Genomic DNA, 288,358 nt, shown 5'->3' on the forward strand with positions numbered 1-288,358 from the left:
AACACATGTAAATAAATTAACAATTGCCTCCTTCCTAAACAAACACAAAAAGTGACAAATTCATAGCACTTTGATCTAACACAAAGGCACTCTAATTACTTTGCATTTTGAAAACGTCTAAGAATCTGATATTAAGTAATTAAACAATGCAATATTACACTTACACAATAAAAAAAACTTCTGTATATTACAATAACAACCCAAGGAAAAACACAAACACACACCAGAATTCCTTGCTCTTTTGTAGTTTTCTTGTGTTGTATTTCTGTTGTGTGATGTCATTATTTTGCTTTTGTGTAGTGTTTTTTAACCCCTTTCTGGCCTTGGACGTAATGGTTACATCCGGTGGTGCGGCGCTGAGACGCCACAGGTGTAACCATTATGTCCTGTATAGGCCCTCGGGGGAAGCACTGGCGCTCCCCCTGAGGGCCTCCCCCTCAGCCCTCAGGGCAGGGCTGGAAGGGGAATCGATTGCAATGCTTCTAGCATGACCATAGGAGAAACTGATTAGTTTCTCCTCGGTATGGGGGGCAGGGGAGGCAGAGAGGCATGAAAAGAGAAGGAAAGGCTTTTACTTCCCTTTTCATGTCTCACTGTGCATTCCTGCAGCACGATCGCTATACACCACAGACCTTGTTTACTTTAGGTAAACAAAGAAGGGGAGCGACCCCTTGGGCAAGGGTCGCTCCCCAAAGGGGCAATTTATTATAAGGTCATTTCTGCTGGGGGAAGATAGGCCTATATTAATTATGCCGATCTGCCACCAGGGGGGACAGAAGCCATTAGGCACCAGGGATGTTTTTTTTATTTTTCTATATTGATAAGGGGTGCGACCTCTTAGGCAAAGTTGGGTAATTTTTTTATTAGCCCTTTTCTGCCCCCCGGGGGCAGATTGGCCTATATTAATGAAGCCAATCTGCCCATGTGGGGGTAGAAGCCACTAGACATCAGGTATTTTTTTTATAATTTCTATTGATAAGGGGGCGACCCCTTAGGCAAGGATCGGTCCCTGGGAGGCAATTTATTAAGCCTTTTTGGCCCCCAGAGGGGGCAGATCGGCCTATATTAATTAGGCCGATTTGCCCCCAAGGGGAGCAGAAGCCATTACACACCAGGGATGTTTTATTTTTTTAATTTATATTGATAAGGGGAGTGATCCCTTCGGCAAGGGTCTCTCCCCGGGTGGGCAATTCTTTTTACTAGGCCTTTTCTGCCCCTCCTTGGGGCAGATTGACCTATATTAATTTGGCTGATCTGCCCCCAGGGGGGGCAGAAGCCACTTGACACTGTGAATAATTTTTTTATTTTTATTTATATTGATAAGGGGAGCTACCCCTTAGGCAAGGGTCGCTCCCGGGGAGAGAAGGGGGATTGTGTTTTAGGCCATTTCTGCCCCCCTTGGGTGCAGATCGGCCTACTTCTAAGGGGGGCAGATCGGCCTATTTCTATTAGGCCAATCTGCCCCCTGTGGGGGGGCAGAAACCACGTAGGCACCACAAATTGGTGTGTGTGTGTTTTGTTTGGGGGACAGCCCCTTGGGCAAGAGTTGCTCCCCATGGGGGCACATTACTGTTGGCCATATCTGCCCCCCTGGGGGGCACATCAGCCAATTTTTGGAAGGCCCATCGGTCCCCAAGAGGGGCAGAAAGCCCACCAGAGACCAGGGAAGATTTTTCTTTTCAAAATAGGAGGGTGGGGGCATGGCCTTACCCCCATCCCAAATAAATGGAGCCAAAGTTGTTCTGCCCACCAGTGGGCAGATGGGACAATTACCCCTGATCCACACCCGGGGGACAGAAAGTCTACGAGATGCCAGGGAATTAAAAGAAAACAAAAAATTGTGTGGTGGTGGCTACCAACCAGTATGGGCATGGTTATCCCCTACCTCAACTGAAGGGGGCAACAGTCTTACAGCTCTCCCCCCAAAAACTAAAACATCTTATCCCATGGCAAGCAAGAGGATATTTGATTATTTTGGGTTTTGGTTTTACATTTGGGCCATGAGATCTTGGCTAACTCTCACAATTGTCCCACTTGGAATGGTGAGGGCTGCACTTTTTGGACTTTGGGATGCTGCTGTGTAGAAAAATCCAAAAGACCTAGGCATATCTGAAAACTAAACATCTGGGTGAGTCCATGGTGGTGTGCTTCACATGCACCCCACACCATTTTCTTACCCACAATGCCCTGCAAACCTCCAACTTTGCTGGAAATCACACATTTTTTCCCCATTTTTGGGGTGGAACCTTCCGGAATCTGCAGGAATCCACAAAATTCCTACCACCCAGCATTGTCTCATCTATACCGATAAACATTCAGCCCCACATGTCAGTCTAAAAATTTTCTTTTTCAAATTGCCCTTTTGGACCCACTTTGGTCCCCCCCAATTTGGACATGTTTTTGGCTCTTCCCTGTCACAGGCACTTGGCCTACCTACACAAGTGAGGTATCATTTTCACCGGTAGACTGAGGGGAGCGTTGGGTGGTAGGAAATTTGTCCCGGTGCGGTGATCCCACACAGAAATGTCAGAAAAATGTGATTGTTCAGCTAAATGTGAGATTTGCTGAGGATTCTGGGTAAGAAAGCATTGGGGGTTCCACGCAAGTCACACCTCCCTGGATTCCCTCGGGTGAGCCCAGGTCCCCCCGCAAAAATGGGTAGTTTAGTATTTGATAATTTTGATGTGTCCACATAGTGTTTTGGGGCATTTCCTTTAGCGGCCACTAGGCCACCCACACAAGTGAGGTACCATTTTTATCCGGAGACTTGGGGGAATGCTGGTTGGAAGGAAATTTGTGGCTCCTCTCAGATTCCAGAACTTTCTGTCACTGAAATGTGAGGAAAAAGTGTTTTTGGACCAGATTTTGAGGTTTGGAAAGGATTCTGGGTAGCAGAACCTGGTGAGAGCCCCACAAGTCACCCCATTTGGATTCCCCTAGGTGTCTAGTTTTCCAAAATACACAGGTTTGGTAGGTTTCCTTGGTGCCGGCTAAGCTAGAGGCCAAACTCCACAGCTAGGCACTTTGCAAAAAACACGTCAGATTTAAATGTAAAAATGTGATGTGTCCATGTTGCGTTTCCTGTCGCAAGATTTAGGCATACCCACACAAGTGAGGAACCATTTTTATTAGGAGACTTGGGGAAACACAGAATAGCAAAATAAGTGTTATTGCCCCTTGTCTTTCTCTACATTTTTTCCTTCCACATGTAAGACTGTGGGCAAAAAAGAAGTCTATTTGAGAAATGCCCTGTAATTCACATGCTAGTATGGGCACCCCGGAATTCAAAGATGTGCAAATAACCACTGCTTCTCAACACCTTATCTTTTCCCCATTGTGGAAATACAAAGGTTTTCTTGATACCTATTTTTCACTCTTTATATTTCAGCAAATGAAATGCTGTATACACAGTATAGAATGAAACCCCATTGCAAGGTGCAGCTCATTTATTGGCTCTGGGTACCTAGGGTTCTTGATGAACCAACAAGCCCTATGTATCCCCGCAACCAGAAGAGTCCAGCAAACGTAACGGTAAATTGCTTTAAGAAATCTGACATTATAGGAAAAAGTTACAGAGTAAAACATTGAGAGAAAATGGCTGTTTTTTTACCTCAATTTCAATATTTGTTTATTTCAGCTGTTATTTTCTGCAGGAAAACCTTGTAGGATCTACACATATTACCCCCTTGCTGAATTCAGGATTTTGCCTACACTTCAGACATGTTTAGCTTTCTGGGATCCAGCATTGGTTTCATATCCATTTCTGTTGCTAACTGGAAGGAGGCTGAAAGCACAGAAAATAGTAAAAATGGGGTACGTCCCAGTAAAATGCCAACATTGTGTTGAAAAATTGGGTTTCCTTATTCAAGTCTGCCTGTTCCTGAAAACTGGGAAGCTGGTGATTTTAGCACAGCAAACTCTTTGTTGATGCCATTTTCAGGGGAAAAAACACAAGCCTTCGTCTGCAGCCCTTTTTCCCCATTTTTTAACAAAAAAAAACGTTTTCGCTGTATTTTGGCTAATTTCTTTGTCTCCTTCAGGGGAACCCACAAAGTCTGGGTACCTCTAGAATCCCTAGGATGTTGGAAAAAAAGGACGCAAATTTGGCATGGGTAGCTTATGTGGACAAAGAGTTATGAGGACCTAAGTGCCAACTGCCTCAAATAGCCAAAAAAAAAGGCTTGGCACCTGAGGGGGAAAAGGCCTGGCAGCAAAGGAGTTAAGGTGGTGTGTGTAGGAAAGTACCATCTTGCCTGGCATGTTACCCCCATTTTTCACTGTATATATGTTGTTTTAGTTGTATGTGTCACTGGGACCCTGGTAACCCAGGGCCCCAGTGCTCATAAGTGTGCCTGAATGTGTTACCTGTGTAGTGACTAACTGTCTCACTGAGGCTCTGCTAATCAGAACCTCAGTGGTTATGCTCTCTCATTTCTTTCCAAATTGTCACTGACAGGCTAGTGACCATTTTTACCAATTTACATTGGCTTACTGGAACACCCTTATAATTCCCTAGTATATGGTACTGAGGTACCCAGGGTATTGGGGTTCCAGGAGATCCCTATGGGCTGCAGCATTTCTTTTGCCACCCATAGGGAGCTCTGACAATTCTTACACAGGCCTGCCACTGCAGCCTGAGTGAAATAACGTCCACGTTATTTCACAGCCATTTTTCACTGCACTTAAGTAACTTATAAGTCACCTATATGTCTAACCTTTACCTGGTAAAGGTTAGGTGCAAAGTTACTTAGTGTGAGGGCACCCTGGCACTAGCCAAGGTGCCCCCACATTGTTCAGAGCCAATTCACTGAACTTTGTGAGTGCGGGGACACCATTACACGCGGGCACTACATATAGGTCACTACCTATATGTAGCTTCACCATGGTAACTCCGAATATGGCCATGTAACATGTCTATGATCATGGAATTGCCCCCTCTATGCCATCCTGGCATTGTTGGTACAATTCCATGATCCCAGTGGTCTGTAGCACAGACCCTGGTACTGCCAGACTGCCCTTCCTGGGGTTTCACTGCAGCTGCTGCTGCTGCCAACCCCTCAGACAGGCAGCTGCCCTCCTGGGGTCCAGCCAGGCCTGGCCCAGGATGGCAGAACAAAGAACTTCCTCTGAGAGAGGGTGTGACACCCTCTCCCTTTGGAAAATGGTGTGAAGGCAGGGGAGGAGTAGCCTCCCCCAGCCTCTGGAAATGCTTTGTTGGGCACAGATGTGCCCAATTCTGCATAAGCCAGTCTACACCGGTTCAGGGACCCCTTAGCCCCTGCTCTGGCGCGAAACTGGACAAAGGAAAGGGGAGTGACCACTCCCCTGACCTGCACCTCCCCTGGGAGGTGTCCAGAGCTCCTCCAGTGTGCTCCAGACCTCTGCCATCTTGGAAACAGAGGTGCTGCTGGCACACTGGACTGCTCTGAGTGGCCAGTGCCACCAGGTGACGTCAGAGACTCCTGCTGATAGGCTCCTTCAGGTGTTAGTAGCCTTTCCTCTCTCCTAGGTAGCCAAACCCTCTTTTCTGGCTATTTAGGGTCTCTGTCTCTGGTGAAACTTTAGATAACGAATGCATGAGCTCAGCCGAGTTCCTCTGCATCTCTCTCTTCACCTTCTGATAAGGAAACGACCGCTGACCGCGCTGGAAGCCTGCAAACCTGCAACATAGTAGCAAAGACGACTACTGCAACTCTGTAACGCTGATCCTGCCGCCTTCTCGACTGTTTTCCTGCTTGTGCATGCTGTGGGGGTAGCCCGCCTCCTCTCTGCACCAGAAGCTCCGAAGAAATCTCCCGTGGGTCGACGGAATCTTCCCCCTGCAACCGCAGGCACCAAAAAGCTGCATTACCAGTCCCTTGGGTCTCCTCTCAGCACGACGAGCGAGGTCCCTCGAATCCAGCGATGCTGTCCAAGTGACCCCCACAGTCCAGTGACTCTTCAGCCCAAGTTTGGTGGAGGTAAGTCCTTGCCTCACCTCACTGGGCTGCATTGCTGGGAACCGCAACTTTGCAGCTACTCCGGCCCCTGTGCACTTCCGGCGGAAATCCTTCGTGCACAGCCAAGCCTGGGTCCACGGCACTCTAACCTGCATTGCACGACTTTCTAAGTTGGTCTCCGGCGACGTGGGACTCCTTTGTGCAACTTCGGCGAGCACAGTTTCATGCATCCTCGTAGTGCCTGTTTCTGGCACTTCTCCGGGTGCTACCTGCTTCAGTGAGGGCTCTTTGTCTTGCTCGACGTCCCCTCTCTCCACAGGTCCAATTTGCGACCTCCTGGTCCCTCCTGGGCCCCAGCAGCGTCAAAAAATGCCAAACGCACTATTTGTGTGTAGCAAGGCTTGTTGGCGTCCTTCCGGCGGGAAAAGACTTCTGCACGACTCTCCAAGGCGAGAGGGATCCGTCCACCAAAGGGGAAGTCTCTAGCCCTTTTTGTTCCTGCAGAAACCTCAGCTTCTTCTGCCCAGTCGAAGCTTCTTTGCACCCGCAGCTGGCATTTCCTGGGCATCTGCCCATCTCCGACTTGCTTGTGACTTTTGGACTTGGTCCCCTTATTCCACAGGTACCCTAGATTGGAAATCCACAGTTGTTGCATTGCTGGTTTGTGTCTTTCCTGCATTATTCCTCTAACACGACTCTTTTGTCCTTAGGGGAACTTTGGTGCACTTTGCACTCACTTTTCAGGGTCTTGGGGAGGGTTATTTTTCTAACTCTCACTATTTTCTAATAGTCCCAGCGACCCTCTACAAGGTCACATAGGTTTGAGGTCCATTCGTGGTTCGCATTCCACTTTTGGAGTATATGGTTTGTGTTGCCCCTATCCCTATGTTTCCCCATTGCATCCTATTGTAACTATACATTGTTTGCACTGTTTTCTAAGACTATACTGCATATTTTTGCTATTGTGTATATATATCTTGTGTATATTTCCTATCCTCTCACTGAGGGTACACTCTAAGATACTTTGGCATATTGTCATAAAAATAAAGTACCTTTATTTTTAGTATAACTGTGTATTGTGTTTTCTTATGATATTGTGCATATGACACTAAGTGGTACTGTAGTAGCTTCACACGTCTCCTAGTTCAGCCTAAGCTGCTCTGCTAAGCTACCATTATCTATCAGCCTAAGCTGCTAGACACCCTATACACTAATAAGGGATAACTGGGCCTGGTGCAAGGTGCAAGTACCCCTTGGTACTCACTACAAGCCAGTCCAGCCTCCTACAGTGTGTTACTGTCAAGGTGTTTTGTTGGAATGTGTGGCTTGTGTTATAGAATTGCATGCTGTGTTGTTGTGTGTAATGTTCATGTGTCGTATTTTTCTGTTGTTGCATTGTATTATTATTGCTCTGTTGTTGTTTAATTAGTTATGAATTGTGTTATTACTGTTATGTTGCTAGTATGATGTGTTGTTTCTGTAGTCATTGTTATGTAGTTTTGTTGTCATTGTCTACTGTCATGTTGTTGTGCTGTTACTATGTTTGTGCTGTGTGTTGCCATGTGTTTCTGTTGTTGGTGATGTGTTGTGATGTGTGTAGCTGTGTTGCATTATGTTATGTGTTCTTTAGTTATTATATTTTATTTGTTGTGATTTGTTGCATGGTATGTTGTTGTTGTGATGTATGTTCTTCTGTTGTATTGTATATATAGTTCTGTTATTATGTTGATGTTTGTTACTTTACTCAGTATTTTGTTGTTATGTGTAGATTGGTTGCATTATTGTGTTTTGTAGTGTGATTATCGTGCTGTATTAGCTTGTGTTGTGAAGTGCTGTAGTGTTGAATCATTTTGTTGCTATTTGTGTCATGTTGTTATATTGTATTTGTGTTGTTCTTGGGTGGTTGTGTTTTATTGTGCTTTCACAAAGTGATTTATTGATATTTTGCTGTGTTTCTTGCTAAATTGTGTGCAGTTTGTGCTGTGCTGTTTTCAGGGTTCTGTCTCTGTGGATGTTGTGCTGTCGGTGCTGTATTCTTTTGCTGTATTGTTGTGTTATTGTGGTGCTGAATGCTCAAACTAAGCCTATGCTGCAAGACTTTGAGCGAGCAAAGAAGACATGGAGACATGGTTGGGTCATGACAGCCCATCCTACCCTAAAAGCAGCCCCTAGCCTGCAGCAACTGGGAAGATGCCAGCTTGCCAGAATGACCAGTCCAACCCTGATTTTATTAGTAGTGATAGAAAATGGTAGTGCAGTAGTGGTGTGATTCTGAGATGCCAGGGGGCACAGATCAGGGGAGAGTAGTACAGCAATGTTGAAATGGCAGTATGGTAATGATGGGCTTGTGGTCTGCCAATATGGGGTGACAGTGTGATGACATTGGTGGTAGTGCAATGCTAGGCTGGTAATGCCAGGATGGGGTTTACATCTCTGTAGCGAGCAGTGCCAATATATTAGACTGAATGTGACAAGACGTAATAATTCACTGTAGTGGTAAGACATAAATGTGTCCCTGTCCATGCCTCGTTCATTGCAGTAGGCACTTCAATGCGATTGATATACTTAACAACTAACAGCATGCGGAGAGAGAGGAATACTCCCCTGAAAAGCCTTTTAAACAATCATTTTCAATCAAATAGGTCTTGCATTTGTTTGGGTTAGAGCTATTGGTGTTGTTAATGCATACCTGGACTTTTCTTGCCAAATACATTGGTCAACCCTGTTGCATAGTTTGATCCTCACTGCCACTAAATACCAATGGCTCTGCATAGAAATTAAGCATTTCCATTCACCTCCTTCCTCTATCTCCAGCAAAAAATGAAAATATTGCCATTATTTATTTTATTGTGTTATATTATTATTTTGGGGTCCCCCGCCAATCTAGTGTGGGGATCCAGATATGACCTAGACAGAAAGAGCACGTTGAGTGGTGAGTTATGTGCAAAAATGTTTTATAAAAGGAATGCCTTGCAAAGCATTACGGAGTGAGTTTTTTAGTGCAGTGAATATTGTAGTGTCTTGACTGTAATGCTCAGAACAGTCACCAGAGGACACCTTAATAAAAATAGCATTTCGTAAGAAACATGATCAAGTAACCATATATGTAGCCCCTAGAGGATGTAATGTCCCACACATTTTGAGGCCTAGCAGGCTTATTGCAATACTATTACAGTGAAGGCCCTTAAAATACAAACTTATCCCAGCTGTAAAACAAAAGTATCAGCCATGAGAAAGCTTACAGAGACATTGAATGGTGAGTGAGGTTACTAATTTGCCCCCCCAACCTAGTGTGAAGACCCAAAGATGACCTAGACAGGAAGAGTGTGTCATTGTCGCATGTCAAGACGTGGCCACTCACCTGAAAAGCAGGATGTCTGCAGGGGAGATGGTATGTCCCCGACCTCCTGGAACACCTCTCAGCACTTCCTGGTGGGCATCGGAAACCCCGGCAGGTGTCCCAAAAGGAAAGGGGGAGTGGAAGAGAAAGAGACAAAACACTGCCACGTCTTGCCTGTCCAGCCAGGCACCCTGTATCTTCGGGGGGCAGGTCGTTGTTGATAGAGTGATAGTAGAGTTAGTGCGCTTAACTTCCTTGAAACTTAATCTCTGTTTCTGATATGGGCATGGGAGCTGTAGAAGAACACCAAGACGCTCCAGCACTTTTCTTGGATAATAATAACTGTTGGCACAATTACTAACACTGTATTACCAAAAACACAAACTGAGTACAATAACAATAAGTACTGCGACACTAGGACTGGCTTCACAGAGATTCACTGTTGCACACTACAATTAGAACTGTGGTTGCACTTATCATGCACATGAAACACAAACAAGGGCATTAATTATATTACGTATAACTTTCCTGCATGCATAGGGTTAAACTAAAAGGAACAAAAGCAATCCAAGAAATACAAATGTCCACTCTGGGTTTAAACAGTCAGGGTGGCACAGTTTGGTTTGGTTTCACTGTGTGTGTGAAAAACCCTTCAAAAGCAAATTCCTCAAACCTGAAACACAGGCATGAATGATACAATTTAAATCCTAGAGTTATGCTATTAAAGAAAGAAAAGTCACGTAAATGCTCTTTTAAAATTGCACTGTCACCTTTTGTAGTACTTGAGCTCAAGCAGATTTCCTTAAGCACATTTAGGCAAGTAACTACAATAATAATGTAGACTGTTGAGAAATGCATTTGTCTCTTCAAGATAAGCCCTCTGCCAAAATATGAGGTCTGAAATACACGAACTCCCTGGAGAATACTAGTCACTTAGCTGCAGTCTTTTACGGAGTGCTGGAGGAATGCCTGGTGTCAGCAGGTACAGGAACGAAGAAAAGAATTGCCTCAAAAGTCCTGAATACGAGGATGACTGCAGGGGCTGGACTGCCAAATCAGATGCTGAGATCAGGAAGCAAAACAAAGCCAAGCAGGGAGGCATGCTTCACTCTGCTATTTATAGCCAGTCAGGAAAGCAGTTGAGTTTCTACATGTGAATGAGTCACTGTAGGAAGTTGGCTCTGTATGTGCTATTTCAAAGTAAGGAATAGCATGCACAGAGTCCAAGGGTTCCCCTTAGAGGTAAAATAGTGGTAAAAATAGATAATACTAATGCTCTATTTTGTGGTAGTGTGGTCGAGCAGTAGGCTTATCCAAGGAGTAGTGTTAAGCATTTGTTGTACATACACATAGACAATGAATGAGGTACACACACTCAGAGACAAATCCAGCCAATAGGTTTTGTTATAGAAAAATATCTTTTCTTAGTTTATTTTAAGAACCACAGGTTCAAATTTAACATGTAATATCTTGTTTGAAAGGTATTGCAGGTAAGTACATTAGGAACTTTGAATCATTTCAATTGCATGTATACTTTTCAAGTTATTCACAAATAGCTATTTTAAAAGTGGACACAGTGCAATTTTCACAGTTCCTGGGGGAGGTAAGTTTTTGTTAGTTTTACCAGGTAAGTAAGACACTTACAGGGTTCAGTTCTTGGTCCAAGGTAGCCCACCGTTGGGGGTTCAGAGCAACCCCAAAGTCACCACACCAGCAGCTCAGGGCCGGTCAGGTGCAGAGTTCAAAGTGGTGCCCAAAACGCATAGGCTAGAATGGAGAGAAGGGGGTGCCCCGGTTCCGGTCTGCTGGCAGGTAAGTACCCGCGTCTTCGGAGGGCAGACCAGGGGGGTTTTGTAGGGCACCGGGGGGGACACAAGCCCACACAGAAATTTCACCCTCAGCAGCGCGGGGGCGGCCGGGTGCAGTGTAGAAACAAGCGTCGGGTTTTCAATGTTAGTCTATGAGAGATCAAGGGATCTCTTCAGCGCTGCAGGCAGGCAAGCGGGGGCTTCCTCGGGGAAACCTCCACTTGGGCAAGGGAGAGGGACTCCTGGGGGTCACTTCTGCAGTGAAAGTCCGGTCCTTCAGGTCCTGGGGGCTGCGGGTGCAGGGTCTTTTCCAGGCGTCGGGACTTAGGTTTCAGAGAGTCGCGGTCAGGGGAAGCCTCGGGATTCCCTCTGCAGGCGGCGCTGTGGAGGCTCAGGGGGGACAGGTTTTGGTACTCACAGTCGTAGAGTAGTCCGGGGGTCCTCCCTGAGGTGTTGGTTCTCCACCAGCGGAGTCAGGGTCGCCGGGTGCAGTGTTGCAAGTCTCACGCTTCTTGCGGGGAGATTGCAGGGGTCTTTAAAGCTGCTCCTTTGGATAAAGTTGCAGTCTTTTTGGAGCAGGTCCGCTGTCCTCGGGAGTTTCTTGTCGTCGTCGAAGCAGGGCAGTCCTCAGAGGATTCAGAGGTCGCTGGTCCCTTTGGAAGGCGTCGCTGGAGCAGAGTTATTTGGAAGGCAGGAGACAGGCCGGTGAGTTTCTGGAGCCAAGGCAGTTGTTGTCTTCTGGTCTTCCTCTGCAGGGGTTTTCAGCTAGGCAGTCCTTCTTCTTGTAGTTGCAGGAATCTAATTTTCTAGGGTTCAGGGTAGCCCTTAAATACTAAATTTAAGGGCGTGTTTAGGTCTGGGGGGTTAGTAGCCAATGGCTACTAGCCCTGATGGTGGGTACACCCTCTTTGTGCCTCCTCCCAAGGGGAGGGGGTCACAATCCTAACCCTATTGGGGGAATCCTCCATCTGCAAGATGGAGGATTTCTAAAAGTTAGAGTCACTTCAGCTCAGGACACCTTAGGGGCTGTCCTGACAGGCCAGTGACTCCTCCTTGTTGCTTTCTTTGTTCCATCCAGCCTTGCCGCCAAAAGTGGGGGCCGTGGCCGGAGGGGGCGGGCAACTCCACTAAGCTGGAGTGCCCTGCTGGGCTGTGGCAAAGGGGTGAGCCTTTGAGGCTCACCGCCAGGTGTTACAGCTCCTGCCTGGGGGAGGTGTTAGCATCTCCACCCAGTGCAGGCTTTGTTACTGGCCTCAGAGTGACAAAGGCACTCTCCCCATGGGGCCAGCAACATGTCTCTAGTGTGGCAGGCTGCTGGAACTAGTCAGCCTACACAGACAGTCGGTTAAGTTTCAGGGGGCACCTCTAAGGTGCCCTCTGGGGTGTATTTTGCAATAAAATGTACACTGGCATCAGTGTGCATTTATTGTGCTGAGAAGTTTGATACCAAACTTCCCAGTTTTCAGTGTAGCCATTATGGTGCTGTGGAGTTCGTGTTTGACAAACTCCTAGACCATATACTCTTATGGCTACCCTGCACTTACAATGTCTAAGGTTTTGTTTAGACACTGTAGGGGTACCATGCTCATGCACTGGTACCCTCACCTATGGTATAGTGCACCCTGCCTTAGGGCTGTAAGGCCTGCTAGAGGGGTGTCTTACCTATACTGCATAGGCAGTGAGAGGCTGGCATGGCACCCTGAGGGGAGTGCCATGTCGACTTACTCATTTTGTTCTCACTAGCACACACAGGCTTGTAAGCAGTGTGTCTGTGATGAGTGAGGGGTCTCTAGGATGGCATAATACATGCTGCAGCCCTTAGAGACCTTCCCTGGCATCAGGGCCCTTGGTACCAGAGGTACCAGTTACAAGGGACTTATCTGGATGCCAGGGTGTGCCAATTGTGGGATCAATGGTACATTTTAGGTGAAAGAACACTGGTGCTGGGGCCTGGTTAGCAGGGTCCCAGCACACTTCTCAGTCAAGCCAGCATCAGTATCAGGCAAAAAGTGGGGGGTAACTGCAACAGGGAGCCATTTCTTTACACAAGCCCCCCCCAGCCCACAGGCCAGGAGACTCAGCCAAAGCTGGAAGAGTCTTCCTAGTCTGTCAGGCGAGGAAGAGTAGAGGAAATGGCTGGTTTGTTGCCGGGCCTACTCTGCCTTACATCCTCCTGTTCAGGTCATTCCCTCTGGGGAACTGACCCACTTCCACAGTGATAGGACCTAGTCTGAACTGCCTCTTGTCTGTGCTTTTTATGTCTTTACCCATTCTCTCTATTTTGAGGTCAGAGGTATCCACCTCTGCTAATCTTATCTTAGCCAGGGTCACCCCTAGCTTACCCAAAGAGGTTACCCAGAGCTGGAGTAACCCCACCATGACCAACAGGGTCAGGGGGCCTAACTTGTTATTTGGCATGGGGTCAGACCACCATGCCAAGGATAGTGCAGCCATAAAGGCTAACACCCAGCAGAGGCCACTGACAGCTGTCAGTGCCCAGAACCACACCTTTAGCTCTTCACCTACAAGGGAAGGGGCTAAGTTACAGGCTTCTTTGGGTTCAGGGTGCCTGTCTGCTGTATTAGAGTGGGGGGTTACCACATCTTGTAGTAAACACCCTTCTTCCACTCTTTCTTTTGTTAGCTGAGGAGCCACCCACTCAGGCTTAACAGTTGCCTGACTAGCCAGGACTTCTTGTGGGTCAGGTTGGATTTTATCAGAGCCACTTTTGGAGTTCTCCCCCACTGGAGCAGAATCTCCTTGGCTTGCTGGAACCTTGGCTAAAGGTTGTCCACCTTTCCTACTCTGTTTCCTTTTCTTTTTCTTCTGGGGCCTACTTGCATTTACTGCAGAGGTAGGCACTCCAGACTCCTTGGGAGAGGACTGGCCCTGGACCAGTTCTTCTCTTAGGCTCTGACTAACCTCTGGGTAGTCATTTCCAAGGAGACAATCAAGGGGGAGGTCTGTACTGACTACCACCCTTCTCCAGCTAAAAGTTCCACCCACTTCTATGGGCACAAAAGCCACAGGCCTATTAGTGACCCTGTCTGGGCTAACTCTTACTCTGGCCATCTCACCTGGGAGGTACTGGTTTGAGAACACCAGCCTGTCATGCACAATAGTGTGACTGGCACAAGTGTCTCTCAGGGCAGTGGCTGGGATTCCATTCACCTGTAGGTGGTGGAAGTGTCTACTTCCCTCTGGAATCTCCAACTCACCTGTTGGGCCCTTTTTCCAGTTGAAGGCTATGAAGACCTCCTCATCTGAGGAGTCATCTCCAATGGCTACACTGGTTACCCCTGGGATTTTGCTAGGGGGTTTGTTTTTGGGACAAGAAGTGTCCTTGGTGTGGTGCCCTGTCTGTTTACAGTTATGGCACCATGCTTTAGTGGCATCCCAGCTCTTACCCTGGTACCCACCTTTGTTTTGGGTTGTGTCTCTGGGCCCACCCACCTGGTCTGGTTTTTGGGGGCCTACAGGGGACTCTTTTTCTTTGTTTCCAGTGTCACCCACTTTCTCCTGGGGAGGCTTTGTAACCCCTTTCTTTTGGTCACCCCCAGTGGAAGTTTTGGTTACCCTAGTCTTGACCCAGTGGTCTGCCTTCTTTCCCAATTCTTGGGGAGAAATTGGACCTAGGTCTACCAGATACTGATGCAACTTTTCATTGAAGCAGTTACTTAAAATGTGTTCTTTCATAAACAAATTATAAAGCCCATCATAGTCATACACTTCATTTCCAGTTACCCAACCATCCAGTGTTTTCACTGAGTAGTCAACATAATCAACCCAGGTCTGGCTCGAGGATTTTTGAGCCCCCCTGAATCTAATTCTATACTCCTCAGTGGAGAATCCAAAGCCCTCAATCAGGGTACCCTTCATGAGGTCATAAGATTCTGCATCTTTTTTAGAGAGTGTGAGGAGTCTATCCCTACACTTTCCTGTGAACATTTCCCAAAGGAGAGCACCCCAGTGAGATTTGTTCACTTTTCTGGTTACACAAGCCCTCTCAAAAGCTGTGAACCATTTGGTGATGTCATCACCATCTTCATATTTTGTTACAATCCCTTTGGGGATTTTCAACATGTCAGGAGAATCTCTGACCCTATTTATGTTGCTGCCACCATTGATGGGTCCTAGGCCCATCTCTTGTCTTTCCCTTTCTATGGCTAGGATCTGTTTTTCCAAAGCCAATCTTTTGGCCATCCTGGCTAACTGGATGTCCTCTTCACTGGAGTTACCTTCAGTGATTTCAGAGAGGCTGGACCCTCCTGTGAGGGAGCCAGCATTTCTGACTACTATTTTTGGAGTCAGGGTTTGAGAGACCCTGTTCTCCCTAAATAGGACTGGTAGGGGGGAATTTTCCTCCAAGTCACTATCTTCATCCTCTGTGTTGCCATCCTCAGAGGGGTTGGCCTTTGCAAACTCTGCCAACAGCTCCTGGAGCTGTAGTTTGGAAGGTCTGGGGCCCATTGTTATTTTCTTTATTTTACAGAGTGACCTTAGCTCCCTCATCTTAAGATGGAGGTAAGGTGTGGTGTCGAGTTCCACCACAGTCACATCTGTGCTAGACATTTTGCTTCTAAAAGTTGGAATACTTTTTAAGAATCTAAAACTAGTTCTAGTTTCTAATTCAAACTTTTAACAAACTTTTAAACTCTAAAAGAAATGCTAACAGGGACTAACACAAGGCCCTAGCAGGACTTTAAAGAATTTAGAAAACTTTTCAAATTGCAAAAATCAATTTCTAATGACAATTTTGGAATTTGTCGTGTGATCAGGTATTGGCTGAGTAGTCCAGCAAATGCAAAGTCTTGTACCCCACCGCTGATCCACCAATGTAGGAAGTTGGCTCTGTATGTGCTATTTCAAAGTAAGGAATAGCATGCACAGAGTCCAAGGGTTCCCCTTAGAGGTAAAATAGTGGTAAAAATAGATAATACTAATGCTCTATTTTGTGGTAGTGTGGTCGAGCAGTAGGCTTATCCAAGGAGTAGTGTTAAGCATTTGTTGTACATACACATAGACAATAAATGAGGTACACACACTCAGAGACAAATCCAGCCAATAGGTTTTGTTATAGAAAAATATCTTTTCTTAGTTTATTTTAAGAACCACAGGTTCAAATTTAACATGTAATATCTTGTTTGAAAGGTATTGCAGGTAAGTACATTAGGAACTTTGAATCATTTCAATTGCATGTATACTTTTCAAGTTATTCACAAATAGCTATTTTAAAAGTGGACACAGTGCAATTTTCACAGTTCCTGGGGGAGGTAAGTTTTTGTTAGTTTTACCAGGTAAGTAAGACACTTACAGGGTTCAGTTCTTGGTCCAAGGTAGCCCACCGTTGGGGGTTCAGAGCAACCCCAAAGTCACCACACCAGCAGCTCAGGGCCGGTCAGGTGCAGAGTTCAAAGTGGTGCCCAAAACGCATAGGTTAGAATGGAGAGAAGGGGGTGCCCCGGTTCCGGTCTGCTGGCAGGTAAGTACCCGCGTCTTCGGAGGGCAGACCAGGGGGGTTTTGTAGGGCACCGGGGGGGACACAAGCCCACACAGAAATTTCACCCTCAGCAGCGCGGGGGCGGCCGGGTGCAGTGTAGAAACAAGCGTCGGGTTTTCAATGTTAGTCTATGAGAGATCAAGGGATCTCTTCAGCGCTGCAGGCAGGCAAGGGGGGGCTTCCTCGGGGAAACCTCCACTTGGGCAAGGGAGAGGGACTCCTGGGGGTCACTTCTGCAGTGAAAGTCCGGTCCTTCAGGTCCTGGGGGCTGCGGGTGCAGGGTCTTTTCCAGGCGTCGGGACTTAGGTTTCAGAGAGTCGCTGTCAGGGGAAGCCTCGGATTCCCTCTGCAGGCGGCGCTGTGGGGGCTCAGGGGGGACAGGTTTTGGTACTCACAGTCGTAGAGTAGTCCGGGGGTCCTCCCTGAGGTGTTGGTTCTCCACCAGCCGAGTCAGGGTCGCCGGGTGCCGTGTTGCAAGTCTCACGCTTCTTGCGGGGAGATTGCAGGGGTCTTTAAAGCTGCTCCTTTGGATAAAGTTGCAGTCTTTTTGGAGCAGGTCCGCTGTCCTCGGGAGTTTCTTGTCGTCGTCGAAGCAGGGCAGTCCTCAGAGGATTCAGAGGTCGCTGGTCCCTTTGGAAGGCGTCGCTGGAGCAGAGTTCTTTGGAAGGCAGGAGACAGGCCGGTGAGTTTCTGGAGCCAAGGCAGTTGTTGTCTTCTGGTCTTCCTCTGCAGGGGTTTTCAGCTAGGCAGTCCTTCTTCTTGTAGTTGCAGGAATCTAATTTTCTAGGGTTCAGGGTAGCCCTTAAATACTAAATTTAAGGGCGTGTTTAGGTCTGGGGGGTTAGTAGCCAATGGCTACTAGCCCTGAGGGTGGGTACACCCTCTTTGTGCCTCCTCCCAAGGGGAGGGGGTCACAATCCTAACCCTATTGGGGGAATCCTCCATCTGCAAGATGGAGGATTTCTAAAAGTTAGAGTCACTTCAGCTCAGGACACCTTAGGGGCTGTCCTGACTGGCCAGTGACTCCTCCTTGTTGCTTTCTTTGTTCCCTCCAGCCTTGCCGCCAAAAGTGGGGGCCGTGGCCGGAGGGGGCGGGCAACTCCACTAAGCTGGAGTGCCCTGCTGGGCTGTGACAAAGGGGTGAGCCTTTGAGGCTCACCGCCAGGTGTTACAGCTCCTGCCTGGGGGAGGTGTTAGCATCTCCACCCAGTGCAGGCTTTGTTACTGGCCTCAGAGTGACAAAGGCACTCTCCCCATGGGGCCAGCAACATGTCTCTAGTGTGGCAGGCTGCTGGAACTAGTCAGCCTACACAGACAGTCGGTTAAGTTTCAGGGGGCACCTCTAAGGTGCCCTCTGGGGTGTATTTTGCAATAAAATGTACACTGGCATCAGTGTGCATTTATTGTGCTGAGAAGTTTGATACCAAACTTCCCAGTTTTCAGTGTAGCCATTATGGTGCTGTGGAGTTCGTGTTTGACAAACTCCCAGACCATATACTCTTATGGCTACCCTGCACTTACAATGTCTAAGGTTTTGTTTAGACACTGTAGGGGTACCATGCTCATGCACTGGTACCCTCACCTATGGTATAGTGCACCCTGCCTTAGGGCTGTAAGGCCTGCTAGAGGGGTGTCTTACCTATACTGCATAGGCAGTGAGAGGCTGGCATGGCACCCTGAGGGGAGTGCCATGTCGACTTACTCATTTTGTTCTCACTAGCACACACAGGCTTGTAAGCAGTGTGTCTGTGCTGAGTGAGGGGTCTCTAGGGTGGCATAATACATGCTGCAGCCCTTAGAGACCTTCCCTGGCATCAGGGCCCTTGGTACCAGAGGTACCAGTTACAAGGGACTTATCTGGATGCCAGGGTGTGCCAATTGTGGGATCAATGGTACATTTTAGGTGAAAGAACACTGGTGCTGGGGCCTGGTTAGCAGGGTCCCAGCACACTTCTCAGTCAAGCCAGCATCAGTATCAGGCAAAAAGTGGGGGGTAACTGCAACAGGGAGCCATTTCTTTACAGTCACCACACCCAATTAGTAGCACATGTCTATACCACACCCAATTAGAAGCACCTGCTCACATTAGCAAACAAGCATTGGTAAATCAAGCATTGATAAAACCAATTGTGTAACACAGCCCATTATGTTTACTTAGAAACATGAAGGTTTAACCAAGAACAGAGATATGATTTAACCCTAATCCCTGGGGATGCTGACAGATAATGCAGGAGGCACCTTGGGGATTCCCGACAGTCATGCTCAACGTTTTGATGATGGTCCTCCACTCCTAGGACCAACGTAGGCTGAGCTATGGGCAAAAATGTTTTGAAAAACAAATGCCCTGCAGAGCATTATGGGGCACGTTTCCCCAAGTGCAGCTAATATTGTAATATCTTGACTGTAATGCTCAGAATAGCCCCTGGAGAACAACATAATAAAAATTGCATTTGTAAGATACCTGGTTATGTAACAATACAGTCAGCCCCTAGAGGACCCAATGATATGAAAACAGATTGTCAGAAAATAATGCAGTATAATTATATATGTAGTCCCTAGAGAACATAGGGCCATATTTGCAAGGCCATAGCGCCTCCTTGCACACATTAGCATACTTTTTTATGCTAATGTGGCTCAACAAGGCAAAAATCGCCACACCATATTTACAAAGTAGCACAATGTATGCATTGCATCACTTTGCGACCACTTGCCCCACATTATGCTTGCACCCAGCATAATGTATGCAAGGGGGGCATTCCGGCATTAGGAGGCCCGCAAAAATAGATTTCATTGCTCAATTTTTGGCGTCATTTTTAGCACCTGCTCAAAGCAGGCGTTAAAAGGACGCACCCATTAAAATCAATAGACCTCCTTGCACTTTACTGCTTTAGCATTAAACTTTTTGACACTAGTGCAGCAACGCCCCACAATAGCATCAAAAATGTTGACGCTATTGCCCAATCGTGCACCATATTTTAAATACGGCGCACCCATGGTGTCATTAGGTGGCAGTGGGGGGGGCACAAGAAATCTGGCGCAAATTCTTTTAAATTTGGGCCATAATGCTTTACATGTTTTGAGGCCAAGCAGGCCTACTGCAATACTATTACAAAGAAGGCCCTTAAAATACAGACTACTCACTACTGTAAGACAGAAGTTCCATCCATGAGAAAGCTTTAAAAGACATTGAATGGTGGGAGAGGTTACTATTTTGGGACCCCCACAACCTAGTGTGGGGACCCAGGGATTAGCTTGAGAGAAAAAGAGTGTCAAGCTGAACGTTTTGCTAGTGGTCCTGTTGTCCTGGGAACATTACAGGCTGAGTTATGGGCACAAATGTTGTGGAAAAAGAAATGCCTGCAAAGCCTTATGGGGCAAGTTTCCCAGAGTGCAGTGAATATTCCCGTATTTGGCTCTCCCGCTGTGCCGGGAGAGCCGCGTACAGGATTTCTGTGTTGTTTACTGTTGTAACTGCTCCAGTTTGTATATTTACAACTGCTAAACTTGTGGTAGTCATGTAAAGCGCTCCTTAGATTGGGTTCGCCCTATATGAAACTTCACTGTTATGTAAATTGCACCTCCAATCGAGTTTGCACTATATGAAACTTCACTTACTCATGTAAAGTGTTTCTCCAGTTGAGTTTGCGCTCTATGAACCTTTAAAAAAAAGAAAAAAATCTGCAATAAATAAAGAAACAGAGGCATGCCCAAAACAAGGAAGAGGAAAAAACAACATACGGTCATGCAGCGCGAAGCGGCAAGGCAGAAGAAAAAATAGTGCACCACACTAAGGTATCTCACCGATCGGGCAAAATCCAATTATTAGGGTCAGTCTCCAAGGAGGTAACAAAGCAGCCTCAGGGTGGGACAAACATAAAGTGATTCCCTATGAAATCAAGGGAATATTGAAAGGCAGGCCCAGGAACAAATTAAAGTGATGGGGGTGAGATAGGCATGGTTAATAGATTACAACAGGATGAAAAAAGCAGCGTTTGTGTGCTGCTGTAGTGAACCTAAAAAAGTAATGGCAGTTGTTCTAGTAGAGATCTAAAACTGTCTGCAGCCTTGGGCAGGCCAAAATGTGGCTCAAGCTTGACCTGAGTTAAATACCTGCATTGGCTTTGACACAGCTTATTTGTTTAGCACAAAACTTGCCATCCAATGGAATGGAGGGAGAGGAATACTCCCCTGAAGCTCCGTTTTAGAAAAGTAAGGACAATAGCTCTGTCAGACAGCTAAAGCTTTCCGTTGCCAGGCCTAAAATAATATCAAGCTTGGTTTGAGGCGAATATCTGTCCTGTCTTTAGCATGACGTATTTGTTTAGTAAGAACCACAGCCAAGTCATGCTTCTTGTGAATTTTGCTGTTGCTATTGTCACTAGGCTTCAGATAAGCTTTATAGGTGTTTCCAGTCTTGAACAAAATGCATATTTTTCTAGCTGAAGTAGTGCTGGGAAACTCAGATTTTATTAAATACAAGAGACATGTATTACTGCATGTTGGTGATGCTCATATATACACAGCTATCTCACCATGATTAGCATACATGGTGCCAGATTTACTAAAAAGTGGCGCAGAGTGATGGTGCGCCACAATTTGAAGCGCTGTGCTGCGTCACTTTAGAAACGCAGGGTAAAATATGGCGCACCACTGCAATTCCTCCTGCGTCGGCGCTAAAGTTAGCTGCCAACACAGGTATCCTTGAACCATAGTGCAAGGGTGTCTGTGTTGAGGGGATTGACTGTTTCTGTGCAGACAGCTGGCCCTTCATGTACATTAACAATCTACAATAGTGACTTGGCACTTCTATGTGTGCTGCATAATGGGGCACACATGGAAGCACCATATCGTCATTTTTGAATGCTTGTTTATGTGCATGAAGGGACACCTTCCTGTTCATAGATAAGCATTCATGGCCTTTTGCTCTTTCTATGTGTGCTGCAGGATGCAACACACATGGAAAAAGCAAAAACAAGGAGGAATAAAAGTATTCCTCCTCATTGCACCATGCTAACGCCAGCCCTGGGGTGGTGTTAGTTTTTGGTGCTGCCACAGATTTACACCTTCTTGTAAATCTGCGACAGGGTCTCTAGGAAAGTGCCCCTTTTGGCATGGATACCCCCCAACACTTTTTGCCTGATATTTATGCTGACTTGACTGAGAGTGTGCTGGGATCCTTCTAAATAGGCCCCAGCACCAGTGTTCTTTCCATAAACTGTACCATTGTCCCCACAGTTGGCACACCCCTAGCATACAGCTAAGTCCCTTGTAAAAGGTACCAGTGGTACCCAGGGCTCTGTGACCAGGGAGGGTCCATAAGGGTGCAGCATGTATTTTTCCACCCTAAGGGACCACTCACCAAGCACATGCACACTGCCAATGCATATTGTGTATGCTGTTTAGGAGAAAAAGGTAAAGTGGGCATGGCATCCCTCCCAGGGTGCCATGCCCATGAGCCACTACCTGTGGCATAGGTAAGTCATCCCCCTAGCAGGTCTTACAGCCCTAAGGCAGGATGCTCTATTCCACAGACAAGGGCATAGCTGCATGAGCAGAATACCCCTGCAGTGTCTAAGTCCATTCTTAGACATTGTAAATCCAGTATAGCCATATTAAGTACATGGGCCAAGAGTATGTTATTACGAATTCCACAGCTCCATGATGGCTTCACTTAAGGCTGGGAAGTTTGGTATCAAATTCCTCAGTACAATAAACCCACACTAATGCCAGTGTTGGATTTATTGTACAATGCACCCAGAGGGCATCTTAGAGATGCCCCCTGTATTTTAACGAACCCTTTAGTGTAAGGCTGACCAGCCTGTGCCAGCCTGCCACTAAAAGACATGTTTCTGACCCCATGGGGTGAGACCCTTTGTGCTCTCTGGAGTCAGAAACAAAGCCTGCTCTGGGTGGAGGTGCTTCACACCTCCCCCCTGCAGAAACTGCAACACTTGGTGGTTAGCTTCAAAGGCTCAGGCCTCCTGTTACAATGCCCCAGGGCACTCCAGCTAGTGAAGCTGCCAGCCCCCGGACGAAGCCCCACTTTTGGCAGCAAGTCCGGTAGGAAAATTAGGGAAAACAGAAAGCAGTGACCACTCCAGCTAGGACCACCCCTAAGGAATCCAGAGATAAAGTGACCCCGCCCTGCAGAATCCTCCATCTTGGTTTGGAGGACAGGGACCAATAGAGTTAGAAATGTGCCCCCTTCCCGAGAGGGAGTGGGCACAGGAAGGGTAAAGTCACCCTCAGGGACAGTAGCCATTGGCTACTGCTCTCTGACCCTGGAACCCCCCTAAATCTAGGATTTAAAGGCACACCTGAACCTAGCTCACCAGATTCCTGGTGACCTCAAGAAGAAAGAAGAAGGACTGCTAAGCCAACGCTCCAGTAGTGAAGACTCCAGACGACAACTGACTTGGCCTGAGCCCTACTAGCCTGTCTGCAGCTTCAAGGACTCTGCTACAAAAAGGTGATTCATCCTGCATGACCAGCGACCTCTGCAAACCCCCAGAGGACTTCCTGTCCACCAGAGAACCAAGAACTCCTGAGGAAAACGGCTTGGTCCAGAACAAGCATAAAAAAAAAGGACTCCAGAACTGCCCTGGATCCGCTAGCCCTGCCCTCTCAGCACCTGAGCCCCACAGCCCAAGTCCAGGTGGCCCACCGGTACAGAAGAGGTCCTCAGGTGATTCCAACCTCGAGTCCACCCTAGGTGGACCCCTCCTGGCCAACGCAAAGACTTCTGCAGCCTAAATCCGAAGGACCCCTCCGACCGCAAGAGAACCATACCAAGACACCCCGCGCCCAAAGGTACCCCTGCACCAGCAGACCTCTGGCCTTAGGGAATCTGTCCGACAGTCCAGCAACATTCAGCAGGCAGTCCTCTTCCATGTCCAGGCTTTGGTTTTCCAGAACCGAGCCCCTTGACCCAACTTGCAGCATCTTTGACCACCTGGGTCCCCCTATTGAAAAGCATTGGGAGACCGATGTTGAGTTTGCACCCTGTGCCTGGCTGCCCCTGTGCCGCTGAGTGTGTGCTTTTGGTGCTCACCTAAACCCTCAGGTCTGCCCCCAGAAGTCACGGGCACTTACCTGCCAGCAGATCTGTTTCCAAGTGCCCCCAGTCTCCTTGGGATCCCATTCTAAATCCAACACCAACTTTGACCTCTGTATCGACCGGTCCTATGTTGCTGGTGGTGCATGTTTGGGGTCATGTTGTCCAGAGGCTTTTTAGAGACCTTCATGCTTTTTTCAGAAGGATTTGTCTAAACAAATATTTTTTTACATCTTCTTTTCCTCTTGAATATAATAGATCAGGTCTGAAACGTCCCTCAACTTTTGTCCCCAATTTAGATTGTTTGGGCCCAGAAGACGCTATCTTTGGGAAATCAGTCCTTCAGAAATTGAAAAATATGTTAAGACATGTCCCAAAGCCTCCATTTAATCTAAATTTGAAGGAAAATCATGCTCTGAGACACCTCCAATGTAATAACAAAATTACCATCAAACCGTGTGATAAAAGGGGATGTGATAAAGATGACTAGGATGTTACACCGTACTGACTTTTACATGGTGGTACCTGGGAATCCTGAGGTATACATCAAAAGGATGATTACGGATAAGAGCAATACTGCATTACAACAGGGTTCAATCTGCCAAAAAGAATTTGATTTTCTTACCCCAGAACATACAAGATTACCCATTATTTATGGGCTTCCTAAGGTACATAAGAACTCTTTGGATCCTCCTCTACGTCCTATTGTTCTGCCATTGAACCATTGTCACAATATGTAGAAACGTTTCTGAAACCTTTGTTAATTCAGCTCCCATCTTACGTAAAAGATATGGGTCATTTTATTTCCAAAATAGAAGATACGAAATTTGATCCTGAAAATGAAATTTTGGTTACAATGGATTTGGAAGCTTTATATACGAATATTTTGCAACAACAAGCTTTGGAATGCGTGAGGGAGACATTTATTGATCTTGATCCTAGTCCATTACATGAATTTGTCATTTAATGCTTAAATATGGTCTTACACAATTATTTCTTTGATTTTAGTGGAAAAACTTATCAACAGATCAAGGGAGTTAGCATGGGAGCTGCTTGTGCCCCAAGTGTGGCTAACCTCTACGTTGGACTCTTTGAAAAGAAGTTCATTTATAATGAAATTGCTCTGTTTTCTTAAAACATCTTTTTGTGGTCTAGATATTCAGACCATGGGGGTCATTACAACCCTGGCGGATGGTGTTAAAGTGGCAGTAAGACCGCCAACAGGCCAGTGGTAAAAAAATGGGAATTATGACCATGGCGGAAACCGCCAACAAAGACAGACACTTTAACACTCCGACCGCCACGGCGGTACAGACAAACAGCGCGGCGGTCACCGCCAACAGACAGGAGGGAGACAAAGTACCGCCCACAGTATCACAACCTACCAATCCGCCACCTTTTCCGGGGCGGATTCACCGCGGATAAAAACACGGCGGAAACAACCATTTCAAAGGGAAAACGCTCACCTCTACACACTCCACGAGAAACGACGACACCATGGAGCCGGAACTCCATATTTTTCCTGCACTAGTCTTCCTGCTCTTCTACGACGATCATCAACGCCGGCGGCAAAGACAACGGTGAGTACTGCACCTACGACATAGGGGAGGGGGAGGCAAAAGACAGGGACACACACACGCAACACCCCCACCCCACCCCAACCCTCACCCACTACAACACACACCAATGCATATCCAAACATTACAGTAACAACCCCCAACCCCCCCAGGAAGAATGCAAAGACCAAAGGAAATGAGTTGAACCATTGTAATATATCAAAATACAGTAAGCAAATAAATACATACATATATATATATATATATATATATATACACACATTACACAAAATATACACCACGATTAGTAGTGCAGGTAATGCACCATTCATTGTCCGTGGACCACTGGGCCCAACATGCATGGGCGAGGCCCACACTAGATACCTGATCAAAACGGAGAGAACACTGCTGGGGCATCAGATAGAAATACAACAGGCACCTCAGAGAGAAGGGAAGGGGGGGCATCTCAGCCGGATGAGTGCACCACGCCAGATCCACAAGGGGGCTCCATGCCCATTGATGTATCCTGGGGAGTGCAAAGCCACAGTCTCTCAAGTCTCTACAGTGGGTGTGTTGACCACTGTACCATCCTGGGGAGTGCAAAGCCACAGTCTCTCAAGTCTCTACAAAGCCACAGTCTCCCAAGTCTCTGCAGTGGGTGGGTTGCCCACTGTACCATCCTGGGGAGTGCAAAGCCACAGTCTCTCAAGTCTCTACAGTGGGTGGGTTGCCCACTGTACCATCCTGGGGAGTGCAAAGCCACAGTCTCTCAAGTCTCTACAGTGGGTGGGTTCCCCACTGTACCATCCTGGGGAGTGCAAAGCCACAGTCTCTCAAGTGGATAACAGTCTCCACAGGTTCTGGAGGGGGACTGGTGCCCAGAGTGCTTCATCCTGTGAAGGACAGAGGTAGTGGATGCATGTCTCCACTGGTTCTGGAGGGGGAATGGTGCCCAGAGTGCTTCATCCTGTGAAGGACAGAGGTAGTGGATGCATGTCTCCACTGGTTCTGGAGGGGGGACTGGTTCCCAGAGTGCATCACTCACCCCGTGACGGTCCCTGTTGCGTTAGTGCCCCTGCCGCCCATGGGCTAGTGGGCTTGAGTTGGCGGTCTTTGCCCTGTTCAGCGGAGCTTGCCATGGCGGTCTTTGCCCTGTTCAGTGGTGCTTGAGTTTGCAGTTTCTGACCTGTTCAGCTGTGCTTGCCATGGCAGTCTTTGCCCTGTTCAGCAGTGCTTGAGTTTGCAGTTCCTGACCTGTTCAGCAGTGCTTGCCCTGTTCAGCGGTGCTTGCCATGGCGGTCCTTCATTGCCCAGCTGGGCTGGGGCTGGCGGTCTTTGCCCTGTTCAGCGGTGCTTGTCATGGCGGTCCTTCATTGCCCAGCTGAACTGGGGCTGGCAGTCCTTCATTGCCCAGCTGGGCTGTGGCTGCCGGGGCCCTCCTGGGCAGCTGGGCTGTGTCTGGTGGTGGCCTCCTGGCCGGTGACGATCGGGCTGCCCTCTTGGGCACTGACTCTGGCGGTGGCCTCCTGGCCAGTGACGATCGGGCTGCCCTCCTGGGCACTGACTATGGCGGTGGCCTCCTGGCCAGTGACGATGATCAGGCTGCCCTCCTGGGCACTGACTATGGCGGTGGCCTCCTGGCCAGGGACGATCGGGCTGCCCTCCTGGGCACTGACTATGGCGGTGGCCTCCTGGCCAGTGACGATTGGGCTGGCGGTGGCCTCCTGGGCAGCGGGGATGATGGCGGTCTTCTCCGCCGTGCTGCTCCTCCCAGACTTTGGCGATTTCTTTTGCCCCTTCCCCACCTTGGGAGGAGTCACAGCTGAGTCGACACTTCCCCCGGGACCCTTGTGAGCGGCTTTGCTGCCTGGAGTCTTCCCCCTGTCCCACCGGACACTGTCCAACTTCTGGTGTTTCACGGGGGGACTGGCTGTGATGTGGCTCCGTGTCACACTGGCTGCCCTGGTGCCCGGTGCACTTCACATACCTGTAACAACAGGCACCACTGGTCCGGAGATTTTTTGGCTGAGCTGCTAGTACGGGACCTATGAATTGGAGGGGGGGTGGGAAAGAGGTCAAGCTTGGTCAGGAAAAGTTTCTTAGGAACACTGGGACGGGTAGCTGGAGGGGGTTTGGGAGTGGAGGAAGACGTAGTGGTTGTAGGAGGTGTACGTTTGGCGACTTTGGGTGAAGGTGCATGTGCTGGAGGCTGTCATGAGGTGGATGGCTGTAGGGTGGGTGTGTGTCTGCGTTTGTGTACTTTGGGAGGGGGCGTCACAAACACACTGGGAGAGAACACAGGGGACGTGTAAATGGTAGTGGGGGTGGTGAGTGCACGTGAGCGGGGTGTGGTGGTGGGTATGCTGGTGCGGGACATAGTGGCTGTAGTGGTAGTGCATGCAGGTGTGAGTGTAGACGAGACTGGGAGGGAGGAGGGGGACACAGTGGAGGCAGTGGATGTTGGTGTGTCTGTATGTGTGTGATGCTTGCGTGAGTACCTGTGGGACGTGTGGTGCTTATGTTTGCCTGAGCTTCCCTTGTGTGGTGAGGTGTGTGCAGGCTGGTCTGATGGTGTGCTTGGGATAGGCAGAGGTACAGGGGATTGGGTCTGGGTGGAGGAAGTTGGAGGGGGGAGGCTAGACATGGCTGCCATCAGTGCTGAGGCCAGAGTTTGAACGGTTCGATGAAGGCCAGCCTGACCAGAATGAATGCCCTCTAGGACTGCATTTGTGTGTTGCAACTCCCTTTCTACACCCTGGATGGCATTCAAAATGGTAGACTGCCCAACAGTGAGGGACCTGAGGAGGTCAATGGCCTCCTCACTGAGGGCAGCAGAGGTGGCAGGGGCTGAGGTGCCTGGGGCGAAGGTGATGCCCACCCTCCTGGGTGAGCGGGCACAGGGCGAAGGCTGAGGGGCTGCTGGGAGGGCAGTGCTGGTAGGGGGGGTGGCAGCTATACCTGTTGAAGTGGGGGGCACAGATGTTGCCGCCACCACAAGGGACCTCCCATCGGAGGACGAGTCTGTGTCGCTGGTTGCAGATCCTGTGACCGCCGTGGTGCTCCCCTCGCCCTCCGTACCACTGGTGTATTCAGAGTCCGTAGTGTGGGCCTCCATGCCCATGTGGGATGCAGCTCCCTCGTGCCCCGGTGCCACTGCAACTCCGCCTGATGATCCTAATGCACACAAGAACAGGGAGACCGCAAAAAAAAGGGGGGGAAACAGAAGAAAGACGTGTTGAGTGCATGCATTACCGCTACTGTTGGCGGACAATAGAGACACAGCAGCCCCCTGCACTACGTTGCGCTGTTGGGCTCTACAGTGCAATTCCTGGGAAATGGCCTACAAGGCTATGGGCGACATCTGCACACATAGATGACACAGGTTCATGAATAGCTGTACTTGGCACTCTACAAAGGTTGGGTGGGGGGCCACAGGGCCATGCCTTACGAAGGGGCCTAGCCTACAGAACTCGCCCTGGCCTAGGGAAACCCACAGCCCTCCTCCCCCACCCAGACCCCTCCACTGCATGCAAAGTCAGCAGAATGAGAGTGCACTCACCCCCTTGTGTCTGCTGTGATGCCCTCAAGCGCCCATCCAACTCAGGGTAGGCCACCGCCAGGATCCGGAACATCAGGGGGGTCATGGTTCGACGGGCACCCCTCCCACGTTGGGAGGCCATCCCCAGCTGAGCCTCCGCCATCTTCTTGCTCCAGCGGCGAATGTCCTCCCATCTCTTCCGGCAGTGGGTACTCCGTCTGTGGTGGACCCCCAGGGTCCGGACGTCCTTGGCGATGGCACGACAAATATCCTTCTTCTGGTGGGCGCTGACCTACATGAAATGTACAGGGGAAGAAGAGAAGTAATTACCAACTGCACCGTCAAAGTGAGTGGCCCCCATCCCTACCCTTGCCATGTGGCACATGCACCCACCGTCTTTCATGCACGCAGAACTCTGCCCCTGTCCTTCTTACAACCAGCCCTCTCCACACAGGGATAGCCCATACAGCATGCTCCCTGTGTACTTACCTGTTGGTCTGGAGGACCGTAGAGTAGCGTGTACTGGGGGAGGACCCCGTCGACGAGCTTCTCCAACTCCTCCGATGTGAAGGCAGGGGCCCTTTCCCTAGACGCACGAGCCATTGTCTCTTCCAGACCGAGGTCACAGCAGCACTTGCAGTGTAGGTCCTCTCCTGTCGAAGATCAGGTATCGAGTGATTCAACAGCTAGAAAATGGCGGTCATGTCCGCGGCGGTGCGTACCATCACCCCCGGCGTACATCGTCATTGGCTCCTGGGACCCATAGGGTCCAATGTTAACCAATGCAGCATTGCGCCGCGGTCTTCGACCGCCTACCGCGACGGTGTACAACGCCAGCGCAGTTACCTCACATCCCATTGTCCCGCTTTAGAGGTCAGGCAGCCGCCATTTCAGGGGCCCACATGGCCTAGTTACCAACTGCGTCACATATACCTAGGCCTACTCTCAACACACATACAGGCCAGATTTTGTGTATGAATGGTGTTCTGTCTAGACTGTGGGTACATACCTCTGAGTTGTTTGACTCTGTGGTCGCTGTTGTCCTTCATAGGCACCGTCTGCTGGGACATGTGAGGAGATGGCGGAATCCTCCGGTGTACCGACCGCTGGTGGACCTGTTGACAATGGAGGAAAGAAATTTGATCATCACCTACAGGTTTGACCGTGCCACAATCCATGAACTGTGTACCCAGTTGGAGCCAGACCTGATGTCAGCAATCCGCCATCCCACAGGAATCCTCCCTCAAGTGGAGGTGCTATCAGTTCTCCATTTTCTTGCAAGTGGGTCTTTTCAAACAACTGTGGCCATGGCATCAGGGATGTCCCAGCCTATGTTTTCCAACGTATTGTCCAGAGTGTTGTCTGCCCTGCTGAAACACATGCGGAGCTACATCGTTTTCCCTCAGGTGGAGGACTTGCCTACAGTGAAAGGTGACTTCTATGCCCTTGGACATATCCCCAACATCATAGGTGCCGTTGATGGGACCCATGTGGCTTTGGTCCCCCCCCCCCACAGGAGTGAACAGGTGTACAGGAACCGGAAGAGTTATCATTCCATGAATGTACAGATGGTATGTTTGGCAGACCAGTACATCTCCCATGTGAATGCCATGTTCCCTGGCTCAGTGCATGACGCCTACATCATGCGGAATAGCAGCATCCCTTATGTGATGGGTCAACTACAGAGGCACCGGGTGTGGCTATTAGGTGACTCTGGTTACCCCAACCTGTCATGGCTACTGACCCCAATGAGGAATCCCAGGGCAGAGGAACGCTACAATGAGGCCCATGGGTGGACCAGGAGGGTGATCGAACGCGCCTTCAGCCTCCTGAAGGCCAGGTTTAGGTGCCTCCATTTGACAGGTGGATCCCTATTCTACTCACCAAAGAAGGTGTGCCAGATCATCGTGGCTTGCTGTATGCTTCATAACTTGGCTTTGCGACGACAGGTGCCTTTTCTGCAGGAGGATGGTCCAGATGGCGGTGTTGTGGCAGCTGTGGAGCCTGTGGACAGTGATGAGGAGGAAGCAGAGGAAGAAGACATTGACAACAGGGACTCAGTCATCCAGCAATATTACCAGTGAAACACAGGTGAGAATACATTCCTGCCTTCTACAAGTACTTTTACACTCCTACCTCTCTCCTGTATGTCGATTTCACCCAGTGTATGGTCACTAAGTTGTCACTTTCCCTTACGGTTTCACAGGTGTGGGTCCCAACGTGTGTCATCTGCTTAGATTCCTCATGGACTAGAGCTGTGTGACATAGGTATGTTTACATTACTATTTCCTGGAAATGTTGTCACTGTAATTGTAAATACACTATTTCAAAATTACAGACAGACTCCAGATCTTTTGGTGTTTTAGGTGTGTTTATTTACATACAAAATATTGGAGGGGGAAGTTAAATGGTGAGGGGTGATGGCGGAGGAGTGTCCATGGCAGAGTCCAGTCTATTTGTCTCATAGGTGCATTGCCCATATGGGCATAGGAAGTGGAGCTGGGGCAGTTCCAATATGGACAGGGTGACAAAGTGGGACAGTGGGTTGACAATCAGGGTGGTCTCATTTCTTGGCTGGGGTCTTGGCATCGTGCTCTGTCTTGTTCCTGGATCTCAGGGACCGCTTGTGGGGTGGTTCTCCATCTGCAGGGGGTGGGGTTCTGGTGTGGTGGTCCTGTGGCGGTGCCTCCTGTCCACTAGCGCCGGCGGAGGTGGTGGGCAGTTCATCGTCCATGCTAGTGTCAGGGGCCCCTTGGAGTGCCACAGTGTCCCTCCTGGTGTTGAGTATTTCCTTCAGCACCCCTACGATGGTGCCCAGGGCGGAGCTGATGGTTCTGAGTTCCTCCCTGAACCCCAAATAATGTTCCTCCTGCATGCGCTGGGTCTCCTGAAACTTGGCCAGGACCGTTGCCATCGTCTCCTGGGAGTGGTGGTATGCTCCCATGATGGAGGAGAGGGCCTCGTGGAGAGTGGGTTCCCTTGGCCTGTCAGCCCCCTGTCGCACAGCAGCCCTCCCAGTTCCCCTGTGTTCCTGGGCCTCCGTACCCTGGAGCATGTGCCCACTGCCACTGCCCCCAGGTCCCTGTTGTTGTTGGGGTGGTGGGTTATCCTGGGTTCCCTGTAGTGGGGCACACACAGCTGATTGACGTGTCCTGGGGACGGAGGTATGGGCCCGCTGGGTGGGTGCTGTGCTGGTGTTACCAGAGGGTGGAAGGTCTGTGGTGGCCTGTGCCTGTGTGAGGGGAACCGACTGTCCCGAGGCCCACGATGGTCCAGGCTGGTCATCTAGATCCATTTGGACAGAGCTGCTGTCATCACTGTGGGTCTCTTCTGTGGGTGGGGTGGAGATGTCTGGACCTTCCTGTCTGGTGAGGTTGGGTAGTGGTCCTGCAGGGGTGGAAAAGCATGATTATTGCATCTGTGTGTGTCATGGTGTGCAATGGGTAGGTGACCGTGTGCCCCAGTGCTGGCATTCCTGTGTAGGGGCTTGTGTGATGATGGTTTAGGGGGGTGTATGGGTATGTGAAGTGGGCATGCTTTAGTGATGGGTGTCCATGCTTTGGTGTTGCATGCAGGGCTTGGTGTTGGGATGGGTGGTTTGTGAAATTGAGACATTTTTGAGGAGTTGGAGTGATGGGGTGGGGGTGAGGGTGAGGGTGGGGGTATGTGATGGCATGCAGGTAGGGTGGGGGATGTAATAGTTAAGATTTGTCTTACCAGAGTCCATTCCTCCACCGACTCCTGCGAGGCCCTCAGGATGCAGAATCGCGAAGACCTGCTCCTCCCATGTTGTTAGTTGTGGGTGAGGAGGTGGGGGACCACCGCCGGTCCGCTGAACCGCCTGGTGGTGTCTTGAGACCACGGAACGCACCTTCCCCTGTAGGTCGTTCCACCTCTTCCTGATGTCGTCCCGATTTCTTGGGTGTTGTCCCACTGCGTTGACCCTGTCAACTATTCTTCGCCATAGCTCCATCTTCTTTGCAATGGAGGTGTGCTGCACCTGTGCTCCAAATAGCTGTGGCTCTACCCGGACGATTTCCTCCACCATGACCCTGAGCTCCTCCTCCGAGAACCTGGGGTGTCTTTGCCGCGCCATGGGGTGGTGTAGATGATGTGTGGGGTGGTGTGTGTGGTGATAAGTGTGGTGATATGTAGTGGTGTGTGGTGTTTTGTTCATGGAAGTTGTGTGGGTGATGGTGTTGAGTGCCTGTGGATGCTAGTTTGTGGATGGTGGTGTCTCTCTCTGGCCTTCTTTCTGAATTTTTAGTCATAGGATTTTGTGGGTGATGTGGGTGGGTGTTTTATATTGTATTGGGTGTGTGGGAGTGGTGTGTGTATCAGGTGTGTGTATTTCGAATTGTCCAATGTGGCGGTCTTTTGTATATGTGTGTGTATTTTGAGCGCGGTGGTGTGTACCGCCAATGGAATACCGCGGTTGAAATACCGCCGCGTGGATTCGTGTGTCGTGATAGTGTGGGCGTATTTCTGTTGGCATGGCGGTGTCGGTTTTGTTTTCGCCAGTTTATCACTGACCTTTGGTGTGGCGGACTTGTGTGGGTGTCTGAATTTTGTCGGATTTCAAGATGTGGGTCATAATAGCTGTGGCGGAATCCCGCGGCGGTGTGTTGGCGGTCTTCTGCACGGCGGTAAGCGCCTGTTACCGCCAATGTTGTAATGACCCCCTTGGTATTGCGAAATTGTGTTAAAAACAAAAAAGACCCCACGCTCAGTGAAGTTCTGAGCAGCTCAGCAGGAAGTGGCGGTTCATCCACCCACTGACAGAGCTCACCTGCTGCCAAAATGTGAAAAGGGGAGATTTGTTGAGCCTATTTGCAGTCCTCGTAAGGTTCATCACCAATCGAAAATGTCTCAATTATTAGATCCTGTTCAAGAATTTTCTGAAGCGGGATGTTATATTAGCACCTCTTGCAGACTATGAAAACCCATATCTATTTCACATCTAGCTCTAAAAAACATTAAGGACTCAATTACTGTTGCTTGCTCAACAATTTATGTTCGTCTCCTTCAGTAAAACAAGTGACTATTGAGAAACCTGCAATAAAAGTCTTCCCAATTTTCAAAATATGTTGGTCTTGCAATACACACATGTAAAGGGAGATAGGAGCATTTAAGAGGTCACCGGCACTATAAAAATACAATATTGATTGTTGCTGTACACCTCAGGATAAAGGAGCTAAAGCTATGTTAAAGATGCAAAAGGCAACACTGTACAGAACATCTGGAACCCAGATGAGCAAACACCCGGACACTGGAATGAATCACCAGCATTAAATGAAAGTTTTGCTACCAATGCTACAGTATGCAGACTGGAGACCATTTCTCGTAAAGGATGACCGTGGATTACATAGACAGTTATTGTCACAGCTACGGAGAGTGCAGGTTTTGGACAGGCTCACATTCTACCAAGAAACAGGGGAGATATGCTAGAAGTATTTTAATAGTTGAGAAGCATAAATGCTGCAGAGAAGAGGTATATATTCTAGTCCGACTCTAGAAGAATGGGTCATGAGACAAGGGTTGTCCAGTGAAGCTCCATAGTAACCTAAGGAAGTTCCCAAAAAGAAGGTCAGAAGTGCTTGAACTGCTCTTTAACGAATGAGGTGAACAGGGTCAGCCGTAGACGAAAAATAGTCCCGGGCACAAAAATAGAAGAGGGCTCTCCTTAACGAATTAGACAGCTAAAAAAGTAGCTCATGTTTGCAAGTTGTGGCAGTTTTTAACTTTTAAAGACATTCTGTAAATGTGTTTTGCAAGATATGGACGACTGCATGGATTTGAGCTTTCTGCAGGCAAGGTTTGATTTACCATTATGAAAACCAATAGGAAAATCCAGCCCAGGGCACCATAAAACAGGCCACAAACAGCCACAAAACCAGTCAGTACACTGTGCTGTCCGACCAGCCTGTCGGGTGCTGCCTGATTGCCCAATAGGCAAGTCAGACCCTGGAGGTGACGAGGAAACCGTAATAGAATATCAAATGGTCTGGCACAGACACTAGAATATTGCAATTTCAAAGCAAAGAAAGAGCTGGAGACTAAGGGCCTGATGCAGAGTTGGGAGGAGGGGTTACTCCGTCACAGAGGTGATAGATATCCTGTCAACCGTATTACAAGTTTCATAGGCTATAATCAAATTGTAATACGGAGGACAGGATATCTGTCATGTTTGTGATGGAGTAACCCCTTCACCAAACTCTAAATCAGTTCCTTAGTCCTCAACTACAACCCCTTCTGGTATCAAGACTTCTAGGATGCAGGAATATCAGACCGTTACAAGTTGGCCCATGAGAATTGAGGAATAACATAGGGGAACTTGTGTTTCTGCACTGGTTCCTGCATGTTTTCCAATATTACACGGCCTGTTTCCACCCTGAGATCTACATTGTAGAGTATGCAACATAAATAATATATAGTAGTCATTCTTTTATACTAAGAGGGCCACTGAGAAAGGGAATCTGGAAAAAAACATGAACACTGATATGGACACTGGAACATGGACACTGATAATGGGACACAGACCCATTAATGAGACATTGACCGTGTGACACCAAACATTAGGATTGTGACTATGCAACACGGTAATAGGACACGGAGACAGGAACAGTGACTAGGATTATGGGCAAGGAGACTGGGACAGAAATATGGACACAGGTATGTACATTGGAATGAAGACACTGGAGCACAAACAGAGATGCAGGGACACAGACACCAAGATGTGGACTAAGAGAACACAGATCCAACAGAATGTACAGAGTTTGGAACACTGTGACACTGGGATATGAACCCTGAAAAACAGGAATTGACCCTGGAAATAAACTGGGACACTCAAATTTGAATAATGAGACACAGGAAATTGGAATCTTGGCATTGGACTATGGACAGGAAAACTGGAACATAGACAGGGAATGTGACAATGGAAAAAAATTGTAAGAGCCAGGCAAAGACATGAGGACAGTGACACTGGTATATGGGCTGCAGTACAAAGATCATGGAATACAGATACTGACAAACATGTGAGTGTCAGACATCAGTGTGGTTGTTTGTCACAATACCAACTATGAATGTATCATCACAAGAAGCATACATAATGAAGTATAGATTTACTATTTTTAACTCCACATCTTCTTAAGTTGATGATATGCCGGTAGTCGATAGTGAGGAGTCAAGATAAGTGCAGGTCGATATTTCAACTTTGATACTGTGGAAGAACACCAAAGGTTGCTAGTACAAGGACATGGACACGGGGCCAAATCATCAGACCAAGGATGCAAGGACTCTCAACGCATCACATGAACACAGACTAAACACAGGGACTTTTTCACAAAATGAGGAACAGAGACTGGGAGACCAGAACATGGTTATTGATAAACAGACACTCAGCCCCAGACATGGGCAGATGTATATGGGCACTCAGACACATAAAAGGGAAAGGAAACTTGTACATGGACAAAAAGACCTGGAAATGGGGACATAGCTCTTAGGAAGGACACACTCAGCTAGGCAAGGAGACAGGTGCATTGATGCAGCGATGTGGCCAGGCTCTGGGACACTGATATTGGAATGCTCAGCCATGGATCATGGGACTAACACTGCCCAGAGCAGGCACAGTCAATGGGACAAGGAAACTGGAACACAGACTTGGGCATAGGACACTGACCCCAGTAAATGGCTACCAATACATGGACACTGAGAGTAAAAAAACATGGACGTTGGGATAGAATAATAGGGTGTGCATGCCAGAACTGAGACACTAGGACAAGACACAGGGACTCAGACCTTGGGACATGGACTCTTAGGAGCAGATAAAATAACATTGACACAGCTGCGTGGAAACTAGGACAATAAAACTAGTGATTAGGTCAATAGGATATTGACTTGGATTCAAAAACCCTGGGAAATGGCAGTCATTCTCACCATGACATGGACAGATACTAACCAAGAAATTGTTGCTTGGATGCTGAAAGGGACATTCAAATTATAAAATGGATTTTGGAATACTGACCGGAATATGGACACAGGAACAGACACGGTGAAGAGAAGAAAGGCACAGTCAGAGACGCACTAGGACATTGACTCTGGTACATCGGCTGAGAAATGGACACCTACACCTAGACATCAGAACATGGCCATGGGTACAGGGACCGGGTAAACAGACACTGGTATGTGGACACCGAGGCACTGAAAGGGACATTGTCCGTGGAACACTCACACAGGGACATGGACCAAGGTGTACAGATATGGACTCTGGGATGAACTCTGGCTCACCGAACAAGGACATAGACACTGGGACCCTGGTTGGTACACAGTCAGGGAAATGCACGTAAAAACAAGATACTGAACACTGACACCATGACATAGGATTTAAAGACTCATACCTTCCCTTTCACAGCCTTCAGTCAGATTTCCACCCAAACACCAGACTCAGACTAACCCATGACCTCCTTTAACAAGATAACGGAGGCAGCAGATAGAAAAGGTCCCTTTACTTCTCTAGCTCCTTGATGTGTGCAGGTCGATATTTCAACTTTGATACTGTGGAACGAAACAGCTAGCCTCAAACGTACATCTTTTGTGGACTGGTAACCAGTGCAAGCTTTTGAGGTGATCGAGAAAAGAGGTACAAATATGAGCCTGGCACCTCCATTCTGGACAATGTGAAGTCTGTGACCCTGAGTACAAGTTGATGGGAATTTTCTGACACCTGAGTAAACTCCAGTTTGCGCTGGGATAAGGATCCCGAGTTGGGTGGTATTTACTGACATCTGGTAACTATGGGGAGACTTAAATATCTCCCCCTCCATTAAATGTCAGCAGGTCATTCCTGCCAGAATTTAACGATGAAAAGAGTTCTGTATTCAGTGTAGTGTGCAGATGTTATTTCCAAAACCTCGTCATAGGTGCCCTTTATTGCACCCGATAAATAGCTATGTCCTAAGTTAGCCTTCACTCCGACAAATTCAGAATCAGGGCCGCCTACCTGTTAGACATGCGGGCAGACCTAAATAGATGGAGCTACTGAGATCGATTCTTGAAGTAACAAAGAATTAACCAATTTTTTTCTGACTTGATAAGGGGAGAAGAGAAAAAGTATTTCTTAAGGGTCTAAAAATCGTGAAACATGGCTCCCCTACTGTGTTCGCGCACTCTAGCAAGGCAGGACGCCCTCTCGCAAGCTCGTAGTGCCTAGAGTCCATGCATATGGCAGATGCTGCACTTTACAAACACCACCCAACAATAGCAGCGCTAATGCCCAGTTGATCCATGTTCTGGTGAAGTGCTCATTCATCTCCTCAGTGGGTTCAAGCCTGTGACCTTTTTACTCAAGCATGTCAGATACATGGAGCTACCAAGCAAGCTCCATCCTTTGTGTTAATCTGGTCTTTATTATGCTAAAATTGTAATTTTCTTGCAAAGTGATCTCTGTGTAACACTGGCCAGTTTTTGTCCTAGGCAAGAGAGTTTAATGGAAATCTGTGAACGTCTAGGCAGCTGCTTACATTATTGTAAGGAGGTGGAGTCATTGGTATGCTAAAGTGGTCAGTGACATGCTAAGCAGGTCAGTACTTTGCTAAATAGGTCGATTTTCGTTCAGCGGTTTGTTTGTGCTTAAAGCTGATTAACTTCAAACATGTATTTCAGAAATTTGAATCCGTGTCATAGCTTTTAGGCTGGCACTTTTTTTGTCATAACCACCCCCCCCCCCCACCCACTCCCCCCGCCCAAAAAAAAAAAAATTCAAACACTTCCTTTCAATATAAAGTCGTTTCTGCGGGTTAAATTCCGGAGAGGTCGGTGACAGCAGTTGCTTACAATGACCTGTAAATTTCTGGTGTTGTGTTAGAGCTTATTGCGTCGTGTTACTCTCATAATAAAGACATGTACATAATGTTGACCCATATTTCTTTTTGTAGGACGCACATTTGGTTTTTACCCAAGGCTACTATGTTTATGGATCTTTGAAAAAGGGAAGACTTAGCCGATGCAGCCAAGATTCAAAATTGCACCCCTATATCCTGCCGCTGGTACATAAAACTGAGCAGCAGGTCCTAGCCCGCCGAGGTATCTTTGCATTGCAAGCGAAAAAAAGCGAATCAGTTAACGCATAGAAAAGCGTTTTATCGATGGCTCACTCCCATAACTTTTAATTCCAATGGTGCTCTTTCCTACAAAGGAAAACTCCTAGGTCTTCAACCATCTTACTTTTTTCCTTAATTGTAGACACGTGGACTAATAATATTAAAGCCAGGTTTCATGCGTCTGCCATTTCGCCCAGAGTAAGACCGCCCTGTGTATCCTAAGGAACCGGTCAGTTTCGTTGGGGTTTAGGGCCCTTATCAGTTAGTTGTCAGAACGGAGGGTTTTGCGCCTGCAGCGCCGCGGAGACTGCAATCCCCAGCATGCCGACGCCGCTGGGGGAGGGGCCGCCGGCTGGAGGGGGTGGGCCAGCGGGAGCGGAGACCTGCAGGGCGGAGAGTGTGGGCCTGGAAGTAAGAGGTGGGAGCGTGGGAAGTGAACTGAGTCAGAGCCTGGTGGAGCTACAAAGGGAACGGTGGTGCCGGAAGGGAACGAGCAGCGAGCCCAGGATTATCCGAGCCTGCAGGGACCTAGGACCGGCGGAGGGAGTGCTGGAGCGGAGCGCACCGCGTCAGGGTAAAGGGACCGGAGGAGCCAGGCTCGCAGGGAGAAGAGAGGCTCTGGAGCTAGCGCCCGGACTTTGCTGGTTGAGGTGCTCGGATCGGCCGTTCCCCCGATTCTAGGTGGTCTCTCCAGGGGCTGCTTGCTCCAAGTTACCGGACTGAGTGGTTTCGTCGTTCGCGGGGGTGGACTCCCCAAACGTGCATCCGCCCTCCAAAAGGAGTGCTTTTGCTGGTGGGTTCCTCTTTGGTGACTTTCTCTGCGACTGGCGTGTCTTTCATCTGGGATCTACAGGGTGCGAAGGAGCAGCTGGACTGAAGGTGAGTTCGACATCAGTAAAACACCTTGGACTCTGCTGTAGAGCCATGGGACTGTGAGCCACCCCCGAAAAGCACTAGTACATCCATAGGGCAGACCCCACCTGTGCAGGGCTGGTCACAAGTTTGTTGTGCGAGAGTTGGGAGCTTTGATCACAGTGGTTGAGGGAATGCCATTGTGCGCTTTTCGGCCACAAGCTCTTCTGTACGCGAGACTGTTTTAGGGGGCGCTATCCGCCTCCCTCGAAGTGCTTCTGGGCTCGAGCTGGATCGCAATCACTCCTCACGGGATGTCTGGTGTGCGCATGAAAACACTCAGAGTTGTGTGTGCTGTGCCGGTTTGCAATTGTTCCAAAGGCTCCTTGACGCCGTGCTTCGTGGCACTGCAGCCTTAAAAAGTGTGTTGGGCATTAGGAACAGGGGCGTAGCTATCAATAGTAGCTCATGTGGAGTGGAACCGACGTCCATGGAGTTAAAAGGATTCCCTCCACTTTTTCATTTTTTTTTACTTAAAAAGTAGGGTTTGTAGGGTCTGATTCCCCTGCCTTCTGTAGGGCTCATATCACCCACGCCACTGGTTAGAAATGCATGTTGAGGTGGGGGTGTTAGAGAAGTGCAAGGGATAGGCGAGGAACGAGATTAGTTTGAACGGTGTGAATCTCCGGTGGGTGCGGTGGTTCACCAACACTTGATGTTTCAACCCCCTTCTGTTGTCGGGAAGCCCGCTCCTGCTTCCCTAACACTAAAGAAAACAAAAGCTTGCTCGGCTCAGGCAGAGGGGGAAAAGCCATGCCTCGGGCCAAAGAAAATAATCCGGCCCGGGGGAGGGGCGGCCTGGGGCTGGAGGGCCGAAGGAGTGGAGTCCGTCTTAAAGGAGGGGGAGGGCGGCCCTTCTGGACCAGAAAGGGAGAACAGCTATTACCCCTGCCAGGGAGGAGGGTTGTGGGGGGCTTTCGCCACTAAGCCTTGATGCGCCGGAGCGTGGATTGCCTCGTGGTTCCAGGGACGAACATTTAACGCTGGGGTTGATAATGGGAGTTTGGGGGGGTGGAAGCCTGCAGCAAACCCGGATGAGAGTAGTGGTTTCTTTGGGGTGATCCCGGGTGCTCATACGAGCGCTGCTGAGGGGGGTGGGGAGGGAGTTGTTCCATTGGGGGAGGACGCCTTTGCGAGAGATGGAGGAACGCGCGCCTGGACATAAACTTTTTCGTTTTTTCTAGCACCACCGTCCTATAAAGGCTTCCCGTAAAATCTCAACACCCCCCCACCCTTACTTTTTAAAACGTGTTTTCCATGCCTGGTGTTTGTTGCAAGCTGGGCGTAAGGAATGTGGTGTGTTCGTGACTGCTTAGTTAGGGGGGTGGAGTGCGAGAAGAGGTGGGGATGCGGTGGAAAGGGATTGCTGGGAACAGTTGTTTTTTGTGCTGGCGAGTGAGTGACGCGTGTATGAGGGATGCGAGGAGTAAATTTTGGGAAAAGGGGATGGGACAGCGCGTGCTTTTGAGAGCTTAGCGGAGCCCGTGCGCTGCGGAGAAATCGCGTGGAGCATACGTGTAACTTTCACTTCTGTAACCTCCAATCCCCAGCACTACTGACTAACGTTACTCCTGGACCCCTCCCATGCTCTAATCTAACATGCCTCCTGCACTGATGTAACATGTGGTCTCGCCTCTTGCACTAATCTAACTTTACACCTAGTTCCATCTCCTGATGACCTCTCCTGCAGTGAACTAACATTACTCCCGGTCCCCTCTCCTTCACTAATCTAACATTACCCCTAGAGTGATGTAACATTACTCCCGGTCCCCTCTCTTGCACTTCTCTAACTCTACACCTGGTCTCCTCCCCTGAACTGGAGTATTCCTTCTGGTCCCCTCTCCTGCAGTGAACGAACGTGCCTCCCGGTCCCCTCTCCTGCCCCAGCCCCTGTGTGAATGTAACTTGCCTCACCCCAGGCACTGTGCACACCTGAACGCCCTGTGAGAGGTCGTTGTCACTGTATAAATAATGGTTCTTTGGTGTAACCCACACATGGCTATGCCTTTTTGCACGTTTTTAACCTACAACTGGCTTCACCTCTAGCTCTATAATTTCACAATTGGCGCCATCTTCTGCTATAATAATGTAAACCGCGCCGGGCTGCTTTCTGCACTTTTGTGACGTACTCCTTGTTCTGTCTCCTGCTGTAATGGGGCCCTCGCTTCACTGACGGAGCCACTGTTAACTGCGTGCCTTGGCCCGTTTTCTGTCCCAGTCCGATCCTGAGTGTAACCCTCACTTGTAAGACTGACTCACACCCAACTCTAATGCATCTGTATACACTTCATCTCCTGGCTTCCGCTCCTGCACCTTTCTATCACTAGGCCCCCCCTGAAAACAAAAATCCGTTCCCATAAAATATAAAAGCGCTATCCTGTGGCCGTGTATGTTTATTCTCTTCTGTGCCTTTAGCTCACCGGTCACTGCTGCTTTCGTGCGCGCAGGGCATGTTGTGGTGTGTGTCCCGTGGTGACACCGCCATTTAGAAGATTTTAACTGTAGCGGAGCCACAGCTGACCCTCCTCCACCGCGCGAGGGCCTCTCATATGGGCCAATAATAAGAGGATTTGTCCGATTGGCTCTAGTTGGTGAATGATTCCCCACCATGCTGACTCCGGGGTAAATGACAAGGTGTATCTCTAGCAGAAAAAAAAAACCACACACACAAAAAAAAAACATATTCCCACCAAGAAGTTCGTGTCAAAGAACGGCGTCCAGTGTACCATCTTCAGTGGCGAGGTACATGAACCCCCCCCCCCACATATCTTTTGCTTCCCTATTAGCAGCCTCCCGCTGTCCTGCACGGGTTCAGGAGCGGGCAGCTCTCCCTGGGTTCTTCTCCCACCCCCTGCCACAGCCGAGGTCTGTGAGGCGGCTTCCCGCGGGAGCCACAGCCCTGAGTCAGGTCGCGTGAGGAGCCGCGCGCATCACCGCGCTCACGTGCTCGGTGAGTGTCCCTCTGGATGCACCGGAAGTGGGGCCAGGCTCTGTTTTCTTCATCCAACGACCTGTCGAGATTACATTTAGCTGGCACGTTTAGTCTGTCCTGCCCAGAGGCTGCGCATCAGCGTGCTTCGCGGTACATTGCGCTCCTCGTTTGTATACAGCGCCCCTGGGTCTTACCTGCCAAATTTCCATGTCCACGAGTGACACGCTGCTCCCATCCAGGTTCTGTTTTTCGACACATGCTGGACATTTATGTGATTTTTGTAGTAGGACTGCAAGGCCGAAAGTCCCAGAATTCAAAGAATAAACTCTGGACTGAAGCAGTTAGTTAAGGCAGTGACCTGAGAAACCTGGCAGGGCCGACATGTTAGGGTGGCTTGAAGTCTTATCCTTCTCTCCATATATGAGCATCCCGTGTGTGGACGGCACCATTATTTTTGGGTATTCACCGCTCTGACACTGGCTTGGTATTAACCTTTTTGGAGCTGTGCATACGTTGCGTTTAGAATTTTTTTTTTTTTTGTAACACAGGAGTGGCCCCGTTAAGGCGCACTCTGAACACCTCCATTGGTCACGTGGTCCTGGATTAAAATAATAAGCGTTTCTCATGTAAAAGTTACCGCCAGTGAAGACTACGTGGACTCTAAACCTACCGCACCTGTCCATCTTCACGTTTAGCCTGTCGGTCGGCTAAAGTGTTTTGCCTTCTGCATCATGCTAACTCTTTGGTGTTTGAAAATAATGGGGGCGCGCCATATTTTTTTTATCAGAAGTAGCCATATGTTTCAAAATGTAATGTTCCAGTCGCGATGACCCATTGAATCTTGTGTTGGAGGGCTGAACTCCTGTGCGCCCAGAATGGGTTAATTCTGATGTCCGTACCAACGCACGTGTTGGTACTAGTGAGTGGATGCCGGCGAAACCTTGCGCAAACTGCGGAAGCAAGTAGCGCAGATGGATGTTTGCGCGTGCAGGCGTTGACAACACACACTGCTTTGGAAAGGTTACTTCATCTCCAGTGTGGCGTTGCTCAGTTTGCGCGTGGAATTAGCTTCCCTACCGTGAGCAGGCACAGGTCTTCTACTGCTCTGCACACACCGTGACAGACTGCTTTGTTCAAAATCAGGGTTGCACCAAAAAAAGATAACGTCCGTGTGCTTGAAGGCTCTGTGTTCTATTTTGGGCTCTAGTCCCTTGGCTCAGTGGCTCATTTTTATTCACTTTTCTTTATCTTCATGCAGTCTTTCGGGTTTCTTCACTCCTTTGTTTCGCCTTGGGCGGTAATCCACAGCTTTTCAACTGCGTAGGTTAGATGTAGAGCCATCAGTTTGGCAATTCTCTCCAGTCTATTTACTTACCTTCTTCTCTTGATTTGGATACTCTGACCAACATTTACCGGGCCCGAGACAATTTGCATTTTGTCTACGTTTTTTTTCTTCGTTTTTTACTGTCCTCAGTTTTTACTGGAGGCTGCTCTCGGCAAGCATTACCCTTTTCACCTGTCTGCATGTGGCAGTTTAATTCCAATGCATGCAAAGGAAGGCTGATTGGCTGCCTTTGTGAAACTTCTGTTGTATTTTAAGACAACATGGGGGAACCGGACATCTTCCCGTGCCCTAATACCTCTACTAAATTCCTATTGACCTTTTTGGTGGACTAGCCAGAGTTGCCGTCTGTTTAGACAGGAAGCATTCAACGTGGAGGCCCACTCCAGTTATTCAAGATACCAAACACAAGCTAAATTTGTTTAAAACTGATCTGAGTGGAACTTAATGTATAGTCTGTGATTATCTTTTAAATGCTGGTATTAATTGCCGCATAGGTCCACATGAGACAGTTGTCTCGTCTGTTCCACTCGGAGGGATTTCCAGACACTTTCCATATGGGATAGTTATTCCCTGTGACCTAAACAGAACGAATTAAAGCATTCAAGTACATCCTAATCACCAGCCTGGATGTCTTTATTCGTAAGGCAATAAACACTACGCCGATGGCTCTCTCTCCTAATACAGAGTTGTGTGCTGGGGAAAAAGCATAGGCAAAGTAACAAATCTGTATGAAAAGGGGCTACGTGGGGGAAAAAAACAAGATTGCTTTGTGTATAGAAAGCTTCTAAGTGGCAAACAATATATTATTTGCTGCTGCAAGCTACTTATGAGGTGTAAAATACTTCCCCCTTCACTGCAACACTAGCACCATGCAAGATGGCCACATAAATATGTAAACATAACTGGAGTCAATGAAAAGTCCTATTCAAAGATGGAGGTAGAGCTTGTGTTTGTGATTTGTGGTCATAGTCAGGAGTGGCGCGGGGTGGTGGGGGGGTTGGGGTATTAATAAAAAAAAATTAAAAAAATTACCTGAATAGTTGTCACTGCCGCCACCACCACCGCTCCTCTCCTGCATCAGGCACCAGCTCCCACCCTGCGGCCAATCTGAACGCTGCTGTCATGCTGCTGGCAGCATGACAGCTGCATTTGGATTGGCCAGAGCACACTGGGAGTCTCTGCCTGCTGTCTCCACTAGGTTGGAGAGAGCCTAGTGCGCATGTGTGTTTGGCCGGCCTGAGGCAGCTTAGTGGAGGAGCCGCACCTGTATTGTTCGATCAAATTTTCCTCCATTTTCTAGGAATGGAGATTCCTGCAGTGTTTACACCTAAAAAAGTTCTGTAAGGTTGATGGTGGCTCCAGTATCTTTTGACTCAGTTTGTTAGGATGACTGGTGAATAACACAGATAGCCTTGTATTCCATCCTGCTTGCAGAGCATTTAATAGCAGATTGATAAAGGGCATTGTGGCCCTTTTTCTCACATTAGCTTGTCTATCTCCCTCATAGAAGCGTACAGCTCTTCACACCCTGCCCTTTGCTTCCTGCTGTATTGAGTTTCTTTGTGTTTCTTGACAGACATCCCTACTATTGGACAGATGGTGTTGAGTAAAAATGTCTTCGGTCATCAAGAAGGCAGATAGCATAGCCTCTGTCCTCCCTCTTTGACTCTTGCTGAGGGGTGGTTTCTGATACTATGGTTCGGTGCATGGTGTGATACATGGGAGGTAAATGGTGTTTACCTAATGTATCAACTGCCCTCTCTGCTCTATGTGAAATAAGATAAAGTGCTTGGGCCTTTTGTCTTATCCAAAGTGTATTTCATTGCGAGTGTGAGTTTTGTTTTGGGAATGAGGAATTTCTCAGCCCAGCCTGTGGACTGGCATTGGATATGAGTAATAGTCACTTTTGAATGTCTGGCGTTGGCAAATCATTTTTCAGTTGAGTAAAATGATGTGTAATACAATCAATTATAGGCATTTTCATTTTCTAGGTAGCCAGCCCTCTTTATCCATTGGTTTGTTGTTTTGTCATTCACATTTTTTTTCTGCCCACTGCAGCAGACAGCATGGGGCAATGGGTCAGCCCACTTCAGTTGGTCAAGTTAGTTCGCAGTGAATGACAGCATTCTTCCCTTTTACAAAGGACAACACACAATGTAGTTCTTCTCTTCAGTGCAACGATTACTGGGGCAATGCATACCTTTGAGGCAAAAGTATTTTTGCTTTCAGTAAAATGTCGTTTTTTTGATTGACAAGGGGCCATCAGTTTTCCCAACAATGTTTTGCAAAACAAAACCATGATAAAATAAAATGAAACAAGCAATTACGAAGTCAAGAGGCTGACAACCAACACTAGAACGGTTGGCTATACCAATGCTTGTTTTCTTCTTCAGTTTTGGCATTTGTTTTATGTATTGCAAATTGTTGTATGGTAAGGCTGTGGTAGTTGCCTGTTGGCTTTCTTGTGGTTGTTTTATCCTCACTTTTCTTTATCGCCCAAGTGTAGCTATGGGTGATTGTGGAGATGGGGCTATCTTGCAACTAATTCAAAAAGTGAGCACATTTGATCAATATGCACACAGTGACTCAAAACTGGAATCAATTGCATGTACAAGAGTTATCCTGAAAGCATGGCATCCAGCTCTCCTGAGTTTGGGTTACACTGGACACTAACCTTAGTTTTTTTTCTTGACGTGTTGTATGTAGGGCTCAAACCATGATTACAAAAGATTGGTTGTCAACCTTGTCATTGGCATCACACCAAGGCTCGGAGATGTCATCAGATATTAATGATTTGCTCTTGAAATTTGTTTATAGTGTTTGGTGTGAACCTCAGCAATAGTGGGGCAATTCTGTTCATGGTTAAAAAGGTGGTACCCGCTGTTTTGCTGCAGCACGCTATGGGTAAAGATGTGGTATGAGGAGACATTTCTGATTCTTTGGTTGAACTTGCATCCAATTGGGCAAGGTTTCTTTCAGTGAATGTGCAGAGGCATCAATAGGGTGGGCTAGCTTGCACTTGTCTAGGCTCATGTGAAGAGGTCAAGAACCTCAACTGCCTGGGGGCTATGCAAGGCAGTAGGCCTACCTTATGTGAACCGTCGAACCCTGGCTGCCAGGAGAGCTTCTCTTCAGAAAGCAATATAAGCAACATCTTGCTGCTTTCAGCCTTATTAGGCCTGGCCTGTGAGGTATAGCTTGGATATTATGGTATAGGGAGAAAGGGACCCACGTTTAGGCACATCCTTGGCCATATAGGGCTTTACATTAAACACACAAAAGATGATGGAAGGAATGCTTGCAAATAGTCTTAATCACCGCCAGTCACTCTAGCATTCTAACCCATCATTTTTCACTCACTGGGCTATTTTAGGCAGTGTCTTCCTTATGTAAGTCAGTACTGATGCTGCACCTCATGGGAACAGTCCACCTGGAACTGCAGGAGAGGCCCTCTCCTGAAGGGAACACCAGCAATCTCGGACTGACTAGGGCAACTGAACCAGTTCTAGTGGTGACAGGAGATCACAGCTAGACATTAAACCTCAGAATTCCTGCAGTTTCTCTACCTGTTGGACATGCAGGCACATGGGATAATGCAGACCTGCCAGCTTGTGAAACTTTTCAGTGTATGAGAAGGGGGTGGTCTTTAAGGGGGTGGGGGGGCGGGGCTTGTGACAAGCACAGCACAAGACACCTAAATTCACTGTCTTCACCCCTAAGCAGAAAAAACAAAGCTTCCAGGCTGCTGCTGACTTCCTGGGGAGGTCTCTTTACTCTACATAACATACATGGGGCTGAGCAGACACTCAAAACAATTAGCTGGAAACCTGCTGTCTGCTGGGGTTTCCAGCTAATAGTATGCTCTCCAGTAGGTGACTGTGTGATGGGAGCTGATATTGTGTGACACACTGTGGCATTCTGTGAGTTGGAAGGTGGGGGAATGGGCATCAACAAGGACTTAAGTATTTCCATCACGGTATCCCATGCGGAGCTAATCTAAGGCATTTTAAAAAACTGGTTTTCTTAGCTATGATGATTGTTCAGTGCTTTCAGTATGTAGTAAAAGCACTCAATCATTGTGCCCATCTTTTATCAGAAACGCATTTTGTAAGTTTTCCATATCTTGAGCGCCCTTCTTTACTCTGGGTATTGTTGGTTACATGTTACCTGGTCACCCTACCTAGCAATGTTCCTGATTTGTGTAAGTTCACCCTTATCCACCACAGGCTTCCAGGTGTGAAAGGCCTTAGCTGGTGATCTCTTTATAAATGCACCCCGAGTCTAAGTTATATATGATCATATTCACGTAGTTAAGTCTTCTCTTAAAGTTCTCAGAGTGGGGGCTGCGGCCTGAGGCTTTGGTCTGTGATGTGTGCTAGTCTACCACTGGAGACACAGCTTTGCCCTTTGGAGTCTATCAGATCCTAGTGGCACAGGTTGACCTTGGAGAGAGAGCTGCGGCCTAACTCGTGGAAGGGGTCTCATGCCTGGTTCTGTATTTTGCAAGGCGCCTTTTCAGGGCTAGGCCCCTCAGAAATGAGAATGTAACTCTACACACCACTCTGCCATTTTTATTTTAATAACGAAAACTATCCAGTCCCAATATTTGGTGTAATGTTTTTTTTTATAGGGCGATTAAAAAAAATAACAAAAAAAGTATTTATCGAGTGGATTGGTCTAGCCTTTGTTCGTTAATAAGGGTGCCACAGCCCCCTTAAAGCCTGCAGTACCGAATACAAGAATCGTCCAGTTATTTTTCGTTTTCCAGTATACCTTTTGTCCCTTTAACCCAAATGCTCTTCACTGGCACGTTTCAAGTAAAAAGGCACGTGTTACATTGTTACTGTGTTCTGTGCTCATGTCAGTTGCAACAAGCACATACCCAGAGCAATAATGTAACACGTGCCTTCCTTCCACTAATAATGTATCTAGTTTAGAAAAGAGAGAGATGGGTGGCAGCTATGAAGTGTTACCTTTCAGCCATTAAAAGTGACAAAAAATAACAAGTTACATGGGGAAAAACGAAAATGACTGACGAATGCTGGGGTTCTTTTACTGTGGACTTTTTAGAACTGAAAACGTGTTGGGTGGAACTTTTTCTTTAGTTGTGCATTAGCCTACGGTTGCATCCTGATCCCGAGTCGTGGACCCTTGAATGGCTCTATCAAAGGCTTGGGTCTCGCCTGAGCATCCAGATGCCTCTAGTTCCCAAAGGCCCTTGTTAAGTGTCAAACTCCCCAGCCACTTCTTAAAATATGTGTATATTATACTCAGTTGTAGGGACTTTCAGACATCCCTTTTCCCACATTGGACTGTTGTCATTCGCATCTTTATTCCACCCAATACAGCATATAGCATGTGGTCCTCTTCAAATAGAGGCTGACATCATTTACAGCATTTTCCTCTTTCACAGGAACCACATCAGCACACAAAGTAGTTCACTTCAGTGCCATATTTGAGACTTACATTTTTTAAAATATATTTGAGCTCTCTCTCTCTCTCTCTCTCTCTCTCTCTCTCTCTCTCTCTCTCTCTATATATATATATATATATATATATATTTTTTTTTTTTCTTAAGTGTATCCCTCAACCGAAAGGTTTTACCAAAAAAAAGGTGTCAAGACAACTGTTGCAAAATGTGGTGCCCGACCTATTGGCTTTGCCAGTGTTTCTTTAGTCAATCGGGTTGTGTCTGGCCCTCTCAGCTAGAGAGGTGTGGAGAGATTCAAAGTTTCTGTTTTCAATTTCTTTTTCTTTCATAAAGGAAGGATTTTTATAAAATAATTTTTGTCTTGCAATTACCATTATCCTGTTATGACACTGTTGGCCACGCAATGCTGAGTCCTCTGTGGAATGTAATCTCTGAGTTGACTTTTGACGCTTGTTAGCAGTGCAGAGGCGGGAGGGTGATTTCCAGTTAATTCCTTAATGGGCTTCATTCGCAGTTCGTCATTGAAAGGCCGGACGCACGCTAGTTCCCCGATGTTTGAGCCTGGTTGGCAGAGGAAAGAAATGCCACATGAGCGTGCAGTGGGCGCATGGCAGATATGTGGGACAAAGGAATTCGAGAGGACGGGGTGTGCAAGCCTGACTCAGGCCCGAGAGAGGTCTCTGTGACATTACTGCAATTGTCAGACCGAGAGCTGGGAACAGAACAGACAAGGCCGTGTGACTGGAAGGCCCCAAGCCAACCGGGCCGTTCCGAGAGTTCCAGTCAGGCAGGGGCCTCTGAAGGGCTGACCAGGCCTGTGCAAAGTAGGCCGGACGGCAGACTCGTGCCCGATGTACAGCTGACTGTGCCTAGCCCGGCCTCTCGAATACGGTGGCTGATGGGTATTGTCCTGAATATCCTACTGTGCCCTCCTTCGGTTTGTGGGGGCCGGGGGGCATGCTTTTGTCAGGTTGGACGTTCCTGGTCGAAAACAATCTACTTTACCTTCTACCCACATAGTTGCTAAATATTTAGTTAGGTTATTTATGGCATTACTGTGGTTGCCATAAACATATGTGACATTTTCTTTATCTTTTGTGACATATTATCATGAGCTAAGCAAATCAATAAGATCTGTTTCACTGTTGCTTACATAAATAAGACTTTTTAACAATGCTACGAGCTCTCCCAGTGCTAATATTTAAGATTCACTTCTGAATTCAGGAATCCTATGTAGTCTTTCTTCGATAACATTTAAATCCGCTGGGGCCTCTCCCTCCCACGTAGGTGCTTTCTCTTCAGTCTGGCCCTTGTGCTCTTTTCGAGCACCCATAAAATAAGGCTGCCTCTCTCCACTGCCGTGTCCGCAGCTCAGAGCAGAGAGCTGTCAGAGGAAGGAAGACAGTCGCATCCACGTGTCTCCCAGTCGCGGTGTGCCTTCTCTGCAGAGCTGTAGGCCGTACATGTCCGATGTGGACAGAGCTCTGTCGCATTGTGAGGTGTTGCAGAGTCACAAGGCACTGCTTGCCAGTGCAGGGGCTGTCACTGTCTGGATCAAGGTGCAGGCCCCTCACAGACACTAAACAGTGTCCACGGGTACGCATATAGCAGCTAAATTCAGCCTAGCCCTCAAATACCCACCTCCCTGTGCGCTAACCCAGTACATGTACACTGAGCCTGGGGAGTGGCGCATGCGCTGTGACTTTGGTCCATACTCGTGGAGCAGAGAAGCCTGCCCAGTCCCTGGCATGCCGTACCCACAACACCCTCCGCTCTCTACCATAGGCTCTAGCTTGGCATCCTGCGGTGGGTAAAACAACTCTGCTCTGAGATTGCTATTCTGGCCTGATTGAGAGTGTCATGCGATCTGGGCAATGCTAGGATCTATGAATTTTGTGAAATAACTTCAGTGCGGCCACGCAGGGGGCGAGAACTGATCTGTGTTTCTTTAATGGTTGTACCTGACACTTGACAGTGGCTACACCCCCAAACTTTAGAATAGCCTTTAATTTACCAGTTTGTGTTGCTTTTCTTCCGTCTGTCTGGACAAGAAGTTTGAATTAGTACCTACCACATCAGACTTGTTGTAGCACATAAGCAACAAGCTAGGGTGCCAAATATTTTCCAGATCAAGTTTTGAAAAAGGGGGAGGGGGCATGATAAAACATCTGCTAAAATGGTTGCAGAAAAGTATTCTGTTCCGTGTTACCTATGCACTACCGTGCTCTGGTGTGTACATTTCCACTTAAGAACACCCAGTGTGTAGCTTCCATGTCTGAGTGCTTCAAATGTTAAACGCTGACAGTTAAAAGTTTACGCATACTTTGTGTATGCCTGAAGCCAATGATCAGTCGCCAACCTCTGAATGTTCACTGAGGGAGGATGCTGCTAGTGAACAAGTGTTAACCACGTCAGTAGGTCTTGTTGGAACCTATTGGCTTTGGCAATTGCTTTTGCTGGTGCTATACGGCGTCAGAATGGCATAAAACATTGTCAAAATAAAACAAAAAAGGTGGGGTCACGACTGGTATGTCAAATGATGTGCTTGAGTCCACATGCGGATGGATGCATGTGTTTTTATCCAGGATGGCAGGGATCACTTGGCTCAGTAATGTAAAAAAAAAAAAACACTTTTTTTTTTACGCACGAAAATGCCACTAAAAAAAGGCCTGGTTGTTTGGGACTGGGGGTGTAACGGAAGAGTGGGTGAAGAAAAAGTAGCACACAGGGAGTAGTGAAAGAAGCACAAGAGGAAGAAAACACCACAGAAGCACATGGACTACAGAGGGCAACACAGAGGGTGGGATAAGGTGAAAGAAGACCATGAACAAGAGCAGTGTGGGGGGCTGGAAGCGCACAGGGTGAGCAACATGGAGGAGGAGCTGGGAGTGAAGAACACATCAGAGACAGCTGAAAAACATATGCACTTGTGGAGAGCTTTAGCAACAAGAAAAATATTTCCCGAAAAGTGAGAAGTGGAAGGACACAGGTAAAGAGGATTTGCACCTGGGGAGGGACAAACACAAAATGGGCAAGGCAAGCGAGTGGCAATAAAGCCAACCAATGGTAAGCAGTGTACGGACTTAATATCCACTGGTAAAATCTTTGTAAGCTGACCATAGTTATTTTGCAATAGGACAGATGGTGCTGTCTGATAGGCTGAACCTAAAATGTCTGTTCTGCCAGTTTGCTGTTCAGCTAATGGACCAGGCTTGCTAAGGAATCTGCCTAGGCATCCATGAAGGATGAAGGTGCAGTGAGTGGGGATCAGAGTTGCTTACCAGACTGGGTAGGTGCATAATGCTTCTGCATTAGCTGAAAGGCAAATGTTTTAGGCCAGTTATTAAGGAAGGATATACACATAATTCTGTATTTTAATGTATGCTATGGCACCCTTAGGCTGTGTTCCATCATAGAAGGAAATGTATTATTGTCTATCAGAAACTTGTGTGCGTAGCTCAGAGGCCAGGTGCGGAGCAGATTAATTTGTCACACCAAAATGGTGCTCACCTGGCCATTGTACCCATCTGAAAAATTGCACCTCGCTGCATCAAAAATACTAGCATTGGCACAGCCAGTAGGCCATGCAAAATTAAATAAAGGAGTGCCAAGGCAAACTAGCCTTGTCACACAAGACTTCATTTTCGGGGGGTATACATTAAATCAGGGAAAATTCCATCTCTCACAGTGTAAGACTGCCAATGGCTGAAATGGGCTGACCAAGTGCTCCCTGCTGTCTACAGTGGTGGGCGGGAGCAAAATGTGAATGACACTTGAATAGGCCAGTGGATGAAGAAGATGAATCAAAACCACCTGTATCTACAAATGTATTGGTTTCTTTATTATGAGCTTTTTGGATAACATGAGGCTGGCTAGACAACTAAACGTATCCTTAGGCAATACCAAGGAAACACGTTTTATACAACATACAAAAAGGCATTAAGCCTATTTCTGTGCATGCAGCGCTTTATTTGAGCCAGCGGATGCTGGTGGGGTGCCCGGCACTTATTTTTAAGAACCAGCACTTATTTTTTCACATCAGATATTTACTGAGAACAAGAAAGGGAAAAACAAACAATTTGGAATTACGGAGGAGGGGAGCGAAAACTGGTCACAAAGGGAGAAGGCATGAACTAGGCGCAGCATGTGGCGCACTGACTTCAGTTGCACAGGCCAAGGGCTTCTGCACAGAGCTTGGGGCACGAGCACTCCTTTCTGTTATAAATTAAGCACTGTATAGGGAACTGCAAATGTGCCACCTAACTGCTCGTTATGCTTCGGACATAGTGTCACTGGCACACTAGGGCAGCCGAGGCCTATTTCACGGCAATCTGTCCCATTTCCAATTCCTGGTGCTGCTGGGTGTTTCCGTGGTCCTACGTCCACCAAACTCCTTCTTCTGTCCCTCTACTTTTAGGGTCCCAGCTCTGATTCCCTGTGTGGACTGGAGCTGAGCAGCTATTCTCCCTCTGGGGATGCTGCTGTGGCTCAGTATGGACAAAGGACATTGTCACCAGAACTGTCCTGCCTGTGCTACCATCGGGCTCCATCTGCTCTGGCATTCCATGGTAGTCGCAGACAGCCTTGCACCTTGTCACTCACCCGGTGTGCCTAAAGCCACCAGTAGCCTGCTTTGGCATCCAGAGATGATAGACTGAGGGGACTGTCGGTGCTGAGGGCCCTCCACGGCGATTTAGGAGTTGAGATGTTGGATGACTTTCCCCGCAAACTCAAAGAGAAACTCTTTAAAATAAAAAAAACTTGATCAAAAGGAAAACCCACTTATCAAAAAACTTGCTGACATTTCTGCGAAACCTTTTGACTGCTAATCATGGTCCATCACAGCGTGGGGCCTGTGAACCAGTTCACCTGTGACAGCAGGTCACAGATCAACAATAAAAACAAAAATGCGGCTTGCAAAACTTCAAAGTGAGTGTGGGGGTAATGAGGTTGAAGCCTGGGTATCCAAAAACACCACTGTCAGACCGAATTTGACAGCCAGAGGAGAACAGACAAGTGCTGAGGGCAGAGTAAACTTCAGAGGCGCAGCTGCCCTGGGTGCAGTGGGTGCCCAGAGGCCTTAAGTATTGGTGTATTTCTCAGGTCAAACAGCAGCCATGTGGGTCATTTCCTTTTTTGCAGTAGGGCCCATGACACATTGGCTGTGCATCTGCTGAACTTCACAAGCGTCTGCCCTGTGCCAGTGAGTAAACAGTGTTGGCTCAAGGCAGCAGCGGCTGGCTGGCCCGGTGTACTCCCATCGCCTGCCCCACCAGGCCGAGTCCACTCTCTAGAGCTCAGTGAATTTCTACTGGAGCTCGGTTTAACTGTGGCATGGTCGGATGGCGCCTGCCACCACTAGCCCTCCAGGGAAATGGTCGGAGGTCAGGTTCGTGTTGTCGCCTGGGTGCTGGCTGTTCCTTTAAAAGCCTCTGAACATTGCACAGAGCTACCAGCCAAGTTTCCTGTGTCCACCCCTCTTGTCACTCTTTTATTTGTAGTGCGTGTTGCTGTGTCCGATCATAAACTGTCAAGGTGGGGTTTACTAGGCCAGGGCAGAAAATGCCCAAAATAGATTTCCAAACGTGCCTGGTGTGCACTCCCACCTCGTCCTTTATCATCCTGATAAGAGAGCTGTGGAGATTAGGCCGAAAGGGACGCGTGTTTTTCCCTCTTTTTTTCTGTTTTTTTTTTTTTTCCTTTGGGTACGGGCTGCAATCCCTGCGCTTTCTTATAGACCGTAATGGAACCCGGCAGAAGGAGGATCCCCCCACCTATTTTCCTTGAACTCGTCATAACCCGAGTCCTGCTACATGGTTTGTGTCAGTGGCCGACCTAAGGCCCTCTTTAACCTAATAACATCCGCTGACTGGACATTAAATTGTGTGTTTGTTTTTTTTGGGGTTTTTTTTTGTTTGTTTTTCGGTGCTTGGCCGTTGGTGGTTGCAGGGGCGGGTCCCCTTTCACCTTTAAGGTGTATGATTGGGGCTCGAGGAAGGGCGCGTGGTTTATCTGCCCATACGTCACAATAGCGAGTTACATAATCAGTTGGGCGGGAGAACCTGGGCTCCAGATAAAGGTTGCAGTACCCTGCATTAGTACCGCAGCCTACTTTCACCTAGACTGCCCTCCTGATGCAATCAGATCCGTGAGGTTAGAAGAGCTGTTGCGTTCTTATTGCCTGGACTTAGTAACCACAAAAAGTATATTAGTACTCACTCGAATTAATTCCAGATGACCACGAGAAATACCCCATCCCCTTTAAATATATATATTGTTCCATTCAGTTTACAAAGCAAGCAGATTACTGTATCCTTACAGATCTCTCCCGAGGTGCCTACAGGAGTGGAACAGCTTGTTGCCTTTGTCATGTTTCGCATTGTCCCAGTCACATGACCAGAATTGGCATTTTAAGCATTTAAATAACAGACCTATTCAGAGAGGCACTTTGGAGAATGTAAATAAGTACTTCTGTATTACTTGTATGTACTGTTACATGCCCTGTAAGGTGGGCTTAAAACATCTAAAATGGGAATGTTTAGGGGCTTTTCATATATAATTAAAACAAGAAGAAAGGACTGTACCTTCTATCACTATTACTAACAGGGAGTTGGACATTTTAGGAGCTGATTCTCAAAAGTCCTACAAGAATATGTAAGAGTTCCCCTGTACTAATACTAATTGTGAGTCGGGCCCCAAAATTTGGATTACGTCTAAAGGAGTACTTGGACTTCAGAGTTTAGGGCCGTGTTACCTGACTTAAGGCGGTGACCTTGTTTGTAGGCTTCACTTATGTGGTACATAATTGTTGACAGGCTGTCTGGGCTTGAGGGCCCATTGTCGGCCAAAGCAAGGGGTTTGGCTGAAAGCATGGGTTCTGAAGCGTGTTCAGCTAACATAGTATAGTTTCCTGCATGGGTGGTTGTTCTATTTGGAGTCTTGAGTTCACTGTGATTTTGCTGTGTGATTGATTTCTTTGGGTTCTCTATGTTTACTGTAGTTTGTACGCACTGGACAGTCTCATATTATATGGGGTTTCTCTGTATAGGTGTTAATCGGGGTCTCTGTGTTGTGTGGTTTTTGTAGGTGTATCTGTATTATTGTCTCTGTTTTTCTCTGTGTGGCTTCTGTTATTGGTTGTTGACTGTATGTGTTGCTTTTGTACTGAGCATTGCTTTCTTCCCCCCCCTTGGAAGGTTTTGGGAACAGCTGTGCTCTAGAAGCTGGTTAAGACTGGATTCCCCATGGACTGCCCGTGCCCAGCTGGCGGCCAGTAGCAGCGGAGCAGGGATGCTGTCCTGGAGGCACCTCGTGTTTTGGGCCATGCTGGTCATGGCCACCCTCTCAGCTGCACGGCCCGCGCCCACGCTGCCCGAACAAGGTAAGCAGATGCCACCTCTGGACCAAGCATACCCTACACATTGTGTGCTGAGCACAAAACACCACCTGTAATGTACACCTCGCTCGCATCAAACAGGTCCCACACACTATCGCATGTTGTGCACATAACACCATACGGTAATGTACACTTCACTCGCATCAAACATGTCTCTCACGGGTGTCTTCCTGAGGGATACACCATTCTGTGTCACCTCTACAGATTGTCACATGCTGACAACTTGGTGGTTCTCGCCTCCTTCCTTTGAGGGGAAGTTGATTTTGTCTCAAAAACCAGGCATGTGCCAAAAAAAGGGAGCCCAGTGAGCAGAGCCATAGTTGGCATGGTCGGAAGCCTTTGTAGGTAGATTTATTGGTGGTCAATGAGGGCTTGGCTTAAAGTCCCGCAGGAGACTCCTCACTTGAGGAGTCTTCATGTTTCCTCATAAGGGTCATCACCAGATCATACCCTTTATTTACATCAGTCAATGTGAGAAAAACACTACTATTTTACCATATATTTATTTTTTAATGCAGAGATCTTTTAAAATGCACCAGCATTGGCACATTTTCAGACACACGGTGCTGTTTAAAAGTGACTTCTTCAGCAACAAATTGTTCAGTCTAATCTTTAACCTCTGCGTTTACTGTCCCCTGCTGGCAGAAAACTGGTTTTGCCATTGCACTGTCTTTCCTCACTATATGTGTTAAAATGTTATACATGCGTTGGATCGCTTTAGTACCGAATCTGAATTGTTTTAAACAGATGTGTGTATATAAAACTTATCCTGCTCCATTGTACCCCTTTGCATTAATAATGGCGCTCCCAGGCTCCGTTTGCAATACTACCGAGGAAACGAACATATACTTGGTCCATTTGCAGCAGGAACCTCAGTCTACCTTCAGCTGATTTGCGCTGTGGCCTTGACCTAATGTTTTCTAAAACCAGACAGCTGGCATATATCCAGAGTTAAAAAAATTAATTCAGCATTTTCCGTCCACTTCTTACTAATGTATGGTTTGTTCATTTGCCATATCCTCGAGCAAAGGTGGTTTTTAGTTGTCCGCCATTTCATGTTATTGTGTCTGGCCTGGCCTAGCCTAGCAACAAGGGCTTGTGGTCCAAGTCAGCCACTTTCTTGTGGGGTGTGTTTTTAAGTGGCCACTCTGAGTGGTGCACTGTGTGCGCTCCAGACCACGAGACATGCAGGCATTAGGCGCTCGTCCTGTCGGCAACTGCAGACACTGGTCATGAGCGCGGCAGCCACGCCTGATGTGGAGGCCATTTTGACCTATTGTTCGAATTTGGTTGAAACATCTGTTGTGGTGTTTTCATTAATGCGTATACGATTAATGGCTTTGGATGGTTATTTGATCTGTGGCCTAGTTGGCCTTTCATGGGCCTTCTCATATCTTATCATTCCACCCCCCCCCCCCCCCCACCTTCCCCCTTTCACAATATATTACCATGTTGGTTGGCGAGTGAATGTAGTGGTATTTTTGTGTTACAATCACGTAATCCACGCCCTATGGAAACGCGATTTATTTTTGCACATTACAAGAAAGGCTAGGACGGTGTCTGTGCGCTATTTTGGATAATCGCCTTGCATACTGGCCAATGTCAGCTGGAATCAAGAGAAGTGGGGTGGCAGACCTCCTCCCCCTCCCCCAAACTTGCGTTGACGTCATCCTCCCAAATACAGCTGCCTCAGAGTTGGCAAGCTAGCAACAGCGAAATGAGTGTGATCCACAGCATTGTGGGCGAAAATGAGATTTTCCAATTTGAAAGAAAATGTTCCGGCTGAGAGCCTGCATGAGCCCCATAGAGGGGAGTTCCAGGTTTTGGTCTGTGAAACCTATAGCTGGTTACTCTGCCAATCTCGCCCTTTTCTGCACGTTGACGTCGTTTCACCTTGTTCATCTGACTTGGCGAAATCCCGAGAGCTTTGAATCGAGGTTATCGGTGTGATAATAAGCTAATGTTACCAGTTTGTGCTTTCCGTCCTCATACTGCCTGTTGTATGGGGAGGGATTCTCTTGAGAGTGGAGGGAGCGCTGTGTTGAAGGCAGTCCTTGGACACCATCTCTGTGTTGGCGCCATCTCCCCACTGCACTCGCATGAAAACAATCTTTAATTTTCGGGAAACTGAAGAAACGCTTTTTCCCGAAGAGGGAGATTCGAAATGCGAGAGCAAAGGGAAGACTGTAGATTAAGGAAGTCGTTTTAGGATGAAAGCGAACTCCAGTTTTACCACCACCACCCATCCATCGTTCTGTATGTTTGATAAAATCCTGAGGTTTTTCAATCGCTCTTCCACAGGCTGAGACCACTAAGCAGGACTGCCTGGAAATTAACTCCCAAATTGAAACTGAAATCGTTTTGTTGCTCCAAACTAATTTGGTGCAGGTGTCTTGTCCTGTCCCCTAGGCCATCCCGTGAACTGCCCTTGTCAAAGATGTGTGTTCGATTGTTGTCCAGCTAAAGTTGCAGGAACTTCTTTTCTTTAAGTGCTTTGCAAATGGAATAATCTCCTTGGAAATATTAGTGGCCTCACCTGCTGCTTCAGCTCACTACGGCCAACATATTCCTTCAGTGCATTTGATGTCCTATTAACTATGGTGCATCAGTTATTTAAACTCTTCAAGATGCAACCGAGCTGCGGTTATCACAATTTCCTGGTTTGGTGAAATAAACAGATCACACTTTGCAGATGGCTTTTATTTTGAATCAAACATTGCTAGATGCAAAAGAAAGAGCAGATTGACGTCGGGCAATCAGACCAGCCAAGTTGCAGTTATTTTGTTCAGAAAGAAAAGTTTTCTTTCTAGAAATATGTTTGCCTGCCCACTGCCTTTGTATTTACTGCCTTGTTCTGTCTGTAGAAATATTACACTAAAAGCAATGAACCCCGTAGTAAGCTAGAAATCATGTGGTCTCATTATTTAGTGCTGTGAATTCCAGTTGACCAGTTAAATGGCTCTAAAGGAGTTATTCTTGGCATAGATGTTGTTGACCTTGTGCCTTGTGAAAAACTGGGAAATTCAGTGGGCAAAAATATGAAATGAAACCTATGGGCACCATGAGACACAAATAACTATTTTTCAGAAGCAACAACTTTGTACTGCATAGTGGTTCATAGAGATCTAAAAACGTGCATGATCGCAAATGATGGATGCCACCGTCACCTATTACAGTATACGAAAGACTCCACCATTGGTAGAATGGCAAGGATCACATGAAAAACAAATATAAATGAAAAAAGCATAAAGCATTATTATTATTTTTTTAGAAAGTAGAAATAGGAAGAATGTTTACGTAAACTAGCCATGTGTAAAAATATTGCATTTTCAGTTTTGTGATTTTTTTTTTTTTTTTTTATCGGAATGTGGCTAATTACTGTCTTATTGTTGACAATGTTATGCTTTATAAGGAACCACTTACTTTCTGAGTACAACTCTGAACAAAGCTATCAAGTCCATGTAGCCTTTTGTTAGGTGTAGTATTAACATTCTATAAGAAATAATACACCAATTAAAATTTAGTGTTCATAACAAATGAACATTACTTTATGTGGCATACACCAGTAAGCCATACTGCAGTCCTCTCTCTCTGGCAGCTTTCCTCTCTGTTGGTGCCCGCCTAGGTTTAGTCTTATGTTCACTTCTTGTCGCCACACCACCTCGCTTGGTGATATGATCTCCTCGTTTGGCTTCTCCTATCCCCTAAGAAGTTGATCCCGGACATTTGGTCTGGTCTCCAACCTTTAATCCAAACCTGCTGTCTTGCATCACCTACCCTTCGGGTCATCACTGGATGGCTGCCCGATCCCTAATGCAGGACTCTTTTCCTTGCACATTTCCTAACCTGACCCTGTTCCTACCTCATAGTGACTCTTCCTATCCCCTTTCTCCAGAAACTTTGGCATGCTATTTCACTCCTGGCTTGGTCATTTTTTATTGTTCTTTTGTTACCATGTTTCAGGTGTTACATTTTGGAAAAAATAGTCTCACCTCTTCCACGGAGCCGAACCTTTACTCAATACGTTAGTTCTGTCTAAAAAAAATTGTAACACAATCTCAGTTGTTGTACTGCTCTATTTTTTCCACACTGGACAAAGTAATACATTTTGCCTCCCATATCCTCTTCAACCTCTCATACATAGTTCTTTCAAGGTGGAGTGTATGTCTGCCAAAAACATGGCTCTGTTCAAACTTCTGGTCCTCAAAGATGTCTAATGCACCAGTTGATGATCTCTCAAACAGGCCCTCCTTGTTGCTCTTGAGCTACCATACGCTCTACTCAAAAGATTCTGATCGATCAGCTTGATGGACCCTTTTCACTGGAGCAGCTCAACTTGGAGGTATCGCCTCACTCCACAACTCCCTTGTCAAAAGCAGCTGCGAAGAATCCTCCTCCAACCTGAACTCCTGAAAGGCTGAGAACTCCCACTGTGCCGTCCCTTTAAATATGTTTTTTATAGAATCATCTCTGTATGTAGTCTCCTGTCTGTCCTAGCTGATCATCCACCATACAGTAAACCATACCCCTAGATAAAAACCACGAAAAACATATTGTAACCATTTGTACTATGGTGTATTATATACAGCACCTCTTAAAGGAATGGTAGTTTTCTTTCTAAGAATACAAAATGCTTGCATTAATGGCCCAGCGTTGTATCCTGATCACAGGAGCAAAATAATAGTCACAGATAGGCAAGCACACGTTCTGGGGCCAAATACCTAGCATTTTCATAGCAAATATTGGTCACTCTTTCTTGTGCAGTCTGCATTAGGGTAGGTAAATGTTGTCACTTGTGTTGGTCTCTCCTTGCAGCAGAAAGTCCTGGATATTAGTAAACATAGCACGATGATTCCAAGAACAAAACTACAAGTTCTATTCCACAAATAGAGCATTTTTTGGTGTTTACATTAGACTTTACCTGAATACCTGGGTATGTGGTTTCTATTTTCATGTGTGGTGCTTTCTGTACGGCTGACTTATCTGGTGGTAAAATGGAAAATGTAGAGGATTCATGCAAGACGCTTGCTAAAACTAATTGTGTTCCATGGAAGCAAGTGTTTAAAAAATGCTGTCTCTGCTCCAGTGTGTTGTGTTAACGGCTAAGAAGTTTATGGTACATGGATGGTATGAGATACTTGGGTGTCTGTTTTTTTTTTTTTTTTTTTTAACGTTTAAAAAAATAAATAATAAGGTTTCTATTGAGGTTCAGCAGAATGGAATGGAAAGCATCATTACAGAATTAAATACTGAAAAAACGTTGTCATAGGACATTATCGAGAACAGTTATTTGTGATAGACCATAATGAAAACAGCCGACGGTCTATATCCAAACCCTCTGAACTAACAACATAGCCCTGCCCCCCCAACCCCTGACCTCCCCATCCCTGTGCTGGTCCCAGTAAGTGGCTCAAAATGGTTCCTAACATGGTACGTGTAAGTCTGTGGTACATCTATCTGTCTGTGAGCGCAGGTCTCTCTCCGCACCCTCCCCATCTAAGAAGGGGCACTGTGGGCGCATAACGTCAGAGCGTCCCCAAAGGTGGCCCTTTTCTGTGGCTTCTTTAACTCCAATATGATAGCAGACTAGGCTCTCAAGTCATCCTCCAGCTTATCTTTATGGACATGATTCATTCACACCTCTTCTGCAGTCGCCCATTAGGAAACGTCTCTTAGGTAGGCTGTGTATGTGGGGAGCGTTGGACTAAGCCATTTAATCAATGTATCTCGCTTAGCCAACAGCAGGCCAAGCAGGAAGACGCCCTACTCCTTGGTGGGAGATGGAAGCAGGCCCAACAGCACCTGTCGTATCTCTAATGGCACAGTCCGCCCAGAGGCCCTATCAAGAGTTTTGCAGTATTTTTTGCCACCAAGGAGACTGGGACGGGCAAGTCCAAACCATGTGTATAAAGTCCACCTTTAGGACCCTGCAGAGTGTGCAACTGGTCGGTCAAGTGGTGTATATGGCGTGTTTGGTTTGCGGAGGTGAGGTATGTCTGGTTTACATATTTGTATTGTAGCAACTTGAATTGGACTTTGGAACAGACCATCCCTACTTTCTCATGGATCTTTACCAAGTGCCTGGTTGTTAGAAGTTCCCCCAATAACTCCTCTCACTTGGCCTGTATGGTGAGTGCCTGTGTCAGGAAATCTTTGTGCAATGCACTATAATAATGAAAAATCAGTCTGTGGCCTTGGGCCATGTCAAGTAGTGTTATCAGGGTGTAAGAGTGAGGGGTCACATTGGGGAAGGTCGGCCACAACTCTTATGCCGTGGTTAAGATTTTGGCATATTGAAGGTATTGCCATGTGCCCAGTGAAAATAATTCTATGGCTTTGTGTTGTGTGATGAACTGTCCCCCTGGGTAGAGGTCTCCCATAGTTTCACAACCTCCATCCTTCATCTCTACACCAAGAAGAAGTCTGTGATTTTTAGGAAGGGTTGTACGACCCACAATTGCATGTCCAGGGCATATGATGTGCATCAAATTACTCTCCAAACCACAGTCTCCCAGGCGTCTGCAACCAATGGAATAATATGATGGAAGGCAGGAGGAACCCGCAGTCCACTCATTAGCAGGACTGGCTGGGACTATCCATCATGGGTGCCCTTTAGAAGCAGTTTTTTTCCCAACTGTCCCTTGGGTTATGCCAGTGAACTGCGTGTTGTAGTTGCGCCGCCATGTAGTACAGCTTAAGATATGGAACCTCAAGACACGCCTGACCACAGTCCTTTTCAGTGTAGCGAGCCTAACACATTTACGTTTATACCCCAAGAGCAAGTCCACTATAGGAATATCAAGGGTTGAAACTATTGCCTGGGGATCGCATACAGGGTGTCCTGATGAGCTTAGAGGCATCTATGTAATAGGATCGATTTTGTAATAGCTATTCTGCCTATGAGGGACAACAGCGGATCATCCCAGAATCTGATAGATGCATGAAGCACCTCCACCCAACCTCTCAATGTTGAGAACCAAAAGTGTTGGGGCTGTGTGCGCTAATTGGATACCCAAATATTTGGACAGGTGAATCCCACTCTCAAATGTCTCAATCGGGACTCCGACCTGTCCATTTGTTGGGGTGACGTTGGGAGGTATAGTTGCATTCATTTAGACACGGTTTCCAGATTCCCAAGAGGGCACTAAAGTTGACCTCACTTTACTCTAGTGAGTGTGTCCTTCAGGATGAGGTCAAATCAATATATTTTTAGGATATATTTATTTTGTATCCCTTGCATTCAGTGTCCTTGACAATGATGAATTTTGCTGGGTCTCATGTGAAGGTCCAATATTCTTCATCGACCAATCACTACTTGCAGGCTGCGCAGCTCGTGCACACTTAACTGTTGTGCATGTGTCGGATAAGGCGCGAGGGGCTGCGAGGTGGCTCTGTGATATCGGTCCTCATTATGGCTTCGATGGAAGGCTTACGTGCAGCTGGTCACTTTCCCTCCAAGTGTAATTGGATTATTCGTGCTGTAAGGTTACCATGGCACTGCAGGCAGCGATGTTCCCATCCCCATGGCTCTTGCGTCTTTCTCTGACTTTTACCCTTTTACTACACTTTTTTAGATGGGGGATCTTGTAGCTGAATTCTGACTTACGTCAAGAGTTCAAGCTTTACATCAGAGCTTTGCTTCCTACCCCACAGCTTGTTCCCGCTTAGTATAAGCCTCCGCTTTCCACTAACCGAGTGAATAAGCACATGTCCAAACTCTTTCCTTTATTTGAGCTCCCCCTTTTGAAAATGGCTAAAGTGACCTTCAGAACAACAAAATGTCAGGACTTTGGGGCACAGAACGTGCCCGTGTGAGGAGATATGTTATTACAATCTCCTCCAAGCAGTTTCGGTCCAGCAGAAATAAGGATTTCCAAATGGGTCGGTGGAAGTCATTGCTACCACGGTGCCCCTAAGACCTTCCCCATGGGAGGGAAAAGTGTGCATTTTGTTAAATTCGCTATTTCAGTATTTTTTCTGTCACACTTCAGAGCCTATAAGGTAAGGATGGTGTACCATATTCTTGTCAATTGTAAATGTGTATTTCTTTGGGTATGGTTGCTTCTGGTGAGTATTGTGAAAGACATGTGAGACTTAAAAAATGGTAGTATAGAGTTGGAGAGAGGTGGTTATAGTAGGGGTTTCAGAGTTGTCCCAAATCTCTGTCAGATTTTCATGGATTCATTGTGTGTAAATGTATCTTGTGTGGATATCCTAAAAATCTGATATGGATCTGACCAACTGCTGCACCTCTGTTGTGCACTACAGCGTTTAGTGATAAAGGTCTGTTATTTGTGCTATTGGGTAATTTTCCAATGTTTTGTAACGTGTTTACTTGTTGCTCACACTAAATCGTTGGGTTTAAGGGCTGTAGACCACCCCCCATGATGCTGCATGAAAGACGGCAGCACTGTGAACCAAAGGACATTAATAGGCTTTCATCCTTTCTGTTGAGAGGCCATTGGCAATGATGGTCTTTGCTGGTCCTAGAGGATCATCCAATGCTAAAAGTGAATGAGCAAAGGGCAGACAGGATCTTGTGTCCCTGCTTGACCAAATTGTGTGATCCTATGCAATTACCTTATTTTGCAGGCTTTTCTGGTTTTCTTTTTCATTACATATGAAATCATCTTGAAGTGCATCAGTTCAAGAATTCTTGTATATGTGGAACAAAACAAAAGTGAAACCTATTTGCTTTGCCAATGCTGGTTTACTTGGGAAACGTTAGATTGACACCGACCGATTCTCATTGACTATCTCTACTAAGCCACTGATAGTGCAGTTGTCCCTAGTAATTATTTGGGGCGTGGTGGGGTGGGACTGGAGAGGGAGAGGGAGAAAGAGAGATAGAGAGGGAGGGAGGGAGGAGAAAAAAAAGAGAAACAAGAAAAGTTGTTTTTGCACATTTTCCTCAGGCACTGTTGTCCAGCTATGGCAGAGGCCTTATTCTTCTGCAGAGACCAGCTGCCAGCATGGGGAAACCAGCCATAGGACACGGGTGTATGATGGACAGCCCACCAGCCAGCCACTGCATGCTCTCCTCATACATCACTCACTTGATGAGTGTCTAGTTTTAGTGCTGTTTCTAGGGTAGCCACCTTCATGGCCCTGGTAGAAGGCAGTGGGCCTGGCTGCAGTTTGAATGATAAAATACAGAAATAATCACGGTTCAGTGTCCCCCAGGCCTCTGAGCCCCGGTGTCACTGCACCAATGGAACCAACACCCCTCTGCACTGTCTCCGTATTCTCTGCGTTGGAATGTAGCATGGCAGAGAGGATTGGTGACCCGGCTGAGCAGTTCAGAGGTATGTCTGAGTATTTCTGTGTTCAGGTGTTGCGGTATGGAAAAATAATATATGCAGCCTACTACTTATTTATTTTACAGATTGGTTGCATTAAAAAAAAAAAATCGTAAAGTTCTTACACATTACAAGTAAACTTGAATGGATGATATGGCTATGATTTGGGTTAACTGGTATTGTTATGGTAAAGGTTGGGGTTACAATAAGGGTTGGTAAGTGTAATGATTAGGCTACCGGGCGGGTTAATGTAAGTTTCAGTATTAGTGTACTTTTTTACCTGTACCCTTTTTTTGTAGTTCCCATTTAATTGCATCTAAACCATGACGTTTTTAACACCTATTTACCTCTTCTTTTAACACTTTATTAATGTTTTTTGTTCGTTTTAGTCTTTGTATTGCCCTCTTGAGATTGGGGCCTGTAGTCTCTGGTTACACGAGCTGGACCCACTGAGCGGTGTCCTACATTTAAACGAACCCTCGTGGCCCTTTCGATTACCCTCCCGTGTGCATCCTTCGTGCGCATCCCCCGTGCGGCCTTCTTCCTTTACGAGACCTCGTGGCTTTAGGGGGACATCGGACCCTTTGTCCTGCCTTTGGAACAAATCGCGCATGCGTGATCACTGCGCGGGCCTTGTTAAGAATCTCATGCTATTTCTCCGGCAAACGTACGGGCCCTTTTCAGGCCAGTGCTCTTTGTTCTCCCTTCAGTGGAAGTACATCGGCTATTCTGGTGATTTAACAAAGGACTTAATCATGCCACCTGCTTAGTGGAAGAACTGCAGTTCCGAGTCCAACATTCCCGTTTCCCCTTTAATTAACCAAGAGAGGGTAGAGGTTAAAGGTGAACACGTTTGGTGCACATGGCGGAAGTGCGTGTACAACTGCATTAAACACGGAACCCTGGGAGGTGTGGGTTTTTTCCTTATCTTTTCTTACTACCTTCTCTCTTGTATGGTTTTGTTTACTTGGACTTTTCTAATCAATCTTGCGGATGGGTTCCAGAAATGGGTGTGCCAGAAACAAAAAGTTGCAGTTATAATAACCAGCATCGCGTCGAGAAGAGACCAGTGTTATACTACAGTGCAGTAATTGTAATTGCATGTATGTAGCGGTTAGAACCCCTGAGGAGGCGTTGAAGCACTCTTCGCTAGGCAGCACGCTTGTAGAAACCAAGGTTAACTCAGTGTTTTATTGTTGATTATTGGGATTAGTCGTGTGCTTTCAATGAAACCCTTCCATGCATTTACTCTAGTGTCTTTGTGGTGAATTAGATGTTGTGTGACCGTTAATTGCGAGGAGTAGACTGACTGAGTCAAGTGGGGGCATGTCTTGAAATGCTGACACTCTTAATCGTCCTTGGCTGCCCCATAGCTATTTATTTTATCGACTTCCGAAGGATAAACGGCCGAGTTGTGCCCATTCTAAAGAGAACCGACGCATCGATCCGGCAACGGAGAAGGGGCATTAAGTACAAGTATTATCTGTGCGGCCGGTTGTGTGATCGAAACTAACACTGATTTGTGTTGGCTTGTCGTGGCAGTAACAATCGTATTGGAATGCTTAGTGACTTGGTCTGCACAGTGATCTTTGCAGCAGGGTAGCAATCTATCAAACTATCTCAATTTGAGTTTAAAGTACGGTTTTAGAAGTTTTATTATGCAAATTAAAGACCGAAACCGCCCCCCCCCCCCCCCCCCCCCCCACGCACACACACACAAAAAAAACCGGAATGAACCGCTCATATTTTATGTGTTAATACAGGCCTACGCATGTGGTCGCGTTGCTCTCTCGTATTGACCTTTAAGAGGGCGGCGCTGTGGTTTCTCCTGTCGCAGGCAGGTAGGGCTCTCTAAACGCAAGGAAAGAGTGGTGGATCGGGAGGGGGTCAGTGCAGGCCCACCCTGCTGGGCTCTGCGGGGACTTAAACAGGAAGTAGTGAGTGATGCTTTGTGTCTGGGATGTGATTAATGGCTGAGCTCGAGGGGGGAGGGAGTAGAGGGGCCATTATCACACCAAGTATGTCTACACGGGGGTCAAAGATCACTCAAGCAGCTGGGGCGCTGTGTTTATACTCGCAGTCCCTCTGTGGAGCGGGGGGGGGGGGGGGGGGGGGGAAGGGGTCGCATTGCTGGCATATCAGCGAGAGGTTATTGCATCTCTTGACCAAAACACAAACATTTGCCCTTAAGGGCGTCTACGTGGCCTCTTAGACTGTGGAATGCAGGCTCGCGGGCGAAAGCTGCCTGTCTTAATACGTCCTCCACAACCTCCCCGTGTCTTTTAACTCTGAACGTAACAAGACAATACCTGCAAATCGTCGTCAGACCGTTTCAAGTCTGGTTCTCCTCGACTCCTCGGGGTAGCGCGAGCACGTTTGCGGCCATCTTGTTTATATCGTGTTCTTTTCATATCTTCTCAGAAGTCTGATTTCCCTCTTTTTTTTTTTTTTTTTTTTTAAACCCTGAAGAGCCAAAATAAGCTCTGGTTACTATGATCAAATTCATCGTCTGTGTTCACTTCCATGTACGCAGTCGCGTTATCCTGGCGCTGCCGGAGCTGAGATTGCTAATGCTTCATGGTGGGTACTTGATGCTGGGCCCTATGCTTGCTCTCTGCGCGCTCCCACACCCCATCAGAAGTAGAAACATTTTGGCACCATCTTCTGTTGGCTGCGGGTGTAGGGTGACCCGATGACACCATGTCACCCCGACACCAGTTTCCATGTCCTGGGATTACATTTAACAAAGTGGTGTGTTCAGAATAGCATGTGGCTAGTTTGACTCTACTGAGCAAATTGCACTAAGGCACCTGAAAGTGATTACTGGTGCAAAGACCATGGCTGGAAAGTGTCCTTCTCAGTGACATGGAGTCATCTGGTCACCACAAGGGTTTGAGCTCTATCCTGCTCCCTGTGGGAGGCGGCCATATTGATTTGCCTACCGACTGTGTGCGAGTTCTACTGCTCCCGTTGTGATTTGGCCAGTCTGTGTAGGAGCAACAAGGGCCCAGCTTAACTACTGTTCTCCAGTCAATAAATCCAGGCTCTTAGACCTCACAGAGTTTTGTTAAATCTTTTACATCTCCGGTTTTCCCTCCGTGCATGCCTTTTCTGTTTGTTACCGTGTATTAATCACTGACTCGCTTATTTATGCGATTGTTTTGTAAAGTCTTGTGCCATTTTTAGCGCTGATGGTGGGGCAGGCAGTTATTAGTGTTTAACTGCCTCCCATCTTGTTCAGTGGCGTAGCAAGGGTTCACGGACCCTGGGTTCAGTGAAACCCTCAAGTCTCGTTACCCCAGAGCCACTGCACCTGCTGCACCACTAAGAGCCCCCGCCCCCCCACGCTCAAGATAAGTGACCAAACTTTAGGTGGGATAGATCTGTTTTAGGTAAACATCTTCGATCTGATCTTCAGCAGGTAGGGAACTGATCAGTACCTGCAGAGTATAATGCATCAGGCCTGAACGAGGAATTTACGTTATTGGACCCCCAAGTGCAATTCACTACTGTACATCGTGAAGGTGGACCGAAATAATTAGTGGTTCTCATTTCCAGGCTTTGAAAATGGTGTCAAGAAGTTGGAACTGTTGTCCACCGGAAGCCACGGCAATTCGTTGAGGGCTGGTGTGATATGAGATAATTTCTTTAAGTTGGAACTGAGTCGAGCCCTTGTATCCAACACTGCTGCTGTTATGCCTCAGTAACTCCGAGGCTCTCTTCAGTTCCGTGTCTAAGGTAGCTGAAGTGCTAACCATAGTTGGGTGACCAAATGAAAGATTCCACTTTCAGCTAAAGTGAGAGTTATTATGCACTGCTTTAACCACAATGCAACTTGAAAAATTGTGTCCCTTTATGCCAGGTAGTGTACTAGGGGAGAGCAGTGAACTCTGCTCCGATGGCAGAGTTTTTTCCACTCTGTTCTCCTCTTAGAGTTCCATGTTCCAAAAAGCTCAACGTAGCAGAGTTTCTACAGAGTCTTTTCCTTCCCTGCACTCGCCAACATGGGCGAGCGCGAGTAGGGAAAATCTTACTCCAGACCACCTCCCAGTGAGATTTCTCAATGCGGCAGTCGCAGTTGGTTGCTACTACTTGTGTTGAGTAACCATCTGTTTGTTTGAGGAAGCTGCAGCTAGAGTAGAAAATCTACTCAAGCAGCAGAAAAGAAGCAGTGCCCTGTTGTGCTGCTTGCTCTGATTTTACAGCGCGGGACGAACATCTGGAGCTAAAAGTCAGCGCGAACGACGCAACCTAACACACACCGCCACTTTGCAGAACTCTGCGTAGCGCGGTGGAGTTTTTTTGGTACGCAGAACTCTGTGAAATCCACCCAGGCCTAGGGTGTACTCTCTTCCCCGTTTAAAGATCCAACTTGTGCCTTTCTGATTTGTAACTCACATAGTTTAGTTTCCTCACTAATGTTGGGGCTTTTATAGGTTTTATTTCATTAAGTGTCTAGCTGTGTGTTTTTTTTTTTTTTGGGTTATTTTGTAGGGTTGAGCGCAGCGTGCTCTGTCCCTGTTATTACCTCTCCACGGGCTTGTAACCATGCCCATCACTTTGGTTGGTTCGTGGGCTTGCCTTTTAAAATTCCCCTGATTTGATTAGTGAAAGGCATGCATACGTCATGCCTTTTCCGGTGTTTAGCCCTCCGTGAGCTCACCAGGCAATTACTGAAAACATACGAGACTCCTTGTTTTCCGTATGGTTTCTGGAGTACTTTTTCTCTTTGTTTCGTAGGTAGCGTGATCTCGCTATGCAGTAGTTGCGTGTTTTGCATGACATTGATCCTGTTACATAGATAATTGCTCTTTTGCCGGTTACATGATTAATTGCCCTTTTGCCGGTACGTTTCAGTGCGAGCAAACTTCTGTTTCCTTTTGCGTGTTTGCAGGCTATCTGCTCGCTTATGTGAAACTGTTTATCTTTTCATTTTCAGTTTATGTGGCAAGAAAAGTCCAGTTAGGAGTTTACAAGGCTAATAGCTCTAACTCAAGCAAATGTGAGACCGATTGCTTTGCAAGTGCTTGTTTTTCTTGCATTCTGGTGCCCCTTGAGGCTCAGGTAGCGCAATAACACTACACCTAAATACACCGATCTTCCCAGGTTTAAGAAGCATGCAAAGGTGATGAATGGGATGCTTGAATTAATTTTCGCCATTGGTATTTATTCGGACCGCATCCCAGTCCATCGGTATTTTGCGCACCATGCCACTGCAGTTAGGACACAGAAAATCATTCTTGGCCTGCTCCAATGGGAACAGTCCAGCCTGAACTGCCAGGCCAGGGCCTCTCTGAACCAGAACACAAGAAACCCAAGACTGGTTTCGTACTTATTAGTGTGATCTGTCACGTTTAAAGAAGACAGGGTATTTTCCAGTTTGGAGAAAACTAACGTATTTGTTAAATGGCAAAAGTACCACAGCTTAAAAAAGTGTACTTTAAAGGGCTGCGCTGCCCAGAGAAGATGGGGTGCTACACCCTGTATACTAGTTCTAAGCTAACCCCAGTTCTTATTCGCTGGGTCTTTCATTAACCCCCTGTGTGTCACCCCCAACTGTTTGTGGTGTTATGTGTCGATATGTACATCAATATCTTACCATATATGTGTTTTTGATGCTGAGCATTCAGGTCTAGTTTTGCTCCTAAAGATGCTTTAGCTGTGGCCTTCTATTTCATCGGGTCTGTTAAAATATTGATGAAGTATCTTGATTACTGTTCCGAGAAAAGCAAGTATAGCCGGAGGGATGAGGGTGGGAGACGTTGTCTCTTTACCTTCCTCGCCCCCACCTTCTTGTTAAGTCCCCAGTAACTCACAGACGGTGTAATCGGTAATCCATTAATATCTATTGCCTCTTAGTTCTGGGCAGACCGTGCCTAATGTGTTTGATTTATCTTTTCCTTTTCTCTGCTCGGATTTGCTTTGTGGTCTGGAAATCCGGCCAGCCGGAAGCCTGCGGGCTTTGATGGGCAGGGATGCCAGCTTGTATCAGACAGTGCGGTTCTGGACACGGTCTCCTCTTAAGACTCCCTTTCTGTGGCTAGAGTTCTGTTTCTGGATATGGGTGGGGACTCGAAGGAACAAAGGGTGCAGAGCAGATGTAGGGCGAGGAGTGTTGAATTTGGAGAACAAATAATGGTTCCAGTCCTCTCCCCAAAAACTCCCGCCCTACTCTCCGTCTGGTAGATTGTCTGCAGTACACTTAGGTCAAAATGGGAAATCCGACAGAGCTGACACAGCCCTTCATCCCGCTACACATCCAATATGGGAATGCCACTGAGCTGGTTAGAATTCAGCCTTTTCTATGCTCTGTATAAATGGTCCCATGGCTGGTTGTAGGGCTCAACCCCCCAAGCATCATGCAGTGCAGGCCGCCCTGTTCGACTCGCCCCCTCCCGCACTGTTGTCTGGCTCACAAACTAAAAACAAGCATTTTCAATGCAACGGATCTCGCATTTGTTCAAGTTAGAGCTATTAGCGTTGTAAAGCAAAAGAAAATGCAGTGCGATCGCGCTATGTAAAACTCAGCGCAATCGCGCTGCATGGAAATTAAACAGGTAAAGTAGTCCAGACTCCAGGCTGAAAACACAGAGCCTCCTATGTTTTTGGTACTTTCCCGGTGCTGTGTAGGTGGGTTAAACACCAGAAAAGGAATGACGTATGCACGCCTTTCACAAATGAAAGCGAGCGGATTTTAAAAGGCAAGCCCACGAACCAATGTAAGTGACTGACTGGCATAGGTGTGGTTTGAAGCCCAAAGAGAGATTACAGAATGGACGGAGCGATTTGTGCTCTCCCATAATGATGGTCCAAGTAGGATTCCTAGCAAATGTAGTTGGATGAAGGAAAAACGTGCAGGGTCGCTGGAGGGTAACATTAACGGCCCCATCCGGTGGGTGCCGTTGCCACAGAACTCCAGCCCTAGCCGCCTTCACTAGAGGAGAGGATGTTCTAGAACGCTGCCTGTGACGGTTGCAGGCCTGGGCAAAGCGAATTGCAGTTTGTTTGTTTTCTCCGCTCTGGATGGCCTCTTTAATTTTTGACTTTAAGTGATCAGATTCCCGAACCAACATGCTTGAGAGATGTTCCATGCCACGTTTGTAAGCATCATTATGCTTGCTGTAATTTTAGGTCTTGGCTTTGCCAATGCCTCTTCGTCTTGTTCGGAACCGCACGTGTCATTAACAGTGTAATTCACCGTACCTTTAAACTTCACCACTGCTCACCTACTTCTGTCCTACTATGCTTGTGTGCGCAACGTTTCTAAAAGCCGTGTCACCTTGAGCAAGATACAATACAAAATGTCGGTGGGGACAAAAAGTCCCAAGCCCTCCCTGTAACAGGCCTATTTTTCTGTAATTCACTCTGAGACCAGTTATGGGTCCTTATGAATTTTTTTACGTAAACATGGTGGATGGGAATTCCTTTTGATAGGCCCCTTGAGTGGGCGCTTCAAAACTCCCTACTGACCCAAAAGCCCGTTTGGCAATAGGAGTGGGGTCACATGGTGCTCTGGAAGGAATGGGGTGGCTTTTTTTTTGTTTTTTGTTATGGATACAAACATGTAATGTGTGTGTGATGTGTAAATGCCATATTTTCTGTGACGTGAACGTTATTCGATGGTACTTCACCTCCGAAGTGTGAAAGTCAGAGTGTACCTAGCTTGCATCCCTCACGTGACCTCCAGTTTACACACATTCATTCAGTAGTTCTATTAACCCTCTGGGCTGTCTCAGCAGCTGTGTGATTTGGGGGCACATTTCATGTATTTCTTGGCATAGTTACTGGGCTGAATGTTTGGAGCAATTGGTCTTATTTACAAGAGTATAGGGATATGGGAACGTGGCTCCATTCTGCTTCTTCCTAAACAAAATATACTTTATTAACAGAATCCAGCGAAGCAGTAAGTGTTTGGCTGTAGAAACGGAAAAGCTTTGTAAAATGCACCAGCCATCCTAGCGAACGCCTCGCTGGTTTATGCCTGGACACGTTGGCACTTATTCAATCCTTTAATTGCAGTGCTGAACCAAGTGTCTGGAGAACAGAGTCAGGAATATGAGTGGTTTATTCAGTGGCGGGGTTGTATACCCTCCCCACCATTTGTAAAAGCTTCCAGAATAAATATGTCTGCCTAGTCATCTCTTTCACTCATTCTGTCTTTCTTTCTGAATCTCTCTCGCTCTCTCTTAAGCTCTTCTAGGTCCTTCTGTCTTGCTCTGTCTGTTTCTGTGTGTGTGTGAAAATCTCTCTCTCTCTCTCTCTCTCTCTCTCTCTCTCTCTCTCTCTCTCTCTCTCTCTCTCTCTCTCTCTCTCTCTCTCTCTCTCTCTCTCTCTCTCTCTCTCTCTCTCTCTCTCTCTCTCTCTCTCTCTCTTCCCCCCCCCCTCTCCCTCTCCCTCTCCCTTCCTCCCTTGTTTCTTCTGCCTGCTTCCCCCCTTTCTCAAGATCACTCCCTTCTCATCCCCGCACACAGACGTCCCCTCCATCCGACAACCTATAATGGTTCCTCATTCAGGACAGCCAGAGGTGGTTATTGGACCCCTCAAGAAACTCGCACAATCAATCCTGGGGGCCATTTGACAGGTTTGCAAGTCCAGTTGCAACACCGATGTCATAAGTTTCTTTGCATTGAAAAAGTTCGGTGCCATTGAACCCAAAATGTGCGCACTGACCATTCAGTCAAAAGGTGGTTGACAGCAGCAAATCGATTATCTTGGCCTGGAGTCGTACAGGAAAGGTTATTTTGTGCTAAAACTACGACCGTGGAAGCTGCCAAGGATGTTCAAACGCATTTTGATATTACCATGCCAGCCCATCAACTTCTACTAACAATCCCTCTTCAAAAATAACTTTTATACTGCACGTACAGAAGCAGAGGATATTACAAAGCACATGGAGGCAAAAAAAAATAAAAATATATATATATATATATATTTTTTTTTTTCAAGACCCAGGTGTCCTCAATTTCATTAATCCAATCTACCTATTGATTGATAGAAGCCATACCTGGAGAATGTAGATCCAAACTGTGTGTCCCAAGGAATTAGTAAGAATAGAGGGTGAATTCACCTGTAGTGAGTACCAAGACTCTTTCCAAACTAACTGCCCCCATGAAACAACATAAATGCATACAATGTAGTCCTCCAAACTGCAGAGTATCTTTATGGAGCACTAGAGAAAGGGAGTGATATACTTGTCCTGGTTAAATCCAGATCAAAATGAATATCTGTAAATGCTTCCTAAACTATTTAAACTATCAAGTAATTTAGTTTCACACAGACTTAGCAACTGTTTACATTCAGCCCCGAGCGGAACACAAATGATGCATGTCCCTACAGCCGCAGTGTATCTAAGAGGCAAGGAAGATCCAGGTTTTATTGTGGCAGTCAGGAGCACCCATGATCTTTATGTTCAGGGCAATTGCTCTTCTACCACCAGAAAGAAAATTGAATCTGCAGCAAAAAAAAAAAAAAAGGATTGCAGTTTAGAAGTGAATCACAAGGTGGTGTCCAATACGTATTCAAGACCTTTCTGTGGAGTACAAAAAAGGCAGTCGCCTTGTGTGCCCCACCAGCTTACTGCAGTTTGTTGCTTTGTTGGAGTGCAGTAGACTTATCTCAATGGAGGTTTCTGGTAGTCTGAGTCCACATGGTGCACATCAATTAGGAAAGCACTTAATGGCCAAAAGTGGAAAACTAATTCTAGATAGAGCTCCCGGTTTTATTTTTTGACCATCTTATTAATATTTATCCAAATTTACTATGTGGTTTGCGAATAAGTGTAGTAAAAAATGATACATTTCCACTTTTATTTAACTGATAAACATGCACTCATACTTTGATGCTTGTCGCTTTTTAGCAAATTCAGCAGCTAAATATAGCAAAACACTACACCCACAGGTAAACAATACCCAAGAAAAGTGATAATATCAGAACTATTGAAAACTAACCCAGCGTGTTTCGCATGTGCAATAGAGGTGTGGACAGTACCTTATCTTTGATCTGCCTTTCCTGAGGTGTTTTTCTTGACATGAGACCAAAAACCAAACTTAATCCAGAGCTAAATCCTCTGATGCTAAGCTTGGCTCCGGAGATCGTAGAATTAAAATAATTAAATTAAGTTAACCGTGTATGGGTGGCATTAAGGACACATGTCCATCAATGAAGTTGTTACTAAAGGCATGTTCTTTTTGGTAGACAACCTAGTTTGAGAGAGACCGTGACTGAAAATAGACTTGGTAGCTCACAAGACACTTAAAATTTATTCCTTTACTTAGGAGACCAGTTATTACAGTATTCCTAGAAGGACTTAACAAATTGATCCACTGAAGAGACAGCTGCCACCACCATGGCACCTATAGACTAGCTTAAATGTTGCTACTTGTGAACAGACGTAGAAGTGCTCCAATAAAGAGCTGACTTATGAAGTTGCCTTTTGATTGCAGCCGATTACCTGAGTAAGCCAAGTAAGTTACAGGCTCACAATTGAAGATCATTTTGAGATGCTTCAGTTTCGTCTCTGATTCTTAGCAAGGAATATTTCCTTATTTCAATTTTGTTGCATCCATTCCGAGAGCTTGCCAGAGGGAGGGAGCCTTCAGAAAAAGATGTTTCTTTCATCACACAGTCTGGCAGAGTACTTGAGGAGGCAACGCTCAGCAGTCGTCAAGTGGGGAGCTCCATGTCAGGAGGAACTGCTGCAGCAAAACTACAGAGTTCATCAGGTGAAAGATGTAAAACTTGGATTTCTTCCTCCTTAGTTGATGCTGTAACCTGGAAGAGAGGCAAATGGGCAAAGACTAGTCTATCGTCTATTCCAAGATGGTGGCCAGTTCAGATTTCTGCCTGTGGTCCCCCATCCATGCTGATTTTTTATCCTGTGATGTAAATTCCTATTTGATTCATAAAAAGGTGGTATTACTGGGTGATGGATGATGCAATACATTTGTTCCTTTCTTTGTCATATTCATCGCCTTCTTACCACAGTTTCTGTCCCTAATTTTTGCTCTTTGCACCCTAAATTCCCTTTGCATTTTCTACTCAATATATTTACTTGTCTCTTTCCTCTTCTCTGATCTAAAGCAGAGTTTGGTGTCTTGCGTATCTACTAATGCATAATTTTCATTTTCAATCAAGAGCTGCAAGATTGGCAAGGTGGTGTTATCCTTTGTGTGTTTTTTCCTCCTACCTGGGACCCGCTTCATTGATTCACTTTATTTGTACTATTGGGTGCAGGCTGGCACTGTGGACACTGAGAGAAGTTTGGGCAATCAACAAAGAAAACTTGACATACTTCACAGCACCGAGTTTTTGACAATGGCAGACATCACAGCTTTTGATCCAAACCCTGCACCACCTAAGAGAGCTGCATAAATCAGCTAGCTGTAGGAAAGCCAGTAGGTCTCATGTTAACAGTGAGAGTGCAAAGCTGTTGGCTTTGCTAATGCTTGATTTTAAAGCATTAGTTAAGAAAAGTAAAAGGGGAAAATGTCAAAATACTGGAGGAAAAGCAAACCCATATTTTACAGTCTCTTGGAATGGTGCAGAGTTCAATATTTTCAATGTTCATGAATCACATGATTATATTATTCAAATATTCTTCACTCAGGAAAATCTGAACAAAATGTAAAATAGAGTAAGGAAGTTTAAAGGCACATGCTTATCTAGGCCTAATTAACTTTCTGATACATGGTCCAGCCATTTGGCTCTTTGCAGTAGCCCATGGAACAGAATGATGCGCCTTCAGACATATCACCGTATCTGTCATGCTAGTCTCACCTTCTGTCTTAACCATCTGAAGAGTGACTGCAGCAGCCACTCCCCACCTACTAATATGTGGAATGCAGGAGATAAAAGAAAACCAGTCCTTAAACCTTCTCTAGTCAAACCTGGCAAAAATATACCTGTTGCTGTGCTTTCCCAGACAAGCTGATAGGAATGGGGAGGGAGCAACACAGAGCGCAGGGTTGGGAGGGGGGTAGGTATTTGAGCAGAAAGAAAAAACGTACTCTCGTGTACTGCTGAATGAAAAAGAAAAAAAAAATTGTTTCATAAATGTGAGAGGTGGAATGATAATTTTCAGGCAATGAAAGGGACGGTAAAGAGGCTATGCTCCAAGTGAGGGGCAAACAAAAGAAGAGGACATTCAACCATCAAGCATGTAAATGAGTGACAATAAAGCCAACTGATAATAAGCCATGAGCAGGGTCAAGACCACCACCGTGTTTTGTATGGGCCACAAGAGACTTACGCCTACAGGAAGCTAAACTCTGTCTAGTAGGCGAGGCCTAATACGTGTGCAAGTGTTGATGTACTCCTTGGATGCCATTTAGTAGCTCAAATTAACCCTTGGTATCAGAAAGGCTAAAAGTGGCTGGTGGATGTTAATGTATTTAGATCAGTTATTAAGTGCCTTATAAACACTTAATGAATGAAATCAAGAGCACGTTCGCACTGAAACAAACTGCAAGGCTTGCTTTCCTTGGTAACGTATCTCTTGCAGATCGATGTAATGCAGTAACTTGGACAGTCAAGATTTTTGCTTGCCATGAGCTTGATGCAACTAGAGAAGCAGAAAATACGAAGAAAATCTGATTCGCTAGAGCTCCAAATTGCCCCTTGCACCCAACCTCACAAATTCGTGGAAATTGGTGTGAAGTCAATGCAGAGTATGTGAATTTATTATGTGGTCTACTTTATGCTGCAGAATGAGAAGATTACTTACTTGTAGCAGTAGTTTTGTCACTTTTAGACTTGCACGGAACCTACATAGCTTCCCCCTTGGAGCCGAAGGGGCACAAACGTGATTCTGAATATATTCTGTAACTATATCTCAGCTATGGCACAATGCCAGGAAAAACACTTTCTGAAGATGGCTTTAGGTTGCTGTCCTGCGAGACATTCCCACCATGCCAGGGGTCGATTGCTTTTATTTTTAGATAAATAATATGGATCCAAATATTGAATGGTGGGGATTTGCGCAGAAGGAGCTCCTGCGTCAGCGTTAACCTGCAAAACAATTGTTGCAGTTTAGTAATGTTTTTTTATTTCTAAAGCCGACTGTTTTATAAGGTTTCTAACGGTTATAGTCAGACTGTAAACAGTCATGAAGCACTTTGGAACAGATGGGCATGTTTTTTTGAGTTACATCTCAAAAACGGCATCTGATGCCCCCCCCCCTCCCACACACACACACACACACCCACACACACCCACACACACCCCTCGCCGCCCCCCCCCCCCCCAACACCAAATCTGCCAGTTAGAATTCTGTCCCCAGTGGTTGTGTTTGGACGCGTCATGGCGCTCGTTGTGGGGAAGAGAAAGGGGGGCATTGTGGACGATAAACCTCCGACTCTCTCTCTTGATGATGAGCAGAGGTCTTGGCCTGTCTGGAGCCCCTCTAGGGGGCCATGTGGGCTGTTAAAGTGTCACATGTTTGACGTGTGAGGGAACAGGTCCAAGGCAGTGGTGCCCTCAACCAACAAATGAAGCCCTGCCTCGCGGATTCAGCTGGTTTCTGCTTTCTTGACACTTTTTTTTCATTACAAATACTGAATGTATTTTTTTTGCCGATATTTATATGATATCAGTCTGCTGGTTGGTACCTAGTTCTGCCTCTAGGTGACCTAACTACTTTGGTGCGCCCAGTTGAACGGGCACTGGTAGACCTGGCATGAGAACAAGCTGCTTCTCTCGTGGTATAGTCGCGGATGCGCTTGGGGTTTGTGTACTAAATTCCATTACACGCAGTCAGAACACAGATGCACGTACGGTTGAGTTATTCACATTTTGGCCCGTGGTGTATTTGAGTTGAATGTTGCACAATAAAATAAGCGAGTTCTCATTAGCTATTTTTTATTTTTATTGTTCTTGGCTTGAACCATGCCTGTACAGATGACTCTTACATGCAAACTCTGCCCCTTTATGGGCGAATACTTACAAAAAATATATAATAATCTTTTCAACTTTTGCGTACCTATAGCAGGTCTTTGTCCTGCTTTGGGGAAAATACTAACTGAAACCAGCGGAACAGCATTAATCCCCAAACACAGGTCTGAAATGCAACTTGAATGTGTTAGATAGCAGGCCATAACGTTTCCTGCTACCAAATCGATCCAGTACGCACGATTTGTAACTGGATCCCTATTTCTACCAATAAGTGGTTGGATTATTAACATGTTTGGGGAAAGGGAGTGGCTGTTTTAAATAGGGGTCTGGGCATTTGATAATGTGCGTGTGAAAAAATGAGTGGGGCATTTTTGTAGGGAAAACAAGCTCCCCAACAAGAAATCCCAAATGTGGTGAGGCGGGGCGATTCTGAGTACTTCCTGTTGGACTTAGTGGTTTGTTTTTGGGCCTTGGCTCTCTCCTCGGGAATTACCTCCAGTAGGCTCTGTGTGGGTTGTCATGGCGACTGTCGGGCGGGAACCTGCTGATACAGGCCCTTTCAGCCATTTATTGTGCCCGGGTAGCCTTTGTTACAGGCTTTATTGCCAGCACTCTGGCAAACACTGCAGTTTGCACAGTTTTGTTGGGCTGAAAGGCAGCCCTTTTACATTCCAATGGCCCAGCCTGTTACATAACCATTTGCATGTGAACGGTGTTTTTGTTTAGATTTCTGGGTTAGGGTTTGAAGGAGGTAGCTTCATTTATGTTTTTGAGGGTTTTTTACGTCTGAATGCTGAGAATGTAATGCTACTCTGAACTGTTTTCCGTTTTCCCTTTTCCCTTGAAAGAAAACTAATTTAGCAGAGGGCAGGCTGCGAGGGCCTGTCTCCATACCTTTCCATTTCTAATCTGATACAGGCATTCCCTGAATACCTCCATTATGGATGAAATGCAGACCAGTAATTCAGACCTAGCAAATTGCGCCCAGGCTTGCCAACTTCCTCTTCTTTCTAAGGCACCTTTATTTTAAGAAGTCTAAACATCTCGCAGACCTCATGGGGCCCTCCCTTTACACCCCCTTGCAGAGGATGTTTTTCTGGTACTTATACCCTTTGTGATCGGCGAGCAGCTGTGTACCGACTATAAGCGAAACGTTAATATGTTTCATACTAAGCAGCTTCTCCCCACTTTTTTCACCTCAGCTCCCCCTAACCCTCCGCGCTTTTGCTTTCTCTCCCTCTCCTGTTCACCAGCTAATTTTTTCTCGCGCTTCCTTTGTTCAGGGCGTGCACAGATAGATGCATAAATGGTGCAAGAGAAAACCACTAATAATCCACGGGGGCGCCATCTTGAAGCTGGCGTTCTGCTCATTACTCCACTCCCGACCCACATTTTTTTTTTTTCATCTTCAAATTAATCCCAACCTTTAGTTTTATATTTCTTTGTATTTTTTTTTGTTTTGGGAGGAACTTGTGCTTCCATTTCTCCCTTTCCCAGGCGGTCCTCTAGCATGCGTTTCACCGATCTTATGTTTGTCACTTTGTAGCGTACCCCTACCCACTGTTCATTGACATCACCTTCCTCTACTTGCTGGAGTTGAGCTATTTGCCATTGAAAAGGCCATGCCTATGCACGTCCCATCCTCTTCTACTCCCTTCACATAGTTTTATCCACCCCTCCCGGCCTTGCTCCACTTCCTGCCCGCTCCCCATGTGCACCATGGTCTTAGCCATGTACCGCTCCCCCCTTCCTCCCTGATCCAGTCTCCTCTCCTGCCTCGTGAAGTCAATATTAAACCTCCTTAAATGTGATGCGAAGGAGATTAAAAGCACACATTCGTTTCAATGAGATGAAAGCCCTTTATTGTTGCTCTATCTTGAGCAGCAGACAGGAAATGAAGGGTCTGTAAAACAAATGAACGCCATGTTTATCACAAACCATAGAGCGGAAGTGAATCTGATTCCAATTGAGATTGTTTGACTGCTAAAAATGTTTCATTTTTCGCGGAAATACTTAACCCTACATTTGTGGCTGTGGTTCATCTTAAATAAAATATACATTGAGAAAAAAAAAGTTTCGCTTCAGTTTCTTTCGAGCATACTTTGTTTCAAAAATAGCTGCTGTGCTTGGTGTGTATTGTTGCCTCATTTGCTCACTGCATTTGCTAGTGTTCTGTATTTTCCTTGGAACACTACTAAACACACAATAACTCAAGAGAACAACCATAACTAGTCCACAAGGACAAAAAAGACGCATTTCTAGTCTACTAACTATGTAAATCTTATTTTTTGGTTCCAGGGTAGCTTGCTATTCGGCACAAAGTGCTTCAACACTTTGTCAGGGGTAGTAAGCGCCACATAAATACAATTTACAGTTAACAGTTACTTAATGGCGTACAAACCAAGTTTACTGCCTGATGGAACAAAGACCGAGGATGGGGTCCTTTATGCATTTGCATTCTTTTACAGTTTCATATCTTTAACACTTCAGACCTATAACCAGTGCTTAATATGAGATGGTGGTTCGGGTGCAAGGCACCAGCACTTATTTTTGAGGGCTGGAACTTATTTCCTGCTTCAGGCATTTACTGTGAGCAAAAGACCCGTATGGGAGAAGCAGAGGAAAAGAAAAACGAAAAAACGTCAAAGGCAGAGAGCTGCAAGAGTGAGCTGAAGAGGCAGGGAGTGGCTGTAAATGGATTAAAGAGGCCTGAGATGGCTCGCTCATATAAATGCAGCAGCTTTGGGCACCAGCACGTTTTTTATTTACAAATTAAGCACTGCCTGTAATGAGGCAGTAAGGCACTTTCAGTATACTACTAGCACGCTACATAGAACAGTTTTGGACTGTGTGTGAGCTGTATTGGCTGAACATGGATTTTGATGCTCTGCTCTCATTAGATAAAAACGTCCTACTGTGGGCACCTCATTACCAGGGAATGGGGATGGTCTGTAAGCTTTAGTCTAGTCGGAGACCAGGTCACTTAAAAGCCAGGGATAGTACACATTGAGTAATACAAAACCTGTCTACATGGGTCTTGTAAGTCTGGCCAGTTGGGGTTTGACTAACATGCTGCTTTTAGTTCTCCGTTTCAAGCAGCACTCAAAGCTGCAGGTTCTTTGGCGAGACATTGGGTGCAATTGCAGCTTAAATTAAACAACTGAATTCGGAAAGCTAGGGTTTCTGCACTGTCCCGGTTAGTAAAGGTCGCCTACCTTGAAACTTGTGTTCACCACTGACTGCACTAATATTTTATAGCAAACAATTTTGGTGAGTACACATAGTGAACTGCATTTACCATAATGCATTTGGGAGCACTGGTGCTAACATTCCAACAGTGCACTACCATGGCCTGTAGTTGGAATCCTAGTGCTGCCGACTCATTCCTTTAACCAAGAAACCAGAGGGTTGTGTTATCAAAACACAAGTGTTGAGAGGAATTCTTAGGCACTGCTTTAGAACTTAAGATTGTTTAAAAACGTATTTTTATCACTTGAAGACACTTTATATAGCCACTTGAGTTGCAATTTTTGAAAAAACTTATTTTGAATTCAGAAGTCTTCCGTTCTATAAAAAGCAAGCAAAAGGAAACGTCATCAGTTGCCGAGTGAGTAGCTTTTGGGTGCAACAAAATGGCTTCAGTTGAAGAGTTTTCTCCAGCATAGTGGAATCTGCACAACTAGTGAATTAGCCAAAAACGTAGCCCATGTTTGCAGATTGGAGCAGTATTAAACTTGCAAACACAAGTTGTGTATGCGTTTTGAAAAGTATGGGAGGACTGCATGGTTTTGCACTTGTTGTGGGCAGTTTGTGCAAATATCATGGAAATCAACAGTAAAAACCAGCCCACCAGAATATGACAGACACACGCCCTGACCTGTCCAACCAGCCCTTTGGGCTTTGCCTCATTGTCCTGTAGATCAGTCTGACCCTGCGAATGCACCACAGTGCATGCTGTTCTTTTACTTGGAGTTCCTGCAGTTTCATTGCAAGTATTGTGTTGTCTGGATTGGGTCAAGAAATGGCAATCTCAAACCCGGTAGCAGGTATTAAGCCTCCTATAATAAATGGGATTCTGTAAACTGTGTATAAATGTCAGTCTCTAATTTCTTTATAATAAGCGAGAAAAAAACACCAGAACTCTACCATTCTAAGTTATCAAAGTCATATTCTGACATCAAAATGCCTGCTGCCAGACCCAATGGCTGAGCTGAAAGGCAAGTCAGGTCACTAACTGAAGCAGCTGTTTAAAGCAACGAAAACAGAACATTGCTTTTGTTTCTTCTGCTTTGTTTTAATAACTAATGATGACAAGCACACAGAATGCATTTTTTTTTTTTTTACACTTTTTAAAATACAGAAAAGATAGACTCTTTTGCATGTTTTCTACACATACTGAGCTACTGCAGCCTTATTTGTTTGAAAGTGACTTGTATTCAATGGTTTCTAATATCTGTTTGCAACAAATATCTAACAGGATTTTGATGTGTTTAATTATGCACTGGAGTTTTTATTTCTGTTCTTTTATGTTTGCAAAGATTCTCACTCTTTCTTATAAAAGAGCTACACACAAAGGTTTTAAATGGCAATTGTGTGGCCATGTAATATATGGTATAAAAGTATCCCCTGCCGTACACGATAAGGATATTGCAAGTCACGGTGGAGTTACATAACCACCTAAAAAAAACTCAGCCTTCGGCCTTGGTCCTCTATATGGTTATAGAAACCCCCAGTGACTTTTCATATCCCTATAATGCAGGTGCATGATTGCCTTTTTATATCATATCTATTGCTTTATTTTCCGGGTATTGTAATGCGTCTTATATGTATTTTTTTTTTTTTTTTGTATTTTGTATTTATTTTTTTAAGTTTCTTGTGGGGTGCTGGGTAGCTGTGTTTTGTTTCTTTAGGTGATCCACAAATAGGGTTATAACAAGGTAGAATACTAGTCTTTGTAGGTACCGTGCAAACCATTCCACTTTTGAGATAGTCAAGTTACTTGACATGAGGCTGCCCTGAAACTAAACTCCCAGCATTCACTGGGTTATTATATGAAGGTTCACGACTTGAACAGTGCCCCAGATGATATGGAGCCATCTTGCGACCTTATTGACAACCTAAGTGCAGTTTACCACCTCCGGTAACTCCAAACTCATTGGTGTTTCTCTGTTGTCCACCAGAAATTTTGTCGTGAGATGTTGTTGTTGTTGTTTATTTAAGCCACCCGGTCCCATTTTTTTCTCAACTTTTAAGGGTGATCTCTGTTTTCACGTTTTGAAGTCTGGAGCAATACTAAATTCAGAATCACCAATCTTTTATTAAGTAGGGGTGTGTAAAATGAAAAACATATTTCGGGTGGATATTCGCCCTTTGTGAAGATGGGTGAAGTTTTGCTCCACCCAACCCCGTTCTGCACCCGGATGAGTCTGCGCCAGAAGCACGGTATTTCAGGCGGCAGGGGATTGTTTTTCACGCTGGCCCTTGGGGCCACCCTTGGCAACTGCAGGGAAGTCCAGTAGCTGGTAACTGACAGCCATGTCATCCCATTTTCCCGCTGCCTAGAAGTCCCATCCAGGGACTTCCGGTGCCCCGGAATGGAATGTATGCACAGCTTCTGATGTATGTGGCAACTAAGCTGCATATTCACTTTAGCTTATCACACATAACACCTACCCGTGCCCCTTATTTTCTCTGTGCCAGCCTATATATGCACCAGGAAGACAGCAGCTTTGAGCAATTTAATACCCGTTTCCCCTTGATACGGTTTTAGTATGTTTTCACAGCAAGGGAAGATCAAATGAGGACCCACCACTCATCAAATATCAATCCAAATACATGAACCTTTCATATATGCATCTGTCAAAGTTAAGATTGCCTGTTTTTCCAGGTGTAAGCCCTGTCTGTCATCCAGGCACAGTGAGTCAACCTCCTTAAAATGTGATGTGAGGGCTAGGTGTGATGCATGCAGCCATAACACAAGTGTAAGGGTGCCCTAAAAAAAATGAAGACACCACCCAGAAACAACCAAGGGTACATTGATCAGACTTTGCAATTTCCTGGTCTTATCAACATTGGCTGATCCTGTGAGTGCAAGAAAAGTGAATATGCCGCTTACACACAGTGCTATATGTAAACGTCCATGTGATTGGCTTCTCTTTCTTAAACAAGGTCCTCTTCTATTAGCAAGCCGTTATAGAACATAGCACAGGATTCATAAATATGTGACTGGGCTAGTCCACCATCATTAATATAAATAATTGACTTACATATGGTTTAAAAAAAATAAAAAATAAAACTCATCCTTTTTTTTGGGGGGGTGACTGTTCAACACGTTTCATTCCCTTGTTATACAGCAGCTTCTTCAGGGCCGGAGGACCAGATGAAAGAGTAAATAAAGAGTCGCTGGAATTGAGAGCAGCCAGCTTTTTTCCACATTATTATTGATAGGCTGCATTTGCCGCTTTATCCATCCTCTGTTGCACTATTGGAGATTTTCCCAAACAAGTTGTTTCTAGGTCAAACAGATCAAAAGTTACAAACACCGTTGCAATGTGTTCATGCACTGTGAAAAGTGACAGTTAACTTTTGCAAAGGGCATTCAAGTTAATTTTGGTATTTGGTTGTTACACTGCTAATAATGAGGTGAAATCTTTGTCCAGACAGTAGTACCCTGTGTAAAAATTACAAAACAATAAAGTAATATTATCTAAAAAGGTCACATTGTGCTGCCTAATGTGCTTTTTCTTGCTGCATAATTTAGTCAGTCCTGCAGCATAATTAGGTGCTTCCCTGCTGCCATAGCTCCAGCGGCCCCGAGTCTATATCTGTCCATGAGGTGTACTCCTGTATCCGCTGTAGGAGTTGCATACCGCTAGGGTACGATGAGGTAGGCACTGCTGTCGTGAAGCACCTGTATCCGGAGGTCGCAACAGCACGTCCCCGGAAGCACTGTGAACAATACATATTGGTTAAGACTACATAACAAATGACTTGCATAATCCACCCGCATGCCCTTGCATTTATAAAGGCAGCTTGTTTTGGTGGCATCACTTGTTTTTGTTCCATGTGCTCTCGCCTACAGTTCCTCGGGGTATAAAATCCCAGGTTTAGCTCACGTCCGATATCTGTTGATCGCCTCGCAGGCTGGACGTGAGAAGTAAAGGCCGTGTGAGTGTTCATGGGACCTCTGCCCTGTAAGATGAAAGCGGACAAAAGCTTCTAAAAGACATTGTTGTGTTACTCATGAGCCTATAAAGGGATATTGACGGCTGATACGTCCAGGGAACCTAATGTTCCACAGTTTCACGTACATGTCTGTTTACTGAACTTTACTGTCCTCGGAGCTCAGACCTTTATAGCGTCAACCCGGTAACCCCGGAAGTCTAAGAAGACCTAGTCTGTTGCACTCCTATGTCTTTTTCTCAACTTTTCCTTTCAGATAAAAGGTCCCTCGCTAAATGAATCGATACTCTCCTCCTTGCTAGCAGTTACCACGAAGCTTTAAATGTCTCCAGGTCATCTGCTCCATTCCTCGCCCCTCAAAGAATCGATAAAAGGATTTGTAAAGCGCATAGCTACTCAGTGCTCCAGCGCTAGGCGGAAAAGTAGCCAACAACTACAAGAGCCAGCCTACTGACAAGCCAATTGAAACAACCAGGTTTTAAGATCGTGTTTGAAGCGGTGTTCATCCTTCACTGCCCATAAACTCAAGAGACGGGCATTTCCAGCCGTGTCAGCGAGAAAGGAGTGCCACCCCATCTTTCCCTCTTGATAACAGCCCCACAGCCAGCACAGTGCCACAGGAGCCGAGGGTTCTCACGGGATGAGATGGAGATAGCCTATTGACCGAATACAGAGGGCCACCCTGAAAGAAGGCTCTCCAGTGTGAGACCTTTAAACCGTATCCTCTCTTTGATCTGCAACCAATGAAGCTCCTTACGGTGTTGGTGAATGTGTGCCAGTCTGGGAACTGTTAATAAAAGCTATGCAGCAGCATTCTGTACCAGCTGAAGTATCTTCAGCTGGTATGCTAAAAGACCCAAATACAGAGTATTGGCACTGTTGAGAAGTGAAGTAATGAGGGTATAAATAACCGTCTTCTGAGACTATTGGAAGTAGAGGCATAAATGTCTTTATAGCCCTTTAAAAAAAAAAAAAAAAAAAAAAGATCCACCACTCCTGCTGCCTGGGGGGCAAAAGAAGCTTGACTGTTAATGTAACCTCTAGATTTCACACTGTAGTAGCCGGGGCTGGCAGGGGCAAAACATGACTGGACCAACATTTGCCATCCCAGGTAGGGGGAGGTGAGCCAAATAATATCTGTTTTACTAGCCTTGCACTGTAGATTACTGTACCACATCCAGAGAAAAATGGCAGTCAAGCAGGTCTTAAGCCTGCTGAAGGCATTGGGTGAGTGTCTATCGAGAGTGTACTAACTATCAACTTCTAGTTCTTATCTAATTTTTATTTATTTTTCACGTTAAAGTGCGTTCCCGACTGGTTGCTGTTAATTATTAAATTCGATATTTAGTGAGGACTGCCTTTTCCTAACTGCAGTTGCAAGTTGGATTTCATTGCAGTCATCCATGAAAATCAGTATTCAATTTTTTTCAAGGCAATATTCATTTTTTTTTTTTTTTTTTTTTATTTTATTTTTTTACCCATTCTCTTTTGTTACTCAGTTTTCACTTGTTTTGCTCACTTACTTTTTTCAAGTTTGTGTTTGCTTAATGTGTGTAGTTGTCCAATCCCTGCGTGTCAGTATTGGCTTCTAGTTGCTTGACTGTGTTAGTCCTGGTAGTCATTACGAACTTCTGGCTGCTGTGTTATCTTATAGGTCGTCGATATTTGCTTCTTGTGTGCCAGTGTACTCTTCTTGCAAGCCTGCACTTGCTTTCACACTGTAACTGGGTTTCACTTCCTGCTTGTTGGTGTTCATTTCCTGCTTGCTGAACTCACTTATGGTCTCTTAGTTTTCACTTTTGTAATGCATAGCTCTTTCTGTGTGTCCACCTATCAGTCTGTCAGGCTACTTACAAGGGCTCACTGGAAAGACCTCTTGTGTTCCCTAGTAGAAACTTACAATGGGTTTTGTGCCAGCCCCTTGCTTACCATTGGTTGACTTTCTTCTGACTCATTTTCTTCTGACTCATTTGCTTCTTATCTAGTGACTTTCCTTCCTCTCTGGTTTTTCCCTCCCTGGGAGCACAGCTTCTTTACAATCCGCTTGATTGGATGACTGGTATCCTTTCACGGCTATCATTCAGGCAACTACCAGTTGAGTAAATTTGTTGTATTTCCCTGTGAGCCGTGTGTTTTCTTTTACATTGCATAGACCCCTCTTACCTGACCCAGGTCCATTCAGTGTTGCGCTCTTCTCCTTCTATCCCATCCATTGCTTCCCCCACTCAGCTTTTGTTATTTTTTTATTCACCTCTTTCTGCTGGCTCCTCCTTTGCTCCCATCACCCCACTCCCTTTCTCCCCCTCTCCTCAAGCTTGTACCGTTGCTCCATTGCCCACTCCCAGTTGTTTCCTCCCATCCCCCCCCCCCCTAACTGCTCCTTCCCCCACCCCTTGCAGTCCCTAAAACTATTGGTTTTAGGTCGAGCGCGCAAGCACCTTGGCCTGTTGTAAATCTTGTGGGCTTTTAACCACGCCCACCCCTCACTTTCACTCATTTGTGGGCTTGCATTTCAAAAATCCTGTGTTACCATTGGTAAATGCTTTATGTTTGTCCCTCCTTGGGGCCCTTTTGTTAGCACTGTGCACACCAACCCTGTTACATAGATAATTGCACATTTACCGTTACTTTTGACAGCGAGCGAACTTCTTTTTCCCTTTGTTTCTCTCCTTCGTGCTCATGGCGGCCATGGCGCTTTGAATCGGCTCACTTATGTCAACTGTTTTACTTTTCAGTTTCAATTTATGTGACAAGAAACATATAGATAGGAATTTACTACGCCAAAAGCTCGAACTCAAGCAAACGCAAGACCCATTGGATTTTAAATGCTTGGTTTCTGTTTTTGTCAGCTGCAAGGGTGCTCCATTTTTTGTTATTTGTTTTAAAAGCATCTTTTTCACACAAGTGTGTGTGTTGTGTGTTTTTTTTTTTTTTTTTTTTTTTTTTTTTTTTTTTTTTAAACCTAACTCTTCGTCCAACATCTTTCAGCAGGAACATGAAAAAAATTAAATGAAATAGTCCTACTGTGGACAATCATGCTTGCCTATACGTACGGAATAATGTGGCTGCCAGGCGTGTCATGTTTTCTTTGTGGGGGTGTTTTGTGGATACTCGAAAGAAATGACAAAGACAAAAGGCAAAATTTAAAAAAACTGGACCTCGCGGAATTGCTAATGCTTCTTTTTGAAGCATTCTGTCTGTTAGCCTAAAGTCAAGCTCGGCACGCAGAGAACGAAATGTGGGCAACCATGCCACATAACCACTTCCAGACCGCAATCCATGGAATGTCTCCATTTCTTCCCGTGTACTCTGAGCCATAAGGTCGTTCAGTGCAGAACATTTGGATTTGCTGAGAATGTGCAAAGCATTACATATGTTTTTGTTTTTTTTGTTTCCCCACTCTTCCCCCCCCCTCCCCACCCAACCCTATTCGGATTTGGTATACGGAGGCCTGGTCTGGCTGTATGATTTGAGAGCAGGCCAGCCCCAGCACTCGTCCAGGCCTCAGGTGAAGGGAAAATGGCGGCATTTCTAGTAATGGATAAGAAGACTGTGGCTGACATCTGTAAATGGTGACCATAGGACAGTTTCTAAACTCTCGGCCGCTTTCTTGTGTTATATATATATATATTTTTTTTTCTCCATTTTTGCCCTTAAAAATAACTCTAAAGTCGGATTTTTCTGCAGCTGTTTTCTACAATAGCTTTGGTTCCGCCTTTCAAACCTCTAAATCGCAGAGTGGAAAAGATTTTGTATCTAGAATACACATTTTTTTCATGTTATGTTGCATTTTTCTTTTTTTATAGACTTTTCTTGTGACCCATAGCAGAAGCAGTCGTCCAGCTGGAACTGTTGTGCTCTATTGTCTAAGCTCTACATGTGGATATGTATCTCTCAAGCTGGTGTTATGCTGAAGGGCCAGAACTGGCCTCGTTGCTTGTTCTGCAGCTTTTTTGCATACATTTGATGCTCTGCAGGTTTTAGTATGTGTTTTCCCTACCCCACTCTTGAGTAAGCAAGGCGAGGGGCATCCTGCCATATTTTACAAGGCCAATGCACCAGTCACATTCTGTTGGGATTGCCTTAGGATGTTGGATATTTGATGCCGGACAGATAAATCTGATCCTATCTCGGACCCCTCCCACCCCCACAGGACTCATGAAAAGAGTTCCTGTAGGATACAAATATAACTTTAAACAGCAAAGGTGCAGTCGAAGTGGATCACTGCTGCCACGGGAGACATTAGCTTGAGGGGTCTCCGACTCGTCCTTCCCCCTGCCCATCACACAGACTCCCGCCCTGACCAGCATCCGTGGGTGGGCGCTCAGTGAGATCCTTTTACTGCTGACTTGGGTATCCTAGAGAAAATGGCTTGCATTGTTGCCTCTTAGGGTCTCTTTCTGTGATTCAAAGATTGGCTGAAGGAAAAAGAGGATTTAGATGGGAGTCGCCTTTAGTTTATAACCAGTGTGTGTTTAAAAGACTCTTAATCTGACACGTGACCCGTACCACTGAATTAGTTAAGTAGTCCGCGTTCCCCAGTTTCATACACTAGCCATTTAAAAAAATATATATATACTTTGTTCAAATGCATTTCAGATCATGTTCAGGTAACTGACACATGTTGTCTCATAGAGACTGCATTAGTTCTCATTTTTGCATCAACATGAGCCCATCTCCTGTTCCAATGTAAGAGTCGAGCACGATTTTTCACAATGGTCTGTTTAACAAAATTTAATCCAGCTCCAGACAGTCTATCGAAATGCAGTCAGTTCACCAAAATGCTTAAATTGGTGCAAATGGCAGTATGTGACTTCCGAAGCTCAGTGACAACACGTGATGTGGCCATGCAGTATTAAGGTTTTGGTGACAGATTTTTATCATAAATAACCACTATTAAAATTAAGTTTTTCTATTGATTGAGCGATCCTATGCACACAAGCTCATAAAGTATCAAAAGCCAATGGCATCCCTAGGTATCCAATGTTTTTTAGTGCATTCCCAGGGCTATCGATCAATACAGGTAGATTGCAGCCGAAAATGCCCCCCTCCGCCCCCCCCCCCCCCTCTTTGAAACGGGGATATTTTTTTCGTTTTGCAGCATAATCTGTTCTAGATTCACTTCCTCTGGATTTTTCTGGCAGTTGATTAGGTCAACAATTCCTCAAATATTCATCCTTGTCGAAAAAAAATATATGGTCAAGTTGGATGTCGACCTGAAATATGTATAAACTTTTGTAAGACCTTAAGGCATATGTAAGACCTTAAGTCTTGTTAACTAACTCAAGTATTTCGTATAGATTTAATGATCCTTGCTAAGGTGGGTCATTCGGAAATCTGTTAGAAGCAGGCACGCACAGTAGCCCACTAAGCTACCATTCAGGCAGCATAGAACATGAGAGATGATATTAAGTTGGTAGCATGCAGCTGATCAGCTCCTTCCATCCCCTTCACATCATTGCTGCCTTCAGCTTGAGGCCTGTTGTGGATTTCTCTTAGATGTTCGTGCAGTGAATCTATCCAAGCCGTTTTTTTTTTTGTTTTTAATGTTGGCCTGTGTCTCTCTTGACCTTCGTTCATTGCGCAAGGCTTGTAAATGTATTTATGGATTTGCACAGGAAAGTTTTATTGTTCCCAGCGATCCACTCTCTCCTGCAATGATAGTGTAAAAATCGAAGAACATTCATCGAAAGTTTATTGGGTCACTTGTCAAAGGCTGTGGCAAGTGAAAAGGACAGTGCCAGTGAAATAGATTCAACTGTTTTTTTTTTTTTTTTTTTTTTTTAAGCTACTTAAAGCGCAAACATATGGCTGGTGCTATTCGCAATATGTTGTAGAGAACACTGCACATAGGTGACGTTTTTTGGCAGTGCTTAATTTATATTGAAGAAATGCAGGGGCTCAGGGTTTTCTGAAGAGCCTGCTCTGTTGCAGTCTCATGCTGGGGTTGCCACATACCAAGGATGCTTGATCTTGATTCTAGCTCATGGGGTCTTTCTTCCATCACTCTACCCTTCCTGACACTTTATCCTAATCTTACTGGTTCTTTTCATGTCTACTTTCTATCTATGTCACTGTTTTCTTACCTCTTCCTTTCTTTCTACGCGCCGCCTTTCTCTCCTTCGCTTTCTTTGTCCCTCACTTTGGGTCAAGGTCAGTTGATGAAAATTAAGTCCCAAAAATGACTGCCGTGCACGTCACTTGCAACCAAAGGCACATATTTCGTTCTACTGTGGTAATGTTGTGAAGGTGTTGGAGTGTGACCCACGTTGTCCAGCTATTTCTGTGTTTTGAAAGGTTCATGAGTCTGCGCATGCTCTCCAGAGAGGTTTAGGAAAGGGCATGGCAGTTGGGGTGACGTCATATGGTCAGTTGCTTCATCAAAAATCCTGGGGTGGCGTGGGTGACATCACACGTCCTTTGACATCATCACTCCCATAGCCCCCTCCCCCCCCCCCCCCCCCCCACCCACCCACCGATGACTTTGTGTGGAGCCGGGGGCTGTTAGGAGAATAGCCAGGAGTGTCGGCAACAGAGCATAAACCAATCCCAGGAGGAGCTGCTGAGCGCGAGCAGTGCGCCGTGTGACGTGGGGGGAGCTGGCGCGGCGGAGGCGTGGCCGCACTTTGTACCAGGTGTTCTATAAAGTAGAGACTGGGACACGAGGCGCATTCCTGAACCGCTGCCCAGCCGCTTGTGCCCTCGCTCTCCGCCTTGTAACAGAAGGGTTAAGTGCCCTACACAGAGCCGCACATCACTGCCTTCATCTCGAAGAAAAGAGCCTTTGTGTACAAAACCCCACCAGCAGGGAATTATAAAGTTTGCTTTGTGGCTGACGCTCTTACATCTACAAGCATTCGCCACAGTTCCACATCAGTCGCGCATCACTTTGCATTGCTTTATTTTTGTGACTGTTTTTTTTTTTTTTTTTGCATTGAGAGTGACAGCCCATTAATGAAAGTCCCCCCCTCCCTTCTACTTCCCTGGAACATTCTGTGCAGCGATTGGTCTAACAAGCCTTCCCTGTGCCCTCTTCCCTCTATAATCAGTAACCTGTCTTTAAAGTGTTTTCAACAACAGGAATGTGTGCTATAACAACTAGCCCTCTGTCCTATGTTTCATCCGCTAACTTGCAGAGCCAGCCTAGGAAGGACAGGCAAATCTAATGGCGGGAGGGGGTGGATGGCACGCTATTATTAATTTCATTGATGCGCCCTGGATTTTACCTTCCCAGACCAATATGGCGCATGCCATTCGAAGCCGGGCTCTGAGTGAAATAGGGGAGGTGCAGCGATTTACAAAAGCTCTCTTGAGGGTTTGGGTCTGCTGAGCTCACTTTTAGGTGTATAGAGGGATAAGATGGGGTCACTTATTGTCCCAGGTTTGAAAATCTGTTTTCACCTTTCTGTGATTTCCACTTGACCATTTACAATAGTTCAATTTCATTGTGAACATTTCCAAAACATTCTACTTGCATTATTTAGTTTTATGAGCTTTAGAATGTATGTTCAGTATTAAATAAGCCATATTTCATACAAATCACGATTTCAATATATAACTGGATCTGCTAGAATTTGCCACAGCCGTTGCCATATGTCCAAGGTCAGTGTGCTACAAATGTAACTAGATTGTCAAACCTGGATCCAGATAAGTTCCCTACCAGATTTTTAGAATAGCCACATACAAGATATATATATAAATGTAATGAAAATAATTGACATAGTGAAATTATGAAACTCGGACATGTATCCCGCCGTCATTACTCAAGGACCTATGTTGCGCAGCTCTGAGCTAAACCGAGCAGAGGCAGTTTGTAACCCATCGCCACATACGCTGTGAGCCAGAGACTGGCACAGAAACACTTTATGCCGCAGTTGAACACTCGGGGGTGTTTCCAGTCCACTTGATGGCGTAAGAGGTTTTTAAATGAAAGTGAATTGCTGCTCCTCTTTGTACGTTTGTGAAGATACGAATTTGTGCGCTGGTGAAAATGTTGGTATGCTGAACTTAGTCAAGGGCCTAACGATCTGTGCTATGTTGCTGCGCATGGCTGCCTGCATTGCTGCGCAGAGGCCACAGGCTGATGCTTTATTTGGGGCAAGTGGCACCAGTGCTGTTGAGTTAAACTGCCCCTTTCCTTACCGGGCATGCAAACAGCCTGGTTCCCAGCCCCAGCCTGGCCTTTGGATCTTAACAGCCTTTGCATCCCCCGCATCTGAACGCTCTTGCTCGCTCTGCACCAGTAATAATGTAATCCTGGCTACTGCTCCATGCGCTTGCACTCACACATGCATTGCTAACAATAAAATGTGCTTTTGCCTCTTTTTTTCTCTCTTTTCATTCCTCCAGTTTCACCTAAAGCCAAGGTTGAAGTAGAGTCGTATTCTGCGCACCATGGCGATTTACTCCAGTTGCGCTGCAGGCTTCGGGATGATGTGCACAGCATCAACTGGGAGAAAGATGGGGTTCAGCTGGCGGAGACCAACAGGACGCGCATCACTGGGGCAGAGGTTGAGGTCAGGGATGCGGTGCAGGAGGACTCGGGGCTGTATGCCTGCATGACCCACAGGCCCTCGGGGACCGAGACCACCTTCTTCGCTGTTAACGTCTCAGGTTTGTAGCTTGCTTTGGACCTGGGCGCTTTGGAGAACGCCCCTAGGATCGCCGTGATGGCTGCAGGAGTCACTGTGGTCAGACCAAGACTTGTCTTTCCATCAGGGAATGAATGTGTCTGTAGACTGTCTATTATTGATGTCTGTGGTGGAAACCTAGAATGTGGGAGGAGAACATAACTCCAGGCTCAGGCCGCCTGCCCACTTAGTTTCTGCTCTTTCCAGGAAACCTGCTTGGTTTCCCTCCTCTTGGCAAAGGAGCAGGAACACAGTGCTACCAAAGTCGCTTCCAACAGCCCTGGACACCACTGAATTACTGTTTTGCATTCTTTCTGATCTTCAGTGTGAAACTGTCCGAGTTGCTTTAATGCAAGCCAGTCACTTCTTACTCTAGCACATAAGGAGATGAATAACACAGCTTGCTACCAGTAACAAAAATTGCACAGTGCTAGAAGTTGAATGTTTGTTCCCTATCACAAACAACTGCCCCTCAACACCTAACCTCTCTGTCCTTTTGTGCTCGCCTCACCTTACTATTTGAGTGCCAATTTTCTGTTCTCAGTGCCAATACTCTCCTCTTTACTGATCTCTCCTGAAGACGCAGCCTTTCTACTTTCACCAACCATTGGAAATCGCTCCTCTTCATTACTATGTATTGACCCACTGTAACACTGCCTTACTCCTCACCCCATCACTGCTCGTAGCATGACAGGATAGCTTTCTTTAGATGTGTTGCCCTCTCCTAAACTAGCCTTGCCACCCCCCTGTCCAGTACTAATAACTGCTCCAGATGTTAGGAGCGATCTTGTAAACACATCCAGTCTTTACATGGTGGAATTTCTCACACAGAGGTAAAGACGTGAATTCCTCTTCTGTGTGGGCTTCTTTTAATTGTGCGTTAATGTGTAGTCTATACTCCAAGGATGACTGTATGGGGACCTGAACTTCCCTGGAACCGTAGCTCCTTGATCTGAAGTTCCCTGGAACCCTAGCTCCTTGATCTGAACTTCCCTGGCACCCCAGCCCCTCTCGCGGGTTCTGCAGCCTTTCTCTGCTCTTGTACGGAAGTGACATCACGTGCCCTTTGAACTCTACTTTCAATCACAGATACGTACTTGCACATACACAAAAATTCACACATGCATACACTGTCTCTCACATAAACACGTTCTCAACCGCAAGCGCGCACACAACATAAACTTTAAAGCATTTTTACTTACATCAGCTGCCATGGAAGGGCTTATTCCAGCTAATTGTACTCCATTTGTATTTCTCTAATAGTGAATAATATATTATTATTCACTATTAGAGTATTAAAAAATTAACAGAAAACAAAGTATGTAGTCCCCGCTGACGTCCTTAAGGACGAGCTGTCACTGTTCCTGACACTGAATTTGCCACCTCTGAGGCCAGGGGTCTCAAAAGCAGCGCCAGGTGTTGCGAAGGGAAAGGCAGGGGTCGCATCTGTGCTCCCTGTCGATCCCTAAATGAAGTCCATGGGTACTCTCCCTTTAAATATTCTCCAGTAGTGGTGGGAAGTGCAGGTACACAATTAAAGAAGTGCATGCAGGTACTCGGTGACATTACCTGGCCATTCAACACACTGGGCATGTGCCATCGGGTTTTTGAAACCGTGTGGCAGGTGGGGTCTTAAAAGGTTGGTGTCCACTACCCAGAAGTCTTTGTGGGTTTGTGTCCACGGGCCTTCATGCGCCATGCGGCGCAGGGTACATCGTCAAACCTTTGGGACAATGGCACACCTCATGACGACTCAGTTTAGAATTATTCTAAAATATCGAGCTGTTTACACTTTAGGAAAAAAAGAGCAGTGAGCGTCGCTCCCGCAATTTTAACGTTCAATGGCGTTGAAATTATTAAGGGATTTTTTTTTAGTTCGGTTTTATTTCGTCTTTTTGTTTTTTAATAGAATGCGCCTATGAATGTTGGGCAGTGGTGTAACAAAGGCCCCTGCAGCCCCCGCGGGGAGTGGGGTAGATCTTCTCTCCCCCCCCCCCCCCCTCACACCCACCCACCCCTCTAGCAGAGTACCCTGTGTAGGGACGGCAGGCTCCTGACAGGGGGCTGGGAGACCTCAAGGTACTTTGCAGGAGGGCCACCGATGTTGGGCGCTAAGCGGGAGTCGGGCTGAATGGCGCTCTGCCTCAGCTGCGCCTGGTTTCCTCGAGTACCGCCGAGTACAAGTCTTCCTGCCCCGGGGCAGGAAGGGCCACACTCGAGTGCTGCGCATTAATCCCCTGCTCTGACAGCTGCACGCCGCCTTCGGGTCCCTGCTCAGCCGCTCAGGCCCGGGGCGGGTTTGAGTGACGGCTTGTTTGCCTGGAGTGTTTAACCCCTCTTTTCTCATAGGAACAATGCCCAGAGGGGGACTGCACATCCAAAAGGCAGCAGGGAGCAAAGAGCAGGCTTTCCGGAAGGCATAATTGGCGGGGTGAGCGGGGGGAGGGTGAATGTTTACTGAGCCCTTTCACATCTGGCTATGTGCTGGGTAGGCCTTGCTCAGTGAAGGTTGGCGTGTGTTGTAGAAGTGTCCTGTGGGGGCTGGTAGAAAGGGAGAAAGGGCTGAGGTAGAGAGGGCCTTATGGGATCATGCAACACATGGCCCCCAGCCTCGCTTGTCTCTTCCTTCTGCAGTTGTCTTCTTGCCCTGTTCTGCAAGCCTTCAATCGAAAACGGTTAAAAATGTAAAGAGGAGTCCATTGGTAAGCAGTGTGTCCTCAGTCTGCCTCCTCCCTCCTTAACATAAATATAATCTGGAGCCAGGCCCTCGGGAGGGTAGTGGGACCGAAGTGAGGCGATGCCGTTCGCGAAGAGCTCCTCTGCCGCAGCCGCTGTGCACGGCAGGGACTCTCACAAAATGTTGGCAGGTAACTGCTTTCGACCAATCATTAAAAGAATGCGTTGGAGAAGAAAGAGGCGTAGCTGACTATTGGAGTTTATCGTTGCTCTCCTGAGCTACCGCGCCTCTTCCCCATGCACAAGTACTTGGCACAAGCTGATGTCTCTGCTTGTTTTGTCTCAATTCCCCCCCCCCCCCCCCCCCCAAAAAAAATAAACACCTCTAAGATTCCTTCCCTCCACTGCCAACTCTATGGTACACCACCCAAAAAGTCCCTCATCCTCTCCTTCCCTACTCCCTCTACCTGTCCCTGTCGCTCAGCGCCCTCTTTCCGCTGCCTCCCACATGTCCAGTAGCACCCCTCCTTCTCCCACGTCTATCCCATGAGTTGTGCAGAACTAGCAACCAGGCGTATCCTCACCCCGCACTGACCGAGTATCCGCCACCTTCCCCCAGTGTGACCCCCCCCCCCCCCCCCCCATCTCCCCTACGACTTCTCGCTTCCTTTGGCGCCAGGTATATGAAGCGATATAACCTGCATGTCTCTCTTTAAATATGGGGGAGGGGATGAGTTTCTGTGGCTTTTGTGAAATATTTCAGAGCGCGCTAGTTCATATTTCTGAGCTAATACGCTGCAGTATTTTCCGCAGGTGAACTGTCCGTTAAAGTTACCATGCACTTAAAAAATGTCCTTACCTATTAATTCGAGGCTTTGCAATTATTTTCTTTGTTAATGTTCTGCTGTACTTGGTGTACTACCTTCAAGCCATGAACCAGGAAGCGACAGAAGCACAACAGATTGCAGCCTCCTGGCCCATTTTTAAAGTTTATTTAGCGGGTGACAAATGAGGAACAAAATCCGGCTTTACCTTTCCACCTTTACGTACTGTAAGGGATGTACCAACTGGGTCTCTTTGCCATTCTCTATCACTTACTAATTCAAATGTTGGAGGCAGGACCCAAAACAGAAAATAGCCTATGTCAAATATGTTTGAAAAAGGTTAAGGTAAGATCGATGGAAAGAGTTTATTTAATGGTGATTTAACCAGAAGTTAAAACATTTAACAATAAAGATCCACAAATTTAGTTTTTGAGCTCAACTGCATGCTCCTCGCAACCCTTCGATAATAAACAAATACCGACGTTTCTTATTTCCAAAGGATACTATATTTGAGTTGCTGTTAACAAAATTTGCCAAGATATTTGAGATTCATGAAATTTTAACTTAAGGTTTAATCACAAGGCAGATGGTTGTTATATGCAGGTGATGCGGGGATGGGGGGTGGGTGCATCAACAAAATGTCACCAGCCCACTTCCCCTGGTTATCTGTGACTAGGGACTGGTATTGGTGAAATATTTCACTTGTGAACTTGGTAGAGCTTTGTTTTTTCGCCATTTTAGAGTTGCACCTGGACGAGAGTAGTTCTCCAAGCAGAAATTCCTTATTTTTAATTGTTCAGTAATTTTTTTACCCTTGTTTGCCCAACGTCCTGCACCAACTGGGACATGGACCCAGGACTAACTTACCGGGGTGCCACCTCTAAACCCCCAAAGTCTGATAGCAGGGTTTTGAAAGCGGAATCATGTTTTGTGCAATGCTTCATAGGAATGGAAGCACATTATCACACACCCCACACACCTTTGATGTCTGGCCGCATGGTTTTCCAAACAAATTTTTGAGCAAATATTTTTCTGGTCAAGATCTCTGCCTAGTCTTAAGTAAGATTGTGCAACACTTTGAGCATAAGTAGCATATAACAATTGTTTCTTTACAAATGCGCCTTATGTGTTCTGCATTTTTGTGTGGACATATTTCATGCAGGCATTGTGTGTTCTGAGGATGGGTGTCCTGGCAGAAGCTAGTCACAAAATAAACTTTGACACACATCTAACTGGAATTTGTACATTAGCGAGATAGGACCCTATTCTACTGTAATGTAATGTTTTTCCTTTAGGTGTACCAAGACACAGCCTGATTTCACCATTTGAACTTTTGGGTATTAACTTATCTTATTTCAATTCTCTTATTCCTTCATGAGAATTCAACTTTCAAGCTCGCAAGTGAACCTCTCCGCACTCCCTCTTAATCAGACTTCTAAACATACATGCCGTTTTCTTTTTGTCCAGATGCAATCCCTTCAGTCGAAGATGACGACGACGATGATGAGAAATCGTCTTCTGAAGAAAAGGAAGCAGAGAATTCGAAACCAAATCGTAAGTGTTTGTTGTTTGACCACGTTGCGGTTTTGTTGCTGGTGACAGGGTACCATCTCTGTACGATGACTTCCTGCGAAGCATCAGAAGCTCTGGTATTACTAGGCGCTACGCCAAAGTGCAGTGTAAATCTTACATAATACCTGGTGCTGTGGCTTTATACTCATTGATTGGGTAAAGTTCAGCATTTGAGAAACTTTTTGCTTGGGAGTTATGTTTTAAAGGTGAGCACACTAAGTTTATTTTTACAGCCGCAAGCCTTTTAAGAGCCAACTACCCCTCCTCTGTGGCCTTCAGTTTTTACTTTTTAACTTAGTATAATTTTTCCCCGTGGCAAAATTATTCAGCAGACATGTAGAGCCAGTTGAAAATGGCGTAAGATGTTTCAATGAGTGTTGTTCTGTCTGGTGGCTATTGTGTTGAGGGTCATTAAGGATAGGTTTTACGTAAAGTTTGTTGCAGTATATATTTTTTCTGAACACAGCAGTGGTCAAAATTGAACTATGCCCAGTGGAGGGTTTGCTCAGTATTAAGGATGGCTTTTAGGCTGTGGTACCTGCTGACACATCTAAGCAGCATGTCACTATAGAAAAGGTGAATTTTTACCTGGCATCTTTGCAGCCGGTTGTCTCTCCTATGGCGGCATGACGTTGAGGACTTGTTTAGAGAGCCATTCTCCTTCACCAATGAAGGAACATTTCCTAGCTCTTTGACACTTCATATTGAGCTGAGATATTGTCCATCTTTCAATGAGCAGCGGGAGGAGAGATCTCGGGCATGTTTTCTTGAGGCATTGGTTCGAGCTGAACCCAGAGTGTTATTTTTATATATATATATTACAATTTACTTTTTCTGGTACGTCAGATCAAACAAAGAACCCTTGCTGCTGTGAGATGCTGTTGACTGCAGAAGCTCTGCTCTCCCCACCAGACTTCAGCAACACAATGACGAGGTCCCTGACACCTGCTTATAAAGCCACATAAATGGGGGGTGAGCAGTGGTTTTGAGACTTGACCCATTCACTCCTTAGGCTTTATTCCCATTAATATTTCAGTCAAAGGTCATTATTGTGTGGCCCACAGTGAGGGACTTGACAGCAGCACATTCGTGCCCATCCTGCTATGCCATTAGCCTATGAATGGCCATTGATGGGCAGTAATTGGGGGATTTGTGGAGTTGGAATTTGTATTTGAGGAAGCCTTGTTGGCCCCAGCAGGCTAATAATTAGTGGTGCAGATGGGTGAACAAGGTTCTCTGAAGGCCATGCCATGAATCCTGTGTCTGTGCAGTTTTACGAAGAGATCGCTGTATCTCCCCTTTACTTCAACAGCCCACAAAGGAACCCCCTTCCCCGTACATTTCATGCTGCCACTTCACACTCCAGGACTGTGTTGCCTAATGTAAACCGGGGAGTGTGGATTCAAAGCAGGATGTCAGGGATGCCAGTGATTATTAATATGTGGTCATTTATAGTCGATGTATGGTAAACATGCAGGTTTTCGATCCTTGTGGGCACCCCATGTACTTCACTCTCATTTACATAAGCGAGGTACGGGGGGAATAATAAATGTGGGACCATGTAAGTTTGTTATAAAGTGACCAAGCTAACTCCTGTCTCAGCCTACAGCCCCTCCCTTGATGGGGAAAGCCTTCTGTCAAGGGCTGCTCCCTAAGACACAGACCAAAAGCTGTGGATACAAACTGCCCACCAAAGAGTGTTTGCCCACAATGTGCAGAAAAGCAGAGTTCATTCCAGACATGGCGACCCACATCAACCCTCCAGTAAAGTCGGCTTACAAGAGACTCTTTTGCAAATGGCTTTAAATGACATGTGTCCTCATTCTCTGTCAGCCCCGGAAAACCACCCACTACATTCTGTGAGCTTTTGAAACACATCACCACAGACCAGCCACCCTTTAACATTCAATGTCAGATAAGTGTTGAAAGATCTGAAAAGAGGGTCACAGCAGCCGACCACTATAGCATTTAGCTTTCTTTAAAAAAAAAAAAAAAAAAGAAAACCTGCAAGCAAAGTTCTTGATGGGAACACCCCTGTTCACTGCCAGTCATTTAAATCTACAAATAGAGTCTTAGCTGACCAACAAAGCTAGCTCGGTCATGGAAACGAAGGTTGCTCACAACAGCTATAATTTCAGAGAAGCAACAGTCGTGAAGACCTCCTCGGTATGTGCTTCCTTACAAAATGTGTGTACGCATTCCCATCGAGAAACTGCCACTACCAATACCCTGCATAGAAACTCCTTTTTTCAGCACACCTCCCCTCTACAAAGTAGATGATCTGCATTATTCTGTGGTCTAGTGCCGCGAGACAACACTGCATGCAGTTGACTATGTCCTCACACTCAACTGTGGCGCATCTGTGCGTTCTTCTGTGCACTTAACTCTTGAAAGATTTTCTAATAAACATCTGTACTTTGCTTTCTAAAGAGCTGTGAAAAAATGCAAGAGCACTGTGTTGAACACTGCTGCACTTGACATATTTCATGGAACACTTGGGCCTCGGCTTGCCTCTCGCCATATGTTCATAAGGCCGCTGCTTCCATCCGTGCCACCCAGCTGCTGTTCTTGGAAGCACCAGACTGCACTTTGGGGGAACTTGAGGAATTTGTGATTTCAAGATGAAGCAAGGCACCTGTTTGTGTCTCTGGTTCCCTCTATCCTTTGGGTGAAACTGGCCATCTTTTTATTTTATTTTTCTTCCACATGTTGGCTGACCCTTTGTGATCGACTGTCCTCTTGTATCTAAATGGCGGATATAGCCTCGTTTCTGACACTTGCATCTGGCTTGAAATCTGATCAATTGCTCCAGCTGTTGTTTTCGAAAACACACGTCATGTGGGATGCAAAGCAGGAGTCCACACTACATGGTCTGCAATTCTGAGCCGGAATGGGGGACTCATGTAAGCTTTCTACTGCTATATTGCAAATAGCACCAGAAGATTGAGGTCACGTTGTGGGGCCTTGTGGCCTACATCAACGCCTTCATCATATTGCTGATCTGCTTTTTAACATACAAGAATTAATTACATGATTAAAACTGATCACTTACAGGGAGGGTCGCTGATGATACATATGTTGGTTGTATTATTTTAATTTCATTGTCTTATGATGCTTCATGATTTTTGTATGATATGGAAGCTTGTTGGTTGTGTTGTCAACTAAAGTGTAGTGATTTTGTGTCAATTGTGAAGCCCAGAGAGTGCGCCCCACAACTGTCACATCCTCGTGTATCAGCACTCTACAAATGAAGTGTCATGCAAGGAAAAGTGTACAGATAGTTTGCAACCATTTTATACTAACCTGTGTTAAGAGAGACCACATCTTTGGTGATGATCTGAACACAAGTGGCTTTGACATGGCAAGTGCAAGAGGGCCACGGACGGTGTTTAACCTCTGGAGGCATGTTATACCACCATTATATGCTGCCCACCCTGCAGCAAGGGATGAGTGAGGTGGTGTGTCCATGGCATGCACTGGTTACAGGCAGCTAGATAGGTCCACACAGAGGCGACATAGGAGCTGCGCTTGGCATGCCCTTGTTAAAGCCAGCCAGATAAATGCAGATTAGATCCAAACAGCAGTAAGAAGAGCTACTTGTCTATAAAGATATTTAATTAAACATAGCTTTTAATTTCCAGGCAGACTGTGCCTGCATATTGTGTTGAATCAACCCCGTTGTGTGCGATTCAGTGTGAGACTGAGATCTAGATTTAAATGTGTCAGCACTGTATGTATCTCCAATTTTGAAACCGAGGTTTTTTCAAGAATGATTGTTAGTGACACTTTCCTGCTTTTTGAGGTTGTCACCTTCAGTAGCAGACTTGGATTCTAGGTTATTTGGTTTTGTGGTTCCCTGGTGCTGTCCTACGTCGTCTACCTTTAGCTGGTGTAAGGTTAGTTTTGGGTTGCTTTTGTAGGTATAGAGCTTTTGTTGACCATTTAAGGGGACTGTACCCTTATATCTTGTGCGTCTTGAGTCGCAGGCAGAAATAGTAAGCCAAATAGATCTCGTCTGCTCACTGTCCTCCTTTGGGCAGCCCTACTGCTTTCGGGGATAGGTCTCCCTTGAGTAAAAGTATTGTGGTTGCCCCTTAAATTACTTGCGGCCTTGTTTCGGCAGCAGGGAGTCTCCTAGTCTATCTTTTATTGATAACTGCCTGCCACGTCAGAGCATGTTTACTCGAGTACCAACACTAAAGGATTATGGTTGGTCGCCTATTTTGATTGGCCACTTTGGTTGTTGGACATCTGAGGCTATTATACTGAGAGGAAATGTTGCTGAGGATTCGTGGAGATAGCGGAGAAGAGCAGATAGTGGCGTACAGCTGAGGTTGCTGAGATTTCCAATTCTCAGAAGGGGATATGGTTCATTAGGCCCTCATAGGCAGGACTGGTGTAAGGCTTTCCATATGTTGCATGAAGTCTTCCAGTGGGTGGAGTAATAATCTCTTAGACTTTGAAGGGAAGGAATTAAACCTATGAGGGTTCAGTCTCCTATTTACTGCTGATAGCTCAGTGTAGTGCAGATAATTCACCGGGTACGCAGACACACTCAGCCCGTTCTCCTTGTCTTGCTGTGCACTGTGCTCAAAAGAAAGGACGATACTCGGCTGTATACAGTTACCTTTGTGCTTTCTCATGATCTGCTGTAACAAAGGCTGCTTTTACCTTCTTGTCCCTCTGGTCCCCCCTTTAACCTATTCTGTTGCATAAATGTGAGGTACTACATAGAAATTTGAAAGTGTATCCCAGGCCCCGGGGGGATGAAGTATCTCCCTTACACCTCACAGCGACAGCAGGTGTCACTATGTGGCTAGCAGTGCAGGTCAGGTAGCTCTTAAATGTGACTTTAAGGGGGGGAGGGGGTGGTTGGTGTCATTGATAGCTACTGCAAGGAACAAACAAATGCAGTGAGGATTGTGGATATCCGCTTACAGGTAAGTGACGCCCTCCAGCAAACTATGCCTTTGCAGCACCTAAGCGGAAAACGAGGAGCAAGGCTTGATTTTCAAGGCCCAGTAGGGTGTGGGGCGGGGTATGTTGAGATTCAGGGGCAGGGCGGCCAGTAGTGAGCTAGTGAGTCGGTAGTGCCTCTGAAATTCTGCCAGGACATGTGCAACTAAGTCACCTATCTGGCACGCCTGACGTGGATGGCTTCGGAGTCAACCTTTCAAGCATGCTAACAACCTGCATAGCACCTCTCCTTTTTATCTGACAGCCAGAGCACCTTTTCAGATGGCCATTGCACCCTCGTCCTTAAATGGGCGTTTTGACAATGGCAACTCACCATTTTCCAAGCATTTTTTTTTTTTTGTAATATGACCATCCTAATCCATTTCCTGTTCTTGCAAAATGTGGATGAAGTCGAAGAATGTCTGTGACTACTTCTACCACCACTTGAATAATTTCTAACCCCATAGTGCGATTGGTTGTAACCCTCTCAGAACATGTACTGCCTGTTTGTGGTAATGTGTCTACACACAGCTGCCATGCTCTTCGGGTGGCCTTAAAGTGATGGACTCGAGCAGGCGGTTACTGCAGATACTTGAGGGTTCCACATGTCGTTCCATTGTAGATAGTTCTCCTTGAGTTCAGGTTTGCTGTGAGTGCAAGTGTGTTGTGCCAACACTGTAAATCTCTGAGTTTGCAACTTGTAAATTTGTAAATCACTAAGTGTGCACTCCCCCGCCTTATAGTGTTGCACTAGGGATATTGCTTCGTGTTTGTCACTGTAGACTTTCTAATTACTTCGCTCACATCCCCTGGAATCCCCAATGCACCAGAACATAGGCTTCCCGTTAATTTGCTTTTGTCCCTCTGGTTTGTAAGTAATTACTAGTGCTCCGTGACGCTACTGCATGCTATGGAACAATGCTGTGCATCAAAGAGTGGAGATGTAGGAGTCGGGGATTTTATAAAAGCGTCTTATTAAGACCTCCACATCCTGTAAATGAGTTGTTGCCTGACTAGCCACAATTTGAAATGTATTTGTTTGCAGAACATAAAAAAGCGAGTTAAAATATGTGACTAGGTGTTAAATGAGAATGATCTGCTATACTTAGTTTTTGGGGTTGAGTGATGAACTTTAAGTGCGACTTTAGCTAAAGGTTTTTGATTTTACTAACATTCCTACGTATTATACCTATCTGTAGGAGCATTCAGTTAGTCCACCACTTGCATTGGTCTGATACGGTCGTTCACGTTTAAATTCTGCCCACTACAGCACAGTGAGTCAGCCCACTTAGCCATTGACTATTGTATGAGAGGCCACATTCTGCCTTCACACAAAAAGCTTCTAAACACCAAAAAAAAAAAATTAAATTTTCAGCTACTACTATGGCAATGCGTGTTTTTGAGACCAAAATAAATGTTTGAATTTAAGCAGTTTCTTCAACAATAAAGTTTTGCAAAATCTATGACAAAACAAAGAACAAACTGACAAAGTCAAAAGGCTGGCATCTAGCACCAGACCACTGGCTTTGCCAATATTTCTTTATTTGAGGGTGCATCATAAGCAGTGGGTCTGGCAACTGAGGTGTAATGATGAGGCTAGAAATATGGGGTGAGGTCACGAAATGGCTGTATTAACTGCATACCTACCCACTCCTCATCTTGACGCTATTCCAAGCAAGCTGAAACTTGCTGGTCACTTTGTGTAAGGTTCAAGAGATAGTTTGTCACAGCATTTTCTGTCCCGTGATTGCTTGAACATTTTTTGAAGGCCTAAATAAATAAACAAGCTGGAGTAGTCAAACTTGAAACGTCGATGGTGCCCACTGTAGCGGGTTATATATTTTAAAAGCTCAGGATCAGAGTTTGTCACACGAATGAGACTGGAAGGTATGGCAGTTCTCCTATAGAAGACACTATCTTGTTTCAGTGTCTGGCGTACTGGTGTTTTTTTTTTTTTTTTTTTTTTTTTTTTCATATTCCACTAAGCTCCTTCAATCCAAGTGATATTTATTGAGTGGGCCAAAGCGGGGAAAACTAGCTAAAAATATGAATCACTAGAATTTTTGAGTGACTTAGTATTTGTGGGTCACTTAATGATTTGAGGAGTTTCTTTACCTTTAAAATTCAGGTTGCACGTGAGTACGGCGTGGAGGCATTTATACATATTTTCATGATCTGCAGCGGAAGCCAGGACAGCATGCATTTTTAGTTCTCCTGCTGCCACTTAAAGTATAGTAAAAAGAAAACTGTCTGATGTGCAACATACCTTGCTTGCCTGCATCTAACAGTTCTGCAAAATTGGAAGCAGATTCCAGATCTGCAGGTTTGATTCCAATATTTAAGACACTTTGTATGTAAGTTACGGATTAATTGATTACATAAACAAAAGTGGTGATCCTGAAAGTTTAAAAAAAAAAAAAAAAAACTCTTCTTTATGAGCCTCCTTCAGCACTTGAAGATCTTTAAAATGCTTAAGTGAGTGGAGTTTAGGTAACCTCTTCAAATCCCCAGCGTCTTAAGTGTTGAAATTCGTGACTCTAAAATCGACTTGGAAATACTCATGCTTCTCTTTGAGTATCACTGAGACCTTCACAAATATTTTTGGTTTGTCTTTAAGATGTTTGCCGAGGCCACTCGTGCAGATTCTGTTTTTATCCCTATTAATGTTTTTAATTAAGAGATTTTTTTTCAGCACATCTGACTTTGACTTTTGTTTCTTTCCGTAGCTGTGGCTCCATTTTGGGCTCATCCTGAAAAAATGGAAAAGAAGCTTCATGCTGTTCCAGCTGCAAAAACGGTGAAGTTCAGATGCCCGGCTGGCGGTACCCCTTCCCCAACACTCCGGTGGCTGAAGAATGGCAAGGAGTTCAAGCCCGATCACCGGATCGGTGGATATAAGGTACACCAGTCGTCTAGCATCAGTCCGATACTTTAGTATGTGGCTGGGTGGGCTAGCTGTTAATCCAATAGGGGAGCATGAGGTGAGAGTGAAGCTAGTAGAGTTAAACAAAAAAAGGTTCTGTGAATGGTTTTCTTAATTAGTCAGTGCTTAATTTGTAAGACAAGTGCTATGACCAAGGTATTTCACTGACATCCACTGCAGTTGGCACCACCTAAAGCTCCTTCTGCTACCATCAAATGCCAGTCCAGGTGTTACTAACAAACACACTCAAAACATGTGTGACATCTTGGACTATTCAAGGACATCTCAATCGAGAGATATGTGCTCATTGCCATGCTAGATGGCAAATGCTGTTTGGCACTGTGGTGGTCCGCTGTCCAGTATATCGAGCCTTAGTTGATGCACAGTAGACGTTTCTGTCAAATGTGTTCCATTGGCTACTAATGAATGGCACATCATGGTGGGAAGTGGTTTTGTGAGCACAACCAACTATTTGGCCCGTCTGTGTACTGGCATTATAAATGTGTTGTGTATATGTTCCAGGGGCGGCTTCTGTTATAGTGGAGGAGCCGAACCCCATTGTAAAAAATGCCCCCAGACACTGTCCAGAGTTGGGGAAAAATGGTTATAAAGTTAATTTATTACAATTTAATTTTTCGTCCCCTGTCCCGAACCCAGTGTAGGGGTGGGCAGCGCTAGCTGAGTGTCAGTAGCAGGGAGGAGCGGTGGGCTGCTTGAGCACTTCTTTAAAATGCGCACCTCTCTTTGGTCAAGTGCCTTGCGACGACCAGCCAGACATGCACATTTTAAAACTCTTAACCCAGATGTGTTAGAAAGCTGGGTTGAGAGGAAGCACAGGCCTCCAGTGCCCTCGGGAATGCCAAGAAAGGCTGCTCCCTCCAATCCTGGTGCTTATCTCAACATGAAAGCAGTGCCAGGATTGGTTGCGGGAGTAGAAGCCTGGAGAGAAGACGGATACCGGAGCGAGGAGGACATCACCACCTTGCAAGCAAGGTAAGTTTACGTTTATTTTATTTATCCCCTCCTTGCACCCACCCCCACTCACTTGCCCGCCCCACCACTCTCAGTAGTTGTTCGGCCGCCCCTGATGTGTTCTATAGGAAGCATGTGTATTGTTTCTGTGCTCAGTCACAAAGTGTCACGTGGTAGGTCGAGTTGTGCACACTTGCACTTTCTTTTCCTGGATGTATGAAAAGAGTAGGTTCTACTGTTTTCCATCTAAAGCTTATGTTGTGTCTTGGTGGTCAACGCTCTTTTGAGCACAGAAAGAAAACTGATAAAAAAACTTAAAGTCCATGAAAAAATTTATAAGTGGTGCGAGGGAACTGGCCTTAGTGGAACAAATAATAAAAAATAAAAAAACACGTATATCTATGTATTTAACATAAAATGTAGCCCATAGTGGCTCAACCTCAGACAGAAAGAAATGGTTGAGGCAGATGTGGAAGATGAATGCAGTTCTCTCTCTTGGGGGCAGTGAGGACGTCAGCCAGAATGATGATGAAAAGACTGGATGCCAAGTCCAAACTGTGCGCAACTTTTTAAGAACTTATAATGAAAAACATGAGCGCTGCTGGATCTCCTGAATACTACACAAGGCGAAAGGAATTCTTATCACAAACTCCAATAGCTGAGTGGGGAGGCAGCTGGCTCACGCGAGTCGCGCAAGGTGCCACTGTATAACTGTGTTGGTGTCCACTTCTACTCACTGGCACAGTTACCCGCTGTTGCTGAGGGATGCTGGCTTCTCCCACCCGTCCTTCGGCATAAGCCTGCGGCACAGGGGAGGGGCAGTTTGGGGCCTTTAACAAGTCTATTACTGCGGGCAAATCCTTTCACCTTGGTAAATATCTTCCTTAAAGGCATCGCCACTGAAATTATGCGAGTCTGCGTCTGCCGCTCTTTTTAAATGGGAATGGACTTTCCGCGTTTGCCACATAATCAATCATCTGCTGCCTAATGTGTGGATTTTAACACAAAATGGTATAGCTCAAACACATCAAAAGTTACTAAAAGCGTTGCAACATGTCAATTTCTGGATTTGTTTATTAAACATGTATTCAGGTGAAATAGTTACCCATTTAGTATTCCCATGTGTAAATAATGAAGTAATACTTTTAAAAAATGTGCCATAGTATGCCACATAATTTGGTTTTTCTTGCCGCAAAATTTTGCCTACCCTGTCACATAATTTGGTGCCACCCTGCCGCATAATGCCAGTGGCCCTCCTTAAACGGCACATCCACTCGCCTGCTGAGAGAGAGAGAGAGAGGGAGAGAGAGAGAGAGAGAGAGAGAGAGAGAGAGAGAGAGACTCTTTCTTTCTTTCTCTCTCTCTCCCTCTCTCCCTACGCCTTGCTGCTCTGTACACTTCAGCATAGGCCAGCAGCTCCCAGAAGCTGCGTTGGCGACTGTTTAGTAACAGACCAAGTGGTGTATAAGATCACATTTGCCTACCTGTACCCGAGCCTGCCAACGTTCCCGTGGTAGGTTGCCATGGACTAGAAAAAAGGTCCAGCCAGTTGACTTCCTTGAATTGCCAAATTGATTAGAGTTATTGTGAGAGCCCCAACCGGAGGCCTGGACCCTAAACCTCCCAAGTGTTTAGGTACTGAGTTTAGTTGGAGGTGAGCTCCCACTTCCAAAAATTCGAAATGCTGAGCACAATGCTTCAATGGTGATTTATTCACTCTCGACGGTTTCACGCCCTCTTGAACTCTCTCTTCAAAGTTCTTTTCAACTTTCCCTTACGGTACTTGTTGGCTATCGGTCTCGCGTCCGTATTTAGCCTTAGATGGAGTTTACCACCCGCTTTGGGCTGCATTCCCAAGCAACCCGACTCCGAGAAGACCCGATCCCGGCGCACCGGGGGCCGCTACCGAGAGTTCAAGAGGGCGTGAAACCGTCGAGAGTGAATAAATCACCATTGAAGCATTGTGCTCAGCATTTCGAATTTTTGGAAGTGGGAGCTCACCTCCAACTAAACTCAGGTTGCCATGGACTGCAGGGGGCTGTTAGTATTACCATTCACATATCACCATTTCGAACAAAACCTCTCTGTGTCCCTCCTGGTGATGCAGAAGTGATTTGCTGCAGGTGTAAATGACACTCCAAGTGCTGGAATATTACAAGCAGCATTGTCCCGCCGAGAACCTGATACTGTAATAAGGAGATGGCTTTCTAGCAGTAAAACAATAGGGGGGAAGCAGTTCAGCCCTCGGGTTAAAGGTTTCCATGGGAAAGCTTTGTCACAGGCTGGCTCGAGCTTCTTGTGTCCAAAAAATGGATTGATTGTACTGCAAAATCATGAACCCGTGGACGTTCATCAGTCGTGCTGTCGTCCCCTGTAGTCTACCTATTGGAAGACATTTAGATTGCCGTAGCCGTGACATATGGCTGCCATAGGGTTGTTGCTTATACTGTCTAGACTGGGTTTTAGTGTCGGGTCTAGTGCACCCACCGCTCAATGTCAGAACTCATCTGTCGAATAATAAAATCGTTGAATTCGGGAGGGGAATAAGGAGAGAACCCTCAATGTCTACCGCCTATCTGAAGGTGCGGACATGATTCAATGACTTCTTTCCTGCCTTCCTCCACCCGGTAGCATGAACTCTGCCACAGTGGGGAAGGAGCGTCACTTAGATGTGCTTGGCGCATGTCTACAACTCTGCTGCGAAAGTAAGACACTGGGCCTGATCGGCCTCAATGTGTTTGAGCATCACCAGACCCTTCATTAGCAGACAGTGTGCTTTCCCTCACTTTCCCACCAGTAAATGAGCCTGTGTCCATTCCAAGCAGTCAGTGGTAGCTGCATCTCCCACTCTTGAATAAAAGTAGTCCATCTAGCTGGATTTCCCTGTTATCTTGCAACCACCCGCTTTGCCTGTAAAACAATATCTAGAGTAGTTCAATTTATTTCCTGAAGGTCCATCAATGGTCTTCTTCCAATAGCATCTTTACATTAAGGCTTAACGCCCTGTTGAGTGGTTCCACTGAACGGAACCTATATCGAGGTCCGCTGTTAGTTGTTGCCCAAATTGTTGCCACTCGTTTCTGCTCTGACGGGCCATGGTGATCTCGAGGAGCAGGGGGTGGCAGTCACCTTCCAGGTGTGAAGGGTATACGACCTGAAGGACCATAGCCATTTATGGTTACATACAGGTGAACAGAGTGATCCTGGCATTGATCTGTGCCTATACGCTGATGAATGTTTTTTGTTTTTGCCCAGAAGTGACTTTCAAGACTTGTGGTCGTGCAAATTGAAGATGATCTTAAACATTGTAGCTCAGTCGAGCATGCAAAATGTGCTCCCTGTGGTTTCCAACACAGATTAAAAAAACATTTTTAGTCTAAAAGTGTACTTGAAATGGGATAAAAAAAATCCAAAATGAAATTTGTAAGAACTGGTAGTATATCAGAGAACAAATAGGACATATGACTTACATGATTCCCTTAGCCTTCCTAAGAACCTGCACATATTGAGAGGCCACTTAGTTGCCAACAGGCTTAATCATATTGTGGCAGGGTAATTTTTTCTAGTCAATCACCTGATGGCCATTTTTCTTGAATCAAGCTTTTTAAACCTGTAAACATTTTGAATCCGATCTGGCCTCCTTGTGGGTGGAGGAACATCAAATGTGGAAAGAATGGCAAATTGTACCCGCTTTGGAAATATTTAGCATTAAATTGTGCTCATTCTTTGCATACTGGTTTTATTTTTGTGTGAACATTAATCACTCATCTTTTTATATAAAAAAAAAACTTTCATTCACTTTTGGTAGATAGAAGGATGTTGCATCAGAGGACATGATTCTTTAGTTTTGAGCGCACGAACACCACGGTTGTTCACCAGCATGATTTGGAGAGGACCCCTCTGCCCCAATACTTGTGTGTGTTTACTGGCGAGACTGCCAATTAATAGAAGGAAAGTGTTATGCAAATCAGTTATTTTTTTTAATTGTTTTTTTTCTGTGCGGTGTTATCAGTATAAAAATTCTGTGAAGACTTATTTCATGTATGATGTTCCAGCTCCGGATCTTAAAATGGAACTCCTAATCTGAAAAGGCGCATAGAATGGTTTTCCACCACCCTGCTACGCTGAGCTATTCTCTTGACAAATGAAAAAAGCAAGGAGCTGATTTGGCCCTTGGTGGATTTCCCTCGGTCTGTTAGGGTGGTGGGAGTATATTATATCGGCCACCATGATGGAACGAAGACCACCATATTTTTGAGTTTGTCGATGGCCTGACAGTGATCTCTGTATGCTCCTAGGGACCACCACCAAGGAGCCTCCTGTGAAGGCACTGACAGTTTCGTGTGTGGTAGTCACCCTTAGGCAGCTATGCACCAAACCTTCTTGTTTTTTAAAAACGCACTCCCAATGCACGAGTTTGTCTTTAAAAAACGAATGGCCTCCACACCCTGAGAGTTTTCTTAGAGGGTATGAGGTAGTCATTATTTATTATGTTTATTTTTTTGTGTGTGCGTGAACACCAAGTTTTGTCTCGCGATGGCTGACAGTGTGCTTTAAACATAGGAAGCAGTCTGTGGGGGCACCACCATCAGAAAACTGACGGTCCTCCCAACTCAAAATAGAGCAAGCAGACTGCGAGTTTGACGCACAGGGTTCTCTGTCGTGTTTATGATGGGAGTACCCTATCGGCCAAACTCAGCCTTTCCCCAAGTCACTGTCCCATTCATGAAAGCTACGACCATCAACGGTTTATCTCCTGCAAGTGGCTCTGGCCGTATCACTGCGAAACCTGGGTGGCTCTGCAATGATCTCTGTCCTAGTCTCTCGCTTGGTTCTGACACACTGTGTCAATTACTAACTTAACAAAAAAGTTCTGCAGTTTTATTAGCTCGGGACACCGAATGGGGGGGGGGGGAAAACTTTTGCTACATCGGTCCCCATAATTTTTTTGTAGGTCTGATCCGTTGTGGTGGTATCTAGGGGAGACCAGAGCAGTCTGTTTGTTTGGAAATCAGTGAGTGTCTTAATGTTCTTTGCTTCTGCGTGCTGATTGCCATAACATTGCCATAAATAAAGCATTCTGATGGCATGCATGCTTCCTGCAAACTGACCTCCTTGTCTGAAAATGAACCTTCTATGCTGGATAAGGTGTTGGTCATTCCAGTCTCTTAATGCTCCTTTACCTTGAGGCCTTTGCAGTGTATGATGGGATGGACAACTCAGGGTAAAATTTCCACCGGTATTTGGCAGCAATTACACCATGGCGTACCATCAAATATTGCTGATTTCTCCCATACAATGTGGTGCTTTTTGTCTGTGTTTACATGATGTGTCTATTCATACATCAAAGATGGTGGCTGATCTGACTCAACCCTGCCACGTGATCTGCTGCAGGTGTGCACCGGAATCTACACTTCATCAAAACTCTGCAGTGTAGACCCTTCAGACTAAAACATTGCCCCAGAAAAGGACAGAGTAGTGGAGACAGCAGTAGCCCGCAGAGAGACTGAATTCCTGTGCTCGTTTCTAACACTCTTGGCACTCCGCAGGGCCTGCAATCAGGGCCTGCAATCAGGGCCGTAGCGTGGTCAGTGAAGTCGGGTGGGTGGGGGTTAACTTCAGATTTCCCATCCGTCAGGCTGGAATATCTTCTTTACATACATTATCTGAGAAGCAGGACATGAGAGCAAAGGCTGAAGGGACTGTGGAAAGACAAAGCAGTGTGGACTATTAGCGGTACTTAAAACAACATTTATAAAATAACAAACAGTTATTAAGAACTTTAAAAAACACATAGAGAGAGTGTGTGTGTTTTTTTATTTTTTTTAGTCTGTGTGTGAGGGTAAAAACCGTTAGGGAAATCCAATAGTGACCGCACCACACCCGACTGAAAGCACCCGTTCCCATCTTTTTACTACCAAATACATTTATTTGGGGGGCTGCAATCCTCCCCGAAGTTACGCCCCTGCCTCAGTCTTTACTCTTCTCAGTACTGTGCACTATTTTACACTGGTTTTTTTTTTTCTCCCTTCACAAGCACGTTCTCGGTGAGGTTCTCCATTTATGGATTAATGGATCCCTGCTCACACAGGTTGTGTCGCATCTCTTTTGGCAAGGCGCCTTTCTGTCCCGCTTCCGAAGCTGTACTTACTAAATCAGTGGGAATGTTCATGACTACCCAAAGGGACCGACAGGGCCTCAGGAAACCCCCATTAGTGGGTTTTGGCAGGTCCTATCAGTTGGTTTGGGGCTGGTCGTGCCCCCAATGGATTGGTTTCCAGTATACATTTGTCATTACCCGTGTGGTGTTACACACGTACTTCGAAGAGGACTCTGGCAGGAGTTTTTTCCGAGTGAATGAAATGTCGTCTCCCAGGAGACTCCTTCCTTTACGCAGGTCTCAGCTGGAAGAGCGTAATGCGCTCTGTCACGCTCGCCTTTTATTTATTCATTAAAATTGAGTCATCTGGGTTAGTGTACAAATTAAAAAGAACGGTCAGCCCAAATTCCATCAATCATGACCACTGTGTTCAGCACCAAAAGGCACAGAATATCCAGCACTTTCTCGTTTCTGTTCTTGTCTCTTCCTATGAAGATTAATTATCTTAAATATGCACAAATTGATTTTTTTTTTATGTGTGATCATCACTGTTCTGTACCTTCTGCCTGCTATAAAAGTGCCTTACTTTTTGAAGTCTGAGTTTTGACAGCTCAGTTGTCAAACAGACTTAATCCTCACAATATACATAGTGAGCTTTGCTTAGGCCTCTTTTAATCATTGGTTTTCTTCAACAAGCCTCTTTCAGCCATTGGCTTAAAACTGTGTCTACCATTTCTTGGCTCAGCCCATTGCAGTATGCATCTCTCACCTAAACCTATCACCAAATTGGGTCTATCCTTCCATCTTAACTTTAATGCTTGCATTGACCTGTATGAGGCCCTGCTTTACGGCTACAGCCCTCTGTTGGCTCCTGCTGGCTTTTCTGTGGTATATGCTTTAGCTTGTAAACCCAAACCGGTTGCCTTTGGCAGTGCTTGTTCTGGACTAGTTTTGTCTCAGAAAGCTTTGTTATCTCAGTTCTGGGCATGCTGAGGTTTAGACTTGAAATCACATGGAAGTCGTGTTACAGGATGCCTGTCTTTGCCTCTAAACTCATTTCCAAGAAAGGCACTGTAAAATCTCTACCCAACCTCTAGATATCAGGAGTGTGCACAACATTCCAATCTCTACCACCTGAAGCACAATATTGTTATAGATAAATAACTATTTCTGTTCTGTGATTGTAGCCACCTATAAGCGCTCTGAGTCTGTCCTAGGTAGGGTGTTGTGGCATGCAGCGCTTTACAAAAACCACTATTGAAAAATGCACTCTTATGTTCCATTCCATGCTTGTGACCTCCTTGTCATTTTCTTCATCCTGTCCCTGTAATGTCTAATAGAAGATTGTCCCCGTTCAACATCCTTGTCTCCAGGTTTATTCGATTCTGGACCCGTGGCCTCTTACAAAGGTGTCATTCCTGTATTTAAAATCACTTTGGAGTTCCACCTGGCTTAAATAAAGAGTTTGCCCTTCTATGTGGACCTACGAATGTGCCAACCTTAGGTATAGCTGGCAAGGGTAGTTCCAGAAAGCCTAGCATCCTGTGTCTTGGGTGGGATCCGACCAGCCCCATTTATAAATGGATGGGCCTTGGTTGGGTGCATTCGCTGATCAGTGAGAGGTCTGAGCTCTGTGCAGGGCTACCATGGAAAGGCAAGCAGAGTAGTGTTATGGGGTAGAGGTCATAAGGGATTGCGGGTGCTCCTCCACCTGTATTCAGGTTGACCCCATTACTGTAGACTTTATCTTACTTTCTTCTGGGTTTCTGGATAATTGATGCCATTGGGACTAATTTGCATATTGAGCTTTCACTCAAAATGGCGCTGCCTTCCCTGGGCACTCGATATGGAGCCTTGGTGCTTCGGTTCACTGCGAGTGTCTATATATTTTCAACAAGAGGGTATTATGTGTCGTTGTTTATTAGAACGTCGAGGCTTAACTCGCAACGTGCAACATGCCCATCCTTCGGCACCAGTTCAAATCCGGTTTCCAGCTGGCAGAATATAGACTGCATGTGTGTGTGTTTTTTTGCTGCTTCTTCTTTTCAATACTTGATTTGAACATTTGTTTTGGAATTTCATTCGCGCTCGATTGACTGCACCTCTGAGTGCTGTTGCTTGTATATTGATATCTGAAAGTAGAATGTTAGTCTTGGGAGATCTCAACCTCTTGTTACTTCACGTGTCTGCTGTGTGGTTAAATATTTCCGTCCACAAATACCCAGAAACAAACTTGAGCTGCAAATACCACTTAGAACAACACGAATTCGTGCCTCTGTGAACTTTGTCATTAAATAAACACACAGGCACACTTTTCTTATGACTGCCTTCCCTGTGCTGTTCCTGTGCTCTTGTTGTCCACATCTAGTCTTTTGTGGTGCTAAGCTCAGACTCTGCCCTGCTGCAGGCACCCCTTGTTCGCTGCCTGCAATCACTTCCGGTCCATCTGTGCAGTTACCCAGTGACGTGCACTGCATGAGGGCAGATGCTTGCTGCTGGGCCAGACGTGGCCATGGCGCCCCGCAGAGACAGCTGGGAGTCATTACCATTGCACAGGCATAAAAAGAGCAGAGGTGACCTCTGGCCAATAATGTGAGAACGGGGTCAAATCTAAAGAACATATCCCTGATACCCCTCACATCAGAATCAAAGCGCCAGCTGTGGGTGCATCGAGACAACCCCTGTTGATGCTCATTGTGATGTCAATTTAAGTGATTTTTGTCAGCCGAGAAAGATGTTCCGCATTTGCAGTCGTGTTTGGGCCTTTGTCTGTCTTGTCAGTGGGATGTGGTTGACCCGCTTCGAGCGCACTTAAGCACGACTATTGCATCTCTCTTCTGTATGTATCTGCAGTAAAATACTGCTATGTAGATTGCAGAGGCCGGTATGGTGGGCACACTGTACTCTTGTACTGAAAATTAGTTGATTAATTTCTCCCTTTTTGTTTCATTTATTTACTCCCCTTGATGCAGAGATTGCTTGAAAGCCGCTTTAGTCAACTTCTTAAGATGTCTAAGATGCATCAACAACCTGTCGGTGTGGGTTAAATATGAGCACACTGTTCCTTAAAAACAGGAGAGAAAATGTCAACTAAATGTGTTTTTCCCCCTATTTGTAGGTTCGCTACCAGACGTGGAGCATTATTATGGACTCCGTAGTGCCGTCCGACAAGGGAAACTACACTTGCCTTGTGGAGAACAATTATGGAAGCATAAACCACACGTACCAGCTGGATGTTGTTGGTAAGATGGTGGGGGCACAGGGGAATGGTTCTCTCCTTTACATTCCTATTCTGCTCCTTTCTGAAACTTTATCTCGCGTGTCAGGTCATGGTCTAGCCATGGCCGGTAGACTGTCCTGTAGGCCCGTGCAATGTCAATGACCAAATCTTGGATCGGTCACAGTGTACCTTTGTGCCAGCACCACATGCGCAGAGAGTCGCACTGCTCATGGTTGTAGATGACTTGTGGAGGCAGAAACACACATGAACATACACTGTTCAGAGGGTTGCAGCTGATGCAGCTCAGCATGTCCTGGTCACAATTACCATTGTGTTGGTGAGTAGAATTAGACTCGCTGCCTAGCCCTTCTATGATCCCACGTCCTTTGGTTAAGGAAGCCCGTTTCCACAAGCTTGTCTCCATTTCTTTTACATCAGAGCAGTTAAAATCTCTCTGTCAAATTCCCTTCGATCACTAAAATCACATTTTTCTTGGAGGTCTCAAGTTGCCCTCGTGCTGGCTTGCCAGCAGTTGGCACAGAGCAATAAAATAAGAAAGCTCCTGCAGTTATGGAGCTCTTTCCCTGACGTCAAACGTATTGGTGTCAGCAGAAACCATGGTGCTGTGACGGTTCAACCTCCCGGTGGTGTATGTTCTGCAAAAGTCAATTTTAACTTAAAGGAGGACGCAGAAAGAAGAAAATGTCCCTCCAGCCCCCTACAAAAATATACATCAACTGTGAATACAAAACTTTTTTCACTGAAAAGATATGGGCGGTATTACTTTAAAATGAAACTCTAGCCTAGTGTAAAAAAAAAAAAAATAGCTAATGGGCACATTTTAGAAACGCATTAGATGAGGTGAACTCTTTAAACTGACACGGTTGTTTGTTCGACCTCCTTTTCTTTCGCTTTTTAAAAGATGGCTTGATAGCGTTGTTAGTTATGGCTGGAATTTTCCTCTCTCAGAAGGTCCAATCTTGGCAAAGTGGTAATACTGGGCGAGTTCCATGATTTTAAATGCACGAAAGAAGCCTAAAATGTAATCGCCTTAATTAACGAGCTCGGAAGCCAAACAACGGACTGCCACATGTGGTCGCTCCCTAAATGCCAGTAAATGAAGCATTAAGAATGTGATTTTTTTTTTTTTGTCTGATTGCAAAGGGCAAATGAAGGCAGCAGTGGGGGAAGTGGAACAAAAGGATCTGCCCTTGCTCATCACCACGATAGGCTTTGTTCACAACTGAGACCTCCTGGAGCTTGTCTGACCTTTGAACTGTAGCTGAATGGGCGCCATGTTTGCACACCTCCTCCCTCGTCTGAAGATGTGTTTCACCTGCCCAGTCTTTTTGTCAAACTATTTATTTGCAAGACAAGCATGCCTCCATGACCCAGGCAGCCTGTCAGTCTGAGAGGAAGCGATGCCTCGTCGATGATTACTGATTTAAGGTAAACAAGATAAGAGCTGGCAAGGGAGTGCCCGCTAGCCGCTGAGCACACAAGCATAATACTATCACGGAAAATCTGTGTACAGTCCACTCTAGTGGCCTTGCATGACTAGCAGTGTTAATCTGTCTGGACCCCAGTGAAGGGTGTGGCTAGGCCTTCATGTGGCCCCATGCACCATCTTGGCTGACACTATCGGCTTAGACCTCTTTCCACCCAACCGTGTGGCGCTGAGCTGACCTTCCTCCTCTTCCAACCCCCTGCATCAACCGGCCAGTCCACAAGCTTCAATCTGTCCCCATATAGGTCGCAAATTGCTACGATTGGTACTAAAATAGCTGGCTAAAGCTGTATACCACCTCGAGAAGGGAGGGGAAATCGATGCCAAGTCCTGTCCCCCTTCCACTATGCCTTCCTGATTCCGCAGTTTGCATCATGCCAAGGGAGCCAGCCCACCAGTAAGAAGCAGGTTGGTTAGGAGGGCTTAACTGACCTTCTGTACTTCCTGTTAAGAGGAGGGACAAGACAAAGACAGCCTAGAAGGAAGTATGGGGGACTGGCCCTTATGTCTGGACTCGTCCCACCAGGGCCGGACTGGGACCCCAAAGCAGCCCTGGCAAATTTTGTCATACCCGCCCCCATTGAGGGCATAGTGACCCTAACCACTGCAATGGGGCTTGGGTCCCCACACACCCACCAAAAAGTTTGGGGAAAAATGCAAAAATGGTGCATTCTGCAACACATTTTTTATTATAAATTCAGTTGTATTCGTTTTTTAACCATAGTAAATGATGACCCTACAGTGCACAAGAATACATCAATCTTTATTAGGGCCTTTCAGTGATTCCCTAATCATCACCCTCAAACGGTGCCTCTCTCCCTTGTATTTCATTTGTTTTAGAGCGCCTCTTACTAGCATAGGGTGTTGGAGCACTTTAAATCACATACACAGAGAGACAGTGAATCATACATGTGTAAATCAGTGTACAGATAAGGTGTAGGATTCATATGTCCTCTATACTGGTAGGCATTTTGGTCTGGGGATGCATAAACTCAGGATTTAGAATGTATCACAGTGGTTAGGGTTGACATTACTAATAACCATTTATTTCTACCAAAACCTTTTTTAGTAAAATTAGGATAATCAAAGCCTGGGGGGACAAAACATAACTCTCTAACCTGTACCACGCAGTTTGCATGCAGCTCTTTGATCGCAGTTCATAGCTCACTTAGCTAGATTAGGATTGTAACTTGTTAACTGCACAGTAACAAAATGATCTCTGTGACAAAAGTATTATCCTACTGAGCACTAAACATAAAATACTGTTCTGTGATCTGCGCAGTATAAATTCTTTGCAGCAGGCATATTAACCCTCCACACTACCCTAGATGAGTCAAAACTGCTACTAAACAAAACTCCAATTTCTCGTCAGTAGGTACATTAATCACCAGAGTTATCTTGGCACTTTTATTGTTGCCTGAAAAATGTTGGATATATAAGGAACTCACACACAGCACAAACAAAGGGGAGATAGGTACTTCTTTTTTCCGTCCTCCCTTATCTCTGTAACCCAGGTGCACACAACAGAGTAGATCCCTAGATGTGTGTATTGTATTGTCTTCCCCATTACCTTGTGCTCCATCCGTGGCATTGGATAGCGCGGGGATGTTGTAGCAAGCCCAGTGGTGAAGCCTGCCATGGCTAGAGGGTGAGGGCAATTTTTAAGAACCTATCCTCGTTTCCTAACAGATGTTGCTCTGGAATTTATAGTAGCATCATCGATTCCTCCTTTTCCTGTGTTGTGTGTGCATGGTATGCAAGGGACTCTGCAGTGCTTTTAAAACTGCTGCACTGCTACATAACAAGGCCCCCCAGTAACAAAAGCGCCCCACCATTCCAGCCTCTCGGGAAACACTTGTGCAATGGTACAGCCTGTCCGGCCTTGGGTCACACTGTAGGTGGTGGATTCCTTTAGAGACCAGATTCACGGTGTGCAGACAAGGAATCCGTGCTACTCCAGGTGGAGGGATGATGTGCTCCAGCACTCGCGGACACTTCAGTCCCCATGGCAGATTTCACCTGAATCCATTTATTAGGTGCAGTGCAAACACCCTGTTGTGGGGTGCAGTCCCTCTGGCATATGGTGAAAGGCTCAGAGTTTAATGGGAAAAACAGTCGCCTCATGCTCAGAAACAGGAAACCAGGGCAGCAGCTGACTGACTTGACATGCTCTCGAGCCCTCCTGGGGGGTTCCTCCTGTTTACACCAGAACAAAATGGTCACTTACCTGCATGAGTTGTTTTTCCAGACCCAACCTCTAAATGTCGGTATATTGCGCACAGCATGTGAATTCAGAAATATTCATGCTGCAAAACCTTTTTCTGCCTGCATCCAGACAACCATAAATAGCGGCTGCAGCTCTTGTGGTTTTCTGCAGTAGGGTTATTCCCATTTTGAACTTGTAGGGAATCTGCCCGACTGCCCAGTAAATTGTTTTTGGATCTGTTCTAAGCAGAATTTGGTCTTATCCTGTAAAGAGGGTAAAGTGACTTTTGTTTTTCTTGATTATTAAAAAAATGATCTTATTCTAACGAGTAGAAATATTAAACCTACATTTTAATTAGGTTTTATCTGTAGTGATACACAGTATTGGTAGTAGCCTCGGAGTGCTGTGAATCAGATACTTTGTTTAGGTGATCCATTAAAGAAGTATATATTTTACATCAAGCGCAAAATATAAGCGAGTATGGTGAAAATAGCCTTAGTAAGGAGTTGGAGTTTGTGAGTAGACATCCTTGGTGCAGCTATTCAAACAGACTGCGTCATGGGCATTTGTAAGTCAGTTTTAAGTAATTTTGTCTTTAGAGTTGTGTTCTGAGAAGGCCACGGATGTCTTATTTACCCATGTGAGCGCCCTTCACACAGATTCAATAACAGGGCAGGTTAAGATGGGGGGGAAAAAACAGAGTAACTTTGAGAATCCACTGAGCAGCCTGTGATGCAGGTTAATGAGGAAACAAAACTTTTGACTCCTTTTGAACTGTTTACACTTCGACGTATGGAAGTTTAAAGATGTACACATCTCTTATTTGACTAGTATGGATCCTGGTGTTCATCAGACTTGCGGATCTCCTTTCTATGTTAGAAGAGGGAACCCAAAGTCCACTGCCACAAATGTACAAACCTAGAAAATGTAACTAAGCAAATAAATAGATAAATACAAACATTCTTCATATCTTTTTATCAAGCCGTTCCAATAAAGATAGCGATCTGCATAAAAATACGCCAAGTGCCTAAAAATATACACACATGGTGTGTGACATGGGAATGCCAGTTTGCTCCCCCGCCCACATTGTTCAAGCAGCTCTGCTGGAGTGCCCAGTGGGTGGTGGTGAATGTTACATCATGGCATTAAATTGGTGTGGTTACTGAGCACCAATGGCCAGGTCAGTGAGTAATCAAATTAAACTGATGAGCGATGCAGTGAATGAGCCGGCCATGCCCGCTCCTCTGAGCTGCTTGAAGTCCTCCCATTGTTCTGCTTTTGCTGAGCTTGATTACAAATCACGAGACAAAGGCCGCAGAGGACGCCTTTGATCTTAATTAGCTTTTTTTGGAAGCCACATCCTTGGAGAGACAAATGGCCACAGTAGTCATAGGCACTTATTTGCCTGCTCTCAGCCTGTTTGTCTAGGGCTAGCTAACGAGAGCCCACTACAGTGCACAACAGCAGATAAGGGAAATGTCCATAGGATTACGGTGTGGTTTATTCCCCATTAACAGTAAATATTTAATAATGGTCTAAAGTCACATATCTTTGTATCAGTGCAAGTGTGCTCAGATTTGACGGTACAGGCCTATCCCCCGGGAGTCTTTCTTCTATTTAATAACAGGCTGGCAGCTTTGTCTCCCTCCTCACAACTTCCTATTGGCTAGTATTGGGTGCTGTGATTAGACGTAACTTGCACTGCCGGCCAACCAGCACCCCCAATATTGGCTGCCGTATCATTCAACAGTTTGCAGAAGAGGTTCAGGAGAGTGCAGTTCTCAATGAAGTCTCGACTCGACCTACATTGAGAAAAGAAGGTGCCTTAACCAGAAATTTGGGGGTGAAATGAGGAGCCATTACATTTTCAGTTCCACCATAGAGAGAATGCATACATTTTGCATCAAATACATTTGGTGATGGCAGCAATGTTCTATTTTAAAAAATATATATTTATTAGCTTTCAAATGTAAACATTTCAACCCTTTTATGGGCTCTACTTGTCAGTTGTCATACCACATTAAATGCCTTCAATGTCGCACACTGGATAGTGTATATCTGATGTCATTACATTCGACAATTAAACAGCGGTAGCTCAATACATAGCTATTGAATGGTGTCTCTTAATTTCCAGGTCTTTCTTATCATGCCGTGGGATCTAGTTGGTATTTTATTGGTATTAACAGCAATATTCAATGCTAATAAAAAAAAAATGAATAAAGGGGGAGGGTCCTAAACAATAAGTTTGGCTTTTCAAATTTGATAGTTTGTTGGCTGATTAATTTTGGACCTGGGTCGTTTTCCCACTTTCCCACTGAAATCGTTGGTAGTGTCTGTGTAGGCAGGTTGGTGGGTTACAAGCTTAAGCAACATGTCCCTGATGTATGACATTGAGATAATGTGTGATAGATGTATGATATTTATATTGTTTGCATTCCAGAACCTTGCTTGGTAGCAATTTTAAGTGAATACAATGATTAAAACATGGGAAGATCTTTATGGATTAACTTGTCTGGAGTTCAGCTTCCTTCCGACGGAAATAGTTGCTAAATTAAGCACTGCACTTCCCACTGCCCCGAAAGGTGATAGAAACTTCCAGACTAACTGTAACCATTTTTAATTTTGAGTCAGTGATTGCACGTGGGGGCAACCAGCACTCATTTTTTAAGCAAGAGAAGGAAAAACACAAGGCGCAAAGGAGAAGGAAGGAAGAGACTGAACAACAGTGAAGAAATGAGAACAGAGGAACTGGTAGGATTAAGATGGAGGCAGGGAGTGTCTGGTAGTAGATGAGAGACAACAGATGGAATCAAGACTATGCAGTGCTGGTATTCTGGATGTGAGGTACAGTCTCTCCAGATGCGGGCTTCTGAGCACGATGTTGGACCTTGGCACTCATTCTTTGACAAATTAGGCACTGGGACTCTGGTCTACCCATATACCTGGCATTACTGACCTTTGGCCAGACCTAACAGTCTTTTAAGGTGTGTCAACCTGCTCTGCAATTCACTGTGCCCCGAGATTCGCTCTCCCCAGTAATACTGACCTTAAAATCATTGGCCTGTTTTTGCACCAGCCTTACTGCCTTGCCAAGGTACCAGCCTGTTCGGTACTCTATCACTTCTTCAATAGGCAAACCAGGATTTGGGGAAAGCTTGGTGATGGTGCAGGCTTTACCAGAATACTGTAGCTGAGCAGTCAACTGTTTTTTTTTTTTTTTTTTTTTAATACATTTTTGTTAAGTTTTGAAATCCACAAAGTAAAGAACTATTAAATCTACGCATCACCTTCACATTATAGCTCACCACTCGACAAATCATATCCCCAAACCAGAGTATGCCCCCACCTCCCTCACATCTTTAGTTTCTGCAGGCCGGCGTTAGGAGCAGAGATGGGTTTTTCCAGTTGAGCACACCATTCCACTCCTGCCCTCTGTTCTGCCATGGACAGTGCGTTTGGGTAGTTCCATCTCCAGGCTAAGTCTTGCTTTGCAACCAGTGTGGCAATACCCACAAGTGTACAGTCATCCCAGGGGGTGCCAATCTTATCGTCCATGCCTAGCAGGGCCACTCCTGGGGTTGGTTCAAGGTCTCGCTCCAAGACTTTTGAGAGTTCCCTTTGTCTTTGCTGCCAGTATGTGGAAAAGGTCAGCCTCCCCCAAACATAGTGGTAAAAATCTGCTGGAGCTGTGGAACAGCGGAAGCAGGCATGTTTGGGAGGTCCTGACAGCATGATGTAGGCGTATCAGGGTGAGGTATGTCATGTGTAGGTTATTTAGTTTAATCAACCGATGCGTGTGGAGGTGGTCAGCGTGCATGGGGCTAGCTTGCCCTCCCTCCAATCTGCTTCATCGAGTTTTGCCAAGCCTGCCCTCCCAACGGTGTTAAAGTGTGTCAAAACTATAGCTGAGCAGTCAACTTAGGCAAACGATGTGGACATCTAAAGCACCTTTGTGAGTTTTCCTCTCTTTCACATAAGATGGTTCGATATTTTCGAAGCACTGTTTGGGGTTATAGACATACAAAATCTGGGCCTGGGCCTGGACGCACCTCTAGTGGGACTTCATCCAAATCAAGAAGCTGGTCTGTTGTGGCTGAGCCTATGCGGCACAGCACTGTTTCCATGGAGAGGACGACTGTTTTTTTTCAGGGAGGACTTCAATTACCTGAAAGTCAATATCTGTTTGCAGCTTGACTTTTATTTAGACTTGAATTGTACAGCCCGGGGGGGCTCGCTTGTGTCAAACGATCTGTATTTTATTATTGTTAAATCATTTTACTCAAGTTACAGATGAGATTGCATTACTCCTGAATATTTCATCGGTTCACACTGTGCCCGCAGCAGTAGCGTAGTCAGTGCGTCATGGGCCCTGGTGCAAGGACAGAACTAGGCCCTTTGACAGTCTTTTGAATTTTAAAATTCCGCAGTAATCGGGGTTTCAGTAAGTCTCTCCGGGCCCTGGTGCACAAGTGGAAACTATGCCCCTGTCCCAACAGGGCCTGGAAGTTTGTGTGTTTTTTGTTTTTGTTTTTGTTTTTTTGCTTCGGTCCAGGTGTGGCAGGGGTTTCACGCCGTTTTTTCAGCTCCCACATGGCTTTCCCTTGAGGAAGAGGAGTAACATCGGTGGGACAGGAACAACCAGGGCAGACGGCCCCTGCGATGGCTGGAATGCGGGGACAACACGAGCGGGGCTTTCACCTCTGAGCCAGGTGGCTGCTGGCAGACGCCTCCTCGGAAAACCGCAGAAGAATTTACGAGCGTAAGGGAAGGAGAGCGCCTCCCTGCCAGGGTGGCGCTTCCAGGGACTAAACTTCAGATGCAGAAGATAGGGCGAAGAAACGGAGACGCGAGGAGGAGGGGTAAAACTAAACTTGAAAACTGGCCCTCTTACTCCACTCTGTTGTTAAGCCTGGGAGATATGCCGCACACAAAATGGCCACCGCTCTACGTTTCCGAGACAGGGAGCCAGACATGTGCCTGGCTTCTGCCAGTTTCCACTGTTACCAATTGCACATAAAGTATCATTCTTTTCAAATTGTACTTTGTGTTTTAATCGAGATGCCATATATATTTTGGCGGGCGTTGTTACCTATTTAATTCAAGCGTTATCATCATTTCAAAGATATTGAAATCAGGCTAGTTCTGGCAGACGTTATTTCGAAAGTACCTATTGTTGTTTTTATTCTCCAATGCTGCTTCCACCAAGGTGCTGATGACACCATTGCTAAACTAGTCCCATTCAAATTAGGAACCACTTATTTCTTTGACATATAATCTAGGAGCATCCCCTGAACGGTTCAAAGATGTCTTGGTGTATGGTGAATTTGGGACTGCTGGATCCATGCCAGATTTTTACGCAAACCACGTTATAAGATAATGAGTTGCATTAAGAAGCACTGTGCGTAAAAGTATCTTATGTGGCCATCCAGGAACCTGGCATGATGGATCCTCTTAAACCTTCATTGGAAATCCTAGCTGGATCTAGTGCTTTGTTTTGGATTCAGGCACATAGCCTTTAAATGAATGCCCAAATTTCATTTAATTTAGTGTGCCTTCTACCTTTTTAGCCAACAGTAGATAGATTGCATTGACTTTCTGAGACTCGGTTTACTAATAACATTTTATGTATGGGCCAAAAACAGCATTGTGAAATACTCTAGGGAGCATAGGCTAAAAAAACATGGACTCCCTGAAAGTGACAAATGGGAGGTGCGTGCTCTGTTACCCATTAAATCAGAGGGCAGTGACTACCCTTCAGATTAATCTATGCAAATTCATGTTATACAAGTGTGGCACGGATTCAGCCCCCGTAGTCCTGTATTGGGGGCACGGTCCTGGCCGGAGTTCCTTCAGAAAGGTTTATTGAGCAATGCATGCTTACATTTCTCCCTGCGCCGTCTGTGGAAACAGCTGTCGGTTCAACCTCCCGTAGGCCTCAAGTGACTCTCGGGACAGGAAGTAGTTGAAGCTTAATAGGAACTGTGCGGAAAGAGAGGCGGGGAGGGGGGCCGAATCCGCATCTGAAAGTCTGCTCTGTAATTTAGGGCGGATGTTTAGAGCAATGAGAGTTTTGGCACCGGGAATTGCCAGGTCCTGTGATATTTAATTCAGGAAGTTGAATATGATTTGAGGATACAGAGGTGGGGTTGCGGGGCACTCGCCGAGGCATTTTTTTTTTTTTTAAATCTCCTCTCCTGGTGGGATTAGATGGACAAACAAACCTACATTGCGCACTGTTAGCACATGCTCGCTGGGTTTTACCATCCTCTGCTTCAGGCCTTCCATTTTCAAGAACATATAACTCTGCTTTGCCATATAAGAAACAAAGATATTCACTCATTTGATACATCGACACCACATTTGTCAGTCGCATAGTCCAACTACCTGTGTTTCTTTGTTGCTAATTTAGAACTAATTGGGGAAGTGAGTAAAAAAAACTATAGGGGCATTCAAAATCCTCAAATTAATATTTTTTTCTTCTCTCTGCGGCAGCTTAAATCAAGGATAAAAGTGCATGGTCGTGGCACAAAAACAAAGAATTGGCAGTATCGTTCATTTTTTAGGTTTGGTGCAAATCTGATTGATATTTTAGTAGATATTGGCGACTTCGAAAAACAAACTCAACATCCACAACCGGCTGGGTGGATTTTTAATTCTGATCTGCAAATCAGGCCTTCAACGAAAAATTCCCTTCTTAAAGTAATATCCCTATAAGTTACCGACATCTGGAGTCCCACCACCCACCAGTTTTCTGATTTCCAGTGAGACAATGTTGAATGAAAGAGTCCACAATGGATGTAGGCTTAGGACGTGAATGCTGCCACAAACATTTTACTGCTGGGCGCTCCAAGGATCAACCACAGATGCATAGGAGCCCGAGAGCGATAGAGAACACCTTTGAGGGTTGCAAACTGCACATACTAACAGGAAGTTTAGAATTTGATACACTTCTATTCAGATTTTATTAGTATTCACAGACCTACTTCAACTGCATGGCAATGGCAATCACATATTTTGTGTTTTTCTTATGAAGTGTGTAGTTGCTTTCTGTGGGCTTCATATGATATACATGGTAATGTTACCACTGCAGTGATGCCAATAACTGTAGGCATGCAAACTTCGAAAATCTTTTTTAAAAATGATTTAAAAAATAAACTGATATAGATGCCTAAAGGAATATCAGGGATGATTAAATTAAGCTGTTAAAACCAATGAAACTGGCTACTCATTTTCGCACATGAAACCACATAGTTCCTAGATTCATAATTTGATGGAAAGAGCCTTCTATGCGGGATGTATCTGGATGGAGGTGATGCCAATAACCAAAATTTTAAAATGTAGCATATTCTATCAATCAATCAATAATATTTATAAAGCGCGCTACTCACCCGTGAGGGTTTCAAGGCGCTGGGGTGAGGGGGGTTACTGCTGCTCGAATAGCCAGGTCTTGAGCTACCTCCGGAATGCGAGGTGGTCTTGGGTGGTCCTGAGGTTGGCAGGGAGGGAGTTCCATGTTTTGGCCGCCAGGTAGGAGAAGGATTTTCCACCTGCCGTGGTGCGGCGGATGCGAGGGACAGTGGCGAGTGCGAGGCTGGCGGAGTGAAGTTGACGGGTGGGCGTGTAGAAACTGAGGCGACGGTTGAGGTATTCGGGTCCCTTGTTGTGGAGGGCTTTGTGTGCGTGGGTGAGGAGCCTGAAGGTGATCCTTTTGTTGACGGGTAGCCAGTGCAGGTGTCTCAGGTGGGCGGAGATGTGGCTGTGGCGGGGTATGTCGAGGTTGAGGCGTGCAGAGGCGTTTTGTATTCGCAGAAGACGTTTCTGGATTTTTGCGGTGGTTCCTGCGTATAGGGTGTTTCCGTAGTCCAAGCGGCTTGTGACGAGGGCGTGGGTCACAGTTTTTCTCGTGTCGGCAGGGATCCAGCGGAAGATCTTTCGGAGCATGCGGAGAGTGAGGAAGCAGGAAGACGAGACGGCGTTGACTTGTTTTGTCATGGTGAGGAGCGGGTCCAGGATAAATCCGAGGTTGCGTGCGTGGTCTGAGAGGGTTGGTGCGGTGCCCAGGGCCGAGGGCCACCATGAGTTGTCCCAGGCGGACGGGGTGTTTCCGAGGATGAGGACTTCCGTTTTGTCCGAGTTCAGCTTCAGGCGGCTGAGTTTCATCCATTCTGCGACATCTTTCATTCCATCCTGCAGGTTGGTCTTGGCGATGGTAGGGTCCTTGGTGAGGGAAAGTATCAGCTGGGTGTCGTCGGCGTAGGAGATGATGTTGTGTTTGCGTGCGATGTCGGCGAGGGGGCTCATGTAGACATTGAAGAGAGTCGGGCTGAGCGAGGAGCCCTGTGGGACGCCGCAGATGATCTCGGTGGGGTCCGAGCAGAACGGTGGGAGGTAGACTCTTTAAGAGCGGTTAGAGAGGAAAGAGGTGATCCAGTTCAGGGCATGTCCTTTGATACCGGTGGAGCGGAGGCGGGATATTAGGGTGCGGTGGCAGACAGTGTTGAAGGCAGCCGAGAGGTCGAGGAGGATGAGGGCGGCTGTTTCTCCGTTGTCCAGCAGAGTTCTTATGTCATCGGTGACTGCGATGAGGGCGGTTTCCGTGCTGTGGTTGGCTCGGAATCCGGACTGGGAGGGGTTGAGTAGGTTGTTGTCTTCAAGGAATTTGGTCAGTTGCTTGTTGACGGTCTTCTCGATGACTTTGGCAGGGAAGGGGAGGATCGAGATGGGGCGGAAGTTCTTCAGGTCGCTGGGGTCCGCCATAGGTTTCTTCAGGAGAGCGTTGACTTCTGCGTGTTTCCAGCTCTCAGGGAAGGTGGCAGATGCAAACAAGCTGTTGATGATGGTCTGGAGATGGGGGGCGATGATGTCGTCGGCTTTGTTGAAGATGAAGTGGGGGCAGGGGTCCGAGGGGGCACCGGAGTGGATGGTGTTCATGGTAGTTTTGGTCTCTTCCGTGCTGATGTGTGTCCAGGCATTGAGGGTGATGGCTGGGGCTGTGGGTTCTGTGGTGGTAGGCTGGATCTGAGGACCGAAGCTGTCGTGTAGGTCGTGATCTTTCGATGGAAGAAGGTAGCGAGGGAGTTGCAGAGTTCTTGTGAGGGCGTGATGGTGTTGGCGTTAGGATTGGAGAGCTCTTTGACGATGTTGAAGAGTTCTTTGTTGTTGTGAGTGTTCTTGTCCAGTCTGTCTTTGAAGGATGTTCTTTTGGTGGCACGGATCAGCTGATGGTGTTCGCGGGTTGCGTTTTTGAGGGCAGACATGTTTTCTACGGGTGGTCTTTGCGCCAGGTTTTCTCGAGGGTACAGCAGATTTTTTTGGAGTCCTTGAGGGTGTCTGTGAACCATTGAGGTTTCCTGGTGTTGGTCTGTCCAGGGAGGTGTCTGAGGGGTGCGAGGGTGTCAGCGCAGTTGGTGATCCATTGTGTGAGGCTGAGGGCTGCGTTGTTGGCGTCGGTGGTGATGGTCGGTTGGTTGTGGCTGAGAGTGGAGAGTAGCTGTTCCGTGGAGATTTTCTTCCAATGTCTGCGTGGGATGGGTTGTGTGCGGAGGTGGAGAGTCTTGTGTCTGAAGGTGAAGTGGACCCATCTGTGGTCGGTCCAATGTATTACGGAGGAGTGGCTGAAGGATACGTGGTTGCTGGCGGAGAAGATGGGGTCGAGCGTGTGTCCAGCGATGTGGGTGGGGGTGTTCACCAGTTGCTTGAGACCGAGGTTGTCGAGCAGGGTGGTGGTGTTGGTGTCGTTGTTCTGCTCCAGGTGGAAGTTGGGGTCTCCGAGGAGGATGTAGTCCGGCGAGGCTAGGGCGTGCGGGGAGATGAAGTCTGTGATGGATTCGGTGAAGAGGGCGCGTGGTCCAGGGGGTCTGTAGATGAGAGTTCCTCTGAGGGTGGTCCTGGGGTCGGTGTGGATAACGTCCTTTAGGATATCTTTTCAGTTCGTTATATGTATAAAATCTCCTCTTTTAGTTCTTAATGCTTAAGGCGCATAATCACTGGTACAGGCTGGGAAGGCAATCACTTTATCTACAATTTTATGTGCCTGAAATAGCTAGCACGCTGTGTCTGAACTTCTTTCGGTGCAGTTGGCGGCTGTTTCTTCTTTAGCATGGTATCACTCTGGGTTGAGTGATTTTTCTTTTGGATGCAATAACATAGTATCAGCTGTGCGCTAACACATTTCACAGAACCCACAACATAGACTTTCAGGCTCAATCAGAAGACCATGGGTAAATCCATGGCTGCGCACATTTTCAATATTTGATCACGATTTTCTGTTTAAATATTGATAATTATTAGTTTTAATTTTCACAGTTCCCACATCTGAAATGCATTTGTTCATACGCTTGACACACTGAAAGTGATGTCCCAACTACAAAGGACAGCAACGGCAGAAGTAAACCCTGTGTAGAAACAAATTGTTGTAGTATCCAGAACCGGGAACATTCATTCCTTTTTTCCCTCTTTTTTTTAAGCAAAGTCCGTCTGTCTCCTGAAGTTTCTACCATCTTTTTGGGTTTTCCCTCGATATATGCAGTGTGAATGGAAGGAAATCCTTACCCTGTTAAACGATTTAGTAATGTCCTTTTTTTCATGCGCTGTTAGAATATCTCATGTCGCTATGCAGATTAAAGGCCAATTTAGACAAACCTGCTTAATTTTTAATTACCTTACTTTCACTCATTTTGGGTTCCACCATATATTTTACGTGTTACACAAATACTGCTAAACTGAGTGGAGAACTTCAGAATTGATTGCACAACACTATTTTGTTGTGTATGTATGCATGCATGCATGTACATTACATATGTGTGTGTTCCCGTGCACTTCACCTCATAGCTGGGATGATGCTAGCAGCATGTTGAACTCAGGCAGATGAAGTTGTCCTCTCCCTTCTCATCCGCATCGCCTTGAACTTGAGATTGCTGTTGTGTTAGTTTCTGGTTCAGTTGATATTTTTACTACCTTTGAAACTTGGCCTGGCTACAGGGACTAATGTTCACATTCTATTGAAAGGGTATACTTATTATTTGGGAAATGTTTGTGAGCCTAATGATTGTGTGTTGGCCCACAGCACTTCCAGCCCTACCATGGCAAACACATAACTGAGCAGCGACCGCCCACCCATCTGTGGTGGCTGGCACCTTGTAAGGGGAAGCTGTAACCAGGTGTGGGGACTTGGTTAGAAACACCCTAAATTAATATACCAGTGGTGCTCCACATCCTTTGCCACAAACCCAATCTCAGTGGCACTGCATCCAAGTGGCTTCCGCCCCGGCCAGCACTTACCCACACTGGTCAGTTATGGAGGGTGAGTGCTTGCATTTGTCTTGATATTCTCATTCACCTTGGTTAATTTCCAAGCAGTTTTCAGTAAGAATATGAAAACCATGCATATTCATTCAGCACTACGGGCAAAATTTACCATACCATTTCAGGAGCTTCCTGTTGCCATTAAAGGCCCTCTCATTTCCCTGCACAAAACCACACACACCCTCACACCCAGTGTAGAAACTCTACCATCTTCACATGGTGCTTTATACATTGAATGCACAAATAATGCTTTAAACCCTCAATCTGCACAGTTCCTCAAATGATTACTGTAAATATTGCTTGTGTTTTAATAGTAGCTTACTGCAATCAACAGGGCCTTCTAAATATACCATCTGTGTATTTGATTTCTTGGTTTTTCTGTGGTTTCAAGGTCCATAATGTAGCTTGTTGGCATCTCAAGCCATTTCCTTGGGCTTTGATGGAGCTAGAGAACGGTTTCTTATTGTCCAGTCTTTGGTGCTTGCCTCTACATTGCCTTCTCACCATGCCCACTGGGTCATGTATGAACAATTCATGGCCTGTCTTGTGTGGCTTTTGGTTCCTGATGAAAGTCTTTTGTCTTTTACTATGTCAACTTGAATCCGAATCCGATGGCAGAAAGTAAAATCTGAAGAAGGTGGCTATGTAGTTGTGCATTGTGAGCATACGGAATCATACTGACTCTGTCTGTTCTCAGCTCCTAAAGTAACCACATTTTTGCCAACCCCACCATTAGATGGCAGGAGCTTCAAAACTGTTGAAGCAGGTAAGTAAGTTGTTTGCTACCATACTTCATATCTGCAGAACATGGGCTTTGGAACCCCCCTTGTCTAGACAATGGGCTAAGCATAATCCTAAATCTAAAAAAGGAGACTGGGAAGGGGGCTCTATTGTCCTATCAGTTAAGGAAATGATTTATTTTGTTTATATATCCTGTCCTCTCCTATGCCAATGGTTAGTCTTCAGGAAGTGACATTGTCATCTTTGGCATGTGTGTGATGCTGCTTAAAAGGTGGGGTTAATTTAGGGCATTGGTAATGAGTGGCTTACATTACAAAATAGATCCTTTAAAAACCTGGATGTTGTCTTGGTAGCCTCTCTCCTGTCTAGCAATTTCTGTAGAGAAACACGCAAACTACAGCTTGCAGTGAAAAGTGCAGCATTCTCTCCTGCATTGTGAGGGGCTGTCAGTCTGTTCTGATTGCTTGTTATGTTCAGCTCTGTACTTCTGGCCTTCCACTTATTAGATTACCAGGGCTGCTATCGCAACTCCCCTTCGCAAGACGTGGCATCCTGTTCTTATGAAATGTTCTACCGTTTCCTTCACTTCCTGTGTTATTGCTCCCTAAGGCAAAGCTGTCTTCTGAAAGCAAAGGCACTTGCCTACCTTTCAATCCTATTAGAAAGGAGCTTCCGTCTGCTTTGCAGCAGCTCATGGCTGCTATGATCAATGAAAGTAGTTTAACATAAGGTTGCTGTGTCCTTCAATAAGAGACCGCCCGAAAGGCACTGTTGTGTTTTCACCATGCATGAGTGGACCTGAAACGTGTATCTGTGTACCAGACCAGCATGTGCCATGGTGGCAAAGCTTCATTCGGTAGAATGGTGCAAGCTTGGTGAAGAGGGCATTTTTGGCAGAGGGAGATGAGGGAATTATGAATCCCTAGTGCAAGGGAGAAACCTAGTAAGGTGAACTCTTCCATCCACATTCTCCCTTCTACAACACCCTAGTGACCTGATACGGTCCAGGAGTTCTTGCTCAGTCTGATGGTTGATAATGATGAGCTGAAGGAAAAACTGATGTTGTCTCACTTGACCCATGCTTGACAATCCTGCAGAAAATGGCATGCATGAGGACAGTTTCTTAATGAAACTATGGATGGTCCATTTTCTGTGTGCTCTGCTTGGTGATCTCGTGGAATCCATCGTTCATGAGAAGCAGCCCATGTCACAGTTTTTCTGGTTTTCGGCAGGAAACTCACCTCAGATATATATAGCTGAAGATATCTGAAGCACTGTGTTCTGCCACTAAATAAGCAGACTCTGGCCAGGGGTACCATGGGCTGCTATAGCATGAGAGGCTGTTTACAGATAGTGAGGATCTCCCCCGTATATGGAGAAAATGGTTACAGCGTGTCCAGAAAGGATCCATAGACTTCTGACCTGCATAGACTTTCGCACTGTCCACGCATGCACGTTTTTACAAGGAGGTTGTGTGCCATTGTGGATGGCTTTGGATGCAGGGTCTTGCGTTCCCACTGTGTGGGCTGCATTCTGCATTATCAGGGCACATTTGGATTTTTTTTTTTTTTTTTTTTGCATGTTCTGTGTGCAGCTTGGAAAGTTGTAACCTATATTAAGAAAAATTAGTTCTGTTTAAAGTGAGGGTCCTTTTAAACAGGAATATAGGGATTGTGTTCGAAGTAACCCTTCACAAATGCGACTCCACATCCAGCTCCTCATTGTTCCTTTTGCCCTGCGTTGTGGTAAGAAAATAATTCTAAACTGTAGAATTGTCAAAAACGAATCTGACACAAATATTCACTTTCTCCCAGAACGGTCACCTCATCGGCCCATTCTTCAGGCTGGGCTTCCTGCTAATCAAACTGTACCCGTGGGCAGCAATGTGGACTTTGTTTGCAAAGTGTACAGTGACCCACAACCCCACATTCAGTGGCTGAAGCACGTTACTGTGAACGGAAGCAAATACGGCTCTGACGGGCTACCCTTGGTTCAGGTCCTGAAGGTAAGCTAAGCTACCTGTTATGTTTTTATTTTGGTTTTGTTGAATCCTCACATGTGGGATGTTTGTGGAGTCACTGCTCAGTTATATAAAAACAAATCTTTTAATTATCTGAGTTTTCACTGCACAATATCCAGTGTGTTAGCACGTAACAAAGCATTATGTCATTCAGTTGCAGTCATGTTGTTTTAATGTTGGCACAGGAAGTGCAATGGTGTCCCCAGGGAAAGTCATCGAGGGAGTCCTATAAGGTTGGTTCCAAGGCAGATGCCCAAACCAATGACCATCTAGTCCACTAATCCATCATCTGATTTTTTAGTAAAGAACACAGGTGGCCATTCTGTAGTCTGTCATTTTCCTTGGATTGCACTTGGTGGCTGACTATGCATGCCGCACTTGGTAAAGTGGGGATGGGAAGGGGACAAAATTGCTTTGCTCATATGCTGGGTATCGAAGATACTTAACATATTGCCTCATCCAATCCAGCCATCATAGTGTGGGGCATGTCACATAAAAAGTTTCTGAACCTCAAGATATTTATTTGGATTCTGTGCTTGATGCTTCTGGAGGTTCTGTGACTCCACAGAGCCAGTTTACTGCCTTCTTCAAGTGCTGGACACGTCAATTGCAGTTTACAGTAGTCACTCCCTAGTGAGATCGTAGATGTGAGTATGCTTACCCGGTGCAAGAGCGAAGTACAGAGTAGTTGATGTTTACAGTAGTCACTCCCTAGTGAGATCGTAGATGTGAGTGTTCTTACCTGGTGCAAGAGCGAAGTACAGAGTAGTTGATGTTGCTTTGATCTTCTAGGCATCTTAAAATCCTTTAGACCCGTGGCTGGGGATGGGGATGGAAATGTTATTTGATAAGGAAAAGGTTGAATTTTCGGAGCATATAGGGTTGTCTTTGATGCTTTCAGATGTTACTGTGCTGATAGGTTTGTATTGACATAACTTGTGCTCAAACATTGCGCACTAGCCTGTGCAAGCATCTCTTTTCGGGTGTGCAAATCTTATCCTAAAATATATTTGTCTGCTTGTACATGTTTTTAATCATTCTAAATTGTAATTATTTTTTGTTCCAAACGGTAATGTGTATTGTCTCTGCTAAGATAATCTGCTGTTGTTTGTGTCACAGCACCTTCCTGTTTGGTATATCCTGTTTTATATATTCATTTTCTTTTCAAATGACTAGTTTTTTTTTTGTTTTTGTAGAAGACATTGCGGGTCAGATTTATCATTATTTTGCGCAACACAGCAAAATAACTTGCTGCTTGAGAGGGTAGGGATGAGCCATATTTACCAATATATGATACATTCCTGTTCTCTGCCTGTGCTGGTGTACAGTCTGCTGCCTAGCTCCAATGGTGGCACCTTTGCTCCATGCAATGCAGGCAGGATTCTTTTTTTGCAGGAGGGGACACTTTCCTGCACAAAAACAATTCTTAGAGCAGGGGTCTTCAAACTGGGGGGCAGGCCACCCCCCACCAACCACCGGTGGGGTTGTTGGCCTTAAGTGAGTGCAGCGGGGCCACCATGCTCTGGCCAAAAGAAGCATTATGCTAATAACAGGGCTTTGTTTTAAGCTGAAAAAAATGAGCAGCAGTAAACCGTCTGTAATGTGCCATCACCAAACATGTTTTGTCATTTATATCCAAGCTGGTAGTATGTGCCAAAAGGGAAGGGAGTTCAAATACTCTTCAAAACCTCTAGCCCCTTTCTTATAATCACACTTTGAATACTTTTACACGTTAGTAATGCCAAAATAGTATGTTTGGCATTGTGTATTTCATTGAATTTTTAAAACCGTAACCGGACTTAACAGCAATGTTTAAATAAGTGTAGACATAGTTAAACAATCCTGATTTAATAGATTAATTGTGAAAAATTCAGAGGGGGGCGTCCCCCCAGTGATTTTTTTTCTTTCTACTGGAGAGGGTACAGCGTTAAAAAGTCTGAAGCCTTAGAGGTTTTTTCCTCTTTCTAAGATTACTGCAGAATGCAGCACACGTGGAAAGGCAAAACCACAAGGAGAAATAGATATGTCTCCTCATCACACCTTCCCTGGGTAGACATAGCATTTTGACAAATTCCCAGATTTACCAACCTTGGTAAAACTGGGAATGTGCCCAAATCCATGGGTGGATACGTGGTAACACCCACACTCCACACATGAAATTCCTTTTCTGGGCAGAGTAAAGCAAGGCCGTGACTTGCGCTGCCTTGCATTACTGCATATTTACCAAGCAACGAAGGGCCACACAAGGAGGCCTTGCTTCGCACGATAAATCTGATTTAAATATTGCATTGTCCTTGCGACACCATGCATGAAGCAAAGGCAACGCAATACAGTGATAAATCTGGCCCTCAATTTCTCTTTCATATGGTTTATAAAGAGTGTCCCTGTAACTCTCCAGAGGTTCCGTGTTCTGCTCATAAGGTGAAGACCACCTTGTAATAGTCAGTTTTCATCAGTCACCTTTGTACTTAAATGGCCTCCTACAAATGTGTCGGGGTATAATGTAATATATTGGTTTTCTCTTTCTCTTGTCCTTGTGGAACTCTTAAGTGCAAAAGTTAAAACATGATTATGGTGTGCGTCTAGTGCTCATACTCAAGTTGAAGGCTGTACTTAAGTGAGATCACTAGGGGAACTGACCCAGCAGGGCGAAAAACACACACACCTTATGTTCAGGAGGGAATGTCTGCCTCCTGTTGGTAACGTTTAAATGCTTCTCAGTCTCTTTCCAACTGTGTCAATGTGACCTCCTGTATTATTGGTTTGTTTTAGCATTCGGGGATTAATAGCTCGGATGCGGAAGTCCTGACCCTGTACAATGTGACAGAGGCTGAGAGCGGCCAGTATATTTGTAAGGTTTCCAATTATATTGGCGAAGCTAACCAGTCTGCGTGGCTCACTGTCAGCAGACCCGTGGCAGAAGGTAAACCGAAGAACCTGCAGCAAACAAACCTAAGCCTGCAAATGTAGGACAGTTGGTCCCAAGTGGTGGGACAAAACCTTTGATTTCTCCCTATTTCTGCTCCGTTTCTGGTGCAACGAGCCATGGAAAAATACTCTGAATGGGTACATGGCTCAGTTTCGACTCATGTCTCCTTTCATCTTCCCTGTGTTGGTTTATCCTTCCCTTCTGTTTCACGCTACATTAACAAAGTACCTTCATTAACCATACCAGTCCTAAATCATTCTATTTTTAAGGGTATATTCTTTGATTTTAATATGAACTCACAGTTTGTACCATAGTTTTATCAGTAGTCTTGCCTTTTATTAAGTCTAGTTTTTAATGACAGCCACACAGTGCCTACCCCTTCACTTGCTCACAGACCTTGACTCTACAGTACAGCTTTTTTCTCTAATACGTTCTTCTGTCTCTCTCTCCTATAGCTGTTACTTGTTCCTTCTGTCGACTGTACTTTTTACGAAACTGAGCTTCCCCATTTATACCGAGTTCATTTTTCCATGTTGCCCATCGCCAGCATGTTCAGATGGGCAGGCGATTAAGTCTGGTGAAGGGTTAACTGACGAGCGAACCTCTCCTTACGTCAGCTTGGATCCGAGGTTCTCCTAAGGTCTTTAACAGGTCTCCAGTGGTCTTTACTTCCTCTCTCTGCTACCTGATGGTCCGGCAAATGGCACTCACGAGGCATGTTTTCACCTGGTTCCCGTGAAGGTCTCATGTCGTTTGCTTGTCCGTTTTGCTTCCATTTATCTCTTAGGCAGCTGGCGTTAACACGACAGACAAAGAAATGGAAGTCCTCCACTTGAGGAATGTCTCTTTTGAGGATGCTGGGGAGTATACGTGCTTGGCGGGTAACTCTATTGGGATCTCTCATCATTCTGCATGGTTGACGGTCGTCGAAGGTATATATGGTTCTCCTTACTGTCCTTTCTTACCCTTTTTGTTTTTACAAAGTATGCATTCCAGCCTAATGAGGAGATGTCAGTCGCATAACATACACACTTTTTTTCCCTCAACTAAATTACATAATCTCTGCTAGCCCCACATTCTTTGTACTCGAGTGAAGGTTTGTCAAAGGCTTCTTAATGGTTTGTTTTGGCACATGGAGGAATACCTCCCTTAAAGCTTTATATGTTCTCATCCTCAAGTTTTGATTAGAAGCCTGGTTTTATAAATCATGCGTTATATTAGCTCGAAACACAAACTCCCTCATTGGGCCACACAATGCATACAGGTGATTATTTTAACGTGTTCGTGTTATTTTCTCAAGAGCTCTCTTCGTTCCTTATGCCAATGCCGGTGCTATCCATGTGTTGAAGCTACCACTGATACCTCTAAAGCTCTGGGCAGAAAAGATTTGCATGAAGACAACGAGGACAAATTTGTCAATTAAGAATTGGTCACTGAAAAATTGATTGCTTCCTCTGCAAAGTAAAATTTCCAATACAGTAAAAAAATCCACAGACGTCCTCAATCAATATTGACCACAGACATCCAAACACTCCGTAGTTTGCTTAAATATGGAATTGAGCTACGTCTGCTGAGAAGTGACTGAATACATGAAGCCAATGCACAGAACATTTGAGATGTTTTTGGGTATACTACGAACTTAAATAAAACATCTGCTTGCCACAAGAGCCAAGCATTAGTTATTTCACACCTCCGAAAGCCCACACTTTGCCACCCTACCTCCACCATTCCCTCAAATGTACATCTATGCCAGTATCCCCATTGACATAGGGAGCTTCTAGCAGTGGTTGCTTGTAGAATACAAGGAACTGGCACCGGTGTTGTCATTGCCAAGGAGTGAAGAATGCTGCTGTGGTGCAGAAATTACTCTTGTATATAGGCTTCTTAAGTGTGTTTGTTTGTGATGATGCTTGGGTGTGTTCTCGCTTTGGACACACTCCGTTGATGCGAGGAGTTGCCTCGCCATCAATGTGGCCATTGCTGATAACTGACACCTAGGGAAAGAGATTGGGTGTAGCCAAATCTTTCTCAGTTATCAAGTTCCACTCTAGTCATGCATGCTCTGTTTCGAGTTTTCGAAGGAAAATTATTTTCCTTCAAAACACTTAATATTTCTTTTTTCTTATTACTCTTTTTCCCCCCTTGGAGATGCTCTTTATTTCGCAGCAGGTGGGATGGGGATGGGGGTGGAGGAACAGTGTGACTGCTCATGTTGAAGTGGTATGTGTTTTTGAACCTTGTTCACTTCATTGTTAAATCGACTTTGCCTGAGTTCAGTGAGCCCGCATCTCATGGCATGTTGTGCATTTGAGCATACAAACTTAACTAATGTCAATAGCATTCTGTGATTATTTTCAAATTGAATCAAAGTAATTTGTATATCTTCAAATGAGCATGGTTTGACCAATAAAGCATATTTCAATTTCCAAAGCAGAAGGTTTTATTGCAGTGTACCTGAGATGGATGAATGAGCAATCTAGGATGAATTATAGCTTAAGCCCAGGGTTTAAAAAAGAGTAATCTGTAAACATCATAATTCTCATAGGCTTAGTAGAATCCCACTAGAGCCCGAAAGTTGATGGTGTGTAGGAGCTGCAGATGTGTTTACCAGCAGATGTTCACACCTTGGCTTCCTTGTTAATATTTTCCGGCCACAAGTTGGACCGGGCTTCATGAAATTCTCCCCAGAATTACTGAAAATAATTCCAGCTAGATAGCTGCAGCTGGTCGAAGGAGAACCTAAATACTTGTTTTATCTGCGAAGGGACAAGTTCTACGAGCAGTTTTGCACTAGAAGCGAATTTAAGGCATTTACGACCTAGTCAGGGAAATAATCTCATAAAACCAGTTTGCTGGAATGCAATTGTCTTAGTGGACTCTCCACAGCCATGGAAAAGAATACTACCTCACTCATCACTCATTCCTCCCTTACAATTGAGGGCGAGACAACTTCGGCTACCCAGCAGCGAGCAGGACTTAAATTAGTTGCCCATCCATCTGCGTCTTCAGCATCTCTATTGTAGCATTCATCTTCTTTGTGACTTGCTCCTGCCTCTGGAGAATCTAGGCTATCTTTCTATGCCAGCTAAAGACTTTTGCTGCCTTTCAAGACTTTCTTCGCAGCAGTCATTAACTCCTAAATATTTATCCCGTCTACATAACTTTTATATAACCCTCCTCAAATAAGTCGCTTACTCCATGAACCCTTGTGAATCATGAGTCCTATTGATGGCTTCCCTTTGATGTTGAAAATCCTCTTCACGTAGCCTGCATGGCGTACCAAATCATCATAGTTGCCTTGTGGTCAGAAGTAATTCCCTAAAAATGGCACCTCAGTAGTTATCTCATTTTGATGTAACTTCCTGTTGGACTCTGACAGGTAATTTTTGGCATTCATATCCTCTCGACCAGTCATGTGTGTCTCTGATGGTGACCCCATTACTGCTACACCTGACCCATTTTTCTGAGGTCTCAGAAATGATAAGAAATTTCCTCAAAGGTTCATGTTCTTCCCGCTTGCAAAATCCCATGAGCAAACCTAGACTTTTGGAATTCACCGGTTACCTAAGTGCTCCTTCACTTAACTCTGAATATATTTGCTTGAACCAAACGAATGGGAATTATCGGTCTTGCTTTCCAGTCATCACCTGGTACCTTGTTGCAAGCACCATAGGGGCAACCTGAGCCATGAAGAGTTATGGATTGGATAGAATGCTAAGAATTTCTGCTGCTAGAATTCTATCCCAAATTAATATTTTCACCCAAGCCTTTCCTGCTTTCCTCCGAGAATAACTAGGTTTTTAAAGAGCACAACAGATCCTTGTTTTGCCATTTCAAAGCGCTGCAAATAACAGATGTCACTGTTAAACAATTTAATGGCACTTTTAGTAGTATCAAACAAATTAATGTCTGGTACGGTAACCAAAACATTGTCTGTTTGTTATCAACTTATTGACTCTTGTGGATCTTACTGGCCATTGAAGACTGACAAAGGCAGGGGCTCCCACACATGTGGAATTAGTTATTTTTCCTATCCGCGCATTATTACGCTGTGCCTCAAACTTCATTCCCCCTACCCTTCCAGAATTACCAGCTGGTACATATATAGAAATCCAAAAAGAAAAACATGTATTTCTGGGCAGAGTAGAAAAAAATGCAGCCCAGCAATTTGTGAGGTTTTACATTAATCTGTTTTTTCCTTTTCCGAGAAGGGCAGCCATTTAACTGATTAGAGGATGGCGTTTCGGAACTACAATTCTGGGCCCCCTCAGGGCTTCCACTCTCGACTTAATTTTTTCCAGCCTTTATTATTACAGTGAATTCCTCTTGCACAAGCCTGCCAGGGAAGAGGACAAGATGTTCTTCTGAGCAGGCTGCTCCAATGTCCGCTGTGCATTCAGCAGGGGCTGCCCACTGGGAGCTGCAAAAGGGGTTTCTGAGCACAATACTCTTTGAAGCAGGCCTCAGTTGTCCACTCATATGGAAAACGATCTGGATTACAGATGCAGAAGCGTCCTGGGTGTTGTGAATATGAATATAAGTATGGCAGGGGATAAGCTCTTGAGTGATGCATCAGAGTTTGTGTCGAGTGACTTGGTAGGAAGCTCGCCAGGAAGCAGCGCACTCATAAAATGCTATTGCAGGCTTTGGGGTTGTCTTCCGCTGCAATGGCGGCCCTTCACGTCCTGAGATTACTCTAGGTAGGGTTGCTCTGGCAGGATGCGAATGATCAGTGTTGCTTCCACATGGCACATAGAAGCCACCTTCGTGGTTCGTTGTCCAGAAAATGTTCTACAGATGACTTTGTGTTCGGTGCTGGCACAGAAGCTGAGTTTGTGAAGAGGTGTTGCTGTGGCACAATGTTTCCATCCACCCTGTTTCATTTGAGAAAAGCCTTGTTTAGGTTAATCTTGACTCTATCTAAATGGATAGGAAACAGTAAGAGGTCTTGAATCCCTTTAGATGCTCAATCTGCAATTACTGTGTACATTTTCAAACCCAGTTGGACTGAAGACGTGTTAAGTCGAATGCAAATTTTCCAGCTCTTCAAGATCTTTATAGATGTTGATCATGTGACCCTGAGCTACTTCTTTGACTCTATACTGCTTTTGAAAACATATTGTCTCAATTCCAGGAGTACTCATGTACGGTCTGTGAAAACGACACTACATTTGTTTTTCCTGTATTTTTTATTTTAATTCCATGTTTTCTAATCAATGTTCATCATAGAAATTCGTAATATGTTCTCCGATTCGGTCATATGCCTTAATCCCGACCCGTCATTGAGTACACTCTAGTACACAGAAAAGATCGCAGGCACAACTTCCTATTTCAGCCTTCCTTTTCGAAGAGCTTTTCAAAAGTTTTACATGATTCATCCCATTCCATCCACCATTTCTAGAAGACTGTAATAAACTTCTGCTTTGCCTAGTAATATAAAATTAAACCAACACGTTGAGTGCTGAGAGTGGAACGCCTGCTTTCTGTGTGTCCTGATACATTGCATCGTGTCTCTGTTAAGCAATGCGAATGTGCTGGTGTGTAGAGCTGTAACTTAATGACTTGCATACCTTTGTGAGTTTAGCTGTGAATCTGGCGCGTGTTGCACTTATCTGATTGCACACTGCTCCTTATTTTTTGTGTTCTTGCTGCTGTGGGCGTGGAGTGGGATGGCCGGTTCTGCGGTGCATATCTGTTGATCATTCTTTTGGAGGTGGCTATGTGACGGGTTTGTATGTTTAATGTCTTGCTCTCGCCTGCTCAGCCATTTCAGAGAACCCCGTGATCATGACCTCCCCACTCTATCTGGAGATCATCATTTACTGCACAGGAGCCTTCCTCATCTCATGCATGTTGGTCACGGTCATTATCTACAAGATGAAGAACACTACCAAGAAAACGGACTTTAACAGCCAGCCCGCCGTGCACAAGCTGGCCAAGAGCTTCCCCTTGCAAAGACAGGTAACAGAAAGTATATAGGGGGTTTACATATTTATTTTTTCTTGGGAAGACGCTAGAGTGGATGGGCTGCGCAAGAGTGTGTGGGTAGCAGATCTGGTGGAATAAACGGTATAGGGACCAACTCAAGCAGAAATTCCCCACTTAGTGACGTAGTAGAGAAAATAGTAAGCAGATACTGAGTATGGTTAATACTAGACTAGCTAATTGGGAAATTTCAGGTTCCCCCATTAAGTATCTTACAGGTGAATATTGAATGAGTTTGCCCAAAAACAGGAGGTTGCAAGTAACTTCTCAGAATGTTTTAGTTTTTTAAAATATTTGTCACATTCAGTTATGAAGAATGATGGTGTCGGGCTGGACTCAAAACGACCACATCACTGGTCAGGACCACTTGTATCCCACCCAAAGTTTCCCATGTACGTCCTACAACAATCACACACCTCACTGACTGATCATACAAATCCACCTGTAATTGCTCATGGCAGCTCTGAGCGATTCAGTACCACACTAGTGCCAGTTATGCACTGTAAATATACTAGATAACTTACGATAAATTGAGTGGACATTATTAGCTACCCACAAGGTCTCTAATTTATGCAAATGTTCTTAATTTCTTCTTGGGCTTCTTAACACCAAGATAAATGGAGGATTAAATACTTTCAGAAGGATTCAAAAGGATTACCACCAAAGATTATGGTGCGCATGGACTGCAGTAAGTAGCTTTAAGCAATGGTTCCTGGGAAATCTGAGCTCTATTCCAACACCCAGATCCTATGTGTAGCGGCTAGTAAGCGGTGCATTTTGCTTGGTACTTGATCTGTAAAGGAAACCCCAAAATAGAGGGCTGGAGGTTCACTTTTAGAGCAGCAGTTATCGACAAAGTCAAGAAGAGTGTTACAATTACTTGTTTGGAAGAACTCCCATCAGCTGATATCACTATGAGTCAAAAGCCTTAAATAGACCCAAATGAGTCCAAAATGATTTAGATAGTACCAGGTGTATGTTAGGAATGGTGTAAGTTAATGTGAATTCATTTTGGTCAATCATTGCATTATATTTTTCCGTTTCGTGACCATCAAAATGAACATTAAGTGGGTATGGTCTTTTTTAAAATTACAAAGTTCAAACAGGAAATGTTTCTAAGGAATTGTCACAGTTGTTCCCCCATTGTCAGCCTCTCCTGGGAATCCACGTTGCCTCACAATCTTCCCCGACTGTTGCAACTTTTCATTGGAGTTTAAACTCCTTTCATAGAAGTACACCGAAGAAGCAATTGAGAGGGGTTTGAAGGTATCATCTCACTGGCATCTCCTGAAAGTTTTGAGCGTTCTTGCCTAGCATCCATTCCGGTCATAATGGCACAGAATCATTTATTTGCAGCAGACGATTGTCCATTCTCTGTTTTCTTTGCGTTGGCACTTTTGTCAGCTGTCATCACAAATGAAAGTAGGTGAGATGTGAGAAGGTGTACTCATCGTGAAGTAGCATACAGGATGGTGACCCATTAACTGAACTCCTGTGAGTGTATCCTGCAGTGTGTGTCCGTGCGTATGTGTTTTCCCCGGAAAATGTGTTGCAAGGATGTGATAGCCGGAATTTAAAACCTAAAACTACTGAAGTAGGCTATTTACTTTTGTGTACCACCAAAACGCCACCAATGTATCACTCATAAAAAAGCCACCAATGCATTGTTCATGACCTCATACTTCACAGTTGATGCTTCTAACCTCACATCACTGATATAGCATAACATTAGGCTATCCACACATGGTGGAATAATTTAGGCATGTGGTTCCAAACCTTTTGACTTCTGTGGATCACCCAATTTATCATTACTGGAACCAGGGCTCCCCCACTGAATCATTATTGGAATGCGGGGGGCCCTCATTAAGTCATTACTGGAAGCTGGGGACTCAGGGGCAAACATTGCTGATGATTTGAACCGCAAAACAATACACCAAAAAAATACAGAAACAAGCATTCCATCAGACTCCTACACAAATGATGACACATTGTATTTAATTTGCAAACAAATAAAAGAAAAAAGAAGACAAAAGGTAATTTTAATAGGAAGGTTGGAGCTTTTCTAAATTCAGTTGAAGCCACATATGGTCCATACTATATTCTGTTTGATGGACCTGCACTGCTCCCACAAATTAATCTGGGGATACTAATTTAATTTTTAGCCTCCAATTTCAAATTCCTTGACATTTACAATATGTTTAAACTTTTTCAGTTGTACGTTTAGCTATTTTATTTATATACACTTTATTAATCTATTAAAATTAGTTAAATTTCTAAGCAGTCATGGACCCCCTGTGGAGGGTTTGTAGACCCTCAGGGTTTCCCGGACGACAGGTTAGGGACTACTGATTTAGGCATATACTTACACTTTCTGAAGAAACTGGACCAGATTACCATGAGCACCATAGGATATCATTGGCATCCAGTGTATCATAGAATAAACTTGTACTACTTCGGAACATTTCCAAAGCACACACGGTATTCTGTCAAAAGTACTCACAGAACAAAGTACCAATTACTTTACAACCCCAGGGCTAGTCTTAGGCAGACTAAGCAAACCTGATCACACAAACCAGATTCATGCATAAGACTCATGATGATCAGGCAGTTTGTACCTTTAGCTTTTATTTGTGGTTTTCAATAAGGCCAGATCTTAGGAACTAGCCTAATCCATCAGCATTCAGAATAATTTGTAAATCAAACCTTTTGAAAGAGACCAGTGGGACAAAGCCACAGTTTGTACAGATAATGGTTCTCAGAAGTATAAAGCTGAAGTTAAACAGTTACCTTGCCTTCTCACTGAGCAATATCTACAGACTTAAAGACCCTGAGAAGTCTAATGGGATGGATCTAGTGTCATTCATGAGTGGTGTTTGTTGTGGATCTCTGTGTGCTGACAGTAAAGCTAAGAGTTTGTCACATGTAATGTCTGTGAGGGTTTATGTTGGCATACAGAATAGAAATGAATGTGAGGACATCTGTTGAGTTGCTAAAAATGCACATTTCATGTTAAACATACTTCTGAAAACATCTGTTTCACAAAGAAGGCCCTTTATCCTCTGTAACCAAGTCCACACAAATGCCGTGTTTCTGCAGCCGCTGTGCTTTGTGCTTAATGATGATTTGCTTCACTTACCGCATAATCCCTCATCTGCTGAATAATCCACATATTTCAAGAAAAATCAATTGTTTTTAGATCAAACTGGCCAAATGTTTCAAAATGAACACCACACACTGTCCAACTGTTTCCGTGTTTGCTAAAGATAGTTGATCATCTTTCAGTAGTTGAATGAGTTTTTGGATACTGAACAGGTACTAAAGAGGTGAAAAATTTGTCTAGATAGTGTCAGTGCCATTAGTGGATGGACTGCGAAGTATTTCTGCCTGCCGCTTGAAAACATCCTTTCCTGTTATGAATGTAATTCATGCAGGTTAAACATGCATTTTGATGACAAAAAGGAATCAGCATAACGAAAATAGTTTGTTTTGTTATGCATGCAAATTCATCCAGTACTACCAACGCTGTGCCAAATAAATAGTTACTCGGAACAGGGCTTTCCAAGTGTAGTAAATCTCACACCTTTCTCTTCTCTTTGAAAAGTTGGATATCTTCATTGCGCATACAATGATACTGCGACACTTAAATGTTACAAAAGCAAAACTGGTCTGCCAGACTTTTTAGGGTCGAGCGCTAGCACTCTAGCCTGCTGTAATCTCTGTGGGCTTTTTACCACAACCATCGCACACCCTTCAGTTTCATTGGTTTGTGCGCTTGCCTTTTAAAATTCGCTTGAATTTATTTGTGAAAGGTATGCATACATAATGCCTTGTCCGGTGTTTAGCACTCCTCGAACACACCGGCCAACTACTGAAAACATACGAGGCTCCATGTTTTCACCATGGTTTCTGGGCCACTTGTTTGCTGCACATTTGCCGATACGTTTGACTGCGAGCGAACTTATGTTTCATTTTGTGTGCTCCTTCACGCTCATGGCATGATGCTTCAAATCGGCTCACTTATGTAAAACTGTATTACTTTTAATTTTAAGTGGCAGTAAAAGTCTGGTTAGGATTTTACAACGCTAATAACACTAAGTCGAGCAAATGTGACACCCATTGCATTGCAAATGCTTGTTTTTTTGTTTTTCTTAAGAGAAATTTGTATTTTCTGTGGTGTTTCGGGATCCCTTCTCTATCGTCTATTAAAATGTCACAAAATGATTATGCTCTCTAATGGCATATAATTTGGCTTTCCCTGCCACATAATTTAGTGAAGCGTCCGGCATGTTTTCATTTTTCACTGCTGAGGAATTTCTTATAACGTGCCCCACTTCACCAGTCTGCACCAAGTGTTCTACCATAGTTGACTTGCTTGGAGTTTGGTTTCCATAAATTCAAACTGATATCTTCTTAAAGTTCTGAACGCTGTCCTCCTAGACGCTGTGGTTACATTCTGTGCAGCTGTTAGAAAGACATTTCCTTTATGACTTTAAAGAATAGGAGTGAAGACTGAGTTTAATTAAGATTACACCGTATGGAATCATTTGAACTTTAAGGACCAGTTGTATACCTTACCATATAGACCACTTGCTCCCGCCTTCCCCCACCACCTCCCAACACCCCTCCCACCTCCCAGGACCTACTTAATGGAGGCTGCAGTGTGACCCCATTAAGCAGGTCCCAGGCCCAGCTCTCCCTATGCTGCTGCATCTCTCTTGCTCCTGTCTTCTCCTTCCCCTGTTTGAGTGCATTCTCCTTGCTTTTCCCTCATTATCACTGCTTTCGCCTTGCTTTTTCCCCATTTTTGTGTGCCTTGTCCTTGCTTTTTCCTCGTTTTCACTGCTTTCTCCAGCAGCTGCAAGTGCCTGGATACCCTTTTGGGTGCTTAGCCGCGCTTTACAAATCCTAATTGATTGATTGACTCAAGGTAAAATGATTATTGGATAATATGAAAGCAGAATATTTAATTAAAAAATCAATAAACATTTTATTTAATACATCAGAGCACCAATTTTGTGGTAAATCCTCGAATGCAACTCTGATCTCAATCCCATGCAGCACTCAATTTTCCAAATTCATATCTTGTGCACAGTCTGTTCTTGACATCCGCCTGTGTGCCTTTTGTGTTCCATCTGTCAGATACTTACCTTCCATATAAAGCAGTGGATCTTGTTATCAAGTACCCGCACCCTATCTCGATCAGTAGAATATCCCTGCTCAAACATAAACGTCTCAGAGATTTGTATAGTGTTCTTTTTTTGCCTTCTAGTGGTTGGGGCCAGATGTATTTCTGTCTTTACAGAACATTTTATTTTTAGCTTTGGACATACGTGAATTCACTTTGATGTCAGCCATAACCCACAATGCTTCAGTAGGTGTCTTCTATTTTAGCATTTTTTTTCCTCGCTAACAAGTTCTCTACGGAGTGCCCGGTTGAGGTCAATAAAGCCTGACCACCAGTGTTTCCATTCACCAGTACGCTAAGATCTTTATCCCTGGTTATGTGGATATAACATTTTCACCTGCGGGGTAAACCTTGTTTTGATCTGGGAAGGAAACGACTTGCTCGAGTTTTTCAGCTGTGCTTCCATCTGTACATACCTTCATCTTCAGGCTGTGTGATAATAGTACAGATTTCAGGTCTGGTGTTAAATCTTCCATGTTCCCTACAGTCGTGTGCATGCAATGACAGTTTCACTGCATAATCAAACAGATAATACATTGAAATGCTTTGCATTTAAGGTAATTCTTCCATTGGATACAAATCATATTCTTATTTCAAACTCTCATTCATCTGTCTCTTCACAGAACCGCCAATACACGTTTTTGGAACTTAAGTCAGTCCCTCTTTTATCTTATTTTGATGATGTGGATAAATCGTACTAAAAAGCGTACCTGGCTTAGAACTCTTGCCTCCTTAAAAGCAGTGTTTAACTTCCAAGCATTGACCTAAAAATAAATGGACTCCCTCATGGAGAATGTCTCCATCTAGGGCCGAGCTTGAACAATCTGAAGACAAACTGGACAAGATCTCTCCTGCCATCCCATCAGTCCCATTTAATCTCCACTTCAGAGAAGAGTTAAATACTCCTCGATTTGGAAACTTCTGATAGCTCCTCACCTGATTTGTGAGGAGCCTCAACTCGAAACTCAAGAGCGCCACACTAAATTCATATGATGTAAAACTAATTTACCAAGGCATTTCCCAGCAGTCTGGCTTAAAACATGTATTTTACGATGCTACTTAGTCATATGTTTGTCTTGTGTTTTTATGACAAACCGCAAAAGAAGACCAATAAAATGATATATATATATATATATATATATATATTTATCTTGTATCCACTGACATTAGCTATAATATTATTCTTAATGCTTTGTTGAGTCTTATACCACCCCGCCGTTCCTTTACCTCTTAAGTTTTGTTTTTTTTGTTATTAACTTTGTTAAATCTGTCAAATCTATATTAGTTTACACAATTCATAAATAAATTGTTTATTTTACCCAACTGAGTTGATACTTCGAGGCATCGGTTCAACATATGCCAGGGTGTGAAAGTGGGGCAATTGTGGAAAAGCAAATCTGTTTTCCTTTTTTTTTTGGTCTCTCTGAGAGTTGCATGACTACGTGAATCCTTTCACTACTTAAATGTCAGGGATAGGTCCGCCGTGTCCTAAGCACTCTATCTTCCATTTCCAGAACCAGCATGCCACTTGTACCTCCCTGTGGAGGCAAACCCATGATGTAATCACCAGAGCAATCCCACTCACTCCCATGTTGGCAGCAAAATCTCTTCTGCATCTACCTTAGGTCAGTTAATCACATCTGCAATATGAAGATGTTGCTGTGCCTTTATCTACAGCTTATCTCCTAAGTGGCATCACTTGGGATGGGCAGTGAAGGAAAGGTGGCCCCCTCACGTGGGTGCCTGCTTCAGGATCATGACGGGTCCACAGCCCTTCAGAAGATATTGTTTCTGAAGCATCAGGGTTGCTCAAGCAGGACACATCACCCAAGACGTGACTTGTCCCCCTACTTTCCCCACCACTCCCTTACAGCACCCAAGAGTACTGTGGAGCCACTGATCAACAGTACTAGCCAATGACACTACAATACTATAACGTATATGGAAAATGCTGTGTTGGGGTGTCACGTGTAGGCCACTATCTTACTGCCCAACATCCTCCTTCCTGCTGGTTTGCACCAAATCCACTTATCTCTTTTCCTAGTCCCAGTGGGGCCAGGTCGATAGGATGCACCTTTTTATTTTCTTCTTGTATTATTTTTGAGGGTGGAATCCAGCTTTTGTTGCTTCACCGCAAGTCAGCATTCCAGCAACCCCTTTTGGTGGGTCAGAACTTGGTAGGTGTTCCTCAGTTTTCAACCCCCCCACACCCCCACCCAGAGCTGAATAACCCACTTAGCCTCTTCAACCATGGAAAAACACAAAGGGTGATGTAGTCAGTTGTTGGACCAAGGGCATGGGGCCAAATTCCACTACATACCACCCACCCACACACAATTCTTTCAGGTCCCTTAGGGGCTAGATCATGGTGTACCTGAAACATTATTAACCCCCTGGGGATTTTCGTATTCCTCCAAAAGTACTTTGTCATAGTGGGGGCGTGTGGCCTGAGGAGAAATGGACTTGTGTGGGCTGGTATAAATGTATCCCCGCACTTAGTATTTGTTCCCTCGAGGGAAAGAAAAGGCCTCACTAAATGGTGAACACCCTGGTTCCAGCGCAACATGCACACAACTTAGCTCGCCGACTCCTACCACCAGACACGCTTTTATCTCTAAAGACCCCACCACCCAAACTCTGAAATCTACCCCTGCTCCGGCTAACTCTGTCCCATCAGTCCACTAGTATTCAAGAGAAAATTCATCCCCAAATAAAATATAGGGGTCTTTTCCTAATACAGAGCCAGAATTACCCCTACCCATCAACCACCTCATATTTTTCTGTAGCCTAGATGAAGGCAGAGAGAGGACTACCTCTCTAAATTAGCCTCTCCCCAGACCACATGAAAAAATATTGAGCCCTTAGGCCACGTTTTCATTTTTCCTCAAACTAGTTAGAGACATGCCCTCGCTTTAAAATCCAAAACTGGGCTCAGCATTACCCTCCCCCAACCACATGGTAAAGCGCTCGTCATCTCTCTAGCCAGCAGTGATTAATATGGTTCTGGCTAGACCGAGAGAAGACAAAGGCCTGAATAAGTTACTTCCTTCCCTCCACTTTTATACCCTCCTATCCGTGAAAAACATTGGAGCAGAGAGTATGGGGTTACTCTCCAGTCTGCTAAACATGGAAGTCTAATAGCCCTGTTGGGGAAATTTAAATGTGAGTAAATGCAGTGCATCCTACCCATGCACTCACCCCTCTTAAGTCATTTGGAAATTGTACAGTTGCCAAACTAGTCCCCAAAGGGAGTGCAGTCAGTATTGAAATGGATCATCCATGGGAATCAGAAAGGAGACCAATGCCTTGGGTGTTAATTTCTGGAAACAAATGCTGAACACAGTGGGTAGTACCTTCTTCACTTGCACACACATCCTCGCCCCCACTTGTCGGGTCCCTATCAGGGCTAAATGGTCAATATGAACCTGACACTCCACCCCCCCTCAACATGGTGTTAATCCCACAGTAGCCAGGCATCATTAGCATGGATACATAGGCAGTGGGGTTGATCCGCTGACAAATGGCCCAACTATTCCCCCTTTTCACATCTGCTTTCGGGGTTAGATTGCGTAAGAATAAATCTTTGAATAAAACTGGCATAAAATAGCATATGAGAGAGTACAGGACTACTCCAGAATCTGCCAAACAAAGGGGGATGAATAGTCCCCTAAGGAAAATTTAAGTGTTAGCAAAGGCAGTGTATTCTGGGGATGTGGAGCAAAATAACTCGCCACTACGTGCAGCTCCATCTATCTGGGCAGTGTTTGGGAGAGGAACAGTTTCTTCAGGGGTGCAGTAAAAATTGAATAGGCTCATTTTAGGCTTCTGAAAGGCCACCAATTTCCAGGAGATTTTTTTCCCCAAAAAATATTGGTGAGCAAAGTGGGAGTGGTTCATCTTCACTCATGCACACACCTTGCCCCTATGTTCCTCCACTAGAGGGAATGCAATCATGTCCAAGCGCCTATAAGAATACAAAAAAAGAGAAAATAAAGTGCACCCGCACTTAACATGGTGTGAACCAACATTCACCCCTCCATTTCGGTTGCTGGGCTGGGTCAATGTTGAAAGGAGAAAAGTATACATTCCCTTCCACCCCCAGCCACATGTGAAGCTTCTGAGGAATATAAGCAGTGACATCCATCCAGCCAGATCCGCAGGAGAGCTAGAATGGGGGATTTAACCCATCTCCCTCCATTTATCCATTCCCGCTGACTTTCTTGGCATCTGAATCCACAGGTCTTTTTTCTCTGAGAAGATAACAGTATAGATGGTGTAGGCATCAGCACAGGACCTACTTACGCCTCACTATAGACTTTCTGTCTGGGTTATGCCCACTCCATTGTCGCAGGGTTAAAAAAGAAAGGAATTGCAGCGCCCCATAACGCCCTCTCGTACTACTCCCATCTTTGGCTTATTAGCCACATTGGAGTAGATGTGCTTTAGCCCCTTACTAAGCTTTAAACACCACTAAACCCTCAGAAGTATTCTAGTTAAATGTGACCAGCGAAAATGACTGTGGGTGGTTCACTAGCACGAGCCCGGCCCAACCTCCAGCCTTGCCACCCCACCACTTACAGCTTACTGAGAGAGGGTTAGATCACTTTGCCGCCTCATGCACCCATGGGTGAGCTAAGTCTCCTAGCCACTCCACCTTGTAGCTACTTGGAAAAAACGAGCTTTAGCAAAGTGCCTATGTCTAGCCTTTTGGACCAATTGGTTTTGCCAGTGCTGTTTCCGGGAAAGGAGGGGTGCTTGCGTAGGGAAAGCACGTAGTAGAGAGAGCAACACATACTCCATGGTGCGAATTGTGGGTGGGAGTACACAAGGGAGACTGCAACACAGAGTGCAGGATGTTTCCAGAGGGGAAAAGAACACTGGAGAGATGAACACAGAGCACAAGGGAAAAGAGGTCACTGGAGAAGCATGTGAGAGGGACAGATCAAAACTGAGCATGAGGGGAAGCACATGAGGGAGAGCAGCATGGAGAACAGGTGCTTTGTATGGGGAAGCACACTTGAGAGAGAAATAGCATGTGGTCTGTTTTGCAGGTGTGAAAGCATTAGAGGGAGAGGTCAACACATGGTTGGAGAAGCACGCGAGGAAGAGCAGCACATAACTGGGGAAGCACACAAAGAAGAGCAACACAGAGTACAGGGTGCATGGTTTTCTGGAAAGGAGTAACACACAGTTTAATACAGCAGCGCGTGGTGGAGAGAGGGTTTACTGGAGGAGAAGCAAACTGGGGAGAGAGCAACACAGAGCACATGTGGACCTTGTAGAGGGACGCAGGCAAGGAGAGAGCGTCACAGAGCACACAAGTGTTTTGCAGGTGGGAAAGTATGAAAGGGAGAGAGTAAACCATAAGGGAAACACATGACTAACAGCAACACAGAGCACAAGGTGGGTAATTTTCTAGAGGGGAGAAGCACACTGCTGACCAGAACACAGCATGCAGTGGAAAGATGAGTTACAGGAGAAACTGCAGACGAGAGAGACAGCAACTTGGAGCACAGAAGGATGGTGGATTTGCAGTGCGGAATACACATGAAGAGAGCAACACTAGAGCACTGTGCATGTTTTGCAAATTGGGAATCACTACAGGCAGAGCAACACAAGACCGGGAACTACACAAGGGAGAGCAACACAGAGCCCCGGGAGCTGGGTGGTTTTCTGGAGGGCACACGCATACTACTGCGAGGGCAACACAGCATGCAGCGGTTCGCAGAGGAAGGCACACAAGTGGGAGAGCAACACAGAGGGGAGCGAATGCTTAAGGGCGACATGGAGAGCAGAGCCTGTTAAGTTCACAATGGGTATTAAGCAACCACACAGCTTGGGTTCTGTCTGTTAGGCAAGACCTAAAAAGTTATTCATACAAGTGGAGTATGGTCTGACAATCACAATGTGTAGTAAAGTGCACCTTGGTGATTCCTTTTTCTTATGGACAAGCAGGTAGAAATACCTGGTGGTCTCAAGCCACTACTTGCACCCTTTTTATCTCTCCTGGTAGGAGTCAGGGTTTGGGGTGTGCTATGAGGTCTACACATCCTAAAGATGAGATTATCATCCCCCCAACATCCTTCTGTACCGAATGTGCCCTACGCCTTGCAGATAAGAGGAGATAGATTATAGGGTTTGTTCCCAATCTGAACCACGAGGATAACAAAGACTTCCTCTAGTCACCTAGTGCAATGGCAAAATAGAATAAAATAACAAATGCAGTCTGGTATCAGCTCCTTGACAGATGGCTAGGTCCCTTTGCCATTTATCCACCCATTCCATTGTAGGTACCTTAGTGGAAATATTGGGTGGGTGTTTTTAAGAGCCTAAAATGTATCCTCACATAGCACCTGAAAGGGCACTAGAACACAAGCATGTAATTTGTGCAGACAAAAAAAAAGAGGACCAGGTTTTTCATAGTGCATGAAGGTGCCACCATGCACTTAAAAATACAAATTATCAGAATTGTGCCTATTCTTCTAATAAAACCAGGAAACTGTATCATCAATTGATTGCATACATAATGGTTTTGTGACTGCTCACACTAGGTATATTAAAGGAACCCCCTACAATGGACCACTAAATTTGAAGGCCAGTGAGTGAATTAGCACCTCTTATACCATACCAAGACTTCCATTCCTCTTTCACCCAGATGCGGTGGTCCATATATGTGTACATAATACACTCTTTAACTGAGGTTTGTTTTCAGTGGTTAGATGTGATGCTCTGCGGTGTTGCCGCATGGCAAACTGTACATGCACTCATCATGTGTATGTGAGTTCAACTGGACAGTTAGTCTGCACCCACAGGGATGGATGTACTGGTCTCTGCAGTCTGCATGCTCCTTTGTCCCGGGCATTGCGGGCTCTTTCCCCTTCACATTGTTTCATTAAAGATTTTCCAGAAGGTGTTTTTGTATGAATGAATATGCTTCAGTCCTCCAGGACAGCGTGGGAAGCTTTGCGTGGTGGGCGGACAGGGTCCGAGCTAACAGACCGCAAGAAGTAGAATGAGAGAGAGAACTGGGCAGGACAGAGGGAGGGCGAAGCAACGGAGGCAGAGAGAGGCATAGAGTCCGGGAACAGATTAAACAAGCCCATGAACGATGAAAGTAATGTGGCTTACAAAAGAAACAGTGCCCGATTAAACATGCTACCAAACTCGAGAAGTGTGCCCCTCTTACCAGTACTTCGAAATGCGACTGCTACAATTAACCAGAACACCGACCGCATTCACCATTACTGCCATGGCCAATACACTCAATTCAAAAGTCCTCATTTCCTGTATTTAATCAATGCAAGTAAAAGTCAACACGCTAGAGCCACAGACCACAACATTTAAAGGCGCACACCAGTATATTATAAATGAGCCGCACTGTGCAGGAAAAAAAACAGGCAGGCTACTGTCATATTTAAAGATAAATTGTGGTGTGTCATGACGTTAATAGAGGGAAATACACTAAGAAAGTGAGGGTGAGCTGGCCCTGGAAACGCCCCCTCTGCTGCTGTTTTATATTGGCAGAGGGAGGTAGTGGGGAGGGAAAACCCGCTGGAGGGCTTGCCCGAGGAAGATTCGCTGCTCTGAAACACACACTCAGTGTAAGACGAGCAGGCAAAAACTAAAAAAAAAAAAAAAAAAAAAAAAAAAGTCCCCTACAAAAGAGATACACAGGACAAAGTGTAAAGTTATACAGTAGTTTGCCCCTGCTCTGAAAGAGAAAAAGGAGGGACAAAGAGGCAGACCTAACCACTACAGAGAGAGGATTTTTTTTTTTAAAGGACATTGCAACCAACAAATGAAATCGCTTTAAGCACACAGTATAAATATACCTAAAAGTATACATGAGGTCGAACACTTACGCTTGACCTAAAAAGTAGTGGGGACGGATTAGAATAGGATAAATAAAGCCTTGCTGAAACTAGAGATGAGGGTGAACAGTATGAAGGGTGAAATCGACCACAGCAATTTGCTTGCATGTCTCTTCTATTTTACTTAACAGGCATGTGTGGAATTGTGAGGTTTCTCTAGGTGCTATGCCTCCCCAGGCAAGGAATGAAAGGATAGCCCATTCTTGAATGTTTAAGCAACCATAACTTCCATTTTGACCCTACACAATCCTGTGCTGTACTTTAAACTAACTCACTTAAGTGGGGTACTTTGATGTCTGGAAACAGTGCTGATTTTAAACTGGTATTACATGGAGACTTGGAAGTCCCAGGCCGCATTTTGTAATCTATCAAGGTAATTCAATGATAGCTACTCAGTCTAGCACTGTTGAATCTAACGTAAACCTTTTTTCTTTGGTGTGTCTTGCTTCATCTTCACAGATTGGTAACTTTGTCTCTTAAATGTGATTCTAACAAGATAACTTATTCAATGACTTCAGTAACTCGGGCTTCAATGCTACTCTGCTTGAATTGATAACCTGAACGTCTTGTATGGAGATTTGGATATTGACTTTTAAAAGGTGGTGTTGCCTTAATTTGGTCTTTAATTTTATCAAGGTCAGCATGATAAAGATAAAGACTAGATTTGGAATATTACATATATTAGAGAATTTATGAACACTTTTTAAAGATGGGACATTGGAAGCTATATTAAAAACATGTTTATGATTCCCTAAGCTGAACTCTACGAAAAGCTTCTGCAAAATTAAAATGTTCTTCCGAAACGGAAATAAATTTTCCCTAATTTCATCTTTGCTGCCAGGCTTTCATCTTGTTTCAGACCCATTATTTGGTACATGATTCTTTGAATTTCTCAAATGGCTCAGAACATAAATATGGCCCCTATGTGCCCCTAATTATTCTTGTTTCTGCGTAAAAATGTGGGTCAGTGGATTCTCGTTTGGTGAAAATGGCATTTACTTCCTTTACTTTACCTGTTCATGTAAATTTAGGCACCCCGTTTTTTTTAATTATCTTAACAATAGGTTAAATATATGGACTACTTACAGCAAAACCATTAGTTCTAGTATTTGTGCATCTGAAACCGTTTTTACACGTAAATAGTAACCTTTGTCTTCCTGCAGCACGATTGTCGTGCTTTCACCCGTGTTATGCAGCACTGTGCATTTGGTGTCTTTTTGGACTTGAGTTTAGACCTGCAAGGAGTAAATGTGCCTTACTGAATAAATGTGCCTCACTGAGTCGGGCCTTGTTGCCTCCTGTCCCCTCAGCATGCTCGGAGTAATTTTGAGACATTCAACACCTAGAGTGTACCTTCTCTATATTGTAATTGTATTGTATTGTAATAGTATTCATATAGCGCTTACTACCCCTGACGAGATGTCAAAGTGCTTTTCGGTGAATGGCACGCTACTCTGGAACCCAAGAGGAATTAGTGGTGGATTAGTACAGGAAAATACAAGTTCAGTTTTAGTATTTTTATGAGTTAATTTGAGCAGAGGATATGTGAGTTTATTAGTTGGATTGACTAGAGTAATGGAGGGATAGAGGGGGGAAGAATCCAGAAGTGTTAATTGGACGTTTATAGTAATAGGATGAGGCTTGGGATGAGTAAAGGAGAGATGGAGGAGGGAAGAGTCTGTGGAAAGGGTTAGGGAGATCATAATAGCAGGAGGGGTTTTGGATGAGTCAAGGTGAGATAAATGAGGGAGAATTTATTAAGGTTGTTTGCGAGATCATGGTAGTAAAGTGAGGTTTGGGTGAGCTAGATGTGGAAGAGGAGGGAAGAACTTAGGCAGGGTTATTTTGGAGATGAAAGTAGTAGAGTGGGTTTGGGTTGAGTCAGAGTGGGGATGGAGGATAGAGACATGACATATGGTGATGGGTAGACACAGTAAAGCTTACAAGAGAGTAAAGTTGTATTAAGTTTATTTATAATTTTATTTATATATGTATACTTTTTTAATCATTATTTTATTTATTCATTATTTTTTATTTTAATTTACTTATAATTTGAGTTTTATTTATATATTTTATTTTTATTTATACACACACATATATATATGTATATATTCATATACATATTTAATCGTGAGTAAATATACATTTGTTAAACAGGTTTAAGGAGCAAGTGTGTAATTTATTGTTATGATATAGTAGTGATACATATTTCCTAAAGAACTATACATATCTAGAATATACACATATTCAGATAAAAAATATTTATCAACACAGTCCATTGCTGTTTGAATATGGTGGTTATGAAGAAAAGAGCCAACTCTTGAGTAGACTTCTGAAGACAAGATAGTTATCCGTGGATCTTATATTTGGGGGTAATTAATTCCATAGTTTGGCTGCTTGAACGGAGAAGGATGTACCACCTATAGTCTTTTTCTTGTATGGTGGTGTTCTAAGGTAGGGTGCCAATTGTGAGCGGAGGTTTCTTTGTTGAATGTATTTGGTTATTTTGTTTCTGATAAAAAGTGGTCCTGTTCCATGTATATCTTTGTGGGTGATACAAAACATCTTGAAGGTGGATCTTCTGGCAACAGGTAACCAGTGTAGTGCTCTCAAGGCAGGGGAGATGTGGGCTTGTGGCTTTATATGTAATAGTAGCCTGGCAGCAGAGTTTTGAATATGTTGTAATTTTTTTATAATAGATAGAGATGATCCATGGTAGAGGCCATTGGCATAATTCAGTTTGGATAGTACAAGCGAGATAGTAGTCTGCACCTTGTGCGGAAATCCGAGGTGGGGTAAGATGCGTTGCAGAGTCTTCAAGGTGATGAAGCTTGTTTGTGCTAATTTGTCCACTTAGGCATTCACAGTTAACTTGGAGTCCATGGTAATTCTGAGGTTTTTAACTTCCTTGATAATTGAGGAGGAGGTCGTCAAAGTTCGTTGGGCCAGGCGCACAGTGGGTCATAATTTTTCCAATCACCACATATGAATATTTCCGTTTTGGAGGCATTTAGGTTTGAGATGGCTCCAGGTCATCCACTGATCAACAGCTCTGAGGCAACTGAAGATTTGTGAGTTTTCAATGCCTTTGGGACATTCCAATTTAAGTAGTATTTGTGTGTCATCTGCATAGTTGTAGCATGCGATTTGAAAATCATTGATCAGTACTGGTAAAGATATCATGTAGATGTTGAAAAGCAAAGGTGAGATGATTGATCCTTGGGGACCCCTGCTTTTGTGAGATAGGGTTTGGATGAGAAGGGGGGAGAATAGATCATATTAGTTATGTTTTGAAGGTGGGATGTAATCCAGTCGAGAGCAGTCCCTTCTATGCCAGTTTGTAGAGTCTTTGAATTAGGGTGTCATGGTCAACCGTATCAAAGGCAGCCGAGAGGTCCAACAAAAGTAGTGCAGCAACTCCATTGCGGTCAACTGTTTTTTTAAGATCATCTCAGATTGCGAGGAGTGCCGATTCAGTGCCTCTTCCTGGGCGGAATCCAGTTAGTTAGTCTGAAAGTATGGATTTGTCTTCAATGAATTGTGACATCTGGGTTAATGTTGCTCTTTCTATCAGTTTGCCCAGGAAAGGTCCATATGTGATTGGTCTGTATTTGTTGGGGTCCTGTGGGTCTAGGTTTTTTTTCTTTAATAACAGACGTATGTATGCCTTTTTCAGGTCTTCAGGAAAATTTCCTGTAGTTAACAAGTTGTTGATGATTCTTCTTACAAGTGTGGCAGCAGAAGTAGATAAAAAAAATTCTTGAAGATGTGTGGTGGACAAGGGTCAGAAGGGCAACTGGAAGGCCTGCTTGCTTTAACCAAATCCATAAAATCACCTTGTGATATTTGTTTAAAGGACTGTAGAAGTTGGGTTGGTTTATTCTTAGAGGGGATTTTAGGAGAAGCGGGTGGCACTGATGGTTTTCTTCTGCTTTATAGAGGAGTCCAGTGTGTCTGCCTTGGTTGTGTAATGAGTTGCCAGTTTGTTTGTGAAATCTTGAGTAGTGGGACGACTTCCTTCCATGCATTTAGACCCAACAGCCACAGAAGTTGAAAAAAAAATATATATATATAGCTTTAATCCTATTTTCTAAAATAATACCATATTATAATTGATATAAAATCACACATTTATACTTATACCCATAGTTAATTTCTCATAACCATACACAAATAAAAAGATTGATTCTCAAGAATAACATTTTGTTTTTTATTTAAGAATGAGTTGTTTTTACAACGGACTGGGACTAGTATGGGAGCTTCATGTGCTCTGTCTAACCTGCCTTTATGTGGAAGCAATTGAAAAGAAAGATGGTTACAAGGAGATGGTCCCTTTTTATTAAAATGTGAAAAATTGGCCCTGCTTCATAGATGATTTGTGGTTTGTTTGCTGGGAATCCGAAGATCAGTTGGACGACTTTATATTTGGTTGAATTTAGGTGACAGTAACTTTGGATTTACAGACACCAAAAGCAATCATAAATGTAACTTTCTGGATATAACTATCAAGGAAGTCTTGGGCAACTTAGACTTCACTGCACACTTCAGTGGGATTGCTAAACAATTCCACTTCTAGTTCTGAGTGTTTGTGTGAAGTTTAACCCTAGGGGAAACCCTTTTGCTTGTATGCATGATAATGGTCAAGCTAAAGACTACAACACGTCCAAACTGTTCATAGACTCTGACCATGTTTAAGTTTGACTAAAGCTAGGTGCCTTTTTGGCTCCCTTTCTCCCAATTTCTACCTTTGCTTTCATGATATCTGAGAGTTTAATAGGCCTAGTTTTGTGTTTGTGTGTTTTCAGACTCCTTGTTCTGCTCGTAGTGCTGCTATGCTCTAGAGCACTCACCAACTATCCCTGTGCTACTCTTTCACTTGAGCTCTGCTCTTGGATTTCCAAACAACGGTCCCTAATTCTCATGTAGTGGATCATCTCCAAGACCTGTAGCTAGACTTCACCGACTTGTTATTCTGTTTATTTGCTATAATACTTGGCCTACTGATGCACATAAAATTTTGTTCAGACTGACACAGGTGGGGTTCGCTATTTGGGATCTTGGCTCCCTATTTTTATTGTGCGAACCTGGATATCCGTGTTCTTTACCTCTGGGATCCAACACCAGGTTTTCTTGTTGGGGGGTGGAAATAATTTCCCTATTGCCTGATTTGGTGAACCTAGGTTCAGCTTTTAGTGTAGCATACGTTTTTGCAACTGCAAAGGGAGTGTTTGTGTTCTAGTTTGGCAATGGGAGAGCATAAGCACCACTTATCTGGATTGTTAGGAGAGCAGTCCGGCAGAGCAATGTCTTGAGTGGATGATCCCCAAGTTGCTCTAGAGCCCACTCCACTCATGAAGCGATTTCCCTGCCTACGGTACTCTAGAAATGCTACCTTAGGAGCTTCTTACAGTTATTTCAATACTGTACAAGGACGCATCTCCTGAAGTTCAAATGGTGCGGTTGGGAATCCTGCTTCCAGACTAGTGTTGGTCCACATACTATTTTATGTTTGAGGAAATTCTGTGGTTATGCCATGTTTATTGTCTTCCCTTGGTAGGTCTCTGGTTCAATGTCATCCATGCTGGATCTTGTTCTAAAAGGTAACCTCCACCTTCTGTTGAACTTTCTTCACCTTAGGTGTCTGCAGATTCCAGCTCTTCCATGAGCTCTGGAGTTATGCTGGTGCGGCCATCACGACTGTCATCCAGTGGAAGCCCAATGTTGACCGGAGTCTCTGAATATGAACTTCCAGAAGATCCTCGTTGGGAGTTCTCACGAGACAGGTATTTGTTTCTCTGTGATTCTTTAGGTGTTGAATGGCTTTGGGATGTGACAGTGTTCCACACCTGCTCTTCTTGCTAGCCATGAACTGTAAGGGAAATAGGCTAAAGGTTATTTAACCTAGGACTGCAGTTTACCCTGTGGAGATGAGAGGGATACACTCATAGGATGTTGCTCAATTGTTAAAATTATCATTGCTGTTTACTGGCTGATTTGAAACCTCAGGTCTTCCTTCAATTCCTGGCAATAGGGGTGGGTGTTTGCCATGGCACCTAGTGTTGGTAATGAGAAGGCATTGAGTGTGCTTTGCCTTAATTCCTTCCATATCTGATCTCAAAATCCATGACGGCTGTGTATTATTTTAATTTTCATGTACAAGTATTCACTCGACTTTTGTTCTCACATATTGCTTTGCCTTTTAATTGCACTTTTCTAGATTTGTGGCCTTGATTGTCCTCTTTTTTGCTGACAAAAGCATTTTTGCTCATGTCACTGCTTAGCAACAATTATGTGATCTCTGCCTGGTCTTTCTTCATTTCATGCTCTTAGCTGTGATATTTCTTCTGAGGAAGGGTGAACAAATGCTGTGTGCATCAGTGGGTATCCTGTCAGTTTCTGGGGTGCACCGCTATGTCCAAGAAACTTCCTGAATACTCTGCCTCAGTGGCTCGCTTTCACTATCGGCAGTTGTTTTAGCCATGTTTCTTTTTTCTTTTTCCTTTGCTGCAACATGTCTCCTTCTCTCTGTTCTGCTGCCTTTTCTGGTTTCTGTGAATGTGTTGCCTTCCTAAAGTCTCTTGTTACCCTTTAAGTGGCATCCAATAAATCTGCATTGAATTTTTCTTTTCTATTGACTTTTGTCATCCTTCTGTTGCATGGCTCCACCGTTGCCATTCTTCACGTCATCTTTAAGCTGAAAATTTGTAGTATTTTTTTTTCTTCTGCATTTTGTGCCCCTCTGTAGAACACGTGAGATAAGTGGGCTTATCGGGATACCTTCTGGGTAAGGGTAGGAAGTAAATTAGGTATACCTCCTGTTTGCCCCGGCAAAGGCCACATAAGGTTAATGGACTACAGACACCATGTCAGCTTGTGGCCGTGGCCCAACTTCTCCTTTCCTTTTCACTATGCAGCAGGACATATTGTTACAGAGCCTGTTCCTTTCCTGTTGTTTGAAAGGTGTACTATGCCAATTTGTGAATGTCTGGTAGTCTCCTTCAAAAGAAGGAACCTTTACCATGCTTAGTACACGGAGGTCCATGCTGATATTGTTGGCGCTAAGTAGAATGTGAACCCACGATTCTTAATCCCTCACCTCTTTGTTTCAGGTTAATCCTGGGTAAACCTCTTGGAGAGGGCTGCTTTGGTCAGGTTGTAATGGGAGAAGCAATTGGCTTGGACAAGGAGAAACCTAATCGAGTGACTAAAGTAGCAGTGAAGATGTTAAAATGTAAGTAATTTTGTAAGTCCCTACAAAATACCATCTGTAATTAAAATGCACTGTGCAGCCATTCCCATCCACTTCGTCACATGGGTGTTTGAAATTCAGGAGATCCACGTGTGGGACAAGAGTCAGCCCATCCTATTGCAAGTGGTAGCACAAATGTAAGAAAGCCACACGACGAGTCCTACATGTTGGCTGCAGTCCTTAATTCGAGCAGATGTGTTGGAACATTGTCTCAATGTATCCTACAGGGAGTCGTCTACCCTGGGTTATGGAACTCCTTTCTTTCGGTCTGTTTGCTAGGAGTCGCAGACATTTAAACATAAGGACATAAGGAGCCTATGATCGTTTCTCCTCTCCTATACTGCAGTTCTTGGCCTCTGATTAGCTACAAGAGTACACTGACCGTGTCCTGGCTTATCCCACTAAACGCGCAGCTTATGAAATCAGGTTTAAAAAATGTTAATGTATCATTCAAAAATGATCCTCAAAATCTTTATAGTAGGCCTGAAATATAATTTGTAAGAGGGTACAGGACTGCTTTGGGCATTTTCGAATATACTTCTAATGGGAAACTGTAATTAATTTATTAATTTCAAGTCCTGCCTCCTTAGTATCGTTGACTGAAAACCCGGGACTAGCTGGAAGTCATTATCTGTCATGAACCAGTTGGCCACTTCGCTCCCAGGATTTCTATAGACCTCATCCCGCCAGTTCTCTACCCTGTCCAAAAATAGCAACCTCATTTATTAGATGTTGGCGAAAACATTTAAATCCTTGTTTTTTTTGTTTTAAGAATTAGTCACGGTATAGAACCACCATTATTCTCGAGTATGCAGTAACACACCAAAAATGGCAGAAAAACGTATTTTTACCTATGTGTCCTCTTTTATTTGTGTCAAGAATAACCCGATGGCAATGTGGGTGTTTTAACAACCGCAACCTTAAATTCTCTAGTGTGCTCTCCTGTTACCAGAATGATAAATCTTTTATAGACTCGCCCAGTTTTCTTTGATGCCACAAGGTAGTATACGTATGTACAGTTTGCAACGTGGGTGCTACAGTTAAATAACTTTTAATCCGTTTGGAGACTTATGCAGGCAATTTACTGGCAACTGTGTTGTATACTCAGTGTAATTTAATATACCCTTGTTCTATTTATTTTTTCCTAGCTGATGCAACTGAAAAGGATTTGTCAGATCTTATTTCGGAGATGGAAATGATGAAAATGATTGGAAAGCACAAGAACATCATCAATCTTCTTGGTGCTTGTACCCAGGATGGTAAGGGTGCTTTTGCCACTTTCTTAACTAGACTTTGACCTTCAGTTCTACTAAGTGCCTCTAGGAATTGTTTTCAGGACATGCATTTGTTTACTCTGTGCTAGTTAAAGATATAGAACGTTCAGAATTGCCTTCTATTCCAAGTCCTACCCGTAAGCCTCATCAGTCAATCCTTTGCCTCATCAGTCAATCCTTTGCATTTATGCTAGATGCAGTCACCAAAAAGGCAAAATATATGCAGTGGTTCTGCTGCTGAAATCCAACCAATTCCCTTAATGGGTCGTCTCATTTTGCTCAACATTTAAATCATTGAAACATTCATGGTGAATTTAGATGGGCTGAAGTTTTTATTTGTGGTATGTTCACACTCTAGAAGTCTCTGTGGCAGCAGTAGTGCTCTTAGTACCACTATCTCCCCCCCAGCCCTCCACAGAGAACCATCCAGTGGCACCATTACACCAGTTGATTTTAAAAAAATCAAAAAAATAATAATCTAGGGCGGACTTTTAGTGGGAAATCCATCGGCAGTAACTGTACCACGTTTTTAAAAAACACTAAGACTAGCAATAACACTCCAGCACCTAAGGTAGGACGACACTCTTGCAATAACAAACCCGCCGGCTAAACGCTTCCTAATAGGATCCATTTGTAGTTCAATAAAATGTCATCATATCTTGGATAATCCTCATGGTAATGTGACACTATTCAAAAGCCATTATGATATTATAACAGCACTTGCAAAATGGGCTTCTTAAAACTTGTTAATTCTGATTAATATTTCTAACTGCAGCTTCCAATCCTTTTAAATCTCCCACAGACGGTAGACTGATCTGGAACTATTCCTGCAGCAGCTCCTGTGCAGCAGAGAGTGGCACCATCTCACTCCGCAGCAGCCTAGTCCTACCTCCAAAGTAACAACAGGGGACCACATTTAGGAGATGCCCTTTCTACTCTTAGACTTGGAGATTGGATAGTGTCCTGGAACTTGCTTGATAGGTCCTTCTAGCTGCTAGTTCAGCAGTCTCTTAAGTGTTTCCTCTGCTTTGTCGTGGGGCTAGAATACTTCCAATTCACCATCCTTCATTTTGACCTCTCATCAGCCCCCTGGTGTTCACGATGGTGATGGCAATGATTACAACCCTTCTGCGCAGGTCAGGAGTTCATGTATTCCTCTTTCTCCACTACTAGCTCACCACAGTCATTTGAGCTAAAATTCTGTCTTCAGTTGAATCGGAGGATCCCATTTAAAGGCCCTTTGCGGCAAGGGATCTTTCAAAGCCTGTCTGACCCCAGAGTGTGTCTGGGACATTCAGGGTGTGATCCTGATGTTTCAAGCTCATTTCTACGTTCCGTCCTGGATGGTTCTGAGGCTTTTTTTGTCTCCTGTCCTCTTGCATTTTGCTGGTGTCTCAGCCATTGGCTCATAGAGATCCTGAAAATGGGCCCTTCACCTTCTGTGGACTGCGCACTGTGGATGCCTCACATATGACTTTGTCAGACATAATGGCCTGGGATCTTCAATGTTCAATGAAGGGAGCTAATGTGGGGTTATGTTTGCTATGCTGATGCTGTAGTGCTGACTGGACCTTCAGGAGATTTCCCTGACAGTGAGCTACCTAGCAGGTTCTCTCAATGCCGAGGGAGATGAGCTAAGCAGACATCAGTTAGCCAACCATGAGTGGCTTCTGTACTGGAATATAGTTCAAGGCATCTATGTCAGTGAGGCACACCTTGGCCAATCTTTTTGCTGCTGCCAAGAGTGCTCATTGTTCCGTCTTTTGGGTTCTGGAGTTTCTGCCTCAAGGCTCGCTGGGAGGTAGCATCTGTCTACCAGGGGACTCCAGTCCTGATCAGACCTTTGTGTTTTGTTTTAAAGGGCTAAGCAGAACCTTGATTTTGTTCTTTGCTTACTTGACTTTTGAACTCGATTACAGTTGCTCTTTGAGGTTTCAAACCCTTGAGTTTTAAGCTTCCAAGACCATAATTATGGATAAGTACCTGGTTTCTTCTATCTACAGGCACGATTGGTGCAGCCGTGTTAAACCACCTTTTTTCCAAATAAGTTGATATTTTGGACCTAGTTATCCTTTGAAAGTGGTGTCGCCATTCCATGAGATGCACTTCATCATGCTCCCTGCTTTCTTCTCTGTCGTATCCCTCTGAGAAGGCGGGGAAGAGGCTTCACTGGTTGGTTCCCAAGAGAGCCCTTGGCTTCTATATCAATCTGATTAGGGAGCAACTGGTTGGACAACCAACTCTTCTTTGGATTTAATAGTGCAAAGAATGGAAGGGCAGTTCAGAAATGGACCTTTTCAAGATACATGGCACTCGGTATTAAGATGTGTCCTGCTTTGGCCAAGAAGGACCTCCCTGAGGGCTTTCAGGCACTTTTAATTGCTAATGTGCTCACTACAGCTTTCACTAGCAGTGTTCTGGTGATGGACGTCTGCCAGGCTCTTACGTGGCTGTCTGTTCAAACCTTCAGCATACACCACTATGAGTGCTCAGGTCCGCAGAGGGGGCCATTTGGCCAAGGTTGTCCTGCAGGTACCCGAGTGTAAAGTCTACTCTTCAGACCCAGCCAAAGGGGTATTGCATGGGTATATTCTCAAAAAGTGGCAATCTGTGGTTAGAGGTATCCAGCAGAAGAAAACTTTACTTAGCTTTTGTAATACTCTTTCAGATGGATGCTCTAATAAGCCACAGATTAAGCACCAACCCGCCCTCTTCCCTATTCTGTGGAGTCCTGATAGTTCAGAAGGTCCCTTTTTAGTTTCAGCATTCTGTTCAACTACCAAATTGTCAGTGACTCCACATCTGAGGGTGTGAAGTTACCTTTCAAAGTGACGTCCGCATCCTTGGGTGGTGCTTGTATGCAGACCCACATCATCACTTCAAGAGGCAGGATTTAGCCGTTGAGGAGTCCACCTTTCTGCAAGTGTGAGCTTTAGCAGGAATAGATTCCAGATCCAGACTGGTGCCTGGGTAATTTCAGAAGGTGAGTAATCTGTGGTTAGTTATTGTATCCCTTATAAAGAGAGTTACCAAAGGTAATACCATGTCCTTTAACACAATGTCATGCTGGATGAATATGTAATGTAATGACAGAAATGTAATGTTCAGACAATTTCTGCAAATATAAACTTAAAGAAAACTAGGCTGAAGATATGAGCAGGACAAAAGTGAAATTTAGCACAAATCAGATGCTTTCAAGTAGGTGACATGCACACTGTAAAAAAAAAAAAAAATCCTTTCCCACTGTTCAGGGATGTATTTATTTATTTAATGCAGGTCCACTCTATGTGATTGTGGAGTACGCCTCAAAAGGAAATCTGCGAGAATACTTGCGTGCCAGACGTCCTCCAGGCATGGAGTACTGTTATAATCCCATCCATGTCTCAAAGGACATGCTGTCTTTTAAGGACCTGGTGTCATGTGCTTACCAAGTAGCCCGAGGAATGGAGTATCTCGCTTCCAAGAAGGTAGGTCGAAAGGGGCTGGTCCGCTATTGCTTGGTTGTACAAATTAATGCATCCAAGATTGATAATGTGTCAACCAAAGCTCATCGTACTTCGTTTATATATGGTTTATCTGCTAGGAGGACAGTAGTTGTAAAAGAGACACCTGTGGCACTTAAATACAATAATGACTATCACTGCCCAACTTATCGAATATACCACAACAGATTTCTGGGTTTGAGGATAGTGTTATCAAATATGTTCTTGATAAGATTTAGTTTCTGCACATTTGTTTCTTCAGTCATTGAGTGATTATTAGAGAGTCAGTGCTAGGGATCCTGAAATGACCACTGCAGTTTTTAGAGTAGTTTCTTTCTTTCCAAAGAGAAACCCACTTTCTTTTGGGAATTTGCAATTACACGTACCTTTTATGCATATAGGTAGAATCTAGAGTAAAAATTGATCTTGCACGCTTTGCACTTTTCTTTTTTCAGTGAGTTAGTTTCATATTCATGCAGTCGATGGTCAGCTACAGTAGATGCTTTAGCTTTCCACAGTTTAACGCGCAGGGGAGCCATGAGAGGTTTACTCTTGACTTCTACATATTTGTCTTTTCGGTGTTGCAGGGCAAGTAATTAATGAGTGCAACCAAGACCTATCTACCAACTAGCGTATAAACATGCAGAGGCATTGCAGGTTACTCTGACTTACCTGTTGAGCTGTATGTTACCATGATAGTTGTTAAGAGGTTGTTTTTGACCTTGCAGTGCATCCACCGAGACCTCGCAGCTCGAAATGTGTTGGTAACTGAAGACAGTGTCATGAAGATTGCAGACTTCGGCTTGGCGCGAGATATCCATCATATTGATTATTACAAGAAGACGACAAATGTAAGTAAATGTGCTGTTTTTAGTGATTTTTTTTTTCTTTCTTTTTTTCTTTTTCTTCTGTGGCTGCCAGTTTATGGTATTGAAAATAAGGCCCCTTTAGTCCCTGGTCACAATTAAAAGCAGAGAACCTGTTGCACAGTTTGTCTACTTTTGTGCTTAATGCAATTTAGCCAGCAAGAAAGAGAAGTGGGTGGGTGAGTGTTTGTAGGGAGTATGTTAAGTATATGTAATATTGAGTAAGCTGCACAAGAGTTGTAATGGACTTTGAGCAGTCTAGATTGCTGCATCACTAAGATGCTACTTAATGTAATTTATTAAAATATTTGTAGAGCACCATTACTACTTAGGAAGGTGTCTTGGTGCTGTATCTATCTGCACTGATGTTGAACCGGGAATATGACTGACTGTGTAGAGCCAGGTCTTTAAAACTTTGTGAAAAGATAGAAAGTCCCCAGTGGGTCTAAGATGGCATGGAAGTTTATTCCAGATGCAGCTAGCCTGGACTGAGAAATATCTGCCTCCCAGCCGGAGCCACCTAAACTTCAGGAGGTCAACAGATTGAATCCAGAGGAGCATAAAAAGTGCATAAGTTGATAACAAAGGAATCTATGTTGAAAAAAACGGAACTTTTAATATTGTGAATATATCTTTGCACAATGCAGAGCAACATGAAGCCTCCTATCCTCTGAGGCACAGGGAGCCAGTGTAGTTGATTTAATGATGCTGAAGCTGAAAAAAGTTATGGCAGAGCTAATGCCAGACTTACTGCAGCATTCTGTTCCATGACGAACGTTTGAACAAGTAATCTTGGGAGCCCAAAAACAAGCTGTTACAATAGCCTAACCAGATCTAGATAGCTGCCTGCACTGCCAAGATCTGTAGATCACTGTGCAAAAGTGGAAGAATTTTCCTCTGTGTTTTTGACAGCACAACGAGGTGGAGGACACCTTATTGACTTGATTGATCAAAGAGAGATCATTGTCAAATTGAAATACCAAATTTCTAACAGAAGAAACAGCAGTTAGACGACTCCCCAGACCAATGCCAAAAGTAAGTTAGAAGCAAGCGTGGGATTCTTAATGTAAAACAGCAAAGGATTTTTTTTTTTGTGGGTTAAACTTAAGTGCATTTGTTGTAAGTCTTGTGATGATGTCCTTCATACAGAGATGAGCATTTTCAAAAGGTACTGGAGCAGCAAGGTTTAGGGAGAAAATTGACTGCATATCGTCCATATAGTTCATGAACATAAGTCCATGAGCACGTATCTTAGCCTCTTGCTCAACCTTCCTGAAATCAGACTGATCTCGGGAAACAAGAACTGCTTGCTGCATATCGGTAAGATAGGATGAGCCCCATCACTCCAATCTCCGTCAACCTGGTGATCAGAGTTGAATGGGTGACCATATTGAAGAGAGCTGAAAAATCCAATAAGACAAGAGCCACAAAGTTGCCCCAATCTGCTGATAATAATGTAAGTGTTGAATTTGACTGTTTTGTGCGAAAGATGGCTCTTGTCCTGCGTGAAGGCTGACACAAATATCAGGGAGGACATTTTGTGAGGCATCTTCCAGGGTTTCCTACTCGCTGTATTTCTTAAGAGCATTTGCAACCTGATTTATAAAGGTGACCTTTTATATCACTCTAGTGAACATGATTCTCTACTCTGCCTATGTAACAAAACTTATGGGCACTCTTTGCCCTTGCATGGAGTCTGAAGGATATCTGTAGCTGATGCCTGAAGGCTGATCATGGTTATACCTGAACAAGGTGACACTGTCCTACTCTGAGAAATAATTTTATGGAAACTATCCGTTCGGTGGCATGTGTAGCTGCAGATACACATGTTGTGCATAGTCCGGCGTCTGGTGTTGGGTCAGAGTGTTACAAGTTGTTTTTGTTCGAAGAAGTCTTTTCGAGTCCCGAGACCGAGGGACTCCTCCTCCTTTGTTCCATTGCGCATGGGCGTCGACTCCATGTTAGATTGTTTTTTTTCCGCCATCGGGTTCGGACGTGTTCCTTTTCGCTCCGGGTTTCGGGACGGAAAGATAGTCTTAACTTCGGAAAACTACGTCGGTATTGTTTCGCTCGGTATCGGGTAAGAATAGAATCGACACCGAATCGTGAAGATCTCCGGTAGCCCTTCGGGGTAATTTCGATCCCCCGTCGGGGCCTGGTCAGCCGGACCGCGTGTAACATCGACACTGATGGAACGGACCCCGTTCCGATTCTGTCCTAAATGCCACAATAAATATCCATGCACAGACCAACATTTGGTCTGTAACTTGTGCCTGTCGCCCGAGCACAAGGAAGAAACGTGTGAGGCCTGTCGTGCGTTTCGGTCCCGAAAAACGCTCCGTGACCGGCGAGCCAGAAGATTGCAGATGGCGTCCACGCCGACAGGACACCGAGAGTTCGAGGGACAAGGAGAAGAAGAGGAAGCCTTCTCCATCCATGATTCGGACTCGGAGGAATTCGACGTCGAAGAAACCGTGAGTAAGACGTCGAAGCAAGCACCACACAAGAAAACAGACAAGGCCCAGGGGACGCCACTGCCAACAGGCCATGGCTCAACCCATAAAGTAGGTGACCGTCCATCGGCACCGAAAAAGGCCGAACTGGTGCCGAGATCGTCCGACTCGGGTCGAGACACAGGCACGCAGCAATCTCGGGACTGAGAAAGTGCTGCCGAAAAAGATCGACGCCGAGACAGCGGAACCGAAGCTGCTCGACGCAAAGACAGCGGCACCGAGGAAGATCGACGCCGAGAAAGCTCGACGCCGAAAAAGAAAAAATTCTCCTCGGAGCCGAAAACAAGCAGAGACACAGTTTTGGTGCCAAAACGACCAGCAACCGAACCAACTGCCAGCTCATATACAGAGGAACAATCACTGTCCTCTCAAATGCGCAAACACAGATTTGAAGAGGAGTTACAGACCACTGATGTAGACCACACACAAAAGCGGATCTTCATACAAAGTGGGACAGGGAAGATCAGCACTCTTCCCCCAATCAAGAGAAAAAGGAGACTCGAGTTCCAAACACAAGAACAAACACCACAAAAAATGGTGAAGAAGGTAACTCCGCCACCCTCTCCTCCACCTGTAACTCACACATCACCGGCACAGACTCCGTCACATTCACCGGCTCATACCACCATGAGCCAAGACGACCAGGACGCTTGGGACCTATACGACGCCCCAGTATCAGACAATAGTCCTGAGTCGTACCCTACCAAGCCCTCACCACCTGAGGACAGCACAGCGTATGCACAGGTGGTAGCTAGGGCAGCAGAATTCCATAACGTGTCGTTACACGCAGAACCTGTCGAGAATGACTTCCTTTTCAACACCCTCTCCTCCACCCATAGCTCCTACCAAAGCCTACCTATGCTTCCAGGAATGCTAAGGCACGCAAAGCAGATCTTCAAAAAACCTGTCAAAAGTAGAGCGATTACTCCAAGGGTGGAGAAAAAATATAAAGCACCGCCCACGGACCCTGCTTTTATCACCTCACAACTGCCACCAGATTCAGTCGTGGTAGGGGCAGCTCGCAAGAGAGCCAACTCGCACACATCAGGCGATGCACCACCTCCAGATAAAGAGAGCCGCAAGTTCGACGCAGCTGGGAAAAGGGTTGCAGTACAAGCTGCAAACCAGTGGCGCATCGCAAACTCTCAGGCGCTCCTAGCGCGATATGATAGAGCCCATTGGGACGAGATGCAGCATCTCATCGAGCATCTACCCAAAGAATTTCAAAAACGGGCAAAACAAGTGGTTGAGGAGGGACAAAACATCTCCAATAACCAAATACGCTCCTCTATGGACGCAGCGGACACAGCGGCAAGAACAATAAATACCGCAGTAACCATAAGAAGGCACGCATGGTTGCGCACATCTGGCTTTAAACCGGAAATACAGCAAGCGGTGCTCAATATGCCGTTCAATGAACAACAATTGTTTGGACCCGAAGTGGACACGGCAATTGAGAAATTGAAAAAGGACACAGACACAGCCAAGGCCATGGGCGCACTCTATTCCCCGCAGGGCAGAGGCACTTTCGGCACCTTCCGCAAAACAACCTTCAGAGGGGGGTTTCAGGGTCAAGCCACACAAGCCAGCACCTCACAATCTACACCGTCTACCTACCAGGGACAGTACCAAAGGGGAGGCTTTCGGGGCCAGTATAGAGGAGGACAATTCCCTAGAAACCGGGGGAAATTTCAAAGTCCAAAAACCCCTCCAACCAAACAGTGACTCACAAGTCACTCAACCCCTTCACACAACACCAGTGGGGGGGAAGACTAAGTCAGTTTTACAAATCTTGGGAGGAGATAACAACAGACACTTGGGTCTTAGCAATTATCCGACATGGTTATTGCATAGAATTTCTCCAACTCCCTCCAAATGTCCCACCAAAAACACAGAATATGTCAAAACAACATCTAGACCTTCTAGAAGTTCAAGCATTACTGCAAAAGGACGCAATAGAATTGGTACCATGTACACAAACAAACACGGGAGTTTACTCACTGTACTTTCTAATACCAAAAAAGGACAAAACACTGAGACCAATCCTAGATCCCAGAACACTAAACACCTACATCAAATCAGAACACTTTCACATGGTCACGCTACAAGACGTGTTACCACTGCTAAAGCAACAAGACTACATGACAACCTTAGATCTAAAGGACGCGTATTTCCACATACGATACATCCCTCGCACAGGAAATACCTAAGGTTCGTATTCAAAGGAATACATTACCAATTCAAAGGGTTGCCGTTCGGTATAACAACCGCACCAAGAGTATTTACAAAATGCCTGGCAGTAGTAGCTGCACACATCAGAAGGCAGCAAATACACGTATTCCCGTACCTAGACGACTGACTAATCAAGACCAACTCCCTAACAAAGTGTTCACACCACACGGATTATGTCATACAAACCCTCTACAAACTCGGTTTCTCCATCAACTATACAAAATCTCACATTCTGCCGTGCAAAACACAGCAATACTTAGGAGCAACAATCAACACAGCAAAGGGAATAGCCACTCCAAGTCCACAAAGGGTTCAACATTTTCCAAGGTTATACAAGCCATGTATCCAACACAAAAAATACAGGCAAAGATGGTATTAAAACTCCTAGGCATGATGTCCTCATGCATAGCCATTGTCCCAAACGCAAGACTGCACATGAGGCCCTTACAACAGTGCCTAGCATCACAATGGTCACATGCACAGGGTCACCTTCTAGATCTGGTGTTGATAGACCGCCAAACATACATCTCGCTTCTATGGTGGAACAGTATAAATTTAAACAAGGGGCGGCCTTTCCAAGACCCAGTGCCACAATACGTGATAACAACAGATGCTTCCATGACAGGGTGGGGAGCACACCTCAATCAACACAGCATCCAAGGACAATGGGACGTACATCAAACAAAGCTGCATATAAATCACCTCGAATTGTTAGCAGTATTCCTAGCGTTGAAAGCATTTCAACCCATCATAACCCACAAATACATTCTTGTCAAAACAGACAACATGACAACAATGTATTATCTAAACAAACAGGGGGGAACACACTCGACACAGCTGTGCCTCCTGGCACAAAAGATATTGCAATGGGCAATTCACAACCACATTCGCCTAATAGCACAATTTATTCCAGGGATCCAAAATCAACTAGCAGATCACCAACAGGTCCACGAATGGGAGATTCACCCCCAAATTCTAAACACTTACTTCAAGATTTGGGGGACACCTCAAATAGACCTATTTGCAACAAAGGAGAACGCAAAATGCCAAAACTTCGCATCCAGGTACCCACACAGGCAGTCTCAAGGCAATGCTCTATGGATGAACTGGTCAGGGATATTTTGCGTACGCTTTTCCCCCTCTCCCTCTCCTTCCATATCTAGTAAACAAATTGAGTCAAAACAAACTCAAACTCATACTAATAGCACCAACATGGGCAAGACAACCTTGGTACACAATACTACTAGACCTGTCAGTAGTACCCCATGTCAGGTTGCCCAACAGACCAGATCTGTTAACACAACACAAACAACAGATCAGGCATCCAAACCCAGCATCGCTGAATCTAGCAATCTGGCTCCTGAGATCCTAGAATTCGGACATTTAAACCTCACCCAAGAATGTATGGAAGTCATAAAACAAGCTAGAAGTCCATCCACTAGACACTGCTATGCAAGCAAATGGAAAAGATTTGTTTGCTACTGCCATAATAATAAAGTTAAACCATTACATGCATCTCCAAAGGATATAGTGGGATACTTGCTACATTTACAAAAATCAAATCTAGCCTTCTCTTCCATAAAGATACACCTCGCAGCAATATCTGCATACCTGCAAATTACCCATTCAACTTCACTATTTAGGATACCTGTCATTAAAGCGTTTATGGAAGGCCTGAAAAGAATTATACCACCAAGAACACCACCTGTTCCTTCATGGAACCTCAACATCGTCTTAACAAGACTCATGGGCCCACCTTTTGAACCCATGCACTCTTGCGAAATGCAATTCTTAACGTGGAAGGTTGCATTTCTCATTGCCATCACATCTCTAAGAAGAGTAAGTGAAATTCAGGCGTTTACTATACAAGAACCTTTTATTCAAATACACAAAAATAAGGTGGTCCTAAGAACCAATCCAAAATTTTTACCAAAAGTTATTTCACCGTTCCACTTAAATCAAACGGTAGAACTACCAGTGTTCTTCCCACAGCCAGACTCAGTAGCTGAAAGGGCACTACATACATTAGACATCAAAAGAGCACTAATGTACTACATTGACAGAACAAAAGAAATTAGGAAAACAAAACAACTGTTTATTGCATTTCAAAAACCTCATACAGGAAACCCAATATCAAAACAGGGTATAGCCAGATGGATAGTTAAGTGCATCCAAACCTGCTACCTTAAAGCAAAGAGAGAACTGGCCATTACACCAAGGGCACCTTCAACCAGAAAGAAAGGCGCTACCATGGCCTTCCTAGGAAACATTCCAATGAACGAGATATGTAAGGCAGCCACATGGTCTACGCCTCACACATTTACTAAGCACTACTGTGTAGACGTGCTATCCGCACAACAAGCCACAGTAGGTCAAGCCGTACTAAGAACTTTATTTCAGACTACTTCCACTCCTACAGGCTGAGCCACCGCTTTTGGGGAGATAACTGCTTACTAGTCTATGCACAACATGTGTATCTGCAGCTACACATGCCACCGAACGGAAAATGTCACTTACACAGTGTACATCTGTTCGTGGCATTAGTCGCTGCAGATTCACATGTGCCCACCCGCCTCCCCGGGAGCCTGTAGCCGTTTGGAAGTTATCTTCAACATTTGTACATTTGTAAATATATTACTTAAACCTTAGTTGGTACATACTTATTCATTCCATTGCATGGGCACTATTACTAACATACACAACTCCTACCTCACCCTCTGCGGGGAAAACAATCTAACATGGAGTCGACGCCCATGCGCAATGGAACAAAGGAGGAGGAGTCCCTCGGTCTCGGGACTCGAAAAGACTTCTTCGAACAAAAACAACTTGTAACACTCCGACCCAACACCAGACGGTGGACTATGCACAACATGTGAATCTGCAGCGACTAATGCCACGAACAGATGTACACTGTGTAAGTGACATTTTCCTTACTTCAGCCATTGGCTTTGTTTCTACCATCTTATTCCTAAATGCCAAAATCCCGGAGTCTGAGTTTATATTGTGGTTCAGTGTCCTGGCTGCATCAAAGTTGCTCAAGTTGAGATTCTGAGAAGAATGCGTGAACTTGCCTGCTATTAAAGGGAACACAAGTGAGAGACTTTCTGGACAATGGCACCATTCTGTACAGCAGTTTTCCCTTGAACCCAAATGGCGAGGCCACAGGCTTTTTGGATAGTGTGTGTCCAGTGCTATAGAGAAAGCAAAAATGCATCCACAGTTTGATTCGCCTAGAGATTTATTGACTTCCAACAGAGACCTGAAAAAATTCCAGACCTTTTTGTTTTAGCTTCTAAGCCACCTTAAAAGACAACTGGTATACTAACACACAATTCTGTATAGCATGGTGAAAAGTTTGTATTTAACTTTGCAAAATCATGCATAGAACAGTCCCTCATTCAACTCAAAGCTGAGAATCCCAGCAGCCTTTTCTGACTTTTTGAAGATGCGGTTCTGGATATTTTGCCATTTATACTATTTCTTTCACCACAGCTTGGTCTCATTTTGTCTTCTATGCTGTCTGATGTTTTCCTGAGTATTAAAATGAGACACTTTCCAGTTTTTCAGGCTTGATATCAACTATTGTGGAGGCATCATTTGTTAACAAAATCTGTCCTCATACATTTGCCCATTGCTGGCATATCTTGATTGCAAATGCAATCCGTTCTGGGAACGGAAATGTGGAATTGTTAGCACTTTCAGTCTAGTAGTAATATATTTCACTCATAAATGTTCCCCAGCACTAAGATACCTTTCTGGTAAATAGACTCGAGATCTTAGTGATAAATCATTTGCAGCCTATCTTGATGATAAATGCAGATTGTTGTGGGCGTTTGACTGTTAAAAGAAGTCTGCTGGTGACCCCTCCAGGAGAGTTGTATTTGTCAAATATTCTCAGGCAAATCAAATAACTATTTTCCATTAAATAAGAAATTAATGTATGTGTTTTTTCTTTCAGGGACGATTGCCGGTGAAGTGGATGGCTCCTGAAGCACTCTTTGACCGGATATACACTCATCAAAGTGACGTGTAAGTGTTCAAGTCCCAGATAAAGTCTGTGCTCTTCACTTTCAACCAGCTCTGGTTGTGCAATCTGTTTGTGCGTGGGGGTAAATCGTGTGCTGTGCTTGGTGGGAACCGTGTGCTGTGCTTGGTGGGAACCGTGTGCTGTGCTTGGTGGGAACCGTGGCTCGTTCTGCAACCACATCTAGATCAGCCCGTTAGAGATAGGTAGTGGCTCCACAGATGTGGCGGCTGCAGTGACTGAGGAAAAGGCGGAATACTATCACACCCGCCAAGTGAGTAGGTGCTGTGGGGAATGTAAAAAAAAAAAAAAAAAAAAAGGAGGAAAAAAAAATGCAACCCTGACGGAAGATAAGCACTCTTCCCCCAATTAGAATGAAAAGAAGGCTTGCCTTTCAAGAAAAGGACAAGCAGCCACAGGCAAAGGTGGCAAAACAAACAACTCCGCCACCATCTCCACCACCATCAATGCACACATCACCGGTAGCCACTCCACCATTGATGCAATCCCCGACTCATACTGCAATGAGTCAAGATGATCCAGACGCATGGGACCTTTATGATGCCCCGGTATCAGATAACAGCCCAGACTGTTACCCTGCGAGACCGTCGCCATCTGAAGACAGTACATCCTACACGCAGGTGGTCTCAAGGGCAGCTGCTTTTCATAACGTCACCTTGAATGCAGAACCGATTGAGGATGACTTCTTGTTTAATACACTATCCTCCACTCATAGCCAATACCAAAGCTTACCTATGCTCCCTGGAATGCTAAAACACTCCAAACAAGTATTTCAAGATCCTGTTAAAGGCAGGGCAATAACTCCAAGGGTGGAGAAAAAGTACAAGCCACCGCCAACGGACCCTGTTTATATTACGCAGCAGTTAACACCAGACTCTGTGGTTGTTGGGGCAGCTCGCAAGAGAGCAAACTCCCACACCTCGGGAGACGCTCTACCTCCAGACAAGGAGAGTCGTAAATTTGATGCTGCGGGGAAAAGGGTTGCAGCACAAGCAGCAAACCAATGGCGCATTGCCAACTCACAAGCACTTCTGGCAAGATATGATAGAGCTCATTGGGACGAAATGCAGCATTTCATAGAACACTTACCCAAAGAGTTCCAGAAAAGGGCACAACAAGTGGTGGAGGAAGGACAAAGTATCTCAAATAATCAGATACGGTCAGCAATGGATGCAGCAGATACAGCTGCAAGGACTGTAAATACTGCAGTAACAATAAGGAGACACGCATGGTTGCGTACGTCAGGATTCAAGCCGGAAATACAACAAGCCGTGCTGAATATGCCTTTTAATGAACAACAGTTGTTTGGGCCGGAGGTGGACACTGCTATTGAGAAACTTAGACACTGATACAGCAAAAGCCATGGGCGCACTCTACTCCCCACAGAGCAGAGGCACATTTCGCAAGACACAATTTAGGGGGGGGGTTTCGAGGTCAACCCACAGAAACCACAACCTCACAAGCAAGGCCCACTTATCAAAGCCAATATCAGCGGGGAGGTTTTCGGGGGCAATATAGTGGAGGACAATTCCAAAAAAATAGAGGGAACTTCCAAAGTCCTAAAACTCCTCAAAACAAGCAGTGACTTCCACGTCACAAATCCCCAACACAACACCTGTGGGGGGGAGACTAACCAAGTTTTACAAACATTGGGAAGAAATAACAACAGACACTTGGGTCCTAGCAATTATCCAGCATGGTTATTGCATAGAATTTCTCAAATTCCCTCCAAACGTCCCACCGAAAACACACAATATGTCAAAAGAACACATGGATCTTCTCGGACTAGAGGTCCAAGCGTTGCTACAAAAAGGAGCAATAGAATTAGTACCAATTCAACAGAAAGGAACAGGAGTTTACTCTCTGTATTTTCTCATACCCAAAAAGGACAAGACTCTAAGACCTATATTAGATCTCAGAACATTAAATACCTACATCAAATCAGATCACTTTCACATGGTGACATTACAGTACGTAATCCCACTCCTCAAACAACAAGACTACATGACAACACTAGACCTAAAGGATGCATATTTCCATATACCAATACAGCCTTCACACAGAAAGTACTTAAGGTTTGTATTCCAAGGGGTACATTACCAATTTAAGGTGTTGCCATTCGGAATAACAACTGCGTCAAGAGTTTTTACAAAATGCCTGGCAGTCGTAGCTGCACATATCAGAAGGCAGCAAATACATGTGTTCCCGTATCTAGACGATTGGTTAATCAAAACCAATGCGCTAGAACAGTGTTCACAACACACAAAGTATATCATAGAAACCCTCCACAAACTAGGTTTCTCAATCAACTACACAAAGTCACACCTTCAGCCGTGTCAAACACAGCAATACTTAAAGGGCGACAATCAACACAGCAAAAGGGATTGCCACTCCAAGCCCACAAAGGGTACAGGCATTTCACAATGTAATACAGGCCATGTATCCAAAACAAAAAATACAAGTTAAAATGGTGATGAAACTCCTAGGCATGATGTCCTCATGCATAGCCATTGTCCCAAACGCAAGGTTGCACATGCGGCCCTTACAACAGTGCCTAGCATCACAATGGTCACAGGCACAGGGTCAACTTCTAGATCTAGTGTTGATAGACCGCCAAACATACACCATGCTTCAATGGTGGAACAATATAAATTTAAACCAAGGGCGGCCTTTCCAAGACCCAGTGCCACAATATGTAATAACGACAGATGCCTCCATGATAGGGTGGGGAGCACACCTCAATCAACACAGCATCCAGGGACAATGGGACACTCAGCAAAAACAATTTCACATAAATCACTTAGAACTACTGGCAGTATTTCTAGCGCTAAAGGCATTTCAACCCATAATAAGCCACAAACACATTCTTGTCAAAACAGACAACATGACAACGATGTATTACCTAAACAAACAGGGAGGGACACACTCAACACAGTTGTGTCTCCTGGCACAAAGAATATGGCATTGGGCGATTCACAACCACATTCGCCTGATAGCACAATTTATTCCAGGGATCCAGAATCAGTTAGCAGACAATCTCTCTCGGGATCACCAACAGATCCACGAATGAGAGATTCACCCCCAAATACTGAACACTTAATTCCAAAGTTGGGGAACACCACAAATAGATCTATTTGCAACAAAGGAAAACGCAAAATGCCGAAACTTCGCATCCAGGTACCCACAAGATCAGTCTCAGGGCAATGCGTTATGGATGAGTTGGTCAGGGATATTTGCATGCGCTTTTCCCCCTCTCCTACTCCTTCCATATCTGGTAAACAAGTTGAGTCAAAACAAACTCAGACTCATACTAATAGCGCCAACTTGGGCAAGACAACCTTGGTACACAACACTACTAGACCTCTCAGTAGTGCCTCATGTCAAACTACCAAACAGACCAGATCTGTTCACTCAACACAAACAACAGATCAGACACCCAAATCCAGCATCGCTGAATCTAGAGGTTCGATGGCATATGTTGCTGCAGATACACATGTTTGGCACAGTCCGCTGCCTGGTGTTGGGCTCGGAGTATTACAAGTTGTTTTTCTTCGAAGAAGTCTTTTTGGTCACGGGACCGAAGGACTCCTCCCTCCTCGGCTCCATTGCGCATGGGCGTCGACTCCATCTTAGATTGTTTTTTTCCGCTGTCGGGTTCGGACGTATTCCTTTTCGCTCCGTGTTTCGGTTCGGAAAGTTAGTCAGAATCTCGGAAGAAAGCGTCGGTATTGTTCCGTTCGGTATCGGGATAGTTAGGTACATCGACACCGATCATCGGAAGACTTTGGGGTAGTTACGATCCCCCATCGGGGCCTGGTCGGCCCGACCGCGTGCGACATCGAAGCCGATGGAACGGACCCCGTTTCGTTTCTGCCCAAAATGTCACAGTAAGTATCCTTATACAGATCAGCACTTGGTCTGTAACTTGTGCTTGTCCCCCGAGCACAAGGAGGATACCTGTGAAGCCTGTCGAGCCTTCCGGTCCAGAAAAACACTCCGGGACCGAAGAGCCAGGCGTCAACAAATGGCGTCCACAAAACAACGTTTCGACGAGGAAGAGGAAACATTCTCGGTTCCGGAATCAGAATCCGGAGACTCCGACGTCGAACAACAGCAACAAACTGTGAGTAAGACGTCGAAAAGTAAATCCATCGACAAACCGAAAGCCCAGGGGACGCCACTGCCAACAGGCCATGGCTCGACCCATAAAACAGGCGACCCGTCGAAGGCGCCGAAAAAGGGCACGCCCATAGCGAAGACACCCGACTCCGGTCGAGGGACCGCCATGGAGCAACCTCTGAGCCGAGAAAGCGGCTCCGAGAGACAAAAACAAGATACCGGCACCGAAAAACCTCGGCACCGAGAATCCATGCCGAAAGGAACAAAAATTCTGTCGGTGCCGAAACCGAAAAAAGATTCTCTCTCGGCGCCGAAAAATACCACACCTTCATCCTACTCAGAGGAACAAGGAATGAGTGGCCAAATGCACAAATTTGGACAAGAGCTCCAAAGTGTAGAATCGGACTACACACAAAAGAGACTGTACATCCAGCACGACACAGGGAAGATATCAACCCTTCCCCCAATCATGAGGAAAAGAAGGATCGGACTTCCAAAGGATGACGCACAACCACAAGCCAAAGTGGTTAAAAAAGTCACGCCTCCGCCCTCTCCACCACAGGCATCGCCGGCACAAACACCGCCACAAATGCGCTCACCAGCGCAAACTACCATAAGTCATGACGATCAGGATCAAGACGCTTGGGACCTGTATGACACCCCAGTGCCGGACAATGATCCCGAGTCATACCCCACAAAGCCGTCACCGCCAGAGGACAGTACCTCATACTCGCAACTGGTGGCTAGGGCAGCAGAATTCCACAATGTCCAACTGCATTCCGATCCTATAGAGGATGATTTTTTATTTAACACCCTCTCGGCTACACACAGTGTAAGGAAATGCCTCCTTGGCATGGTTGCCCCCTGACTTTTTGCCTTTGCTGATGCTATGTTTACAATTGAAAGTGTGCTGAGGCCTGCTAACCAGGCCCCAGCACCAGTGTTCTTTCCCTAACCTGTACTTTTGTATCCACAATTGGCAGACCCTGGCATCCAGATAAGTCCCTTGTAACTGGTACTTCTAGTACCAAGGGCCCTGATGCCAAGGAAGGTCTCTAAGGGCTGCAGCATGTCTTATGCCACCCTGGAGACCTCTCACTCAGCACAGACACACTGCTTACCAGCTTGTGTGTGCTAGTGAGGACAAAACGAGTAAGTCGACATGGCACTCCCCTCAGGGTGCCATGCCAGCCTCTCACTGCCTATGCAGTATAGGTAAGACACCCCTCTAGCAGGCCTTACAGCCCTAAGGCAGGGTGCACTATACCATAGGTGAGGGTACCAGTGCATGAGCATGGTACCCCTACAGTGTCTAAACAAAACCTTAGACATTGTAAGTGCAGGGTAGCCATAAGAGTATATGGTCTGGGAGTCTGTCAAACACGAACTCCACAGCACCATAATGGCTACACTGAAAACTGGGAAGTTTGGTATCAAACTTCTCAGCACAATAAATGCACACTGATGCCAGTGTACATTTTATTGTAAAATACACCACAGAGGGCACCTTAGAGGTGCCCCCTGAAACTTAACCGACTATCTGTGTAGGCTGACTAGTTTTAGCAGCCTGCCACAAACCGAGACATGTTGCTGGCCCCATGGGGAGAGTGCCTTTGTCACTCTGAGGCCAGTAACAAAGCCTGCACTGGGTGGAGATGCTAACACCTCTCCCAGGCAGGAATTGTCACACCTGGCGGTGAGCCTCAAAGGCTCACCTCCTTTGTGACAACCCAGCAGGACACTCCAGCTAGTGGAGTTGCCCGCCCCCTCCGGCCAGGCCCCACTTTTTGGCGGCAAGGCCGGAGAAAATAATGAGAATAACAAGGAGGAGTCACTGGCCAGTCAGGACAGCCCCTAAGGTGTCCTGAGCTGAGGTGACTCTAACTTTTAGAAATCCTCCATCTTGCAGATGGAGGATTCCCCCAATAGGGTTAGGATTGTGACCCCCTCCCCTTGGGAGGAGGCACAAAGAGGGTGTACCCACCCTCAGGGCTAGTAGCCATTGGCTACTAACCCCCCAGACCTAAACACGCCCTTAAATTTAGTATTTAAGGGCTACCCTGAACCCTAGAAAATTAGATTCCTGCAACTACAAGAAGAAGGACTGCCCAGCTGAAAACCCCTGCAGCGGAAGACCAGAAGACGACAACTGCCTTGGCTCCAGAAACCCACCGGCCTGTCTCCTGCCTTCCAAAGATCCTGCTCCAGCGACGCCTTCCAAAGGGACCAGCGACCTCGACATCCTCTGAGGACTGCCCCTGCTTCGAAAAGACAAGAAACTCCCGAGGACAGCGGACCTGCTCCAAGAAAAGCTGCAACTTTGTTTCCAGCAACTTTAAAGAACCCTGCAAGCTCCCCGCAAGAAGCGTGAGACTTGCAACACTGCACCCGGCGACCCCGACTCGGCTGGTGGCGATCCGACACCTCAGGAGGGACCCCAGGACTACTCTGATTCTGTGAGTACCAAAACCTGTCCCCCCTGAGCCCCCACAGCGCCGCCTGCAGAGGGAATCCCGAGGCTTCCCCTGACCGCGACTCTTTGAACCTAAAGTCCCGACGCCTGGGAGAGACCCTGCACCCGCAGCCCCCAGGACCTGAAGGACCGGACTTTCACTGGAGAAGTGACCCCCAGGAGTCCCTCTCCCTTGCCCAAGTGGAGGTTTCCCCGAGGAACCCCCCCCTTGCCTGCCTGCAGCGCTGAAGAGATCCCGAGATCTCTCGTAGACTAACATTGCGAACCCGACGCTTGTTTCTACACTGCACCCGGCCGCCCCCGCGCCGCTGAGGGTGAAATTTCTGTGTGGACTCGTGTCCCCCCCGGTGCCCTACAAAACCCCCCTGGTCTGCCCTCCGAAGACGCGGGTACTTACCTGCAAGCAGACCGGAACCGGGGCACCCCCTTCTCTCCATTCTAGCCTATGTGTTTTGGGCACCACTTTGAACTCTGCACCTGACCGGCCCTGAGCTGCTGGTGTGGTGACTTTGGGGTTGCTCTGAACCCCCAACGGTGGGCTACCTTGGACCAAGAACTGAACCCTGTAAGTGTCTTACTTACCTGGTAAAACTAATCAAAACTTACCTCCCCTAGGAACTGTGAAAATTGCACTAAGTGTCCACTTTTAAAACAGCTATTTGTCAATAACTTGAAAAGTATACATGCAATTTTGATGATTTGAAGTTCCTAAAGTACTTACCTGCAATACCTTTCGAATGAGATATTACATGTAGAATTTGAACCTGTGGTTCTTAAAATAAACTAAGAAAAGATATTTTTCTATATAAAAACCTATTGGCTGGATTTGTCTCTGAGTGTGTGTACCTCATTTATTGTCTATGTGTATGTACAACAAATGCTTAACACTACTCCTTGGATAAGCCTACTGCTCGACCACACTACCACAAAATAGAGCATTAGTATTATCTCTTTTTACCACTATTTTACCTCTAAGGGGAACCCTTGGACTCTGTGCATGCTATTCCTTACTTTGAAATAGCACATACAGAGCCAACTTCCTACATTGGTGGATCAGCGGTGGGGTACAAGACTTTGCATTTGCTGGACTACTCAGCCAATACCTGATCACACGACAAATTCCAAAATTGTCATTAGAAATTGATTTTTGCAATTTGAAAAGTTTTCTAAATTCTTAAAAGACCTGCTAGGGCCTTGTGTTAGATCCTGTTTAGCATTTCTTTTAGAGTTTAAAAGTTTGTTAAAAGTTTGAATTAGATTCTAGAACCAGTTTTAGTTTCTTAAAAAGTATTCCAACTTTTAGAAGCATAATGTCTAGCACAGATGTGAATGTGGTGGAACTCGACACCACACCTTACCTCCATCTACAGATGAGAGAGCTAAGGTCACTCTGTAAACTAAAGAAAATAGCAATGGGCCCCAAACCTACCAAAGTACAGCTCCAGGAGCTTTTGGCAGAGTTTGAAAAGGCCAACCCCTCTGAGGATGGCAACTCAGAGGATGAAGATAGTGACTTGGAGGGAAATTCCCCCCCTCCAGTCCTACTTAGGGAGAGCAGGGCTTCTCAAGCCCTGACTCCACAAATAATAGTCAGAGATGCTGGTTCCCTCACAGGAGGGACCAACAACTCTGAAATCACTGAGGATAACTCCAGTGAAGAGGACATCCAGTTAGCCAGGATGGCCAAAAGATTGGCTTTGGAAAGACAGATCCTAGCCATAGAGAGGGAAAGACAAGAGATGGGCCTAGGACCCATCAATGGTGGCAGCAACATAAATAGGGTCAGAGATTCTCCTGACATGTTGAAAATCCCTAAAGGGATTGTAACTAAATATGAAGATGGTGATGACATCACCAAATGGTTCACAGCTTTTGAGAGGGCTTGTGTAACCAGAAAAGTGAACAGATCTCACTGGGGTGCTCTCCTTTGGGAAATGTTCACAGGAAAGTGTAGGGATAGACTCCTCACACTCTCTGGACAAGACGCAGAATCTTATGACCTCATGAAGGGTACCCTGATTGAGGGCTTTGGATTCTCCACTGAGGAGTACAGGATTAGGTTCAGGGGGGCTCAAAAATCCTCGAGCCAGACCTGGGTTGACTTTGTTGACTACTCAGTGAAAACACTAGATGGTTGGATTCAAGGCAGTGGTGTAAGTAATTATGATGGGCTGTACAATTTATTTGTGAAAGAACACCTGTTAAGTAATTGTTTCAATGATAAACTGCATCAGCATCTGGTAGACCTAGGACCAATTTCTCCCCAAGAATTGGGAAAGAAGGCGGACCATTGGGTCAAGACAAGGGTGTCCAAGACTTCAACAGGGGGTGACCAAAAGAAAGGGGTCACAAAGACTCCCCAGCAGAAGGGTGATGAGACAACCAAAACTAAAAATAGTAAAGAGTCTTCTACAGGCCCCCAAAAACCTGCACAGGAGAGTGGGCCCAGAGCCTCTTCACAAAACAATGGGTACAAGGGTAAAAACTTTGATCCCAAAAAGGCCTGGTGTCATAGCTGTAAACAGCATGGACACCAAACTGGAGACAAGGCCTGTCCCAAGAAAGGTTCCACTCCAAACTCCCATCCAGGTAACACTGGTATGGCTAGTCTCCAAGTGGGATCAACAGTGTGCCCAGAGCAAATCAGGGTCCACACTGAAGCTACTCTAGTTTCTGAGGGTGGGGTGGATTTAGCCACACTAGCTGTCTGGCCGCCTAACATGCAAAAATACAGACAGCAACTCTTAATTAATGGGACTAGAATAGAGGGCCTGAGGGATACAGGTGCCAGTGTCACCATGGTGACAGAGAAACTGGTTTCCCCTGGCCAATACCTGACTGGAAAAACTTACACAGTCACCAACGCTGACAATCAGAGAAAAGTACATCCCATGGCAATGGTTACTTTAGAATGGGGAGGGGTCAATGGCCTGAAACAGGTGGTGGTCTCCTCAAATATCCCAGTGGACTGTCTGCTTGGAAATGACCTGGAGTCCTCAGCATGGGCTGAGGTAGAGCTAAAAACCCATGCAGCAATGCTGGGTATCCCTGAACTGGTGTGTGTGAAAACAAGAGCACAATGCAAGGCACAGGGTGAAAAAGTAGAGCTGGAGTCTGGAAAGATGGCCCAGCCTCCCAAGAGAACAGGAAAGTCAGTTGGGAAACCAACTGCAACACAGCAAAAGAAAGGGAACCTCTCTTCTCAGGAAGAAGTTCTGCCCTCTGAGGGAACTGAGCCTTTGGAGCTTGAACCTTATCAGGTTGAGCTCTTAGGCCCAGGGGGACCCTCAAGGGAAGAGCTGTGTAAGGGACAAGAAACCTGTCCCTCTCTTGAAGGCCTTAGGCAGCAAGCTGCTGAAGAGTCCAAAGGCAAGAAAAATGGAACACATAGGGTCTATTGGGAAGATGGGCTCCTGTACACTGAGGCCAGAGACCCCAAACCTGGTGCCACTAGGAGAGTGGTAGTGCCTCAGCTGTTCAGAGAGTTCATCCTAACATTGGCCCATGACATTCCCCTTGCTGGACATTTGGGACAAACCAAGACGTGGGAGAGGTTAGTCAACCACTTCTACTGGCCCAATATGTCCAGCATGGTTAAGGAGTTTTGCCTCTCCTGCCCCACCTGTCAAGCCAGTGGTAAGACAGGTGGGCATCCAAAGGCCCCCCTCATTCCACTTCCAGTGGTGGGGGTGCCCTTTGAAAGAGTGGGTGTGGACATAGTTGGTCCACTGGAACCTCCCACAGCCTCAGGAAATATGTATATCCTGGTAGTAGTGGATCATGCTACCAGGTATCCTGAAGCTATTCCCCTTAGGTCAACTACTGCCCCTGCAGTAGCCAAGGCCCTCATTGGTATCTTTACCAGAGTGGGTTTCCCTAAGGAGGTGGTGTCTGACCGAGGTACCAACTTCATGTCAGCATACCTAAAGCACATGTGGAATGAGTGTGGAGTGACTTATAAATTCACTACACCATACCATCCACAAACTAATGGCTTGGTTGAGAGATTCAACAAGACATTAAAGGGCATGATCATGGGGCTCCCAGAAAAACTCAAAAGGAGATGGGATGTCCTCCTGCCATGTCTGCTTTTCGCTTACAGGGAGGTACCACAGAGGGGAGTAGGGTTCTCACCCTTTGAACTTCTGTTTGGTCATCCTGTAAGGGGACCACTTGCCCTTGTTAAAGAAGGCTGGGAGAGACCTCTCCATGAGCCTAAACAGGACATAGTGGACTATGTACTTGGCCTTCGCTCTAGAATGGCAGAGTACATGGAAAAGGCAACCAAAAACCTTGAGGCCAGCCAACAGCTCCAGAAGTTTTGGTATGACCAAAAGGCTGCACTGGTTGAGTTCCAACCAGGGCAGAAGGTCTGGGTTCTGGAGCCTGTGGCTCCCAGGGCACTCCAGGACAAATGGAGTGGCCCTTACCCAGTACTAGAGAGGAAGAGTCAGGTCACCTACTTGGTGGACCTGGGCACAAGCAGGAGCCCCAAAAGGGTGATCCATGTAAACCGCCTTAAGCTCTTCCACGACAGGGCTGATGTCAATCTGTTGATGGTAACAGATGAGGATCAGGAGGCAGAGAGTGAACCTCTCCCTGATCTTCTGTCATCAGACCCAAAAGATGGTACAGTAGATGGAGTGATCTACTCAGACACCCTCTCTGGCCAACAGCAAGCTGATTGTAGGAGAGTCCTACAACAGTTTCCTGAACTCTTCTCCTTAACCCCTGGTCAGACACACCTGTGTACCCATGATGTGGACACAGGAGACAGCATGCCTGTCAAGAACAAAATCTTTAGACAATCTGACCATGTTAAAGAAAGCATCAAGGTGGAAGTCCACAAGATGCTGGAATTGGGAGTCATTGAGCGCTCTGACAGCCCCTGGGCTAGCCCAGTGGTCTTAGTCCCCAAACCTCACACCAAAGATGGAAAGAAAGAGATGAGGTTTTGTGTGGACTACAGAGGGCTCAATTCTGTCACCAAGACAGATGCCCATCCAATTCCAAGAGCTGATGAGCTCATTGATAAATTAGGTGCTGCCAAATTTCTAAGTACCTTTGACTTGACAGCAGGGTACTGGCAAATAAAAATGGCACCTGGAGCAAAAGAAAAGACAGCATTCTCCACACCTGATGGGCATTATCAGTTTACTGTTATGCCCTTTGGTTTAAAGAATGCCCCTGCCACCTTCCAAAGGTTGGTGAATCAAGTCCTTGCTGGCTTGGAGTCCTTTAGCACAGCTTATCTTGATGATATTGCTGTCTTTAGCTCCACCTGGCAGGATCACCTGGTCCACCTGAGGAAGGTTTTGAAGGCTCTGCAATCTGCAGGCCTCTCTATCAAGGCATCCAAATGCCAGATAGGGCAGGGAACTGTGGTTTACTTGGGACACCTTGTAGGTGGAGGCCAAGTTCAGCCACTCCAACCCAAGATCCAGACTATTCTGGACTGGGTAGCTCCAAAAACCCAGACTCAAGTCAGGGCATTCCTTGGCTTGACTGGGTATTACAGGAGGTTTGTGAAGGGATATGGATCCATTGTGACAGCCCTCACTGAACTCACCTCCAAGAAAATGCCCAAGAAAGTAAACTGGACTGTGGACTGCCAACAGGCCTTTGACACCCTGAAACAGGCAATGTGCTCAGCACCAGTTCTCAAAGCTCCAGATTATTCTAAGCAGTTCATTGTGCAGACTGATGCCTCTGAACATGGGATAGGGGCAGTTTTGTCCCAAACAAATGATGATGGCCTTGACCAGCCTGTTGCTTTCATTAGCAGGAGGTTACTCCCCAGGGAGCAGCGTTGGAGTGCCATTGAGAGGGAGGCCTTTGCTGTGGTCTGGTCCCTGAAGAAGCTGAGACCATACCTCTTTGGGACTCACTTCCTAGTTCAAACTGACCACAGACCTCTCAAATGGCTGATGCAAATGAAAGGTGAAAATCCTAAACTGTTGAGGTGGTCCATCTCCCTACAGGGAATGGACTTTATAGTGGAACACAGACCTGGGACTGCCCATGCCAATGCAGATGGCCTTTCCAGGTTCTTCCACTTAGAAAATGAAGACTCTCTTGGGAAAGGTTAGTCTCATCCTCTTTCGTTTGGGGGGGGGTTGTGTAAGGAAATGCCTCCTTGGCATGGTTGCCCCCTGACTTTTTGCCTTTGCTGATGCTATGTTTACAATTGAAAGTGTGCTGAGGCCTGCTAACCAGGCCCCAGCACCAGTGTTCTTTCCCTAACCTGTACTTTTGTATCCACAATTGGCAGACCCTGGCATCCAGATAAGTCCCTTGTAACTGGTACTTCTAGTACCAAGGGCCCTGATGCCAAGGAAGGTCTCTAAGGGCTGCAGCATGTCTTATGCCACCCTGGAGACCTCTCACTCAGCACAGACACACTGCTTACCAGCTTGTGTGTGCTAGTGAGGACAAAACGAGTAAGTCGACATGGCACTCCCCTCAGGGTGCCATGCCAGCCTCTCACTGCCTATGCAGTATAGGTAAGACACCCCTCTAGCAGGCCTTACAGCCCTAAGGCAGGGTGCACTATACCATAGGTGAGGGTACCAGTGCATGAGCATGGTACCCCTACAGTGTCTAAACAAAACCTTAGACATTGTAAGTGCAGGGTAGCCATAAGAGTATATGGTCTGGGAGTCTGTCAAACACGAACTCCACAGCACCATAATGGCTACACTGAAAACTGGGAAGTTTGGTATCAAACTTCTCAGCACAATAAATGCACACTGATGCCAGTGTACATTTTATTGTAAAATACACCACAGAGGGCACCTTAGAGGTGCCCCCTGAAACTTAACCGACTATCTGTGTAGGCTGACTAGTTTTAGCAGCCTGCCACAAACCGAGACATGTTGCTGGCCCCATGGGGAGAGTGCCTTTGTCACTCTGAGGCCAGTAACAAAGCCTGCACTGGGTGGAGATGCTAACACCTCTCCCAGGCAGGAATTGTCACACCTGGCGGTGAGCCTCAAAGGCTCACCTCCTTTGTGACAACCCAGCAGGACACTCCAGCTAGTGGAGTTGCCCGCCCCCTCCGGCCAGGCCCCACTTTTTGGCGGCAAGGCCGGAGAAAATAATGAGAATAACAAGGAGGAGTCACTGGCCAGTCAGGACAGCCCCTAAGGTGTCCTGAGCTGAGGTGACTCTAACTTTTAGAAATCCTCCATCTTGCAGATGGAGGATTCCCCCAATAGGGTTAGGATTGTGACCCCCTCCCCTTGGGAGGAGGCACAAAGAGGGTGTACCCACCCTCAGGGCTAGTAGCCATTGGCTACTAACCCCCCAGACCTAAACACGCCCTTAAATTTAGTATTTAAGGGCTACCCTGAACCCTAGAAAATTAGATTCCTGCAACTACAAGAAGAAGGACTGCCCAGCTGAAAACCCCTGCAGCGGAAGACCAGAAGACGACAACTGCCTTGGCTCCAGAAACCCACCGGCCTGTCTCCTGCCTTCCAAAGATCCTGCTCCAGCGACGCCTTCCAAAGGGACCAGCGACCTCGACATCCTCTGAGGACTGCCCCTGCTTCGAAAAGACAAGAAACTCCCGAGGACAGCGGACCTGCTCCAAGAAAAGCTGCAACTTTGTTTCCAGCAACTTTAAAGAACCCTGCAAGCTCCCCGCAAGAAGCGTGAGACTTGCAACACTGCACCCGGCGACCCCGACTCGGCTGGTGGCGATCCGACACCTCAGGAGGGACCCCAGGACTACTCTGATTCTGTGAGTACCAAAACCTGTCCCCCCTGAGCCCCCACAGCGCCGCCTGCAGAGGGAATCCCGAGGCTTCCCCTGACCGCGACTCTTTGAACCTAAAGTCCCGACGCCTGGGAGAGACCCTGCACCCGCAGCCCCCAGGACCTGAAGGACCGGACTTTCACTGGAGAAGTGACCCCCAGGAGTCCCTCTCCCTTGCCCAAGTGGAGGTTTCCCCGAGGAACCCCCCCCTTGCCTGCCTGCAGCGCTGAAGAGATCCCGAGATCTCTCGTAGACTAACATTGCGAACCCGACGCTTGTTTCTACACTGCACCCGGCCGCCCCCGCGCCGCTGAGGGTGAAATTTCTGTGTGGACTCGTGTCCCCCCCGGTGCCCTACAAAACCCCCCTGGTCTGCCCTCCGAAGACGCGGGTACTTACCTGCAAGCAGACCGGAACCGGGGCACCCCCTTCTCTCCATTCTAGCCTATGTGTTTTGGGCACCACTTTGAACTCTGCACCTGACCGGCCCTGAGCTGCTGGTGTGGTGACTTTGGGGTTGCTCTGAACCCCCAACGGTGGGCTACCTTGGACCAAGAACTGAACCCTGTAAGTGTCTTACTTACCTGGTAAAACTAATCAAAACTTACCTCCCCTAGGAACTGTGAAAATTGCACTAAGTGTCCACTTTTAAAACAGCTATTTGTCAATAACTTGAAAAGTATACATGCAATTTTGATGATTTGAAGTTCCTAAAGTACTTACCTGCAATACCTTTCGAATGAGATATTACATGTAGAATTTGAACCTGTGGTTCTTAAAATAAACTAAGAAAAGATATTTTTCTATATAAAAACCTATTGGCTGGATTTGTCTCTGAGTGTGTGTACCTCATTTATTGTCTATGTGTATGTACAACAAATGCTTAACACTACTCCTTGGATAAGCCTACTGCTCGACCACACTACCACAAAATAGAGCATTAGTATTATCTCTTTTTACCACTATTTTACCTCTAAGGGGAACCCTTGGACTCTGTGCATGCTATTCCTTACTTTGAAATAGCACATACAGAGCCAACTTCCTACACACAGCCAATATCAATGTCTCCCAATGCTACCAGGGATGTTACGGCACGCAAAACAAATTTTTGAAGAGCCCGTAAAATCAAGAGCCATCACCCCAAGGGTGGATAAGAAATACAAACCACCACCCACAGACCCAGTGTTTATTACTTCGCAGTTACCACCTGACTCCGTGGTAGTAGGGGCAGCTCGCAAGAGAGCAAATTCACATACATCTGGCGACGCCCCACCTCCGGACAAAGAAAGCCGAAAATTTGATGCGGCAGGGAAAAGAGTAGCATCACAGGCAGCCAACCAGTGGCGCATCGCAAATTCACAAGCGCTGCTGGCCAGATATGACCGCGCACACTGGGACGAGATGCAACTTCTCGTAGACCATCTTCCCCGGGAATACCAAAAAAGGGCGCAGCAAATAGTGGAAGAGGGACAAACGATCTCAAACAATCAAATCCGCTCTTCACTAGACGCAGCTGATACTGCAGCAAGAACAGTCAACACTGCTGTCACCATAAGGAGACACGCTTGGCTACGCACTTCAGGCTTCAAACCTGAAATCCAGCAGGCTGTCCTTAATATGCCCTTCAACGAGAAACAACTTTTTGGCTCTGAAGTGGATACAGCCATTGAAAAACTTAAAAAGGACACAGACACGGCCAAGGCCATGGGCGCACTCTACTCCCCGCAGAGCAGAGGCTCTTTCAGAAAAACTCCATTTAGAGGGGGGTTTCGTGGCCAACCCACAGACACCACCAGCCAACAAACAAGAACCACACCATATCAGGGTTCCTTCCAAAGGGGAGGTTTCAGGGGATATCGGGGGGGTCAATTCCCAAGGAGTAGGGGAAGATTCCAGACTCCAAAAACACCTCCACCTAAACAGTGACTTTCAAGTCACGCAACCCCTTCACTCAACACCAGTGGGGGGAAGACTAAGCCAATTCTACCAATCTTGGCAACAGATTACAACAGACAATTGGGTATTAGCAATAATCCAACATGGCTATTGCATAGAATTCCACAACTTCCCACCAAACATCCCCCCCAAAACACGCAAAATGTCACCACAACATTTAGAACTTTTAGGACTAGAAGTTCAAGCACTACTGCAAAAGGATGCAATAGAGTTAGTACCAGTACAACAAAAAAACACAGGAGTTTACTCCCTGTACTTTCTAATTCCAAAAAAAGACAAAACATTAAGACCAATATTAGATCTCAGGACACTAAATACCTACATCATATCGGACCATTTTCACATGGTCACACTACAAGACATCATTCCACTGCTCAAACAGCAAGATTACATGACCACATTAGACCTAAAGGATGCGTACTTTCATATACCAATACACCCTTCTCACAGAAAGTACCTACGGTTCGTATTCAAAGGAATACATTACCAATTCAAGGTGTTGCCATTCGGAATAACAACTGCACCAAGAGTGTTCACAAAATGTCTAGCAGTAGTAGCAGCACACATCAGGAGACAACAGATACATGTGTTCCCTTACCTAGACGATTGGCTAATCAAGACCAACACAGTAAAAAAATGCGCAAACGACACCACATTTGTCATACAAACCCTTCACAAACTGGGGTTTTCCATCAACTATACAAAATCACACCTAGAACCGTGTCAAACACAACAATATCTAGGAGCAACCATCAACACATCAAAAGGAATTGCCACTCCAAGTCCACAAAGAGTGCAGGCATTCCACAAGGTAATAAGTGCTATGTTTCCAAACCAAAAGATACAAGCAAAATTTGTGCTAAAACTTCTAGGCATGATGTCATCATGCATAGCCATTGTCCCAAACGCAAGACTACACATGCGACCCTTACAACAGTGTCTAGCATCACAATGGTCACAAGCACAGGGTCAACTTCAAAATCTGGTGTTGGTAGACCGCCAAACATACCTCTCGCTTCTATGGTGGAACAGCAAAAATTTAAACAAAGGGCGGACATTTCAGGACCCAGTGCCTCAATACGTTATAACAACAGATGCTTCCATGACAGGGTGGGGAGCACACCTCAATCACCACAGCATTCAAGGACAATGGGATATACACGACACAAAATTTCATATCAATTACCTAGAACTGTTAGCAGTATTTCTAGCGTTAAAAGCCTTCCAACCCATAATAACACACAAATACATTCTTGTCAAAACAGACAACATGACAACAATGTATTATTTAAACAAACAAGGAGGAACACACTCAACACAATTGTGCCTCCTAACACAAAAAATTTGGCAGTGGGCGATTCACAACAACATTCGCCTAATAGCACAATTTATTCCAGGAATACAAAACCAACTAGCAGACAATCTTTCGCGAGACCACCAACAAGTCCACGAATGGGAAATTCACCCCCAAGTTCTGAACAAGTACTTTCAAATTTGGGGAACACCCCAGATAGATTTGTTCGCAACAAAAGAAAACTCAAAATGCCAAAACTTCGCATCCAGGTACCCACACCGCGAATCACAAGGCAATGCTCTATGGATGAGTTGGTCAGGGATATTTGCGTACGCTTTTCCCCCTCTCCCTCTCCTTCCATATCTAGTAAACAAGTTGAGTCAAAACCAACTCAAACTCATACTGATAGCACCCACATGGGCAAGACAACCTTGGTATACAACTCTACTAGACCTTTCACTAGTACCGCATGTCAAACTACCCAACAGGCCAGATCTGTTAACACAACACAAACAACAGATCAGGCATCCAAACCCATCATCATTGAATCTGGCAATTTGGCTCCTGAAATCCTGGAATTCGGACACTTAGACCTCACACAAGAATGCATGGAGGTCATAAAACAAGCTAGAAAACCTTCCACTAGACACTGCTATGCATCTAAGTGGAAAAGATTTGTTTACTACTGCCATGCCAATCAAATACAACCATTACATGCCTCTACTAAAGACATAGTAGGATACTTACTACATTTGCAAAAAGCAAATCTCGCTTTTTCATCTATAAAAATACACCTCGCAGCAATATCTGCTTACCTACAAACTACTCATTCATCGTCTCTATTTAGAATACCAGCTATTAAAGCATTCATGGAAGGGCTAAAAAGAATTATACCACCAAGAACACCACCAGTTCCTTCATGGAATCTTAACATCGTCTTAACAAGACTCATGGGTCCACCTTTCGAACCCATGCATTCCTGTGAAATGCAATATCTAACCTGGAAGGTCGCATTTCTCATTGCAATCACATCCCTCAGAAGAGTAAGTGAAATACAGGCATTTACCATACAAGAACCATTTATTCAAATACACAACAATAAAATAGTTCTAAGAACAAATCCAAAATTTCTGCCAAAAGTAATCTCACCATTCCATTTAAATCAAACAGTAGAATTGCCAGTGTTCTTCCCACAACCAAATTCTGTGGCTGAAAGGGCACTACATACATTAGACCTCAAAAGAGCACTAATGTATTACATTGACAGAACAAAGCTAATCAGGAAAACAAAACAACTGTTCATAGCTTTTCAAAAACCACACATAGGAAATCCAATCTCTAAACAAGGCATTGCTAGATGGATAGTCAGATGCATTCAAACATGCTATCTTAAAGCCAAAAGAGAATTGCCTATTACACCAAAGGCACACTCAACCAGAAAGAAAGGTGCTACAATGGCCTTTCTAGGAAACATTCCTATGAGCGAAATATGTAAGGCTGCAACCTGGTCTACGCCTCATACGTTTACTAAACACTACTGTGTAGACGTACTAAATGCACAACAAGCTACAGTGGGCCAAGCTGTACTAAGAACATTATTCCAAACTACTTCAACTCCTACAGGCTAAACCACCGCTTTTAGGGGAGGTAACTGCTTTATAGTCTATGCCAAACATGTGTATCTGCAGCAACATATGCCATCGAACTGAAAATGTCACTTACCCAGTGTACATCTGTTCGTGGCATTAGTCGCTGCAGATTCACATGTACCCTCCCACCTCCCCGGGAAGCCTGTAGCCGTTTAGAAGTAGATCATAAATCTTAAACATCTGAACATTTGTAAATAATTATTAGAAACTCTTAACGTACATACATATTCACTCCATTGCATGGGCACTATTTATACCAAACAACTCCATCCTCACCCTCTGCGGGGAAAACAATCTAAGATGGAGTCGACGCCCATGCGCAATGGAGCCGAGGAGGGAGGAGTCCTTCGGTCCCGTGACCAAAAAGACTTCTTCGAAGAAAAACAACTTGTAATACTCCGAGCCCAACACCAGGCAGCGGACTGTGCCAAACATGTGAATCTGCAGCGACTAATGCCACGAACAGATGTACACTGGGTAAGTGACATTTTCATTCAGACACTTAGACCTTACACAGGAATGTATGGAAGTCATAAAACAAGCTAGGAAACCTACCACTAGACATTGCTATGCAAATAAGTGGAAAAGATTTGTTTATTACTGCCATAATAATCAAATTCAACCCTTATACGCATCTGCCAAAGACATCGTAAGATACTTACTACATTTGCAAAAGTCAAAGCTAGCTTTTTCTTCCATTAAGATACATCTTACCGCAATTTCAGCTTACCTGCAAATTACGCACTCAACTTCACTATTTAGGATACCAGTCATAAAAGCGTTTATGGAAGGCCTAAAGAGAATTATACCACCAAGAACACCACCAGTTCCTTCATGGAACCTCAACATTGTCTTAACACGACTCATGGGTCCACCTTTTGAGCCCATGCACTCTTGTGAAATGCAATACTTAACATGGAAAGTTGCATTTCTAATTGCCATCACATCTCTAAGAAGAGTAAGTGAGATTCAAGCATTTACCATACAAGAACCATTTATTCAAATACACAAACATAAAGTAGTTCTACGGACAAATCCTAAATTTTTGCCAAAAGTCATATCACCGTTCTACTTGAATCAAACAGTAGAATTACCAGTGTTCTTCCCACAGCCAGATTCTGTAGCTGAAAGCACTACATACATTAGACATCAAACAAGCGTTAATGTACTACATTGACAGAACAAAACAAACAATTATTTGTTGCTTTCCAAAAACCTCATGCAGGAAATCCAGTTTCCAAACAAGGCATTGCTAGATGGATAGTTAAATGCATTCAAACTTGCTATCTCAAAGCAAAAAGAGAACTGCCTATTACACCAAAGGCACACTCGACTAGAAAGAAAGGTGCTACCATGGCCTTTCTAGGAAATATTCCAATGACTGAAATATGTAAGGCAGCCACATGGTCTACGCCTCATACGTTTACCAAACACTACTGCGTGGATGTGTTAACAGCACAACAAGCCACAGTAGGCCAAGCAGTATTACGAACTTTGTTTCAAACAGCTTCAACTCCTACAGGCTGAACCACCGCTTTTGGGGAGATAACTGCTTACTAGTCTATGCAAAGCATGTGTATCTCTGCAGCTACACATGCCATCGAACGGAAAATGTCACTTACCCAGTGTACATCTGTTCGTGGCATGAGTCGCTGCAGATTCACATGCGCCCACCCGCCTCCCCGGGAGCCTGTCGCTGTTTAGAAGTTGATCTTGAACATTTGCAAATTTGTAAATATAACACTTTAAACTACATTATGTACATACATATTCACTCCATTGCATGGGCACTATTACTATAATACACAACTCATACCTCACCCTCTGCGGGGAAAACCATCTAAGATGGAGTCGACGCCCATGCGCAATGGAGCCGAAAGGGGAGGAGTCCCTCGATCTCGTGACTCGAAAAGACTTCTTCGAAGAAAAACAACTTGTAATACTCCGAGCCCAACACTAGATGGTGGGATGTGCAAAGCATGTGAATCTGCAGCGACTCATGCCACGAACAGATGTACACTGGGTAAGTGACATTTTCCATACCAAGGCACACCACAATAGTTCTTATAGTCCATTCCATGTTATGCTGTGTTAATGAAATTTAAAAATACATGAATGTATATTGTGGAAGTTTTGTTCATCCAATGTATTACGAATCCTATGAAACAACAGCCGACACATGTTTTGTCAACATGACTTTCTCAAGGCTGTAAGTTATACATACAAGAAAAGGAATCAAATCAAAGATTAGGACAAAAAACGGAATCTAATTCTCATGATGATCCAAATCAAGACCCATGTACAGATACTCATCGTGCCACAATTTGATTGTAAGTGAAGAGCGGAAAAGAGGGTCCTACGTGTCTCCATGCCATAACATGCATGTAAAGATATCATACAAGGGTGACCCAAACTAGATGTGTCCGGTATAAAAACAAAGATGTGTTGTGTTGTAAGAATATTAGAGACCGTTGACCAATAAATTCATGAAGAAAGAAATATAGGAACAGTAAGTGCAAAATGTCCAGAGTGATTGCGCCCCGAAGCTGTCGCTCACTAAATAGCCACCAAGAGGTGATGTGAAACATGCAAAATATATCCCCCCATTTGAGTGAGGCCCTCTTATAGGAGGTGAAACAAGGTGAAAAGGAATAATAAATAAGATAGATGACATACCCTAAGTCTGAGTTTAATCTAATGTTCCAGGAAAACTGCAAAGTTCCCAGCATCGAGAATGAGCTAAAAAATTAAATATGTGGTTGCCAAAACATTAAATTTCATGTAATGCAGTTGTTGGACCCGGCCATTATAAGTCTGGATCGCAAAAATGACCACAATCAAAAAAGAAAGAAAATGTAGAAATATGAGTATAGTATCATCCCTCACTCATATGAAGGCCGACAGACAAAATACAGTAAACTGCATATGATGTAAGTATACTGCAGTGTATGAGTCCAGAACGAAAAATAGTGAGGAAGACCAGAGCACCCGTTAACAATAATTGTAAGCAGAAAATCGTCAATAGGAAAAAATTGCCATATGGGTACAGGACCATGTTACACACACGGCACAGCCCTGCGTCTACAGGAAACTAATCCAATTTGGAGGAAAACTAATGAAACAAAATCACTATATGTCTGCACAGTAAATAGAAAAAATACAAAAATATATTATGGCCAAAGGAGACGGGATATTTACGGGACGGGAAGGTAACCAATATGTCGTGAATGTCAGATAACAAAATCTAGGGGGGGAGGAGTTTATAAGACATGAAGAAACCTTTGAACTAATACAAAGTATTTGTATGTCTAATGTCCAACAAATACTACCATTTTCTTTTGCTCCAGCTGGTCTTTCGGCGTGCTGCTATGGGAGATCTTCACACTGGGTGGCTCTCCTTACCCTGGGGTGCCAGTCGAAGAACTCTTCAAGTTGTTAAAAGAGGGACACAGAATGGACAAACCCGGAAACTGCACAAATGAACTGTGAGTATCAAGCAAGTGATAGACCGAGCAGATGTTGGGTCGTCTCAATAAAATGTGATTAGCTTGCTGAAGAAGTAACAAATCGTAAAATATTTTTTAATTCCTCCGAGAATGTGCATATTTGAAGTTGTACTGACAGCCGTGTAAGATTAGCAGCAAGATCAATTTTACTGCTGCTGAAGCTTAGGACTGGAAGGGTCTTGTTGGCTTTGACAGTGGCCTCACTTAGCTGGTAGATCTCCACTTATTAGATGTCCCTTTCCAGAACCTTCCTTTGTTTTTCTCTGTGGTGCACACAGAGTAATGGCTATTGCAGCTTTTCCTCAGTAGACTGTTTATCTCCGTCTCAAAACTATTTTTTAGAATGCCACTAATATTTCGGCACAGTAAATTAAAGCATTTAAGGGAAACCATTGTTTTGAGTAATTACTGTATGAAGAATCTATGTGACAGAAAATAACTAGCAGGCCTCTAGAGTCCTGAGGCCAAGTTCAAACGACTAATTAAAATAATTCATGTTTTTTCCACCTCAGTCACTCCTCCCTAGTAGTTTTCCTTTACTATTTTACTTCTTTTTTTGGTTTTTGTAGTGATTACTTCTTGATCACATTCCCACACCACGTCTTCCTTCCGCCTTGTCCACCAGTTTATATCTAGTCCAGAACTGATTCCAATATCATCTGAAGTGGGTGAAATACTAAGAGATCTAAACAATGTCTTTGCATTCTTTTTCTCTGCTAAACCCCCCCTCCGCCTCTCGGCATTAAGGTTTTGAAGCATAAATGCTTTTCTGAATGCACATGCTGTGCACTATTCTGCCGTTTAGTGGTTGGGTCCAGAATTGTATTTTTCCTTTTCTCTTTGCTTTCCTTTTTTGTTTTTTTTTGTTTGTTGTTGTGGGCATCCTCGACCTTCATTTAATGGGTTGCCTATCCCCTTGTGTGACGCCAGACGGCACCCCAGATGTTCCTGTGCATAGTTGCCATCTTCAGATGTTTTTGCGCCGTTGGGTCTGGAAACAGAGGAGCTCTGGAAAGTTTATTTTTATTTTTATTTTTATTCCCAAAAACGTCTACATTTTTTGGTAAAATTGAAGAATTTGCCAAAGACCGTGGCTGAAAAGGACGAGAAAAAAAGGGGACTCTTTCTTTTTCTTCCTCGTGGCAACGGAGCCAGCCAGTACCAGCCATGCGGTCCGAGAATAAAGGCAGGTAGGGGTCATGGAAAACTCCCCCTTTAAATTCTCCCCCAACTGCTGCCACAAGTTTACCCAGAGAGACCCCTACAAGGTCTACAATTTCTGTCTCACTAAGGATCATCAGGATGAGGTCTGCAAGTCCTGTGCAGCTTTCTTACCAAATACCCTAATGGTAGGTCGATGACAGAGGCTGGAACACTGCACCACCATGACCGGCAGCCATAAGGAACCAGTTTTGCTTAAGGACCAAGGCCTGTCAAGTGAAGATAAAGACAAGGTCGAGGAGGCAGAAAGGGCCCAGGGAGAAGACTCCGATGTTACAAGCTATGAGGCAGACCCCCCAAAAAGATAAGCAGCAAAGACACTGTCAAAGGACGGCAAAAGGAAGAAGGCACAGTTAATGAAACTGCTGAAAGGCTCTGACCTGAAGCCCTCAGACAGTAAACACCAGAAGGCAGCCTCAGTTTTGAAGCTCTCAATGACCAAAGGTCAGCCGAAACTCAGAGCTGCATGGATACTGACCGAGGGAATCTCGAGAAAGGCAGGATAACATTGAAATCATTGACGATACCATCCCGGCAAGCAGTACAGAGAGAGAGAGAAAACTACATTTTCAAAAGCAACAGACCCATCCATGCCGGAAAAGATATCATTGCTGAACAAAAAAGCTTGAGGTTGAGCGTAAAAAAGACTTAAGGACGTCATGGCTGCTCTCCTACAACGTAAAGAGTTTGACGAAAGTTTTTAGAATTCTTACCAAGTTTTCGCATCGACAGAAGCTGACGATGATCAGTCTGCCCTGGATGCCCCAGCAACACTGGAACCTCACGAAGAGGAGCAAGAAGAGTTCTCTGAACTCAAGGTGGGTGATGAGGCAACCAGGTTGGACAAGGAGTCAAGGGGGCAAGACCTCAACACCAACTCCCTAGGAGTAGGCAACTATTCTTCGAGGCAGTCACCACCGGATAGCCTAGCTCTCTACAACACCCTCATAAAGAGGGCTGCCAAAACCTATGGAGTCCAGTCAAAGGAGGACAACTGAGATGTTTGCTTTCTCCTAGAAACATTGATGACCTCTAACAAGAGGAACTTGTATTTTCCCCATGCTACCAAGCATACTGGACCAAGGGAAGAAGGCATTCAGGGAACCAGCTGCTGCAAAAGGAAAAGCCATCTACTCAGGCCCCTAAATACATCCACAGAAACTGCCCTGCAGGCTTAGTAATTGTGAAGGAAAATAAACCATACCCACACATCTACAGGCCCACCGCTTGAAAAAGAGAGCAAGAGACTAAACCATGTCAGCTGGTAAATAGAGCAGGGGCTGCAACCCAGTGGCAGATTGCCAACTCCAGCACCCTACCGAACAGATATGGACACCAGCAGTGGGGTGAGATGGAGTATATCATGCAAAATCTGCCAGAGGTATATAAGAAAAGGGCCAAGGCTGTGATGCAGGAAGGAACAAACATCGCAAACACCTGCTTAAAGTCAGCATTAAACGCTGCAGACACTGCCAGTAGGTTCAGGGTGTCCGACTTTAAACCTGAGGTACAAGCCAGTGGTACGGCCCTCTGTCATCAACATGCCCTTCCCAGGAGATGACGCCCTCTTCAGCCAGACAGTCGATGAGTCCTTGTAACAACTTAAAAAGGACAATGAAACATCCAGGGCAATGGGGACTCTACAATACAGAGGCACATTCAGAAGGGGAGGAAAGATAGCCTGAAGACCCATGGGCAGAGTGCCTTTCTAATCGGGGCAGTAACCACAAGTAAGCTGTCACCAAGTCACACAGCAGACCACGTATCAGCAGTGGCAACATTCTGCTGGACAGTCCTTTCATGCACGAGGAAAGGGAAGAGAACACGCTCCCCAAGGAGGAGGAGCAAAAATCAAGTGACTCTCCCTTCAAACCCCTACTTAACACCAATGGGTGGCAGAAAAATAAATTACCCATAGGAGCGGGGGGAAAAACACCTCAGACAAATGGATTTTAATCATAAGTCACGGATACTATTTAGAAGTTATCAAAGAACCACCTCAAATTCTCCCAAGAACCAAAGAAAGTTAGAGAAGCAATCATATAACTAAGGAAAGTGGTGAAATAACTCTTTCAAAAAGGAAGCCAATTAAATGGTACCAACAATGCTCTGACAGTTAGGGCAGTCATGAAGCTAATAGGCATTATTGTGTCATGCATACCACTCATAACGCATGCAAGACTGCAGATGCGTCCTTGCCAGTAATGGATTTGAAACAAATGGTCCCAAGTCAACGGGTGTTGGGAGGATCTAGTGGTTCTAACAGCAAAGATGCAATGGAAGCATAATGGTAGAAATCTAAAAGCATGAGAGTAAGGAGACCATTCAAGACACCAACTCCAATGGTGACAATCACAACGGATGCATCCCACAAGGTTTGGGGAGCACATGCAGGCAACCTGAAGGTTCAGGGACAATGGAACAGCACAAATCATCTGCAACACATAAACTATCTGGAAATAAAAATTGTTTTCCTAGACCTCAAGGCATTCCAAACGCACATCACAGGTCAAACTGTACTAATACAAACAGACAACACAACAACAGTGTTCTACCTCCACAAACTGGGCAAAACAAAGTCATTCACGCTGAACAATGTAGCCCAGAGATATGGCAGTAGGCAATACCACAGAAGATCGCAATACAATCAGTCCTTCTACCAGCAAAAGAAAACACAGAGACCAACAAACTAAGCAGACAAGAAAGCAGCTCCCACGAATGGGAACTAAAGCAGACATGGGAGAAAATATTCAAGGGATGAGGAAAACCAGAAATAGACCTGTTCGCAACAGCAAAGAATGCAAAATGCCAATGCTTTGCTTCCAAGTTTCAACACCACCAATCAGAGGGGAATGCACTGTCAATAAACTGGTCAGGGAGATTTGCTCATGCCTTTTCTCCAAAACCCCTGGACCTGAAGGTTCTGGAAAAGGGCAGGCAACCAGGGACACGTCTCATCCTCATTGCACCACAATAAGCCAGACAAACCTGGTACTTTGTCTTACTATAGATGTCCAGGGGACAGAGGATAACAGTGGGTGCTTAAATTGAGCCGGTGGGTTCTGGTGGAGGGCACCAGCTCTTATTTTTGAGGGCCAGCACTTATTTTTCTGCCTCAGGCACTTGCTGCAAGCAAAAGACACAAATAGAAAAGACAGAGGAAAAGAAAAACAAAAAAGTGTCACAAAAGGCAAATGCAAAAGGCTGGAAGAGTGAGCTGAAGGGACAGGGAGTGGCTGCATATGGAATAATGAGGCCGCAGAAGGCTTTAGGATTACAATGACTCAGTATTCCGTGCTTGCACACTTAATTGTAGCTGCCGCTTGTTTCAGAGGAGAGCTTTGGGCACCGGCACGTTTTTATTTACAAATTAAGCACTGATAACAATCAAAGGACAACTGGATGTGCTAACAATATAGGAGGGAAGAGTGTACCACCCGGAGCCAGCAACACTCAGTTTAGGTGCCTGGCTCCTGAATACTTAGTTTGGACACCTCAAACTGCTACCTAGAACAATGGAAATCCTTAAGGAAGCAAGAAGGGCTACTACGTGAAACTGCTATGCAACAAAACGGGGAAGATACATTCACTGGTGCTCTAACAACAGATATTTGGAGACAATGACAAAAGAGGAAACTGTGCTAACATACCTCTTTCATCTGTTAGACACCGGGCTAATGTATTCATCCCTAAAGGTACACTTGGCAGCTAAATTAACCTACATCAGGGACATTTCAGGTAACAGCTTGTTCACATCCACAGTGGTGAAGAAAGTCTCAGAAGGGACAAAAACAATTGCTCTACCAAGATCAGTTCCAGCACCATTATGTAACCTAAATACTGTGCTAACGCAGTTCATAACATAGCCCTTCGAACCTATGCACAAAACAGATATAAAATCATTAATGCGTAAGACAGCATTGCTAATTGCAATCACATTGCTTCACAGAGTAAGCAACCTGCAAGCATTAGCAATATGGAAGCCATAATCTCCAAATACACATGGACAAAAGTGGTACTTGGAACCCACAGTTTATGCCAAAGATGATAACCCAGTTTCATGTTAACCAAAGTATTCAGCTACCACCCTTCTTCAAAGTATCAAAGACACAGACAGAGCGAGCCCTACATACCCTGGATATAAGGAGGGCTTTAAAGGTCTATCTTCAAGAAACAAAAAGGTTTTGTAGAGGAGATCAGTTTTTGTCTCATGTGCCAAAGAAAACAGGGCTTCCCCAGTAACCAAGGGAATAATTTCAACATGGACTGTGGAAACAATACAAATGTGCTATTCTAGGGCAGGAGTAACACTGCCCACACACCCAAGAGCCTATTCAGCTTGGAATTTCTAGCAAACATACCAATGGAGGCAATCTGTGCAGCAGTAACATTGGCATCACCACACACTCGCATCATCACACACTTTCGCTGAACATGATTATATAGATATCCAAATGAACAGGAAAGCAGAGGTGGGACAAAGAGTACTTCAACACCGGTTTGGTTTGCTTACAATGCCACATTTCATCCCAGCCATCCCATAGGAGGGGATATTGTTACATAATCTAATGCACAGCATGTGAATCCAGAAAAGGATTCTTGCTGCAAAACAAATAGCTTACTTGCCATTAGGAGTAGTTTTGCAGCTTGAAGAGTTTTCTGGATTCACATTCAACCCACACACCTCTCAGGAAATGGGAGATGTTGCAATCAGGCGGGGAAGAAAAGAACAAGGAGGTATACCAAAGAAGAAAAGAAAAAAGGACCCGAACACGGCGACTAACGCACAGGAACATCTGGGGTGCCGTCTGTCACTCCAGGGAATGGACATCCCACCAAATGGTGGTCAACGACACCCACATCAAAAGACAAAAGAAAGAGAAAATGAAAGACAATTCCAGACCCAACTACTAGATGGTGGAATAGTGCACAGCCTGTGAATCCAGAAAAGACTACAAGCTACAAAATACTCCTACTGGTAAGTAACCATTTTGTTCCTAACACCCTCTGTTTGCACTGCAAAATGGAGGTGTAGGCCATTGCTAATGCTCCGAGTGAATATCCTGTACTGTTATAAGCAGCGTGGAGAAGAGCAGCTAACCATTGTAATTGTATTGCTTTTTTCATTTCTGTTCTAAATCCATGCAGATTGGAAATGGGCCAATAAGTCTTAATGTGTTTCTGAGTTTGAGTAGCTCAGCTGAAATGTGTAATTTACAAGGTATCAGTATGCTAAGGGTACTTCATTTTTGTATCCCTTTTGACCTCCAGTAAACCCTACCTCTTTGCCCAAAAGCACTCTAAAGAGAATGAATGAAGTGGCCTTCATCATCCAATAAGTTAATGTTCGATGGCATCTGTCGCTGTAGATACACATGTTGTGCATAGCCCGCCATCTGGTGTTGGGTCGGAGTGTTACAAGTTGTTTTTCTTCGAAGAAGTCTTTCGAGTCACGGGACCGAGGGACTCCTCCTCTTTGTCTCCATTGCGCATGGGCGTCGACTCCATCTTCGATTGTTTTCTTTCCGCCATCGGGTTCGGACGTGTTCCTTTCGCTCCGGGTTTCGGAACGGAAAGTTAGCTCAAAATCGGAAAATTACATCGGTATTGTTGCGTTCGGGATCGGGTTAGATAGCATCGACATCGCATCGATACAATAACATCTCCGTTACCCTTCGGGGTAGTTTTCGATCCCCCGTCGGGGCCTGGTCGGCCCGACCGCGTGCGACATCGCCGCTGATGGAACGGACCCCGTTCCGTTTCTGTCCTAAATGCCACAACAAATACCCATATACAGACCAACATTCGGTCTGTAACCTGTGCCTGTCGCCCGAGCACAGGGAAGAAACTTGTGAGGCCTGTCGTGCATTCCGGTCCCGAAAAACGCTCCGTGACCGTCGAGCCAGAAGACTGCAAATGGCGTCCACGCCGACAGGACACCGAGATTTCGAGGAACAAGAAGAAGTAGAAGCCTTCTCGATCCATGAATCGGACTCTGACGAATTCGACGACCATGAAACAGTGAGTAAGACGTCGAAGATAGCACATAAGAAAACCGACAAGGCCCAGGGGACGCCACTGCCATCAGGCCATGGCTCAACCCATAAACTCGGTGACCGACCATCGGCACCGAAGAAGGCCGAAATATTGCTGAGATCGTCCGACTCGGGTCGAGACACAGGCACCCAGCCATCTCTTGACCGAGATAGTGCTGCCGGCAAAGATTGACGCCGAGATAGCGGAGCCGAAGCTGCTCGACGCAGAGACAGCGGCACCGAGGAGGATCGGCGCCGAGACGGGTCGACTCCGAAAAAGAGGAAAGTCGCCTCGGAGCCGAAAAAGAGCGTGGACATGGTTTCGGTGCCAAAACGACCCGCAACCGAGCCAACTACCGGTTCCTATTCAAAGGAACAATCACTGTCCTCTCAAATGCGAAAGCATAGATTCGAGGAGGAATTACAATCCACCGAGGTGGACCACACTCAAAAAATAATTTTTATACAGTGTGGAACAGGGAAAATAAGCACCCTTCCCCCTATTAGGAGGAAGAGGAGACTGGAATTCCAACAAGAACAAACACCACAAACCAAACTGGTGAAGAAGGTAACTCCGCCACCCTCTCCTCCACCTGTGGCTCCCATTTCACCGGCACAGACTCCGTCACATTCACCGGCTCACACCACCTTAAGCCAAGGTGACCAGGACCAAGATGCTTGGGACTTATACGACGCCCCAGTGTCGGACAACAGTCCTGAGGCGTATCCTACAAAGCCCTCACCACCAGAAGACAGCATATTCACAAGTGGTGGCTAGAGCAGCAGAGTTCCACAACGTGTCTCTACACTCGGAGCCTGTCGAAGATGACTTCCTCTTCAACACCCTCTCTTCCACACATAGCACCTACCAAAGCCTGCCTATGCTCCCAGGAATGCTAAGGCACGCAAAGGACATATTCAAAGAGCCTGTCAAAAGTAGTGCAATAACACCGAGGGTGGAAAAAAAATATAAAGCACCTCCCACAGACCCAGCTTTCATCACCTCACAACTGCCACCAGATTCGGTTGTGGTAGGGGCGGCTCGCAAGAGAGCAAACTCCCACACATCGGGCGATGCACCACCCCCAGATAAGGAGAGCCGAAAGTTCGATGCAGCTGGTAAAAGGGTCGCAGTACAGGCTGCAAACCAGTGGCGCATCGCAAACTCTCAAGCGCTCCTAGCGCGATATGACAGAGCCCACTGGGATGAGATGCAACACCTCATTGAGCATCTACCCACAGAACTACAAAAGAGGGCGAAACAAGTGGTTGAGGAGGGCCAAAACATCTCCAATAACCAGATACGCTCCTCTATGGACGCAGCGGACACAGCAGCAAGAACAGTTAACACGGCAGTAACCATCCGAAGGCACGCGTGGCTACGAACATCTGGTTTTAAACCAGAGATACAGCAGGCGGTGCTCAATATGCCATTCAATGAGCAACAATTGTTCGGACCTGAAGTGGACACGGCAATTGAGAAGCTAAAAAAGGACACTGACACTGCAAAAGCCATGGGCGCGCTCTACTCCCCGCAGAGCAGAGGCACTTTCAACACCTTCTGCAAGACAACCTTTAGAGGGGGGTTTCGGGGTCAATCCACACAACCCAGTACCTCACAGTCAACACCGTCCACCTACCAGGGACAGTACCAAAGGGGAGGCTTTCGGGGCCAATACAGAGGGGGACAATTCCCTAGAAGCAGGGGAAAATTTCAAGGCCCCAAAACACCTACAAACAAACAGTGACTCACACGTCACTCATCCCCTCCACACAACACCAGTGGGGGGGAAGAATAAGTCAGTATTACCAAGAGTGGGAGAAAATAACAACAGACACTTGGGTCTTAGCAATTATCCAACATGGTTATTGCATAGAATTTCTACAAATCCCTCCAAACATACCACCAAAAACACAAAGTATATCAAAACAACATTCGGACCTCCTAGAAATAGAAGTTCAAGCATTACTGCAAAAGAACGCAATAGAACTGGTACCAGATACACAAACAAATACAGGGGTTTACTCACTGTACTTTCTAATACCAAAGAAGGACAACACCAAACACATACATCAAATCAGAACACTTTCACATGGTCACGCTACAGGAAGTGTTACCATTGCTAAAGCAACAAGATTACATGACAACCTTAGATCTCAAAGACGCGTATTTCCACATACCAATACATCTGTCGCACAGGAAATACCTAAGGTTCGTATTCAAAGGAATACATTACCAATTCAAAGTATTGCCGTTCGGTTTAACAACTGCACCAAGAGTCTTCACAAAGTGCCTAGCAGTAGTGGCTGCACACATCAGAAGGCAGCAAATACACGTATTCCCATATCTAGAAGACTGGCTAATCAAGATCGACTCACTGACAAGGTGCTCACACCACACAGATCAGGTCATACAAACCCTCTACAAACTCGGTTTCACCATCAACTATGCGAAATCACACAGTTCGATGGCATCTGTCGCTGTAGATACGCATGTTCTGCAATAGCTCGCCATCTGGTGTTGGGCCGGAGTGTTACAAGTTGTTTTTCTTCGAAGAAGTCTTTCGAGTCACGGGACCGAGTGACTCCTCCTTTTGTCTCCATTGCGCATGGGCGTCGACTCCATCTTCGATTGTTTTTTTTCCGCCATCGGGTTCGGACGTGTTCCTGTCGCTCCGAGTTTCGGAACGGAAAAAATAGTTAATTTCGGAAGATTTTCGTCGGTATTGTTGCGTTCGGGATCGGCGTACTTAGATTCAACACCGCATCGAAGATCGAAGAGCTCCGGTGCCCTTCGGGGTAGTTTTTCGATCCTCCGTCGGGGCCTGGTCGGCCCGACCGCGTGCTGAGGAACGCCGATGGAACGGACCCCGTTCCGTTTCTGCCCCAAATGCCACAATAAATACCCCTACACAGACCAACACTTGGTCTGCAACCTGTGCCTGTCACCTGAGCACAGCGAAGACACCTGCGAGGCCTGTCGTGCGTTCCGGTCCCGAAAAACACTCCGAGACCGTCGAGCCAGAAGACTTCAAATGGCGTCCGCACCGACAGCCCGACGGGAGTTCGAGGAACAGGAGGAGGAAGGTACCTTCTCGATCCAAGACTCAGACTCCGAAGGATTCGACGATACACAAACCGTGAGTAAGACGTCGAAAAACACACAGAGAAACATTTACAAGGCCCAGGGGACGCCACTGCCACCAGGCCATGGCTCGACCCATAAATTCGGTGACCGACCGTCGGCACCGAAAAAGGCCAAAACAGTGCCGAGATCGTCCGACTCCGGTCGAGACACCGGCACGCAGCCTTCTCGGGACCGAGAAAGTGCTGGAGACAAGCCTCGACACCGAGATACCGGTGTGGACACGGCTCGACGCCGAGACAGCGGCACCGAAACAGATCGACGCCGAGAGGTTTCGGCCCCGAAAAGGAAAAAAGTCACCTCGGAGCCGAAAAAACACGCAGACAAAGTTTCGACGCCGAAACACACTGCAAGCGACCCAGCTTCAGGCTCTTATACAGAAGAGCACTCGCTAACCTCCCAAATGCAAAAGCATAGGTTTGAGGAAGAGCTACAAGCAACTGATGTGGACCATACGCAAAAGCGTATCTTCATTCAGCAGGGGACAGGAAAAATAAGCACCCTTCCCCCCATTAGGAGAAAGAGAAGGTTGGAGTTCCAGACGGAACAAGCACCACAACCAAAAGTGGTTAAAAGAATTACACCACCACCCTCTCCTCCGCCCGTGATTAACGTTTCACCAGCACAAACTCCATCTCACTCCCCAGCTCACACCACCATGAGCCAGGGTGACCAAGATCAGGACGCATGGGACCTATACGACGCCCCAGTGTCAGATAACAGCCCGGAGGCCTACCCTACAAAGCCATCTCCACCAGAAGACAGCACCGCGTACTCTCAGGTGGTGGCTAGAGCAGCACAATTTCATAACGTAAGCCTCCACTCAGAACAGGTCGAGGATGATTTCTTGTTCAACACACTCTCCTCCACCCACAGCTCCTACCAAAGCCTGCCTATGCTCCCTGGTATGCTCCGGCACGCAAAAGACATATTTAAGGAGCCGGTCAAAAGTAGGGCAATCACACCACGGGTGGAAAAGAAGTATAAGCCGCCTCCTACGGACCCGGTTTTCATCACTACACAGCTGCCACCAGACTCTGTTGTTGTAGGAGCAGCTAGGAAAAGGGCCAACTCTCACACATCTGGAGATGCACCACCCCCAGATAAAGAAAGCCGCAAGTTCGATGCAGCTGGTAAAAGAGTCGCAGCACAAGCTGCAAACCAGTGGCGCATCGCGAACTCCCAGGCACTACTTGCGCGCTATGACAGAGCCCACTGGGACGAGATGCAACATCTCATTGAACATCTGCCCAAGGACTTCCAAAATAGGGCGAAACAAGTGGTTGAGGAGGGACAGACCATCTCCAACAACCAGATACGTTCCTCCATGGACGCTGCAGATACAGCTGCACGGACAATTAATACATCTGTAACTATCAGACGGCATGCATGGCTCCGAACGTCTGGATTTAAACCAGAGATTCAACAAGCAGTCCTCAATATGCCTTTTAATGAAAAAGAACTGTTCGGTCCAGAAGTGGACACAGCGATTGAGAAACTCAAAAAAGATACGGACACTGCCAAAGCCATGGGCGCACTCTACTCCCCGCAGAGCAGAGGGAATTACAGCACATTCCGTAAAACGCCCTTTCGAGGGGGGTTTCGGGGTCAAAGCACACAAGCCAGCACCTCACAAGCAACACCGTCCACTTACCAGGGACAGTATAGAGGAGGTTTTCGGGGACAATATAGAGGAGGGCAATTCCCTAGAAATAGAGGGAGATTTCAAAGCCCCAAAACCCCTACTACTAAACAATGACTCACATGTCACTCACCCCCTCCACACAACACCAGTGGGGGGAAGAATAGGTCATTATTACAAAGCATGGGAGGAAATCACTACAGACACTTGGGTTCTAGCAATTATCCAACATGGTTATTGCATAGAATTTCTACAATTCCCTCCAAACATACCACCAAAAGCACAAAATTTAACAACACACCATTCCAATCTCCTGGAGATAGAAGTGCAGGCACTATTGCAAAAGAATGCAATCGAATTAGTGCCAAACACACAAATAAACACAGGAGTTTACTCACTGTACTTTCTGATACCAAAGAAGGACAAAACGCTGAGACCAATCCTAGACCTCAGAGTAGTGAACACTTTCATCAAATCAGACCACTTCCACATGGTCACACTACAAGAAGTATTGCCATTGCTAAAACTACACGACTACATGGCAACTTTAGACCTCAAGGATGCTTATTTCCATATACCAATACACCCATCTCACAGGAAATACCTAAGGTTCGTATTCAAAGGAATACATTACCAATTCAAGGTACTGCCTTTCGGATTAACAACCGCACCAAGAGTCTTTACCAAATGTCTAGCGGTAGTCGCTGCACACATAAGAAGGCAGCAAATACATGTGTTCCCATATTTGGACGACTGGCTAATCAAGGCCCATTCGTTCATACAGTGCTCAAATCACACAAAACAGATCATACAAACCCTCTTCAAACTCGGGTTCACCGTCAATTTCACAAAATCCAAAATTCTGCCACGCAAGGTACAACAATACCTGGGAGCCATAATAGACACATCAAAGGGAGTAGCCACTCCAAGTCCACAAAGAATTCAAAATTTCAACACCATCATACAACGCATGTATCCAACACAAAAGATACAGGCAAAGATGGTATTACAACTCCTAGGCATGATGTCATCATGCATAGCCATTGTCCCAAACGCAAGACTGCACATGAGGCCATTACAACAATGCCTAGCATCACAGTGGTCTCAAGCACAGGGTCACCTTCTAGATCTGGTGTTAATAGACCGCCAAACTTACCTCTCGCTTCTATGGTGGAACAACATAAATTTAAACAAGGGGCGGCCTTTCCAAGACCCAGTGCCACAATACGTAATAACAACAGATGCTTCCATGACAGGGTGGGGAGCACACCTCAATCAACACAGCATACAAGGACAATGGAACGTACATCAAACAAAACTGCATATCAATCACCTAGAACTGCTAGCAGTTTTTCAAGCACTAAAAGCTTTCCAACCAATAATAGTTCACAAATACATTCTCGTCAAAACAGACAACATGACAACAATGTATTATCTAAACAAGCAGGGAGGGACGCACTCCACGCAGTTAAGCCTGCTAGCACAAAAAATTTGGCATTGGGCAATTCACAACCAAATTCGCCTAATTGCACAGTTTATACCAGGGATACAAAATCAACTCGCAGACAATCTCTCTCGAGATCACCAACAGGTCCACGAATGGGAAATTCACCCCCAAATTCTGAACACTTATTTCAAACTCTGGGGAACACCTCAGATAGACTTGTTTGCGACAAGGGAGAACGCAAAATGCCAAAACTTCGCATCCAGGTACCCACACAAACAATCCCAAGGCAATGCCCTATGGATGAACTGGTCAGGGATATTTGCTTACGCTTTTCCTCCTCTCCCTCTCCTTCCTTACCTGGTAAACAAACTCAGTCAAAGCAAACTCAAACTCATATTGATAGCACCAACTTGGGCAAGGCAACCCTGGTACACAACGCTGCTAGACCTATCAGTGGTACCCTGCATCAAATTGCCCAACAGGCCAGATCTGTTGACACAGCACAACCAAAAGATCAGACACCCAGATCCAGCATCGCTGAATCTAGCAATCTGGCTCCTGAAATCCTAGAATTCGGGCACTTACAACTTACCCAAGAATGTATGGAAGTCATAAAACAAGCAAGAAGGCCATCCACCAGGCACTGCTATGCAAGTAAATGGAAGAGGTTTGTTTGCTACTGCCATATTAATCAAATACAACCATTACACACAACTCCAGAACATGTAGTGGGTTACTTGCTTCACTTACAAAAATCTAACCTGGCTTTCTCTTCCATTAAAATACACCTTGCAGCAATATCTGCATACCTGCAAACTACCTATTCAACTTCCCTATATAAAATACCAGTCATTAAAGCATTCATGGAGGGCCTTAGGAGAATTATACCACCAAGAACACCACCTGTTCCTTCATGGAACCTAAATGTTGTCCTAACTAGACTTATGGGTCCACCTTTTGAACCCATGCACTCCTGCGACATACAGTTCCTAACCTGGAAGGTGGCATTTCTCATCGCCATTACTTCCCTGAGAAGAGTAAGCGAGATTCAGGCGTTTACTATACAGGAACCTTTTATACAACTACACAAAAATAAAGTCGTCCTAAGGACCAATCCTAAATTTTTGCCAAAGGTTATTTCACCGTTCCATCTAAATCAAACAGTGGAACTTCCAGTGTTCTTTCCACAGCCAGATACCGTAGCTGAAAGGGCACTACATACATTAGATGTCAAAAGAGCATTAATGTATTACATTGACAGAACAAAAAACATCAGAAAGACTAAACAACTCTTTATTGCATTTCAAAAACCTCACGCAGGAAACCCAATTTCAAAACAAGGTATAGCCAGATGGATAGTTAAATGCATCCAAATCTGCTACCTTAAAGCTAAACGACAGCTGCCCATTACACCAAGGGCACACTCAACCAGAAAGAAAGGTGCTACCATGGCCTTTCTAGGAAACATCCCAATGCAAGAAATATGTAAGGCAGCCACATGGTCTACGCCTCACACATTCACCAAGCACTACTGTGTAGACGTGTTATCCGCACAACAAGCCACAGTAGGTCAAGCTGTATTAAGGACATTATTTCAGACTACTTCCACTCCTACAGGCTGATCCACCGCTTTTGGGGAAATAACTGCTTACTAGTCTATTGCAGAACATGCGTATCTACAGCGACAGATGCCATCGAACTGAAAATGTCACTTACCCAGTGTACATCTGTTCGTGGCATCAGTCGCAGTAGATTCGCATGTGCCCACCCGCCTCCCCGGGAGCCTGTAGCAGTTTGGAAGTTACCTTCAATTATTTATATATGTATCATCTCAACCTTAAATAGGTGCATACTTAGTCACTCCATTGCATGGGCACTATTACTACAATTCAACTCCTACCTCACCCTCTGCGGGGAAAAACAATCGAAGATGGAGTCGACGCCCATGCGCAATGGAGACAAAAGGAGGAGTCACTCGGTCCCGTGACTCGAAAGACTTCTTCGAAGAAAAACAACTTGTAACACTCCGGCCCAACACCAGATGGCGAGCTATTGCAGAACATGCGAATCTACTGCGACTGATGCCACGAACAGATGTACACTGGGTAAGTGACATTTTCATTCTGCCATGCAAGGTACAACAATACCTAGGAGCGACAATAGATACAACAAGGGGAATAGCCACTCCAAGTCCACAAAGGGTTCAAAATTTCCAAAAGATTATACAACGCATGTATCCAACACAAAGAATACAGGCGAAGATGATATTGCAACTCCTAGGCATGATGTCCTCATGCATAGCCATTGTCCCAAACGCAAGGTTGCACATGCGGCCCTTACAACAGTGCCTAGCATCACAATGGTCACAAGCACAGGGTCAGCTTCTAGATCTGGTGTTGATAGACCGCCTAACATACCTCTCGCTTCTATGGTGGAACAATATAAATTTAAACAAAGGGCGGCCTTTCCAAGACCCAGTGCCACAATACGTGATAACAACAGATGCTTCCATGACAGGGTGGGGAGCACACCTCAATCAACACAGCATACAAGGACAATGGGACGTACATCAAAGAAAGCTGCATATAAATCACCTCGAACTACTAGCAGTTTTCCAAGCATTAAAAGCATTTCGACCAATCATAACTCACAAATACATTCTTGTCAAAACGGACAACATGACAACAATGTATTATCTAAACAAACAGGGGTTGACACACTCGACACAGCTGTGCCTTCTGGCACAAAAAATATGGCAATGGGCAATTCACAACCACATTCGACTAATAGCACAGTTTATTCCAGGGATCCAGAATCAACTTGCAGACAATCTCTCTCGAGATCACCAACAGGTCCACGAGTGGGAAATTCACCCCCAAATTCTAAACACTTACTTCAAACGTTGGGGAACACCTCAAATAGACTTATTTGCAACAAAGGAGAACGCAAAATGCCAAAACTTAGCATCCAGATACCCAGACAGGCAGTCTCAAGGCAATGCCCTATGGATGAACTGGTCAGGGATATTTGCGTACGCTTTTCCCCCTCTCCCTCTCCTTCCATATCTAGTAAACAAATTGAGTCAAAACAAACTCAAACTCATACTGATAGCACCAACATGGGCAAGGCAACCATGGTACACAACACTGCTAGACCTATCAGTAGTACCCCACGTCAAGTTGCCCAACAGGCCAGATCTGTTAACACAACACAAACAACAGATCAGGCATCCAAGCCCAGCATCGCTGAATCTAGCAATCTGGCTCCTGAAATCCTAGAATTCGGACACTTAAACCTCACACAAGAATGTATGGAAGTCATAAAGCAAGCTAGAAGACCATCCACTAGACACTGCTATGCAAGCAAATGGAAAAGGTTTGTTTGCTACTGCCATCATAATCAAATTCAACCATTACACGCATCTCCAAATGATGTAGTGGGTTACTTACTACACTTACAAAAATCGAACCTGGCCTTCTCTTCCATTAAAATACACCTAGCAGCAATATCTGCATACCTGCAGATTACCCATTCAACTTCACTATTTAGGATACCTGTCATTAAAGCGTTTATGGAAGGCCTCAGAAGAATTATACCACCAAGGACACCACCCGTTCCTTCATGGAACCTCAACATCGTCTTAACAAGACTCATGGGTCCACCCTTTGAACCTATGCACTCTTGCGAAATACAATTCCTAACCTGGAAAGTTGCATTTCTCATCGCCATCAGATCTCTAAGAAGAGTAAGTGAAATTCAGGCGTTTACAATACAAGAACCTTTTATCCAACTACACAAAAATAAAGTAGTCCTAAGGACCAATCCTAAATTTTTGCCAAAGGTTATTTCACCGTTCCACCTAAATCAAACGGTAGAGCTACCAGTGTTCTTCCCACAGCCAGATTCCATAGCTGAAAGGGCACTACATACATTAGACGTCAAAAGAGCACTAATGTACTACATCGACAGAACTAAACACATCAGAAAAACTAAACAACTGTTTATTGCATTTCAAAAACCTCACGCAGGACACCCAATATCGAAACAGGGTATAGCCAGATGGATAGTTAAGTGCATCCAAATCTGCTACCTTAAAGCAAAAAGACAACTGCCCATTACACCAAGGGCACACTCAACCAGAAAGAAAGGCGCTACCATGGCCTTCCTAGGGAATATTCCAATGCACGAAATATGTAAGGCAGCCACATGGTCTACGCCTCACACATTTACCAAGCACTACTGTGTAGACGTGCTATCAGCACAACAAGCCACCGTAGGTCAAGCCGTACTAAGAACCTTATTTCAGACTACTTCCACTCCTACAGGCTGAGCCACCGCTTTTGGGGAGATAACTGCTTACTAGTCTATGCACAACATGTGTATCTACAGCGACAGATTCCATCGAACTGAAAATGTCACTTACCCAATGTACATCTGTTCGTCGCATCAGTCGCTGAAGATTCACATGTGCCCACCCACCTCCCCGGGAGCCTGTAGCCGTTTGGTAGTTAGCTTCAACTTTGTACATTTGTAAATATATTAAATCTTAAATAGGTACATACTTATTCACTCCATTGCATGGGCACTATTACTAACAAACAACTCCTACCTCACCCTCTGCGGGGAAAACAATCGAAGATGGAGTCGATGCCCATGCGCAATGGAGACAAAGAGGAGGAGTCCCTCGGTCCCATGACTCGAAAGACTTCTTCGAAGAAAAACAACTTGTAACACTCCGACCCAACACCAGATGGCGGGCTATGCACAACATGTGAATCTTCAGCGACTGATGCCACGAACAGATGTACACTGGGTAAGTGACATTTTCATTAGCTTGTATATGCCTAGGCTCATGGACGGAGAAAAGTATTAAGAGTGTATACACGTTTTTTAAACTCCAAGTAATCAATGCTGAATAAATGCAGAACCAGACATAGAACACAAGCAAAGGAATGGTAGTAAACACTGAAAAGGGGAAACCTTCAGACTAGAGTAAACGCCTCTGGGATTCAACTCTGGCTATGTAGGCCAGGTACATGCTAGCTTTTCAGGACCACCATTACCATTGTAACTGATTTACGCTCAGATTATTTGAACTGCTTTAAAATCTGGCATGGATGCAGCCCTTCGGCCTATATTGGACGGCCCTTCCTTAAGCCTTGAGTTGGGGAAATAAGAGTTCCTACAATGTGAGATGTCTGCATGTGGATCCCATTCTGAATCCTAATTTATCAGATATGCTTAGATTATGATTTCAGGATTCAGCCGTCTCCATTAATTTGTTGTGAGAATTTATTTTAGTCATCGCTAATACTACATGAATTGGGGTTTTGCAGTGATCCTGGCTGTCAATACATCTATGTTTGACACTTTGGTTTCTGTAGCAACACCAATGTCCTTTGCCAAGCTTTGCTTATTCTTTAATTCTCCCTTCTCTTTTCTGACCAGGTACATGATGATGAGAGACTGCTGGCATGCAGTTCCATCCCAAAGACCAACCTTCAAGCAGCTGGTTGAAGATTTGGACCGAATTGTAGCAATGACCTCCAATCAGGTATTTTTGTTACCTTTTTCTTACGCACCATCATATGATTAACTGATGTTCAGCCAGGGGCATTAGGCTATCACTCAGAAAATGATGCAGGTTTGTTATTTAAAAATGCAAAAGCCCTCACGCAGTTTAACTTTATGATAAACATATATTCACATATAGTTTTTTTTAATTACAGTTGGTGCAGTGACCATGGGGCAAAACAGTTCTAACTCGTACTATAAAAAAGAAAAATAATAGTGTGGGTCTGGAACATGGAATCAAAAATGTTAGTTTCTGCAGGTACACAGTAATACATAGAAGCCAAATAATAAAACCCAGGTCAAAAAATACAGATTAATATATTAATCTCCTCAAATCATTGAGTAGTAATCCATTTAAAAAATGCCTCACAAAATGTAAAAAGACTATTGCCACAATCTGGGAATTTCAGAAACAACCTGCAAATGTAATCTGCTGCACCAGTTATTGCATCTTGCACTGTTCCATTCATAAACAACAAGACTTCTGAGCAGAAGCAAATCATATCAGAATAGCTTTTTTTATAGAATCTGCCCAATCGGCACCTTAAAATTTCTACCACCAGCCTTCTGTCTGGCCACAGGATTGACCTGGCTTGTATATTATAATAATATAAATTAAAGATGTTGTGGAGCTGGATTAATGTAGCTAAATTGATTGGTAAAGCGGAGGCAGCGATCCAGAGCCCACACCCTACCAATCAGTCCCATGATAAAAGCATCTTAAAGCTTTTGTTGTCAGCAGACCAGTAGATGGTTGTACGACCGAGGGACATATATGCAGCAATTTAGCATAGTTGTATAGTCTAGGACACAAGTGGTTGATGCAAGTTGGTCCTCCATATAAAAATGTTGGTGTTTTTAGCCTCTTCATCTAAGTCTCCATTTAAGAGGAAATTTGAAAAGGAAGGGCTTCTGAATGGATAATTAAACCAATCTAAGCATATTTAACAGTATAGTATCTGTGGCTTTACCTCATATTTGACAATCTCCCTTTATCTCTGCAGGAATATTTGGACCTGTCCATGCCAGTGGATCAGTATTCTCCAGGTTTTCCAGACACACGCAGTTCTACGTGTTCCTCAGGAGAGGACTCTGTGTTCTCCCATGATCCTCTTCCAGATGAACCTTGTCTTCCCAAATATCAACATGCTAATGGTGGCCTTAAAAAACGCTGACAATCGTGACTTCCAGGCAACAGAAACTGTGACCTCGTTTCTACCATCTGGCCTCTTGGTTTTTATTTTTGAGAGGGGGAGGGCAATGTTGTCCAGCCATCAAGCTACCAGGAAATGTCTTATTGTTTTGTATTATGGACCATAACATGCGCCAGTGTAGCATCTCACCAGACCAATGCCACCAGCCCACTGCAGCATGCTGGTTTAACAAGCCTTAATCTTGTATCACGTTGAGTTGTGTTTTTATAACTTGAACATTTTCCTTAATATTTGGTCAGTGTACTCGTCAAGTAGGCAGGACCATAAAGTTTCTGGGAACAGTCTGCTATCTGGGACCTTGTTAGGAAAAAGTGAAGCAGTCTGACCTCTGTGGCTTCTTGAGATACATTTAAGACCAGAAGGCCCTCCGAATATTTTCAAAAACATAAAGAACACTTGATCTTCGCAACACAGAGTGCGAGAAATAAACACCTAGGAGAATAAAGGGATGGAAAATAGTCTACCCACTTGCAGCTCCATATGGCTGAGAGCAGTGTCTACTCACGGAAACTGGATGAGGCTATCTGTGGAAATTCCAATGAGCCTGAACCCTCTTTTGTTTTGGATTTTGGAAACCTGAATCACCCTTAACTTCCATATTGATCATCCAGGCCTTGCCTCAAGGACACAGCAACGTATGATTGGTTCTTCTCTTTAAGGATGATTGAAGCTTCTTTGCCAGTCGTTGTAGTTGCAAAGAGGCGATCTGTTCTCTCACAGAGTAATAAGCTAGTCCAGAGGAGATCTTCTCCAGTTCCAACAGTAGTTTGCTTTCCTTGACGTATGAAGAACTGTGAAGTCATAGCACATTCAGACCAATCTTTGGACTCTTTCTTGGGAGCGCCAGGAGCTGTCGTTCCTCGTGTTTTTTTTTTTTTTCTTTTTCTTTCAATATTCATACCAGGACACACAGTTTTGATAATTCCGGTACTAATGTTCTTTGCTGACCAAACAGACGGTACTTTTAAAACGGCCTATTGCGGCCTATAAACCTTCTGCTGAGCACTGACAATAGAGCAGGCAGCCAAATACAACCCCAGTGCTAAAATAAATCTTCTGTATATAGCTAGAACTGTATAAATATGAATTATATATTTACATGTTTTTGAAAGGGTGGTTACCTGAAAGATGCCAGTTCAGTAGTAAGTTACTATTAACTGGTAGAGATGTTGATTGCTGTAAACAAACAAAAAAGTTCATATATTTTGCTACTTTGCTGTTTATTTTTTTAAATTATGTTCTAAACTTCCGTATTCCAATGTAGGTCCCTGAATAAACACAGAAAATGCTGCTTCCGTTTTATATCAGCTGTGTTGAGAAATAATTGTTTGGTACACGGATTACGGCAAAGTTACTTCATGATCTACAACATTGCTACACTCCAAGCGAGGGCACAACTGCAAAGTATCTTTCAACCACATACACTGTGGGGTTCTTGTTTTGTGAACGACTCCAAGGGCTCCCATTGACTGGTCATTCCTGACCCTAAAGTGACATTTAGATGAGGATCAAATAGCATATCTAGCTCCTTGAACCACATGGGAATATTACTTGATTAATTCTACAGCACAAAAGACATTCATTCTGCCCTCTAAGGTAGTTCTCCTCAGCACTTTACCTAACGATTCAAGGGGCAAGCAGATCTTTTGGCTATGCACGACTTTATGGAAGAATGCTCACTATATGCTGCTATGACAACAACCAAAAGCTGAGATTTTTGTTAAAAAAAAAAAAATAAAAAAGATGGGGGTGGGGGACATTTGTTTACATTTGGCTGTCAGCCAAAAATAATGTATTCTCTTAAAACAGCACATCTGCGAGATATTCAACCTCGGACATTCCTGAGTGTTCTATCACCCCTGCAGCGCTTGGTTTCAACTTACACAAAACATGCTGCACACTTCAAAGTTTGTTTCAGATTTTGCTTTCTTCTGAATCCATCCCTACATCTGTTTGTGCATGAAGGAAAGATGCAGCAATTTATGAGACGCCAAAGAAAGCTACAGAGTTTTGTGCTTGGCGTGTTTTGCTATGTGTTTGTTAATTTTAGATTTGGCCAGTGCTAGAGTAGTTGCCTGCCTCTGCGCATGAGGATGGATCAGGCCACTGGGTATATAGAATGAGAGTAGGTCAGTCTCTGTGAGTCACTAAAGCTGTTACGGTACAATACAGGTCTTTGCTCTGTAGTCCGGTGCAATGGTAAATCCCTGAAAACTCCTGGTGAAGGACACTGTTTTTCCTAGTGATCACCCAGTTTTTTTTTCCAAGAGGTGAAGAGCGGATGTGCTGAATTCCCCTCCGACTCCGCACTATTGTCATCACTGTAGGAAGTTGGCTCTGTATGCACTATTTCAAAGTAAGGAATAGTATGCACAGAGTCCAAGGGTTCCCCTTAGAGGTAAGATAGTGGCAAAAAGAGATAATGCTAATGCTCTATTTTGTGGTAGTGTGGTCGAGCAGTAGGCTTATCAAAGGAGTAGTGTTAAGCATTTGTTGTACATACACACAGGCAATAAATGAGGAACACACGACAAATCCAAGCCAATAGGTTTTGTTATAGAAAAATATCTTTTCTTAGTTTATTTTAAGAACCACAGGTTCAATTTCTACATGTAATATCTCATTTGAAAGTTATTGCAGGTAAGTACTTTAGGAACTTTGAATCATTACATTAGCATGTATACTTTTTACATAAAACACAATAAGCTGTTTTAAAAGTGGACACAGTGCAATTTTCACAGTTCCTGGGGAGGTAAGTTTTTGTTAGTTTTTGTCAGGTAAGTAAATCACTTACAAGTCTCAGGTTTGGGTCCAAGGTAGCACACCGTTGGGGGTTCAGAGCAACCCCAAAGTTATCACACCAGCAGCTCAGGGCCGGTCAGGTGCAGAGGTCAAAGAGGTGCCCAAAACACATAGGCTTCAATGGAGAGAAGGGGGTGCCCCGGTTCCGGTCTGCCAGCAGGTAAGTACCCGCGTCTTCGGAGGGCAGACCAGGGGGGTTTTGTAGGGCACCGGGGGGGACACAAGTCCACACAAAAAGTACACCCTCAGCAGCACTGGGGCGGCCGGGTGCAGTGTAGAAACAAGCGTCGGGTTTTCAATGGAAATCAATGAGAGATCAAGGGATCTCTTCAGCGTTGTAGGCAAGGGGGGGCTCCTCGGGGTAGCCACCACCTGGGCAAGGGAGAGGGCGTCCTGGGGGTCACTCCTGCACAGAAGTTCCGTTCCTTTAGGTGCTGGGGGCTGCGGGTGCAGGGTCTTTTCCAGCCGTCGGGAAATGGAGTTCAGGCAGTCGCGGTCAGGGGGAGCCTCGGGATTCCCTCTGCAGGCGTCGCTGTGGGGGCTCAGGGGGGACAACTTTGGTTACTCACGGACTCGGAGTCGCCGGAGGGTCCTCCCTGAGGTGTTGGTTCTCCACCAGTCGAGTCGGGGTCGCCGGGTGCAGTGTTGCAAGTCTCACGCTTCTTGCGGGGAGTTGCAGGGGTCTTTAAATCTGCTCCTTGAAACAAAGTTGCAGTTCTTTTGGAGCAGTGCCGCTGTCCTCGGGAGTTTCTTGGTCTCTTGGAAGCAGGGCAGTCCTCTGAGGATTCAGAGGTCGCTGGTCCTGGAGAAAGCGTCGCTGGAGCAGGGTTCTTTAGAAGGCAGGAGACAGGCCGGTAGGACTGGGGCCAAAGCAGTTGGTGTCTTCTTTCTTCTTCTGCAGGGGTTTTCAGCTCAGCAGTCTTCTTCTTCGTTAAGTTGCAGGAATCTAAATTCTAAGGTTCAGGGGAGCCCTTAAATACTAAATTTAAGGGCGTGTTTAGGTCTGGGGGGTTAGTAGCTAATGGCTACTAGCCCTGAGGGTGGGTACACCCTCTTTGTGCCTCCTCCCAAGGGGAGGGGGTCACATCCCTAATCCTATTGGGGAATCCTCCATCTGCAAGATGGAGGATTTCTAAAAGTTAGTCACTTCAGCTCAGGACACCTTAGGGGCTGTCCTGACTGGCCAGTGACTCCTCCTTGTTATTCTCATTATTTCCTCCGGCCTTGCCGCCAAAAGTGGGGGCCGTGGCCGGAGGGGGCGGGCAACTCCACTAGCTGGAGTGTCCTGCGGTGCTGGAACAAAGGGGTGAGCCTTTGAGGCTCACCGCCAGGTGTTACAGCTCCTGCCTGGGGGAGGTGTTAGCATCTCCACCCAGTGCAGGCTTTGTTACTGGCCTCAGAGTGACAAAGGCACTCTCCCCATGGGGCCAGCAACATGTCTCTAGTGTGGGAGGCTGCTGGAACCAGTCAGCCTACACAGATCAATTGGGTAAAATACAGGGGGTATCTCTAAGATGCCCTCTGTGTGCATTTTTTAATAAATCCAACACTGGCATCAGTCTGGGTTTATTATTCTGAGAAGTTTGATACCAAACTTCCCAGTATTCAGTGTAGCCATTATGGAGCTGTGGAGTTCGTTTTTGACAGACTCCCAGACCATATACTTTTATGGCTACCCTGCACTTACAATGTCTAAGGTTTTGCTTAGACACTGTAGGGGCATAGTGCTCATGCACTGGTGCCCTCACCTATGGTATAGTGCACCCTGCCTTAGGGCTGTAAGGCCTACTAGAGGGGTGACTTATCTATACTGCATAGGCAGTGTGAGGTTGGCATGGCACCCTGAGGGGAGTGCCATGTCGACTTACTCGTTTTGTTCTTATCAGCACACACAAGCTGGCAAGCAGTGTGTCTGTGCTGAGTGAGGGGTCCCAGGGTGGCATAAGATATGCTGCAGCCCTTAGAGACCTTTCCTGGCATCAGGGCCCTTGGTACCAGGGGTACCAGTTACAAGGGACTTACCTGGATGCCAGGGTGTGCCAATTGTGGAGACAATGGTACATTTTAGGTGAAAGAACACTGGTGCTGGGGCCTGGTTAGCAGGGTCCCAGCACACTTCTCAGTCAAGTCAGCATCAGTATCAGGCAAAAAGTGGGGGGTAACTGCAACAGGGAGCCATTTCTTTACAATCACCATGCTGCCATTTTTCATCTGACCATCCAACCTACACAGTGGTGATAGGCTTTGCGGTTCGCCGTTTCCCAACACCGTTGTTCAAAGTTTATTTCCAACACTGTGGTGAATCTATTAATCGGGCTGCGTGAACCTATTCTAAATGCCCTTTTTTGCTTTATTCAGCCATCAAGTGGTTGAGACCATAAAAACGTGTAAAAGAAATAAAATGTTTGTTTGGGCATCGATCACAGATGGACTCTGTGACGTACCACCTGGTCCACTAGCCTACAAACCCAAATTATGAATCCACCATCTTTGCTTCTGCCCGATATGTTTAATTCCTAGTTCTACTGAAACCGTGAACACAGCATGGAATGCAGTGTTTTGATACTGTTTGGCCCTGTCAGCTGCTTGACACCTTCCATTGGACCCTTCTACCACCCAGCCGCTTGAAAATGTGTTTTACGATCGGCTTCAGAGGCACCCATCTAGGCTTGGAATTCTTGTAAGTCATTTATGCCCCTAGAGTCCTCTCTGCGTTCTCAAAGTAACCATACTTTTGATGAGTGGTCCTGTTCCGTACTGTCCTAGTGGTTATCAAGTAATCCCACCCCCCTTCCATCAAGATCATACTGTTTGCAGAAGCATGTGCATGGTATACCATGCTGGTAACACGAGGTCTTTGTCTAGTAATTTGCTCATTGTAAATTATAATTGGTATGTTAGAAAACTGTTGCTTTGTAGCGTGGTGGTGCATGCCCTGTGCCCCACCACACCCGTGTATCATCCTGCTCAGCTTGGATTCCTCACTTCCTGTTCCTTGGCCGCTGCACCTGCTGAGATACTTTGTAAGAGAGGAAGGGGTGTTTGTGTTGCTGCAGCTTCCTCCAGTGAGGCAGGGCTATTTTGTGTCAGTAGTTGGAACTTCGCTGCAGTGTCCTCGCTTCCTGAATGACTGACCACATGCTGGAAAACTTGGTTCCTAGCTGCTTCTGTTCAGCTGACGTCTTGCTTTGCTTGGGAGACATTGCTCATCTTAAGTGGTCTGTAGTGAACGAGCCAGGAGACACTGTCTGTCTGGACTGTGAATGATGCCGGAAGCTGGCATGTGGGTGGAGCAGAAATGTAGCTGCGTGAACCTCATGCCTTGAATGCTTCTGCCATGTGAGTGGTTGGATCTGGAACAGATTTTGCAAGTTTGAAAAATATTTTTTTGGGCGTAACCTGTAAGGCTTGTTTAAAACCAATGTGCTTGTGATTACGACTGTAACCTCAGCACGTTGAACTAACAGTACAAAGGGATTGCTGTTTTGGGAGCAGTTGTTTTCAGCACCATTTGGAACAGACCGAAGTGATGTTTTGCACCATATTTTTGTGATGTTTGGTTATGCCCTCCAATCATCTTGGCAATTACCTTTGTTGTACAGTTTAAAATATGTCCTTGGTGCCACTTCCATCATACATATGCGTTGCAAGCAGAGTGAACTTCAGCCTAGTATGAATTGTGATGGCTTCATAATGAAGTATTTATGAACATAAAGCAAAACTAGATTTTTTCATGCAAAGGGTCCACGGTCTTCTTCAGAAGAACGAGCTCCTAGGAATCTCAGTGTGGTATGATGTTTACAATAACGATTAAGATTCTAAAACCGGTCACTTTCCCCTAAATATACTGCTCCTTATCCCAAAGGTCAAAATTTGGCTTTTGCAGTTGCCTTGAAAAAATATCATTGACAATGTCAGCCACAAACTGGGCGACATCTTTAATTGCGGTGACTGCTTATGTCAATGGCAGAAAAGGGTAAAGAGAAGTGAATACTTGAGATGAGCATCATCAAAACTGCAGCCATTTATTAGCTGTGTAGAAAGTACAATGCCAAGAACATCAATGCTTCTCGTGGCTGAGTCTTTGGCAGCAAAAGGCATGAGTCCTCTGCCTTATGGTCGCTGTACACTATAACTGCAAATGAGCATTCTATGCAGTGGCTTTCATTGCACATATACCCTAATACTAACGCAGGGTAAGTTGAAGGTTCATCTTTCCTGGCATTGATGCTGTAAGTGTTTTTAAAGAGGTTAGTGACGGCTTACCACTTTGCTGTGGCAAAGGTTTATTTGCAGAGATAGACGGCTCCTGTGATGTAGCTAACAGCAATTTTCTTTTGCATGCCACAGCTGGTCAGGTGCCACCAATGCTAGAAAGAAAATGAGTGTCGGCACATGGCATGAAAATCCACCATCCCAACTTCCATCAAACCACTTACCTCATTCAAACATTTAGTTTACATTAAAATATGTATTATATTTACCATCAAGGAGCGAATTAATTTATTGGGTAGTCTTACATCCTCCATTATTGTAATATTTCAGACACATAGCAAATGGTAAATTACAGAAGGAGCCAGTTTGGTGCCAAATAGGTGAATCCACTCTGACTCGCTGGATACTAGCAATATTCAACTTCTTAGTTGGCTATCCTGGCAATTCCTCCGTGTTGCCCATTATCCACAGTTACTGGCTACAGAACCAGATTGCTTTCTCTAGCTTTGGTTTAATATCCATCATTTTAGACCTCACCTTGCGTGCTCCCATTCTACCACTGAAGAGCCTATGGCCAATAGATTTAGAAGAGTAATGGGTAGGTTTATTGAACCCTGGTGTAAACGAGAGATTGGATGGAGCTTTAACAACTGACTGAAACATACCAAACCAAGATGACAGAGATAATACCCTCCTTCACAAACCTCTACTGTTCTACTTTTACCATAGGAGATGAAATTAAGTGGCTATAACTAGATCATTTTAACTGCATTATGGTCACACTCCCTTTTCTCCCAAGCAACAGATGCTGAAACTGGGACAATATTGCACTTTGCAGCCGTAGAAGATCTTCTACAAAGTGCTCTTACAATGAGTACAAAAAGGTTTATTCAGATGTGGAGCAGGCCCACTGATGCGACCTCAGTGGATGATGGGGCACTTTAACAAACGTCTTTTGGGATAACCCTATTCACGGTTACCTCAAACACTTCTTTGTGGCCAGTCATGCCTTTATGTGTGAAGCAGGAAAATACATACCTCGTCATCATGAACCTTCTGGGCCATGCCCTTGATGGCACCACAATAGTGGTATACGTGGAATGAGAAATCGAATACCTGCTAGATAATTTTGCCTGTAACCTTTTATATGATGCCTGAAAGCCAGCAGTAGATCATGGACCTATGTCACAAGGCCGATTGCTGCACCCTGCATATCAGATGCTCTAGGAATTGGACTTCATGATTAGGAACAGATGTACATGCACCTCATAAACCTGGATGTTATTGGGAATCTTTAGTTTGTATAGACGGTATATTGAGCCATATAAATGCACGGACTGATGTCATCAACATTATAGTAGCTTTGCACTAGAGAAACTTGTTCTGTGATCTAAAACAAATATGTCCACATAAATGTACAACCACACCAAACCTTTGGTGGGTTTGTGTAAATTTCATCACAGTGGTCCCAGAAGAGAACAGTCTCAATGTTCAACATGGGAGTCACTGATCATATTACAGAAGGGGAACCAATAGAGGTCAGATTCTGTATGGGCATCTCCCTCCAAAAAGGTAACATTGCCTAAAGTCTTCTTTATTGCTAGGCCAGAGTTAGATTGGGGTGGAAAGGACATACAATGCATGTTATGTTGTGTTGTGTATTGTCCTCCCCGAGGGTATCCTGATGTTAAGCTGTGGATTCATTCAGAGAGCCAAGTCTTAAGCTTCTTGAAGGAGACTGACGTGTAAAGAGAGGTTGTTCCATGCTTTAGAAGTGATATGTCAGAAGGCCCTGCCTCCGGTTCTGTTTTTCTTTGTGTGTGTATGCAAGTAGGAGTCCAGCTGAGCGGAGGTGCCGGGAAGTTTGGTTGAAGGAGTTGCGATTATTAAGGTAGACTGGGCCTGAGTTGCTGAATGCTTTGTGTGTGTGAGGAGTTTGAACTGTGTGCAGTTGTGTATTGGAAACCAGTGGAGGTCCCTCGGGTGTCTTATGATATGTGTTCTGCATGTGAAATTGAGGATGGGCGGCAGCACCCTGGCTTCCCACGCAGTTGGAAGATTCATTATATGTAAATTGATGCTAGATGAAGCAAGAACGGAGAACCATGTTCAGTTTGACATCCTCTGCAAGGCAACTTCTTGCCCTTAGAGCCCTGTTTCCAATCCAAGTCCAGAGTTGTGGAAAATATGGTACGGTCAATGTCTGAGCTGTTTAGACCTAATGGGTATTTTTGAGGATTGCTTTGGTTAATTAAGGTATTGGAGTGCTGCATTTCATGGCAACATTAAATTATTTGGCCAGCGGTTATGAAGAGTTTTAAGGTAGAGCTTGAACATGGACGCCAAACTGTGAAGTCCAGTCAGCCCAGTTACCCGCAGACACACAAGGATACTAAAGCGTATGTGATTCAGCTTGAATTGGGACTTTTGTCCAAAGTTATGCAACAAATATACTTTGTCGGCTATATATTGGCGACCCCATTGTGAAAATGTAAATTTTGAATCTGTGTGCACTATATGGGTACTTTAAAATGGACACATTTCTACTGGCTGTTCAAAATGTCTTCCCACTTTACAGTATAGAGCATGATACGATGGGCGTTCGTAACATCGCACTCAAATACACAAACTGAGTTAACCAATAATGTTAAGAACCTACATTGCCGACTGTTGCATCTGTTTAATTAGTGCACACTTTCTCTAACGTCCTTGGACTAGTCAGGATTCTTTGCTATTTATTTCAGAGGAATATGATGAGTTCTCTCCTGAAGTGTTAGTCATGAAGCTATTTCAGACTGACTGGATGTGAGATCTAATTAGGGGAGAGGCTTTTCTGACATTAGTTATCTGAACTCCTACTACTCGGTACAGCAAGTCTTCCCTAAACGGAATATGAGGGGTTTTTGTGTGCGTTATGTCACATACCTCTGAATATTGTAGTGGAGAGGATCTGTAGGTAACCCAGGCTATTTCCGCAAGCCCTGGCAAACCCAACAATTAATCCTCCATTTGCTGCCTGCCATTTGGCTTTGTCAATCCTTGTTTTGTTTTCTAATCGTTCTTGTAAAACTTCATTGTTGCAGTAGCTGCCAGGCCTTCACCAGTATAAAAACATTGATGAAAGAAAAATACTTTTAGTTTCAAAAGACACACATTGCCAAAGTAGTCACTGGCACTAAATGGAATTACTTTTTGTGTGTATGTACTCCTTGTGAAAGAGCAGAATGCTGTCATTCACAGTCAGGCTAACTAATGGCTGAAAATGGTTTGGCCACTGCCCCATGCTGGATGTTGTACAGGGTGGAACCAAAATGCGATTGGCACAACAACCAACCAATGTATAAAGAGGGCTGGTTGATTACCCTATTATGAATAAGTACATTTTACACATTACTTTAATATAATCAAAAGGTCTTGGCTAACACAAGACTTAAAAATGATAGATGCCCTAATTTGGGGGTGGGAGTGAGCTTTATCAAATTTCCCTGGGTCAGGGCAGTCAATGGTGTTGCAGCACACATCTTTTCTTGATTCACATGCTGTGCATTATTCCGCCATCAAGTGCTTGGTCCCAGAATTATCTTTTTTCTTTTTTACTGTGGATGTTATCATCTAACACCATATGGTCCTATGCCCGTCCCCTCTCTGACATGCGCCCGAAGTTCCTGTGCATGGTCACCAATTAAAGCAGAGGCCACTTCCAGCAAGAGCCGGCTAAATGGGCTTTTCTTAGCACTGACTGAGGGCTCATCTCACCAGGAACGCTGGGCTGGAGAATGCAGGGAGGTGAGACGGAGAATAGCCTCTTTTAATTTTGTGCCGAGTGCAACCACAAATTTGCACAGAAAGACAAGAACGAAATTTGCACTGTCTTCCAAAAGACCAGAGCACCAAGGACTGCGACGTATGCCCAGTTTCAACCCAAATCACTTGAAATGAGGTAGAGACCATGCTGGGTTCACTTTACTAAGGCTGACACCCAAAAGAATCAGCCTTCCCTGAGGGATCTGGGTTTGACATGTGTCGGGGACACTGAACTAACACATGGGGATAGGTGGACATCAAGATATGCTTAAATTAATTTCAAGAGATTGGATGCTGGAAGGTGAGCAGCAAAGGAAGTCAACTGCAGGAAAAGATGACGTAAGGTAACTAAACAGTTGAAAGGATCATACTCAGTTCTAGAATACCATACCACTTTGAGGTTGAAAGGACAGCAAAACCTAAAGGAGGTACAACTACAAGGTGGCCATAAGGGCAGGCCTTCTAACCATACCTCAACACTGGGCGGCATCCAAGACAGGACTGAGAAAAGGGAGGCGAAGGCTTAGGAGTACTTCTTCTGAAGAAGAGGGATTTTGATGAGTCCCAGAAGGGTTTTCGTAAAACCACCTAAATCCTTGGAACTGGAAGCTGGAGAAGACGAACAATCTGAGATCAAACAACCCTTGGCATCAGAACCTTACAAATAGAACAAGACAAATTCTTTGGCTTTGAGGTCAAAGTAACAGTCTTCTTGCATCAAGAATTAGACATCGAATCTCCTGAGTAAGACGTCATTACCTAACCCTCGAGTCCAGATGACCTATCTATCTATAAAGCATTGGTGAAAATGGCTGCAGACACCTAAGGAGTGCAATTAGAGTACAAAAGTGAGAATTCCTATGTCCTGCTAGAGACACGGATTCCCTTGCAGAATCTGAACTTGTATAACCATGTCTAACTGAGCATAAGTGACCAGTGAAAGGAGGCCTTCTGGTTGTCAGCCACCTCCAATGCTGTGACCCCACAGGTCAAGAAACATGCAAGCACTCCACGCAGGACACCCCACCTACATCAAAGGGAATGACGACTGTGAGGAAAGAAGGTAACACCCTCACATCAGCAGGGCCCCCAACCGACAGGTAGAGGAACCAAATGGAATTGCTTTCAGAGAAAGATGGAGACCGGTGCAGCAACCCAATGGAGAATTGCAAACTCCTGCGACCTTCTCAACCTTTATGGCCAACAGCAGTGCAACACAATTGAGGGCCTCATGCAACATTTCCCTGAGGAGTGATAAAGGAAGGCAAGACCATTAACACCTGTCTCAGTCAGCCCTAAATGCAGCAGAGATGGCTAGCAGGTACTGGGACTGCCCTCATTAAACACTGGGTTCATCACAGAGGTACAAGCCACATGGATTAATATGCACTTTAGACAGGATGTCCTTTTCAGTCTGGCAGCAGATGAGGCTCTAGAAACGTTGATGAAGAACAATGAGACTGCAATGGGAGGATTGTAATTCTGTGAGTCCTTCAAGCAGGGAAGCATGTTGGCCAGAAGACACAAAGCAGCTGAGCATTTCAAAACAGTCCTTCCCTTCAACAAGGGTTTAGCTAATCAGTGATGACTGATGCTGCACCCCAGCAATTAAAGTACCTTGCAAGGCAGACCTTTTGAGGGGGGGGCAAGGGGCAGAGGACAGCCCCCAGAAGAGGGGAAGAGCAAACAAGTGCCTCCCAGAAATCGTGCCCCCAACACAGAACACCAGTGGACTGGAAGAATAGGGATATTCCTCCAGGAATGGGTATCAATCACCTCAGACAGATGGATATAAAATATAATAAACAGAGCTACTTCATCAAACTCATCAAAAGGTCTCCTTCACTACCACCAAGAGAGAGATCACAAGCAAAGGCAGAACTCCTGCAACTACGCCAAGAGGTAAAGAATCTCATAAAAAAACAAGCCATTAAAAGAGTCGCCCTAAGAGAAGTCGGCAAGGTGGTTCACTCATATTTCCTTGTGTCAAATTCAGGATCAAACCTTAAGGCCAGTCTTGGACCTCAGGTACATAAACAAGTTCAAGTGAACTCAATGCTTCAAAATGCCAATGCTGCAACAGGATTATGTGGCCAATATTGATCTGAAAGATGTCCACCTACACATCCTAATGAACTAAAATCATAGTATAGCTCGCAAAACTAAGGTACTGTGTACCAGTTCAAGGTACTTCCTTTTAGCATAAAATCTGCACCAAGAGTGTGACTGCACACCTCAGGAGACAACATTCATGTTTACCCATATGTAGGAACTGGCTAGTAAAGGCAACTTCAAAGTGCCAATTTCAACAGAGTATACAGGTTGTGATGGAAACACTACACAATAGGGATTTCTCAGTGATGTTAGAGAAGTCCTCTTCAAGGGGTTATTGATGGTGATGCTAAACAAGAAACAGAAAGGCCTACCAGTATACAGGTGTTCGGTGGCATGTGTAGCTGCAGATACACATGCTGTGCATTATCCTGCCATCTAGTGTTGGTCTCGGAGTGTTACAAGTTGTTTTTCTTCGAAGTCTTTTCGAGTCACAAGACTGAGTGACTCCTCCCTTTCGGCTCCATTGCGCATGGGCGTCGACTCCGTCTTAGATTGTTTTCTTTACGCCATCGGGTTCGGACGTGTTCCTCTTCGCTCCGTATTTCGAATCAGGAAAGTTAGCTAAATTATCGAAAATTCGACGGTATTGTTATCGCTCGGTACGGGGTTAGTGTTAGTGTATGGGCACCGACATCAAGAGTGCTCCGGCGGCCCTTCGGGGCTTCCGTTCTTCACCAAGGCCTGGTCGGCCCGACCACACCCGTCGTCCCAGACTAATATACCGGGCCCCATTCCGCTTCTGTCCTAAGTGTCTTTCGAAGTATCCTTATACAGACCAGCACCGGGTCTGTAATCTGTGTTTATCACCTGAACACAGGGAGGATACTTGCAAGGCTTGTCGAGCGTTTCGATCGAAAAAGACCTTGAGAGATCGACGCGCAAGAAGATGGCAAATGGCGTTGACACCGAAAGAGCAACTCGACGTCGGAGAGGAGGAAAGCATCTCCATCCAGGGGACGGACTCGGATGAATCCGAAAGTGAACGACCCTCGATGGTGCAGCGAACAGTGAGTAAACCTGTCCCGTCCAAAACTCACACAAAGACATTTAAGGCCATGGGGACGCCACCGCCAGCAGGCCACGGCTTCACCCACTGAAAAGAAGGTGACCAAACATCGGCACCGAAAAAGGCCAGAGAATTGCCGAAGACTTCTGACTCTGTTCGAGATTCCGGCACCGAACGATCTCGACACCGATAGTTCGATTCACCCTAAGTGAGGAAAATATCTTCGGAACCGAAAAAGACTATATCTGAAACCTCGGTACCGAAAAAAGCGGCTTCAGCCGAAAAGAAGCTCTTATACAGAAGAGCAAGGACTTTCCAGCCAAATGAAGGAAAGACATAGATTTGAGCAGGAATTAAGTATGGAAGAATCGGACCATACACAAAGGAGGTTACATATCCAGAAAGAGACTGGAAAAATACAAACTTTACCTCCACTCAAATCTAAAAGGAAACTTGCATTTCAGGCCACAGAAATGCAACCTAAGGCAAAGGTGGTTAGAGACAAATCCCCACCACCAACGGTATCACCACAACCGTCCCCACCACACTCACCACAACTGTCGCCAGTGGAAACACCTACAATGCAGTCACCCACACATACTGGGATGACACAGGATGATGCTGATGCATGGGACTTATATGATGCACCAGTATCGGATAAAACTCCGGATTGTTATCCAACAAAGCCATCACCTCCAGAAGACAGTACTGCATATACGCAGGTACTATCCAGAGCAGCTACGTTCCACAACGTAGCAATGTACATAGAGCCAGTGGAGGATGATTTCCTGTTTAACACCTTGGCATCCACCCACGCTTCCTATCAGAGTCTGCCAATGCTCCCGGGCATGCTCAAGAACGCGAAACAGGTCTTCCAGGAGCCTGTAAAGGGAAGGGCTATTACGCCAAGAGTTGAGAAGAAATACAAACCTCCCCCAACAGATCCGGTGTTCATAACACAACAACTTACACCGGACTCAGTGGTTGTAGGAGCAGCAAGAAAGAGAGCAAACTCTCAGTCGTCAGGAGACGCTCCACCGCCTGACAAAGAAAGCAGAAAGTTTGACGCAGTGGGCAAATGAGTGGCAGCACAAGCAGCCAATCAATGGCGGATTGCAAATTCACAAGCCCTACTTGCTCGCTACGACAGGGCACACTGGGACGAGATGCAAAACATCATACAACACTTGCCCAAGGAACACCAGAAACATGCCCAACAGGTTGTGGAAGGAGGACAGGCCATATCTAACAACCAGATAAGGTCCGCACTAGACTCCGCAGACACGGCAGCACGAAAAGTCAACACAGCAGTAACCATTTGCAGGCATGCATGGTTAAGAAGTTCTGGATTCCAGCCAGAGATTCAACAAGCGGTGTTGAACATGCCATTTAATCAAGAACAGTTGTTTGGGCCGGAAGTCGACACAGCAATTGAGAAGTTAAAGACACGGACACGGCCAAAGCCATGGGTGCGCTCTATTCCCCACAAGACAGAGGCACCTTTAGGAAACCACAATTTAAAGGGTTTTTTTCAGCAACAAACATCAGAGCCTTCCACCTCTCAAACCAGACCCACCTATCAGGCACAATACCAAAGAGGAGGGTTTCGTGGTTCCTATTGAGGACAATTCCCAAGAGGAAGGGGAAAGTTCCAAGCAACCCAACCAAACCAAGCCAGACCAAACAGTGACTTAAATGTCACAAAACCCCAACACTTGTCACCAGTGGGGGGAGGTTAACCACATATTATCAGGACTGGACACATATTACCACAGACGCATGGGTCCTATCAATTATCCAACATGGTTATTGCATAGAATTCACAACATTCCTGCCAGATGCGCCACCGAAAACGCACAATCTGTCCCAACAACACTTAGACCTATTAAAAATAGAGGTCCAAGCACTACTACAAAAACAAGCAATAGAGCTCGTACCCAAACATCAGAAAGGAACAAGCGTATACTCACTATATTTCCTAATTCCAAAAAAGGACAAGACGTTAAGACCTATCTTAGATCTCAGAACACTGAATCTCTTCATCAAATCAGACCACTTCCACATGGTAACACTTCAAGACGTGGTTCCCTTATTAAAAAAGGAAGAATACATGACCACATTGGATCTCAAGGATGCGTATTTCCACATACCCATCCATCCTTATCACAGAAAATACTTAAGGTTTGTAATGCACAGCGTACACTATCAATTCAAAGTGCTACCGTTCGGAATAACAGCACCAAGGGTATTCACAAAATGCCTAGCAGTAGTAGCCACTCACATAAGGAAACAGCACATGCACGTATTTCCATATTTAGATGACTGGCTAATAAAAACCAACACTCAACAAGTGTCTTCTTCACACGCAATACGTCATAGAAACTCTACACAAGCTGGGGTTCTCTATCAACTACCAGAAATCACATCTGCAACCATCCCAAATACAACAATATTTGGGAGCAACACTAAACACACAAAGGGCAATTGCCACTCCAAGTCTACAAAGGGTCAAAGCGTTCCAAAATATAACATCAAGCATACAGCCAAACCAACACTACCCAGTAAGGTTTGTAATGAAACTTCTAGGCATGATGTCTTCATGCATAGCCATTGTCCCAAATGCAAGATTACACATGCGGCCCTTACAACAGTGCCTAGCAAAACAATGGACACAAGCACAGGGTCAACTTCAAGATCTAGTGTTGATAGACTTCCAAACACACTCCTCGCTTCAATGGTGGAACCCAATAAATTTAAACAAAGGGCGGCCATTCCAAGACCCAGTGCCTCCAGCTGTTACCACAACAGATGCTTCCATGATGGGGTGGGGAGCACATCTCAACAAGCACAGCATACAGGGTCAATGGGACAATCAACAAAAACAACTTCACATAAATCATTTGGAACTGCTAGCGGTTTTTCTAGCATTAAAAGCATTTCAACCACTGGTAGCCCACAAACACATCCTTGTCAAAACCGACAACATGACAACAATGTATTATCTCAACAAACAAGGGGGGGGGGGACACTCGTCACAACTGTGTCTCTTAGCACAAAAGATTTGGCATTGGGCAATTCACAATCACATTTGCATAATAGCACAATACATACCAGGCATTCAGAATCAGTTAGCCGACAATCTCAGTCGGGATCACCAGCAAACTCACGAATGGGAAATACATCCCAGATCCTACAGGATCACTTCCTCCGCTGGGGAACACCGAACATAGACCTATTCGCAACAAAAGAAAACGCAAAATGCCAAAACTTCGCGTCCAGGTACCCACACCCTCAATTCAAGGGCAATGCTCTATGGATCAGTTGGTCAGGGATATTTGCTTACGCTTTCCCCCCCTCTCCCACTCATTCCTTATCTGGTCAACAAACTAAGTCAAAACAAACTCAAACTAATACTCATAGCACCAACCTGGGCTCGCCAACCGTGGTATACAACATTGTTGGACTTATCAGTAGTACCCCACATCAAATTACCAAACATACCAGATCTGTTAACACAACACAAACAACAGATCAGACACCCAAATACAGCATCATTAAAGCATTAAAAGGAATCATACCCCCAAGGACACCACCAGTATCTTCGTGGAACCTTAATATTGTATTGACACGACTATTGGGCCCCCCATTCGAACCCATGCATTCTTGTGAAATGCAGCATCTGACTTGGAAAGTAGCCTTTCTAATAGCTATTGATAACGCGTCCTTCTATGTTAATTTATACACATCGGGACTCGTTTTAGGCCGATGAATCTTTGGACCCAGTGGTGAGACACCGTAAGACGAGATAACTGATCAATATATCAATCAATCTATCAATAATATTGTCAACATATATCACCACAATATATTTCACTTTAGACATTAGCAAACCTTCGTCGCAACCATGACCTTTCAGTCATGAATAACCACACCTTACTGAAGTTTTGTGAATTTTATTCCCTATTGATTACAATCTAATAGCAAATGTATTAATCTCAAAACCAAGAAGCAAAAGAGTATAGTCACAATATGGTAATAATGCAAAGATCACAGTCATAAGATAGTAATATGAAGATGAACAAATCTAGGCGCCTAAAACCTCATATATGTTTAGTTCAGCATAGCACCACATCAGTCAAAATGAAATGCCTCATCTAACCACAATTAGCATCAGCATGTTGGACTTCATGCAAAACAATTTAGAACATCAATTTGGAAAACATCTAACTAAGGTCTCTAATAAAAAATACACAGCAGTTGGTACCTAGAAAGAAAAGGCAAATAAATGAATTTCAATAGCAACAACATAATTTACCCTCCTCGGAATAGGTCAGCATACAGGATCAGTCTTCTTCTTCAGGACATCAGTTAGATCGCCGTCAATCTATCTAGTCGAATGGCAGGGGACACTTCCCTCATAAGGAAGAAAGTGTAATGGGGCAGTCTAGGGGTGAGAATGGTTTTGTCTAAGTCTCAGATCACCAAATAGAGTGACAGAGTTTCTGGATGCAATCGATATCATTCCCTACCTAATGCTCTTAGTCTCTTGTGTCATGAGTTTTTATCCCTTTTTCGTAATACATTCCCCCAAAATTCTATTGGATAGTCACTACACCCCACTATCTGTAACCTATCAAATTATATATTAAGTAATGCATTTGTCATTCTACGATAAATTACATTCTTCTGATTGGTCTTCATAATTGACGTCTTTCGTAGGTGGCATATCCGGAGTTACTTCATTTTCTGGCACGTTCTTCGGGTCAAGAGTTCTCTTTTCCGTGGTTCAGTATCCTTGAAAGTGTCCATATTTGTTGCAAAGCGTGCAATTTTATCCTAAAGCAACTAGCATGCGGATGAGAGTATAACAGTCAATGATACAATAAGCGAAGAAAAGAACAAATGATGGGTCATGGCCTTTTGCAAGTCAGCACACTGGCGAAACAGAAAAATATGCTTTAATATGAGAGCTACACAGCTAGTTTTCGACTCACGCTAATTTAAGGCTTATGGATTCTAATAAAATGCAATTATCGTACGTATTAATATATTCAATTAGTCATAATTCAAGCAATTATTCCTTACAGTCGACATTAGTTTATGCATGTGAAAAAAAAAACTCCACGTTTAAAATACGTTTCAATTAATAATATTAGCGTTGTTAATATAAGCATTTCACATCTAAAATAGGTAATGTTTAAACTACGATCTCTCACTATCACATCACTTAGAAGAGTAAGTGAAATACAAGCATTTACTATTCAAGAACCCTTTATACAAATACATAATCATAAAGTGGTTCTCCGTACAAATCCAAGATTCTTACCAAAGGTCATATCACCATTCCACCTAAACCAAACTGTGGAACTCCCATTGTTGGACTTATCAGTAGTACCCCACATCAAATTACCAAACATACCAGATCTGTTAACACAACACAAACAACAGATCAGACTCCCGAATCCAGCATCGCTCAATCTAGCAATCTGGCTCCTGTAGTCTTAGAATTCGGACATTTAAATCTTACACAAGATTGTATGGAAGTCATTAAACAAGCGAGAAAACCTACAACAAGACATTGGTATGCAAACAAATGGAAAAGATTTGTTTGCTACTGCCACAGTAATCAAATTCAACAACTACATGCCTCCACAAAGGACATTGTAAGCTACTTATTACACTTACAAAAGTATAATCTAGCATTCTTTTCCATTAAAATCCATCTCACTGCAATATCTGCCTATCTGCAGATTACACATACAACATCACTTTTTAGAATCCCAGCCATTAAAGCATTATGGAGGGCCTAAAAGGAATCATATCCCCCAAGGACACCACCAGTATCTTCGTGGAACCTTAATATTGTATTAATATGACTATTGGGCCCCCCCATTCGAACCCATGCATTCTTGTGAAATGCAGTATCTGACTTGGAAAGTAGCCTTTCTAATAGCTATCACATCACTTAGACGAGTAAGTGAAATACAAGCATTTACTATTCAAGAACCCTTTATACAAATACATAATCATAAAGTGGTTCTCCGTAAAAATCCAAGATTCTTACCAAAGGTCATATCACCATTCCACCTAAACCAAACTGTGGAACTCCCAGTCTTCTTTCCGCAACCAGACTCAGTCGCCGAAAGAGCCTTGCATACATTAGACATAAAAAGAGCACTAATGTATTACATTGACAGAATGAAACAATTTCGGAAAACAAAATAATTGTTTGTAGCCTTCCAAAAACCTCATGCAGGTAATCCTATATCCAAACAAGGTATCACCAGATGGATAGTTAAATGTATTCAAACTTGCTATATTAAGGCAAAAAGAGAATTACCTATTACACCAAGAGCACATTCCACTAGGAAAAAAGGCGCCACAATGGCTTTTCTTGGGAATATACCTATGACAGAAATTTGTAAGGCAGCCTCATACATTTACTAAGCACTACTGTGTAGATGTGTTAGCAACGCAACAAGCCACAGTAGGACAGGCTGTATTAAGAACATTATTTCAGACAACTTCAACTCCTACAGGCTGAACCACCGCTTTTTGGGGAGATTACTGCTTGGTAGTCTATGCCCAGCATGTGTATCTGCAGCTACACATGCCACCGAACGGAAAATGTCACTTACCCAGTGTACATCTGTTCGCGGCATGAGACGCTGCAGATTCACATGCGCCCTCCCACCTCCCCGGTAGCCTGTAGCCGTTTTTTAGTTGAATGAAAATTGTAAATATGTAAATAAATATTCTTTTAATACACATTAAGTACATACATAACTACTCCATTGCATGGGCACATCTACTATACTCACAACTCCTACCTCACCCTCTGCGGGGAAAACAATCTAAGATGGAGTCGACGCCCATGCGCAATGGAGCCGAAAGGGAGGAGTCACTCGGTCTTGTGACTCGAAAAGACTTCTTCGAAGAAAAACAACTTGTAACACTCCGAGCCCAACACTAGATGGCAGGATAATGCACAGTATGTGAATCTGCAGTGTCTCATGCCACGAGCAGATATACACTGGGTAAGTGATATTTTCCGTCCGGGGGCGACAAGAATAATCTTCCCGATACCAGAAGGGACTTTCTTTTTTTACAATGAGAACAATAATGATGCTAATGGTATGATGGCTTCCTGCTTATACCCCAGGCAAAGAACTTGTGCCTAACCTAAGAATGACTGTGCTGCAGATGGCCGCATGCCAGTGAGAGTTTGCAGTTATAGTGGTTGTCGCAGAGAGGATTCAAAAGATAAAATGGTGGAACGCGCTGCTGTGGGGAAACTTTTCAAGCAACCAACCAACCCCAACAGTGACTATCACCACAGAGACATCCCATCGTGGGATGGTGAACATATGGGAAAACTAAAATAGGGACCGTTAGAGCCTAACAGAGGCTGTGAGACACACAAATCCTTTGGAACTCAAGACTGATTCTAGCACTGAAAACCTTTTAGGCACATGAAAAGGGAAAACCTGTGCAGATCTAGCCAACACAACTACAATGTTCTTCCTCCACAAACTTGGTGGAGGGGATTGAGCAGCGGAGGAGTGAAACTGTTACCTATTGTCATAGCTAGCACAGAGCATATTGAGATGGGTGATTCACAAACCAAGTGTCCAAAACATCAAAGCAGATGGGTTAAGCAAACAGGAAAAGCCATCCCATGAATGGGAACTGAATAGAGAAAATACTTGATGACGTTTTCCCCCAGTTTGTTACTTCGGAAATCTGTTCGTAAGTCCAGAGAATGCGAATGGTCAAGATTTCGGGTTAAGCTATCTGTTTAAGTAAAATGCCCTGTCTATAAGCTAGTTGGACATTTTTGTACACCTTTCCATCGATTCCCAATAGCAATAGATAACTTCAAACACTCAGACATGACTCTTATCCTAATAGCCCTACAGGGGGCCAGACAAACTTGGTTCTCAGATCTAGAGGAAACATCATGCGGAAGAAGGATATCCCTGACAAATACTCATCCACTCACAATGCAAAGAGGACTGATCTGCCACCTGGAATTAGCCAGTCCCAAGCTAGGATTCTGGCTCCTGAGTACCTAGAATTCGACCACATACTACACAGAATGATAGTGATTCTTACAGAGACCAGAAGACCTAGTACATGCAAATGCTACACTAATAAATAGGAGCTACATACACTAGTGCATGAAGCAAGGCATCATTGATAAGAGGACAGATAGTATGATGGTCCTAATGTGCCTCACTTATGCATCACACAAAGTTCACCTGCTCACCATTGTGGCCTGCACCAGAGGATTCATGGGGAACAACTTTGTCACCTACCAATGGTAAAGAGATTCCTGGAGGAAGCAAAAATGGTAGCTTTGCCAGGGCTGCACCATCACAAATGTGTTACTTAAATACTGTATTTACTCATCCTAACCCATGCACAAGACTGAAGTCAGAGTTCTAATTTTGAAAACAGTGGCTATCACTTCTCTATGTAGAGTCAGTGAACTATAAGAGCTCACCACCCTAGAGCCGCATGTATAAATCCATAATAGCAGGTAGTCTTGAGAGCTAACACTCAGTTCCTCCCTAAGGTTGTGTCACACTTCCACTTTAACCAAGTTATACAATAGTCAGCCTTTTTCATAAGCCAAAGACACACTCAGAAAGGACTATGAATGCACTAGATGTATAAAGGGCCCCATGTGAGTTCTCCAGGAAACAAAGACTCTAAGAAAGTGAAGTCAACTCTTCGTCTCCTTTGCTTGAGTAAGGGGGACACCTGTAAGCAAAGAAACCTCTGCACAATGGATAGTAGAGACAATCCAAACCTGCCACACTAAAGCAAGGGAGGCAATAGTACCAAAGGCAAGGGTATACTCCACAAGAAACAAGCACTAATAAAGCCAATGGGTCTCCAATTGTGAGAGATATTGACTTTGGCAATATGTTTTAGCCATGTTGTACCCCGATGTAGTTGCTGTTCAGCATGACTATAAGTTATTGTGATGAGACAGACTGGTGTATAATGGAGTGGAGCAGGTTGTAGTGCAGTAGAGGGGGTTAGAGTGAATGGGGAAGTACAGTAGAATGAAGTTGGGTAGATTGGAGTTGCGAGGGGTGGAGTGGGGTAGATTGGGATAGAGTGGAGGTGGTGGTTTGGGGTAGAGTGGAGTGCAGTAGATTAGAGTGGAGTAGGTAGACTGGGTTGATTGTAATATGGTAGGTAGGAATGGAGTGGGGTACATTGGGTAGATGTGAATAGAGTGTGGTAGATTGAATTGGGGTAGATTGAAGTGGGATAGATCGAAGTGAGATAGATTGGAGTGGGGTTGGGGAGAGTGGGGTAGATTGGGATAAATTGGAGAGGGGTAGAATGGTGTAGATTGGGGTGGGGTGGGATGGATTGAGGTTAGGTGGGGTAGATTGGAGTTGGATAGATTGAGGTGGGGTAGATTGGGATGGGGTAGATTAAAGTGGAGTAAGGTAGATTGTGGCTGAGTGGTGTGGGATAGATTGTGGTAGATTGGAATCGGGTAGATTGGAATTGAGTGCAGTAGAATGGAGTCTGGTAGACTGAAGCGGAGAAGATTGGGATAGAGGGGAGTAGATTGGGGTGGAGTGGGTAGATTGAGATGAGCGAGGTAGATTGGGGTGGAGTCTGGTACATGGGAGTTGAGTTGGAGAGATTAGAGTGGAGTAGAATAGAATACATTGCAGTGTAGTGTGGTACACTGGCTTGGAGTGGGGTGGTTTTGTTTGATTGAAGTGGGATGGATTGAGGTAAATTGGAGTGGGGTAGGGAGGAGCAGTGTGAGAAGACTGGAGTGGGGTAGAGTGGAGTGGATGGTATAGATTGGACTGGAGTAGGGTAAATTGGATTTAATGAATGAAAGCACTGCATGATTGTCCCTACAACGGGGCAAAATGAAAGGGAGGAATACCCCAAATTGTAGGTTGAGCCAATGTTTTTTTTTAGAAGTTTACAGAAGATGGTTTCATCTGGGATGCATCTGAGTCTGAGGGGGAGCGCATTCCAGTGCCTAGCAGTCGAAACGGACAGAGCCACCCAGTCTCTTCTATTTATGCGTGGAACAACTAACACCCGGGCATCAACGGAGCACAAGGCCATAGAGGGGCAGTATTCTTGCATCCTATTGGTCAGATATTTGGGTACCGCCTTATAAAAGGCTCAGTCAGCAATGTATAAAACTTATGAAGTAATCCTTTTCCTTAGCAAGAGCCCATGCAGCCAGTTGCAGCAGTGTGACACTGAAGCACATTTGAGCAGCTTCAACTGATGATGGATTGCAGTGTTCTGGGGGAGATCTTGCTCTTTAGTTCTAATCAACTCTCTGGTTGGACGGGTGCCTGACTGAGCATTTGCTCTCTGCACCTTGCAACAGAGGTGGCAAGGAACCTGTAGGTGCTTTTTGATATTCACCTCTCTTTCAAACCCCACATTTCATCTGTTGTGAAAGCATGCTCCTGGATACTCAGGACATTCATGTTTTTAGACCTTTTCCCATGGAAAGCTTGGTAATCGGTGGTCCGGGTGCTAATTCTATCCAGGTTGGACTATTCTAATGTTCTTTATTTGGGTGTTCCAGGCTACTTAATACACTGGTTGCAAGTAGTGCAGAACACTTCAAAGGGAAAAAATTGAGACATAATATCCCATTGGGTCGGGCTTGGAACAGAGTTGAAATACCTAATCTCCAGGATTTCAGAATGTTCTCTAGAACCCCACTAACAGGGGATGTCTCCAGAGATGCTTTGGCAGTTGACAAATGGCTTTCGACTGTGGCCAACCTGGTTGCACCAGAATCAAGTACCAGGAATAAGAGACACACTTCCTCTGCACATTGGTTTTCAGGTGAACTTGCCTCAGAAAGGAAATTGGGGTAGAGTGGAGGGACATACAGTAGAGGGGAGGGGAATGGTGGGGCATGTCATTAAGTGCCTTAGAGTGGGAAGCATGTAGTGGAGTGTCAGAGAATGGAGTGACATGTCATAGTGGAGTGGCATGTCGTAGAGTGAAGTTGTGTAGCATAGAGTGGAGGGGCATAGTGTGGAGTATCAATGTTGTGGTAGCGCAGTGCCATTACAGACAACACACTTTCAGTTCAAATGATCATTCTATTTGCACAGACCTGCAGTTTTACTGTGCACAAACGATAACGTGTGAAATTGTCATCACCTAGTGTATTGATGTTTTGATTGTATTCAAATATTGGTTTCCACCAGACTTCAGACCTGCAAAAAAAAACTTAATTTGTACTTTTCTTATTTTAAAATATCAGCACAGTTAATTTTTTGTTGTGTGCTAGAAAACAACCTTTTGTTTCACAGCAAGATTGTCACATAAATTCTCTCACTTTGAAGTTAGAGAAAGAAGAGTAAACACCAAGCTTCCTTTTGAAGACAGCTGACCTCTCTTTGAAGTCACTGCAAATGTGACATAAGGACAAGATTTAAAGGCTTGCTTACAGCAAAAGAGCATTTGGAAGGATTCAGTAAACAAAGAATGCTCCACTGGATGGACGAGCTCAAGCTGGAAAGCCTAAAACCAATAAAAGCCAGCAAATAGCAAGCAAATGTGAGTTACAAACCACAAAGAAAGTGGTCAGCCATTGAGGGAATGCATTCACTGAGAAGCTTTCAGGATGCCCATAAGAAGCTGTCTGGTAGACTTCTACCTTAAAAAAAAAAAAAAATCAACAGCTTGTCTAGCAAACGTGTTCATTAGTGATATTTGTATGGCAGTCGCATGGCAATTCAAACACACCTTCACTAAGCATTATTGTTTGAACATCCAGAGGCACACAGAAACACGGTTGAACGAATAGTACTGAAACGCCTGTTTGCAAGTTCATTTACATTTCAATCCAACCACCCCATGGAGGCAGCTATTGTTTCAAAATCAATGCATCTGAATCCAGCAAAGATCGGCACTGTAAAACAATATAGTTACTTAGTGCTAGGTGTAGTTTTGCAACTTGAAGAGTTGTTTTTAGATGCACATGCAACCAGCATTCCTCCCAGGAAATTACTGACAAATGGGCCAGGCCAACAATATAGCAGGTGAGGGGAAACTCCAAACATCTGCAAGTTGCCCAAAGGAGAAAAAAGAATCTGAAGATGCCAACCATGCACAGGATCGTCTGGGGCGCAATTCTGGAATCATAGAGGGGGCCGGCATTAGGCTGCTGTGTTACAGTTGGGTATTGTGGAATGTGGAGTGTAGAATGTTAGAGGGTTCTGGAGGGTGGAATGGGAGCGAGATCATTACTCGTTGGACCTCGCTGGAGGAAGGATTGTACTGTGCTGTCTGCCGTTAAACACACTTGATACCTTTAATGTGTGTGTTTCCTGGATTTTACAAGTGGCGACAAGGGACGACACCTGTTACTATACTTGACGGCACAGGAGCGGTGTCATTTCTGGCAGCATTTTGGATTTCACCTGATCTTTCTCTGCTGTTAGAGAAAGCCAGCATCGTGTACGGCGTGTGGTGTGCAGCCAGCAGGGTAGGAGGCTTTGGTATTGTGCTGGAGTGACGGCATGCTGTTTGGAGGAGAGCGGCAGCGTTTATATCAAAGTGAAGCGGTGAATTCCTACTGGTGACCGTTTAGTCACGTGCACGTTGCTTTGGTTCAAAGCTTTCTTTGCGTGACGGCTTCTGCTGTAACCAAGGAAACGTGATGAATTTACGAGGAGCTGCTCCGTATGATGTTTCCAAGGAGACATGTGCGGTTTGGAATAAACAGGAGCTTACGTGTGCTAGCATGCTAATTTTCCTCAAAACGCACACGCATTAGTTGTTTACAGTACTAAGGACTACGAGTTTGCAATTACTTTTAAAGAAACTCGTCCACACGTGCATGAAAGAAGGAAGAGGAATATTACCGGCTTGTGTTGGTGTTCTCTCAGCATCGGTTGTAACAGGAAGTGATTGTTTCTTGTGAGTTTTGTCTTCGACTGCTTCCTGTTATGGGTAAAAACTGTTGAAGGACTATAAGGAAGTAAGGAATCTTCTTGTGCATGTCCTAAATGGTGGAGGTTGTTGTGCCAAACCACATTATTGTACTTTGGCCTCCCAGTACCATTTCTGGTGTTTGAGGAGAGTTTAAAAAAACAAAACAACAACAAAAAAAAACGAAAGTATATACAAGTAAAAGGGACTTGAGACATAAAGGAATTAGAACATTTACTCTGCAGATTTCTTTGTTTTTAACATTTTCTTACTGCAAATGTATTTGCTACCTACATATATAACATAAGAACTATGCAATTTGAACCACCTTCAAAGTTTTTACAAAACAAAGGAGACCCACCCATGCCATGGTCCAGATGGAAAGAAGAATTTCTGACGTATATGAAGGCAATTGGGGATAACGATATGTCCCAAGAGAGGAAAAAGAGTATTTTGTTGCATTGTCTAGGTTCAGAAGGACAAATGGTGTTCAGGACTTCACCTGAAATTGTCATTCAGGGACAATCCGATGGGGAGACAGATGTGTTCAAGGAAGCATTAATGAGATTGGAAATTCGATTTAAGCCTACACCAAGCATAGCTTTAAATAGATTCAAATTTTATACAAGAGCACAGCAACCTGAAGAGACGTTTAATGAGTTTCTAACTGCGCTGCGTGGATTGTCAATGCATTGTAACTTTGGGGACATGACAGATGAAATGATACGTGATCAGATAATAGTGCATGTGAAAAGTAGGAAAATTCAAGAACAACTGTGGGTAATGGGGGATACCAAGTTACATGATGTTATTACCACAGGAAAAGCGTTAGAACAGTCGGAGAAATGGATAAAATCCATACAGGATTCAGATGGTATCAAATGTATGGAGTCGGATGTTGTGGGTGCAATGGGGAGTAGTAGTAGTAGTAGCAGTAGCCATAACTCAAATTTCAAGAGTAACATGTTCAGCAAGAAATGGGATAAGAGTGAAAACATGGAAAGGGCATCATGCTATCGCTGTGGTAATATCAATCATATTGCTACCTCACCTTAGTGTCCAGCGGTTGGGAAGAGGCGCCAGAAATGTGGTAAAATTGGACATTTTGCTCAGGTGTGTAAAGATTTGAAAAAAAAAAGTAGTGAAATGAAAGGAAAAATGGCTTACATGAATTCTGGTAAGAGTGAAGAAGTGAGGCACAGACAGGAGGAAGAACACAGAGGGGTGGTCTTGTCGCTTATGAATGGGGATGAATGGAGGGTTGTATTAGTCAACCCAAATGTGAGGTACAGATTGAAGGAAAGAGTTTAAATCTTATGGCAGATTCGGGTTCACCTTGGACGATTGTTACACAAGAGTACTTTGTGCAGATATTTGATGGCATTTGGGGAATGTCAGATTTGAAACATCTGACATAATCGCTGGGAGCTTTGATGGTTCCACCATTGAGGTTATTGGTTATGTGGAGACTGAAATATTTTTTAAGGAGAGAAGGGCAACAATTAAGTTGTATATAGCGGAAAAAGGGGTGAATGTCCTAGGGTGGAGAGACCAAGGAAAGTTGGGAATTATTTTGAATCCAAGGTGTAGTGAACCAGTCCTAGAAATAGAGAACTGTGAGACAAGGGAGTGGATTGCTTCTAAATTTCCTCAAGTATTTTCTGCCAAATTAGGAAAATGAGAGAATTACAGACACAAAATTAGAGTTAAAACTAATGCTAAACCGTTGGTCCAAAAACGAAGGAGTGTTCCTATAAGTGTCAGGGATGAGCTGAAGCAGACTTTGTCAGAAATGGTTAAAGAGAATGTCATTGATGAAATTGAATCGTCTAAATGGGTTTCTCCAATTGTTTTGACCCGGAAATCTGATAAATCTTTGAGATTGTGTGTGGACCTGAGAGCAGTTAATGCAAATATCATTGTAAATTGTCATCCTTTGCCTAATATAAATGAAGTAATCAGCATGTTAGAGGTTGCGAGCATCTTCTCCACCCTCGACTTAAGATCAGCTTATCATCAGATAGAATTGACGGAAGATTGAAGACATCTCACTGCATTTATCACACCACAGGGTTTGTACCAATTTAAAAGGATACCGTTTGAGCTAGCCTCAGCAGCATCAGTATTTCAGAGAGCGATGTATCACCTTTTCAAAGATATGGACAGTTATGTGAAATGCTTTCAAGATGATGTTCTGATATTTTCAAAAAATGAGAGTGAGCACAAAGAACATGTAGTGAATGTTTGTGAGATGCTGAGAAAGAGTGGTTTAACTTTGAAGGAAAAGAAGTGCTAGTTTTTCTCTAAATCCGTAGAATACTTGGGCCACACAATATCTGGTGAAGGAGTGTCTCCTAAACAATCCTTAGTGGAAGCTATTGTCAATGCACCTGCCCCTGACAATCGGGATAAGTTGTTGTCGTTCACAGGACTTTGTGATTATTATAGTAAGTTCATTGAGAATTTTGCGACTAAAATGGAACCTCTTAGAGAGCTTGCACATAAAGTGGGTTCATTATGTCTGGACATAGACAAGAATTTGCATTTGAGGGTATTAAAAGAGAGATTATAGATGCCCCCATTTTGCGACTATTTAGTATGAAAGCGCTGTGTATTGTGACGGTGGATGCTAGTATGCATGGTATGGGGGTGCTGTCTCCGTGCTATGGCAAGGACAAGTGGAATGTTTCTTTTGCTTCTCGCACTCTAACTGATGCTGAGAGAAGAAATGCAGTGATAGAAAAGGAATTGTTGGCATGTGTTTGGGATGTTGAACATTTTCTAAACTATATTTGGGGTTCGAAATTTATTTTGCAGACGGATCATAAACCTTTAGTAGGCATTCTTCCTCCTGGTGGTGGGTGGAATGCCACAGCTCACATTGCTAGATTAGTATCTAGGTTGCAGGAATACTGTTTTAAGGTGGAGTATGTACCAGGGAAGAGTAATGCTGTGGTGGATTGTTTGTCACGTTTACCTCAGGAGGATATTAAGGAGGTTGAGGTGTTTTGCGGTGAGCTGGAAAATGAGGTTGTATCTGTTGTGTCTGCCTACATGACAGAAGAGTTTTGTAGTATTGAGGAGGAGATGTGGAGGAAATGTGAACAGGAGGATTTTGTGTTGCACGAGGTTAAAGAATTTGTGAGGTATGGTTGGCCTGATAGGAGGAGGGTTTCAGAAAATTTTATATCGTTCCAGAGAGTCAAGGATGAACTGGAAATAGAGAGTGAACTTTTGTTGTAGAAAGGAAAGTGTGTTCCTCCTAAAGGGCTGCAGGAAGTTATTTTGAGACTTGCGCATGAAGGTCATCCAGGAATGTCTTCCATGAAAAGGTTAATACGTACATGTTTTTGGTGGCCGGGGTTGGATAACATGGTTGATAGAGTAGTGAGGGAGTGTGGTGTATGTGTGAATGCAGAAAAAATGTTTCAGCTCCCCTTGTACCTGTGCCATGGCCAGATTCCCCCTGGCAGAAACTAGGTTTTGACATTCCTGGTCCGTTTTATTCACTACCTGCAGAGGCCCGATATGCATTGGTCTTGATGGATTATTACTCTAAGTGGCTGGAGGTGAAGTTGGTTTCCAAGGTTACCTCAGGTACGATTATTGAGTTTTTCAAGGATATATTTGCCAGAGAGAGATATCCGGAGGTACTCATTTCTGACAACGGGGTTCAGTTAGTGGGAAGAGATCTGCAAAGTTTTTTTAGGTATAGCAATATCAAACATATTACCACTCCCCTCTATGAACCGCAAGGTAATGGTCAAGTGGAGAGGTTAAACCGTGTTCTTAAAGAAAGTATTGGATGGACACAGGGATTTAGTGGACAGTGGATGGAGAAATTAAGGGAAAAGTTATGGCATTATCGTATAACACCACAAAGTACTACAGAAGTGAGCCCTTTTAGCTTGCTTAAAGGAAGACATCCTGTGTCTAAACTGTGTCCGTGGTGGTTCAAGAAGAAATAAAGAAATTTCTGGGATAGTGTGTCTGAAGATGAGGTCAGAGAAAGAGTGAGAGGGAAACAAGAGAAATTCAAAGAGTTATATGATAACAAATGGAAAGTGAAGGAACCCAGTGTTGTGGTGGGTGATTCGGTCAGGATATGCAAACCGGGGTTTGTGAGAAAAGGTTCATCCAAGTTTGGAAGAGCTATGAAAGTGATAAAGGTGTATCACAAGAGTGTGGTTACCCAGGATGGGAAAGTGTGGAATGTGAGGAGGGTGGCTAAGTGCAGTAATGATAGGGAGTGCTCTTATAGTGAGTGTGAAAGTTTTGCGATAAACACAGGTAAAAATCTTAGCATGGAAGGAGTGTTGAATCCAGAACAGTTGGTTATGGAGCCTGAGCTGGATGTGGGGGAAGAGTATGCCGGGACTATCGATAATGCAAATGATACCGTAGTAAGTAGTAATTCAATTGCGTCCCGGGTGAAATTTGATTCTAGAACAAGATCTCGACCAGCCAAATTTGGGGACTATGTTGTAGGTTGAAAAAGTGTGTGCCTTGTCCAGTTTGGATTTTGTTATAAAGATCAACATTGAACAGAATATCAATGTATATATTATATGTTTTTTGTTATATATGTAATTTTCTGTGTTTGTTTAAAGGAGGGAAATGTGTTATAGTTGGGTATTGTGAAATGTGGAGTGTAGAATGTTAGAGGGTTCTGGAGGGTGGAATGGGAGCGAGATCATTACTCGTTGGACCTCGCTGGAGGAAGGATTGTACTGTGCTGTCTGCCATTAAACACACTTGATACCTTTAATGTGTGTGTTTCCTGGATTTTACATGCTGGTATTCCGAGGACCCTGGCCTTATTGCACTTCAGCAGACAACCACTCGACACTTGCCACACCACAGTCGAGCAGTCAAAACTTGTTTCAGGATATACCAGCACATTCAGAAATCCAACCAAGTAGGACAATAATTATACATACAATAAAATCGATGTTCGCTCAATACTGTATCTTATGAAAGGAATTGTGCTTTTTATAGAGGCTTGTTCGCCAAAAAAGTGAAACTTAACATCGTTGTTGCTTCTGTGGCCATGATGTGACCGAATTTGTTTTATAGCGAACAGCAGTTTGAATGAAATTTGAAAGGGCAGATGTTTTAACCATCTTTTTTGCAAGGATGCTTCATTTTTTGTTTGCACTTTATTATGTGAATCTCGAGGTCCAGCTCTCCTCCTGATCTACCATTTTATTTTATTTTTTGCTCTTGGTTTTGACTGTTTTGTGAATTCCCTCCCATCCTTTTCTTATAATATTTTTTTCCGATTAAAAGAAAATCTAGAGACAGTCCCCGTCCCTCCTTTTCTGACCTAGTTCAGCCCGTAAACCGCTATTTTGAGTTTTTCCTGGTGAGAAATGGGTGTGCCCTCTACAAATTTGGGTTAGATGCAAACATGTGCTCTGCATTTTGCTCTTTTTTTGGTTTTTGATCAAACAGTGACGTTTACAAGGTGCAAACAAAACACATACATTGCAATCACAGCTTGGATTCTAATTAATATATCCACTGTCAAAATACAAAAGAACACAGAAATAGAGTCTCTAGAATGTGGTGTAGAACGCACATTTTCTTTGTTAAGATCACTGACCAGTATGAGCCAAAACACTGAAAAGTGGTACGCTGCTTAACTTTGCAAGCACATATTAGCTGTAGTTCCTCCCTCTAGGCCTTCTGTTTTTTTCAGATAACTGTCCCTTGATAATTGCCCTTCCAGGATGTGAGGGCATCTTACATACTAACCTTGTGTTGAGGTGACAGCGGACACACTGCATGTGATATCCAGCCAAGTATGCATCTTTGTACAGGGTGGCTAGACTGGCAGGGACCGCATGACACGATGAATCAATCCCAAGAAAAGCTCTACAGTGATTGCTGAGATGCAGACAGGCATCCCAAGAGCGGATCAAAGCAGTGCATTGATGTGTGGATGGCATCACTCAAGCATCATTTACAGTTTACGGTTCTGGGCTGCTCATTGACCTGAGTCAAAGTGGTCTTTTGACATTGTGTTTGGTTGTATTCCATATTGTTTACAGTTGAGTTATTCTGATATTTTGTGCTATTTAATTCGATAGACTATATTTGCTTCACCTCTTGTGAGTCATGGCCCCATCCTCATCAAAGACAATAAATAGTGTTACGCAGGATCTGCATATATTACATATGTATTTTCGCGGAAAAACATAGTTAAAGTAAATTTGTGGTTACAAATTAAGTCCGAAAAAAACTGAAATTCGTCAATTATAGTTAGCTCTGCAATCCATAACATAAAATAGCCATGTAAAATGCAACTTACACGCCAAATGTAATTCTTGTGACCTCACGCGTTGATGTGGCAGATGCAATTACGACCATCATAAATATTGTTACAAGTCAGATTATTTATAACATATTAACTGTAACAAAGATACATCTCTGAATAAAGCACTCATTTATTTGAGTGTTTGTTTAGATGAATTTTTCTGCCATTGGGTCAGGAAGTACAATGGAGGAGTGCTGAAGAATTCACCTAAGCGACAAAACGCTGATATTTTTTCCCACCAATAATGGTGAAAACACTGAAATTACCAGACACTATAAAAGGTCGAACAGCAGCTTCTTAACTCCGACAAGGTACCTCGCTGGTGAACACCACATTGCCAGATAATGCAGAGAAGGGAGGTAACGAGGGGACATGGAGAACACTCCTTTTAAATTCTGCCCCAAGTTTGGGGAATGAGGTGCCAATGAGGTTTGCAACTTGTGCCTCCTGAAGAACCGCAGTGCCGAAGACTGCCAGACCTGCACCTTATTCATCCAGAAGATGCTAAATGTGAGACTCAAACAGCGCCTTGCACACCAAGCAATGGTCGCCTGACATTCTGAGAACACCACAAGAGTCCGTGTAGGAGCTGGGCCTCTCCAGCAAGGAAGAAGAAGAGAGAGTTGAGGAAGCCGAACCAACAAACCGAGGAAAGTTTGACACCAAGAAAGCATCCTCAATGTCAAAAAGCTGGAGGTAAAGATGAGGGCGGTGAGAAACTCTGAAAAGAAGGAGCAGGAAAGGAAACACAGGCACTGAAAAGCACATACTCTTCAGTCTTCAAAGGCCACCTCGACAGGGAAACCATCAACAGTCGAAGGTCGGCAAGCACACAAGAGGGGGTGAAGGAGAAGGAGCCAAAGACCAAAGAGCTGCTGACCTCGGAGAGGAAGGTGTCATCGATGGCTGAAGGTGAACAACAATCGCTCGAGGTCGAGCAAAAGAAACATCAGCTTGAAGCCGAAATGTTGACAAAGGAGTTTTACTGTTCCTTAAAGGCAAGACTGCACATGCGCCCAGCTACGAATGGCTTTGCAAGAAATAGTCACATGCTACGGGGAGCTTGGAGAATCTAGTAGTTGTCACTTCAAAGATTCAGAAGGCGGTACAATGGTGGAACATAAGGAATTTAATGACAGGGGGACCTTTCAACCTACCAACTCCGGTCAAGGGACTCTTGAGCCCTGTGGCTGCAGTGAAACAGTGTCTGAACTCAAGACTAGCATTAAATGCCTTCCAGGCACATATGAGGGGACAGACAGTGCTGATTCAGTTGGACAACACAACAACAATGTTCAACCACAGCAAACAAAGTGGAGCAAAGTTGTTTCAGCTCTCCAAGTTAGCACAGGAGATGTGGAAATACGCACTCCAGTGCAACATTAGTCTGGTGGCGATACACCCCCCAGGAGAACAAAACACCGAAGTAAACCAACCAATCAGACAAATCAAACTTCCCATGAATGGGAGCTAGAAAAAGAGGTGCTGAATGACATTTTCAGGAGACGGGCACACCAAGCATAGTCTTGTTTGTAATCCTCAGGGACGCAAGAAGACCGAGTACACAAAAGTGCTACATGGCTAAGTAGGTCAGTTAGATCCACTGGTACAAGGTCCACAAGAAATTAGAGACAAGGACAGAGGACAGCACTGTGCTAACTTATCTCATCCACCTCCTGGACAACAGCTTAACCTATGCATTAATGAAGATCCCCCTGGCCTCAATCCTGCAGACAGGATAAAAGAAAGTAGTACCACCAAGAGCTGCCCCAACACCAATGTGGAACCTAAACATTGTACTCACACAGCTGATGACAGAACACTTTGAGCATATACACTGTTGTAGACTCCCGTTGTGGTAATGGCAATGCTGGATTTGGGCGGCAGCACCACCTAGCATGGGGGGGCTGAGTCTGATCCCACACTGTGTGAAAGCTGTCGCCTAACCCTTTCCAGCTAGCTAGCAACACCTCATAAGTACCAGAGGTAAAAGTGATTTGTGGCAGCCAATCACATGACACTCAGACTCCACTGGGAAGTTGTGGTGGCACAGATCTTACCCCTTTCTCTCAGTTGCATATGTCTCATAGATGCAACAACAAACAGAAGCAGGGTTTGATGCAATACATTTATTGAAGCAAATGCGTTCAATGTTAAAAGGCTTGAATTGTGATTAAGAGTATAATGAAACACAGCGTTAATACAACAGTGACAGGGAAAGTGAAACACAGGAAGAGTCCCACCATATTGTCACAATAGCGTGTCTAACATCCCTACCTACACTACTAAGTTTCTGCATGAGAGCAAATAGCAGTTGTAGCCCTAATCCAACATTCTGGTCCTGAGAAGGAAGCCCAAGCCCCATTACTGTGTTCAGAGGTAAAGAAGAGGTCTGTTGGTCTGCTGCTAGTCCTCCAATGTAGACAAAGAGAAACCAAACAGTTTCAGCAGAAACTGCGGTGACATATAGCTTGAGATGGCTAGCTGGCTGGAATATCTCCTCTAAGATGCTGTGGGCAGTGTGATGTTTTATAATAACATATCTGTTGTTCTAAGAACTGCCCTGACGTGACAACACATATTTTTCTGTGTAGGGTAGACAATGTTCCCTTTGGAACGGAAGTACCCAGTAATTGATGTGTACAGCCTACAGAAATGAATACCAGATTCTGCACAGAAGGACGACTGATAAAATAATAAAAGTATCTCCACTAGAATGAAGCTTTGCTAAAATAATAAAAGGAATAAAACCAAAATGTAACTAGGCGAGAGGGCACAGGCCTCAGGCCCAGAGCTAAATAATGTGGCTGAGTAGATGCTAAAATAACCTCACGACAGCACAAGGCAGAACTAAAATTCCTAACTCTAAAGACTAACTTCTTAACAGCAATCACTTCACTACGAAGACTGAGTGAACTACAAGTGCTCATTGCCCTAGAACCCTGCTGACAAGGACAAGGTGGTACTAAGAACAAATCCTCAATTCCCACCAAAGGTAGTATCACAATTCCACGTCAACCAGAGCATCCAATTATCTGCCTTCTTCAGGATCCAAAGACTCATGCGGAAAGAGTGCTGCACACCTTGGACTTGTGAAGAGCACTCATGTACTACCTACAAGAGAAAGAAACAATAAGAAAGGGCAACCAGCTCTTCGTCTCCATTGCAAAGCCAAACAGGGATGTGCCAGTAATGAAGAGAACAGTTGCACAATGCGTAGTAGAGACAATCCAAGCTGGCTTCACAAGGGCTTGGGAAAATTAGACTACACAGCCTTAGGAACATTCCACGAGAAAGAAGAGAGCAACCCTGGCCTTTCTAGCAAACGTGTCCATCAGCAACATCTGCATGGCTGCCACGTGGTCAACTACATAACTTCACAAAACACTATTGTGTGGACATCCACATAAACAAGAAAGCTCAGGTGGGACATAGAGCACTGCAACACCTGTTTGAAACCTCAATCATGTGAACCTGAACTCTCCAAGAAGACTAATACCGTCATGAAATTAATGCACAGCATGTAAATCCAGAAAAGGATTCATGCCACAAAACGAAATGTTTACTGAAGAGTAAGGGTGAAGCTTGAAGAGGTTTCTGGTTCCTACCTTCCTCGCTAAAATGTGAGGAGACAAACTGGTCAGGTCAATAACACATCAAGAGAATGGAAATTCCAACTACTTAAGTGGCCAAGATGGAAAAAAAAGAATCTGAAGAAGGCAACCACACACAGGAATTTCCAGGACGCTTGCCTGATGTCACACAGGGGATGGACTTGCACCAAATGGTGGTCAAAGACACCCAGAGAAAAACAAAAAAAAAGAGAGAGACAAAATATGATTCCAAACCCAACCACTAGATGGCAGAATATCTGCACAGCCTTTTGAATCCAGAAAGTTCTTAAAGATGCAGAACTACTCCTACTGGCAAGTAACTGTTTTGTTGTGCTTTGTCAAAACAACACATTATAATGAGTGTCAGTATATATAAGGCATGCCTACTTGCTTTGTCAGGGTGTCACCACGAATAATAAAACAAACACATGCTATTAGTCACCTTTACATCACTATTTAATTCACTGGAATCAATGCTACTATTCAAAAACATTCATTATAATCGCAAACGTCATTCCTTAATCACCATACAGTCCATTAAGTATTTGAATTCAAAACAAGATGTGCGTCTGAATCTTTACTTGCTACAGGTCTGATAATGTAGCCATAGGACCAGCCGCCATGGGTTACCGAGCTCAAGAGCACACCTTCCAGCTTGGGGAATGCTTGTAATAATGGTAAACCTCTCCTGAGGTTATTCTTCTAATGCCAAAGTAGACTTGGGGGTTAAATGTTCAGAAACACGTGTTGAGTCCCCACAACACTGGTAAAATATGTGGGTGGTGCCCCTGTCCTTCTTTAGGGCAACAGAGAAATCTGCAAGTACATGCCGTGCATGGCATTATGGGGCACTCCTAGGCCACAGTTTATGAATATTAGAGCAACAGGCTTTTCCTGCGGGTGTTTGTCAATGCAGCATCGCGTCATGATCTATTTCTTTTTTTCCTCTTCGATTTTTGAGTGCCACAATCCCACCTTGGGCACCCATAGGCACCTGTATACATTGGAGACTGTTGGAGAGGGTAGTCCTTAGGCCCCTGTGATCCCACCGGCTCCCTGCATGCTGGAGCCGGCATCTTCCTTTTGACTCCTGTTCTGCTCCTATAGCAGGAGCAGCCTGGGGTGCTGCCTGCACCTGCCCACCGATTTTTTTTTTTAACCTTTTGCTGTTGCTGCCACCTCTTGCCATGTTGCTTCTCTTCCTTCCCTCAATGTGGTGTCCCAGCATTCAATGGGACAACAGCACAGGCTCCACAGCAATTCTGGCACTGCTTCTATGCTAAACCGGTCAGGATTGGTCCGAGTGGCTTAGAATGCCGCTCAGACACAGCCATCGGGTCTGTGCAGTTTCTTCATCCTGGCTGTTCAACACAGCCGGGATGGAGAAACCTAAATGAACATGTGTTTTTGGCCGGCCTGAGGCAGCTGGCCAAACACACATATGCACTTAGGTGCACTCTCTCCTACTCCCCCCTCCCGCCACCAGTGGCACAGCCCTGCCACTCCCTTCAACTGCTGCTGGCTGAGCCAGCAGCTGAAAGATAAAACAATAATGGAATATCGTTTTATCTTTCAGCTCCTGGCTTAGCCAGGGGGGGCAAAGCTCCTTCTCCCCTTGCGAAGGAGCCGTCCCTGATACACATGAACCTAGTATCGTATTTCAAGTAAAATTGAGTATTGTGACAATTAAACCTACCTGTTAACTTGTGGGCTTGTTCTGGTCTGGAAAACCACCATGACAGACTGGTATGCCAAATTGAAAAGGCCTCAGCTCTCCCTCTTAATTAAACAAGCATTGGCAACGCCAATAGTTTTTGTCTAAAGAGCTATTAGCTTTGCCAATGCATATTGGCTTAGTTGTACGTTAATATTGCTTTATTGTTTCAAGAAAACAACACATTTGGCATCTCTAAAAAGTGAAGTATCACAAATAGTAATATAGAATGACCACTTATGTGTGCAAATGTATGGGCAACCATCTAGCAATGGTTTTATTACACTACGAAAAAACATTCAAAGTTGGTGCCAGTGCGTAGTCACATATGCGCACACATGGGTGGCCATCTTGGAATGATTTTTAATAAATGTTTTTTAAAATCAAAGATGGCCTTTGTGCTTACTGACCAACATTCCCTCTATTTATTTTTCTCTGTGTGCAGCAACTGAGTAGGCATACTTTCGGCACAGGCCACTAGGAAAACACGCACACCAGGTGTATGTGCGGTCACTGGACACAACTTCCGGTCACTAGGGACGGAGACTGGGTTCTGGGCAACTGCTCGCAGTACTGGTTGGCACCTAAGGTGGACGGACGTGCCTGCTAGCCTGCCAGCGCATGTGGCAGAAAATAAGAAGGAAAAAAGAAATTACACTGCTACTGGTCTCCTGTGTTATCCTGTGGGTGAGGGCATGGTGACACAAAAACTGGCTACGAAGGTAAGATTGTAAACCACGACGCATGCCCTACATCAGAGTGAGCGAAGCCAAGACGTGTTTCTTTGCCTCTGGATCCAATAGTCAGTGTCACACGAATTCACCACAACTGTGCAATTTTGAGTACTTTCAGCCGCGCGTCCGCAACAGAGGAAATAAGTGGTAAGCACCGCTTGACTGTGCATGCCTCATTAAATCTCCCACGTCTGATCTCCAACCTAGGCGAGATCTCGCGAAAGCGTGACCTCATTGGTGCCCATCTTTAAGTAGCAGGATAAAGGAATGAGTTGTCGAGGAACCGTGGCAGCCATTTTTAAGTAAGGCACGCTATAGAAACTGCTCTCACAGCCATTAACAAGCACCCCGTGGCCATACGTACGCAGGATATGCATGAAATATTTAGCAAAACACTGCAATAACACTGCGTGTGGACAAACATCTAACAAAAAAACAGCAGAAGTGAGACCTCTGCAAACAAATAGCAACGGTGACAGCAGCTACATCACCGGCACACAGTCTAAAATTGCAGTCGCAACAAGAGCAGTCTCTCTGACCATGACTGGGTGTCTTCAGTAGCAGAAATATTTTAGGAGATGGTGAGATGAGTGATCCGGCCCATAAAGAACTGTCTAAACTACATTGATGACATCCTTGCATTCAGTTGCACAATTGATGAACGTGATTCAGCACTGCAGGAGGTATGTAAGCAGTTGGAAACAGCTGGCCTGACACTGAACGAAAACAAATGCAAGCTAGGAAAGAGAGAACTCATTTTCTTTGGACATGTCTCCCAGAAAGGGATGAAGCCAGACCCCAGCAAGGTGGAACCACTCTACAAAACACAGCCTCCCATGGATGTAGCAGAAGTGAGGTCATTTCTGGGTTTGGAAAGCTACTGTGCTTGTTACACCAAAGATTTTGCCACAGTGAGCACCCCACTTCATGAACTGACCAGACAGGGGCAGCCATTTTGCTGGCCCTCAAACTGTGAGGAAATTTGGAATGCCATCACAACCATGGGTCACCTCACATACTTTGATGCATCCCTCGGCTCCAACCGATCAGCATGGGACGACTCCTGGTGGCCTGGCACACTAGGAGCTACTCCAACTCCCACCACCCACACACGCAACTTGGGCTTTATTCTTGGCTCCTCGTTCACCATGACACAGAATTTTCTGTGTTTGTTTAAAGGAGGGAAATGTGTTATAGTTGGGTATTGTGAAATGTGGAGTGTAGAATGTTAGAGGGTTCTGGAGGGTGGAATGGGAGCGAGATCATTACTCGTTGGACCTCGCTGGAGGAAGGATTGTACTGTGCTGTCTGCCATTAAACACACTTGATACCTTTAATGTGTGTGTTTCCTGGATTTTACATGCTGGTATTCCGAGGACCCTGGCCTTATTGCACTTCAGCAGACAACCACTCGACACTTGCCACACCACAGTCGAGCAGTCAAAACTTGTTTCAGGATATACCAGCACATTCAGAAATCCAACCAAGTAGGACAATAATTATACATACAATAAAATCGATGTTCGCTCAATACTGTATCTTATGAAAGGAATTGTGCTTTTTATAGAGGCTTGTTCGCCAAAAAAGTGAAACTTAACATCGTTGTTGCTTCTGTGGCCATGATGTGACCGAATTTGTTTTATAGCGAACAGCAGTTTGAATGAAATTTGAAAGGGCAGATGTTTTAACCATCTTTTTTGCAAGGATGCTTCATTTTTTGTTTGCACTTTATTATGTGAATCTCGAGGTCCAGCTCTCCTCCTGATCTACCATTTTATTTTATTTTTTGCTCTTGGTTTTGACTGTTTTGTGAATTCCCTCCCATCCTTTTCTTATAATATTTTTTTCCGATTAAAAGAAAATCTAGAGACAGTCCCCGTCCCTCCTTTTCTGACCTAGTTCAGCCCGTAAACCGCTATTTTGAGTTTTTCCTGGTGAGAAATGGGTGTGCCCTCTACAAATTTGGGTTAGATGCAAACATGTGCTCTGCATTTTGCTCTTTTTTTGGTTTTTGATCAAACAGTGACGTTTACAAGGTGCAAACAAAACACATACATTGCAATCACAGCTTGGATTCTAATTAATATATCCACTGTCAAAATACAAAAGAACACAGAAATAGAGTCTCTAGAATGTGGTGTAGAACGCACATTTTCTTTGTTAAGATCACTGACCAGTATGAGCCAAAACACTGAAAAGTGGTACGCTGCTTAACTTTGCAAGCACATATTAGCTGTAGTTCCTCCCTCTAGGCCTTCTGTTTTTTTCAGATAACTGTCCCTTGATAATTGCCCTTCCAGGATGTGAGGGCATCTTACATACTAACCTTGTGTTGAGGTGACAGCGGACACACTGCATGTGATATCCAGCCAAGTATGCATCTTTGTACAGGGTGGCTAGACTGGCAGGGACCGCATGACACGATGAATCAATCCCAAGAAAAGCTCTACAGTGATTGCTGAGATGCAGACAGGCATCCCAAGAGCGGATCAAAGCAGTGCATTGATGTGTGGATGGCATCACTCAAGCATCATTTACAGTTTACGGTTCTGGGCTGCTCATTGACCTGAGTCAAAGTGGTCTTTTGACATTGTGTTTGGTTGTATTCCATATTGTTTACAGTTGAGTTATTCTGATATTTTGTGCTATTTAATTCGATAGACTATATTTGCTTCACCTCTTGTGAGTCATGGCCCCATCCTCATCAAAGACAATAAATAGTGTTACGCAGGATCTGCATATATTACATATGTATTTTCGCGGAAAAACATAGTTAAAGTAAATTTGTGGTTACAAATTAAGTCCGAAAAAAACTGAAATTCGTCAATTATAGTTAGCTCTGCAATCCATAACATAAAATAGCCATGTAAAATGCAACTTACACGCCAAATGTAATTCTTGTGACCTCACGCGTTGATGTGGCAGATGCAATTACGACCATCATAAATATTGTTACAAGTCAGATTATTTATAACATATTAACTGTAACAAAGATACATCTCTGAATAAAGCACTCATTTATTTGAGTGTTTGTTTAGATGAATTTTTCTGCCATTGGGTCAGGAAGTACAATGGAGGAGTGCTGAAGAATTCACCTAAGCGACAAAACGCTGATATTTTTTCCCACCAATAATGGTGAAAACACTGAAATTACCAGACACTATAAAAGGTCGAACAGCAGCTTCTTAACTCCGACAAGGTACCTCGCTGGTGAACACCACATTGCCAGATAATGCAGAGAAGGGAGGTAACGAGGGGACATGGAGAACACTCCTTTTAAATTCTGCCCCAAGTTTGGGGAATGAGGTGCCAATGAGGTTTGCAACTTGTGCCTCCTGAAGAACCGCAGTGCCGAAGACTGCCAGACCTGCACCTTATTCATCCAGAAGATGCTAAATGTGAGACTCAAACAGCGCCTTGCACACCAAGCAATGGTCGCCTGACATTCTGAGAACACCACAAGAGTCCGTGTAGGAGCTGGGCCTCTCCAGCAAGGAAGAAGAAGAGAGAGTTGAGGAAGCCGAACCAACAAACCGAGGAAAGTTTGACACCAAGAAAGCATCCTCAATGTCAAAAAGCTGGAGGTAAAGATGAGGGCGGCGAGAAACTCTGAAAAGAAGGAGCAGGAAAGGAAACACAGGCACTGAAAAGCACATACTCTTCAGTCTTCAAAGGCCACCTCGACAGGGAAACCATCAACAGTCGAAGGTCGGCAAGCACACAAGAGGGGGTGAAGGAGAAGGAGCCAAAGACCAAAGAGCTGCTGACCTCGGAGAGGAAGGTGTCATCGATGGCTGAAGGTGAACAACAATCGCTCGAGGTCGAGCAAAAGAAACATCAGCTTGAAGCCGAAATGTTGACAAAGGAGTTTTACTGTTCCTTAAAGGCAAGACTGCACATGCGCCCAGCTACGAATGGCTTTGCAAGAAATAGTCACATGCTACGGGGAGCTTGGAGAATCTAGTAGTTGTCACTTCAAAGATTCAGAAGGCGGTACAATGGTGGAACATAAGGAATTTAATGACAGGGGGACCTTTCAACCTACCAACTCCGGTCAAGGGACTCTTGAGCCCTGTGGCTGCAGTGAAACAGTGTCTGAACTCAAGACTAGCATTAAATGCCTTCCAGGCACATATGAGGGGACAGACAGTGCTGATTCAGTTGGACAACACAACAACAATGTTCAACCACAGCAAACAAAGTGGAGCAAAGTTGTTTCAGCTCTCCAAGTTAGCACAGGAGATGTGGAAATACGCACTCCAGTGCAACATTAGTCTGGTGGCGATACACCCCCCAGGAGAACAAAACACCGAAGTAAACCAACCAATCAGACAAATCAAACTTCCCATGAATGGGAGCTAGAAAAAGAGGTGCTGAATGACATTTTCAGGAGACGGGCACACCAAGCATAGTCTTGTTTGTAATCCTCAGGGACGCAAGAAGACCGAGTACACAAAAGTGCTACATGGCTAAGTAGGTCAGTTAGATCCACTGGTACAAGGTCCACAAGAAATTAGAGACAAGGACAGAGGACAGCACTGTGCTAACTTATCTCATCCACCTCCTGGACAACAGCTTAACCTATGCATTAATGAAGATCCCCCTGGCCTCAATCCTGCAGACAGGATAAAAGAAAGTAGTACCACCAAGAGCTGCCCCAACACCAATGTGGAACCTAAACATTGTACTCACACAGCTGATGACAGAACACTTTGAGCATATACACTGTTGTAGACTCCCGTTGTGGTAATGGCAATGCTGGATTTGGGCGGCAGCACCACCTAGCATGGGGGGGCTGAGTCTGATCCCACACTGTGTGAAAGCTGTCGCCTAACCCTTTCCAGCTAGCTAGCAACACCTCATAAGTACCAGAGGTAAAAGTGATTTGTGGCAGCCAATCACATGACACTCAGACTCCACTGGGAAGTTGTGGTGGCACAGATCTTACCCCTTTCTCTCAGTTGCATATGTCTCATAGATGCAACAACAAACAGAAGCAGGGTTTGATGCAATACATTTATTGAAGCAAATGCGTTCAATGTTAAAAGGCTTGAATTGTGATTAAGAGTATAATGAAACACAGCGTTAATACAACAGTGACAGGGAAAGTGAAACACAGGAAGAGTCCCACCATATTGTCACAATAGCGTGTCTAACATCCCTACCTACACTACTAAGTTTCTGCATGAGAGCAAATAGCAGTTGTAGCCCTAATCCAACATTCTGGTCCTGAGAAGGAAGCCCAAGCCCCATTACTGTGTTCAGAGGTAAAGAAGAGGTCTGTTGGTCTGCTGCTAGTCCTCCAATGTAGACAAAGAGAAACCAAACAGTTTCAGCAGAAACTGCGGTGACATATAGCTTGAGATGGCTAGCTGGCTGGAATATCTCCTCTAAGATGCTGTGGGCAGTGTGATGTTTTATAATAACATATCTGTTGTTCTAAGAACTGCCCTGACGTGACAACACATATTTTTCTGTGTAGGGTAGACAATGTTCCCTTTGGAACGGAAGTACCCAGTAATTGATGTGTACAGCCTACAGAAATGAATACCAGATTCTGCACAGAAGGACGACTGATAAAATAATAAAAGTATCTCCACTAGAATGAAGCTTTGCTAAAATAATAAAAGGAATAAAACCAAAATGTAACTAGGCGAGAGGGCACAGGCCTCAGGCCCAGAGCTAAATAATGTGGCTGAGTAGATGCTAAAATAACCTCACGACAGCACAAGGCAGAACTAAAATTCCTAACTCTAAAGACTAACTTCTTAACAGCAATCACTTCACTACGAAGACTGAGTGAACTACAAGTGCTCATTGCCCTAGAACCCTGCTGACAAGGACAAGGTGGTACTAAGAACAAATCCTCAATTCCCACCAAAGGTAGTATCACAATTCCACGTCAACCAGAGCATCCAATTATCTGCCTTCTTCAGGATCCAAAGACTCATGCGGAAAGAGTGCTGCACACCTTGGACTTGTGAAGAGCACTCATGTACTACCTACAAGAGAAAGAAACAATAAGAAAGGGCAACCAGCTCTTCGTCTCCATTGCAAAGCCAAACAGGGATGTGCCAGTAATGAAGAGAACAGTTGCACAATGCGTAGTAGAGACAATCCAAGCTGGCTTCACAAGGGCTTGGGAAAATTAGACTACACAGCCTTAGGAACATTCCACGAGAAAGAAGAGAGCAACCCTGGCCTTTCTAGCAAACGTGTCCATCAGCAACATCTGCATGGCTGCCACGTGGTCAACTACATAACTTCACAAAACACTATTGTGTGGACATCCACATAAACAAGAAAGCTCAGGTGGGACATAGAGCACTGCAACACCTGTTTGAAACCTCAATCATGTGAACCTGAACTCTCCAAGAAGACTAATACCGTCATGAAATTAATGCACAGCATGTAAATCCAGAAAAGGATTCATGCCACAAAACGAAATGTTTACTGAAGAGTAAGGGTGAAGCTTGAAGAGGTTTCTGGTTCCTACCTTCCTCGCTAAAATGTGAGGAGACAAACTGGTCAGGTCAATAACACATCAAGAGAATGGAAATTCCAACTACTTAAGTGGCCAAGATGGAAAAAAAAGAATCTGAAGAAGGCAACCACACACAGGAATTTCCAGGACGCTTGCCTGATGTCACACAGGGGATGGACTTGCACCAAATGGTGGTCAAAGACACCCAGAGAAAAACAAAAAAAAAGAGAGAGACAAAATATGATTCCAAACCCAACCACTAGATGGCAGAATATCTGCACAGCCTTTTGAATCCAGAAAGTTCTTAAAGATGCAGAACTACTCCTACTGGCAAGTAACTGTTTTGTTGTGCTTTGTCAAAACAACACATTATAATGAGTGTCAGTATATATAAGGCATGCCTACTTGCTTTGTCAGGGTGTCACCACGAATAATAAAACAAACACATGCTATTAGTCACCTTTACATCACTATTTAATTCACTGGAATCAATGCTACTATTCAAAAACATTCATTATAATCGCAAACGTCATTCCTTAATCACCATACAGTCCATTAAGTATTTGAATTCAAAACAAGATGTGCGTCTGAATCTTTACTTGCTACAGGTCTGATAATGTAGCCATAGGACCAGCCGCCATGGGTTACCGAGCTCAAGAGCACACCTTCCAGCTTGGGGAATGCTTGTAATAATGGTAAACCTCTCCTGAGGTTATTCTTCTAATGCCAAAGTAGACTTGGGGGTTAAATGTTCAGAAACACGTGTTGAGTCCCCACAACACTGGTAAAATATGTGGGTGGTGCCCCTGTCCTTCTTTAGGGCAACAGAGAAATCTGCAAGTACATGCCGTGCATGGCATTATGGGGCACTCCTAGGCCACAGTTTATGAATATTAGAGCAACAGGCTTTTCCTGCGGGTGTTTGTCAATGCAGCATCGCGTCATGATCTATTTCTTTTTTTCCTCTTCGATTTTTGAGTGCCACAATCCCACCTTGGGCACCCATAGGCACCTGTATACATTGGAGACTGTTGGAGAGGGTAGTCCTTAGGCCCCTGTGATCCCACCGGCTCCCTGCATGCTGGAGCCGGCATCTTCCTTTTGACTCCTGTTCTGCTCCTATAGCAGGAGCAGCCTGGGGTGCTGCCTGCACCTGCCCACCGATTTTTTTTTTTAACCTTTTGCTGTTGCTGCCACCTCTTGCCATGTTGCTTCTCTTCCTTCCCTCAATGTGGTGTCCCAGCATTCAATGGGACAACAGCACAGGCTCCACAGCAATTCTGGCACTGCTTCTATGCTAAACCGGTCAGGATTGGTCCGAGTGGCTTAGAATGCCGCTCAGACACAGCCATCGGGTCTGTGCAGTTTCTTCATCCTGGCTGTTCAACACAGCCGGGATGGAGAAACCTAAATGAACATGTGTTTTTGGCCGGCCTGAGGCAGCTGGCCAAACACACATATGCACTTAGGTGCACTCTCTCCTACTCCCCCCTCCCGCCACCAGTGGCACAGCCCTGCCACTCCCTTCAACTGCTGCTGGCTGAGCCAGCAGCTGAAAGATAAAACAATAATGGAATATCGTTTTATCTTTCAGCTCCTGGCTTAGCCAGGGGGGGCAAAGCTCCTTCTCCCCTTGCGAAGGAGCCGTCCCTGATACACATGAACCTAGTATCGTATTTCAAGTAAAATTGAGTATTGTGACAATTAAACCTACCTGTTAACTTGTGGGCTTGTTCTGGTCTGGAAAACCACCATGACAGACTGGTATGCCAAATTGAAAAGGCCTCAGCTCTCCCTCTTAATTAAACAAGCATTGGCAACGCCAATAGTTTTTGTCTAAAGAGCTATTAGCTTTGCCAATGCATATTGGCTTAGTTGTACGTTAATATTGCTTTATTGTTTCAAGAAAACAACACATTTGGCATCTCTAAAAAGTGAAGTATCACAAATAGTAATATAGAATGACCACTTATGTGTGCAAATGTATGGGCAACCATCTAGCAATGGTTTTATTACACTACGAAAAAACATTCAAAGTTGGTGCCAGTGCGTAGTCACATATGCGCACACATGGGTGGCCATCTTGGAATGATTTTTAATAAATGTTTTTTAAAATCAAAGATGGCCTTTGTGCTTACTGACCAACATTCCCTCTATTTATTTTTCTCTGTGTGCAGCAACTGAGTAGGCATACTTTCGGCACAGGCCACTAGGAAAACACGCACACCAGGTGTATGTGCGGTCACTGGACACAACTTCCGGTCACTAGGGACGGAGACTGGGTTCTGGGCAACTGCTCGCAGTACTGGTTGGCACCTAAGGTGGACGGACGTGCCTGCTAGCCTGCCAGCGCATGTGGCAGAAAATAAGAAGGAAAAAAGAAATTACACTGCTACTGGTCTCCTGTGTTATCCTGTGGGTGAGGGCATGGTGACACAAAAACTGGCTACGAAGGTAAGATTGTAAACCACGACGCATGCCCTACATCAGAGTGAGCGAAGCCAAGACGTGTTTCTTTGCCTCTGGATCCAATAGTCAGTGTCACACGAATTCACCACAACTGTGCAATTTTGAGTACTTTCAGCCGCGCGTCCGCAACAGAGGAAATAAGTGGTAAGCACCGCTTGACTGTGCATGCCTCATTAAATCTCCCACGTCTGATCTCCAACCTAGGCGAGATCTCGCGAAAGCGTGACCTCATTGGTGCCCATCTTTAAGTAGCAGGATAAAGGAATGAGTTGTCGAGGAACCGTGGCAGCCATTTTTAAGTAAGGCACGCTATAGAAACTGCTCTCACAGCCATTAACAAGCACCCCGTGGCCATACGTACGCAGGATATGCATGAAATATTTAGCAAAACACTGCAATAACACTGCGTGTGGACAAACATCTAACAAAAAAACAGCAGAAGTGAGACCTCTGCAAACAAATAGCAACGGTGACAGCAGCTACATCACCGGCACACAGTCTAAAATTGCAGTCGCAACAAGAGCAGTCTCTCTGACCATGACTGGGTGTCTTCAGTAGCAGAAATATTTTAGGAGATGGTGAGATGAGTGATCCGGCCCATAAAGAACTGTCTAAACTACATTGATGACATCCTTGCATTCAGTTGCACAATTGATGAACGTGATTCAGCACTGCAGGAGGTATGTAAGCAGTTGGAAACAGCTGGCCTGACACTGAACGAAAACAAATGCAAGCTAGGAAAGAGAGAACTCATTTTCTTTGGACATGTCTCCCAGAAAGGGATGAAGCCAGACCCCAGCAAGGTGGAACCACTCTACAAAACACAGCCTCCCATGGATGTAGCAGAAGTGAGGTCATTTCTGGGTTTGGAAAGCTACTGTGCTTGTTACACCAAAGATTTTGCCACAGTGAGCACCCCACTTCATGAACTGACCAGACAGGGGCAGCCATTTTGCTGGCCCTCAAACTGTGAGGAAATTTGGAATGCCATCACAACCATGGGTCACCTCACATACTTTGATGCATCCCTCGGCTCCAACCGATCAGCATGGGACGACTCCTGGTGGCCTGGCACACTAGGAGCTACTCCAACTCCCACCACCCACACACGCAACTTGGGCTTTATTCTTGGCTCCTCGTTCACCATGACCCAGAAAGCCAACGCCATCTCATCCTCATGTTTCAACATCCTCCGCATGCTTCGCAAGACCTTCAGATGGATCCCTATTGAAACCAGAAGAACGGTCACCCACGCCAGCAGTAGACTGGACTACAGCAACGCACTCTATGCGGGAACAACGGCCAAGCTCCAGAGGAAACTTCAGCGCATCCAGAACGCCTCCGCACGCCTCATCCTTAACCTCCCTCGCCAGGAACACATCTCAGCCCACCTCAGAGACCTTCACTGGCTCCCCGTCAACAAGAGGATCATCTTCAAACTCCTGATCCATGCTCACAAGGCTCTCCATGACGCAGGCCCTGCCTACCTCAACGAGCATCTCCGCTTCCACGTTCCCACCAGCCAAATCCGCTCCGCCAACCTCGCCACCATCGCCCGCATCCACCGTACCACAACAGCGGCAGATCCTTCTCCCACCTCGCCGCCAAAACCTGGAACTCCCTCCCCGTCAACCTACGTCTGACCCAGGACCTCATGACCATCAGGAAATGTCTCAAGAACTGGCTATTCGAGCAGTAGCAACCCCCCCCACCGCCTTGAGACCCTATCGGGTGAGTAGCATGCTTAACAAGTGATTGATTGATTGATGCACAGAGCTGACCGTAGATTCTAGTCCAGTGGGGTTAGGGTTGTTGCACAACATAAGTCCGAAAGAGACTCTTCAAGATACATCGTTGCATATGCAAGCACGAGCCGGTCGGAAGTAGAACGAGCATACTCTCAACCAGAGAAAGAACGCTTAGCGGTAGTCTGGGAATGCAAGTACTACCACATGTTCATCTACAGCAAGCCATTCACCATTGCGACAGACCACCAGGCACAGGTCACAATCTACGGCAACCCCAATGCAAAAATTCCACCACACAGTGAAAGGTGGGGAATATGCCTGACGGACTATGATTTCAAAATAGTGCACAAACCTGGGAAGGATCACAACCCTGCTGACTACATGTTGCGACATCCTTCACCCTCAGACAACAGAGACATCCTCCGTGGCAGAGGAATACCTCAGCTTTGTGCTGTGACTAAAAACTCCCACCTCAATAACGATGGAAGAACTGGTGCAGGAGACAATTGTTTACATCACACTTCAAACAGTCAAAACACTCATGCAACAGCAGAGGTGGAGACATGTGACCAACTGCAGGTCAGTAGATGAAGGAGCCAGCGGCATTCAAACAGACACAGGAGGAACTATCAGAAACAGTGCAAGGGATGCTGCTATGAAGCACCAGGGTAGTCATACCGAAAACACTTAAAAACGGACAATCAGCCTTGCACATGAGTCTCACAGAGACATGGTGGCAACAAAAAAAAAATGCTGAGAGAGAAAGTATGGTTCCCAGGACTTGACCAGCTGGCAGAAGACATGATTACCAACTGTCATCTCTGTCAGAATACGGGCATGCCACCCAAGTCAGAAAAGCTACACATGTCTGACCTACCCGAGGCTATATGGACAATGCTGGCTGCGGACTTCTATGGGTCTTAGGACACCAGTGGCTATCTACTGGTTATCATTGATGAATACTCTTGCTTTCCCACAGTGCACCAGGTGTCATTGACATCGACCATTGGCACGTTACCAATTCTGGATGACATCTTTGCAGCTTAGGGTGCACCTCTGACACTGAAGACAGACAATAGACTCCCATTCTCAGGAGAAGAAATTTGCAGGTTCATGGCATATCTGGGAGTCCATCACAGGAAAATAACACTGATGTGGCCACAAGCAAAAGGGAATGGTAGAAAGGTTAATGAGTAATATAAAGAAGGCCATCCAATGGGCTAAATTGGTGCAGATCTCTGTGAGACAAGCACTGTGTCAAGTGCTTTGGGATTACTGCAACACCCCACATAGCTCCACAGGGAAGTGCCCATCAGAACTGGCATTAGGGAGGGCATGCAGGACCTGCCTTCCTCAGCCTGAACCCTAGGTTCCATCAGATCACAATGACATTGTCGCAAGTGACCAAGAGGCCAAGAGGAAAATGAAAGGACAAGCTGACGTACAACAGCATGCCATCTGGCCTAAAACTGGGAGACTGGTTCCTTGTACACCAATGGCAAATACAACAATATGACAGCCCTTTCTTGTGCCAACCACTGATGATAACCAACATCTGAAGGTCGATGATCATGGCAGCGGCAGGCTCTTTCTCCACAACCAGGAACCGCTCTCATGTCGGAGAATTCAGAACGTCATATGAGGAAGAAGGAGAGGAACAGCCAAATAACAAATGGACAGCTCTGAGCAAAGACATGGGAGAGCTAACAGAAGTGGCCCGCCCAACGGGGAGAGCCCCTTCTGGATTAAAGACACAGGAGAAGAAAAGGACCATAGAAAGGAGACTCCCATCCAATGAGAGTGAGCAGGAAACCCAAAAGATTGATTGAAGAACTATGATGACTGACTTGAAGAATAACTGCAGAGACAGTCTCTCTCTCTCTCTCTCTCTCTCTCTCCGTCTCTCTCTCTCTCTGTTTCTCTCTCTCTCTCGCTCTTTCTCATCTCTGCATCTCTATGCGTTAGTGGCCTGAGCACGGCATAGAACATGCCCAGCAAATGTGACTGTGGGGGAATGGGTATATGTTGCCAACAAAAGGGGGAGTTGTTGGCATGGGTCACTGGACACCGCTTCTGGTCACTAGGGACAGAGGAGGGGTTCCAGGCATCTGCAGGCACTACTGGCCAGCACTTAAGGTGGATGGATGTGCCTGCCAGCCAGCCGGTGCATGTTGCAGAAAGAAAGAATAAAGAAATTACACCCCTATCAGTCTCCTGTGGGGGAGGGTATCGCAGCATGACATATACATCCCTAGACAGTGAGCCTAATGGAAGTAGAAGCACTGCAAGGCAACATTCATGGCAAAAGAATATATAAATGGCAAATAATAATAATAGCACAGTGTAAAGGCTGTCTCAGTGAGTTAAATTGTTGATACTGATACAAATGCTGATCAGCAGTCCTTTAAACTAGCTAGGCCAACTTAGCCTGTTATTTTACAGCTAGACTAAGAACTTGACTTTGAGCATCAGCTCACTGTGTTTATGTTGACCTTTCCTTTTCAAAATCAGAGATGCCCTGCACGTTGCCAAATCAGCAACCTAGTGAACTGTACAGCAACTCCAACAGATAATCAACAGATTAATGCCCCAAAACACCTTAACACTTCTAATGTATTGGGTTGGTCTGTAAAAGAGGCCAAGCAATGGTTAAACTACAAAGTCCTTAAAGATTAATGCAGGGAACGTAGGTCCTAATTTAAGTTTGATGCATAAAGATGTATGCATGGAGTACATTTGTAGACTTGGCCTAGAGCCAGCTTTAGGTGCCTTGCCAGGCTCAGGTAATAATAAAAATAATAATCGCAAATAAACATACACACTTATCAAATCGTGGCACTCCCTCTGTCCACATGTGAATTCAAAGCTGCCAGGTTTGGTGTCGATCAGGGCTACATACTTTCTTCACTTTCATTCAGTAAATTCTGTTGGCATAGGGCTTCATGAAGCCAAGGTTGAAGGATCTGTTTCTTCTCATAGGCTATAGAACTAAAACTGTTACTTCCTGCAACCTTGCATCTTATTGGCGCCCACTATACAGTGGAATTGTGTACCCTTATCTGTTCCTTCAGAATCTTGCCTCATTGTCAGGAAATTTTTAAAACGTTCTTATTCTTAAATTAGCTTCTGCCACTGGTACAGTTAGGTTGTTATTGCACAAAGAAAATTTGATTTACAGGCGCTAGTAATCTTAACATAGCATAACATACTTTGGCTTTGTATCGCCCTCTTCATCAATTGATCTGTTCAGCTCTCATTCATATATTGCGTCCTTCTACCCAACGGCTAAATTCAGTGCTTAATTTGTGCTTGTTGTTTCCGGTGCTGAGCACCGGCACTTATTTTTGAGGGCCGGGCTTATTCTTCTGCCTAAAGCATTTGCTACCAGCAAAAGACACATATGGGAAAGACAGAAGAAGGGAAAAACGAAAAAGCGTCACACAGGGAGAAAGTAGAAAGCTGCTAAAGTGAGCTGAGGGGGCAGGGAGTGGCTTTATATGGATTGAAGAGCCCCGAGATGGCTTCAGGATTACGCGGCCTCAGTATTCGTGTTCTCACATTTAGGGGCATATTTATACTCCGTTTGCGCCGGATTTGCGTCCTTTTTTTTAACGCAAATTCGACGCAAAACGAACTCCATATTTATACTCTGGCGTTAGACGCGTCTAGCGCCAAAGTTCATGGAGTTTGCATCATTTTTTAGCGTGGACACCTACTTTGCGTTAATGATATGCAAGGTAGGTGTTCCCGTCTAAAAAATGACTCCGAGGCATGTGCGCCATATTTACAATCCCGGGCAAAAATGAAACCCGGGAGTGGGCGGGTCAAAAAAAATGACGTCCAGCCGCTTTTGCGTCGTTTTTTAGCGCCTGGTCAGGGCAGGCGTTAAGGGACCTGTGGGCTCGGAAGGAGCCCAGAGGTGCCCTCCCATGCCCCCAGGGACACCCCCTGTCACCCTTGCCCACCCCAGGAAGATGCCCATGGATGGAGGGACCCATCCCAGGGAACTTAAGGTAAGTTCAGGTAAGTATTTTGTTTAATTTTTTTTGTGGCATTGGTGGGCCTGATTTGTGCCCCCCTACATGCCACTATGCCCAATGACCATGCCCAGGGGACAGAAGTCCCCTGGGCATGGCCATTGGGCAAGGGGGCATGACTCCTGTCTTTGCTAAGACAGGAGTCATTTTAATGGGGGTTGGGAGTAAAAAAAAAATGGCGCAAAACGGGTTGAGGCGAAAATTTTGCCTCAGCCTGATTTGCCCCATTTTTTGACGCCCATGCTCCATATTCCCCTACGCCGGCGCTGCCTGGTGTACGTCATTTTTTTTTACGCACACCAGGCAGCTCCGCCGGCTAACGCCGACTAACGTCATTGAATAAATACGGCGCCCGCATGGCGCTTCAGAATGGCGTTAGCCGGCGTTAGATTTTTTGACGCACAACTGCGTTGGCGCAGTTGTGCGTCGAAAAGTATGAATATGGCCCTTAATCGCAGAAGCCGCATGTTTAAGAAGACGGCTTTGGGCACCGGCACATTTTTATTTACAAATTAAGCACTGGCTAAATTGCACTATGACTGACATTATTTCAAAAAATCGCATGTGCACATCCACCTAAAAAGGGTGCTTGAGTGACAATTATTTACTTGACAGTGCTTTTTAGGACGAGCATAGCAGCACTCAATCGCTGCTTTTCCTACGTGTTGTTACGTATCTGGGCTTTTAACCACGACCACTGCACTCTCATCACTATCACTCCTATATGGGCTTGCCTTTGTTTTCGTTGGTAACTGCTTTATGTTTGTCCCTCCAAAGGGTGGTTTTGTTACCACCTTGGCCCTCGACCCTGTTACATGGATAATTGCACTTTTGTCAATAACTTTGACTGCCAGAAAACTTATTTTTCTGTTTGTCTCGCTCTTCGCGCTCACAGCGGCGCCTTGAATCGGCTCACTTATGTCAACTGTTTTACTTTTTATTTTCAGTTTGTGTTGCAAGAAAAGTCCAGTTAGGAATTTACAATGCTAATAGCTCTACCTCGAGCAAAAGCGAGACCCATTTCATTGCGAATGGTTTTTCATTTTCCATACTTTATTTTGCTTTTGTATTCTTAAGGCATCATTGTGTGTTTAAAGTAGGTATTCTGGTGTAGGAATTCAAACCCCAAAATGTATTTTTTCTTTGCACAAATAAAAATATTTTTTTCCTGTCATATCCATTAAAACTAAAAATTGTCTCTAAACCTGTGTATGTACACCTGCGTGATAGGAAACAGCAGTACTGTTCAATAAAAATTATATTCATTTTTTATTTTTATTTTATTATTGCAATCATATGGCTGCCATGTTTAGGTGGTGCTTCCCTTTTCTTCTGTTAATTTTTGTGGCATATGCAATTCCATTTGCTTTCAATAATGTGTTTTTTAATTAACCATTGCACCAGCTTGCCAAGGTCAGAAATATTGGATTTGTGTCTTTTCTCGTCCTTATAAAATAATGCATTTCTTGCTTAGTCACTTAACATTTCTGCGCGCTGTTTTTTGTTCTTAAAACTGCTCATGAAATGAAATAAACATGCACTTTTAAGGAAAGCTGGTCAACATTTGTAAATAAATGAAATGTAAGATTTCTACATTTAGAAATAAAGGCTGTGTTGACAATGTACCTAAACTGAATTGAACTTGTGAAGTAAACATTATTCTGGTGGTATACAGTTTGTAATGACCCAATGAAGACCCTGTATTGAACTGAAAATGGACGGAAAAAGGGGAGATGCTTTAGCGATACCAACAGAGCTGTCGACTCCCGAACTGGGGAACTAGGGTAGAAATTAAACATCTTGGGATTCTGGTTAAATCGCTTAATTTCCCTAGCTTAATGGTTCCTGCTATATTAAACTGCAAAACAACTGCACATAGCACAACGAAAGTTACCAGAAACAGCAAAGGCCCAATGGGAGGGAGAGCTGAGTGAAACAACAAAAAAGAACAATTTCCATGAAAGTTATTTTGTTGAAGACAGTCTTGAAATGTGTCTTTTGAACTTTTGTTTATAACAAGATCTTTTCAGGTATTTTTGTCCCAGACAGAGGTGGGTGTGGTCTTCCTCACAGGACAGCTAAATGTGACCAAGGAGGGGGCAGTAGCTGCATCACAAGTGAGTAAAACAGTGACAGGAGCACCTAAACATCCTCAGATGCTGCCACCAACAATCGCTCAATGCTCATCAACCATATTAAAAGCAGTACAACAGAGCCAAAGAAATCTTTGCCATAGTGAAGTACTTCACTTCTCCAGCAGCAAGCTCTACCAGCAAACCGCCCCACCACTTCTGCACCCAACTGTCACTATTTTTGAGCAACATCACCAGCACTTCCAAAAAGTTTGAACCCCAACCGGACCCTTCCATCTGTAATCCCTTCTAGGGGCTATGAAGGTGGAAGGGTCCGGTTGGGGCTCGCAGAGGACCACCCTCACCAACTGGCCTATCATCACCACTCAACAAACTCCAACAAATATGCAGTCCATACATTTTGGAGCACCCTTGGAGCCCTGCTCTCACCACATCTTCATCAAAAGGACTGGAACCCATCAGTCCAGCTCTCACCTGGTCCAAAACAACCTAGTCATCACGGCCACCTACCCAGATGCCTGGAAACATGCCACAGTTCTTTCAATCCTCAAGAAATCCTCAGCAGACCCAAAGACTCAGACTTCAACACCTTCTCCCACCCTATCCCTATGCAACAACAGCATGCAGTCAAAAACCAACATCAACTTTACACATTCCTTATAGGCCACACCCAGGTCTCCTTCATTTCAGACGCTGTCAACCTCATCTGCGGAGTTCCACAAGGATCCTCACTCAGTCTATCCCTATTAAACGGCTACATGACTCCACTCGCCATCATCATCTGCACCCATAGAACCAACATCATATCTTATACTAAAGCCAACCAGTTCATGTTATCCCTCCCTGACAAGACACAAACAGCTGGACCAATTTCTCTGCCTGCATGACTAAAGTTGCCAGATGAATGAAGACCAACTGTCTCAAGCACAACACAGACAAGATGGAAGTAGTAATCTGTGTCACAGACACTTTGCTCTGGGACTCCAACCAGGGCCGGCTTTAGCACTGATGGCGCCCAGTACGACAGGCTTTTTTGGTGCCCTCTACCCCATGACCACCTCCTCGGTTCCCTCACTACCACCTACACACATTAATTTATTTTAAAGCGCCAGTAAAGGCTGGCTTTACTAATCCACTCAGCTATCCACATAAAATATAGTTCTGTTCTTTGCAACAGGCATATTAACCCTCTAAGCTAATTTGTGGCAAGTCAAAGCTGCCACCAGACAAAACTGCCATCTCTCTCCCTAGTAGAAACATTAATCACAAGAGGTATCTTGAAATTTGAATTGCTTCTTGAAGGCTGGACGCACAAGGAACTTGTCAGCAGGTGCTTTTAGATCACAAGTTTCTTAGTTATTGCTAAACACAGTGCCCCCCTGAGTTCAGCCCCCCCCAATTCAGGTCAGCACCCGGTGCAACCACACCGCTTGCACCGCCCTAAAGCTGGCCCTGACTCCAACCAATGGCTTGCCAATCTCAAACCGACACCCCTCCCTGCAACCCACGCAAAGAACCTCAGAATAATAATCAGCAGCCAACTCACCATGACCAGCCAAGAGAATGCAGTCTCCGTCTCCTGTTTCTACACACTATAGATGCTCAAGAAGATCTTCAAATGGCTCTCCACCAATAGTCGCATAGCTGTCACCCAAGCACTCATCATCAGTACATTTGACTACAGCAACACACTCTATTCTGAAACCAATTCTCAACTGACAAGAAGACTGAAGGCCATACAAAACTCTGTATCCAGGCTCAGCCTCAACTTCACACCTCACACTCATATCACCTCACACTTCAAAGAGCTCCACTGGCCTCTAATCCACAAACAAGCACTCTTCAAACTCCTCACGTACACATACACAAAGCCTTACACAACTCTGGCCCTTACATACCTCAACAACTTCCATAAAACTACCAAACACCTCTGCTCAGCCAGACTCCTACTCACACACAACCCTTGCATACGTCGGACAGGATTCAGCAGTCGTGCCTAACCTACCTTGCTCCTAAAGTCTGTAATGACCTGTCCTTGCACATCAGAACCTTCATTCTCAGTTTTTTCTGCAAGAAACTGAAGACCTGGCTCTTCACCTAGCCCTGACTCTGGGTTGCCCCACACAGCTCCTGCTACAGGATACACTCCCATGCGAGTTGTGCGCTATACAACTACACATAGCATAACATCATAATCAGGCACATTCTATGGAATACTGATCCACTATTTTATTTTAACACACATTAATACTGTCTAAGCAAAAGGTTGACATCATCTGAACACAGCGATCAGCAATTTAAAAGTGACCAGCTAACTTTTTCAAAACGGTCTACCACTGCTTTGCACCATTTGTGGTGCCTTTAAAAAGTAACATTGGTCTTTTTGAGATAGTAACACATTCGTTTTAGCCAAAGCTTGCAAGGGATGTGTGAGAAGTGCAACACTCTCCATAATACTGGGGGTTTTCCACCTATTGCATCTGTCTGCATTGGCAAGCCAGAAAGCATCAAAAAAGAAAGTTCCCTGGTGGGGGGTAATACTGTTGAATTGCATTGTAAATGCAGCCAGACTCCTGCTGAAATGGTAATATCTCTACCCAACAGCCTGAGCAAGGAAAGCCTTCTTCCTGGATGTCAGGTAACCTTGCAGTTGGTCTTGACTCCCAGTGAGTAATGTAACACAGTAGTAAACGCCATTTACGCGGATGATGTAGGGTTGGGAACTCACAGCTGTATTAATAAAGCTTGAAATAACTCGGGCCAGATGTATCATTTTCTTGAATAGCGATTACCTAATTGCGACTTTCTGTGAATCTCAATTAGGTAATCACTAATTGAATGTATGAAACTCCAGGAGTTTCATTTAGCGTTTCCCAATGGCTTGCAAATTGACCTACCTGATTAATATTCATGAAGAAGGTGGCAATTTGCAACACATTAGGAATCGCTAAAATCACACGGATGGTGGCCTGCTGGGCTCAGCAGGCCACGATGTCTGTGTTTACTTTTAAATAAAGCAATCTTTTTTTTAAAATGCAGCCCGTTTTCCTTAAAGGAAAACGGGATGCGTTTAAAACGAAAAATGAAAAGTTTTCTTTTCATTTTTTACGAGAGTCTGTGGTATGTGCTCTTTAAAAACATTAATTCGCAAATGGGTTACTACCTACATGAAGGAGGTGGCAAATGTCAATGTTTTGCGACCGCATTTTGGTCTCAAATCATTCCTACACACCGCTGCGGTTCGGTATTAGAAAGGGAAGCCCTTGACATACCCATTCCTGCTACCAAATTGGTATGTAGTCGCAATACCAAATTGGGATTCGGTGACATGTTACCAAACCGTAAATTGGAATTCGTACATTCGGAAAAGCCCGATAGGGCTGTTTACGACTGTAAAAATGCATGTTACATCAGGCCCTCTGTGTTCGTACAGCATTTTCACTTCATGAAAATAACACTGCTTTAATTTGAAAAATGAGAGTTCAATAGGGAATTAATGACACAGAATTATGAACAGGTATAAAGAATAAGCATTGTACAAAAGTCAGATCCTTGCTCTTAAAATAACAAGGGGACAAATGTATGATAGTCTTTTCCTGGTGTCAAATGGCGCATCGGGCAGTTTGCGACCATGAAATGACTTTTCCTCACGTAAAAATCCTATTCTGTGTGTTGGTAGCTGTTACTGACTTGGAAAATAGGTTTTAGGTAGGGGTGTGCCAAAGCCGTCTCTTCCTCAGAGCAAGGCGCAGGGGGAAGTAAGATTGTTTTCCGACCATGAATGCGGTTGCAAAACAATCGTAGTTACCACCAACTTCAAGTCGGTGGTAACCCATTCACAAACTGGAAGGGGTTCCGAGGGACCCCTTCCCTTTTGTGAATGGATGCAAAATTATGTTTTCAGAGCAGATAGTGGTCCCACGGACATCTGCCCACTCTGAAAAAATGAAAAGAAAACTTTGAATTTTGTTTGTTTGAAATGCATCCCATTTTTCTTTAAGGAAAACGGGCTGCATTTAAAAAAATTACTTTATTTTAAAAGCTGTCACAGACATGGTGGTCTGCTGTCCACTGCAGGCCACCATCCCTGTGAGTGCAGCCATTCCCAATGTGGTCACAAATTGCAACCTAACTCATGAATATTGAGGAGGTAGGTCATTTGCAACCCCATTGAGAATTGCAAACAGTGTTAAACACACTGTTCATACATCCCAGTTTGTGATTCACTATTAAGAAATCGCAAACCCAAACCTACATACATCTGGATACAAGATGTTAGTGGTCATCGAATCCGAATTGATCATGATGATGGTAATTTACATGAGGCCCAATGACCAATGCACTTTTGTGGGCTGAGGATTTCTGGAGACACACAGGAACAATCCCGTCTTCTCACTAAGCCCATTGTTCTTCCCCAGATCAGTGTTATCTACAGGGATGCTTTTGGCAGCAGGTCCCTTTGTCTTGAGCATGCAGGCATTATTGGGTTACTGGGCTGTGATGCAGCAGTTGTGAGAAATAGATATGTATCCTTGTTGACCTTTCATGCCAGCAGGTGGGCAAAGCTCAACAACCAAATATTATATTGCCAGACCCAATATCGCATGAACCCACCCGCAAACACACAGTTTTCAGGCCCAATTACCAGCAGGTACAATGGTCATACTGGGTGCTAATAGGAATTGGCTCACATGTACTAACGCATTTTCCCATGGACACAGAATGGGAAACCCCTTTCATACATCAGGCACATGGTAATGTAGAGTTTCAGACACAATGAAAACAAGCATTTGCAATGCAACGGGTCGCGCTTTTCTCCGTGTTAGACCTATTAGCAGTTGTAAATTCCCAACTGGACTTTTCTTTCCACATTAAATGGAAAATAAGAGCGCGATCGCCCTGCTACAGTTCACTCGTAGTGAAACCTATCAGCAAAAGTGCAATTATCTACGTAACCGGCAAAAGTGCAATTAACTATGTAACAGGGTCGATGTCATGCAAAGCGCTCGACTTCTGCCAAGTGAGATCGCGCTGCTAAAAAAGATAAAAAGTAGTCCACAAACCAGAAGGAAAACAGAAAGCCTCGCATGTTTTCAGTACTTGGTCGCTCCGCTCGAGGAGGGCTAACCACCGGAAAAGGCATGACGTATGCATGCCTTCCACTAATGAAAGCAAGCAGATTTTAAAAGGCAAGCCCACAAACCAATGAAAGACACTGATGTGACATAGACAGGGCTCCGAGCCCTTTTCTAACTACTAAAGAGTCTCGCAAGCGATACGCATGCGCAATCGCATGCAACGCTTGCTCGACCCTAAAAAGCGGCTTTCCATTGAATCAAATGGACATAGTCCCACAATAGAAACCAATAGGAAATCAATAGGTACTCTCAAAATAATCTTCTTAAGTGTCCCACACATTGGGGAATGAATCTAAAAACAAGCAAAAAACAGGTATGGAAGCATAGTTTAAAAACACTCTTCAACAAATATTAACACTGACCAATCTGATAGCTATTAGAAAACCAGAAGTAAGTACAAAGGAATAAGTTCATTTGTGCATTTTATTTTAAAAGCTCATCAAGCACAGTTAGCTAAATATACTTCTAAACTGTTGTTAGCACCAAATTCCTCTTGGAGTATTGCCTACACGTGCAGACCACCCGGTAGCTTAATAACTTGTAAGGATGTGTTTACTAACTTTTTAGATCTTAGTATGGTCATTACAAGAAATTTCCAAATCTGTGCTGACCAGGTTGGAAGGATATGAGTGCAATCATTTGTTTTCTAACTACAAAGAAGCAGCTGGATTACCCCAAGGGATTACTCCAATAAATGGTAATTTAAAATCCTCTTTAATGGTGAAGCCGGATTTTAAGTTACAATTCTGAAAATAAAGTTGCCATTTTCTTGTCCCAACCAACCATGCCTTCCTGCCAGTGTCATCTGACTGTGAATGGCTCTGCTTTTGGGGTTTGTGTATTACTGCCAGACAGTGAGAGAAAGGGGGCATAGGTGTGGACTGGAGAGGCCATACTGTCAGGATGGCTGGGCAGGGGATGTACCCAGCCTCACCTACACTCCCACTGTTTTTGCAGGCGACTGTTTAGATTGAAAAAAGAACAAGTGATGGACGGAATGCTGAGCAATGTCAAACATTCACCCCCAGTACAGAGATCTGGGCCTAAATCCATTGTTTTTTGCCACCCATGCCATTCCAGTTTGAACCCAGCCATATGCAAATCAGTCTTGACCCTGTTCCCCATGGGAATAGCCCAGCCCGAACTGCCAAGCCAGGTCCTCCCTGGACTGGAATCAAGCATCCTAGGACCGGTTTCAGGGTATCACCCTTCATCAGCCAGGCTAGCTTGACTCCAGTGGCATGGGGAGCAAGGGACCCACGTCTGGGCATACCCTTCCCACTTGAGGCAGCAAATGCAAAAAGAACAAGTGATGGACGGAATGCTGAACAAAGTCAAACATTCACCCCCAGTACAGAGATCTGGGCCTAAATCCATAATTTTTTTGCCACTCATGCCATTCCAGTTTGGACTCAGCCATATGCAAATCAGTCTTGACCCTGTTCCCCATGGGAACAGTACAGCCCGAACTGCCAAGCCAGGTCCTCCCTGGACTGGAATCAAGCATCCTAGGACCGGTTTCAGGGTATCACCTTTCATCAGCCAGGCTAGCTTGACTCCAGTGGCATGGGGAGCAGGGGACCCACGTCTGGGCATACCCTTCCCACTTGAGGCAGCAAATGCAAAAAGAACAAGTGATGGACGGAATGCTGAACAATGTTAAACGTTCACCCCCATTACAGAGATCTGGGCCTAAATCCATAGTTTTTTTGCCACCCATGCCTTTCCAGTTTGGACCCAGCCATATGCAAATCAGTCTTAACCCTGTTCCCCATGGGAACAGTCCAGCCCGAACTGCCAAGCCAGGTCCTCCCTGGACTGGATCAAGCATCCTAGGACCGGTTTCAGGGTATCACCCTTCATCAGTCAGGCTAGCTTGACTCCAGTGGCATGGGGAGCAAGGGACCCACGTCTGGGCATACCCTTCCCACTTGGGGCAGCAAATGCAAAAAGAACAAGTGATGGACGGAATGCTGAACAATGTCAAACATTCACCCCCAGTACAAAGGTCTGGGCCTAAATCCATCGTTTCTTTGCCACCCATGCCATTCCAGTTTGGACCCAGCCATATACAAATCAGTCTTGACCCTGTTCCCCATGGGAACAGTCCAGACCCTCACCTTCAAACAACCTCACAGCCTGGATGTTTCACCTACGTTTTTTCACTGGGTCTGATCAGTTTCTTGCAGAGTCCCCAGAACAATAATCTATGATACTGAATCGGAAGAAATATGTCGAAAATCACTAGGTCTCTCATGTTAGTTCTGTCAGCCATAAGGTGGTATTCCCCCAAATGTTTGCCTTTCTCTTCCATTTTACTGACCTTGTTTTTGCTGGTATTAGGACTCTGCACACTTTACCACTGCTAACCAGTGCTAAAATGCTTGTGCTCTCTCCTCTAAACATGGTAATATTGGCTTATCCCCCATTGGCATATTTAATTTACTTGTAAGTCTTTAGTAAAGGGCAATGCATGTGCCTTGTAATTAAAGTGCCACTAGTGGGCCTTCAACACTGATTGTTCCACCCACCTAGGTAACACTTTAAACATGTTTTAGGCCTGTCATTGCAGTCTGTGGGTGCAGTTTCTAAACTGCCATCACGATGTGGCAAAATAAACCCTTTGCCAGGCTCAAACCTTCCTTTTTAACACATATAAGTCACCCGTAGGGTAGGACCTGGACAGCGCAGAGGGCAGGGTCCAATGATTAAAAAAGTTGGACATGTACTTTTTAGTTTTACATGTCCTGGTAGTGAAAAACTCTTAAATATGTTTTTTACTACTGTAAGGCCTATCTCTCCCATCGGATAACTTTGGAGTTGCCTTATTACACTTTTTAAGTATAACGTCCAAATGGGAAGATATGACTTATTCAGGTCTGGAGTTTTTAGAATCACAATTTAAAATCCTGGCTTATGGTGAGGTCTAATTTTTTTAGGGCCTATACTTTCCTATACACAGTATGGCCAACTGACGATGAGGGCTCTACTGCAGACTATCTTGCACATGTAGCAATGAAGTGGCTCACAAACGAGCTAAGGGAGAGGCTGATGTGTCTGCTACAGCCTGGGGAAATACAGGCCGCATTGAAGGAGATGCCATCTTGGAAGGCACCCTGCACAAATGGGCTCACAGCAGCTTTTTATAAAGCCTATCAGGATCTACTGATCCCCAGCCTGGCAACTCCATTGGAAGAAACGGCTGCTAAGGCACATACGGGCCCTTCCATGAGGGAGGTGCTCTTGATCAATGTCCTGAAGCCTGGGAGGCCGGCGAACGCTTGTTCATTATATCAACCAATATCACTATTGAATGTAAACACAAAACTATATGCTAAGATACTTGCGAAACATCTGGCTCTGATACTCCCAGGGGTGATGGGGCCTGAACAGCCTGGGTTCCTCCCGAGATGCACTTTAGCTTATAACCGTAGATCATTTTTCAGAGTGGTCTAACGACTGGACCCTGATGCACTTTTCATGGATGCTGAAAAAGTGTTTGATGAGCGAGGTGTTAAGGCGGGTCAGGATGGGAGATGTATTTCTGCAACACATCAATGATATTTACCCTCAA

General features: G+C 45.0%; 1 protein-coding gene across 4 annotated transcripts; it reads left to right on the forward strand.

Annotated features, from left to right (window-relative positions):
- Nucleotides 1-39,235: 39,235 nt before the first annotated feature.
- FGFR1 (fibroblast growth factor receptor 1) lies at nucleotides 39,236-224,834 on the forward strand. 4 transcript variants are annotated; one of them, XM_069214012.1, is made up of 18 exons: nucleotides 39,236-39,711; nucleotides 56,649-56,833; nucleotides 95,566-95,829; nucleotides 100,814-100,900; nucleotides 108,601-108,773; nucleotides 118,988-119,111; nucleotides 136,662-136,852; nucleotides 139,640-139,790; nucleotides 145,561-145,763; nucleotides 164,475-164,620; nucleotides 165,947-166,068; nucleotides 167,235-167,345; nucleotides 170,637-170,827; nucleotides 171,571-171,693; nucleotides 180,412-180,482; nucleotides 203,096-203,233; nucleotides 222,193-222,298; nucleotides 223,323-224,834. In XM_069214012.1, exons 2-18 carry the CDS (start codon nucleotides 56,743-56,745, stop codon nucleotides 223,491-223,493), a joined length of 2,463 nt encoding a protein of 820 aa, XP_069070113.1. In that variant the 5' UTR covers nucleotides 39,236-39,711; nucleotides 56,649-56,742; the 3' UTR covers nucleotides 223,494-224,834. The 4 variants fall into 4 exon arrangements, with proteins under 4 accessions (XP_069070113.1, XP_069070114.1, XP_069070115.1 ...); XM_069214013.1 differs by having other exon boundaries at nucleotides 145,561-145,757; XM_069214014.1 differs by lacking the exon at nucleotides 139,640-139,790 and adding an exon at nucleotides 140,584-140,728 and having other exon boundaries at nucleotides 39,237-39,711; nucleotides 145,561-145,757.
- Nucleotides 224,835-288,358: the final 63,524 nt, after the last annotated feature.

Source organism: Pleurodeles waltl, chromosome 11 (assembly GCF_031143425.1).
Source record: "Pleurodeles waltl isolate 20211129_DDA chromosome 11, aPleWal1.hap1.20221129, whole genome shotgun sequence".
In the NCBI taxonomy this organism is placed as follows: domain Eukaryota; kingdom Metazoa; phylum Chordata; class Amphibia; order Caudata; family Salamandridae; genus Pleurodeles; species Pleurodeles waltl.

Coding starts and splice junctions, on each gene's coding strand:
- FGFR1 (XM_069214012.1), top strand. CDS start 56,743: ATGCTGTCCTGGAGGCACCTCGTGTTTTGGGCCATGCTGGTCATGGCC. Junction 145,764..164,474: donor CCTTGCAAAGACAGGTAACA/GAAAGTATATAG, acceptor TCTTCACCTTAG/GTGTCTGCAGATTCCAGCTC. Junction 222,299..223,322: donor TAGCAATGACCTCCAATCAG/GTATTTTTGTTA, acceptor TTATCTCTGCAG/GAATATTTGGACCTGTCCAT.